This window comes from Salmo salar, chromosome 22 (assembly GCF_965601325.2).
Source record: "Salmo salar chromosome 22, fSalSal1, whole genome shotgun sequence".
Lineage (NCBI taxonomy): Eukaryota > Metazoa > Chordata > Actinopteri > Salmoniformes > Salmonidae > Salmo > Salmo salar.
The window spans coordinates 7,106,621-7,362,500 of NC_138312.1; the positions used below are offsets into that span (position 1 = coordinate 7,106,621).

The window sequence follows — 255,880 nt, forward strand, 5'->3', positions numbered from 1 at the left end:
TTTGATTTCACAGAAGTGTGATTGACTTGGAGTTACATTGTGTTGTTTAAGTGTTCCCTTTATTTTTTTGAGCAGTGTATATATATATATACAAATAAATCCAATCACTGTCATAGTACTTTGCAGTTTAAATGTGGGAAGTTGAATTGTGTTACTGTCTTTTCAAAGAGAGTGGCTTAGAATTTTGTATTTTGATGAATATGTTTGAAGTCATAGCTGTGTAAACATTAAATGGGAAGTTGCCGAGTCATCACTTACCATTGACTATAATGCTATATGCAAATATGTCTAAAGCGTATTAGAAAACACTACAATTCTCCACACCAACTCATATTACATCATCCCATTCTGAATGATGTCTTTGCTGTCAATAAAAATATATATTCCACTGTGCCATAAATCCATGTTTGAATTATACTGTTTACAACAATAACAAAAATATGCAAATATTGATTTATGGGACAGTGGATATTTTTTTAAACAAAACTGAGTGCAGAGAAATCATTCAGAATGGGATTCTGATGTAATATGAGTTTAGAGTTTGTTTTTTGTAACATGCTTTAAACATTTTCATAACGCATTGTAGTCAAAAAGGCAAGTGATGACTCAGCAAAATGTGGACAACCAATTTTCTATGTAACAAAACAAAATACCCAAAAAACTACAAGGACAGAAAGAGTGAAAATAAGTCCACATGTAAATATTTTAGAATTTCCCCTTTAAGTTGCAGGGTTGTGTTGTTCTTTGTAAGCATTTTCTTTCTGGTAAAACAGGAAGTGCAACTCCTTGAGAAATCAATAACGTCATCAGTGTCAAGTCAAAAATATTTATTTGTTTTGTTTAAAATACATTTTCAATAGAATTACGGAATACAGTACAATAAGACATATAAAAAAAGAACATTTATTAATACAAATTATTCAAAATATCATGTAATATAAAATGACAATAGAATCTACTGGAATTGATATTCAATCAAAATGCTGGTGTCATTATCCAGTTACAGTATAGAGAAATTCTGTTTATCACAGATACAATATGAAGTTATATCAAGGGCCACACACTGTACATAAAGCAAGGGCTTACGAAAATAACCTGATAACAATATTTTTGCCATTATCATTGTTTTTAACATGCAGTGACTGAGTGCCAAAAATAGGAAAAGGCAGTAGAGAACAACCCGTTGCAGAATCTCATAAATATACAGTAAGCCGATAAAGTGCTCATGAAGAAATCATTGCCAATCATGAAAGTTATGTGAGGCTTTCTGTTTGGAAAAACATTCACTTTTTGGTCTCACAATCAACGGTATTAGTTATCATCATGGTACATTCCAGACTGCAGTACATGTTCCCTATGGAAGGATGGCTCCTCAATGTGACATACATTAAGCTCTAGGACAGGAGGACAGGAAGTGCTTGCAGAAAAACAATATAATGTTCTATCATTCTAATGTTCTAAGAGCCAGGAAGTGTTTGCTATAGGATCCTGAGGGTCATGCTAGCATATCATACTGCAATGCAATATGGGGACTTTTGCGCCATAGTCCAGGGTAGGGTAGGAAAGTCTACAGTACAGTATACACTGTTACTGTCAACCACACACAGATGAACACCATTAAGAAAGCAGCAAAGAGGTTTCAGCTTTAAACTTATCATACACACACATTATACCCATTTAGTGTAAACATTATAGCACGAAAACAAAGATAGACAGATACTTTATTTGCTTGAATGGATTAATCTAATGTGCATCAGCCCTAAACTTTAGATTTTGGAAAATGCAAACTCCAATGTTCCTTGGAGCATGCACATGCTTGCTGACCTATGTGTTTCATGGACCTTCACGTTCGCTGACACTGTGGCAATAGCTAAATGTTTGCTTGTACAGCTGAGTAATAACCTTGAGTTCATGCCGTCAAAGCCAGGCTGTTGCCTAACTGATTATCTGAGCAAATAATACAGTGCAGATGCTGATGAAACAATTTTTAACCTATCCACATCAGATATCTGCTCCTGTCTGGGTGGCTCCCCAGGAGTGAGATCTATTCCGATTATTTTAAAGCTTTTACTGCTGTCTTGTGTTGTATAAATCATCAGAATTGCATGAGTGCAATTGCATGAGTCTCTAGAACGTAGCTCCTCTATGGATCTCAAGAAAGTTTAGAATTCAGAATCAGAACACCCAATTTGCCTTCTAAATTACAAAACAGTGGGGAAGTCCAAATGCTCTGCAAGGTATGTAACTATACTCGTAATGGACTAGAAGGCAACTTTAAAATTAGTTTTTTTTTTTTTTTTTTTTTTTTTTTTACACTAGTGCGTACAATGGCACTGTATTATGATGGGCATTCTCAGTCGGATATGTATGTGGGATATGTGTGGAAGAAACAAAGTAAAAGAGTAAGCTCTGCTCCATTTCCCTTAGGTCCAGGCACTGACTGCATAAATCTTACTGTGTCTTTCTTAGCTCACCTCACGCTCACCAGTAATACAAAACACAAAGTATAAAAGGAAATACAATAATAACAGCTCGTAGTTTTACAGTAAATTTTCAAAAAGGAATAAAGGCGATATATGAATCTCTCTCCTCTTTCTGTCGTGTGCTATCTGTGTATGACCAATTGACTAAACAAACCCTTTGAGCACTCAGTACTACTATTGGCATTCAAAAACCCTCTATCGAATTGATGAAGACGGAATATCTTAAATTCTATACTGCATGATCGTGAAGTATGTATGTATGTGTTTGCATCTGTCTGTGCATGTGTGACACGTTCAATCTAGTCTTCTCAGACTAAAAGCATAACTAGCTGAATGTCTTGTCTTTCTCTTTCTTCTCTTTCTTTACGTACAGCCGCAGGACTCTACGATCATGTCAGGGACGTCGGTCTTGACGATGCTGTGCTGTGAGTTGAAGTAGACCATAGACAGAGGCCTGCGCTGGATGGGCACACAGCAGGAAGACACTGCTGTGTTGATGCCGTTGGCTTTGAGCTGGCTGAAGACTGTAGCGTGGAAGGAAGACGCGATGCCTGGAGACCCAGCCAGGGCCTGGGGACACTGGCCCATACAGTAATTCATGTGGTACCCTTCTGGAGCTATGATCCAGTCCTGCCACTGGATATCCTTGAACTTGACGTAGAAGTCCTTCTTGCAGCAGACCGTAACATCATCTCCGCACTGCAGGGACCTCTTCTGGAGGATGTGTTTGGGGTCCTCGCGGAGCCGCACCTGGGCCACCATGAACGGCTGGTGGGCCATGTCCATGGTCTTATCCAGCTCACATAGGTTCTGGCTAACGCCATTCTCCCCGTCTAACCCAGTCTCTGCGCAGGTGACTTCCAGCTGTAGCAGCCGCTGGCCCCCGTCCATGAACGCTTGCAGGGTGTGTGTAATGGGGAAGGTGTACCAGTTGCTCTTCTGCACATCCAGGATCTTCTCTAGGAGGAGGGTGCGGTTGGAGAAGCTTTCCCCAGGCCCGGAGAGGTAGATGTGGGCTGTGATGGTGGGGCGGGGCCCCGAGTTAGGGGCGTCAGAAGAGCGGACGTACAGCCACAGGGCTGACTGGAGCACCTGAATGCTGTGGCCTTGCTCCTGCAGGAACTGGAAGGTGAGGTGTGGCTGAGCACCAGTAGTGTCCATCTCATCTAGATCACAGAGAGAAGATACAGAGTGTGAGGATTGGTTTGTCATTTCATTACAATAAACAATATACCCGTAGGTGTATATATAATTTACTGTAAACCACGTGTCAAACTCATTCCATTGAGGGCTGAGTGTCTGGGGTTTTCGCTCCTCCCTTGTACTTGATTGATGAATTAAGGTCACTAATTAGTAAGGAACTCCTCACACCTGGTTGTCTAGGGCTTAATTGAAAGGAAAAAACAAAAACCTGCAGACACTAGGCCCTCCATGGAATGAGTTTGACAGCCCTGCAGTAACCCCATACCAGTCTTTCAGGGTAGTTCTAAGTGATGCCAATATTTTTCATATAAGTTCACAAGTCACAGCATGTTATTTATTTAAGCAAAGATACAATCTCAAAATACGTAATATATCACACTAATTGAAGTGTCCTGGATTTACCTTAACTATGTTACTTCATCCAGGTTCAAAATTGAAATCAAATCATTAATCGTTTCAATTGGAATGAGGTCAAATAGAATGAAGTGAGCTAAAGCTTGAGGTACAGATGTCGGATCTTAATATTTAATTGCAGGAGGAAAATAATCCTGGAGGATTTTAATGGACATGTAATATTTAGAATTGCCACCAGGGGGCAGCTGGAAGCAATGTTTGGAGCCTATACAATAACTTTGACCACAGGTTCACTGGGTGTCAGTTCAAGTAGCCTATGTAGGCTACGTGCAGGCTACAGCAGGTCTCATGTGAATTCTTATGTGGAATATAATAAATTGGCAATGTTTGTAGGGGGAAGATGTATTTTTCATTAGGGAAAATCGTTTTTTTTAGATAAATTATTTTATTATATATTGAAGGCAAGCAATAAGCGAAATAAATTCATGGTTATCTCAGGTCCAGCGGGTACAGACACTGACAATGGCACACATATGCCAGAGTAGGCATGGCTTCAAATCTGGCCCACTACTGCCCTTTAAATTTAAGGAACTAGTACTTTACTAGTTACTCTCTGAAGGCTGTACTTTTACTCAAGTAATTTCTGAATGAAGCAACTTACTTTTTACTCTGTTACATTATACCAAATAACTTCAGTTACATAGTCAGATGTTTTTTTTTTTTACACATTAATCGATACTATTGGTTCCCCTTTACATCTGTATGAACGCTTCACAACCCCTTGACCAATGAAATGTATTCAAAAGTGCTCGTCATCAAAACTCTTCAGTCCATTGGCTCTCAAAGTTGTCCGTCAAACCAAGTTTTATATCCAGGATATTTTTGTTCTTGGGTTCTTAGCCAGACGCGATCAAAAGAAAGTTACACTTTAATTACCTTCAGCCTTTGTAATATTATAGATTTCTGGAGTAAGATAAATATTTATAAGATATATTTCTGCTGTTGAAATTGTGTTTCGTGGACTAGTTAACTCGTTTTGGCTAATCCACAATCTGACAAAGTTTAATCTCCTGTTTTTAGCTCCCCATATGATCTGTTTGTTGGCCAACTAGCCAACTTGTCATTGGCATAAAGAGTGAACAGATTAATCGGATGTGTGTGGCAATAGCTAACTAGCTATCACATTAGGTTGCCAAACTGGCTAAGATAGCTAGCTGCAGTGTCAACCATGTAGCTAGCTAATGTAAACTAGATCAATGGGTCAGCGTTAAATCCGTTTTTTTTGGGGGGGGGGGGGGGAGGGGATTTTTATTTACAGCTTGTAGCGGCACAACCGAGAGGGAGGAAAATGGGCCAGGCAAGAAAAGAAAATACCCTTCAAAGTGGAAAGGACAGGTTCGGAAGTAGGAGGGTAAATCCAGTTTTGTCTAGAAGGGATACAGCTTTTGTCAAAAATGTACTTTATGTAGCAGGTTAGGAGGATTAGGGTTACATTTAGTGTTAGCTAAAATGCACAAAAAAATATACTTTTAACTTAAATTTTATTCCATGGTGAAATGTGTTTGATTTGCATATTAGTAACATGATTCAAAGTGAAATTTCGGTATTGATTGTTTGACTGTTGTAACATTTGTAACAATTAAACATCACACTTGGTTAAAATCTTTTTAGTATGAATAAATGAATAAATATAAATGAAATTATATGGTGAAATATATTTTCATTAATGCTATTGAAATCGTAAAATTATTCCAATGTATCGACTACCATATACAGTGCAAAGTATTCAGACCCCTTGCCTTTTTTCATTTTTTTACGTTACAGCCTTATTCTAAAATTGATTAAATAAATACAAATCCTCAATCTACACACAATAGCCCATAATGTCAAAGCAAAAACTGTTTTTTAGAAATGTAGAAATTGAGCTCAGGTGCATCCTGTTTCCATTGATCATCCTTGAGATGTTTCTACAACTTTATTGGAGTCCACCTGGGGTAAATTCAATTGATTGGACATGATCTGAAAAGGCAGACACCTGTCTATTTAAGGTCCCACAGTTGACAGTGCATGTAAGAGCAAAAATCAAGCTATGAGACTGAAGGAATTGTCCGTAGAGCTCTGAGACGACAGGATTGTGTCGAGGCACAGATCTGGAGAAGCGTACCAAAAAATGTCTGCAGCATTGAAGTTCCCCAAGAACACAGTGGCCTCCATTCTTAAATAGAAGAAGTTTGGAACCATCTAGAACTGGCCGCACGGCCAAATTAAGCAATCGGTGGAGAAGGGCTTTGGTCAAGGAGGTGAACAAGAAACCGATGGTCACTCTGACAGAGCTCCAGAATTACTCCCTAACTATAACATTTTCCGACAAGATAGAACTGCCAAAGTGGGCGGAGTAGGAATCTACTGCAGAGATAGCCTGCAGAGTTCTGTCATACTATCCAGGTCTGTGCCCAAACAATTCGAGCTTCTTCTTTTAAAAATCCACCTTTCCAGAAACAAGTCTCTCACCAGTGCCGCTTGTTATAGACCCCCGTCAGCCCCCAGCTGTGCCCTGGACACTGTATGTGAATTGATCGCCCCCCATCTATCTTCAGAATTTGTACTGTTAGGTGACCTAAACTGGGACTTGCATAACACCCCGGCCGTCCTACAATCTAAGCTAGGTGCCCTCAATCTCACACAAATTATCAAGGAACCTACCAGGTACAACCCTAAATCCATAACCATGGGCACCCTCTTAAATATCATCCTGACCAACTTGCCCTCTAAATACACATCTGCTGACTTCAACAAGGATCTCAGTGATCACTGCCTCATTGACTGCATGCATAATGGGTCCGCGGTCAAACGACCACCCCTCATCACTGTCAAATGCTCCCTAAAACACTTCAGCGGGCAGGGATTTCTAACCAACCTGGCCCAGGTATCCTGGAAGGATATTAACCTCATCCCATCAGTAGAGGATGCCTGGTTGCTCTTCAAAAGTGCTTTCCTCTCCATCTTAAATAAGCATGCCCCGTTCAAAAAATGTAGAACTAAGAGCAGATATAACCCTTGGTTCACCCTAGACTTGACTGCCCTTGACCAGCACAAAAACATCCTGTGGTGTTCTGCATTAGCATCGAATAGCCCCCGCGATATGCAACTCTTCAGGGAAGTCAAGAATCAATATACTCAGTCAGTTAGAAAAGCTAAGGCTAGCTTTTTCAAACAGAAATTTGCTTCCAGTAGCACTAATTCCAAAAAGTTTTGGGACACTGTAAAGTCCATGGAGAATAAGTGCACCTCCTCCCAGCTTCCCACTGCCATGAGGATAGGAAACAATGTCACCACCAACAATCTACAAAAATGTAATAATTTTAATAAGCATTTTTTCCATGCTTTCCACCTGGCGACCCCTACCCCGGCCAACACCTCAGCAGCAAGAGCGGCAAAATCTGGATCCCTACAAATCAGCTGGGCTAGACAATCTGGACCCTCTCTTTCTAAAATGATCCGCCGAAATTGTTGCAAACCCTATTACACCTCTCTTTTGTATCGTCTGAGATCCCTAAAGATTGGGAAGCTGCTGCGGTCATCCCCTTTTCAAAGGGGGAGACACCTTAGACCCAAACTGTTATAGACCTATATCCATCCTGCTTGCCTTTCTAAATCTTTGAAAGCCAAGTTAATCAACAGATCATCGACCGTTTCGAATTCCACTGTACCTTCTCCACTATGCAATCTGGTTTCCGAGCTGGTCATGGGTGAACATCAGCCACGCTCAAGGTCCTAAACGATATCATAACCGCCATCGATAAAAGACAGTACTGTGCAGCCGTCTTCATTGACCTGGCCAAGGCTTTCGACTCTGTCAATTACCGCATTCCTATCGGCAGACTCAATAGCCTTGGCTTCTCAAATGACTGCCTCGCCTGGTTCACCAATTACTTCTCTGATAGAGTTCAGTGTGTCAAATCGGAGGGCCTGTTGTCCGGAAGTCTGGCAGTCTCTATGGGGGTGCCCACAGGGCTCAATTCTCAGGCCGACTCTTTTCTCTGTTTATATCAATATGTCGCTCTTGCTGCTGGTGATTCTCTGATCCACATCTACGCAGACAACGCCATTCTGTATACATCTGGCCCTTCTTTGGACACTGTGATAACAAACCTCCAAACGAGCTTCACTGCCACACAACACTCCTTCCGTGGCCTCCAACTGCTTTTAAATGCTAGTAAAACTAAATGCATGCCTTTCAACCGATCGCTGCCCGCACCCGCCCGCCCGACTAGCATCACTACTCTGGACGGTTCTGACCTAGAATATGTGGACAACTACAAATACTTAGATGTCTGGCTAGACTGTAAACTCTCCTTCCAGACTCACATTAAGCATCTCCAATCCGAAGTTAAATCTAGAATCGCTTCCTATTTCACAAAAAAGCCTCCTTCGTTAATGCTGCCAAACATACCCTCGTAAAACTGACTATCCTACCAATCCTTGACTTCGGCGATGTAATTTACAAAATATCCTCCAACACACTACTCAGCAAACTGGATGTAGTCTATCACAGTGCTGTCCGTTTTATCACCAAAGCCACATATACTACCCACCACTGTGACCTGTATGCTCTCGTTGGCTGGCCCTCACTACATATCCGTCGCCAAGCCCACTGAGTCACGTCCTGACCAGTATAGGGGCTATTTGTTATTGTAGGTTGGTCAGGACGTGGCAGGGGGTGTTTGATTTATGTGGTTCAGGGTGTGTTTTGTGTATGTGTTTAGGTAGAGGGGGTATTTGATTTATTAGTCCGGGGTTTGTTAGTCTATGTTCTATGTTAGTATATTTTCTATGTTCTATCTAGTCTTTTGTATTTCTATGTGTAGTTAATTGGGGTTGGACCTTCAATTGGAGGCAGCTGGTTATTGTTGCCTCTGATTGAGGGTCCTATAATTAGGAGTTTGTTTTCATGGGTTTTTTTGTGGGAGATTGTGCTTGTTTAGCTGTATGCCTGACAAGACTGTCCAGTTCGTTTGTGTTTTGTATACATTTATTGTGTTTCCCTTCTTCAACAAATAAAAAGAAGATGAGTATATATTTTCCCTCTGCGTCTTGGTCTTTACCCTACGACACCCGTGACAGAATCTCCCACCAACCACGGACCAAGCAGCGGAGAAGGGAGCAGCAACAATGCCCAGTAAAATCATGGACATGGGAGGAAATTCTGGATGGGGCTGGACCATGGCACCAGGCTGGGGAATATCGTCGCCCACCGGAGGAGATAGAGGCAGCCAAGGCGGAGCGGCGTTGGTATGGGTAGTTTGGCGGGGACAGGATTGAGCCGCAAGCCAACTCCCCGTGCTTATTATGGGAAGCAACTGGAGAGGAGAGTGACGGAGTATGCGGAAGTGTGCACGATCTTGCCCATGCGCACGCACAGTCCGCTGCGAGCGATCCCAGCCCCTCGCAAGTGCCGTGCTAGAGTAGGCATCCAGCCTGGAAGGAGGATGCCTGCACAGCGCATCTGGCCACCAGTGCGCCTCCTAGGCCCAGGCTACCCTACGCCTGCTCTAAGCACGGCAACCATCAGGCCTCTGCACAGCCCAGTTCGCCCTGTACCAGCACTCCGCTTGTGCAGGGCTGCTATTTCCATCCAGCCAGGACGGGTTGTGCAAGAGGAGTGCTCCAGACCTCCAGTGCTTACCCATGTCCTGGTGTATCCAGTTCCTGCTTCTCATGCTGACCCTGAGGTGTGTAGTCTGGCGTCTCCTAAATCAGCACCACGCACCAGGCTTCCAGTGCGTCAGCCCAGTCCAACTCGTCCTGTTCCTGCTCCCCGCACTAGCCCTGAGGTGCATGTCCCCAGTCTGGTACCTCCACTACCAGCCCCACGCATTAGGCTTCCAGTGTGTCAGCCCAGTCCTAGTCCAGAGTGCCCGGCAACAGTACCTCGTCCAGAGTGCCCGGCAACAGTACCTCGTCCAGAGTGCCCGGCAACAGTACCTCGTCCAGAGTGCCCGGCAACAGTACCTCGTCCAGAGTGCCCGGCAACAGTACCTCGTCCAGAGTGCCCGGCAACAGTACCTCGTCCAGAGTGCCCGGCAACAGTACCTCGTCCAGAGTGCCCGGCAACAGTACCTCGTCCAGAGTGCCCGGCAACAGTACCTCGTCCAGAGTGTCTGGCAACAGTACCTCGTCCAGAGTGTCCGGCAACAGTGTCTAGTCCGGCACCGAGTGAGACGGCCTACTGTCCGGCACCGAGTGAGACGGCCTACTGTCCGGCACCGAGTGAGACGGCCTACTGTCCGGCACCGAGTGAGACGGCCTACTGTCCGGCACCGAGTGAGACGGCCTACAGTCCAGAGCTCCTAGAGTCTCCCTACAGTCCAGAGCTCTCAGAGCCCAGTCTAGGGTCTTCAGTGACTGGCCTCAGGCAGAGGTATGCAGTGGGGGTGGTTTGGTCCGGTAGGGGATTAAGGCCTGAGCCTAAGCCACCTCCACTGTAGGAGGTTTGGGGAGGGGGGGTGTAGCACAGGAGCCGTCGGTGATGGCAGCCACCCTCCCTTCCCTCCCTTTAGATTTGAGATGTATTTTTTGGGGGTTCTTTTTGGTTATTTGTGTGAGGTGCATCCGGGGTCTGCACCTTTGGGGGGGGGGGGGGTACTGTCACGTCCTGACCAGTATAGGGGCTATTTGTTATTGTAGTTTGGTCAGGACGTGGCAGGGGGTGTTTGATTTGTGGTTCTGGGTGTGTTTTTTGTGTGTGTTTAGGTAGAGGGGGTATTTGATTTATTAGTCCGGGGTTTGTTAGTCTATGTTCTATCAAGTCTTTTGTATTTCTATGTGTAGTTAATTGGGGTTGGACCTTCAATTGGAGGCAGCTGGTTATTGTTGCCTCTGAGGGTCCTATAATTAGGAGTTTGTTTTCATGGTTTTTTTGTGGGAGATTGTGCTTGTTTAGCTGTGTGCCTGACAAGACTGTCCAGTTCGTTTGTGTTTTGTATACGTTTATTGTGTTTCCCTTCTTCACCAAATAAAAAGATTAGTATATATTTTCCCGCTGCGTCTTGGTCTTTACCCTACGACACCCGTGACACACTGGCTCCAGGTCATCTATAAGTCTTTGCTAGGTAAAGCCCTGCCTTATCTCAGCTCACTGGTCACCATAGCAACACCCACTGATAGCACACGCTCCAGCAGGTATATTGCACTGGTCATCCCCAAAGCCAACACTTCCTTTGGCTGCCTTTCCTTACAGTTCTCTGCTGCCAATGACTGGAACGAATTGCAAAAATCTCTGAAGCTGGAGTCTTATATCTCCCTCTCTAACTTTAAGCATCAGCTGTCAGAGCAGCTTACCGATCACTGCACCTGTACACAGCCAATCTGTAAATAGCACACCCGACTACCTCATCCCCATGTTATTACTTACCCTCTTGCTCTTTTGCACCCCAGTATCTCTACTTGCACATCGTCATCTGCATATGTATCACTCCAGTATTAATGCTAAATTGTAATTATTTTCGCCTCTATGGCCTATTTATTGCCTACCTCCCTACACTTCTATATTTGCACACACTGTACATAGATCTTTATATTTTTCGTTTGTGTTATTGACTGTACATTTGTTTGTGTAACTCTGTGTTGTTGTTTTTGTCACACTGCTATGCTTTATCTTGGCCAGGTCGCAGTTGTAAATGAGAACTTGTTCTCAACTGGCCTACCTGGGTAAATAAAGGTAAAAATAACATAAAAAATTTAATACAGAGATTACAGAGGAGTATAGTGTGCAGTGATGTGTCCTTTATTGAGCAGTGGTGGCAAATCTTATGGCGGAATATTAAAGAACATCTAGCAGCTCGAGAGCACCCTTTCCTGCCGATGTATAAATTACATCTCTGTAATCTAGCATGGATAGGATGGCCATCTGATTAATAAATACAATAAGAAAGGAAGCATATTAAACTAAATTGAGGGTCTTCAATTTAAGTTCAGAATAATACAAAATGTTCTGAGACCAGTTTGAATCACTAAGTTCATTTGAATTTCCTGACGCATCTGGAAAATTATTGCCAACAAAATAGTGATCAAGTTAAGATTAGACATCTGTAGGCCTACCTTGATATTCCCCAGTTCTCAAGTCAGGGTTTCAATGTAAATGTCTGAGCTCAGTATTTTAATTGACATGGCTTATTTCAATTTTTCCAAAAGCGCATTCGATTCACTCAGTAGTCTACATTGGAGGTAATAACCAAACACCAAATAAAGTCCATAAGAAAGTAAACAATAGTGACACTAGTGTAGGCTACACTATAATGTTCAAAATAACTTAACTTACCCATTTCTGCGAAGCTCACGATTTCATATCCCTGATCTTTTGTATCATTGATCTTAATTTCAAGTTCAATGGTGCCGTCCGGTCTGACTCGCCCCGCGTGCAGTTTGCGGAGAGCCGTGATAAGCGCAGCGCGGGACACAGTCGAGGTGATGTTCGGTCTCTCTTTCAGGTGCAGCTTGTTCAAGATCTGTTGCTTGGCGATCTCAACCAGGAGCCTCTGCTCCGAATCCTTCTCCATCGGCGGAATGCCACAAGACGCGCAGCCAGGCGTGGTCCCTGCGGTGGTCGCAGCCTCCAGTCCCTTCACCAGCAGAGACGTCATCAATGAAAACATTAGAAATGTGGAAGAAGAAGAGAATAGCATGTTGGTGGGCTCTCTAGACACATGGATACTATGTATTTTAGAGGCAGGCGCAAGTGTAAGATCCGATAATATTAAAGAGGGCATGTTTGAAAAAGTTGTTCTTCGAGTTGCTTTGGATGCTGATATATTTGCATTCAACAAGTTCCTGAACTGTTCCAGTCAGTGGGACCTTGTTCCTGCAGGTGGATACCTCGAAGACAAGGATGAGAGAGCGTGAGTGGTACTTCAACACCTAATGATGCTCCACATAACCGGGGTAATCCACCAAAGGTTGTGACACTTTATAGGGACACACCAATGAGCGCTTCAAGGAAATGACAGGCACTGTATCTGACTCTCTCTGACAGGACACACACAAACACAAAAAAAGCATGGCACATGCGCTTTAGCGCACAGTGATCAATTTGGCCACATTATTACGCACAGTGCTTTGAAGGATAAGAGAGGGTATATTATCGATCACAGTCATCACTACACTATATCACCGAATAATAAACTCCAGTTGCCAAACACTTATGGCATGCCACGTAGACCAGTAAGCTTAAGCAACTTTGACGCGTCATTATTTGAATAATGGCATGGAGCCAAGGTATTACTCAGCGCGACGCGTCACGAACTGTGAACTTTACCCCAGGTAATTATCCCTCTTTTTACTCAAGCTCCGTCTGATCAGATAGCTTGATAATGTAAATCAGCACATGTAGGCCTACAATAAATATGATGCAATCAATTAGGCCTATTGCTCTGTCGGGAAGGTTTCTACAGAGGGAGGGTCCCGTATCGATAACTGAAGTAGACTCTCTCAATTAGAACTTGAAATTGTACTTATGTTCAGGGTCTGAATTGGATGGTCAATATTATGGGCTATGTGCACTTTAAAAAAGGCTTGCCTTTTTACCCAAATGCAAAATGGTGTCCAATATACTCACATTACACAGTTCGAAGTTATTAATGGCTCCATGGTGAACAAGCATTGCTGCAATTGGCTTGAAAGGGGATTGATAGAGATAAGCAGCTATTCATGCAATGTTAGCGCAGTATTATCCAGCATCTACAAGAGATTATGAATAAAAGACAGATTTTGTACCAAGCATATTTCTGTGAATGTAGGCCTTGGCCAATAGACCTGCCTCTGCCTGCCCACTCACTGCACACTAACACCATAAATAATCTATCTGAACCAGGTCAATGACATTCACAATAACAGCTCAATAGAAGACACTCACATAGTACAACCAACTATCCTAAATTGTAGGCCTATGTGTCAACGAAATTCAAAAGTATTATGCTGGTGGATGAACATTGGCCAAGAGACTCATTTCTGATTTGAGCCCTAGTGGAACCAGGGGTGTAGTCCTATAATAATTCACATGGTTATTTTATCACGTCTCAATACTTGCCTTGCATGATTGCCATCTCTGTTCAGCTTTTATTACGTTCCACTCCTTGCCACTCCAATCATTGGTCAAATGATTCTTTGGCAAATGACTGGAATGGACTGGAGTGGAATGTTCGCTAAAAAGACTGGTACCCAGACTTGTACTTCCTCGCCACCATGTGGGGAGTTGTGGATACTAGAATGAAACTACAACAGGCATCGCAACACTAGAGGCTACCGAAAGGTACACATTTTATTAGTGTGGCTTGTGAAAGGTCATTTTTTGCTCGCGCTACAGACAGCTAAATCGGTCCGCTAATACATGACTAGTAAATGCCTAGTGCACAACTTTTGTAAAGAAAATATGTATCACAAACATTTTGGGGGGATTTCTACGGTGTGCTGCAGCACTCTCGTCACCCCTATTTCCAGCAGCTATGCACTTAAATATTGTAAGAATTATTTCTGACTGCTTATTATTATTGTGAGGCTTGAGAAGCAAAATACCCAGCTTCAATCTTCGAAATTCTTCTTTAGAGCGCTACTCCTCTTACACAGTTTAATCTAGAAACGCCGTTCAAACTTTATCACGTGTAGAATGGTCACGCTTAAGTTGCTTGAATACAACTTTTTGATATATTTTCAACTTTTTTAAATATGAAACTTTTTGTCCTTTTTGACCTTCATCCACTTTCATGGCATTTCCTCGACATTCTAAAGCTCCCCATTGTGACATGATCACTTCCAACTTCCATCCACTGTCAATCCAACTTTTGATGCATATCATTTACTTTAACCACTTTGCAACAATTTAGACAAAAAGTTAGAGCGTTTACGTCTTCGTCTACTTCTCTGTTACTCAAATCTGGCGTTTGAACAAAAAATGATATTCTGAGAAAAATGTTACAGTTGTTTTAGTAACCCCATCAACAACATTTTCTGTAACTGTTTTACACACAACTGCTGTTTTGACCACTCCCCCAAAAGTCAAAAACATAGAGGGTGGGTTGCACCAACATGGATTAACTCTTAAACTGGGTTAAATCAAGGTTTATCTATTAATCTTGTTGCACCACATTTTAAACCTAGTTTTAAATTAATCCAAGTTAAATCCTTCCTCTAATTTAGGTTTTCACTTAAAACCTAGATTCATTTTAAGCCTGTTGCTCAGTGAATAAAAACAAATAAAACAATAAAAACTTAGATTGGAGAGTAATTCTAAACTGCCACCTGAGGTAGTTTGACTGATAAAACGGCAGCATGTCCAGGGGCGGAAATCCCGGGGGGACACACGACCCCCCCATCCTGGGAAAAATATGATTTGTCCCCCCCAATATATCACTGAAACATAACTATGTAATTTAAATAATATTAATAATACGCAATGAAAGCAATTTTGCTGATTATAGACACTTAATAGCGCGTTTTTAAGTTTCAAAAGATTGCGACCCCCCCACCCTTTGCCTCACAATGGTTTGATCCACTGCCAGTTCCTTAGCTTGCTATGTAACAGAGAGGTCGTATCTACTGTCTGAAAGGCACTCAATGCACGTAACTGACGTGAGGTTAATCCAGTCAATCGCGCACACACACTAGCTGAATATGCAGAGCTAGCACGCAAATATTAACTATTAAGCTAGCTAGTACCTATTCCATTTATGTGGCGTCGTCAAAGATGGAATCTTTGCTATCGTCAATTTATTCCAAGATCAGCATGCAGATGATGTAAGTTAGTGCTTCAAAGTCTCTGTGATAAGGTTAGCGATAAACTGAAATCCAAACTGAACAGAACTACACTCTCTTCTAGCATTGTCTTAAATATATTTAATGGTCTCGTTGCAAAAGCTAAATTGTCGCAAGGGAACTTTTATTTATTTATTTATTTTATTTCACCTTTATTTAACCCGGGTAGCAAAGATTATAGCAAACACCACTGAAACTGAATTGGTGCTCGCTAGCTTTGCAAATTCAGCTATTGTTGGAAGCCAGCCAATATGAAACAAACTATTAAAATTACAAAAGGTTGCAGCATATGTTGTGTAAATGGTGAACTCATACAGCTGTCAACTCTTGTCATTTTAATCCATTTCACATTTGCTAGCTACCTTTTAGATCGAAGCCCAAATAGAATGATTGAAGATGATAGAAGCCCATCTCCTACTGTAAATAACCTACACACTGTGTGTGTAGCCAGCCAGCCAGCCAGCCAGCCAGGTAGAAAAATGGCAGAAAAATAAAAGACGGACATCAGAGTATTTTTCAATACACCAAAACGCATAGTAAGAACCCTAGTAACCTAATATCTCAAAGACTAGTTGATAAAATGTTCATGAGAAAGAAATGAAATTCTAATGGAAATGTTTCACAATGATGTCATTAGGCAGAGCAGGCAACAGATGGCACACAGACAGCAGAGTTGGGGACAGATATGCAGGGACAGACTGGCAGAGACAGGGAGTCTCAGGTAAGTTTGTTGAGTCTTTGTTTGGCAACATTATGAAAGGTAAAATGTAAAATAGGAACATAATTGGAAAATGCCATGGATACCCCCACTCTCAACTTAAACTGGTGACTGAACTAAGATTTGTTAAAGGCAATGGTATTGCTGTTGTGATTAGTTGTGTAGTTTTGGGTACCGGTAGTTAGGAGTATGGCAAATACCTTATTTCTTTGGTTCCTCAATATACATTTACCATATTACAATGTAGGCTATGTGTTACAGCACTACTTTTGGTGTCCCCCTCAGGAATTGCTCTAGAGAAAATTTCATGTAATTGTCCCCTCCAAAGTTGATATCAGATTTTCGCCCCTGAGCATGTCTACTGTGGAGAGACCAAAATGACAGAATTCCTCAGAGAATAATTAGAGACAGGTTGAATCCTGTTGAGTTTTATGACAATGGTGTGTTTTCAAGGAGATACCGCTTCTCCATGGACTCTGTAATGCAACTGTAAAGAAAGGTGGGACCAACCATTAAGCATGGGAGTGATAGGAATGTGGCTGTACCCCCACTACGTCAGCTCTTGGTGGCCCTACGGTTCTATGCAACTGGATGTTTCCAGATGGTGGATGGGGACCTTTTTGGACTCCACAAGTCAACCATCTGCAGGATTGTAGTCAGAGTGTCCATTACTTTTGCCAGTCTGAAGAATCAGTACATAAGATTCAAGCCTACATAGGAAACAGCAGCTGGATTTTACAGGAGAGATAGATTCCCAGGTGTAGTAGGGGCAATAGACTGTTCACACATTCCTATTCCCAACCCTGGTGGTGAGAATGGAGAACTATTCCGTAATCGGAAAGTTTACTGCTCCATCAACGTGCAGGCTGTCTATGATGACAAAGGTCAGCTCACCAACATCGTAGCTAGATGGCCAGGATCCACCCATGACAGCAGAATCTTTGACAATGCTGGAAAGGGGGGCATATGAAGGCCACCTACTCGGTGACAATGGACATGCCTGTCGTGGGTACCTTATGACTCCCCTTTTAAAACCCGACATCTGAAGAGAGAGAATACAACACCTCTCATATCCTGGCAAGAAGTCTCATATAGAGAGTTTTTGGGAGTGTGGAAAAAAAGATTCCCCTGCCTAACGGAGGGGTTCCGCACGAAGATGGACACTACCCTGACAATCATTATTGCAGTGGCAGTTCTGTATAACTTTGGCAAGAGACAAGGAGACGAGCCACCTGAGGAGGCTGAATAGGACCTACCTGAGGCGAATGAGGAAGATGGCCAGGTGCAAAATGCTGCCAATGCAAATAGGAATGCTGTGAGGAGAACCTTGATTGAGAACCATTTTGCAGCCTAAGGTGTGTATAATGTAACATTGGTAACGTAAAAAGCAATATTATATTTTGATCGACACTTACAATTCCTAATTAGGCTATCTGTATTCAAATGTATTATTAAGACTTTGTTATTCTCAATACCATACAGGGTGGAACTGGAAGCACCAGGACACATGAGTGGGGACAAGACTGGAGGACACAAAATTGCTTGGGAAAGCACTGTTTTAATAAATTATTGTTTAAATAAATAAAAAGATCAGCATTCTTTACACAGTGGGCATTTGTTACCCTGCAGGAGTTTGTTTCTGAATTTGCAGTAGCTCTTTTTGAAAAATTCAGGACCTCAATCTGCAGTAGATTTTTCTGCACATCTATCACTCCAGTGTTAATGCTAAATTGTAATTATTTCTGCACTATGGCCTATTTATTGCCTTACCTCCCTAATCTTACTGCATTTGAACACACTGTATATAGAATTTTCTTTTGTGTTTTGTTTTGTTTGTTTTGTATTGTGTTTGTTTATCCCATGTGTAACTCTGTGTTGTTTGTGTTGCACTGCTTTTTTTCATCTTGGCCAGGTCGCAGTTGTACGTGAGAACTTGTTCTCAGCTGGCCTACCTGGTTAAAATTAAATGAAATAAAAGTGAAAGTGAAATAAAATTGAATAAAAGATTTCTCTCTCTCCAGCTCCAAAACTTCAATATGAGCACCTGTCTTGTGTTTTTGCTGCTGGTTGCAATATCCAGGCACTGCTGTTTCTCCACGTCACAGGGTGTCGGCTCAACTAAAGGAAAGAAAAGAAAGAAAATTAACACATTTAGTAGGCAATTTACGTGCCCATTTTGTACAACAATTGAATTGGGGCTTATGATATGCCCAGCCTTGGTACGAATGATGATGTAACGGGCCTGATAATGGTAACATTGTAGTAAAGTAGCATTAACGTTCATTATATTCATTGATATTTACCAGTTCAATCAATCAATCAATCAATCAATCAATCAATCAATCAATCAATCAATCAATCAATCAATCAATCAAATGTATTTACAGTTCAAGTCAGAAGTTTACAAACACTTAGGTTGGAGTCATTAAAACACGTATTTCAACCACTCCACACATTTCTTGTTAACAAATTATATTTTTGGCAAGTCGGTTAGGACATCTACTTTGTTCATGACACAAGTCATTTTCCCAACAATTGTATACAGACAGGTTATTTCACTTTTAATTCCTTGTATCACAATTCCAGTGGGTCAGAAGTTTATATACACTAAGTTGACTGTGCCTTTAAACAGCTTGGAAAATTCCAGAAAATGATGTCATGGCTTTAGAAGCTTCTGACATTTCAGTGAATTGGAGGTGTACCTATGGATGTATTTCAAGGCCTACCTTCACACTCAGTGCCTCTTTGCTTGACATATGGGAAAATCAAAAGAAATCAGCCAAGACCTCAGAAAAGAAATTGTAGACCTTCACATGTCTGGTTCATCCTTTGGAGCAATTTCCAAACGCCTGAAGATACCACGTTCATCTGTACAAACAATAGTACGCAAGTATAAACACCATGGGACCACGCAGCCATCATACCGCTCAGGAAGGAGACGCGTTTTGTCTCCTAGAGATGAACGTACTTTAGTGGGAAAAGTGCAAATCAATCCCAGAAAAACAGCAAACGACCTTGTGAAGATGCTGGAGAAAACAGGTACAAAAGTATCTATATCCACAGTAAAGCGAGTCCTATATCAACATATCCTGAAAGGCCGCTCAACAAGGAAGAAGCCACTGCTCTAAAACTGTCATAAAAAAGACAGACTACGGTTTGCAATTGCACATGGGGACAAAGATCGTACTTTTTGTAGAAATGTCCTCTGGTCTGATGAAACAAAAAAATAGAACTGTTTGGCCATAATGACCATCATTATGTTTGATTTTTTTCCAGCACATCTTCATCCAATTTGGGTCCATCTTCGCTTTAATCTGTGTCGATTCATTAAATCTTCTTTCTTTTTGACAGTCGTGTTGTCTGTCTTTTCATCCTCCAGTACGTTACTAAATTCCTCCATCAGCTCCGACAAGAGGTTTTTTTCATGAGCGGAGAAATGTGAACTTCTTTGATGTGCAATGATCAGGTGGCTAGGGGACAAATAATAAATGCCTAAATAACGTTAAGTAATGACAACAATAAATTATATTTTATGCTATCTTAGTTTATAAACTAGCTAGCTACAGTAGCTAACGTTAGCTAACAAATGAAATTTTGGTCTAGTAGTGGCAAATAACGGATTTTTATTTCAAATCAGCCAACCCATGATAACCTTTCACGATGGCGTTGCAGTAGTTCTAACAACATTACATTGTTATTAATCACAGTTTAAAACCGTTAATCATAGATTTACTAATCCAGATTTAAAATTAAGTGGTGCAACACATATCTGATTAATTATAAACCTAGATTTACAAAACCTATATTAGCTCTAATCTTAAATTAATTTAAACCATGTTGGTGCAGGCCACCCAGAGGGTATGACATTTTCCTCTGATTTTCAAAACAGAATACATTTTAGCACTACCTTGTATCAATCAGTAGATAAAGCTGTTTAATAACCCATTAACTGCTCTCTTTCTAGATGCAGCAAGTCATGTCAGAAGCTAGCAGATTAACGTTAGTTATTTACCAACAACAGCTGTAAATTCCAATAAAACTACATCACGTTTTGAATTTCACTTTCCTTGGGTTGTCTAACAACACTATCATGAATCTTGCAAATACGTTTTGTGGGTCAGAGTGCAGTATTTATTTAGTATTAAAGGCCAAAAATACTGTAAGTTAGCATGTTTCTTACACTTGCTTTAGCCATAGGGAGCAGTGCTGCCAAGACAATTGTTGCCTAGCAACGCTTCGGTCAGCAGGAGAGAACGTTTTCATAGCTCGACAAAATCACATGATCGGCGAAACGACTTTAGACCAAATAGCTATTGCAATGATTTCGAATGCTTCCCCAGTCTGGATGACCTGGAATGATAAAGAGAAGATTTCTCATGCTCACTAGCTTAATCCCCCTTCTCAGGATCATGCTCCGTGCTCTAAATAACTAAACTGTACCCCTCTGATTGGATAGAACAGATTAGGAATAGTTTCTACCAAAAAACAGTTACAGCTGTTTATCGGAGTTTAGAGTGACAAAAGTGGTTAGCTAACGTCTACTAACAGCTCTCTGTGTCATCATTAATTAAGCAGCCCGAACAGAGCTGTTGCTATGGATACTCACAGACAGAGGGCAAAGGTTATGACGAGGGTGAAGAGAGTGACCACAATCACACAACTTCTGACTATACAACTACTGACCACACATCTAATCACCACAACTACTGACCACAACTACCTGGCCACAACTACTGACCACAACCACAACACGACTGACCACAACCACAAAACTACTGGTCACAACAACAAACCTACTGACCACAACTACTGACCACACACCTACTTACCAAAACTACTGACCACAACTACTGACCGCAACTACTGACCACAACCACACAACTACTTACCACAACTACTGAACCACACACCAACTTACCAAAACTACTGACCACAACAACTGACCACACAAATGCTGAACCACACAACTAAGGACCACAACCACATAATTATTGACCACAGCAAAACAACTAACCACAACTTCTGACCACAACTACACAACTAATGACCACAACTACTGCTCAGCACTAGCTCTTGTCCAGCTCTGGTCCTGGGCATAGCTAGCTAGCTCTGGCTCGCACTAGCTTTGGTCTAACTGGTTTGCACTATAAATTATAACTCGTTAATATGTATAAATGAGCATATAATACCTAACAATAATTGTAACTCTTGAACTGTTCAAGCTAGATACACCGAACCAACTTTCATATGTTCAGGCTATCCTAACTTTTCATGTACCTACTTTTTAAAATATAACCAGTTACCACAGTTACTACCGCAGACACTACCACTACTATAATGTTTTTCAAAACCATACATACTTTAAAACATTTTTGCTTTAAATAGTAAAGTAAAAGGTTTTAAACTTCCACCACAAAAATACTTTTAAAGAGCTTTAGCAAGCCCCAAAACTTTACTTGTAAAAAGTTATTGTGAAGCTTGCAAATCAAAATCTCCAGCTTCAATCATTTGACATACTTCTTCTTCGTCTTCTTATTTAGCACGCTACTCCTCTTACACCATTTAAGCTAGAGATGCAGCTCAAACTTTAAAATGTGCATAATGGTCATGCTTGAGTTGCTTGTATACAACTTTTTGAAATCTTGTATACTTTTTGAAATATTAAACTTTTTGTCCTTTTTATCATCCATCGAAAAGGCATTATTGCAGGCCCCATTGTGACATTATCACTTCCAACTTCCATTCACTGTAAATGCAATAATGCCATTTTTGGCACAATTCAGCTACTGTGAGCGCTTTGCAACAACTTAGACAAAATTTTGAACGTTTACATCTTTGTTTACTTCTCTGTTACTCATATTGCATTTCAATAAAAAAAAAAAATCAGATAAAACATTACAGCTGTTTTAGTAATCACATCAACAACATTTTCTGTAACTTTTTTGCAAACAACTGCTGTTTTGACCACTACCCCAACAAGTCAGCAAAAACAGAGCATTTTACATTTTAGGAATAGCTTGAATCAGACAGTAGATAGAGCTGTTTTAGTAATCATCAACTGCTCTTTTTCTAGATGCAGCAAGTCATGTCAACAACAGCTGCAACAACAGCTGCAAATTCCAATAAAACTACATCACGCTTTGAAGGTCACTTTCGTTGCTTTGTCTAACAACAGTATCATGAATCTAACAAATACGTTTTGTGGGTCAGAGTGCAGTATTTATTTAGTATTAAATCACAAACGTACTGTATGTTAGCATGTTTCTCACACTTGCTTTAGCCATAAGGGAGCAATGTTTCCAAGGCTACTGTTCCCTAGCAACGCTTTGCTCGGCAGTAGAGAGCGTCTTCATAGCTCGACAAATTCCCATGATTTATGAATCTGTTTCGGCCGAACAGCTAGTGGTAAGATTTCAAATGCTTCCCTGGTCTGGGCGACCTGGAATGATAAAGAGAATATTTCTAAGGCTCAATAGCTTTGTTCTCTTTCTCGGGATCATGCTCCATGCTCTAAATAACCCAACTGGCTAGTTTGCCTGTCTCTAAAGACACGGGTGGGCTGTACCCATCTGATTGGATAGAGCGGATTAGGAATAGCTTCTAGAGTGACAAAAAGTGGCTAGTTAACATCTACTAACAGCTCTCTGTGTCATCATTGAGCAGCCTGAACAGAACCGTTGCTATGGATACTCACAGCCGCAGAAGGCAACAATTATGGTGAGGGTGAAGAGAGTGACCACAATTATTGACCACAACCACACAAATATTGACCACACAACAACTGAACCACACAACTGCAGACTGCAGTCACACAGCTACTGACCACAACAACTGAACACAATTACTGAGCACAACCACACAACTACGTGTAGTAGAGTTAAAATGGTTATTCCAGCAAACTTCAAATTATTAGAATAGTACACAACGCAGAACAGAACAATCAGGTTGAGGGTCAGTGGCCAAAGCCCGCGAACAGGAATATTCCAAGTTCAGACAGAAGGGGGGAGTCAGATCGCCAGGAAATTTACTTTTGGTTTCTAATTTTAATTGTTGCGCTACTGGTGATGCCTGTTGATGTTAGGTAGGCAGCTACAGTAGCTGAATGATGTTAACATCTTCAGGTTTTGTTTCATTAAATGTATTTTATTTTATCTGGGTGCTTACGTCACCTACTAACACCCTGGTACTACCCATAGCTCCCGCTCTCCTCAGTCTGAGAAAACACTGAGAGAGAAAGGTATGGGTTGCAGATTACTCCTTTGTAGAAGTCCGTAACGTGAAATAAATAAAACGTCCCAAGGTTAATGCTGTAGATATTGTTATAAGGGGATGTGAGACTATCGAAACACGTGACTTTCAGAGTTTTATTGTTGTTATTAATATAGTTACAGAGTGCTAAAAGTGTTGCTAGCTAGCATGACTTTCTTTCTGTGATGCAGACGGCTAGCTGAGCTGCCGACTAGTGATGGTGTTGCATTATGGGGGATGTCGTTTTTGCCCTCTAAGGCGATTTTACGTTGTAACTTGTTTGTGTTGCAGTGTTTTTGTACATGAGTTGTTGTATTTTGGTACTGTCAACACTGAAAGCACATAGCAATGTATTGGGGATGTGAGACAGGATATGTGTTTTACCTTTCTTCATGCTCCTGTGTAGAACAACTTGTCAGGTGGTGCATTGGAGACTGATGTGTTCCTGTCCTGTCTTTTCACAATACTATTGCAGGTATGGTTCTATTGTCTAAGAATTAAGATTATACATTCTTTGTATTAAGGACTGGTTATTATTTTATACTATACATTATGGCTTTATGTATGAGTGTGATTGTGAGAGTCTGAGAAAACACTGAGAGAGAAAGAACAACTTGTCAGGTGGTGCATTGGAGACTGATGTGTTCCTGTCCTGTCTTTTCACAATACTATTGCAGATCAACATAAAAGCCTAAAAGACAGCAGTGGTGTCGCTCTTCATTTCTTGGTTCTCCTGTGGTGCATAAGAAACCCGCTACAGATTGGTGCCGTGACCCGGATCAACAGATCAGCTGCAGCAGATCGCCGGGGGACTCCTACACAGAACTGGATCGACATCACACGGTTAAAACATTTGAGGGCAAGGTGAACTTTGGACAATATGTTGCGTATACCTCAGTTGTATGAGATTACAGAACAGGAGAGAGAAGACATATCAGGTGTTGGTGATAACAATGTACATGTTACTCCGGTTGGTGTTACTGTGAGAGGTTCACAAGGTATGGCCACTGGGGTGGGGCGGGGGGCTCAGTTGGCCAGAATGGTGGAACATAGTGCTAGAGCCAGTCCTCTTAGATACCCAGCAGTCGACACTAGAGTGCCAAGTGTTAGTAGTAGCCAACCAGAGCATGTTAGCAGTAGCCAACCAGGCAACGATGACAGTGAAGAGTCCCAGAAGGCCATAGGGGGTGAAAATGAAAACCGAACCCAATTGCAAGCCCTAGCAGAGTTAGTCAAACAACTGGGCAGTGAAATAGGTAATCAAGTTGCCGCTAGTCTAGCAGGGGCTGGTCCAAGCACTTCCCCTCCCCAACCAATAGTAGAAATACCTGATTGGTAAAAGGTCAACCTAATTCTGAAGTCAGACGTCAGAGAACCACCCCACTTCCGGGGTGATAGCACAGACCGGTGCACAGTGACTGAATGGCAAGAACTTATGCAAGCTTACTTGAAAAAGAAGGGATGCAGTATATCAGAACATGGGCAAGAAATACAGGACAGACTGATGGGGTGGGCTAAAGACATAGTCAGAATTGGGCTCCGTGGAAACCCTCTTGTTAACATAAGCAGAGATCCTGAAGCCATATACAATATCTTGAGGCAGCACTTTGGAGAGGCAATCTCATCAACAATCCCATTAGGATACTTCTATGAAACCTTACCAAGACAGTCAGAGAGCTGCTTGGATTATTGGGTTAGACTGAACAAAGCAATTGACCTTGCCAATGAGTGCTTGCAAAGACAGGGAAAAAGAGTGGATGATCCAGGTCACGAGGTGACCATGATGTTTGTTAAGCACTGCCCTGATCCGGCACTATATGCCGCTCTTAGGTGCAGGCCAATTGAAAATTGGACCGTTGGAGATTTGCAGGCAATGATTGACAGCCATCACCGAGACAAACAATCAGCCAGACACAGGGCGCAAAGTACTGCCAAGGTAGAAGTTGTGATGACCCCCGACGCTTGGTGTATGACTCAACAACATGCAGTCGGTCAAAATAATTCAGCCACACCCACTAACAGTGATCAGGCTCCATTGAACAAAGTGATTTCTCTCCTGGAAAAGCTCCTGTCAACCCAGGAACAAAATCAAAGGAGAACTTCAGCCAGAACGCCACAAACTAATACTGCTGCTGGTCCCTGTAGAATTTGTAAGGCCTCAGACCATTCAACTCAGTCGCACTGCTTTAAGGAGGGGTCACAGGACAGGCCACAGAGGCTTTGAATGTCCAGCAAGAAAACAAGTTGGAGAGGCAACTGCCGAGGCTCCCCCTGGCCCCGCTTTAAACTAACATGCTCACGCCAAGAGGGGGGCGGTGTGGGCGAACATGTTACACCTCCACAGAACACTACAGATATAAGGACTGGAAACACAATGAAAACCGAGGTGATTTATCCGAAAATAGAGAGTAATGACAATCTTTTCTATGTTCCAGTAATGGTGCAAGAAATTGTAGAACTTCAAGCTCTGATAGATAGTGGGTCTATGACCTGTACGTTAAGTGAGTCAGCTGAAGACACACTTCTGAGATGTAATGTGATAAAACCAGAGTCTAGAAAGCCAACTCAAGTAGTTCTTGTAGGCTGTGGGGGCAACCAGGCACAGCCTAAGTATGAATATGACTTGAACATTGATCTTTTAGATTGCAAGATGGCAGTGTCTGTTTTAGTTGTACCTGGACAGACAGATGACATGATAGTTGGATCGAACGCCATAAAACACATAATGCAACAGGTTAAGAAAACAAAGTGGTATTGGGACAGCCTCTCCAAACCTGCCAAAGGAGATTCACATGGACTTTTACTCAGCATGCTAGCCAACATGAACCGTTGGCACGGTGACAAAATACCAGACAAAGTGGGAACTGTAATGCTCAAGCAGAGTGTGACTCTCATGCCTCAACATGAACATTTGGTCTGGGGAAAACTGAAAGAAAAGGTGCCGCTATCAGTCGGTAGTACTGTAGTCATAGAGGCCACTACAGCACGATCTGCACCGAGAAATGCCCTAGTAGGACGCACTGTATGTCCTTTGAGGGGTGACAAGTGGGTCCCCATGAAAGTGATCAACATGTTGGACCACCCTATTATTCTCCGCCGTAACACCAAGTTGGCCGATGTGCACCCATGCCTAGCCCTAGAAGACCTAGAGCTCTATGCCAGCCATGCTGAGAACCCCAGTAAGGTCCAGTCTGCCCTTCAGAATGTCACCCAAGCTGGGGAAGAATGTTCAGTTAGTGGAAAAAGGGCAAAGAAGGAGTGTCTACAAAAGTTGGAAGAGTTGGGCTTAAAAGAAGTTGACATAGAGTCCTGTGAAGTGTCTGACATGTGGAAAGGAAAACTAGTGGACCTTATTGCTCAGTATGAAGGCATCTTCTCCAGGGACCGACTTGACTGTGGAGAAGCGAAGAACGTCATCCACCGTATCCAACTCAAAGATGAAAAGCCTTTCCGGCTGCCGTACAGGAGGGTCTCTCCATCCGACTACCAGAAACTGAGACAGACGCTCGAGGAAATGGAGGAGCGGGGCATCATCCGAAAGTCCAGTAGTGAGTGGGCCTCCCCCCTTGTCCTGGTTTGGAAGCCGTCAGGAGAGTTGAGAATTTGCACTGATTTCAGATGGTTGAACCAGAGGACAGAGAAAGATGCATACCCATTGCCCCATCAAGCCGATGCTCTCGCTGCTTTAGGGGGGAACTGCTTCTTCAGTACTATGGATTTGACTTCGGGATTCTACAACATCCCCATACATGAAGATGACCGCAAGTACACAGCGTGCACAACACCCACGGGTTTATTTGAGTACAACAGAATGGCTCAGGGGTTATGTAACAGCCCAGCAACATTCGCCAGAATGATGACCTCGATCTTCGGCGACCAGAACTACTTGTCCCTCCTGTGCTACTTGGATGATCTCCTGGTTTTCGGGAAGACTGAGCAGGAAGCCCTGGACCGTCTCGAAATGGTGTTCTCCCGCCTTAAGGAACACAACCTGAAGCTAGCGCAAAAAAAATGTTACCTCCTCAGAAAATCTGTCAAGTTTTTAGGCCATATCGTCACGGCAGAGGGCATTGCAACCGACCCAGGAAAAGTGTCTGCAATCAACGACACACAGCAGCTGACCTGATGGAAAATGATGGGAAAACACCTTCACCCACCAAGGTCAGATCATTTCTTGGTATGGCAAACTATTATTCCCACTTCATTGCGAGTTTCTCAGGTTTAGCCAAACCACTGTTTCGTCTGATTGCAGGACAGAAAAGTAAGCGGAAAGGAGAAAAAGGAAAACCTCATGGCATGGCCCATAAACGTCTGAAACCTGAAGACTGGACTTCTGAATGTGGGGAGGCGCTGGAGAAGCTAAAAGCTGCTGTCTCCCAAACAGCCGTGCTGGCTCACCCAGACTTTGACCTGTTAGGGCTAGGGGGCAGTATTGACACGGCTGGATAAAAAACATACCCGATTTAATCTGGTTACTACTCCTGCCCAGTAACTATAATATGCATATAATTATTGGCTTTGGATAGAAAACACTCCAAAGTTTCTAAAACTGTTTGAATGGTGTCTGTGAGTATAACAGAACTCAAATGGCAGGTCAAAACCTGAGAAGATTCTGTACAGGAAGTACCCTGTCTGACCATTTCTTGGCCTTCTTTGCCATCTCTATCCAAAACAAAGGATCTCTGCTGTTACGTGACACTTCCTACGGCTCACATGGGCTCTCAGAAGGCGGCAAAAAGCTGAATCGTGGCTTTGCAGGCTCTGGTTGAAAAAAAGTAGCGCGTTTGGGTAGAGGCTGGTTACAGTACTGTGAGACTCAGGCGCGTGCCCGCGTCGACCGAATGCTTTGTTTTCTTTCCTCTGTTTACCTAAACGGAGATTCCCGGTCTGAATATTATCGCTTTTTTACGAGAAAAATGGCTTAAAAATGGATTTTAAACAGCGGTTGACATGCTTCGAAGTACGGTAATGGAATATTTAGAATTTTTTTGTCACGAATTGCGCCATGCTCGTGACCCTGATTTACCATTTCGGATAGTGTCTGGAACGCACGAACAAAACGCCGCTATTGGGATATAACGATGGATTATTTTGGACCAAACCAACATTTGTTATTGAAGTAGCAGTCCTGGGAGTGCATTCTGACGAAGACAACAAAGGTAATCAAACTTTTGTAATAGTAAATCTGACTTTGGTCAGGGCTAAACTTGGCGGGTGTCTAAATGGCTAGCCGTGATGGCTGGGCTATCTACTGAGAATATTGCAAAATGTGCTTTCACCGAAAAGCTATTTTAAAATCGGACACTTCGATTGCACAAAGGAGTTCTGTATCTATAATTCTTAAAATAATTGTTATGTTTTTTGTGAACGTTTATCGTGAGTAATTTAGTAAATTGTTAGTAAATTCCTCGGAAGTTTGCGGGGGGTATGCTAGTTCTGAACGTCACATGCTAATGTAAAAAGCTGGTTTTTGATATAAATATGAACTTGATTGAACAAAACATGCATGTATTGTATAACATAATGTCCTAGGTGTGATTATTTCTGGCTGGGTACTCTGCTGACATAATCTAATGTTTTGCTTTCGTTGTAAAGCCTTTTTGAAATCGGACAGTGTGGTTAGATTAACGAGAGTCTTGTCTTTAAAATGGTGTAAAATAGTCATATGTTTGAGAAATTGAAGTAATAGCATTTCTAAGGTATTTGAAAATCGCGCCACGGGATTCAACTTCATCCCGCCTAGCCCAGAGAGGTTAACAGACCATTTCTCCTATCAACAGATGCATCAATGGATGGCTTAGGTGCAGTACTTAGCCAGACATTTGAGAGTGAGAGTAGGCCCAGACCAGTAGCTTTTGCAAGTATGACTCTGTCAAGGTCCCAGTCCCGTTACTCAGCACACAGATTAGAGTTCTTCGCTCTTAAGTGGGCTGTGTGTGATAAGTTCACCCATTGGCTGAAGGGGAATAGATTCACAGTCCTAACAGATAACAACCCCCTGACATATATAATGACGAAACCAAAGCTAGATGCCTGTGAGCAGTGGTGGGTCTCTAAACTGGCCCCCTTCGACTTTGACTTGAAGTACATCCCCGGGCCCCAGAATGTCCCAGCAGACCTGCTTAGTCGACAGCCGTTCGTTGGAGCTAGGAAGGCAAGTGAGTTCCCAGAGTATGTGACTTCAGAGTCCATCCAGGACGCATTCAAACTGTCAGTCAATATCCAAGGTGGTGAGATCCTAGCTCAAGTCTCTTCTGAAGGAGTGAAAGCAGTTTTGGATTCCTGTCTGGAGTGGGATGCGAGTGTGCCAGTGCGCAAATTCCAATTAGCCCAGTATTCTGCCAGCATCCTTCAGCATGAAGGGGGAGTGGCTACTCTTCCAGTCCTTTCTCCTGATGTGATACGGAGAAAACAGAAGGCGGATCAGGTGCTGGCCCGAGTGGCGTACTTTGTTGAGAGGAGGAGGAGACCTTCGCGGAGAGAGAGGGCTCATGAGACTGCCCAAGTGTTGAGAATGCTGAAGCATTGGGATAAACTCGAAATCAAGGATGAGATCCTCTACCGAAGATCTAAGGACAGAGTTGTCAAGAAGAGGTACCAGCTGGTGGTGCCAGACTCCCTTAAAGCCATCGTTCTGAGGGGAACCCATGATGAAGCCGGCCACCAAGGCCAGACTAGAACACTCCATTTGGTACGTCAAAGGTTCTTCTGGACTGGAATGGAAGGGGAAGTGAAGAAGTATGTCTCCTACTGTAAGCGCTGTGTGGTTGGCAAGACAATGGAGCCAGAGGCTAGGGCACCGTTGGAATCTATTCAGACCAGCACAGCGTTGGAACTGGTGTGCATAGACTTCTGGTCAGCAGAAGGAAGGGATGGAGAGAGCGTTGATGTACTCGTCATCACAGATCATTTTACGAAGCTGGCACATGCGTTTCCTTGCCCGAACCAGACAGCAAAGGTGGTTGCCCAGAAGTTATGGAACCAGTTCTTCTGTGTCTATGGGTTCTCCCAGCGGATACACTCTGACAAAGGAGCAAACTTTGAGAGTCACTTAATCGCAGAATTGCTACAAGTCTCAGGAGTCAAAAAGTCCCATACCACTCCATATCATCCTATGGGCAACGGTCAGACGGAAAGATTCAACCGCACACTCGGAAGCATGGTCCGATCGTTGCCAGCGAGTGCAAAAGAAAGATGGCCCCAGATGATAGACGCTCACCTTCTCGTACAACTGTACCACACACGAAACGACAGGATTCGCACCGTTCTTCCTGATGTTCGGCCGAATTCCACGGCTGCCAGTGGACATCATGTTTGGAAGTACCTTGAAAAAGAAAGACGTGTTGACTCATGACGAGTATGTTGACTCGTTCCAAAAGGACCTGCGAGAGGCTGTCAGGATCGCTCAGGCCAACACCACTGAAGCTCAGAAAAAGCAAGCAAGGCAGTATAACAAGAGAGTGAAGGGTACTGCCCTGGAGATTGGGGACCGAGTTCTCTTGGCAAACCGAAAGGAAAGAGGAAAAGGTAAACTTGCCGACTTGTGGGATTCAACGGTCTATGTGATCACATCGAAAGACCCGTCTGTGCACATCTACAGAGTCGAAGATCCTACTACCAAGAAGAGTAAAGTAGTTCATCGAAACTTCATACTGCCAGTGAACTTCCTGCCGGTGGGACAGACAGACGAGATGTCCACAGTAGCCTCTACTGCTTCAGAGGAGGACATAAACGCAGACAGCGGTGACGAAAGACCGGTATTCGATGTGGATGAGGATTCAGAGGATCGAAGGACTGCTGTCTGGATTCTCGAGGGCCAGAACCCTGAGGGGCCCACGGAAGCTGAAGGTCAAAAATCTTCGGGACCGGAAGATGGCGTGAACATGAGAGAAGCTGCGCCTCAAAGCCCAGCGAAGGACATGATCTCAGGACAAGCAGCTAAATCAAGCACAGGAAGCTCCTCAATGATGCCTGGTGATGATTCAAGTGATCCTTCTGAAGATGACACAAGTAGAAAAGCAACGTCAGTGAGCAGTCTAGATGGCATCAGCAGTAGAAGTTCATCAGTCAGCGGCTCTGTATGCATAAGATCTACTAAGAAGAGAATGAGTAACCAGAGAGAGGTAGAGCGCAGAAACAGCCAGACGTCTGAGCTCACTGATACAGTCCTGAGACCAAGTGAAGGCACTTTGAGAACTCGAACTGGAAGAGTTGTGAAGCCTGTCAGAAGACTTTTAGAGTCAATGAGTCAAGTGATTGCTGAGACGGACAAAAGACAGCATCTAGCCGCCCTGATTCAAGCCTTATCAACTTTTGTTGAAGTGACAGTACCCCAGTGACACAGAAGCCAGAGGATAGATTAAGGAAATGAGAAATACTTTATTAGGGGGTCATAGGTTGTATGTATATGGGCATATTTCTACCTGGCAAAGTCTCTTTGCTGTCCTTCTGGACGACTCTTGGTCAAGGTTACCCCTGTGGAGGAAGAACTCTTACCTTATGTCTTAAAGTTTGCTGAAATCAAGAAGGGGTGAGTGTAGTAGAGTTAAAATGGTTATTCCAGCAAACTTCAAATTATTACAATAGTACACAACGCAGAACAGAACAATCAGGTTGAGGGTCAGTGGCCAAAGCCCGCGAACAGGAATATTCCAAGTTCAGACAGAAGGGGGGAGTCAGATCGCCAGGAACTTTACTTTTGGTTTCTAATTTTAATTATTGCGCTACTGGTGATGCCTGTTGATGTTAGGTAGGCAGCTACAGTAGCTGAATGATGTTAACATCTTCAGGTTTTGTTTCATTAAATTTATTTTATTTTATCTGGGTGCTTACGTCACCTACTAACACCCTGGTACTACCCATAGCTCCCGCTCTCCTCAGTCTGAGAAAACACTGAGAGAGAAAGGTACGGGTTGCAGATTACTCCTTTGTAGAAGTCCGTAACGTGAAATAAATAAAACGTCCCAAGGTTAATGCTGAAGATATTGTTATAAGGGGATGTGAGACTATCGAAACACGTAACTTTCAGAGTTTTATTGTTGTTATTAATATAGTTACAGAGTGCTAAAAGTGTTGCTAGCTAGCATGACTAGCTATACACAACTACTGACCACAACCACTGACCACAACCACACAACTACTGACCACAACTACTGACCACAACCACAACTACTGACCACAACCACACCACTACTGACCACAACTACTGACCACAATCACAACTTCTGACCACAACCACACAACTTCTGACCACACAACTACTGACCAAAACCACACAACTTCTGACCACATCTAGTGACCACAACCACACAACTACTGACCACAATCACACAACTTCTGACCACACATCTAATCACCATAACTACTGACCACCACAACTGCTGACCACAACCACCTGGCCACATCTACTAACCACAATTAATTACCACAACCACACAACTACTGACCACAACTACTAACCAAAACTACTGATCACAACCACACAACTACTGATCATACACCTACTTATATAAACTACTAACCACTACTGAACACAACTACTGACCACAACTAAACAATTACTGACCACAACTACTGACCACTAAACTAAGGACCACAACCACTCAACTACTGACCACTAAAGACCACAACCACTGAACACAACTACTGGTCATTTAGCTATTTGATTTGCAATTTTAAGACCCCTTTAGGTATCAAAATAAAATATAAAAAAACTATTTGATAAAATATAGATTTTGGTCTTTAGTTCTAAAGCCCATAGAAACGCTTTCAATAACATTCATAAATGGCAAAAAGGACAGTAAAACCAAAAAATCTAAAGAAACAAGGTTTTGAAGTGTCTGTCCTAAATCTAGGGGATATAAAAAAAAAAAACATTTTACACATATTTAACACATTTTTGGGGTAGGCACAAAACTACCTTTATACTTCCATTCATTTAAAAAAAACTGTTACGTAAAGCAAAATGGAGAACACCATCATGTTCGTGAGAATCTCCCCTTATTGGGGTCCCATTATTTTGTAGCCCAAATGGTTCGGACGCTACCAAACAGAAGTTGGCACATTGATGGTACTGACTTCTGACACTTTTGGGGGTCGTAAAGCATAATAGTTTATAAGTCAAACCTTTCAGACGCTACAGACGTTTTTGTGAGAAGACCGATTTTCGGGATGTCTCATGGTCTGACAAACACTGCTCTAGCTCTACCACCTTTAAACCGCAGATGCGGAAGTGCATCATTGGCAGATGTGGGTGATTGAGACCAGTGGAGGCTGGTGGGAGGAGCTATTGGAGGAGGGGCTAATTTTAATGGCTGGAAAGGAACCATTGGAACAGAGTGGTTTCCATGTGTTAGAAGTGTTTGATACTGTTCCAAAAATTCCATTCCAGCCATTACAATGAGCCCGTCCTCCTATAGCTCCTCCCACCATCCTCCTCTGATTGAGACACATCTAATGCAAAAAAACAGATATCTAGCTTAAACCGACAGATTTTAATGGGGATTTTTTTGTTATGTAACTTAGATGGATGCACCGGTGTGTCAATCAATTCTAGGGTGTTAAATAGTAAAGTAAAATGTTTTAAACTTCTACCACAAAAATACTTTTAAAGAGCTTTAGCAAGCTCCACAACTATACTTGTAAAGTTACCATCTTGTTATTATTACAAGTGCTCAGCATATATGGGAACTCCTTCAAGACTGTTGGAAAAGCATTTCAGGTGAAGCTGATTGAGAGAATGCCAAGAGTGTGCCAAGCGGTCATCAAGGCAAAGGGCGGCTATTGGAAGAACCTCAAATACTTTCTCAAACACTTTTTTGGTTACATGATTCCATATATGTTATTTCATGGTTTTGATGTCTTCACTATTATTCTACGATATAGAAAATAGTAAAAAAAAACAAAAAAAAACTTGAATGAGTAGGTGTTCTAAAACTTTTGACCGGTAGTGTAAATTTGCAGAAATTCGCATAAAATAACCAACCAACAGTAACTCTTGAACCGTTCAAGCTAGAGACACTAAACCAACTTTCACATGTTCAGGCTATCCTAACTTCAAATTCTTTAACACTTTTATCAATTATGATTAAATAAATGTGCATACATCTGCATGAAATAACCCACAAACAGTAACTCTTGAACCATTAAAGTTAGAGACACCAAACCAACTTTCATATTTTCAGGCTACCCTAACTTTTCATCTATCTACTTTTTCAACTAAAACCAGTCACCACCATTACTACTGCAGACATTAGCACTACTATAACATATTTCAAAACCATACATGCTTTATAACATGCTAGCAAACACACCACATTTTCTTCAGGAAATGTACTTTTCAGTGATCACCTAAAGATCACTGTTACCTAAAGAGTTTACTAGATAGAACTACAGCTAGCTATCAGTAGGTCTACATACAAACCTGTTGGTCCCATGTTTCATGAGCTGAAATAAAATATCCCAGAAATTTGACACAAATTTGTTTACATCCTTGTTAGTGAGCTTTCTTCTTTGCCAAGATAATCCATTCACCTGACAGGTGTGGCATATCAAGAAGCTAATTAAACAGCGTGATCATTACACACGTGCACCTTGTGCTGGGGACAACAAAAGGCCACTCTAAGATGTGCAGTTGTCACACAACACAATGCCATAGATGTCTCAATTGCGGGTACTATTTAATGAAGCTGCCAGTTGAGGACTTGTGAGGCATTTGTTTCTCAAACTAGACACTCTAATGTACTCGTCCTCTTGCTCAGTTGTGCACCGGGGCCTCCCACTCCTCTTTCTATTCTGGTTAGGGCCAGTTTGCGCTGTTCTGTGAAGGGAGTAGTACACAGCGTTGTACGAGATCTTCAGTTTCCTGGCAATTTCTCGCATGGAATAGCCTTCATTTCTCAGAACAAGAATAGACTGACGAGTTTCAGAAGAAACGTCTTTGTTTCTGGCCATTTTGAGCCTGTAGTCAAACCCACAAATGCTGATGATCCAGATACTCAACTAGTCTAAAGAAGGCCAGTTTTATTGCTTCTTCAGCTTCGTTTTCAGCTGTGCTAACATAATTGCAAAAGGGTTTTCTAATGATCATTTAGCCTTTTAAAATGATAAACTTGGATTAGCTAACACAACGTGCCATTGGAACACAGGAGTGATGGTTGCTGATAATGGGCCTCTGTACGCCTACTATGTAGATATTCCATAAAAAAAAATCTGCCGTTTCCAGCTGCAATAGCCATTTACAATATTAACAATGTCTACACTGTATTTCTGATCAATTTGATGTTATTTATATGGACAAAAAAAAAAGGTTTTCTTTCAAAAACAAGGACATTTCTAAGTGACCCCAAACTTTTGAACGGCAGTGTACATTTTACAGACACCATATGTTTTACATTTGTTATCTTGTTGTTATTAGTCCCACCCTTCAGCTCCATTCAACCCCTCCCTATTTCTTAACACCATCCATATTGGTTTTCTATTTGCCATATATTTTTCAACTCTGCTGCTTCACAAAAGTACTGTACCTTTCTATTCTCATAGCTTATACAGATTGTAAATTAAAGATAAACATTTTTGCTAAAATAATTATTATATTATTGATCGATTGACTATGACTTTTAAAATCACCCAGTATTGCTATCTGCAATTCTTCAGCCATTCCTAGGCCTGTGACCAAAAACGAGCTACATATGGACAGTACCAAAATAAATGATCTATGACTCTGCCTCCTCACAGCAAAATCTGCAGAGCTGGGAAGAATAAGAGTTACAAGATGTTTTGAATGATAGTGACCCGTCCTCCCAGGCTGCCGGCCTGGAGTAGGATCAGATAATATGTGGAATAGTGGTGCGGTTTTAATGGGTACAGGGTTAGTTGGTAGGGCAATTTTTCAAAGTGTAACGAATTCATCCTACAAAATAGAGTAGGTGGCGGCATGCACCCATAACATTTGTTTGTGGGCCGCCATAATACAGTGGAAGAGGAAGAAGTGTTCGAGGGTAAAGGCAGTCACGCAGGAACTGCGAGGGGGGGGGCGTTCCTGCAAGTGCAGGAACGCCTACATGCAGGAACACCCCGAATTGCGGGTCGCGATCACACAGTATTGGAAGCCGGAGCTGAAGGGAATCTCGTTTTCTTTATTTTATCTAAAGTGTAAGGTTCTCGTTATTTTCGTTTTAGAAGTTATTGGATGCTTTCTCTCTGATTTAATCTTCAACGTTCGATGTAGATACCTCTCACGTGTGTGCGGTTTTGAGTCGATAGCGTTTGACAGTGCAGTGGCTTTCACCGTGAGCCAACTCAGCCTTTGGTTAGCCATGGAGCCAACGTTACTAATTAGCTAGCGATTTATTGTTACCATTATTAGTTAGCATTGGGTAAACCATTCGGAGGGTGGTTGACAAGCGGTATCACTAACGAACCGCATACATATCGGCATTTCTTAAATTGGCTCATAACCCATGATCTTGTCATCGATATTTTTTTTTAAATCGAATTTGTTGTTACGTTAGCTAACGTTGTAGCTAGCAAAAGGAGCAGGTGAGCTGACACCTTGTTTGACAGCTAAGTTAACGTTACCGTTAGATAAGAAGAAAAGGCTAACTTGGTTGCTGCGTATTGTCAGTGTGAGCTGTCCGTTTAGCTAGCTAACGTTAAACATTTGGGAACTCAGCACTGCACTAGCAGCTGCTAGCCTACCCTACACTAATGTTAGCCTGTCTGTGTACCAGCAGTAACTAACGCGTTAGCAGCCTTCAACTCGGGAAAAAAACATCGAAGAAGCTTTCATTGAGAGAAGACTCATCTAAACGGTAAACGAGAGTTTATTCTATATTCTACCAACCACTGTAAATTAGCTAACTAACTAGCTAGTGTACCTAATGTTCTTGCCAGAAGATACCGACCCTATCGTGAAGCTATTTTACATTGAGATGCACTGAAGTCTGAACTCAATCATGGCTACATTAAGACAATGGAGCTGGTGTGGGATATGGGTTGGAAAATGTACCTCTATGCAGGGAAGGTTTATGCCACTGTACTCCAAATAGTACCTTTAATCAACACTGCTCTTTAAATACTGCTAGTTTTCCCTGAAAACTGCCCTTTTGTCCTCATGTTAACTAACAGTAGCCACAGCAGCCATTATGAAATTACATGTTGGGTTGAACAACAAATGAGCTGATTGGCTGACACTGCCATTCCAAAATGGCTGCGGTGGCTGCTGATAGTTAGCATTATGACGAAGAGGGCAGTTTTCCTGGAAAACGAGCAGTATTTCAATCTTCTCGATGTGTCCGTGTGGATGAAGTTAACTTGACAGTGGCATATCCCATTCCTGCATTGAGGAAAGTTTTCCGACCCATATTTTGTGTCGGCTCCACAGTGTCTTTAATGTAAACATGATTGCATTCCGAACGCCGTGTTTTGCAGTGTAAACGAGCATAACGGTAGGGTCGGTGTCTTGACATGCGGCACTTGGGGTGGACACCCACCTCAATCAATGAGAGAAGATTTGAAATAGACAAGATGGTGGCGAACACATTGGATTACTTCACGGAGCAAAACATTTATTTCATTTAATAACGGAGCATTTTTGTTCAATTCAAATCAACCCCCTGCAACTAGACATGGAAGTTTAGAGGACGTGTTGTCTTCCAAGTCACTGTGCTATGCTTTACACAAACTACTTTGTAACGGCTGTATGGAAGTGTAGTTATATCTTGTTATGGTCTGAACATATGCACAGTGCCAAGCACTGTGTGTGTGTGTGTTAGTCATTGCCCCTCTACCTGTATTTTTGGGAGAATAGTTGATTTCTGGATGCTTTGTTGGATACCCTACATATCATACAGTGTACTAGGAACTGTGTTGTGGGAGAGATTGAAAGCTTTACTGGAAATATAGCCTCAGCCTGAGCCTACATGTTTTGGGAAGCACTATTAAAATACTCTTAGTTGTAAGTGGATCAAATACCCATCATATACTATACAGCCTAAACTAACAGTACTCAACAACCTGGTTTGAATATCACAGAATAGTATGGTCTATTAGATTAGTTAATGTAGCCAACTTCAGTCCCCCCCTCCCTCAACTCATCTTGCCTAATGAGCACATAAGAGAGCTTGGATAGGAAAAGCATGTAGTGCAGATGAATGTACGCTGCTCACTCTCTGTGCAGCAGCAGCATATAGTAAATTGGTGTCAGAATGTTATGGGTGGGGCCTGTGGTTTTTAGAGAATAGCTTGTGTGGTTTTAGGAACAGGCTTGTCTTCGATAGGTGAACCATTGATTCAACAGTCTGCTCCTAATGAAGCGGCAGTGTGGTGGGAGCTGCCTACTTTTTTTTTATTGGAACATGAAAAGGCTCAAGAGACATTCGATTTTCTATCCTTAGTTTGTACCATGTTATCTAGCCACAGGAAGAAAAAAAATTATAATACATGAACGGGTTTGTCTAGATTAGACATACAATTGATAGGCCTATAGATGAAATATATCTATAGATGGAGTATATCATAAATATTATTTTTTGAGATGGTGATTTGATAGCCCTGAGTAATTGTGATTCCAGTGATGAGTCATCTCATTCTGTTCTACCCTATTCAAAGGCACTTACATATTTTGTCTTGCCCATTCTACCTCTGCATGGCACACATACACAATCCATGTCTCAAGGCTTAAAACCTCTTCTTTAACCTGTCTCCTCCCCTTCATCTACACTGATTTTGAAGTGGATTTAACAAGTGACATCAATAAGGGATCATAGCATTCACCTGGTCAGTCTGTCATGGAAAGAGCAAGTGTCCTAATGTTTTGTACACTCAGTATCCTATCTATCTGAGAACTAAAAATCATAATGTTGTTATGTTTGAGCAAAGAACACAGCATAAGCCATGGCAAAATTCATTGAATTCCATCGAACTTGCTTTAAAACTGCATTTTTCTCTCAGCTGCATTGCAAAATGGGAATAATTGCAGGAAATCAGCATTAAAAACAGAAGAAAAAAAGTCTCTGCTCCATGGATAAATTTGTAGAATTGCAGGAAGTTGGCTTAAAAATGCAACTGTAGAATTGCAGGAAGTTGGCTTAAAAATGCAACTGTTTCTATACCTTGTTGATCCGGATAAAATCTTGGGGTAGATTCACAGCCATAGAACCCTATCCCTACTCATCAGTTTGCCTACCTGAGATCTGCTTCTGTGTTTGCAGCGGCAGTGGAGATGGTGGCTTTTTCTAGAGAGATGTGAAGAGATATTTATAGATCTTTGCCTGAGCACAGAGCTGGTGCTACTGCTGCTTCTCTCTTTCTCCTCTTTCCCCCTCTCTATTCACCCTCTCCCTCCCTCTCCTTCTATCTACCCCCTCTATTTATCTGTATCTCTCTCCTTCTCGCTGTCTTTCCCTCCACGCCTTGCTAGATGTATATAATCCTTCCACTGCTTGCTAGATGTAAATAATTGATCAGAACTTGAGGCTGGGAGGGAATAGGTGACTGGTTGCAGGGCTCTGGGTCCAGCTTTACATTGGACGTGTGTGTGTTGGTTGCATGGCTGTGGGTCCAGACTGGATCAGACCTGTCATTACTGTCAGTATCTCGACTTACATCCAATTGATGACAAATTTTAATGTGAATATTCTAAAATCTGTATGAAAACAATATGCACATTGTCCCACAAGATGTTTCCATCAAATGTACTTTTTGCAGATGAAAGGCTGTGCGTGATGATGTAGTGGTTAAATTCCCATGTACTGAATTAAAAAATACAAGTTACACGGGTTTCCATCGCATTTTCAATTCTACTGATGGTTTTATCCCAAAAAAGGTTGCGTTATATAGCGACTGTTCCCACTCTGGTCTTGGCACATGCGCTCTAGCCAACAGCTCACAGATACAGTGCAGGTATAGCCTACATGATGACATTGTTATGGACAAAGTAGCAAGATAATTTTTTTTGTCAAAAACTGCAGTCAAGAATCGATCATCATGTCACCAGAATAAGACCCTCGATATTTATTGGAAAGGAGCATCAAGCTTATCACTGTGCACTTTCACCACCCTGTGAAGTTCATCACTTATTTAATCTGTAATTTGTAGCCTAATAAACTGCATACTTTCCCAAGTCGTGGGGGGAGGACCCCACAACATATCATCGCGTGACTCCAAGTTACTTCGGTATGATGGTTATTATGTAAATATTTGCACATAAAACTAATTTTCACAGGCAGAAAAAGATCCCACCTTGTCTAGTGTATTTTATTTTGTTGACATTTGGTACGTTTATAGACATTAGCTGTTTCAGTCAGGCCTGTTGTGACATTATTTTATTCAACATGTACTTTTATCGCATAACGAGGTTGGAAGGAAAGCTGGTTTGTGCTGCAAAGGAGAGGCTTGAGGCAGCAAAACACTCACTGGGAGAAGACAGGAACCGGTATCGAGGCGGAGAGAAACTGGATCATCAGTCATCACTATTAGATCTGGTATTTCAGTCACAAGATGTCCAAACAAAAGCATGCAATAAATCCATTGTGAGATTTGGGGCAGCAGGTAGCCTAGTGATTAGAGCGTAGGGCCAGTAACCAAAAGGTTGCAAGATCGAATCCCCGAGCTGACAAGGTAAAAATCTGTTGTTTTACCCCTGAACAAGGCAGTTAACCCACTGTTCTTAGGCCGTCATTGTAAATAAGAATTAGTTTAAAAAAGAAAAAATATGTATGTATATATACATGTGTGTATGTATGTATGTATGTATGTACATACATACAAAAAAATAAATGTCAATAAGATTTGGCTACAGCTGTTGGCCATTTTGGGGGATTGGACATGTTATGACTACGCTAGGAGTGTGAATGGTTAAACATTTGTTTGAATTAAGCAACAATATTGTACATTTTAACCTGTTATGGCTAGGGGGCAGTATTTTCACGGCTGGATAAAAAACGTACCCGATTTAATCTGATTATTACTCCTGCCCAGAAACGAGAATATGCATATAATTATTAGCTTTGGATAGAAAACACTCCAAAGTTTCTAAAACTGTTTGAATGGTGTCTGTGAGTATAACAGAACTCATTTGGCAGGCCAAAACCTGAGAAGATTCTGTACAGGAAGTACCCTGTCTGACCATTTCTTGAACTTCTTTGCCATCTCTATCCATTACAAAGGATCTCTGCTGTTACGTGACACTTCCTACGGCTCCAATGGGCTCTCAGAAGGCGGCAAAAAGCTGAATGACGTAATTCAAAGCCCTGGCTGAAACACATTATCGCGTTTGTCAAGTGGCCGATCAGGGGACAGTGGGCTTAGGCGTGTGCACTGGCCGCCCCCGTCTTTCTGTTTTTCCCTCTATTTATCGAAACGCAGATTCCCGGTCGGAATATTATCGCTTTTTTACGAGAAAAATGGCATAAAAATTGATTTTAAACAGCGGTTGACATGCTTCGAAGTACGGTAATGAAATATTTAGAAATCTTTTGTCACGAAATGCGCCATGCGCACGGCCCTTATTTACCATTCGGATAGTGTCTGGAACGCACGAACAAAACGCCGCTATTTGGATATAACGATGGATTATTTTGGACCAAACCAACATTTGTTATTGAAGTAGCAGTCCTGGGAGTGCATTCTGATGAAGAACATCAAAGGTAATCAAACTTTTCTAATAGTAAATCTGATTTTGGTCAGGGCTAAACTTGGTCGGTGTCTAAATGGCTAGCCGTGATGGCTGGGCTATCTACTGAGAATATTGTAAAATGTGCTTTCACCGAAAAGCTATTTTAAAATCGGACATATCGAGTGCATAGAGGAGTTCTGTATCTATAATTCTTAAAATAATTGTTATGTTTTTTGTGAACGTTTATCGTGAGTAATTTAGTAAATTCACCGGAGGTTTGGGGGGGGTATGCTAGTTCTGAACGTCACATGCTAATGTAAAAAAGCTGGTTTTTGATATAAATATGAACTTGATTGAACAAAACATGCATGCATTGTATAACATAATGTCCTAGGGTTGTCATCTGATGAAGATCATCAAAGGTTAGTGCTGCATTTAGCTGTGGTTTTGTTTTTTGTGACATTATATGCTAGCTTGAAAAATGGGTAGTCTGATTATTTCTGGCCGGGTACTCTGCTGACATAATCAAATGTTTTGCTTTCGCTGTAAAGCCTTTTTGTAATCGGACAGTGTGGTTAGATTAACGAGAGTCTTGTCTTTAAAATGGTGTAAAATAGTCATATGTTTGAAAAATTGAAGTTTTCGGATTTTAGAGGAATTTGTATTTCGCGCCACGCCCATCATTGGATATTGGAGCAGGTGTTCCGCTAGCGGAACGTCTAGATGTAAGAGGTTAACTAGCCTAACTTTTGGCATATTTTTGTCATGATGCATGAGAGCGTGTGCGCGTGCATGCATGCATAACGGTGTCTGCATGTGAGAGAGGTGCATGCAGTTCATACCTGTGTGTGCGTGAGGGAGTGTTAGGCCTGGGTGGTATCCAAATTGTTATCTTCAAACCGACCTTGTGCCATACCGGCATATCCGGTAATACTGGCACTGAACACAAGGGGCGCTTTTTTTAACCTCTCTGGGCTAGGCGGGACGAAATCGTCCCACCTACGCAACAGCCATTGTAATCCCGTGGCGCGATTTTCAAATACCTTTATAAATGCTATTACTTCAATTTTTCAAACATATGACTATTTTACACCATTTTAAAGACAAGACTCTCGTTAATCTAACCACACTGTCCGATTTCAAAAAGGCTTTACAACGAAAGCAAAACATTAGATTATGTCAGCAGAGTACCCAGCCAGAAATAATCAGACACCCATTTTTCAAGCTAGCATATAATGTCACAAAAACCCAGAAGACAGCTAAATGCAGCACTAACCTTTGATGATCTTCATCAGATGACACACCTAGGACATTATGTTATACAATACATGCATGTTTTGTTCAATCACGTTCATATTTATATCAAAAACCAGCTTTTTACATTAGCATGTGACGTTCAGAACTAGCATACCCCCGCAAACCTCCGGTGAATTTACTACATTACTCACGATAAACGTTCACAAAAAACATAATTATTTTAAGAATTATAGATACAGAACTCCTTTGTGCAATCGAGGTGTCCGATTTTAAAATAGCTTTTCGGTGAAAGCACATTTTGCAATATTCTGAGTAGATAGCCCAGCCATCACGGCTAGCCATTTAGACACCACCAAGTTTAGCCCTGACCAAACTCCGATTTACTATTACAAAAGTTTGATTACCTTTGATGTTCTTAGTCAGAATGCACTCCCAGGCCTGCTACTTCAATAACAAATGTTGGTTTGGTCCAAAATAATCCATAGTTATATCCAAACAGCAGCGTTTTGTTCGTGCGTTCAAGACACTATCCGAAGTGTAAATAAGGGTCACGAGCATGGCGCAATTCGTGACAAAAAAATTCTAAATATTCCATTACCGTACTTCGAAGCATGTCAACCGCTGTTTAAAATCCATTTTTATGCGATTTTTCTCGTTAAAAAAAGCGATAATATTCCGACCGGGAATCTGCGTTTAGGTAAACAGAGGAAAGAAAACAAAGCATTAGGTCGACGCGGGCACGTGCCTGAGTCTCACAGTACTGTAACCAGCCACTACCCAAATGCGCTACTTTTTTTCAGCCAGAGCCTGCAAAGCCACGATTCAGCTTTTTGCCGCCTTCTGAGAGCCCATGGGAGCCGTAGGAAGTGTCACGTAACAGCAGAGATCCTTTGTAATGGATAGAGATAATCAAGAAGGGGAAGAAATTGTCAGACAGGCCACTTCCTGCATGGAATCTTCTCAGGTTTTGGCCTGCCATATGAGTTCTGTTATACTCACAGACACCATTCAAACAGTTTTAGAAACGTTAGGGTGTTTTCTATCCAAAGCCAATAATTATATGCATATTCTAGTTACTGGGCAGGAGTAGTAACCAGATTAAATCGGGTACGTTTTTTATCCAGCCGTGTCAATACTGCCCCCTAGCCCTAACAGGTTACAAACCCCTCTGAGCCTTTGTACTCCGAAGGTTAGCAATGCTAACAAATACATATAAAATGTCATAGAGCATGCTAACTAAATGCTAATGAGTGCATCTCTGACCTAAAGTATTTGCAGGACAGACCACCCAGCTCATATTTATACAAATAACAAAAAAATGTTTGTTACATTTTTCTGCACAAAAGAAATAGTAGACAGCAAAGCTCTTAATCCGGGAGGGGATTCTTTACTGTTACCAAGCAATATGCTTGACTTTGGAAGAAGCTAACCACTAAATAGCATGCTATCAGCATGTTAAATGTGCAACCGGAGGGAAAGAAATTCTAGACCACCTTTTCTCCACACACAGAGACATGTACAAAGCTCTCCCTCCATTTGGCAAATCTGACCATAATTCTATCCTCCTGATTCCAGCTTACAAGCAAAAATTAAAGCAGAAGCACCAGTGACTCGGTCTATAAAAAAGTGGTCAGATGAAGCAGATGCTAAACTACAGGACTGTTTGGCTAGCAGAGACTGGAATATGTTCCGGGATTCCTCAGATGGCATTGAGGAGTACACCACATCAGTCACTGTCTTCATCAATAAGTGCATCGAGGATGTCTTCCTCATAGTGACCGTACGTACATACCCCAACCAGAAGCCACAGGCAACATCCGCACTGAGCTAAAGGCTAGAGCTTCCGATTTCAAGGAGCGGGACTCTAACCCAGAAGCTTATAAGAAATCCCGCTATGCTCTTCGACGAACCATCAAACAGGAAAAGCTTCAAAACAGGACTAAGATCGAATCGTACTACATCAGCTCAGACGCTCGTCGGATGTGGCAGGGCCTGCAAACTATTACAGACCACAAAGGGAAGCACAGCCGAGAGCTGCCCAGTAACACAAGCCTACCAGACGAGCTAAACTACTTCTATGCTTGCTTCGCGGCATGTAACACTGAAACATGCATGAGAGCATCAGCTGGAAGACTGTGTGATCACGCTCTCCAAAGCTGATGTAAGACCTTTAGACAGGTTATTATTGTGGTTATTATTCACAAGGCCGCAGGGCCAGACGGATTACCAGGACGTGAACTCCGAGCATGCGCTGACCAACTGGCAAGTGTGTTCACTGACATTTTCAACCTCTCCCTGTCCTAGTCTGTAATCGCAACATGTTTTAAGCAGACCACCATTGTGCCCGTGCCCAAGAACACTAAGGTAACCTGCCTAAATGACTACCGACCCGTAGCACTCACGTCTGTAGCCATGAAGTGCTTTGAAAGGCTGGTCATGGCTCACATCAACACCATTATCCCAGAAACCCTAGACCCACTCCAATTTGCATACCGACCAACAGATCCACAGATAATGTAATCTCTATTGCACTCCGCACTGCCCTTTCCTACCTGGACAAAAGGAACACCTATGTGAGAATGCTATTAATTGACTACAGCTTAGCATTCAACACCATAGTGCCCTCAAAGCTCATCACTAAGCTAAGGACCCTGGGACTAAACACCTCCCTCTGCAACTGGATTCTGGACTTCCTGATGGGCGTGCCCCCAGGTGGTAAGGGTAGGTAACAACACATCCGCAACGATGATCCTCAATAAGGAGGGCCCTCAGGGGTGTGTTGCTCAGTCCCCTCCTCTACTCCCTTTTCACTCATGACTGCACGACTCCAACACCACCATTAAGTTTGCTGATGACACAACAGCGGTAGGCCTGATGACGATGAGACAGCCTATAGGGAGGAGGTGTGAGACCTGACCGTGTTGTGCAAGGACAACAACCTCTCCCTCAACGTGATCAAGACAAAGGAGATGATTGTGGACTTCAGGAAAAAGAGGACTGAGCACGCCCCATTCTCATCGCTGGGGCTGTAGTGGAGCAGGTTGAGAGCTTCTAGTTCCTTGGCGTCCACATCACCAACAAACTAACATGGTCCAAGCACACCAAGATAGTCGTGAAGATGGCACGACAAAACATATACCCTCAAAGGGTTCTACAGCTGCACCATCGAGAGCATCCTGCCGGGTTGCATCACTGCTAGGTATGGCAAGTGCTCGGCCTCCAACCGCATGGCACGACAGAAGGTAGTGTCTATGTCCCAGTACATCCCTGGGGCCAAGCTTCCTGCCATCCCGAACCTCTATACCAGGCGGTGTCAGAGGAAGGCCCTAAAAATGGTCACACCCCAGCCACCCTAGTCATAGACTATTCTCTCTGCTACTGCACAGCAATAGGTACCGGAGTGCCAAGTCTTGGTCCAAAAGGCATCAAAATAGCTTCTACCCCCAAGCCATAAGACTCCTGAACATCTAATCAAATGTCTACCCAGACAATATTTTAATTGACCCTCCCCTCTGGAACACTGCTGCTACTCTATTATCTATGCATAGTCGCTTTAATAACTCTACCTACATGTACATATTACCTCGACACCGGTGCCCCTGCACATTGACTCTGGTACCCCCTGTATATAGCCCCGCTATTGTTATTAAATGCTGCTCTTTAATCATTTGTTATTCTTACCTTACTTTTATTATTTTCTTAACTGCATTGTTGGTTAAGGGCTTGTCAGTAAGCATTTCACTAAGGTTGTACCTGTTGTATTCGGCACATGTGACAAATGCAATTTGATTTAAATGAGAAGAAACTAATGCACAACTGCAATGAATTTAACACATTTTAGACAGTTAAAGTGGATCTGACAGCGTTTTAACTATACAGATATTTAACAATCATGTAAGTAAAACATATCATATTCCCAGTTTATGCTACGAAACCAACATTTTATAAGTGGTTTTAAAAATAGGTTCTAATTGACTCAATTCCATGACGTACAGTAAGACATTGTTGGCAGAATGGGTAGATGCAGATCAATGCATGAGTAATATAGTTCACCAATACATTTCTTGGTAGTCCAAAAAATAATGCTATCAAGGTGTAAATCGCAGCTGGCCTGGTGTATTGTTTGCTTCCTCCACCCATTCGGGATGCACTGTTTTAGTTTCAGTTTTCAGACAGGTGAAGAAGCCGGATGTGGAGGTCCGGGGCTGGCGTGGTTACACGTGGTCTGTGTTTGTGATGCCGGTTGGATGTACTGCCAGATTCTCTAAAACAATGTTGAATGCAGCTTATGGTAGAGAAATGAACATGCAACAGCTCTGGAGGACATTTATTCATGCCAATTGCAAGCTCCCTCAAAACTTGAGACATCTGTGGCATTGTTGTGTGATAACTGCACATTTTTAAAGTGGCCTTTTATTGTTCCCAGCACAAGGTGCACCTATGTAGTGGCCAGGCTGTTTAATCAGCTCCTTGATATGCCACAGTTGTCAGGTGGATGGATTATCTTTGCAAAGGAAAAATGCTCACTAACAGGGATGTAAACAAATTTGTGCACACAATTTGAGGGAAATAAGCTTTTTGGGCATATGGAATATTTCTGGTATTTTTTTTATTTATTTCAGCTCATGAAACATGGGACTAACACTTTACATGTTGTCTTTCTTTTTGTTCAGTATAATTGTGTAATTATAGATAGCTTGTGGATTTATACTAAGGAACAAAGTGGAGACAGCATTGTAGTCAACATTGTTCCATGTGCTGCATTGACCATGCAGATTGAACGCAAGTGTCTCATGGTTGAGCAACAACAAATGCGCTCCTTGAGTGAAGGGGCGGGGCTATCTCTGTGTGGAAATCGGCATGGAGAGCGAGTGAGAGCGGAGAGAAATTACTTCAGTAGCAAGTAAACAATAAAAATGGATGTTAAACTCTGCCGTCATTGTAAATAAGAATTTGTTCTTAACTGACAAGCCCAGTTAAATAAAAGGTCAAATAAAAAAAATATCACATTTAACAAACCAGACATTCAATTACTGTTATAGAAGGTAAATAAAAAATCCAAACTGTTCCATGTATTAATACCGGTATATAGTAAAATACGGTATATTGCCCAGCCCAATGTTATGCTGCATGTGGAACATTGCACAAACATGGACAGCTTGAGTGTCGATACATTTATCAACACAAGATTGTTGGGCGTTTTGTGGTCCAAAGACAAAAAATGATGCTGTAAATTGGCTATCATATTGATTTACAGTATGTCTACACTTACCTAGAAAATCTAAATAAGTTGTGTGTGGAGTACAACCACAGAACAAGGAGAATAAATATCTTTGATAGAACTTCAGCTGTCCCAGAACTAGTATGGCATTCTATTTTTATGGTCTATTAGGATTTGGCTGTCTAACCACACTGACATACGCAGCTGTCTGGGTGAGGTTCTGTCTTCAAGACTCCAGTGGGTGATGAAGTCCCTTCCTGCTATTTAATGCAGAGGTCTCCAACCTTCTCTAGCTCTACTCCAGGTCCTTAGTGCACTACTTTCTCTTGTACACTGTTTTCTACCTATATACCTGGGTAAAATAAAGATCAATAAACAACTCTGGAGGGGGGTTGTACAATTGAATTCACACCCCCAAAATGGTTTTATTTTCCCTGGTTTTAGATTTTTTTTTTATTACAATTGTTCATAAATATTTTTTGGGGGGGATGTTCTGATTCCATGTCAATGCGCAACTCACATCAGACTACCAATTTTTTTTGTTAGGTCTGGAAGAAAACTAACAAAGTTGACGTCGAAAGTTTACATACACCCTAGCCAAATACATTTAAACTCAGTTTTTCACAATTCCTGACATTTAATCCTAGTAAAAATGCCCTGTCTTAGGTCAGTTAGGATCAACACTTCATTTTAAGAATGTGAAATGACAGAATAACAGCAGAGAGTGATTTATTTCAGCTTTTATTTCTTTCATCACATTCCCAGTGGGTCAGAAGTTTACACTCAATTAGTATTTGGTAGCGTTGCCCTTAAATTGTTTAACATGGGTCAAACGTTTCGAGTAGCCTGTCACTAGCTTCTCACAATAAGTTGGGTGAATTTTGGCCCATTCCTCCTGACAGAGCTGGTGTAACTGAGTCAGGTTTGTAGGCCTCCTTGCTCGCACACGCTTTTTCAGTTCTGCCCACAATGTCTATAGGATTGAGGTCAGGGCTTTGTGATGGCCTCTCCAATACCTTGACTTTGTTGTCCTTAAGCCATTTTGTCACAACTTTGAAAGTATGCTTGGGGTCATTGTCCATTTGGAAGACCCATTTGCGACCAAGCTTTAACTTCCTGACTGATGTCTTGAGATGTTGCTTCAATATATCCACATCATTTTCCTACCTCATGATGCCATCCATCTATTTTGTGAAGTGCACCAGTCCCTCCTGCAGCAAAGCACCCCCACAACATGATGCTGCCACACGCGTGCTTCACGGTTGGGATGGTGTTCTTCGGCTTGCAAGCCTCCCCCTTTTTCCTCCAAACATAACAATGGTCATTATGGCCAAACAGTTCTATTTTTGTTTCATTAGATCAGAGGACATTTCTCCAAAAAGTATGATCTTTGTCCCCATTGGAAGTTGCAAACCGTAGTCTGGTTTTTTTATGGTGGTTTTGGAGCAGTGGCTTTTTCCTTGCTGAGCGGCCAATCAGTTTGTGTCGATATAGGACTCGTTTTACCGTGGGTACCTGTTTCTACCAGCATCTTCACAAGGTCCTTTGCTGTTGTTCTGGGATTGATTTGCACATTTCGCACCCAAGTACGTTCATCTCTGAGACAGAAGGCATCTCCTTCCTGAGCGGTATGATGGCTGCGTGGTCCCATGGTGTTTATACTTGCATACTATTGTTTGTACAGATGAACGTGGTACCTTCAGGCGTTTGGAAATGCTCCCAAGGATGAACCAGACGTGGAGGTCTACAATTTATTTTCTGAGGTCTTGGCTGATTTCTTTTGATTTTCTCTTGATGTCAAGCAAAGATGCACTGAGTTTGAAGGAAGTCCTTGAAATACATCCACAGGTACACCTCCAATTGACTCAAATTATGTCAATTAGCTTATCAGAAGCTTCTAAAGCCATGAGATCATTTTCTGGAATTTTCCAAGCTGTTTAAAGGCACAGTCAACTTGGTGTATGTAAACTTCTGACCCACTGGAATTCTGATACAGTGAAATAATCCGTCTGTAAACAGTTGTTGGAAAAATTACTTGTCATGCACAAAGTAGATGTCCTAGCCGACTTGCCAAAACTATAGTTTGTTAACGACAAATTTGTGGAGAGGCTGAAAAACGAGATGACTACAACCTAAGTGTATGTAAACTTCCGACTTCAACTGTATGTAGATTTTTTTTATTTTTATTTTTTACTGTAATTCCTTTTTAATTGTGCATCTGGCCCTTTTAATTGCGCATCTAGCGAGGTGAGGTATGTGTCTAGCGAATGTTCTGTACTGCTGCTGCTAATTTTATGGCAAAGTTAGCAAATAAGCGGCTAACAAACAAATAGGTACTCCTATATGCTTAGGGGGCGGCAGGTTAGAGAGCTGGGCCAGTAAGCGAAAGGCTGCTGGATCGAAACCCACACCTGACAAGATAAAGATCTGTAGTTCTGCCTCTGAGCAAGGCCATTAACCCACTGTTCCCCGGGCGCCGACGATGTGGATGTCGATTAAGGCAGCCCCCGCACCTCTCTGATTCAGAGTGTTAAATGCGGAAGACATTTTAGTTGAAGACATTCAGTTGTACAACTGACTAGGTATCCCCCTTTCCCTTAATTTTGTTATTAATGTAACTACTTGTTCTACAATCGTTGGGCTACATGTTTAGATTTTAAATATTTTGTAAGGCTGCATGATGCGACTCTAATCATGATTTGAAAAAAGTAGCTTGAAAGGCATGAGCTCTGCATTGTTTTATTTTGCGCAGGCTGTACACACTCCAATGGTCTCATTCACAATTTGACAAACACTTGATAATGCCTTGAATTTCATGGCGGTGTCCCCTTTCGCTGTAATGCACACTAAATAAATGTATGACTTTTGCGGCCAGTGAGCGTTGTGCCCTTGGCCTGGAGTGCTGTGCTGTCCCTTTCTCCCTGAGTGCTCTGCGCTCCGAAGTGCCTCTTACTCACATTGCTCTAAATCATGTGATCCGGTCTTTCTCACAGGCTACAAGTAAAGACAGACACATCGGGGATGCAACTGCGCACGTCCTTATCCAATTCCATAATACAAAAGTCAACCTATTCTGTGCGAGAAATAAATATACCGAACAATCTGGGACTGTTGTGGTATGAAATAGATCCCAAGTTAATACAACCACAAGCATAATATTTTTTTTTGCAATGTGGCTGATGCAACAGATCAAAACGTTTAGCTTAAAATGTTGATCAACTATTAGGCTATTTCTTAACATAAATGCAGCAATGCACCAATGGGAGTAGGCTATAAGCGTGAATGTTCCATTAGCAGGAAAACACCATTATCAAAAGTGACCGCAAATGCGATTTATGTATGTAATGCTTTTATTATAAAGTTGCATTCTTATGGTCACAATTATCTTCCCCAAACATGAAACTCACACGCTGTTTATGTATGCCAGCAGGGTTGGGGAGTAACGGATTACATGTAAGGGATTACAAAAAAACGTAACTAATTCGTTACGCTACCAGCAAAAATACAGATACTTTTGAAGAACTAGATGATTACTTTTTAAATTCAGAAAGGAAGTTTGGGAGAATCTGACACTTCTCTGTTTTCTCAATGACATTCAAATCGGCATTGAAAAAAGGCGCATGTTTTTAAAATTTGTTCAACGTGTGCAGGTCTGACCAAAAGTCAGACCACTATGATGACACACCAAATGTGTTTGATAGATCGTGGAAAAGAGCAGGAATAGGCTTTTGTAGGCTACAGTCCAAGCTTTGTCTTCCAATGGTGCGACTGCTGTCGGCATCCAAAGATTATCCAACTTGAATAAACTCTTGGAGGTAAGGATGACAGCAGGGGTGTAGTCTACGGCGATATGGATATCACTTATTGATATCTACATAGTGCAATGATGTGAATCACACTGCTTGAGTCTCATTTAACTATTTGCGCCTTACAGATTGTGGTTGTTGTGGATGGCTGTTCACAAATCTAAATGTCTATTTGAACCCATTAATGGTTGAATTCAAGAAGTTTAAGCTGTCTATCAATTAGGGCTGGGCGATTAAATCAATATCAATAATTAGAGGTAATTACTTCTCCTCAATAACGATATAAAAACGTTTAGATTCATTTTCAATAATGTCGATAGAATAATTAGGTACAGCAGTCCATTTCACCTCTGACGCAGCAGGAACGTGCGGAGAAGTGACAATATGCACGTGGAGAGGTATACGCCCACTAAAAACCACTCAGCACCTCGAGTGATGGAGTAGCCACTATTAACCATGAGAAATGAGTGATGTAGGCGAAAACAGGGGCAGTGATAGCCATGGAGATGGAACAGCTTCCAACAAAGAAATGATTGATAAGGGTTCAACTGTTTCAGTATTTTGGAAGTGGTTTGGCTTTTTGAAGTCCCGACAAAGAGCAGAGCGATGTTCGGTGGAAATTGTGCCCTAGACAGGTGGTTACGAAGTCTGGTAATACAACAAACCTTTTTTCAACATCTGAAGCAAAATCACTCTTTGGAACATGCAGGAAGTTTGAGTTTGCTCCATGGTATTGATGAACGCCCCTCAAGCACCAGCCAATCTAGGGATGTTTGCCCGAAGCTGTCAACACTGACAGCGTTTATGCCCTACAAGCAAACATCGAAAAGACCAAGACGTCACAAATGCTATTATGCATTGCATTGCTAAGGACATGCTACCAATTAGCACAGTCGAAAAGGAAGGTTTCAAGAGACTTATCAATTTAATTGACCCCAGATCCGTGCTCCCTGGCCGCAAACATGGAACAATTTCCCTTAAACTATACTTTTGTGTAGCTCACATAATAAAAAAATGTAACCTTTTATTTAACTAGGCAAGTCATTCTTATTTTCAATGACGGCCTAGGAACGGTGGGTTAACTGCCTTGTTCAGGGGCAGAATTACAGATTTTTACCTTGTCAGCTCAGGGATTCAATCTTGCAACCTTACGGTTATCTAGTCCAACGCTCTAACCACCTGCTTTACATTGCACTCCACGAGGTTACGCGAATGCAGTAAGAAGCTAAGTTGCTAGCTAGCATAAAATTATCTTTATAAAAAACAATCAATCAATCATAATCACTAGTTAACTACACATGGTTGATGATATTACTAGTTTATCTAGCCTGTCCTGCGTTGCATATAATCGCTTAGGTACACGTTGCTCCAACCATAAACATCAATGCCTTTCTTAAAATCAATCCCACAAGTATATATTTTTAAACCTGCATATTTGGTTAATATTGCCTGCTAACATGAATTTCTTTTAACTAAGGAAAATGTGTCACTTCTCTTGCAAACAGTCAGGGTATATGCAGCAGTTTGGACCGCCTGGCTCGTTGCGAACTGTGAAGACACTTTCTTCCTAACAAAGACAACCGACTTCGCCAAACGGGGATGATTTAACCTCTATGGGCTAGGTGGGACGCTAGCGTGCCACCCGTGGTGCACTCCATCAACAGCAGGTGCATTTCAAGAGCGGCAAATTTGAATCCAAATAAATGTCAAAATTCAAATTTTTCAAAAATGCAACTATTTTACACCATTTGAAAGATAAACATCTCCTTAATCTAACCACGTTTTACGATTTCAAAAAGGTTTTACGGCGAAAGCATAAATTTAGAGTATGTTAGGACAGTACATTTACAAGAGTTGTGTGTAATGTTTTGTCAAGTCAAAGACAGGGTCACCAAAACCATAAAACCAGCTAAAATGATGCACTAACCTTTTACAATCTACATCAGATGACACTCCTAGGACATTATGTTAGACAATGCATGCATTTTTAGTTCTATCAAGTTCATATTTATATCCAAAAACAGCGTTTTACTATGGCATTGATGTTGAGGAAATCGTTTCCCTCCAATAACCGGCAGTCAAGTCAGCGTCACAAATTAAATAATTAAAATTAGAAAACATTGGTAAAATATTATATTGTCATTTAAAGAATTATAGATTTACATCTCTTGAACGCAATCAACTTGCCAGATTTAAAAATAACCTTACTGGGAAATCACACTTTGCAATAATCTGAGCACTGCGCCCAGAAAAATACGCGTTGCGATACAGACTAGACGTCATGTTGGGGAGATCTAAAATCGAAAATACTATGTAAATAATCCATTACCTTTGATTCTCTTCATCAGATGTCACTTCCAGGTATCACAGGTCCATAACGAATGTAGTTTTGTTCAAAAAAGCTCATCATTTATGTCCAAAAATCTCCGTCTTGTTAGCACATGATCTAAGCCAGCCAGACTTCTCGTCATGAACGAGGGGAAAAAATATATTTCCGTTCGTTCAAACATGTCAAACGTTGTATAGCATAAATCATTAGGGCCTTTTTTAACCAGAACATGAATAATATTCAAGGTGGACGAATGCATACTCTTTTATAACGTATTGGAACGAGGGTACCCAACATGAACTCGCGCGCCAGGTGTCTAATGGGACATCATCGTTCCATGGCTCTTGTTCGGTCAGATCTCCCTCCAGAAGACTCAAAACACTTTGTAAAGGCTGGTGACATCTAGTGGAAGCAATAGGAAGTGCCAAAATATTCCTAAGCCCCTGTGTTTTTCAATGGGATAGGTTTAAAGTCAATACAACACATCAGGTATCCACTTCCTGTCAGAAAATGTCTCAGGGTTTTGCCTGCCAAATGAGTTCTGTTATACTCACAGACACCATTCAAACAGTTTTAGAAACTTTAGGGTGTTTTCTATCCATATATAATAAGTATATGCATATTCTAGTTACTGGGTAGGATTAGTAACCAGATTAAATCGGGTACATTTTTTTTATCCAGACGTGCAAATGCTGCCCCCTAGCCCTAACAGGTTAACAAAAGCGCATATGCGAAAAAAGCACAATCGTTGCACGACTGTACCTAACCATAAACATCAATGCCTTTCTTCAAATCAATACACAGAAGTATATACACTGCTCAAAAAATAAAGGGAACACTAAAATAATACATCCTAGATCTGAATGAATGAAATAATCTTATTAAATACTTTTTTCTTTACATAGTTGAATGTACTGACAACAAAATCACACAAAAATAATCAATGGAATTCCAATTTATCAACCCATGGAGGTCTGGATTTGGAATCACAATCAAAATATGTGGAATACCACACTACAGGCTGATCCAACTTTAATGTAATGTCCTGAAAACAAGTCAAAATGAGGCTCAGTAGTGTGTGTGTGTGGCCTCCATGTGCCTGTATGACCTCCCTACAACGCCTGGGCATGCTCCTGATGAGGTGGCGGATGGTCTCCTGAGGGATCTCCTGCCAGACCTGGACTAAAGCATCCGTCAACTCCTGGACAGTCTGTGGTGCAACGTGGCGTTGGTGGATGGAGCGAGACATGATGTCCCAGATGTGCTCAATTGGATTCAGGTCTGGGGAACGGGCGGGCCAGTCCATAGCATCAATGCCTTCCTCTTGCAGGAACTGCTGACACACTCCAGCCACATGAGGTCTAGCATTGTCTTGCATTAGGAGGAACCCAGGGCCAACCGCACCAGCATATGGTCTCACAAGGGGTCTGAGGATCTCATCTCGGTACCTAATGGCAGTCAGGCTACCTCTGGCGAGCACATGGAGGGCTGTGCGGCCCCCCAAAGAAATGCCACCCCACACCATGACTCAGCCACCGCCAAACCGGTCATGCTGGAGGATGTTGCAGGCAGCAGAACGTTCTCCACGGCTTCTCCAGACTGTCACGTCTGTCACATGTGCTCAGTGTGAACCTGCTTTCATCTGTGAAGAGCACAGGGTGCCAGTGGCGAATTTGCCAATCTTGGTGTTCTCTGGCAAATGCCAAACGTCCTGCACGGTGTTGGGCTGTAAGCACAACCCCCACCTGTGGACGTCGGGCCCTCATACCACCCTCATAGAGTCTGTTTCTGACCGTTTGAGCAGACACATGCACATTTGTGGCCTGCTGGAGGTCATTTTGCAGGGCTCTGGCAGTGCTCCTCCGCTCCTCCTTGCACAAAGGCGGAGGTAGCGGTCCTGCTGCTGGGTTGTTGCCCTCCTACGGCCTCCTCCACGTCTCCTGATGTACTGGCCTGTCTCCTGGTAGCACCTCCATGCTCTGGACACTATGCTGACAGACACAGCAAACCTTCATGCCACAGCTCGCATTGATGTGCCATCCTGGATGAGCTGCACTACCTGAGCCACTTGTGTGGGATGTAGTCTCCATCTCATGCTACCACTAGATTGAAAGCACCGCCAGCATTCAAAAGTGACCAAAACATCAGTCAGGAAGCATAGGAACTGAGAAGTGGTCTGTGGTTACCACCTGCAGAACCACTCCTTTATTGGGGGTGTCTTGCTAATTGCCTATAATTTCCACCTGTTGTCTATTCCATTTGCACAACAGCATGTGAAATTTATTGTCAATCAGTGTTGCTTCCTAAGTGGACAGTTTGATTTCACAGAAGTGTGATTGACTTGGAGTTACATTGTGTTGTTTAAGTGTTCCCTTTATTTCTTTGAGCAGTATATTTTTAAACCTGCATATTTAGCTAAAATAAATCCATGTTAGCAGGCAATATTAACCAGGTGAAATTGTCATTTTGTGTTCATTGCACGCAGTCAGGGTATATGCAACAGTTTGGGCCGCCTGGCTCGTTGCGAACTAATTTGCCAGAATTTTTACGTAATTATGACATAACATTAAAGGTTGTGCAATGTAACAGGAATAACGTTTTGTTTTCGAGATGATAGTTTCCGGATTCGACCATATTAATGACCTAAGGCTCGTATTTCTGTGTGTTATTATGTTATAATTAAGTCTATGATTTGATAGAGCAGTCTGACTGAGCGGTGGTAGGCAGCAGCAGGCTCGTAAGCATTCATTCAAACAGCACTTTCGTGCGTTTTGCCAGCAGCCCTTCGCAATGCATTGCGCTGTTTATGACTTCAAGCCTGTCAACTTCCAAGATTAGGCTGGTGTAACCGATATGAAATGGCTAGCTAGTTGGCCGGGTGCGCGCTAATAGCGTTTCAAACGTCACTCGCTCTGAGACTTGGAGTAGTTGTTTCCCTTGCTCTGCATGGGTAACGCTGCTTCGAGGGTGGCTGTTGTCAATGTGTTCCTGGTTCGAGCCCAGGTAGGAGCGAGGAGAGGGACGGAAGCTATACTGTTACACTGGCAATACTAAAGTGCCTATAAGAACATCCAATAGTCAAAGGTATATGAAATACAAATCGTATAGAGAGAAATAGTCCTATAATAACTACAACCTAAAACATCTTATCTGGGAATATTGAAGCAGCTTGGTGAGAAGGCAACAACTGTTGGCACAATTATTAGAAAATCGAAGAAGTTCAAGATGACGGTCAATCACCCTCGGTCTGGAGCTCCATGCAAGATCTCACCTCGTGGGGCATCAATGATCATGAGGAAGGTGAGTGATCAGCCCAGAACTACACGGCAGGACCTGGTCAATGACCTGAAGAAAGCTGGGACCACAGTCTCAAAGAAAACCATTAGTAACACACTTAGCCGTCATGGATTAAAATCCTGCAGCGCACGCAATGTCCCCCTGCTCAAGCCAGCGCATGTCCAGGCCCGTCTGAAGTTTGCCAATGACCATCTGGATGATCCAGAGGAGGAATGGGAGAAGGTCATGTGGTCTGATGAGACAAAAATAGAGCTTTTTGGTCTAAACACCACTCGCCGTGTTTGGAGGAAGAAGAAGGATGGGTACAACCCCAAGAACACCATCCCAACCGTCTAGCATGGAGGTGGAAACATCATTCTTTGGGGATGCTTTTCTGCAAAGGGGCCAGGACGACTGCACTGTATTGAGGGGAGGATGGATGGGGCCATGTATCGCGAGATCTTGGCCAACAACCTCCTTCCCTCAGTAAGAGCATTGAAGATGGGTAATGGCTGGGTCTTCCAGCATGATAACGACCCAAAACACACAGCCAGGGCAACTGAGTGGCTCCGTAAGAAGCATCTCAAGGTCCTGGAGTGGCCTAGCCAGTCTCCAGTCCTGAACCCAATAGAAAATCTTTGGAGGGAGCTGAAAGTCCGTATTGCCCAGCGACAGCCCCGAAACCTGAAGGATCTGGAGAAGGTCTGTATGGAGGAGTGGGCCAAAATCCCTGCTGCAGTGTGTGCAAACCTGGTCAAGAACTACAGGAAACGTATGATCTCTGTAATTGCAAACAAAGGTTTCTGTACCAAATATTAAGTTCTGCTTTTCTGATGTATCAAATACTTATGTCATAGAAATGTTTGCAAATGTATTAAATAAAAACATAAATACCTTATTTATATATAAGTATTCAGACCCTTTGCTATGAGACTTGAAATTGAGCTCAGCTGCATCATGATTCCATTGATCATTCTTGAGCTGTTTCTACAACTTGATTGGAGTCCAGCTGTGGTAAATTCAATTGATTGGACATGATTTGGAAAGGCACACACCTGTCTATATAAGGTCCCACAGTTGATAGTGCATGTCAGGGAAAAAAATCAAGCCATGGTTGTAGGAATTGTCCATAGAGCTTCGAGACAGGATTGTGTAGAGGCACAGATTTGGGGAAGGTTACCAAAACATTTCACCAGCATTGAAGGTCCAAGTACATGGTGGCCATCATTCTTAAATGGAAGAAGTTTGGGGTGACCGTATTAGCTCCAGACCGGCGGTTGAGAGTCATGAAGGCAGTCAAATTCCATGTGATGGTTTAGTCACGGTAATTAGGCTTCTCCAAGCTCTGATGCTGCTGATGATCATTAGTAGCCTACCAAACTTGCTAACTGCCTCGTACTCAGCACTCGATTGATCCTCTAAATAACTCTGACATCATTGCAAATGTTATCGAAAATCTAATCAAACACTTCAAGAGAGCTCATGTTGCGCGAACATTTCTATAGGCTATGCAAATACGTGAGAAAACAGAGTTATGGCCTCTATTATAAAACAGGAGGATCCCATCAGCTTTCGATAGACTAGGCATACTATATTTATTTATTTTATTAGGCTTTGCTGTGGCTCAGTTGGTAGAGCATGGTGTGTGCAACGCCAGGGTTGTGGGTTCGATTCCCACGGGGGGCCAGTACAAAATGAATGAAATGAAATGTATGCAATCACTACTGTAAATCGCTCTGGATAAGAGCGTCTGCTAAATGACAAAAAAAAAGTATTACATTTAAAAATATATCTCACCTTTCCTAGTATTAAGCACATTGCTTATCTTTACAACAGGAGTATAGCCTACCTGGCTAGAATGGAAATGAAACACAGGATAAGCGTCATTCATTCGCTATTTAAGTGCATTTTCCCCGCGGCCCCTGTTTCGAGACAGGTGCATGATAATGGTCCATTCTAAAATCAACACAAATTTCACACATACAGTAGCAGTCAAAAGTTTGGACACCTACTAATTCCGGGGGTTTTCTTTATTTATACATTGTAGAATAATAGTGAAGACATCAAAACTATGAAGTAACACATATGGAATCATGTAGTAAACAAAAAAAAAAAAGTGTTAACCTGTTAGGGCTAGGGGGCAGTATTGACACAGCCGGATAAAAAAACGTACCCGATTTAATCTGGTTACCACTTCTACCCAGTAACTAGAATATGCATATAATTATTGGCTTTGGATAGAAAACACCCTAAAGTTTCTAAAACTGTTTGAATGGTGTCTGTGAGTATAACAAAACTCAAATGGCAGGTCAAAACCTGAGAAGATTCTGTACAGGAAGTACCCTGTCTGACCATTTCTTGGCCTCCTTTGCCATCTCTATCCATTACAAAGGATCTCTGCTGTTACGTGACACTTCCTACGGCTCACATGGGCTCTCAGAAGGCGGCAAAAAGCTGAATCGTGGCTTTGCAGGCTCTGGTTGAAACAAAGTAGCGCGTTTGGGTAGTGGCTGGTTACAGTACTGTGAGACTCAGGCACGTGCCCGCGTCGACCGAATGCTTTGTTTTCTTTTCTCTGTTTACCTAAACGGAGATTCCCGGTCGGAATATTATCGCTTTTTTACGAGAAAAATTGCAGAAAAATGGATTTTAAACAGCGGTTGACATGCTTCGAAGTACGGTAATGGAATATTTAGAATTTTTTTGTCACGAATTGCGCCATGCTCGTAACCCTGATTTACCATTTCGGATAGTGTCTGGAACGCACGAACAAAACGCCGCTATTTGGATATAATGATGGATTATTTTGGACCAAACCAACATTTGTTATTGAAGTAGCAGTCCTGGGAGTGCATTCTGACGAAGACAACAAAGGTAATCAAACTTTTGTAATAGTAAATCTGACTTTGGTCAGGGCTAAACTTGCTGGGTGTCTAAATAGCTAGCCCTGTGATGCTGGGCTATCTACTGAGAATATTGCAAAATGTGCTTTCACCGAAAAGCTATTTTAAAATCGGACATATCGAGTGCATAGAGGAGTTCTGTATCTATAATTCTTAAAATAATTTGTTTTTTGTAAACGTTTATCGTGAGTAATTTAGTAAATTCACCGGAAGTTTGCGGGGGGTATGCTAGTTCTGAACGTCACATGCTAATGTAAAAAGCTGTTTTTTGATATAAATATGAACTTGATTGAACAAAACATGCATGTATTGTATAACATAATGTCCTACGATTGTCATCTGATGAAGATCATCAAAGGTTAGTGCTGCATTTAGCTGTGGTTTGGGTTTATGTGACATTATATGCTAGCTTGAAAAATGGGTGTGTGATTATTTCTGGCTGGGTACTCTGCTGACATAATCTAATGTTTTGCTTTCGTTGTAAAGCCTTTTTGAAATCGGACAGTGTGGTTAGATTAACGAGAGTCTTGTCTTTAAAATGGTGTAAAATAGTCATATGTTTGAGAAATTGAAGTAATAGCATTTCTAAGGTATTTGAATAACGCGCCACGGGATTCCACTGGCTGTTACGTAGGTGGGACGAAATCGTCCCACTGGCCCTAGAGAAGTTAACAAACTATAGTTTTGGCAAGTCGGTTAGGACATCTACTTTGTGCATGACACAAGTAATATTTACAACAATTGTTTACAGATTATTTCACTTATTCACTGTATCACAATTGCAGTGGGTCAGAAGTTTACATACACTAAGTTGACTGTGCCTTGAAACAGCTTGGAAAATTCCAGAAAATGTTGTCATGGCTTTAGAAACTTCTGATAGGCTAATTGACATCATTTGAGTCAATTGGAGGTGTACCTGTGGATGTATTTCAAGGCCTACCTTCAAACTCAGTGCCTCTTTGCTTGACATCATGGGAAAATCAAAAAATCAGCCAAGACCGCAGAAAAAAAATTGTCGACCTCTAAAAGTCTGGTTCATCCTTGGGAGCAATTTCCAAATGCCTGAAGGTACCACGTTCATCTGTACAAACAATGGTACGCAAGTATAAACACCATTGGACTACGCAGCCGTCATACCGCTCAGGACAGCAAAGGACCTTGTGAAGATGCTGGATTAAACGGGCACAAAAAGATCTATATCCACAGTAAAACGAGTCCTATATTGACATAACCTGAAAGGCCACTCAGCAAGGAAGAAGCCACTGCTCCAAAACTGCCATAAAGAAGCCAGACTACAGTTTGCAACTGCACATGGGGACAAAGATTGTACTTTTTGGAGAACTGTCCTCTGGTTTGATGAAACAAAAATAGAACTGTTTGGACATAATGACCATCATTATGTTTGGAGGATAAAGGGGGACGCTTGCAAGCTGAAGAACACCATCCCAACTATGAAGCACGGGGGTGGCAGCATCATGTTGTGGGGGTGCTTTGCTGCAGGATGGATTGGTGCACTTCAGAAAATAGATGGCATCATGAAGGAGAATTATGTGGATTTATTGAAGCAACATCCCAAGACATCATTCAGGAAGTTTATGCTTGGTCGCAAATGGGTCTTCCAAATGGACAATGACCCCAAACATACTTCCAAAGTTGTGGCAAAATGGCTTAACCTCTCTCGGGTATGTGGGACGAAATCGTCCCACCTAGTCAACAGCCAGTGGAATCGAGTGGCGCGAAATACAAAAACCTTAAATGCTATAACTTCAATTTCTCAAACATATGACTATTTTACACCATTTTAAAGACAAGACTCTCGTTAATCTAACCACATTGTCCGATTTCAAAAAGGCTTTACAGGGAAAGCAAAACATTAGATTATGTTAGGAGAGTACCCAGCCAGAAATAATCACACAGCCATTTTTCAAGCTAGCATATATGTCACAAAAACCAAAACCACAGCTAAATGCAGCACTAACCTTTGATCTTTATCAGATGACACTCCTAGGACATTATGTTATACAATGCATGCATGTTTTGTAAATATTTATATCAAAAAACAGCTTTTTACATTAGCATGTGACGTTCAGAACTAGCATACACACCGAAAACTTCCGGTGAATTTACTAAATTACTCTTGATAAACGTTTACAAAATACATAACAATTATTTTAAGAATTATAGGTACAGAACTCCTTTATGCAATATTCTGAGAGATTGCTCGGCCATCAAGGCTAGCTAAACAGACACTCGCCAACATCGAGGCTCAGTAAACTCAGAATTACTAGTAGAAAAATTGGATTACCTTTGCTGTTCTTCGTCAGAATGCACTCCCAGGACTTCTACTTCAATCACAAATGTTGTTTTGGTTCAAAATAATTCATTGTTATGTTCAAATATCCTCTGTTTTGTTCCTGCGTTCAGGTCCCTATCCGAAGGGTGACGCGCGGACGCATGTCGTGACATAATATTCCATTACCGTACTTAGAAGCATGTCAAACACTGTTTAAAATCAATTTTTATGCAATTTTTCTCATAAAATAGCGATAATATTCTAACTGGGCGACGTTGTTTTCGCTCAAAGGCTGAAAGAAAAACATGGCCACTTCTCGGGTCCGCACATCTCTTGTCTCTGAGCCACCAGCCTGACCACTCACAAACAGCGCTCCTGTACCTTGCCCAGAGACAGCAGAGATCTCATTCCACTTTCTGGCGCCTTCAGAGAGCCTATGGGAGCCTTAGAAATTGTCACGTTACAGCAGAGATCCTGTATTTTCGACAGATGCCACAGAAGCACAAGAAATGGTCAGATAGGGCACTTCCTGTATGGAATCTTCTCAGGTTTTGGCCTGCCATATGAGTTCTGTTATACTCACAGACACCATTCAAACAGTTTTAGAAACTTTAGGGTGTTTTCTATCCAAATCTACCAATTATATGCATATTCTCGTTTCTGGAAAAGAGTAGTAACCAGTTTAAATCGGGTACGTTTTTTATTCGGCCGTGAAAATACTGCCCCCTACCCTAGAGAGGTTAAGGACAACAAAGTCAAGGTATTGGAGAGGCCATGACAAAGCCCGGACCTCAATCCTATAGAAATTTGACCTGAAAAAGTGTGTGCAAGCAAGGAGGCCTACAAACCTGACTCAGTTACACCAGCTCTGTCAGGAGGAATGTGCCAAAATTCACCCAACTTATTGTGGGAGGCATGTGGAAGGCTTTTATTAGAGTGTATTGTCGTGGAAATTCTGCACAGGGACACTCAAAGTCAATCTTAAATGAATCATTGTTTATTAACAGCAAGCCGGAAAGGTCACAGTTAAACTTAAATGCATAAAGTACCGGTCTTTAGTGTGCTCCCCCGGGGCAGTCCTGTTCTCTTAAATAGTGCTTACACATACAAGTTATATTTGCATTATTTATCTTATTCATCATTCTTAATTCATCATTAACGTTTGGTTCATGCATGTGACAGACCAATACTGGTTCATGCATGTGACAGAGCAATACCTCACGAGGCTTCTCCTCTCCAAGCTGAGACCTTGAAACTGAGATATCCCTTTCCGTTCTCAAAACAAAGTTCTGGGCTTATTACCAAATTGCACATACTGATAGTGAGGATTCCTCCCAGGCACGTTCAGTCAGTCACTTGCATGTACACAGAAATTGGTTATTAGAAAAGCACAAACACAACATTTTCCATCGCATTATTTTCATATCGGTTTTACCGTTTAGAAATGGAAGCACTTTTGTATGTATATATTTTTTGGACAAATCCACTTACTGTGTCAAAGTAGTCAAGAGTTTAGTATTTGGTCGCATATTCCTAGCACGCAATGACTACATCAAGCTTGTGACTCTACAAACTTGTTGGATGCCTTTGTAGTTACCTTTGGTTGTTTCAGATTGTTTTGCCCAATAGGAACAGAATAATGAATGTGTTGTCATTTTGGAGTCACTTTTTTATTGTAAATAAGAATAGGATGTTTTTCAACACTTCTACATCCATGTGGATGCTACCATGATTATGGAGTGTCATGGAACAAATGCCCCCCCCCCCCCCCAAGAAACCTAACCTCTCACCTTTGCCAATAACCAGGGGTATGATCTTTGTTCCTCTAACTTTCTCACCGAATCACAACCAAAACAAACTGTAAATGCATCCCAAAAATGTGTAAAGTCACACGCTTGATGTCAGGGGTCGCGTTAATGCAGGATTCAGCATTTTTCACGCAGAAAAGGAAAGAGAAAATATCTTGCTTCTTTTTGTAAATGCAGATCTAAAATGCTTCTTATTTGTAAACTCTGCTCGGGTTCAGTAAGGGTTTTGCTCCAGATCATGTATGTAAAAGGCCTAATTTCATGCGTCAGTTGCACTATCTTTGCTCACATCATTGGATCACCAGACTGCGCTCTGAATGATGTGTGGGCTACTTTTCTCTGGTACTTTCCTCCATTGTAGTTTTTCTCCGGTAGCAAGTTAAATTGGAAAACGGTTAATGTAGCTGGCTACATTCTTTCATTGATACAAACATTAGAAATATGTTTTTGCAAAAAATGACCTTGCTTTTTCGTTAGCTAGTTTACTTGTGTGACTGCTAGCCATATAGGCGGAGTTGCAAAGAAAAAGCCGTATCTCAGACTGGCCAATAAATATAAAAGACTAAGATGGGCAAAAGAACAGACACTGGACAGAGGAACTTTGCCTAGAAGGCCAGCATCACGGAGTCGCCTCTTCACTGTTGACGTTGAGACTGGTGTTTTGCGGGTACTATTTAATGAAGCTGCCAGTTGAGGACTTGTGAGGTGTCTGTTTCTCAAACTAGACACTAATGTACTTGTCCTCTTGCTCAGTTGTGCATCAGGGCCTCCCGCTCTTTCTATTCTGGTTAGAGCCAGTTTGCGCTGTTCTGTGAAGGGAGTAGTACACAGCATTGTGCGAGATCTTCAGTTTCTTGGCACTTTCTCGCATGGAATAGCCTTCATTTCTCAGAACAAGAATAGACCGACGAGTTTCAGAAGAAAGGTCTTTGTTTCTGGCCATTTTGAGCCTGTAATCGAACCCACAAATGCTGATGCTCAAGTAGTCTGAAGAAGGCCAGATTTATTGCTTCTTTAATCAGAACAACTGTTTTCAGCTGTGCTAACTGCAGAAGGGTTTTTCAAATGATCAATTAGCCTTTTAAAATGATAAACTTCGATTCGCTAACACAACGTGCCATTGGAACACAGGAGTGATAGTTACTGATAATGGGCCTCTGTACGCCTACTATGTAGTATTTTCCATAAAATAATCTGCCGTTTCCAGCTACAATAGTCATTTACAACATTAACAATGTCTACACTGTATTTCTGATCAATTTGATGTTAATGGACAAAAAAAATACAAGGACATTTCTAAGTGACCCCAAACTTTTGAACGGTAGGTTATATGGTTAAAATGCAGTGCAATTTCGTCAGCTATTTCTGGAGAAGTGCAAATTTCATCTGTAAGATGGTTCCTGCAATCAGTATAATGTTAAGTGGACATTCCTTCACTTTCTCTTCATATTGGATCTTTATCCAGCTCCTATGAACAGTTTGGATGTGCGTAAAACCCTCCGGTTTGTTGCCTTGTCTGTATTATTATGCGCCCACGGGGAGCAAATATGTTGCTTATAACTGTATTTAGACAGCCTATTTAAAGCAAGTTTTGTTTTTATTCGAATTATAATCTCTTTATAGGTCTTATCAATAGCCCGGTGAATTGAATCTTGCTTATTGACTACGTTGGCAAGTCCATGTCCAGACAGCAATTTGCAATTGATATTTTTTTCTTTCTTTCTTCACCACCACCACCACCACCACCAGTTTGTTTTTCATCCAAACCCAAGGGCACTGAATGAGACTAGTGTAACAGAGAATCTAGCGTAGTTGGTTGTAATTGAGGACTTGACGGTTAGTGATGGTCACATGGCTTGCTCTTGTGGATCTAGGTTATATGTGGCTTCCTATACAGCAAGGAGGGATGCAATGCAAACCTTGAGTGGGTGAATGGAGGAATGAACTTTTCATTGTCCGTTTTTCGTCATTGAAGTGTGTCTTGCCATCGTGCTGCCAGTGACAGTCCTTCAAACAGCTGGGTTTTCTCACTAGCCCTGGGCTGCCTGTCAGCACAATTATATTGTTACTGTGAGAGGGAGTGCGAGGAAGGGAGCGTTGGTGAAGGAGTAGAGTGAGGCAGAGCAGTGTGCACATGATATAGTGAGAGGAGAGTGCTCGCTCGCTCTCTCGCTCACCGTCTCTGTGCTTGTACACTTCATTCAGAAAAAGGGGCAGTCAAAAGAGGGGTCCTTCCTTCCTCGTTTGCAAAACCCTCGACATAGAATAGCTCCGACATGTACAGCTAGCTAGAACAGACGGAGAGGACAGACAGACCATAAAATAAGCTTTAGGCTAGCGGTAGCTAGATGACCGTGGGGGACGGATGGATTCTCCTCGGATACAGTCAGTGTTTTATTGAGACTGAAGTGATGTCAGCGATCTGCCAGCGTAGCGATATGTTGTAGCCTGTCGTTCCACCCGATCATTCATCCTGCAAAACCTCTGCATGGGAGCTGCAAATCTCTAAACACAGTAAGCAAGCGATGTGTGTTTGCGTGTGCGCCACTTGTGTTTTGTATTATTCACATTTATACATTTACCAGTTACGCGGGATGTGTCAAAGTTAAACTTCAAACTCTTATTCGGTGGATTGCCTTAGCTTATCGCCTCTTATCTGTCTCTGTGTCCTGTCTTTTGTAACGTTGCTAAAGTATGATTTAGCTTACATCTATCTGGAGCTTAGAATAGCTTCTATAAAGTACAGTTTTATAGGGCTGGGAATTGCCAGGCACCTCACAATACGATATTATCACGATACTTAGGTACCGATATGTATTTTTGATTCTGTGACTTCAACGTGATGTAATGTTCCAAACATATTGCTCACCATGTGTCTGCTGCAGGGAGATGAGAACATTAGAAAACAAGTTTTTTTTGATCAGTCAAGGAAATCAAAGTGCTAAAAACAAATTGGCTCCCAATTTTAAAAAGCTATTTTGGAAAATGTTGGTGCAGATACAGCCAACTAGCGCAAAAATATTATTGCGATATTGTCAAAACGATACGATTCTATAATCTAAAATAATATCCCGGTATGTAACTTTGGATTTGTCCCCATAACTACGGTTTTATAATCAATCTATTTAACCTTCTGTAATCTGTTCACCTGCATTGGTTTTTAGATGGTTTGGATGTACTGGTTTTAATTGTGATGTTAATGATGTCACCGACTATCTAACTATGTCTATGGACTGTTCCATTTTATTAGTGGTGCATTTTATTACTGGTGCATGTAAGCTATGCTGCATAATTATGGCTTACATATATATTGTGCTAGTGGGTGGGTTGGCTAGTGTGAGAACACTTTGGTGAAGACAGTGCTGAGGTAATGAGGAATTCCCTGCTACTGTGTCATCCTGTAGGCGGGAGGGAGGGAGGGAGGGAGGGGGGGCAGGGGTGGAGAGTTGACAGGAAGGGTCTGTCACTTTGGAACCTGTCATAGAGCAGAGCGGATGGAAGGGAGGGATAACCGAGACTGAGCCAGGAGAGATGGAGACAGGGAGTGAAAGAAGGGGGGAGGAAGGGAGTGGGAGCGAGGTCACCCCGTTGGTGGCTTAGTTGGTCTGTCTATGCAGAGGAGAGGAAAGTTGAGGGGGGGGACACAGACAGAATTCGTCATAAGGAGCCTGCTATCCATGGAGATGTGTACTGTACTGTAGCTATATGTGACAGCAAATAGATGATTCTTACAAAACATTGGGTGGGAACATCTGGCTAACCATTAAGACTAACACAGAACATAATGTGCTAGGAACAGAGAGGGGGGTGGAGAGATGGGGAGAAAGAGGGTGCAGGTGACAGAAAAAGAGAGGGTAGGGTGGGTTGGAGATGGAGGGAGACGGCGAGAAAGAAGTGGAGCGCTTGCGAGAGAGGGGGGAGAATCTCAATTGCGTACTCCCCGCATCCTTTCTCCTCGCCTCCTTCTCAAAACCCATTGGATGAGAAAGCCAGAGGTCCCTCCCCTCTGACCTTCTCCTACAATGGGTTTGGAGGAGGCGAGGGGAGAGTATGCAATTGAGATTCTCCCAGAGACTGAGAAAGAGAGAGAGCGCAGCAGCAAAGCCCTCTTGAATAAAAAAATCTGCTGCTATTTATAGCATTGTCTTCTTCTCTCCTCCCTCACACCAATCGCTCTGTCTCTCTCGTTTCTTTGTCTCATTTGCTCTTTCAGGTGGATGAAAACCTGCCGCCTTTACCCCATAATGCTTGGTCTCGCCTCTTTATACTATGTAGCCTTTTTTCTGAGGCTTCTTTGTCAGCAGATGGTGTTTGACTGTCACTTTGTTACGGCCTGTTTCTATCTAATGTGGGGAGTGTTTAGCAAATCTATCTCTTGTGAGACTTGGGAGATATTTTGATGGGTGTGTATCAGATAGTATGGATTAACGTCTATGGGCTAGGTGGGACGCTTGCGTCCCACCTACTCAACAGCCAGTGTAATCCCGTGGCGCGTTATTCAAAAACCTCAAAAATGCAAAAACTTCAATTTTTCAAACATATGACTATTTTACACCATTTTAAAGACAAGACTCTCGTTAATCTAACCACACTGTCCGATTTCAAGAAGGCTTTACAACGAAAGCAAAACATTAGATTATGTCAGCAGAGTACCCAGCCAGAAATAATCACACCCATTTTTCAAGCTAGCATATAATGTCACATAAACCCAAACCACAGCTAAATGCAGCACTAACCTTTGATGATCTTCATCAGATGACAACCCTAGGACATTATGTTATACAATACATGCATGTTTTGTTCAATCAAGTTCATATTTATATCAAAAACCAGCTTTTTACATTAGCATGTGACTAGCATGTGACTAGCATTCCCACCGAACACTGCCGGTGAATTTACTAAATTACTCACGATAAACGTTCACAAAAAGCATAACAATTATTTTAAGAATTATAGATACAGAACTCCTCTATGCACTCGATATGTCCGATTTTAAAATAGCTTTTCGGTGAAAGCACATTTTGCAATATTCTCAGTAGATAGCCCGGCATCACAGGGCTAGCTATTTAGACACCCAGCAAGTTTAGCACTCACCAAAGTCAGATTTACTGTAAGAAAAATGTTATTACCTTTGCTGTCTTCGTCAGAATGCGCTCCCAGGACTTCTACTTCAATAACAAATGTTGGTTTGGTTCAAAATAATCCATAGTTATATCCAAACAGCGGCGTTTTGTTCGTGCGTTCAAGACACTATCCGAAAGGGTAAATAAGGGTGACGAGCATGGCGCAATTCGTGACAAAAAAATTCTAAATATTCCATTACCGTACTTCGAAGCATGTCAACCGCTGTTTAAAATCAATTTTTATGCCATTTTTCTCATAAAGCGATAATATTCCGACCGGCAATCTGCGTTTAGGTAAACAGACGAAAGAAAATAAAGCATCGGGTCGACTCGGGCACGCGCCTAAGCCCATAGTACTCTGATCGGCCACTTGCCAAAAGCGATAATGTGTTACAGCCAGAGGCTGCCTCGATATCGTTCAGCTTTTTCCCGGGCTCTGAGAGCCTATGGGAGCCGTAGGAAGTGTCACGTTAGAGCAAAGATCCTCAGTCTTCAATAAAAAGAGCCAAGATGAAACACAACTTGTCAGACAGGCCACTTCCTGCATGGAATCTTCTCAGGTTTTGGCCTGCAATTTGAGTTCTGTTATACTCACAGACACCATTCAAACAGTTTTAGAAACTTTAGGGTGTCTTCTATCCAAAGCCAATAATTATATGCATATTCTAGTTACTGGGCAGGAGTAGTAACCAGATTAAATCGGGTACGTTTTTTTTATCCGGCCGTGTCAATACTGCCCCCTAGCCCTAACAGGTTAAATAAGGTGTTGCCTAGGTTTTAGTTGTCAATATCAGGGGCTTTTAAGCTGCTATTGATTCGCAATATGCACCCGAGAGCTTGACATTAACATTTTTAGCCACTTGTCCTTTGGACAAGTAGCAGGGCACTACGCTGACTTTTAATTTTTTTTTTTTACAAGGAGCACATGTGCACCAAAGTTGAAAAATGTAGGCACACACAGACATTTAGTAGCACAATGAAAAACATTTGCGGTAATAAAGCTAGAATCCTTCATTTTTCTAGGCGCACTGGTGCTCCTAATTAAACATTCCAGGTCTCTCACACAAAAATTTACTCGCATATGCGAGTAAAATGGTCGCACTGTAGAGCCCTGAGTATGCCAGATTTTTATTCTTACTTCTCCGAAAGCTCAAGTCACTTAAATAATTGTCTGTAACACCATGGGCCAAAAGAGTGACTGTATGGTTGTTATCAAGACATGGACAATGTTGAATAGAGGGGAATCCCAGTTTTCCAACGGTGTCAATTTTTCCCATATTAAGAGTTTTACAACCAAAATATATAGGATTATATTATTAACGCGCATCTGTTCATCAACTGCGTGTTAGCCATTTGCGGTTATTCACGAGTGCCGATGGAAAGTTTTATCAGACATAACAATGACATTAATACATGCTATTAGCTAAATAGTTAAGTACCAACATGACCAGCCCAGCCACACAATGTTTTAAATAGGTTATGTATTAGACTATCCTTTCATTTATAAGCTACCTGCTGCAATGCCTGTCTCTCCTCAAGCCCACTGGCACACATGCCGGTAAAGCACTCACCATGACATTTCCAGGATTTTAATGACCGATCGAACCCTGTTTGCCTACCAAAAATGATCTTGAGAAGGCACAACACGTCGTTTTTTTTGTTGTCACGGATGGGCTATTGCAGCCGACGACCACATCGGGTTCCACTCCTATCAGATAAAAACAAGAAAGCTGGCTCCAGTGGGCATGCGGTCACCAACAATGGACAATTGAGGAGCGCAAAAATCGGCGAATCCCGGTTCCTTTTGCATCATTGCAGATGGCCGTCAGGATTTGGCGTAAGCAGCGTAAGTCCATGGTCCCATCCTGCTTGGTGTCAACGGTACAGGCTGGTGGTGTAATGGTGTGGGGATGTCACATGTTTGGTCCCTTGATAACAATTGAGCAACATTTCCATGCCCAGAAGAATTCAGGCTGTTCGGAAGGCAAAGCCTCAATTTCTCTGGGAATGGAATTTACAAGGTGTCAAGTGTTCCACAGGGATACTGGCCCATGTTGACTCCAATGCTTCAAGTTGGCTGGATGTCCTTCGGCTGGTGGACCCTTCTTGATACACACAGGAAACTGTTGAGTGTGAAAAACCCAGCAGCGTTGCAGTTCTTGACCCAAACGGGTGTGCCTGGCTAGGGCTGTGGCGGTAAAGAAATGTTGACAGCCGGTTATTGTCATGCAAAAGTCTGCCGGTCCTATGGTAATTGACCGTTAATTAACATAAATTGGTTTTGCATCTCCAGGCCTCCACGCATGCAAGCCACTGAGTGCCTTTTGGAACATCTACATTTTAACAAGTCTGATAAATCAGTTTGGTATACACGTCCATTAAATCCATTCTTTATTTTAGTCAGTTCTAAAGAAACATGCTATGAAGAAAATGTATTTCAGAAGAACAGGATATGACTTGCCATTATTTTATCTGATTTTATAGTAAGAAGAATATAATTGAACTTCGCTGAATTAAATTGAAAGGATGTTTTCCCATTACAAAGCAAGTGTGCATGTGAAGTGGCTATGTTGAGCGTACAAGTGATAATTTGAAACCGGTCCTATATGCTAGATTTTGAGTTATTTGGCAAATTTAGTTGTGAATGATACAAACCTTAGAATGTCTTAGAAATAAAAATATATATGGGTTGCATGGTGTGACTATAGACCATTTGATGATTTTGAAAAAGTAGCACAAAAAAAAGCTTGCCTAAGGCTGCCCTCCCTCAGCTCTGTTGCTTGCCTCAGGCTGCACAGCTGTTCTTTCATCAAGTGATCTTATTTTCACCCATCAGACTATTCTCAATGTAATCTTGTCTTTACTAATATATGAAATTTGTCTTGATTTAGAATGGCCCATTTTTCAAATGGACAGCAACAGGGTCAGGGGGAAAAAATACATGTCATCTGCAGCCTAGTGAATGGAGGCTGCATGCTTTCCCGCCACTCCGATTTTTCGCACCTGAGAAATCCATTTCAGAATAACTCACCCAGTGCTTAATTTGGGAAACGAAGTGAAATCTGTTCGGGAACATCAATTGTGACATGTTTTTGTCTGCGTGCTCAAGAAAGGAAAACAAGGAGAGAGAAGAGGAGATGGAAATGCATGGTGGTGAGATTCTGTATAGCTGAAGGTAATGTGTCACTCAATTAAATATAAACAATGCCCTATTACTAGGCTATTCAAAATCAAATACAAATTCACTATAATTGTAGGCTAACTGTAAGCAGCCCTGCGCAATCAAATCAACCAACAGCGTTTTGAACTACCGTTCAAAAGTTTGGGAATGTCCTTGTTTTTGAAAGAAAATCACTTTTTGTCCAGCAAAATAACATAAAATTGATCAGAAATACAGTGTAGACATTGTTAACCTCTATGGGCTAGGTGGTGCACTCCATCAGCAGGTGCATTTCAAGAGCGGCAAATTTGAATCCAAATAAATGTCAAAATTCAAATTTTTCAAACATACAACTATTTTACACCCTTTGAAAGATAAACATCTCCTTAATCTAACCACGTTTTACGATTTCAAAAAGGTTTTACGGCGAAAGCATAAATTTAGAGTATGTTAGGACAGTACATTTACAAGAGTTGTGTGTAATGTTGTGCCAATTCAAAGACAGGCGTCACCAAAACCATAAAATCAGCTAAAATTATGCACTAACCTTTTACAATCTCCAACAGATGACACTCCTAGGACATTGTGTTAGACAATGCATGCATTTTTAGTTCTATCAAGTTCATATTTATATCCAAAAACAGCATTTTACTGTGGCGTTGATGTTCAGGAAATCGTTTCCCTCCAATAACCGGCATTCAAGTCAGCACCACAAATTAAATAATTAAAATTAGAAAACATTGGTAAAATATTATATTGTCATTTAAAGAATTATAGATTTACATCTCTTGAACGCAATCAACTTGCCAGATTTAAAAATAACCTTACTGGGAAATCACACTTTGCAATAATCTGAGCACTGCGCCCAGAAAAATACGCGTTGCGATACAGACTAGCCGCCATGTTGGGGAGATCTAAAATCGAAAATACTATGTAAATAATCCATTACCTTTGATTCTCTTCATCAGATGTCACTTCCAGGTATCACAGGTCCATAACGAATGTAGTTTTGTTCAAAAAAGCTCATCATTTATGTCCAAAAATCTCCGTCTTGTTAGCACATGATCTAAGCCCGCCGGACTTCACTTCATGAACGAGGGGAAAAAATATATTTACGTTCGTTCAAACATGTCAAACGTTGTATAGCATAAATCATTAGGGCCTTTTTTAACCAGAACATGAATAATATTCAAGGTGGACGAATGCATTCTCTTTTATAACGTATTGGAACGAGGGTACCCAACATGAACTCGCGCGCCAGGTGTCTAATGGGCCATCATCGTTCCATGGCTCTTGTTCGGTCAGATCTCCCTCCAGAAGACTCAAAACACTTTGTAAAGGCTGGTGACATCTAGTGGAAGCAATAGGAAGTGCCAAAATATTCCTCAGCCCCTGTGTTTTTCAATGGCATAGGTTTAAAGGTAATACAACACATCAGATATCCACTTCCTGTCAGAATCTGTCTCAGGGTTTTGCCTGCCAAATGAGTTCTGTTATACTCACAGACACCATTCAAACAGTTTTAGAAACTTTAGGGTGTTTTCTATCCATATATAATAAGTATATGCATATTCTAGTTACTGGGTAGGATTAGTAACCAGATTAAATCGGGTACATTTTTTTATCCAGCCGTGCAAATACTGCCCCCTAGCCCTAACAGGTTAATGTTGTAAATGACTATTGTAGCTGGAAACGGAAGATTTTTGTATATTTTTAAATGGAATATCTACGTAGGCGTACAGAGGCCCATTATCAGCAACCATCACTCCTGTGTTCCAATGGCACGTTGTGTTAGCTAATCCAAGTTTATGATTTCAAAAGGCTAATTGATCATTAGAAAACCCTTTTGCAATTATGTTAGCACAGCTGAAAACTGTTGTGCGGATTAAAGAAGCAATAAAACTGGCCTTCTTTAGACTACTTGAGTATCTCGAGCATCAACATTTTTGGATTCAATTACAGGCTCAAAATGGCCAGAAACAAAGACCTTTCTTCTGAAACTCATCAGTCTATTATTGTTCTGAGAAATGAAGGCTATTCCATGCTAGAAAATGCCAAGAAACTGAAGATCTCGTACAACGCTGTGTACTACTCCCTTCACAGAACAGCGCAAACTGGCTCTAACCAGAATAGAAAGAGTGGGAGGCCCTGGTGCACAACTGAGCAAGAGGACAAATACATTAGTGTCTAGTTTGAGAAACAGACACCTCACAAGTTCTCAACTGGCAGCTTCATTAAATAGTACCCGCAAAACACCAGTCTCAACGTCAGCAGTAAAGAGGCAACTCTGGGACGCTGGTCTTCTAGGAAAAAGTTGTAAATTCTAAATACTTTCCGAATGCACTGTATATTTATATCGAACAAAAATATAAACGCAACATGTAATGGGTTGGTCCCATGTCTCATGAGCTGAAATAAAAGATCCCATACATTTTACATATACACAAAAAGCTTGTTTAACATTGATGTGAACAAATGTGTGTGGTATATCCAGAAGCTGATTAAACAGCATTATCATTACACAGGTGCACCTTGTGCTGGGGACAAAAGGACACTCTATAATGTGCAGTTTTGTCACACTACACAATGCCACACATGTCTCAAGTTTTGAGGGAGCATGCAATTTGCATGCTGACTGCAGGAATGTTCACCAGAGCTTTTGCCAGAGAATTGATTGTTCATTTCTGTACCATAAGCTGCCTACAACCTAATTTTATGGAATTTGGCAGTACGTCCAACCGGCCTCAACCACCGCTCACGTGTAACCCCGCTATCCCAGGACCTACACATCCGGCTTCTTCACCTGCAGTGAGACCAGCCTCTCTGACGGCTGCTGAAATTTAGGATGGTTTCTGTCTGTAATAAAGCCATTTTTATGGTGAAAAACGTATTCTGATTGGTTGGGCCTAGCTCCCCAGTGGGTGGGCCTGGCTCCCATGTGGGCGCCCACCCTTGGCTGCGCCCCTGCCCAGTCATGTGAAATCCATAGATTAGGGCCTAATTGTTTTATTTAAATGGAGATTTTCTACTATAAACTCAATAAAATCTTTAAGTATTGCATGTTGTGTTTATATTTTTGTTCAGTCTATATATTCCGGTCTCTTACATTGTGTGTTCTGATATTACGATACCTTTTCTGTATTGTATGAAACATTCTTTTATAGGTATTACTGCACTGTTGAAGCTAGAAACACCTGCGATAACATCTGCAAATCTGTGTGCACAACCAGTAAAATTTGATTTGGATTGATTCTCCAGGGGGCAGAGGGCTTGGCTGGTGGGAAGGGAACAAAAGGAGTGGCTGAAGAACCTACAGGTTTATCTATGGGCTAGTGCTGAGCGATTTAGTGTTTTTTGAGGTTGTTCCTGTTAGATTTGTAAAAAAGAATCATTGTTTTCCATTTTGGTTTTGATAACATTTTAAACGTGCATTATGAAAAATGTACATTGAAATGATTTTACAGCTTTTTAATTCAAAACCCCGAAATAGTGTACGTTCATTAATTTGCAAAAATATTCCATTGACTCTGTCAGGTCCACATTGTGTAGACATCAAAAGAAAAATACTATGAAATAATAAAATACTTCAGTTGTGTATATTACTTAGTTTTTATTTTATTGCATTATTATTTTTAACGTCATCTCTGCTTAGGGAGTGGCAGCCGGCCAGACAATGTTATCTCTGCTCAACATACTGTACTGTCTTTAGTTATCCTATTTAGCTAGGCTAGCCTGCCTACGTATGCAGCAGAGCTGTCTGACAATCATTTTACTAGTTCTTTAAAGTACACTGAACAAAAATACACTACATGACCAAAAGTCAACGAACATCTCATTCCAAAATCATGGGCATTAATATGGAGTTGGTCCCCCATTTGCTCCTGTAACAGCCTTCACTATTCTGGGAATGCTTTCCACTAGATGTTGGTGGATTGCTGCGGGGACTTGCTGCCTTTCAGCCACAAGCATTAGTGAGGTCGGGCAAATATGTTAAGAGAGAAGTTCATCCGAAAGATGTTCGATGGGGTTGAGTTCAGGGCTCTGTGCAGGCCAGTCAAGTTCTTCCGCACCGATCTCAACAAACTATTTCTGTATGGACCTCGCTTGGTGCTCAGGGCATTGTCATGCTGAAACAGGAAAGGGTCTTCCACAAAGTTAAAAGCACAGAATCGTCTAGAATGTCCTTTGTATGGTGTAGCGTTAAGATTTCCCATTACTGGAACTAAGGGGCCTAGTCCAAACCATTATTCCTACTCCATAAAACTTTACAGTTGGCAGTATGCATCGTGGCTGGTAGCATTCTCCTGGCATCCGCCAAACCCAGATTAGTTCGTTGGACTGCCAGATGGTGAAGGGTGATTCATCACTCCAGAGAACACGTTTCCACTGCTCCAATGACTGTGAGATTTATACTACTCCAGCTGACGCTTGGCATTGCGCATGGTGATTTTAGGCTCGTGTGCGGCTGCTAGACCATGGAAACCCATTTCATGAAGCTGCTGTCAAACAGTTATTGTGCTGACGTTACTTCTTCCAGAGGCAATTTGGAACTCGGTAGTAGAGCTGTGGCGGTCACAAAATGTAATCAGCCGGTGATTGTCAAGCAAATAACTGTCGGTCTCACGGTAATTGACCGTTAATTAACAAACACATTTAGCATCTCCTGTCTTCCACGCATAGCCTACAAGCCACTGATGTAGACCTTTTTAGAACATCTACATTTTAAAAGGTCTAATAAATAATATAGCCTACACCTTCACAAGAAATCCATTCTTTATTTTAGACAGGTCTAAAGATACATAAGAAAATGTAGTCTATTTCAGAAGAATAGAATAGCATGCTCTGCATTGCCTTATGTTTGGTCCTGATCTGGCTATACTATATGGCTGTGAGCTATACTAGTTCATTTAGCAGACAAGATTTGGTTAGAATTCCGTGGCATTATTGTATATTATGTTATAGTATGAAGAATACAATTGAATAAAAGAGAGGATATTTTCTCCAAACGATTTGAGGGAGTGCGCACATGCAGCTATTCTGTGTTGAGGGGTTAAAAAGAAATGGGTACTTCTGTATGCCTTAGAGTTATTAATGTAACTTCAGTAAACTCGGCAAAAGAAGAAATGTTCTCTCACTGTCAACTGCATTTTATTTTCAGCAAACTTAACGTGTGTAAATATTTGTATGAACATGAGATTCAACAACTGATACATAAACTGAACAAGTTCCACAGACGTGACTAACAAATGTAATAATGTGTCCCTGAACAAAGGGGGAATCAAAAATAACAGTCAGTATCTGGTGTGGCCACCAGCTGCATTAAGTACTGCAGTGCATCTCCTCCTCATGGACTGCACTAGATTGGCCAGTTCTTGCTGTGAGATGTTACCCCACTTTTCCACCAAGGCCCCTGCAAGTTCGCAGACATTTCTGGGTGGAATGGCCCTCACCCTCCGATCCAACAGGTCCCAGACGTACTCAATGGGATTGAGATCCGGGCTCTTCGCTGGCCATGGCAGAACACTGACATTCCTGTCTTGCAAGAAATAACACAGAACAAGCAGTATGGCTGGTGGCATTGTCATGCTGGAGGGTCATGTCAGGATGAGCCTGCAGGAAGGGTCCTACATGAGGGAGGAGGATGTCTTCTCTGTAAATCACAATGATGTGATTGCCTGTAATGACAAGCTCAGTCCGATGATGCTGTGTCACACCGCTCCAGACCATGACGGACCCTCCACCTCCAAATCGGTCCCGCTCCAGAGTACAGGCCTCGGTGTAACGCTCATTCCTTCGACGATGAACACGAATCCGACCATCACCCCTGGTGAGACAAAACTGCGACTTTTCAGTGAAGAGCACATTTTGCCAGTCCTGTCTTCTCCAGCGATGGTGTGTTTGTGCCCATAGGCGACGTTGTTGCCGGTGATGTCTGGTGAGAACCTGCCTTACAACAGGCCTACAAGCCCTCAGTCCAGCCTCTCTCAGCCTATTGCGGACAGTCTGCGCACTGATGGAGGGATTGTGCGTTCCTGGTGTAACTCGGGCAGTTGTTGCCATCTTGTACCTGTCCCGCAGGTGTGATGTTCGGGTGTACCGATCCTGTGCAGGTGTTGTTACACGTGGTCTGCCACTGCGAGGACGATCAGCTGTCTCCCTGTAGCGCTGTCTTAGGCGTCTCACAGTACAGAGATTGCAATTTATTTCCCTGGCCACATCTGCAGTCCTCATACCTCCTTGCAGCATGCCTAAGGCACGTTCATGCAGATGAGCAGGGACCCTGGGCATCTTTCTTTTGATGTTTTTCAGAGTCCGTAGAAAGGCCTCTTTGGTGTCCTACGTTTTCATAACTGTGACCTTAATTGCCTACCGTCTGTAAGCTGTTAGTGTCTTAACGACCATTCCACAGGTCCATGTTCATTAATTTGTTATGGTTCGTTGAACAAGAATGGGAATAGTGTTTAAACCCTTTACAATGAAGGTCTGTGAAGTTATTTGGATTTTGACAAATTATCTTTCAAAGACGGTCCTGAAAAAGGGACGTTTCTATTTTTGCTGAGTTTAGTTCTAAAGTTTAGATTTTTTATGCATGCTAAGGCTGCGTGATGTGACTAATGATGATTTGAAAAAAGTCACATGAAAGGCATGAGCTCTGCTTTGTTTTTAGCGCAGGCTGTACACACTTCATCAGTCTCTCATTCACAATTTGACAAGCACTTGATAATACCTACAATTTCCCGGTGGCATCCCCTTTGTGTGACCGTAATGCACCCTAAGAAAATCCATGCCTTTTGCGGCCAGTGGCTGTTGTTCCCTTCTCCCTGAGTGCTGTGTGTTTCCCGAAGCACCTCTCATTCACATGGCTCTCCATCACGTGATCAGGCCTTTCTCACAGGCTACAAGTGAAGACAGACACTTCGGGGACGCAACTGCACGTGTCCTTATCCAATTCCGAGGTGCATATAGAAGATATCATCAGCCAACAAGATGAGTAGGCTAGTGCTTTTGCTGCTATGTCAATCTACTATCCCCAATCGTACAAAAGTTGACATTCTGTGCGAGAAGTAAATATTCCAAACATAGTCTGGGACAGTTGTGGGATCCGATAGATCCCAAATTAATACAACCACTTGCATAAAAAAAAAATCCACAATGAAGCTGACGCAACAGATTAGCTTAATGTTGATAGCCTAATAGTTTATTTATTCACATTATAAGCGCAGCAATGCGCACACGGTAGTTGGCTATATCAAATGTATTTATATAGCCCTTCTTACCTCAGCTGATATCTCAAATTGCTGTACAGAAACCCAGCCTAAAACCCCAAACAGCAAGCAATGCAGGTGTAGAAGCACAGTGGCTAGGAAAAACTCCCTAGAAAGGCCAAAACCTAGGAAGAATCCTAGAGAGGAACCAGGCTATGAGGGGTGGCCAGTCCTCTTCTGGCTGTGCCGGGTGGAGATTATAACAGAACATGGCCAAGATGTTCAAATGTTCATAAATGACCAGCATGGTCAAATAATCACAGTAGTTGCCGAGGGTGCAACAGGTCAGCACCTCAGGAGTAAATGTCAGTTGGCTTTTCATAGCCGATCATTAAGAGTATCTCCACCGCTCCTGCTGTCTCTAGAGAGTTGAAAACAGCAGGTCTGGGACAGGTAGCACGTCCGGTGAACAGGTCAGTGTTCCATAGCCGCAGGCAGAACAGTTGAAACTGGAGCAGCAGCACGGCCATGTGGTCTGGGGACAGCAAGGAGTCATCATGCCAGGTAGTCCTGAGGCATGGTCCTATGGCTCAGGTCCCCCGAGAGAGAGAATTAGAGAGAGCATACTTAAATTTACACAGAACACTGGAGAAATACTCCAGATATGCCAGACTGACCCTAGCCCCCCGACACACAAACATATAGGCCTATAAGCGTGAATGTTCCATTAGCGGGAAAACACCATTATAAAAAGTGACTACAAATGTGATTATGCATGTAATGCTTTTATTATAAAGGTGCATTTTTATGGAGAAGATTATCTTCCACAAACTTGAATCTCATGTGCTGCTTATGTAGGGGAGTTAGGCTCTACGCCCCATGTAAAGCAGATTAATGTGCTTAATTTTAAGCAGTTATTTGGCCACTTTAGTTGTGATACAAACCTTATCAAAACATATAGGCCTATGGGCTAGGCTATATGAGTTGTTGGACTATGATTCCAAAAAGTCCCCAAAAAATTGCATTGTTTCTTGCCTTACACTGGGCATCATTCACAATTGATAATATATTATTCATGAGAGAGGCTAATATTGTCACCCATCAGACTATTGATTTAATTTTGTCTTTACATATACTAAATGACGTGTGAAATTTGTTTTGATTGTAAATGGACCATTATCATGCACCTGTCTCGAAATAGTGGGAGGTGAAAAAAATAAAAAGAGATGTCATCTATGCACTTAAATAGCGAATGGAGGACGCTTTTCCCGTGGTTCATTTTCATGTCAGCCAGGTAGGCTATACTCCTGTTGTAATGATGAGCAATGTGCTTAACTTCTTCGGGGTATCCCCCCTTCTTCTCAATTTCCACCTGAAGACATATCCTAATCTAACTGCCTGTAGCAGGCCCAGAAGCAAGGATATGCATATTCTTGGTATCATTTGAAAGGAAACACTCTGAATTTTGTGGAAATGTGAATTGAATGTAGGAGAATATAACACATTTAGATCTGGTAGAAGATAATACAAGGAAAAAACATATGTTTTCTGTTTTTATTGTTGTTGCATCTTTCAAATGACCAAGAACAGCCAAACATTCAGATAGGATGCTGGGGATAATTTGAATGAAGAACATAAGAGGGCAACAATAGTTTAGCAAAGTTTCAGACGGATAACTTCAAGAATGAGTGAGCTACATGATATTGAGCATGAAGTCACCCAGGTGTCCCACACAAATGTACCCAAGTGGCTGAATTGGTACAGTGATACATTTTGAAGCAAATAACTATATACAAAATACATAAATTCTATTCTAACACACCCACATTCGTGCCTGCAGAGATACATTTGGGCAGGTGAACACCACTGGTTGAAGGAGCAGAAGGGACAGAGGTAGAGGGGACAGAAGGTGATGCAGTGGACTTGCTGTAGCTAGCAAGCTCCTGGATGAGCAGCTCTCTGAAGGCTAGCTGTGAGATGGGGGTCTGTCCACAGCTCTTAGCCATTTCCTTCTGGAGGATGAAGGCCTTCACCACAGCAATGTCGATGAAATGATAGAAAAATGTCTTGTACCATTTCATGGTCTTGTGGAGAACATTATAGTATTTTTTTGTGGTACATGACCCGGTACCGTCCTTCACACGCCTGACGACGTGATCGCCACTGAAGGACTTGTGGATAGTTGTGCACATGACCACCTCTCTGGTATCCATCCACTTTACAAAGAGCAGGTCATCTTCACGAATTCATCGCATGATGCCCCGCTCAGCCCGATCACCTTTGTTTTTAGAAAGCCCACTCTGTTGGTCCGAATGGTGCCACAAGCCCGCACATCCCGCTTCCTCAGGTCTGTAAACAGGGTAGGGCTTGTGTAGAAGTTGTCCACAAACAGTTTGTAGCCCTTCCCCAGCAGTTGAAAATCTAATAGCTCCATAACGGAATCATAACTAAGTCCATTACCAGTAGCAAAACTGTTTTTTCCCCCCTCTCATAAACAAAAAATTGCAAGTGTCGGCACACACAGAATCAGCCAAAACAAACAGTTTGTAACCCCATTTTGTTGGTTTGTTCCGCATGTATTGTTTGAGGCTACCATCCTCTCATCTATGGACAGGTTCTGGGCGGGCTGAAAATAGGTCTTGCAGGCCTCAACGATGTTGGGGCAGAGAGGTTTGATTTTGCAGAGCCTATCAAACCTTGCTGTGCCTCTCTTCTTGTCATTCTCCCCATCAACTTCTGGGTCACTGATGTGAAGCGCCCGTGAGATTTTTTTTATCTTTCACAGTGGCAGTGATTCTGATTATGAGCCGCCAATGCCTAGGTGTCCATCTCCCTCTGAAGCGGTTTTGAGACTGGTTAGACATACTGCCAAATTCTCTAATGACTTTGGAGAGGCGGGTTATGGAAGAGAAATTAACATTCAATTCTCTGGTACCAGCTCTGGTGGACATTCCTGTTGTGACATAACTGCACTTTTTAGTGGCTTTTTATTGTCCATAGCAATAGCTGCACTTGTGTAACGATCATGCTGTTGAATCAGCTTCTTGATATGCCACACCTGTCAGGTTGATGGATTATCTTGGCAAAGGGGAAATGCTCACTAACAGGGATGTAAACAAATTTGTGCACAAAATTGACTTAGCCACAGAGGATCATTTAGCTTCGCTAAATAAATAAAAATTGCTGTGAATTTGTTTCAAATCAGATGCGCGTTGGCCTCTGCCTATTTGGGAAGCCCACAATATGTGCGGTGCCAGTGAAAAGCATGGGAAATATGTGTGAAGATGTCTTGAGTATAAAGGGAGGGGTGTTTGCCGCCGATATGGCGTGTTCCTCTCCAGAATGCATGCACTCCGCTCTCCAGAATGCTCTTAAAACGTCATAAAATACCTGAACATGCCTGCTGAAAAACGTCTCTCCCGAGCTCACTGGTCCGGGGAAATGGAGGCCGGAATGGGCTAGTTGAAACAGTGAGTACGGCTACATGAACACAATTAATGTGATTGTTGTGGATAATCAGATTAATATAATACTTGGAATAAAATGTTTACATGCTACTGCATTCTGAGTTTGGACGTATAAAGTTTGTATGTGTAGACTACTTCTAAGACGCATACATTGTTGTTCCAAATTCCCTTTACTTGGGCTGAAGAGGGCGGCTCGCTCAGCTGGTCCTAGCACATGCACAGATCAAATACACCGCTGGTACAATGATTTAAACTGTTTACGTGTCCTAATAATTTGAAAGTTTGCCAATAAAACCAGGTTTTAATCGGTTTATGCTTGCTTTGATTTTGGTCTTACGCCGATTTAAGATAAGCAGAGTAAGGTGTTTATGTGACTCTTGCGTAATATGCCTACTGCATAATCAGTTTAATATCGAGTTGTTAGTGTGCATGTAAACCTACTCAATGCTGCAAGTTCTCTAGCAGGCTGGACGCAGATCGGGGAAAAATGCTAGGATTAAATTGTAAGCTTCCGCAAACGTGAAACTCGTGCGCTGTGTACGGTCTTTACTATAACACCCATTTTTAAAACATATGTGCACAGGTCCCGTGAACCCCCCCCAAATGCCCATCCAACTGATCCGTTCCGGCGCGGGCCCTGGCCTCATGTCCGTTTGACTGATATTGATCTATTGTAGGCTTCAGGGCAGGAGTATTCATCCTAATACAGCACACCATACAGTAGCTATTGCATTTCAGTAACTTGGAACAGCACAGGGAGATGTAGCCCATTTTGTCTGTAAACAGGTTTTAATGCATCTTTATTTGGAGTATTTTCATTGATGGGTTGTGGTTACTTTCAGCCAAGCCCTGGATGGAAGCCACTGGACAGTAGTGATGGGGGGGGGATTGATGGTTACCAATCGGGATATTATTTTTGACGATTTTATCGTGCCTTTTTGACAATAGCGCAATATTCTTTTTGCGCTAGTTCTCTTTACCTTCATCAAAACTCCAGTATTTTTCCTTCATAGCTTGTTCCCCATCTTTTAAATCAGGATGCCAATTTTGTTTTCAGCACTTTTGTTTCTGTGGCTGACCAACTCATTTTCTCCAAGCTTTCTTTTGTCCCTCTGCAGCAGACATATGGTGAGCGGTATGCTTTGACAATGGAATTACAATACATATAGAATTGTTAGTATTGCAGTACATCTCGTATCGCCACCACGGCTATTGTGAGGTCCCTGGCAATTCCAAGCCCTACTGGACAGGAGTGCTGCCCAAGTCTGTAGCCCTATCTATTGTTGGATGTCTGGGGTTGAGAGGGAGGTAGCAGGGGGGCCTGGCTGGATGGATTGAGAAAGTGAGGGAGGAAGGGAAGGACGTGGCATGGTGCCTGGCTGGCTGGATGGATGGTGTCCTCTCCATTCTAATCATCCCCTCTTTCCCTGGGGGCTGCAGTCTGGCTCAGGCATTCCTGGAAAACCTCTGAATGGAAGGATGTGTAAAGGGAGGGAAAGAATTCCACACTGACCCCATGCACTGAAGCTTACTGTATTAACTAACTTTGAGATAAAACACATGGCCCTTAAAATTTAACTGGCAATGTTTGGAGAACTATTTTAAGGTATTTCTGAAACATTTGGTGAATGCTTTTGGCTACGTTGGCACAATATGTGGAAAGTAGGGAATCAGCCTAATGATGTGTGGGGCTCAGGCTGGGCTGAGTATGCTACTAGCTGGTCCATATGCGAGTGCAGGACCCCAGAAAAGGAAGTTCACCTCCCTATCTGTCGAGGTTTACTAGTTAGCTCTTCAGACCTCACTCCTTCTCCCTCTCTCTGTGTTTGTCTGCTCCTCAATCTGCTTAGTTCAGGGCTCACTTGGAACAGATCTGCTGCAGCCTGCACCAGTTCGCTTATTCACCAACATAACACAGAACATAGCAGAGCAGAGTGTGTGAGGGAGTCAACCATCTGCACCAGGATTTACGTTAGCCGGTAATAGTTGGCTTTTGGCCCAAAATAAATAATTTATTTAAATAGAAAAGCCGATAAATGAAATTGGTGCCAGCCAATTGTCTGGGAGAAAAAAGAATAGGCTTTTTAGCCTATTAAATGATGGAAATACCAGTCTATGTAAATACATTTGACTGGTCATGCTTATCAGTCTGTAGGTTAATTTGCATAATTTAGTTATTAAATTGGACCGTGTGTTCAGTATATTTGTTATGTATCTTATTTATCACACGAGTACAGATGGGGCCTTTGAGTGGAAAATCTGTCAGACAGCACGAGAGCTGCTGCTACAGCATCTCAAACACTAAATGCATAGGCAATGGAAGGTAGGCTTCATCAGCACGTCACACCACTTTGCTATGAGCTGGAGGCAGTATGCGTTTTAAAAACATATACTCAATTGCATGTCAATTGCAGCCCAAATCAGACCGTATCCGCGGAGGCAATTATTTGATATAAACTTTCTTTCATTGTCCAGTAGCCAAACGCACAATCCTAGTCATATCAGCAACCCATGCTAGTTGTTTCATATTAGATCCCCCTCTTCTATCACAATGTCTAAACGATATATGTGTCACATGAAACCGTGCTTTGGGCTTTTGACAAGTGTTTTCCCTCTAATTGCATTATGGAACAAACATTTGCGCTTAGCCTACTGCTTTGTGCGCATTGCTGCATTTTATAATGTGAATAAAGAAGTTTAGCAACATTTTGAAGCTAAAGGTTCTGATCTGTTACATCAGACTTGCTTTTTACTGGTTTTGGGGTGTAGCCTAGTTCTACTGGTTGTTTTGCATTTGGGATCTATCATCCCACAACTGTAAATGTGGATAGAATAACGATCTTCAAAGTGCGTATGAGAATTCGCTACAAAGGGACGCACATCGTTGCATCAACTTTTATGCTCTGTTAATATGAATTACCGTAATCTAAAGGGGATTTATGTCATTCTGAGCACAGTGGGTGGACACCCTAATCAGGTTACGCACCCAATGCATATAAATGTCCGGTGAAACCCTGATCTGTACATAAACCAGTGTGCGAAACCCTGATGTCTTTATCTCTCTCTGTGTGTGTAAATGCACAGAGCCAGGTAATTGGCAAAGGGGAAGGAAGCAGGGTGATGTAGCCTAAAAAAAGAGGTGTATGTGTGTTTGGCAGGCAGGAAGGGGGGGGGGGGTACTACAGAAAGTAGTCTTGGTGACAGAGCCTGTTGCCATGGAGCTGGGCCTCCCATTGGTGGAGGCATGGGCCAATCACACAGCAGCACAGTCTGTTTCATCATTGAGATTTTCTTTTTTTCTGCTCTCTGCCATTTCTCTCTCTCTCTCTCTCTCTCTCTCTCTCTCTCTCTCTCATCACTGACTGCTCCTCCTTCCTATACTAGAAAAAGTGCAGAAATTACATAAGGTTTGTAATGGGAGCGGGACTAGCTTCTGATGTTTGTGTTGACACACATTTTGTGAGTGAATGAAAATGTAGCAACCGATCTGTTGCAGGCAGCATCTTTTTGAATGAGGATAATCAAGCTACACGCTCATTGGCACAGATTTATCCTAGATTTCAACACATGTAGCCTAGCCCTAACCTCATGCAGTGCCTAACCCCAGTGCGTGCAACTCCAGTGGTATTTTAGTGTCTTGAATCATCTGCCCGTTTGTTAGGAAATGTGAATGTAAAGGCTTGTGGACATGAAAGGATGCTGCGTGGTGGAGTCCCTGGTGACTCACTCATCTGCACTAGTGTTAACACACTCTTATGTGTACTTGTGACTTGCCCTTTCTCCTTATATTCTAATGGTATGACGAATGATATTGTGAAGTGTGGCTGAAAATAGTTGAGGCAGGCAATAGGCTAGTCGATTGTTAGTAGTTCATAAGGAAGTGCTCTCATGGTAGTGTCTGTGGTCTTCTGTTGTCTCATGACTTGTTTTACTGCTGTATGATAGGAAGGATTATTTAGGCCAAGCTGTCTTGGCCTAAATTACCCCTGTCTTTCTCTCGCTCTACCGCCCTCTATCTATTGCTCCCCCGCACACATTCCAGCACTCCTTCCCTCGTCAATAATGCATAGAAAGATCAGTATCCCCTCTTCCTTTCTTTCTCTCCTCTCTGTCATTCATAATGAATGAGGGAGGTGTGACATCCTGGCCAACACCTTTTGCTCTCACACGCCATCTCTTCATGCAACTCTGTCCCTCTCTCCCCCTCCCTCTCTCTCTCTCTCAATCCTGACCTGCCACACACTCTTTCCTCTTCTGTCATAGAGGATACCCCTGCTCTGTCCCTCCTCTCTCCCTCCCCCTCTCTTTTCTCTGCAGTGTTCTTTTTTCCCTCTCTTAATGTCTTCTCTTAAATTGTCAGCCTGCTGACGCCATCCTCCTCCTCTGCTCAGCCCACTCACTCCTGTGGGACACGCTCAGCTCTGACTCATTCACTCTCTCTCCCTTTCTCTCTCTCTCTCCCTTTCGCTCTCTCTCTCTCCCCTCTTCTCTCTCTCTCTCTCCCTTCTCTCTCTCTCTCCCTTTCTCTCTCTCTCCCTTTCTCTCTCTCTCCCCTTTCTCTCTCTCTCCCTTTCTCTCTCTCTCCCCTTTCTCTCTCTCTCCCTTTCTCTCCTCTCTCCCTTTCTCTCTCTCTCCCTTTCTCTCTCTCTCCTTTCTCTCCTCTCTTTCTCTCTCCCTTTCTCTCTCCTTTCCTCCTCTCCTTTCTCTCCTCCTTCTCTCTCTCCCCCTCCCCTTTCTCTCTCCCCCTTTCTCTCCTCCCCCTTTCTCTCTCCTCCCTTTCTCTCTCTCCCTTTCTCTCTCTCCCTTTCTCACTTTCTCTCTCTCTCACTTTCTCTCTCCCTCACTTTCTCTCTCCCTCCCCGCTCCACTCCCCGCTCCTCCCTCCCCTTCGCTCCATCCCTCTCTCCCTTCGCTCCATCCCCCTCCCCGCTCCATCCCTCTCCCCTTCGCTCCATCCCTCCGCTCCATCCCTCTCTCCCTTCGCTTCATCACTCCGCTCCATCCCTCCCTCGCTCTCTCCCTTCGCCTCTCCCTCGCCCCCCTTCGCTCCATCACTCTCTGAGACACACACACACACACACTTTTTTCTATTACTCTTTCTCTTCTATTTTGTCGCACCAAGTCATTACACAATTAGACAGACATGAAAAACTACAAGTACCTGTAGTTTTTTACTAGATTACTTGTGGTTTTTCACTAGATTAATCTAGTAAAAACCAAAGAAATCACAGGAGTATAACGAAATAAAACGGCAAATTAAAAACAAGGCACAACAATAAATAACAGTATCATCAGCATAACAGTGAAGTTGTGTATTTTGCACATTTTGGTCAATTATTTATATAAATAGTGAATAAGATGGGACCAAGTACAGAGCCCTGGGGCACACCATCAGACAGACAATTTAACAGCCCATAATTGAGTGCACTGAGTTCTATCAGACAGATAGTTAGCAAACCATGCAACTGCATGCTCCGAAAGACCTACGCTCGACAATCTCTGCCTCAGTATAGCGTGATCAACTGAATCAAAAGCCTTAGAGATCAATACAAAGTGAGGCACAGTGCTGTTTTTTGTCAAGGGCTTCATTGTCAAAACCTTCATGGCTGCTGTAATTGTGCTATGCTTCTTCCTGAAGCCTGATTTGGTACATTGATAAAATAGTATATAAAAATATTTTAGCTGTTCACTAACAAGGGTTTTCACCAGGGGTGACAGCTTTGAGATTAGACTATAATTATTTAAGAGTTGGATCTCCCCCTTTTAAAAGTGGTTGGACAATTGCTAATTTCCAGATCCTTAGAATTTCATTACATTCCAGGGTTAGATTGAACAGATATGTAAGTGTTTCAGCTATGACATCAGCTGCCAGTTTTAGAAAGCAGGGATCAGGATATCTCTGATCTAAGGATTTCAGGGCTTTCTGTACCTCCTGCACTGAAAATGGTAAAAAAGCTAAAAGTATGACCAGTAGTGACGCACCGATATGACATTTTTGGCCGATACCGATATCCAATATTTTTCTTGCCAAAAGAAACCCGATAACTGATATTAAAAAATCTGGCCTTTTAAGCATTCTAGTACAGTTAAATAGTTAGACAGCTGCGTCCATGTGTGTGTTAAGGCACTGCATCTCATCTGGTTCGAATCCAGGCTGTATCACATCCGGCTGTGATTGGGAGTCCCATAGGGCGGCGCACAATTGGCCCAGCGTCGTCCGGGCCGTTATTGTAAATAAGAATTTGTTCTTAACTGACTTGCCTAGTTAAAAGTTACACACACTGACCAAAAAGTAATTTTGTTGGCATTTACGTATGTCCCCATTTCCAGTAAAACATAGTCAAACCCTATTTATTTCACTTTCTTACTGTGCTGTTTCGTTGTTCATTTGTTTCATTCTCAACCAGGACTTCTATGGAACGCCGTTTTGGGTTTTTACGTGTCAAAAGAGATACACGTCAACTAACACTTTGATGTGTCAAATAACAATCTGTTTCAATAGCTGTAGTTGGCTAGCTAAGTATATAGCTAAATGTCATCTAAAATAACCCTAATTTATAAGACAGGTCCGACCACCATTAATCAAATAAGAACTATCTATGTGAAGCTAGCCACAATAGTGGACTTTGCGCTTAGCCTTCAAAATAAAAGTTTGGCATAGTTCTACTATTTGTATTCATTTGCATCACTGTCAATGACATACTTTTATTTTGAAGGCAAACCGCAAATTCCACTATTGTGCCTAATGCTTATTGTGGCTAGCTTCACAACACAACCTGGTCTGGTCGAACCTCACTTGCCAGATTATGCTAGCTGGCTGCTTATAACATTAGCTTTGGGTAACAGGGTTAAGTAGCTGGCTAGCTATTTATTTTCATTAACTGAAGTTCAATTTCAATAGGCGCAACAAGTGGCAACCTAGCTAATTCTTACAATGATTCCTAAATCATTGCTAAGAATAATGAAAATGACTGCAGTTTCTACTGGTCATTGTTTTCAGGCTGGTTGTCAAATCAAATTTTATTGGTCACATACACATGGTTAGCAGATGTTAATGCGAGTGTAGCGAAATGCTTGTGCTTCTTGTTCTGACTATGCACTAATATCTAACACGTAATCTAACAAATTCACAACAACTACCTTATACACACAAATGTAAAGGGATGAATATGTACATAAAAAATATATGGATGAGTCTCTCGGTCCCAGCTTTGATGCACCTGTACTGACCTCGCCTTCTGGATGATAACGGGGTGAACAGGCAGTGGCTCGGGTGGTTGTTGTCCTTGATGGTCTTTTTGGCCTTCCTGTGACATCGGGTAATGTATTGGTGCTAGCTAGGTACCAAGCTAAAGCTAGCTACCCCAGAAGTTGCGGTCGAACAAGTGATGCTTTATTACCAACGCAATATTGTAAACACATTGTTCGTGGCCGGTGTTTGCTTGTTTGCAGACTTTTTTGTACAGCTTTGACAGTGCTACTGTATCTTTTTGGACACGCGAAGACCCAAACGGCATTCCATAGTATGCATGTTGTGAAGCTAATAGCAGTGACGCTATTACTGTGTAACTCCGGTAGGGCAACATCTGAAAAATAGCGCACTTGGTAGTGTGTACCGGTGCTCGACCAGTCGGCAAAAGCCAACATCGCCCACGAGAGAAAGGTTGATTGTCAAGGGCAATGAATTCCATTATCTTGGCTTTAATGGATTTTGCCTGAGTTGTCTCACTGAAATGTTCTTACTCTTTAAAATGACTGCTCGATCCACACAGAAGACATTGTGGGCTAGGTTAGGAATGCTGTGTTGCATGTGTAGCGCAACATTTTACGCTGCGTTATGTCATGTACTTACGTTATATAGTTATGCACGGTAGCTTTGCCATTGGTTTTTAACGTCGTAGTTAAGCTTGACATAGGCCGATATGAATGTTGGCATTTTTAGCCAATATCGTCCTATTCCGATATGTTCACCGCTATATCGTGCATCCCTAATGACCAGCTCTCACCGGTTCATCCACACAGGGTTGTACAGAGCAGGGGTATGACAGGACATGTTCCTTGTTAACCTTCTCCTACGACTTCCCAGGCTTTCGTAAATCGAATTAAAATCCTCATCAAAATCTTCATCAAAATCTATCTAAGCAAGAGATCTGTTTTTTTTTTTTTTTGCGTGGGTTGCGCATCTGTGGTGAAAGGTGACAGAGCTAGAGCAGTGTTAGACCATAAGACATCCCGAAAATCTGCTCTTAGGACGCTTTAGACATCGTAACGGTTTGGCCTACAAAACTATTGAGACTAAAGATGACTCACAAAGTCAGATATTAGCATTTTTCACACATGTTCAAATCATCTATGAGGGACTTTGAGCTTCACAATCAATTTTAGATACTTACGGTTGATTTGGACATGCGCCACAAAATGCTAATATTGGTCCAGTGAATTGAATGGGATTTGTGCGACAAATGAAAAAATCGTTAGCATGTGGGAATAGTGCCAGGGAAACTAAACCATAGAAAGGATTGCTGTCATACCTTGTCCATAGACTGCTTGCAGGGTAAGGAAAATAATATAGTTTAGAAATTTGTGTGAACTATCCCTTTAAAGGATGCTGTGTAGGCTTTTAACTATTGCGAATGTCTAGTGTTGACCATTGAGACCATTTTATGTGTCTTTCATTCGTTTTTAGGAAGCTGTTATGTGACGTGGATGATTCGGGTCTCTTCCTGCTCTCTGCTGCGTTTTCTGTAATCTACATATTTATTTCTAAAAACAATCTTCCTTTCGTTCTCTCCATCTCGCTCTTTCTCTCTCTCCCCCCTCCACACCAATGGCAGCAGCTGAGAATTACGTCACCGTCTCCCTGGCAACTCTGCCTGTGAAAAAGGGAGGAAAAAGCAGAGGGAGAGAGAGGAAATGGTAGCTGAGAATAGGCTGGCTGGCGTAGCCCGGTTCATTCATAAGCGCCTCAATTTCACACTCATTCAGTTTTTCTGGCAGAGAGAGAGAAATAAGTGTTTGTTTTAGCACAGAATGTCCCTCGCTTCTGCCCCTTGGAGCCACAGTCTTTCAGCCATGTTATTCTCCTCACTAAAAAATACACATTTGTTCTGCTCAGACCTTTATCTAGTCATTCGATAATGTTGACGTGTGTGTTTGACTGTGTGAGAGTTTTGCAACGTGTCCGTGTCTCCCTGTCTCTATCTGCGTAGATATAAGGCTGTTCTGTGGTGCAGAGTTGCATAAGCCGGGATTCCTCAGTGCCGAGTGAAGTTGGTTGGCGTTCATCCGTGTGCGTGCCCTGGTCATTGATGCAGTGCTGCTGCTGCCTCAGTGATGACGCTGTTGCTGTGTCTGGGTCTTCCCCTGCTGTGGGAATCCCTGCATGCCATACTGCCTCCACTCCTATCTGCTGCAGCACCACACACACACACACACACACACACACACACACACACACACACACTCAAACACAGCCTCCTGATGATGTCATAGGAAACTGTGTTAAAGCTGAAGTGTGTGTTTGGTGGGACAGATGGCGCGTTTCTCAAAGCTTCTGGTGTTAGTCTTCCTATATGTGTTTTGTTGTTGAGTAGGGAGAGCGCTGCCTGTCCTGAAGGTGTTAGCAGTATGACGTCATGGTAATGTTTAGTGGAGTGCTGTTTACGAGTGGGAGAGAGAAACATGCCGTCTCACCTGTGTCAGTTTGTGTAAATTGGTTCAAAAAACAAAAGTTTCTGAGCGAAAACCATACTTTTTTCAGCCCTGGTCTGCAAGTGGTCATTCATGCATTGGCTGAATTCCTACTTCCACAGCTAGCCCTATAGTTTACTTATCCCACGCTTTGAGCAGCGAGTCAGACTGGACCCAGTCAGAGAGCCGGTGTGTTGTAACTGTTAGTGACATCATTCTGTCTTCCTGTTATCCCCAGGGGTCGTGGCTGGTGGAACTATCTTCAACATGCTGCTTCACTGAGACGCACAGACGGAAGGATAGCTAGACGGAAGGATAGACGGACAGACCCAGTCAGCGGGTTCTCCCCCCCCCCCCCCCCCCTTCTTCCCCGTGTCAGCTGTTTCTCCCACCGGCTACCTCCCCCTCTACAGAACTTGCTATGGAATGCCCTCACCTAGCAGACCAGCACAGTCCTCTTTAGGACCCTTTCCTGGGAACCCACTCCATAAGGAATCAGCATAGCTGATCTGTCTCAGGTACTGTTCACTGTATACATTAACTACATTGTCCGTGTCTCCTGATTCTTACCATGTTTAGGGTTTTCCTTGGCCCTGTACTGCATTGAAACTCAGGACCATTTTAATGGATCTATCCTCTCTCCCTCCTCATCTTGAAGTAGTCTCTGGATCCTCTTACCCTCCACCCTCCCCTGAGAAGATGTCTGTGAGCCTGGCTGGGCAGGATATCCAGACGGAGGGTGAGAGTGAAAGTAGTGGAGTGCTCCATGATGACTCCAGCAACAGAGGGAAGCTCTCCCCATCCCCTGAGCCCTGCCAGACGAAAGAGGGCACTGGGACTGGAGGCACTGGGGAGGGCATAGAGGCAGAGGAGAGTGCCTCACAGGACTCACAGGTAACTGACCTCCAGGCGACTTTGGATGTGTCCCAATAATCTCTCCTTTCTCCCGAAGTGTGAAGTTGTTCACTTTTCTTCATAGGTTTGAAAAGGAAATGACTGGTATATGGAAACTCTAGTCCATGTTAACATTAATCCAATGCTTTTAAATGTGTGGGCTGTCGTGAACGAGTGCACACTTCTGGAGGAAGGGGAGATTATTGAGAAGCACCCTTTGCCTCCTTGGCACTGCACTAGAGTTCCAATTTCTGGAAAGGTTTTTAAGGACTACTACAGTCCAGAATTGAATGTCTGTGAATTTTGTGGCTATTTAGATTAGAACATATTTAGCCATTTATATTGTGATGACAAAGTATATTTTCGCTGACATGTTTTTTTTTTCCTGCTCTGTTTGAACTTAATCTCCGATCATGCATTGCGTAGTTGCTTATGGCGATGATGCGTATGTGCTGCAAGCTTGCGAAAGGAGTGTAGTGGGGGTGGGTTGGCAGGGATGGATGTGGTTACAGTTGAGTCAAATTGCCCCTTTGGAATGCCTGTCATTGAATCAAATAGCATGTTATCTTCATGCCTTGTTTGAATATTGAATTTGAAGCATAGGTGTCTATCTAGCTAGGTCGATTCACTGTACCGTAAATTCCGGACTATAAGCAGCAACTTTTTTCCCACGCTTTGAACCTCGCTGCTTAAACAATGACGCGGCTAATATATGGATTTTTCCCGCTTTCAATTTTTTTTTCTCCAAAAAAACACATTCTGTGACGTGCTCAGTTTTTTGGCAGCGTGAAGCTTTCATTAGACCAATGAAATTGCCGAACGGGTTAAGGTCAAACAACTTTTTTTGTTTACTGTTTAGATTAAATCGAGCGCTCTCAAACTTCCCATCATTCTGATTATGGTAGTCATTTTGTCACCCTCATCATGGCAAAGACACGGAGAAATGCATATGATGCAGCTTTCAAGTTGAAGGCGATTGATCTGGTTGTTGGAAAAGGAAATAGAGCTGCTGCACGGGAGCTTGGTCTTAATGAGTCGATGATAAGACGTTGGAAACAGCAGCGTGAGGAATTGACTCAGTGCAAAAAGACAACTAAAGCTTACTGCTAATTTTTTATTTTTTGTTACAAGCAGTGTTTCGTTAAAGCCTGTGTAAAGTTAATTTGTTTCAATGTACCGGTAGGCACCTGCGGCTTATAGACATGTGCGGCTTATTTATGTTCAAAATAATCTATATTTTTTAAATTCAGTGGTTGCGGCTTATATTCAGGTGCGCTTAATAGTCCGGAAATTACGGTAGTTAGCTGCTACCTGCTTTGTCTGGCTTGCTGACTAACTAGCTAGTGACTATGCTGTTACCAGACAAGCACTCCAAACTAGTTAAATAACAGGTTAGACTGTATAACTACATATTACATGGCATGTCATCATGTCAGTTTGCAAGAGTATCTAGCTAGTTGTGTTTCTGCTTGCTTGATGCATGCAGCAGACTAGTACTGCCTGCTTATGCTAGCTAGCAACATAGCTAGCCATTTGTTAGCTTACCACTTGGTCCAGTCAAAGGTAGCTAGCTAGTTTGTTGAAACAGTAAAATATTTTGCTCACTGTACTTCTAGCTTCAAACACTATCTACATTTTAATGGAGTAGAAATGTCAGGTGTACAGTACTTTATCAGCAACGTTATATTCCATTTTGTGCCAATCTAGTGGTTTCGCCTACCAGCTGTGCAGCGCGGGCTACACGGAGAAGCAGAACAATTGGTAGGCAGAAACCACTTGATTTGCACAAAATGGAATAGAAGCTTGCCGATTTAAAGTTTGTAATTACACAATTTCATGTTTACAACATCTAAAGACCCGCATCACTATACTGAGAACTTTGCCATTTCTAAAAGGATGTATTTGGGTGTTTTTGGAGCCTTTGTTCATGTTTTTCCGGAGCCCCCATACTGCAGAATGAGCAATGGGGAAGTATATTGCGGGTGCGGTAAGTGAAATTGCAAAAAAAGGTGTTTGGGCCCTTCCATAACATGCCATTTACATTAATAGAGATTTGGTTCTAAAATAGTGAACCAATCCTTTTAACTTTTTTCTCACTAAAATATGGTTTTCACAAACGTTATTTAATTGTTGTAAATCATAAGAAATTGTCATTTTGAGTGTAGCTAGTATTCTTAGTGTTACCACATTTTCTCCCCTTGCAGAGAAGGGCTCAGAACCACGGCCATGGGAGGAAAAAGGCCAGGGTAAGGACTGGATTATTCTGTCTGTTGCATTGTTGTTGGTTTAAGTTTGCATATCATGATCCTAATCCAGGAATTTAAGTCCACCTGTTAGGGCTAGTAGGACCCTTTCTATCATCCACAAAGTTCGCTCATGCTAGTTAGAAGGTTAGATAGACCAGGAGAAGTCACAGAGGTGAGGCCTCCCAAGCCATTAGCTCAGGTTACCTAGTGTATTTATGGAAGTCGGCTTTTGTGTGTATACTTACAATTTCCATGATAATACATGTTCTCTTCCCTTAGATCTCATTTCTGTCTGCGCACACCCCACACACACACACACACCCTCCTTGCAGCTGGGTTAGGTCTTTGCATCAAACCGCTCGCCCTCTCTGTCCCGACCTCATTTCTAGTGGAGGCTTCATCATGACATCATCTGCTCTCTCGCTAGATAGGGACGATGGGAAGTTGGTTAGCCCTTCCACCAAATGAAATCCTTCCCAACATTTGGATTATGAAGGCTATACATCTCAAAAGGATCATATGCATGTATCCTAGTGCTGAGCGATTAGTGGGTAGTTCTTCAAAGTAGATAAGGCATACTGCTCAATACAAGCGATCTATCAATTCGATGTGTTGTCGGGTAGACAGTGCATTCGTGAAGTATTCAGACTAGAGGTCGACCGATTATGATTTTTCAACGCCGGTGCCGATTATTGGAGGACCGATTAATCGGCTGATTTTTTTATTTATTTATTTGTAATAATGACAATTACAACAATACTGAATGAACACTTATTTTAACTTAATATAATACATCAATAAAATCAATTTAGCCTCAAATAAATAATGAAACATGTTCAATTTGGTTTAAATAATGCAAAAACAAAGTGTTGGAGAAGAAAGTAAAAGTGCAATATGTGCCATGTAAAAAAGCTAAGGTTTAAGTTCCTTGCTCAGCACATGAGAACATATGAAAGCTGGTGGTTCCTTTTAACATGAGTCTTCAATATTCCCAGGTAAGATGTTTTAGGTTGTAGTTATTATAGGAATTATAGGACTATTTCTCTCTATACGATTTGTATTTCATATACCTTTGACTATTGGATGTTCTTATAGGCACTTTGTATTGCCAGTGTAACAGTATAGCTTCCGTCCCTCTCCTCGCTCCTACCTGGGCTCGAACCAGGAACACATCGACAACAGCCACCCTCGAAGCAGCGTTACCCATGCAGAGCAAGGGAAACAACTACTCCGAGTCTCAGAACGAGTGATGTTTGAAACGCTATTAGCGCGCACTCGCTAACTAGCTAGCCATTTCACATCAGTTACACCAGCCTCATCTTGGGAGTTGACAGGCTTGAAGTCATAAACAGCGCAATGCATTGCGAAGGGCTGTTTGAATGAATGCTTACGAGCCTGCTGCTGCCTACCATCGCTCAGTCAGACTGTTCTATCAATTCATAGACTTAATTATAACATAACACACAGAAATACGAGCCTTAGGTCATTAATATGGTCAAATCCGGAAACTATCATCTCAAACAAAACGTTATTCCTGTTACATTGCACAACCTTCAATGTTATGTCATAATTATGTAAAATTCTGGCAAATTAGTTCGCAACGAGCCAGGCGGCCCAAACTGTTGCATTTCCCCTGACTGCGTGCAATGAACGCAAAATGACACAATTTCACCTGGTTAATATTGCCTGCTAACCTGGATTTCTTTTAGCTAAATATGCAGGTTTAAAAATATATACTTCTGTGTATTGATTTTAAGAAAGGCATTGATGTTTATGGTTAGGTACAGTCGTGCAACGATTGTGCTTTTTTCCGCAAATGCGCTTTTGTTTAATCATCCCCCGTTTGGCGAAGTCGGCTGTCTTTGTTATGAAGAAATAGTCTTCACAGTTCGCAACGAGCCAGGAGGACAAAACTGCTGCATATACCATGACTCTGTTTGCAAGAGAAGTGACACATTTTCCCAAGTTAAAATAAATTAATGTTAGCAGGCAATATTAACTAAATATGCAGGTTTAAAAATATATACTTGTGTATTGATTTTAAGAAAGGCATTGATGTTTATGGTTGGAGCAACGTGTACCTAAGCGATTATATGCAACGCAGGACAGGCTAGATAACTACACATGGTTGATGATATTACTAGTTTAACTAGTGATTATGATTGATTGTTTTTTATATGATAAGTTTAATGCTAGCTAGCAACTTACCTTGGCTTCTTACTGCATTTGTGTAACAGGCAGGCTCCTCGTGGAGTGCAATGTAAAGCAGGTGGTTAGAGCATTGGACTAGTTAACCGTAAGGTTGCAAGATTGAATCCCTGAGCTGACGGTAAAAATCTGTCGTTCTGCCCCTGAACAAGGCAGTTAATCCACCGTTCCTAGGCCGTCATTGAAAATAAGAATTTGTTCTTAACTGACTTGCCTAGTTAAATAAAGGTTAAAAAAAAATCGGCGTCCAAAAATACCGATTTCCGATTATGAAAACTTGAAATCGGCCCTAATTAATCGGCCATTCCGATTAATCGGTCGACCTCTAATTCAGACCCCATCACTTTTTCCACGTTTTGTTACGTTAGACTTATTTTTATTAAATGGATTAAATCATTTTTCCCCCCTCATCAATCCACACAACCCCATAATGACAAAGCAAAAACAGGTTTTTAGAAAGCAATCGGGGGAGTAGTGCTTTGGTCAGGGAGGTGACTAAGAACCCAATGGCTCTAGAGTTCCTCTGTGGAGATGGGAGAACCTTCTAGAAGGACAACGATCTCTGCAGCACTCCACCAATCAGGCCTTTATGGTAGAGTGGCCAGAGGGAAGCCACTCCTCAGTAAAAGGCACATGACAGCCCGTTTGAGTTTGCCAAAAGGCACCTGAAGGACTCTGACCATGAGAAACAAGATTCTCTACGGGGGGGTGGATGAACGGAGCAAACTACAGAAAGATCCTTGATGAAAACCTGCTCCAGAGCGCTCAGGACCTCAGACTGGGGAGAAGGTTCACAATTCCAACAAAGCTTGAGAGGGTCTGCAGAGAAGAATGGGAGATACTCCCCAAATACAGGTGTGCCAAATCTTGTAGCGTTATACCCAAGAAGACTCGGCTATAATCGCTGCCAAAGGTGCTTCAACAAAGTACTGAGTAAAGGGTCTGAATATTTATATAAATGTGATATTAATTTTTTTTATGTGGGCTATTGTGTGTGGATTGATGAGAGGGAAAAAATCTATTTAATACGTTTTAGAATAAGGCTGTAACGTAACGAAGTGGAAAAAAGTTAAGCGGTCTGAATACTTTCCGAATGCGCTGTACCTAAGCAACTGTCTATATCCCTCTCGTTCTTGAAGCATTCTGTCACTCCTTTTCTCGTCTGTCTGTCTCCCGGCCCCACAAGCTTGCCCGGGCAAGATCCAATGAGAACAGGTAGCTTGGTGCAATGGATTCCAGTCATTGTAGTTAAGTGCAGAAAACGTGGTGATTAACTATGATTATTGGCCTGTTGAAGACTACACCTTCCTGCAACATCACAGTTTATGCTTGATATGATTTCTCTCCACAGAAACGGCGCATTGAGCTCACAAAAAAAGGAAATGGTTTTCATATAATTGAGCTGACGTAAATAAACTGATATTTCAGCTAATCGCTCAGCACTGCCGGCATGCAGCTTTTTTTTCTCACATCAGTTAACTTTGACCTTCTTTACACTACAACATTTAACATATGTTTTAAAAAGATTTACAGTGTGCAATGTGTTTGGTCTATTTGTATCTAAAGACCAAAGTGCTATAAGTTTCTCAATTCTGGTTGTGTGTGTGTGATAGTCCAATGCCAAGCTGAAGCTGGTGAGGAGCCTGGCGGTGTGTGAGGAGTCATCAGGTCCGTTCTGTACTGACGGACCTCCAGACCAGGACATCATCCAGCTGCACATCAGCTGCCCATCAGACAAGGAAGAGGAGAAGTCCTCTAAGGATGAGTACGAAAACGAGGAGAAGAACAAGGACAAGACTCCACGCAAGATGCTTTCACGAGGTAAGCCTGCCTTCCTGGGGGGGAAAAATGGTTGTCCTTACAATGAATATCAGTTCAGGACTTAAGGTTTTTTACATGTAGAGCTGAAGAGGGATATGCAGGGAGTGTTTTTATTATTATTAGGGAGAGTGTGTGTAAAAAAAGATCTGCCATTCGTGTGTTCAGAAACGACACACTGTGAGCCAAGCAACTCTGACCGTGTGTGCGTGCACACGAGCGTGATGTATACGCTTGCGTGGTGTGTGTATATGTGCGTAGCAGAAAATAGTTGACGTGGAAACAATCCTCTAAGTGCGTTTTGAAACAACACACCCTCTCTGACCCCTCTGACGCTTTGTGTGTGTGTGTGTGTGTGTAGATGCTCCTGATTGCATGCGTGCGATTTGTAGATGGTGTGTGTGTGTGGTGCAATTTTTTTCTTTCTCTTTCCCCTCCAGACTCCAGCCAAGAGTACACAGACTCCACCGGCATCGACGTGCACGAGTTCCTGGTCAACACACTGAAAAACAACCCCAGGTAACACACACACACACACACACACACACACACACACACACACACACACACACACACACACACACACAAACACTTAAAAACAACCTGAGGCATAGGAACCTTATTGATCTATCACAGCCACATCACTCAATGGCATGTAGATGTAGTCTGTTGCCATATGAGCCCGCAGGTCCCCCTAGTAATGGAAATGGATTGAGAAACTCTGCTCTAAGGGCCCGAATCGCAACTCAAGTTTTTTCACAAATCTATCAATGCATGACTTAAGTGAAAATCCAAGTTACGTGCATAGATCTTAAGTTGGGTTCCGGCTGTAAGTTAATTCTGCAGCTGTAGTAATCCTGTGGTGGACTGGACGCTACAGTAGCTGCCCCGCCTCAGTCAGGACGGCTTGCTGGAGTATTCACTGCGGTGAATGGAGCCTTTGATCTTTGTATGAGTAGTTGCCACTCTCTCCGTCTCACTCACTCTCCCTCTCTTTCTCTCCAACAGGGATCGAATGATGCTGCTGAAACTAGAACAAGATATCCTGGAGTTCATTAATGACGATGAGTGAGACACATTCCCTATATATAGTACACTAAAGTAGCGCTCTAGATAGGGAACAGGATGCCATTTGGGATGCATTCACATTCTCTACTACAACTCAACTCACTCTACTTACATTTTAGCTTTCTATGTTTGTCCGTCACAGTATTTTTAGATGGTATATTGTACTGTAGTTGGTATATCAGCCTGGAACTCTGTGTCCTCCTGTCGATTGGATGGTATCCAGGGTTGGAAATTTACACCCGCCAAATGCTGGGAGATTTGGTCATTGGAGGGTAAGAATGTATATTTTACCAGCCACGTTGGCAGCTGGTCACACAGACCATTTGGGAACATTGTTTATTTTTATCTAAATGCCGCATATAGAAGAAGTTGGTCAAATTGACAAGATAGGCTACTGAAATGTGACTATGACCTCGTGTTTCATGGCCAGTTATATTGTTTTGTTCACACGCTAGGTGGTTGTTCAATGCCGCTAGGAAGACAGATTTCTTTCATCAGAGACAAGCGAGTACCCAAGTTACCATGGTAACTGCTCGTCCCTTAAGCGGGCAGCTTTACATTTTTGGTCTCACCTAAGGATTGTGCTTGATTGAGCATGGATCACTCCTAAAAACTTTTATTCATAAACTTTGAGTAATTTCCTATCATTAAAACACTCAAATACTTTCGTTCTCCTAGATGTATTTGTGTGCTGCTACATTTCTATTCAGGAGCACATCGTGAACTCCAGCGTGGTGCCCTGGGGCTGGATTCACACAACCTTCTTTTGAAGAAGTTTCTTAACGTCCATTTTTTCCCTTAACTATAGACTTATGAAGAAAGTTAAGCAAAGTTGCTATTTCTCAATAAAGTTATTGGAAATCTTCTTTTTTTCCCTTTATTTCTTCCTTAGAGAATATGTAAGAAGAAATTGGATTCTTGAAAATAATGTTTTAGGATTTCTTCTTGGAAATGTTCTTAACTTTAGGGCAGCTAAACCCTTGTCTTGAGACGAATGGATACTTTTGTAACCTTGAACGTTTTCTTGCGCCACAGACAGTTGGCTACCGGATATTTAAATACAGCAAGAAAACAAATTACACACATTATCTACCTAGCTAGTAATTAACAATATGTTACAATATTCTAGACGTGTTTAATAGCTAGCGCTATCTCGTCAATTTGCAAAGAAGCACTTGGCTAACTTAGCTTACGATGTTAACGTTAGATATGTTGGCTATAAAGTCGTTACGCGTTATCTACCTAACTTACCGGTTGCGCAGTCCCTCTACCACCGTCTCGCCTATCATGGAAATCACCTTCTCCTCCAGCTGGTCCACATGAATGGTCTCTCAGCTCCCTTCTTCTTAGCAGTCGACTTGATGTCGGACCACTTCTTTTTTACGGCGTCACTGTCCTTTGCCATACCCCCGACAGCAGAGACCGACTCGGCCACTCTCGCCCATCCTCTCTTTTTGGTGTCTGCGGTGACCCCGCAGTTATCAAGTCTCCCCAACAGCAACCTTGTCCTGGCTGCTATTTCCTCCACTGTCACTTCAAGCTCTTGTTCAGGGAAGTTTTATTGCGCTTTCCTTGGTTATCCATTTTTGATTTTGATATAGCTAGTCTGATGCCTATAATGTGTGAAAAATAACAATCCTATCATCCCTGTCGCATAGGCTTATTTATTGGTTTCAAGCACGTCACTAATGTCAATGGCACATAAGATATTTACGAAGTTCCTAACACGGAACCCAAACCGGCTGCGCGTGTGCGCCATCGTGCGCAAATTTATTTTGTCCCTCAACACCAAACACGACCACGACACGCAGGTTAAAATATCAAAACAAACTCTGAACCAATGACATTAAATTGTGGACAGGTCGAAAAGCATTAAACGTGTATGGAAATTTAGCTAGTTAGCTTGCACTTGCTAGCTAATTTTTCCTATTTAGCTAGCTTGCTGTTGCTAGCTAATTTGTCCAGGGATATAAACATTGAGTTGTTATTTTACCTGAAATGCACAAGGTCCTCTACTCCGACAATTAATCCACACATAAAACGGCCAATCGAATCATTTCTAGTCATCTCTCCTCCTTCCAGGCTTTTTCATCTTTGAACTTATATGGTGATTGGCATCTACACTTTTACCACAACAACCGGCAAAACATTTCGTCTTTCAATCCCCCACGTGGGTATAATCAGTGAGATGGCACGTGGGTACCTGCTACTATAAACCAATGAGGAGATGGGAGAGGCAGGACTTGCAGCGCGATCTGCATCAGAAATAGAAAGGAGTTCTATTTTAGCCCTTGGCATCGCAGACGCTTGTTGGCGCACGCAAGCAGAGTGGGTGCAATAATTGAATAACATTCTAAATTTATTTTGCGACGCTCGCGCACGCAACGTGTCTGGTCTGGTCAGCATGTAAGAAAATTGAGTTCGTAAACGCAATTCCTATCTTATGAACTTATTTTTTTCTTTAAGAAACTTCATACGTTTTTTTTCTGAATAAATTTTTTGTGAATCCGGACCCTGCCTTTTGTGTCAGGGTAGGCACTTTGTTGATTCTTGATATTCAGTTGTAGAACTGTTTCTGTTTTTACTATTGTATCTAAATGATTTATTTGTACCCCATTTACTTCTTACTAGTAATACATTTATTGTTTTAGAGAAACAAAAAGCACGGTCATCTGGATTTTTTATATATATATATGACCTGTATTGTGGAAAACATATTTTGGCAGGTAAAGAATCGTGAGTGGCTGGTGGACCAAAAAGTTTATTTTACAACACAGATTTACATTTACATTTTAGTCATTTAGCAGACGCTCTTATCCAGAGCGACTTACAAATTGGTGCATTCACCTATAATATCCAGTGGAACAACCACTTTACAATAGTGCATCTAAATCTTTTAAGGGGGGGGGGTTAGAAGGATTACCTTATCCTATCCCAGGTATTCCTTGAAGAGGTGGGGTTTCAGGTGTCTCCGGAAGGTGGTGATTGACTCCGCTGTCCTGGCGTCGTGAGGGAGCTTGTTCCACCATTGGGGTGCCAGAGCAGCGAACAGTTTTGACTGGGCTGAGCGGGAACTGTGCTTCCTCAGAGGTAGGGAGGCGAGCAGGCCAGAGGTGGATGAACGGAGTGCCCTTGTTTGGGTGTAGGGCCTGATCAGAGCCTGAAGGTACGGAGGTGCCGTTCCCCTCACAGCTCCGTAGGCAAGCACCATGGTCTTGTAGCGGATGCGAGCTTCGACTGGAAGCCAGTGGAGAGAGCGGAGGAGCGGGGTGACGTGAGAGAACTTGGGAAGGTTGAACACCAGACGGGCTGCGGCGTTCTGGATGAGTTGTAGGGGTTTAATGGCACAGGCAGGGAGCCCAGCCAACAGCGAGTTGCAGTAATCCAGACGGGAGATGACAAGTGCCTGGATTAGGACCTGCGCCGCTTCCTGTGTGAGGCAGGGTCGTACTCTGCGAATGTTGTAGAGCATGAACCTACAGGATCGGGTCACCGCCTTGATGTTGGTGGAGAACGACAGGGTGTTGTCCAGGGTCACGCCAAGGCTCTTAGCACTCTGGGAGGAGGACACAAGGGAGTTGTCAACCGTGATGGCGAGATCATGGAACGGGCAGTCCTTCCCCGGGAGGAAGAGCAGCTCCGTCTTGCCGAGGTTCAGCTTGAGGTGGTGATCCGTCATCCACACTGATATGTCTGCCAGACATGCAGAGATGCGATTCGCCACCTGGTTGTCAGAAGGGGGAAAGGAGAAGATTAATTGTGTGTCATCTGCATAGCAATGATATGAGAGACCATGTGAGGATATGACAGAGCCAAGTGACTTGGTGTATAGCGAGAATAGGAGTGGGCCAAGAACAGAGCCCTGGGGGACACCAGTGGTGAGAGCACGTGGTGCGGAGACAGATTCTCGCCACGCCACCTGGTAGGAGCGACCTGTCAGGTAGGACGCAATCCAAGCGTGCGCGGTGCCAGAGATGCCCAGCTCGGAGAGGGTGGAGAGGAGGATCTGATGGTTCACGGTATCAAAGGCAGCAGATAGGTCTAGAAGGATGAGAGCAGAGGAGAGAGAGTTAGCTTTAGCAGTGCGGAGAGCCTCCGTGACACAGAGAAGAGCAGTCTCAGTTGAATGCCCAGTCTTGAAACCTGACTGATTAGGATCAAGAAGGTCATTCTGAGAGAGATAGCAAGAGAGCTGGCCAAGCACGGCGCGTTCAAGAGTTTTGGAGAGAAAGGAAAGAAGGGATACTGGCCTGTAGTTGTTGACATCGGAGGGATCGAGTGTAGGTTTTTTCAGAAGGGGTGCAACTCTCGCTCTCTTGAAGACGGAAGGGACGTAGCCAGCGGTCAAGGATGCGTTGATGAGCGAGGTGAGGTAGGGGAGAAGGTCTCCGGAAATGGTCTGGAGAAGAGAGGAGGGGATAGGGTCAAGCGGGCAGGTTGTTGGGCGGCCGGCCGTCACAAGACGCAAGATTTCATCTGGAGAGAGAGGGGAGAAAGAGGTCAAAGCACAGGGTAGGGCAGTGTGAGCAGGACCAGCAGTGTCGTTTGACTTAGCAAACGAGGATCGGATGTCGTCAACCTTCTTTTCAAAATGGTTGACGAAGTCATCCGCAGAGAGGGAGGAGGGGGGGGGGGGAGGGGGAGGAGGATTCAGGAGGGAGGAGAAGGTAGCAAAGAGCTTCCTAGGGTTAGAGGCAGATGCTTGGAGTTTAGAGTGGTAGAAAGTGGCTTTAGCAGCAGAGACAGAAGAGGAAAATGTAGAGAGGAGGGAGTGAAAGGATGCCAGGTCCGCAGGGAGGCGAGTTTTCCTCCATTTCCGCTCGGCTGCCCGGAGCCCTGTTCTGTGAGCTCGCAGTGAGTCGTCGAGCCACGGAGCAGGAGAGGAGGACCGAGCCGGCCTGGAGGATAGGGGACAGAGGAGATCAAAGGATGCAGAGAGGGAGGAGAGGAGGGTTGAGGAGGCAGAATCAGGAGATAGGTTGGAGAAGGTTCGAGCAGAGGGAAGAGATGATAGGATGGAAGAGGAGAGAGTAGCGGGAGAGAGAGAGCGAAGGTTGGGACGGCGCAATACCATCCGAGTAGGGGGAGAGTGAGAAGTGTTGGATGAGAGCGAGAGGGAAAAGGATACAAGGTAGTGGTCGGAGACTTGGAGGGGAGTTGCAATGAGATTAGTGGAAGAACAGCATCTAGTAAAGATGAGGTCAAGCGTATTGCCTGCCTTGTGAGTAGGGGGGGAAGGTGAGAGGGTGAGGTCGAAAGAGGAGAGGAGTGGAAAGAAGGAGGCAGAGAGGAATGAGTCGAAGGTAGACGTGGGGAGGTTAAAGTCACCCAGAACTGTGAGAGGTGAGCCATCCTCAGGAAAGGAACTTATCAAGGCGTCAAGCTCATTGATGAACTCTCCAAGGGAACCTGGAGGGCGATAAATGATAAGGATGTTAAGCTTGAATGGGCTGGTAACTGTGACAGCATGGAATTCAAATGAGGAGATAGACAGATGGGTCAGGGGAGAAAGAGAGAATGTCCACTTGGGAGAGATGAGGATTCCAGTGCCACCACCCCGCTGGCTCGATGCTCTAGGGGTATGCGAGAACACGTAGTCAGACGAGGAGAGAGCAGTAGGAGTAGCAGTGTTATCTGTGGTAATCCATGTTTCCGTCAGCGCCAGGAAGTCTAGGGACTGGAGGGTAGCATAGGCTGAGATGAACTCAGCCTTGTTGGCCGCAGACCGGCAGTTCCAGAGGCTGCCGGAGACCTGGAACTCCACGTGGGTCGTGCGCGCTGGGACCACCAGGTTAGAGTGGCAGCGGCCACGCGGTGTGGAGCGTTTGTATGGCCTGTGCAGAGGAGAGAGAACAGGGATAGGCAGACACATAGTAGACAAGCTACAGAAGAGGCTACGCTAATGCAAATGAGATTGGAGTGACAAGTGGACTACACGTCTCGAATGTTCAGGAAGTTAAGCTTACGTTGCAAAAATGTTATTGACTAAAATGATACAGTACTGCTGGCTGGTGGAGTAGGCTAGCTAGCAGTGGCTGCGTTGTTGACTTTGAACGTGTAGCTGGCTAGGTAACCTCGGTAGTTTCAGTACTACACCTTGTCATGATACAAAGCAACTTTGTAGCTAGCTAGCTAACATAACACTAATCAAGACGTTCCTTGTAGTGTATTTAGTTTCAACAATGCTGCTTGTCGGTAATAGTTGGCTAGGTTAGGAAAAATGGCGTCGCGGGGGACGGAAATAGCTGGCTAGCGAACCTCGATGGCTGGCTAGCTAACAATTATCAATTAACAATTATCAAGTTATGACAAAGACAACTAGGTAGCTAGCTAGGTAACACTGCACTAGTCAAATCGTTCCGTTGTTTAGTATTAGTAACTACAGCGCTGCTAGTCGGTAACGGATGGCTAGCTGGCAGTGGGTTAATGATGACTAGGTGTGTTGAGTAAGTCTGGCGCCGCGTCGCGGCTGGCTAGCACACCTCGATAATACTCAAACTCAAACTACACAATTATCTTAGATACAGAGACAGCACAGACAACTATGTAGCTGGCTAACTAACACTAACACCACACTAATCAAGTCGTTGCGTTGTAATGTAATAGTTTCTGCGGTGCTGCTAGTCGGTAGAAGTTGGCTAGCTAACGGTGATGACTAGGTAGCTAGCAGCTAGCAGTGTTGACTACGTTAGGAGGACGAAGATAGCTAGCCTCGATAATTACTCAGTTACGCTAAACTACACAATTATCTTTGATACAAAGACGGCTATGTAGCTAGCTAAGAAGAATTGCTCAGATCAAACAAATCAAGCCGTTGTAATGTAGCGAAGTGGAATATTACCTGTGGAGCGAAGCGTGGTGCGACTGCTCGCTCCAAACCGGAAGTGAGGAAATGGTGTCTTTACTCTCATCTCGAGTTTATTTTGTTGTTTTGACCATTTTATTTTGTGGACAATTACCCTTTAACCTCTATGGGCTAGGTGGGACGCTTGCGTCCCCCCTACTCAACAGCCAGTGTAATCCTGTGGCGCGATATTCAAATACCTTAGAAATGCTATTACTTCAATTTCTCAAACATATGACTATTTTACAGCTATTTAAAGACAAGACTCTCGTTAATCTAACCACACTGTCCGATTTCAAAAAGGCTTTACAACGAAAGCAAAACATTAGATTATGTCAGCAGAGTACCCAGCCAGAAATAATCACACCCATTTTTCAAGCTAGCATATAATGTCACATAAACCCAAACCACAGCTGAATGCAGCACTAACCTTTGATCTTCATCAGATGACACACCTAGGACATTATGTTATACAATACATGCATGTTTTGTTCAATCAAGTTCATATTTATATCAAAAACCAGCTTTTTACATTAGCATGTGACTAGCATGTGACTAGCATTCCCACCGAACACTTCCGGTGAATTTACTAAATTACTCACGATAAACGTTCACAAAAAACATAACAATTATTTTAAGAATTATAGATACAGAACTCCTATATGCACTCGCTATGTCCGATTTTAAAATAGCTTTTCGGTGAAAGCACATTTTGCAATATTCTGAGTAGATAGCCCGGCATCACAGGGCTAGCTATTTAGACACCCAGCAAGTTTAGCACTCACCAAAGTCAGATTTACTATAAGAAAAATGTTATTACCTTTGCTGTTCTTCGTCAGAATGCACTCCCAGGACTTCTACTTCAATAACAAATGTTGGTTCGGTTCAAAATAATCCATAGTTATATCCAAATAGCGGCGTTTTGTTCATGCGTTCAAGACACTATCCGAAGTGTAAATAAGGGTCATGCGCACGACTCATTTCGTGACAAAAAATTTCTAAATATTCCATTACCGTACTTCGAAGCATGTCAACCGCTGTTTAAAATACATTTTTATGCCATTTTTCTCGTAAAAAAGCGATAATATTCCGACCGGGGGTGGTGGTTTTCGTTCAAAGAGAGAGAAAGTAAACATGTCGACTCGGGCACGCGAGTCCCGAGTCGACTCGGGCACGCGCGCCCCGTCCCATTGTCCTCAGATCGGCCACTTACAAAATGCGCTACTGTTTTTCAGCCATGGGCTGCAAAGCCACGATTCAGCTTTCTGGCGCCTTCTGAGAGCCTTTGGGAGCGTTAGAAAATGTCACATCATGCCAGAGATCCCCTGTTTTTGTTAGAGATGATCAATAAGGCCATGAAATGGTCAGAGAGAGTGCTTCCTGTTTGGAATCTTCTCAGGTTTTGGCCTGCCAAATGAGTTCTGTTATACTCACAGACACCATTCAAACGGTTTCAGGAACTTTAGGGTGTTTTCTATCCAAATCAAACAATTATATGCATATTCTAGTTACTGGGCAGGAGTAGTAACCAGATTAAATCGGGTACGTTTTTTATCCGGCCGTGCAAATACTGCCCCCTATCCCCAACAGGTTTTAAGACATCTAAGAAAGATGTGCAGAGACACTGTACTTCCGCAAGGGTATCATTACTAGACTGATAGGTTAGTGTCCATCACAGATATCCTATTAAATGAGTTAAAGTATGTAGTTATATGGTGTCATCTTCTCCTTTCCCATCCAGTAACCAGTACAAGAAGTTCCCCCAGATGACATCGTACCACCGCATGCTGCTGCACCGTGTAGCTGCCTACTTTGGCATGGACCACAACGTAGACCAGACTGGCAAGGCTGTCATCATCAACAAGACTGGCAACACACGCATGTAAGTGTGAGAATGGTAGAAGTTAGAAGACCATGACTGGAACTTAAATGGCAATGAATAGAAGTTAGAGGACAATTAGTAGAACATAGAAGGAAATGAATAGAACTTAGAGGGCAATTAGTATAACTTTTTAAGACAAAGAAACACATACATGCATATCTTCCATTGTCCTACCAAGAGTTGCTGAATATGATTTCTTCTTCAGCCCAGATCAAAGGTTCTCCGAGCACATCAAGGATGAAAGGAATTTGGACTTCCAGAAGAAGTTTATCCTCAAGAGAGACGATGTTAGTATGGACAAGGATGATAATCAGGTGATGATAGACACTTCAAGTGTAGCTTTTTATAATGTAGTGATTTTAAAAAGTATTTCTTGCTCTCTTTAGCTTTGTTGATCTTTATACAACACGAGATATGAGAAGGCTGAATATCATATCCCATTGGCTTTAGTATTGATAACAAATCGTTGAATAAGAAATCGCATGTTTTACCTTACATTTACTGTATTTTTGAGAAGATGCTCTGAAGAGTATTCAGTGAATACCACTTCTGTCCAATGAGGTTGCTGATCCCGCCCCTCTTTCCTCTTGTCCAATCGCAGATCCGTGTGCCGCTGCAGGACGGGCGGCGCAGCAAATCAATAGAGGAGAGGGAGGAGGAGTATCAGAGGGTACGAGACCGGATCTTTGCCCGAGAAGTAAGTGGTGGGGCACACTCAACAGTGGAGATGGACAGTTGGACTAACTTGTTAACTTGTCCCCCACTGTCTGTTCCACTAACCATTCCTCTCACTGTATAAACTAACAGCTAATTGTATTAACTTATGGGTGGAGAGAGAATGGCTTACTTCATACAATAGAGTCTATTCAGGTGGAATAGAATTAGAAGGCAGAGTAATAAGTGAAGTTAATATTCTTGGAGATCAGGAGTGAACCTTAGGTAACCTTAGCTTATACAGTACTTGACAAAATTGACATGAGTCAGTTTTCATTGTCCAGGCAGTTATTGCAAATGAGAATATGTTCTCAATAAACTACCCAGTCCAATTATAGCTAATAAATAAATATAGTTTTGGGATCGACTAGCTGTAGCTATTCGTAATGTACAGGTGTCTCTTCCTTTTCAGTCCTCTCAAAATGGATACATCAACGACAACAGGTAAGCTCACAGTAACAGTACAGTATGCATCACAATGGACAGCTTCGTGTGTGCACTTGTAAAGGGACCCTAGAGTATGGAGTTAGTCCCCAGTCAGTTTACTCCCCTAGGTGTGTAGGAGAAACAGTCAGTGGGTGGTCTGGTCACATCAGGGCTCTCTAACCCTGTTCCAAACCCCCTGGCACCATCAAACTAGGCCACCAACTTACATTTAGGTGTATTTCAAGACATCGAAAAGTTCACATGCAATATAATCCTTCTGGCAGTATATACGTTGAAGTTTCACGAACCAGGGTTAGGTTTTGCTGAGTTGGAATTAATGTGTATAAACCCTGGATTGCTGATGCTATGTATTGGCCATTGAGACGCTTTGAAGCAACCAGTCGGCCATATTGGCACTCCCTAGTAGGAGCCGTCCTCCACAGGAACGAAAGGAATTTCATAGTATTTCAATTAAATGTTACAAGACAAAATTAAATGTATTTCAATATTTTGTTGTAGTGGGGACAGTAACATTAGTCATCTCTAAAAATTATATAATGAAAAAAAAAGTGTTATTTTTAGCTCACATAATATAATTGAATAGTCTGCATTAAGGTGTCTGTAATAGAATAAATGTGGCAAAAACGAATTTAGACATTAATAAATGCATTTCTATAACTTCCTAAATATTTTTTACAACGGTGGGGGAGTTCCAAGATGGGAGCCTTAGGGAGGGCTGTGTTGAAGCTAACTATCAGTCATCTAGTGTATATACACTGCTCAAAAAAATAAAGGGAACACTTAAACAACACAATGTAACTCCAAGTCAATCACACTTCTGTGAAATCAAACTGTCCACTTAGGAAGCAACACTGATTGACAATAAATTTCACATGCTGTTGTGCAAATGGAATAGACAACAGGTGGAAATTATAGGCAATTAGCAAGACACCCCCAATAAAGGAGTGGTTCTGCAGGTGGGGACCACAGACCACTTCTCAGTTCCTATGCTTCCTGGCTGATGTTTTGGTCACTTTTGAATGCTGACAGTGCTTTCACTCTAGTGGTAGCATGAGACGGAGTCTACAACCCACACAAGTGGCTCAGGTAGTGCAGCTCATCCAGGATGGCACATCAATGCGAGCTGTGGCAAGACGGTTTGCTGTGTCTGTCAGCGTAGTGTCCAGAGCATGGAGGCGCTACCAGGAGACAGGCCAGTACATCAGGAGAAGTGGAGGAGGCCGTAGGAGGGCAACAATCCAGCAGCAGGACCGCTACCTCCGCCTTTGTGCAAGGAGGAGCACTGCCAGAGCCCTGCAAAATGACCTCCAGCAGGCCACAAATGTGCATGTGTCTGCTCAAACGGTCAGAAACAGACTCCATGAGGGTGGTATGAGGGCCCGACGTCCACAGGTGGGGGTTGTGCTTACAGCCCAACACCGTGCAGGACGTTTGGCATTTGCCAGAGAACACCAAGATTGGCAAATTCGCCACTGGCGCCCTGTGCTCTTCACAGATGAAAGCAGGTTCACACTGAGCACGTGACAGACGTGACAGAGTCTGGAAATGCCGTGGAGAACGTTCTGCTGCCTGCAACATCCACCAGCATGACCGGTTTGGCGGTGGGTCAGTCATGATGTGGGGTGGCATTTCTTTGGGGGGCCGCACAGCCCTCCATGTGCTCGCCAGAGGTAGCCTGACTGCCATTAGGTACCGAGATGAGATCCTCAGACCCCTTGTGAGACCATATGCTGGTGCGGTTGGCCCTGGGTTCCTCCTAATGCAAGACAATGCTAGACCTCATGTGGCTGGAGTGTGTCAGCAGTTCCTGCAAGAGGAAGGCATTGATGCTATGGACTGGCCCGCCCGTTCCCCAGACCTGAATCCAATTGAGCACATCTGGGACATCATGTCTCGCTCCATCCACCAACGCCACGTTGCACCACAGACTGTCCAGGAGTTGGCGGATGCTTTAGTCCAGGTCTGGGAGGAGATCCCTCAGGAGACCATCCGCCACCTCATCAGGAGCATGCCCAGGCGTTGTAGGGAGGTCATACAAGCACGTGGAGGCCACACACACTACTGAGCCTCATTTTGACTTGTTTTAAGGACATTACATCAAAGTTGGATCAGCCTGTAGTGTGGTTTTCCACTTTAATTTTGAGTGTGACTCCAAATCCAGACCTCCATGGGTTGATAAATTGGATTTCCATTGATTATTTTTGTGTGATTTTGTTGTCAGCACATTCAACTATGCAAAGAAAAAAGTATTTAATAAGATTATTTCTTTCATTCAGATCTAGGATGTGTTGTTTAAGTGTTCTCTTTTTTTTGGAGCAGTATATAAATCATTGGTTGGAATGTGGGGTGAATTGATATTCATGTGCAGCTGAGAATAGTTTTCCAAATATATTCCAAACAAATAAGTATAGCTTTCAAACCCTCGCCCTTTCTGATAGAGATGAACGATTATTCAACAGATGTACTGAGAGAAGGAAAGAAGTAGGATAACTTTGTTCCTTGTTTTGAGCTGTCAACATTTTTGCTCTGTGTGCATTATTTCTCTGTTCTGGGGGTTAGATACAGTGCAGCGCTGTTACCTACCTACCTACCTGGCCCCCTCTCCTATCCCCACCCACTAACCCCCGGCCTTGCCTTTCTCTCCTTCCACTATCACCCAGCAGACTTTCCACTGAAGGCTACTCCTCTAGCTCTCAAAAGAGGAGACAGATCTTTAGGTACTGACACAACCGGGTGATGTGTGACTCTAGTAGTCTGTGATTGTGTTGCCATGCCCATCTACCCTCTATCTAGTGGTGATTTTATGACTGACTGGGTGCGTCCGGAATGGCACCTTATTGCCTATTTAGTGCGCTACTTTTTGACCGGAGACCTATGGGCTCTGGTCAAAAGTAGTGGACAATAAAGGGCATAAGGTGCCATTTCGGACGCAGCCACCGGGTGTTCTTGCTTGGCGTGGGGTTGGCACTGTGAGGTCCATTGCATGGCTGCTTTGTGGTTGTTTTTTCTGGGAGTGGGTACTACTTATTATCTACCCGTCATCATCACTGCTACATCTTTTATAGTACTGTACTACTGCATTGCATCCCCCTATTTTTTTTGTTGATTTGGTGGTTGTTAATCTGGTTTGGTTTTGTAACCCCTTCATCTTTGCTCTACTACTTGTACAGCAGTTGTCTCTACTACTACTGTCTGCGGTGTCCTAAGGAGAGATCTCTCTGTGTTGGTTGTGATCTGCAGCAGTGAAACAATCATACTGAAACGTCTTTAGCCGACTTAGCTCAGTGATGTTGAAAAGGGGATTTGAGTAGGTTGTAATTAGTTCCATAGACATTAGTGAAAGGATGTTTGACTCTTTTTACTGACTCTGATCTTTTCATGTCTTTCAGTCAAAAAAAAAAGACTCTTTGTTAATTTGATTCAGTAATGCCCAGAGCTCGCAGGACCCCTACCGGCAAAAGACGAACTAAAAACTCTGAAATACTCATGATTCTACAAGCCTCTCGTTCACCATAGCGGGCTTATTGGAGCTGTCGTATGTGACAGACACAAAAGTGTACTTTAAACAATGCACATTTGTCATTGTGTACAAATACGATTATTTCTTGAAACGAGGTCTAGTTGTGGCCACAACCGGCTAGATTGTAAACAACTTTTTGGCGGAATGACTTGACTGCCGCGAACAGCAGGTGTTCCTAATGTTTGGTATTCTCAGTGTAGTTATGATCTGATTTCCCAAAGGGAGGGCGAGGGAGGGCCTTGTATGCGTTTCTGTGTGTGGAGTTAGGGTGATGTACAGTTTTGTCGCCTCTAGTTGCACAGGTGACATGCTGATCAAATTTCTGTTTCCCTGTATTCAAATCACCGGCTATGAAACGCCGACTCTGGATGTGCATTTTCTTGTTTGCCGATGGCCCTATACAGCTCGTTGAGTGCGGTCTTGGTGCCAGCATTGATTTGTGGTGGTAACTCGACAGCTACAGTATAAAAATATATATTAACTCTCTTGGAAAATAGTATGGTCTGCAGGTAAATAGTATGGTCTGCAGCTTATATTCTATAAAAAAAATAACTTCAGTCTTCCTTAACATTAGAGATTGTGCACTAGCTGTTGTTAACAAAGGGACACACCCCTCCCTTCGTCTTACCCGAGTCTGCCATCTGGTCTTGATGCATAGAAAAACCTGCGAGATGTATACTGAACAAAAATATAAACGAAACATTCATTGATTTTACTGAGGTACAGTTCATATGAGGGAATCAGTCATTTGAAATAAATGAATTATGCCCTAATCTATGCATTTCACATTACTTGGAATACAGGTATGCATCTGTTGGTCACAGATATAGATACTGGTTGGACGTACAGCCAAATTGATAAATTAACATATCTGGCAACAGCTCTGGTGGACATTCCTGCAGTCAGCATGCCAATTGCACGCTCCTGTGGCATTGTGTTGTGACACAACTGCACGTTTTAATGGCCTTTTATTGTCCCCAGCACAAGGTGCACCTGTGTAATGATCCCACTGTTTAATCGGCTTCTTGATATGCCACATCTGTCAGGTGGATGGATTATCTTGGCAAAGGAGAAACAGGGATGTTAACAAATGTGTGCACAAAATTTGAGCGATATGCTTTTTGTGCATATGGATCATTTCTGGGATCTTTTTTATTTCAGCTCATGAAACATGGGACCAACACTTTACATGTTGCGTTTATATTTTTTCTCAATGTAAATTATCCATGTCCTCGTTCAGCCACGACCCTGAAAAACATAGAATATTTGTTTTTCTTGTCCCGTTAATAGGATAGTCTTGAATGGAGCTCATCCCGTTTTTTCTCCAGTGACTACATGCTTGCCAATAGAACAGAGGGCAACGGCGGTCTATTTTGTCAGCCGGTAATTGTCAAGCAAATTACTGCCGGTCTCACGGTAATTGACCGTTAATTAACATACACATTTAGGATCTAATGGCTTCCACACGTAACCGACAAGCCACTGATGCAAACCTTTGTAACATCTACATTTTAAAAAGTCTAATAAATCCGTTTAATATAGCCTATACCTTCACAATAAATTCATTATTTATTTTAGACAGGTCTAAAGAAACACGATATGAAGAAAATGAAGTCTCTTTCAGAAGAACAGAATAGCATACACTGAGTCGTCCTTATGTTGGTCCTGATCTGGCTATGCCATATGGATGTGGGCTGCACTCATATTTTATAGTATGAAGAATACAATTGAACAAATATGAATAAAAAATAAAGGATATTTTCTCCAAACGATTTGAGGGCTTGCGGCTATTCTGTGTTGAGCGGTTAACAAAGAAACAGGTACTCCTATATGCTTAATTTAGAGTTATTAATGTAACTTTAGTTGTGTTACAAACATTGGGCTATATGTTTAGATTTTTTTTATACAGTCTAAGGCTGCATTATGCGACTCTAATGATGATTTGAAAAAAGTTGTATGAAAGGCATGAGCCCTGCTTTGTTTTTTGTGCAGGCTGTACACACTTCATCAGTCTCTCATTTACAATTTGACAAGCACTTAATAATGCCTCAAATTTCCCAGCAGCATCCCCTTGGTGTGGCCGTAATGCCCCCTAAAAAAAATCCATGCCTTTTGCGGCCAGTGGCCGTTGTGCCCTTGGGCTGAATATAATAACTTAAATTCCCTTCTTTCTGCATGCTCCGACATACCTCTCACTCACATGGCTGTCCGTCATGTAGCCTGTGAGAGAGACCCGATCACAAGTGAAGACAAGACACATTGGGGACGCAACTGCGCACGTCCTTATCCAATTCCGAGGTGCCTATTAATGATATTGGAAGAACTGTCCACGTACTTTTCGTCAGCCAACAAGATGAGTAGGCCTAACGAACATCAAAAGCACTAGCCTATGTCAATCTACTATCCCCCATAATACAAAAGTTGACATTCTGTGAGATAAATAAATATTCCAAACATAGTCTGGGACAGTTGTGGGATGTGATCGATTAATACAACCACAGTTTTATCTCTTCATTCATAGACTCAATGATGGACACTCTTACTGACAGTTGTGGCTGTTTGGCGTTATGTATTATTGTCTCTACCCTCTTGCCCTTTGTGCTGTTGTCTGTGCCCAATAATGTTTGTACCATGTTTTGTGCTGTTACCATGTTGTGTTGCTACCATGCTGTACTGTCATGCTGTGTAGTTGTCTTAGGTCTCTCCTTGTGTAGTGTTGTGGTCTCTTGTCGTGATGTGTTTTTGTCCTATATTTTATTTTATTTGTTTATTTTTAATCCCAGCCCTCGTCCCCGCAGGATGTCTTTTGGTAGGCCGTCATTGTAAATAATTTGTTCTTAACTGACTTGCCTAGTTAAATTAAGGTTAAATAAAAAATTAAAATAGCATGGGAAAAAAATGTTTTATCTTAAAATGTAGATGAAGTGTTAGCTCAAATGTTCCATCAGCGGGAAAACACCATTATCAAAACTCACATGCTGCTTATGTACAGTGGGGCAAAAAAGTATTTAGTCAGCCACCAATTGTGCAAGTTCTCCCACTTAAAAAGATGAGAGAGGCCTGTAATTTTCATCATAGGTACACTTCAACTATGACAGACAATATGAGAAAAAAAATCCAGAAAATCACATTGTAGGATTTTTAATGAATTTATTTGCAAATTATGGCGGAAAATAAGTATTTGGTCAATAACAAAAGTTTCTCAATACTTTGTTATATACCCTTTGTTGGCAATGACACAGGTCAAACGTTTTCTGTAAGTCTTCAAGGTTTTCACACACTGTTGCTGGTATTTTGGCCCATTCCTCCATGCAGATCTCCTCTACGGGGGGCCAGTACAAAAAAAATAATGTATGAAATGTATGCATTCACTACTGTAAGTCGCTCTGGATAAGAGCGTCTGCTAAATGACTAAAATGTAAAATGTAATGTTTTGGGGCTGTCGCTGGGCAACACGGACTTTCAACTCCCTCCAAAGATTTTCTATGGGGTTGAGATCTGGAGACTGGCTAGGCCACTCCAGGACCTTGAAATGCTTCTTACGAAGCCACTCCTTCGTTCCCCGGGCGGTGTGTTTGGGATCATTGTCATGCTGAAAGACCCAGCCACGTTTCATCTTCAAATGCCCTTGCTGATGGAAGGAGGTTTTCACTCAAAATCTCCCGATACATGTCCCCATTCATTCTTTCCTTTACACGGATTAGTCGTCCTGGTCCCTTTGCAGAAAAACAGCCCCAAAGCATGATGTCTCCACCCCCATGCTTCACAGTAGGTATGGTGTTCTTTGGATGCAACTCAGCATTCTTTGTCCTCCAAACACGACGAGTTGAGTTTTTACCAAAAAGTTATATTTTGGTTTCATCTGACCATATGACATTCTCCCAATCCTCTTCTGGATCATCCAAATGCTCTCTAGCAAACTTCAGATGGGCCTGGACATGTACTGGCTTAAGCAGGGGGACACGTCTGGCGCTGCAGGATTTGAGTCCCTGGCGGCGTAGTGTGTTACTAATGGTAACCTTTGTTACTTTGGTCCCAGCTCTCTGCAGGTCATTCACTAGGTCCCCCCCATGTGCTTCTGGGATTTTTGCTCACCGTTCTTGTGATCATTTTGACCCCACGGGTTGAGATCTTGCGTGGAGCCCCAGATCGAGGGAGATTATCAGTGGTCTTGTATGTCTTCCATTTCCTAATAATTGCTCCCACAGTTGATTTCTTCAAACCAAGCTGCTTACCTATTGCAGATTCAGTCTTCCCAGCCTGGTGCAGGTCTACAATTTTGTTTCTGGTGTCCTTTGACAGCTCTTTGGTCTTGGCCATAGTGGAGTTTGGAGTGTGGCGGTTTGAGGTTGTGGACAGGTGTCTTTTATACTGATAACAAGTTCAAACGGGTGCCATTAATACAGGTAACGAGTGGAGGACAGAGGAGCCTCTTAAAGAAGTTGTTACAGGTCTGCGAGAGCCAGAAATCTTGCTTGTTTGTAGGTGACCAAATACTTATTTTCCACCATAATTTGCAAATAAATTAATAAAAAATCCTACAATGTGATTTTCTGGATTTTCTCATTTTGTCTGTCATAGTTGACGTGTACCTATGATGAAAATTACAGGCCTCATCTTTTTAAGTGGGAGAACTTGCACAATTGGTGGCTGACTAAATACTTTTTTGCCCCACTGTATGCCATTTAGCCTCTACACCTATTTTAAAGCTGATTAATGTGCTTAATTTTAAGATTTTTTTTTTGGGGGGGGGGGGGCATTTTAGTTGTGATACAAACCTTATCAAAACATATAGGCCTATGGGCTAGGCTAAATGAGGTGTGGGACTGATTTTAAAAAGTCGGCAAAAAATATGTAAGCTTTCTTTCCTTACGCTGGGCATCATTCACAAGTGATATTATATACATCACAGGTGATAGGCTAATATTGTCACCCATCAGACTATTCTTGATTTAATCTTGTCTTTACATACACTAAGTAAAATGTGTCTAATTTGTTTTGATTTAGAATGGACTATTAACATGTAGCTGTCTCAAAAAGGGGTACGGGGGGATACATGTCATCTATGCACTTAAATGACAAATGGAGGACGCTTTTTCCGTGGTCCATTTCATGCCAGCCAAGTAGGCTATACTCCTGTTATAAAGACGAGCAATGTGCTTTATTTTAGGAAAGTTGATTAATATAGTAGGCCTAGCCTAGAGAAAGCTGATGGGATCCTCTTTTTAATAGAGTCCATCACAGGTTTCTCATGTCATTTCACAGTCTATAGAAATGTTGTGCAACATGAGCTCATGGGCTCTCATTAAGTGTTTGATTAGATTTTTGCTTACATTTGCATTGATGTCAGAGTGATTAGAGGGACAATAGAGTGCTGAGTACCAGGCAGTTAGCAAGTTTACTAATGACCATCAGCAATTTCAGAGCTTGGAGAAGGCTAATTACTGTGACTAAACGTCATGTGGAATTTGACTTCCTTCATGACTCGTGACCGCTGGTGTGGCTGTAATACGGTCACCGTAACAGAACATCCAGAGCTGCAGACTCGTTGAAGTAGACATTTTCATCCCAAATCAAGGTTGGTGATCGCTGTTCCGATGTCCAGAAGCTATAATAGGAAATGATGGCAGAGACAAAGTTCAAATCCGCTTTAGGATACCTCATTCATTTATCAGAATATCTGGCACAGACAAGTTTAGCTGACTTGGCCATTTTGCCTGCCTGTGATGTCTTGTGGTGGTATAGCTTGGTATTGTTCTGTGGATATTCCCCTCCAACAGGTTACCACAGTATGTGCAGTCATCGCACCCCACTGTATTTCAGTTGAGTTGAATTTTCATTTGTTAGTCAGAAATCCAAGCATTTGTTGTCAGCATTTTAGGTAATGAGTCTGAATACTCAAACACTGTCATCATGTTACTGTCCCGAACCTGCATTTGTCAAATTTGATTGAGATGCAATAAAATCCATATTTGATTAAGCTAGAAGTAAGAAAAAGTAAGCCGTAGGACGTAGACATAGCGACAGTGAGCCGATGTTGGGGTAGTACAGTAGGTTATGACAAGTTGATAGTGTCTTGGTCATCGCTGGATGCATTCTAATAATGCCAGGTGTGATTGATAATCTTGGCAGCAGCCCTCACCCAGGGTGACAGCACTATGAATATTCCAACGAGACAGTGTGTTTCTATCATAGACATTAAGACCCGGTAGATGGTGATGGCGCTGACACCGTCCAGGTATTCCTATGGGGAAACTCCCGACGGCGCATGAAGATGGAAGAATTTGAACCGTGCCATATTGATGAGTGGGGCTGAACGGCACCAGAAAAATTACGCCGAACGGGTGAAGGAGGCCAAAACTAGCAAAGGATCATTATCGATGTAGGAGTTTTCATCCTGGTCTGAGAGAGATCCTTGATGTCTATGGCATGAGGGCATGAGCCTCCTTGTAGCTTGCCGGCCCGCGATTTGTCTGTCAGTACGTGGAACTTTGTGACGACGAATGTAGTAGTCACAATGGATCGCTGTTTAATTAAAATAGGCATCGCTAGGTTGCTGCACAGTAGCCGACCAGCAGAGCTTGTGACTTAACGCTTCAGACCCCACCCGGGGGGCCTGGTTTCTATATACAACCCCCATAGTTAGAACAATGAAGTGGTGGTGACAGTGGTTTATTTTATATACAGTGCGGAGAACAAGTATTTGATACACTGCAGGTTTTCCTACTTACAAAGCATGTAGAGGTCTGTAATTTGTATCATAGGTACACTTCAACTGTGAGAGACGGAACCTAAAACAAAAATCCAGAAAATCACGTATGATTTTTAAGTTATTAATTTGCATTTTATTGCATGACATAAGTATTTGATAAATCAGAAAAGCAGAACCTAATATTTGGTACAGAAACCTTTGTTTGCAATTACAGAGAGCATACGTTTCCTGTAGTTCTTGACCAGGTTTGCACACACTGCAGCAGGGATTTTGGCCCACTCCTCCATACAGACCTTCTCCAGATCCTTCAGGTTTCGGGGCTGTCGCTGGGCAATACGGACTTTCAGCTCCCTCCAAAGATTTTCTATTGGGTTCAGGTCTGGAGACTGGCTAGGCCACTCCAGGACCTTGAGATGCTTCTTACGGAGCCACTCCTTAGTTGCCCTGGCTGTGTGTTTCGGGTCGTTATCATGCTGGAAGACCCAGCCATTACCCATCTTCAATGCTCTTACTGAGGGAAGGAGGTTGTTGGCCAAGATCTCGCGATACATGACCCCATCCATCCTCCCCTCAATACGGTGCAGTCGTCCTGTCCCCTTTGCAGAAAAGCATCCCCAAAGAATGTTTCCACCTCCATGCTTCACGGTTGGGATGGTGTTCTTGGGGTTGTACTCATCCTTCTTCTTCCTCCAAACACAGCGAGTGGAGTTTAGACCAAAAAGCTCTATTTTTGTCTCATCAGACCACATGACCTTCTCCCATTCCTCCTCTGGATCATCCAGATGGTCATTGGCAAACTTCAGACGGGCCTGGACATGCGCTGGCTTGAGCAGGGGGACCTTGCGTGCGCTGCAGGATTTAAATCCATGACGGCGTAGTGTGTTACTAATGGTTTTCTTTGAGACTGTGGTCCCAGCTCTCTTCAGGTCATTGACCAGGTCCTGCCGTGTAGTTCTGGGCTGATCCCTCACCTTCCTCATGATCATTGATGCCCCCCACGAGGTGAGATCTTGCATGGAGCCCCAGACCGAGGGTGATTGACCGTCATCTTGAACTTCTTCCATTTTCTAATAATTGTGCCAACAGTTGTTGCCTTCTCACCAAGCTGCTTGCCTATTGTCCTATAGCCCATCCCTGCCTTGTGCAGGTCTACAATTTTATCCCTGGTGTCCTTACACAGCTCTCTGGTCTTGGCCATTGTGGAGAGGTTGGAGTCTGTTTGATTGAGTGTGTGGACAGGTGTCATTTATACAGGTAACGAGTTCAAACAGGTGCAGTTAATACAGGTAATGAGTGGAGAACAGGAGGGCTTCTTAAAGAAACCAACAGGTCTGTGAGAGCTGGAATTCTTACTGGTTGGTAGGTGATCAAATACTTATGTCATGCAATAAAATGCAAATGAATTACTTAAAAATCATACAATGTGATTATCTGGATTTTTGTTTTAGATTCCGTCTCTCACAGTTGAAGTGTACCTATGATAAAAATTACAGACCTCTACATGCTTTGTATGTAAGAAACACTGCCGATTTTGCAGGTTATCAAATACTTGTTCTCACCACTGTATATGTGTGTGTGTGTGTGTGTGTCTATGCGCGGGCGTGTTTTGTCCATTGGCCTTATTGTATTTGTAGTGGTGTGTCAGGTGTGAGTTATGGACCTTGTCACACACCCTCATTCTGCTGTCCTTATGTCTTCTTCTCGTCCTTTGTTCTTTCACCTTGGTGTTGATTGGATAAAGCATCCATCACCTGCATGTGGTTCTCTGTTGGTTTTTGTTGTGTGTGCTGGTTGGGGGAGGGTGCACTACAGTGTGTGGTGGTAACTGTGTGGTTTGTTGCCTGAATTTTGGTTTCACCAGCCAGTCGACGTCTTTATTGCATTTGCACTTTGGTTTGTTGAATGCGGTTTACTGATGTCAACGTTATGAACGGCGAGTGCCCCATGGTGGCGGCGGTTATAGCGAACTCACGCCCTGTCAACGTGCATGCTCTTAACCTGTTGCTGATCACCCTGTGCCTCTGTACCCCTTTCTCTCTCCTGCCCTCTTTCTCGCCACCTCTGTTCCTCTCTCTCATCTTCCTTACCCTCTCTCCCTCATCTACCCTACCCCCTCCACCTCTCTCCCTCATCTTCCCCTTTCTCCCTCTGTCCTTCTCTACTCTTCCCCTTTCACTCTTTCTCTTCCCCTTCACTTCCCGCTCTCCTCTCTCCCCTTTCTAGGGGTAACCGTGAGAGCTCCAGCCGCGCTTCCAGCAGCCGCCAGAGCAGTACGGACAGTGAAATGAAGTGCCTGGAGCCGAGGCCCTGGAGCAGTACAGACTCAGACAGCTCCAATAGGACCCTGCGGCCCCCGGTCACAAAGGCATCCAGCTTCTCTGGCATCTCCATTCTAACCAGAGGAGATAGTCTGGGCAGCAACAAGAGCTCACAGGGTTCCTGCAGGGGCTCACGCACTGGTGCGTATTTTATGGCGAGCGTGCACACACACACACACACACACACACACACACACACACACACACACACACACACACACACACACAAGCATCTCCATACTGACCAGAGGAGCCAGTCTGGGGAGTAACGAAAGCTCACAAATTGTAGAGGAAAGAAATGCTGAAGTGTGCGGAAATGTTTAGGAACAGACAGTGCGGTTTCTGTGTTTTGACTTTTATCTCCTGCAGGTCTGCCCCTGGTGAGTCCAGATGGGTGTCCTCAGCCCCCGGCCCCCCAGCCTGGCCCCTGCCCTGGGGGTCGCAGCCTGCTGCCCTGCCCCTCCCAACAGGTCCAAACCCAGCCTCCCCAGACCGCCCTGCTGCCCACCCCACAGCAACACCCCTTGGGCAACCACAACCATAATCACAACCACATGATGGCTCAGGTGAGGGAGAAGCTCATGGCATGAACTTAATAAACATTTTTGTAGAAAAATGTAACTGGAAATTAGTATATTCTTGCATTTTTCCTCTTCTTTTGCCCAATAACTGCCCTCTGTGTCCTTACCTGAACTCTGTCTGCATCTCCTCCTCTCCTTCTCCCTCTCCCTCCATCTCTCCCTCTGTTCGCCGGTGGGGTCTCTGCAGCCAGCTCAGCCTGTGTCCTACTCCTCATCCTCCTGTCCCCAGGTTCTGCTGCCTGTCTCTCCTCCCCAGCAGTACATGGTACTACTACCATCCTGTCTCACCACATGTACTAACAGATACACCATGAACACAGGCCGTTTGTAAGGCCGTTGGTGTAAATGGAGAATTATCATGTTACCATGTCATTCGTCTAATGACTAATAGTGATTTGTTTATGCGACTGATAGTGAGAAAGGCAAGGTATGGAAGGCTCAGTAGCAGTGGAGTGTACTGTAGCCATTATACACTTACCGTCCAGTTAATTAGGTACCGCACCCCATTCACAAATGGATGAGTCACATGGCTTGTCACATAAAGCAGGCAGAATGCATCGAGGCATTAGAATGGGCAAAACGAGTGACCTAAGAGACTTTGAGGGTGGTATGATTGTTGGTGCCAGGCGCGCCGGATCCAGCATCTCAGAAACGTCCTCCCTCCTGGGATTTTCACGCAAGACCGTGTTTAGGGTTTACTGAGAATGGTGTGACAAACAAAAACATCCAGTCAGCGGCAGTGCTGTGGGCGAAAACAGCTCGTTGATGAGAGGGGTCGAAGGAGAATCGTGCAAGCTAACAGGCGAGCCACAAACGGACAAATAACGATGTAGTACAACAGTGGGTTGCAGAACGGCATCTCGGAATGCTGTTTTTGTTAGGGGGAGGTGGTTGCAAAAACATTGGAATGGTTTACTCGACCGACATTGGACAATTGAGGAGTGGAAAAACATTGCCTGGAACATGACAGCAAGTTCAGTTTACTTTAGTGGCATGCGCATTCGCTAGACCTTCTACCCAAAAGCACATTTTGGCATGAGATGGAACTGGCTGTTCACAGCATGAATGTACCGCTGTCCAATCTGCAGCAACTGCGTGATGCATGAACTAACATCCCTGTGGAACGTTTCCGACACCTTGTAGAATGCCCCGACTACTTCAGGCTGTTCTGGAGGCAAAGGGGTGTCCGAACCAGTACTAGATGGGTGTACATAATAAACTGGCCGGTGAGTGTATATACTGTTATACAGTGGGGTCCAAAATGATTGACACCCACGATAAGGATGATCAAACCATTTTCAATTTTTTTATACTGAGCTTTGTTCTATGCGCACGTTTTTATTGTATTATATTATTTTATACTACTACTCAGAGAAAGTAATAAAAACAATTATCTAAAAGCTAGGGGTCAATTGACGCCCCTCTTTTCAATACCTCACCTCGCGAGGAAAAAGGGAATTTTCTAAAATATTTTATGAGATTGGAGAACACGTTGGGAGGGATCTTAGACCATTCCTCCATACAGAATCCTTCCAGATCCTTGATATCCTTTGTGAACTTTACCCAGTATGTTTACGGTTTTCAACCCGTCAGTAACTCTAACCCCTCGTCTCTCTCTCTCAGGGTGAGGAACTGGCTCCCCAGTTCAGCCAGATGACTCTGAGTAGACAGGGTTCCAGCGAGGCCCCGGAGCCCCCCACCATGTACCAGACCCAGGGGCCCACTGTCCTCACCCAACACCCCCCACCCCAGACTGGCTACATCATGGCCACCACAGGCCAGCCCCTGGCCCCTCCGTCTGGCTACCAGCCTAACACTGGACACGCCCACCCCCCTCCTCTTCCACCACCTCCCTCCCAGACCGTCATGCAGCCCCCTCCACCGCCACAGGGATACATGCAGCCACCTCCCCCGCAACAGGTATTATATTGTTTTTTTGTTGTTGCAATCAGATGTTTGTAAAGCCCTTTTTACATCAGCAGCTGTGCACAAATATAATGAATACAGAGCCGAAGTTGGAATATAAGTTGACCGAAAGTACACACACAGCTTGAGAAGCTGGAGAGAGTCAAACACTTTTTGTTAGACAACTTTACCATCAAATGTAAGAAAATGTCAAGGGTGCGATTCCTGTGAAATCGCAGCTGGATTCACCCGCGGCGACGGTGTGACCGTGTCTCTCTCCCACTCAGTGCTGTGTGACTGGCTGTGATGTCTGTGCCATATTTTCTCTACCTCTATCTCTCTCTACACATCTCTACCTCTCTACACCTTGCTATATGTCTCTCTGCGTCTCCCTGCCGCTGCGTCTCCCTGCCGCTGCGTCTCCCTGCCGCTGCCTCTCCCTGCCGCTGCCTCTCCCTGCCGCTGCCTCTCCCTGCCGCTGCCTCTCCCTGCCGCTGCCTCTCCCTGTCTCCCGATACCTCTCGGTCTCCCGATACCTCTCTCTCTCTCTTCTCGTCACACTACCCTCCAGCCAAGTCAGTAACGAGGCGTTTGGATCCATAAAAGATTCATTTATATTCTGGAGGACAAAACCTCCACATCATTGACCCTACACTGGGGTTCCTACAATGCCCAAGTAGGAATTTGGCAAATAGCTGCACTGATGTCTCTTGCTGGCTTCGTGAGGAAGTGGCAGTTCTTTCAGCAGTTTTTAAGGTAGCTAGTGGCAGTGCTTTCACAGTAAGGAGAATACCATGGGCAGAGTGAGATTTCTCTAGAGCCCTAGTGTTCCTGTAGTGTGCATTTCATGACAGCCACTAAAGCTATAAGGCTCACAGCTTACAGATCTGTGTCTCTCGCAGAACTAAACAATAGGGAGCTAACTCAGATGGAGTCAAACAAGTAGGGTGGAAAGCAAGCACCCTGCACCGTCTGGGATAGTTTGTTGGATGTGCAATAGTTGATTTCTAGTTTGCTCCTCTATTCATGCACTTTGGTTGGAAAGTTTGTTTTAACTGAACTGTGTATTTCTCTCTCCCTCCCTCTACCTAACCCCCCCACAGATTCATGTGTCGTATTACCCCCCTGGGCAGTACCCCAGCACGGGGCAGCAGTACCGGCCTGGACCCATGTCTCACCAGGTGTCCTACCCTGCCCATACCCAGCACTCCCAGCCGATGCCCCAGCCCACACAGCAGTCAGGTCAGTACCATGCCCATCCCTCTCATCTACCGATCTGACTGTCTTTACAGTGCTGTGCAGTTTAAATTACATCCGAACACGTCCTTGTTCACACACCAATTTAGATGAATCTACTTGCACCCAATACAGCTGTTTTTGAGAGCCAATTACCAGATTTTGAACAGGATCATTAGCATGTCAAATTCCGATTTTGTTGGGGGGCCAAACGCCAACTACATTTCTACACTTCATATTAAAATGAAGATGCACAGTTGCGTGAGAATCTTGCTTAGATCCAGTAGTGTGGGTGAAAAGTAAGCAGGACTGGGGAAAGCCAGGACTCCTGTACACTGTGTTTTTCCTGAATAAACATTTATCAACAGTGTGTTGCGTTTTAGGCATTAAAACCTTCATCAAGGCGTTGATGACCGACTCGCTGCCTACCTGATTTGGCAACACTGTATATGAGAGTCCGTTCGGCCACCCAGTCAACACGATCAACAGAAACAACACCAATAAGGTTCAGATATCTAAAATATTTCAAATCAAATGTTATTTGACACATGTGCTAAATACAACAGGTGTTGACTGTACAGTGAGATGCTTACTTACGGGCCCTTTCTCAAAAATGCAGTTAAAAAGAAAGACGATGTATAAAAAAAGAGGAAATGGTAACACAATAAATAACAATAATGAGCCTATATACAAGGAGTACCGGTAAGTCAAAGTGCGGGGGCATTGGTTAGTTGAGGTAATATGTACATGTAGGTAGAGTTATTAAAGTGACTATGCATATATGATAACAACTGAGAGTAGCAGTGGTGTAAGGGGGGGGTGCAAATAGTCTGGGTAGCCATTTTGATTAGATGTTCAGGAGTCTTATGGCTTAGGGGTAGAAGCTGTTGAGAAGCCTCTTGGACCTAGACTTGGCGTTCCGGTACTGCTTGCCGTTCGGTAGCAGAGAGAAGAGTCTATGACTAGGGTGGCTGGAGTCTTTGACAATTTTTAGGGCCGGCCTCTGACACCGCCTGATATAGAGGTCCTGGATGGCATCCTGGATGGCTTGGCCCCAGTGATGTACTGGCCCGTTCACACTACCCTCTGTTGTAGTGCCTTTCGGTTGGAGGCCGAGCAGTTGCCATACCAGGCAGTAATGCAACCAGTCAGGATGCTGTCGATGAGGAGGATCTGGGGACCCATGCCAAATCTTTTCAGTCTCCTGATGGGGAATAGGTTTTGTCGTGCCCTCTTCACGACTGTCTTGGTGTGTTTGGACCATGTTAGTTTGTTAAGGATGTGGACACCAACGAAGTTGAAGCTCTCAACCTGCTCCGCTGCAGCTCCGTCGATGAGAATGGGGGCGTGCTCGGTCCTCTTTTTCCTGTAGTCCACAATCATCTCCTTTGTCTTGATCACGTTGAGGGAGAGGTTGTTGTCCTGGCACCACATGGCCAGGTCTCCGACTACTTCCCTATAGGCTGTCTCGTCGTTGTTGGTGATCAGGCCTACCACTGTTGTCATTGGCAAACTTAATGATGGTGTTGGAGTCGTGCCTGGCCGTGCAGTCATGAGTGAACAGGGAGTACAGGAGGGGACTGAGCACACACGCCTGAGGAGCCCCTGTGTTGAGGATCAGCGTGGTGGATGTGTTGTTACCTACCTTTAGCACCTGGGGGTGGCCCTGTCAGGAAGTCCAGGATCCAGTTGCAGAATGAGGTGTTTAGTCCCAGGGTTCTTAGCTTATTGATGTGCTTTGAGGGCACTATGGTGTTGAATGCTAAGCTGTAGTCAATGAATAACATTCTCACATATGTGTTCCTTTTGTCCAGGTGGGAAAGGGCAGTGTGGAGTGAGTCTTATGTGGATCTGTTGGGGTGGTATGCAAATTGGAGTAAATCCACTAAGCGCAAACCAGATAGAATGGCGTATCGCTGCAGAATGCTGTTGTAGCCATGCTGGTTAACTGTGCCTTGAATTCAAAATAAATCACTGGCAGTGTCACCAGCAAAGCACCATCACACACCACCTCCTCCATGCTTCACGGTGGGAACTACGCATGCTGAGATCATCCATTCTCCTACTCTGCGTCTCACAAAGACACGGCGGTTGGAATGAAAAATCTCAAATCAGACCAAAGGACAGATTTCCTCCAGTCTAATGTCCATTGCTCGTGTTTCTTGGCACAAGCGTCTTCTTCTTATTGGTGACCTTTAGTAGTGGTTTCTTTGCAGTAATTCGACCATGAAGGCCTGATTCATGCAGTCTCCTCTGAACAGTTGATGTTGATATGTCTATTGCTTGAACTCTGTGAAGCATTTATTTGGGCTGCAATTTCTGAGGCTGGTAACTCTAATGAACTTATCCTCTGCCATTCCTGTGGTGGTCCTCATGAGATCCAGTTTCATCATAGCGCTTGATGGTTTTTGCGACTGCACTTGAAGAAACTTTCAAAGATCTTGGAAGTGTTCCGGATTGACTGACTTTCATGTCTTGACGTAAAGATGGACTGTCGTTTCTTTTTGCTTATTTGAGCTGTTCTTGCCATAATATGGTCTTTTACCAAATAGGGCTATCTCCCTTGTCACAACACAACTGATTGTCTCAAATGCATTAAAGAAAGAAATTCCACAAGTTAACTTAAGGCACACCTGTTAATTGAAATACATTCCAGGTGACTACCTCGTGAAGCTGGTTGAGAGAATGCCAAGAGTGTGCAAAGCTATCATTAATTTCTTACGGATCATTGGGACGCTAGCTTCCCACCTCAACAACATCCGGTGAAATTGCAGAGCGCCAAATTCGAATTACAGAAATTGTCATATTAAACATTCTTGAAAATACAAGTGTCATACATCATTTAAAAAGCTTAACTTCTTGTTAATCCAGCCGCTTTGTCTGATTTCCAAAAGGCTTTACGGCGAAAGCACACCATGCGATTATCTGAGGACAGCGCCCCGCACATAAAAGCATTACATACATTTTCCAACCAAGCAGATGCGTCACGAAAGTCAGAAATAGCGATAAAATAAATCACTTACCTTTGAAGATCTTCATCTGGTTGCAATCACAAGGGTCCCAGCTACATAACAAATGGTAATTTTGTTCGATAAAGTCCTTTATATCCCAAAACAGTAAGTTTCATTGGCGCGCTTGACTCAGTAATCCACCAGTTTCCCTCATTCAAAATGCATACAAATGAATCCCGTAAGTTACCAATAAACTTCTTCCAAACATATCAAACAACGTTCGTAATCAATCCTCAGGTACCCTAATATGTAAATAAATGGGAAAATTTAAGACTGAGAATACCGGAGACCATTACCAGAGATAAATAACGAAGTGCACGCCCTCACCGGAACGCGCAACAAACACTACAGCCAAAATGGGAGCCACTTAGAAAAACTACAAATTCTAGCAATTTTTTCAAAAAACAAGCCTGAAACTCTAAAGACTGTTGACATCTAGTGAAAGCCATAGGAACTGCAATCTGGGAGGACTTCCTTTTATATTCCCATTCCCAGCCATTGTAATCAGAGGTGAGCTGAAAAAAATTTGTCATCGGGTTTTCACCTGCCATATCAGTTCTGTTATACTCACAGACATTATTTTAACAGTTCTGGAAACTTTATTGTGTTTTCTATCCAATACTACCAATATTATATGCATATCCTGGCTTCTGGGCCTGAGTAACAGGCAGTTTACTTTGGGCATCTCATTCATCCAAACTTCCGAATACTGCCCCCTTGCCCGAAGAAGTTAAGGCAAAGGATGGATACTTTGAAGAATCTCAAATATTAAATATATTTTGATTTAACACTTTATTTTGGTTACTACATGATTCCATATGTTTCATAGTTTTGATGTCTTCACTATTATTCTACAATGTAGAAAATATTAAAAATAAAGAAAAACCCTTGAATGAGTAGGTGTGTCCAAACTTTTGCCTGGTACTGTAGGCATGGGTAAACGTTACTAGGCAGTCAGAATAGATAATAAACAGATTAGCAGCAGGGTGAAGTTTGAAAGTGTGTGTGTGAAAGTGTGTGTATGAGTTTGTAGGTAGAGTCCAGTGAGTGTCAATGCGGGCAGCCGGGTCAATGCAAATAGTCCAGGTAGCCATTTGATTAACTGTTCAGCTGCCTTACGGCTTGTGGGGTAGAAGCTGTTCAGGAGCCTTTTGATCCCAAACGTGGCGCTACGATACAGCTTGTCTTGTGGTAGCAGAGAGAACAGTCTATGACTTGGGTGGCTGGAGTCTTTGGCAATTTGTAGGGCCTTCCTCTGACACCGCCTGGTATAGAGGTCCTGGATGGCAGGGAGCTTGGCCCCAGTGATGTACTGGGCCTTACGCACTACCCTCTGTAGCGCCCTGCGGTCGGATGCCAAGCATTTGCCATACCAAGTGGTGATGCAGCCAGTCAGGATGCTCTAAATGGTGCAACTGTAGGACTTTTTGATATCTCTTTACACAAGGATCAAGGTCAGCTAAATAATGGTTACCAGGATTAAATGGCTATTTTAGTTACCACATTGTGTAATTGGGGAGAACAGTACTGATGCAATGAGTTCCCGAAAGTTACCATGATTATACTTGTAGGACCCTGAGCATTAAGGCTGCAACAAGCCTACCCCCTGCTATACTGTCTTTGGCAACTTTTTAAGCTCCAGACCCAGGTCTTCCTTGGCTTTAGGTATACATTTCTTTCTTTCTAGACAGCCTGTGTTAACATAACCATGACGTGATATGGTCGTCACCAGTAGGTACAGGGATAATAGGAGTGCTGCATTCCCAGAATACACTCACACACACACCTGTATTAACACACTGCATGTTGTCTCAAGCAGGTCTCCAGACCATGATGCCCAGCCAGCAGCCCCAGTACCAGGGGATGATGGGAGTACCCCAGCAGCCCCAGAACCAGACCCTCATCACTAACCAGAGGCAGGGCATACAAGGACAGATGGCAGGGATGATGGTCCAGTACCCACAGATGCCCTCATATCAGGTACAGTAGGCCCTCAAGTCAATTCAATAAAACTTGATTTATTCCCTCAGGGGCAATTAAGAAAGGCAAATTGCCTGTCAACATAGGTGTATTGAATTGACTTGAATTCCATTCTCTGATGATGTGCATTCTTAAATCACGAAAGTGTACATGAATGTTTCAGTGTTCCTCAAGGCTCTGTTTTTATTGAATATGCCACCTCTGTGATGCTATTCCTAGTGTCAATTCTTTTAGTGCTATGTCGACGATGGGCAGCTGTACATTTCAATGAAACATGGTAAAATAACTACAACCCTTTTCTTGATAAAAGTCTTAACCGGTTTGTGACTCTTGTCTATTTAAGACGTGGATCTAAAGAGGAGCCAGACAACTTCTCTCTTCGATTATGAATATTTATGAATATGTTATTTAGTTCAAAGACAAAACCCAGAACATAAATGAACCCCAATAGCCTTTCCCAAGTCAAGTATTCCATTGTCATTAGTTTATGCCCTGTTCTGGTTAAGCGATATCTACAGTATATCACCTTCTACATCTACCATCAGGTGCCGGTGGCCAATGAGTCTCAGCAGGTGGTACAGCAGCAGTACCAGCAGCAAGTCATGGTGCCAGTCAGCCAGTCTCTCCAGACTGTCCAGGGGGTACAGGGACCCATGCCAGGCCAAGGAATGCCCATATACTACAGCGTCATCACCCCCACACAACAGAACAGCACAAGGTAGACGCGTAAAATAAGATTTATTATATAAGTGCTTGATTTTGAATAGGAAAAACTCCACTACTCCCAACATGTCACACACACCCGGGTGATGCCACAGCAGACATTTTGAGCTAGAACCCTAGATAACTAATACTTATTGAGAACAAGTTACAGCTCACTTGTAGAAGTAACAGAAATGTAATAAAGTACGCTTAAAAAACAGAAGCAGAGTAACGGTCTGAATCCATCCAGGTGTGAATTAAGTTGTCTAACACTATCTGTTACAAGACGTATTCTGCCAGTGCGTCTATCTGTAACACATTCTCCTGCTGACACGTCAACCGCTTGAATGCACGCTTAAGTGTTTGACACCCTGAGGTCATTAAACTATTGAATAGGATAGAAACTCACAAGACGGGAATCAATAAGCAACCTCTTGAACACTTGAATCTGTATTTTCTGTGACTCTCTCTCTCACACACACACACACACACACACACACACACACACACACACACACACACACACACACACACACACACTTGCTGCTTTCACATTCCTTCTACACGCTTGCTAAACAAAATATTTGCATTGTAATTGAAGCCTAGCAGACCGCAGCTTGTCGACGTGATATGACTACCGTCTGTGCATGTGGAGGGCTGCCAAGTGCTTACACAGTGTGTGTCGCTGTGTGTGTGTCTCTTTCCCAGCCCATCAGTGGGGTACCTGCAGCCCAACTCAGAGCAGTACCAGATGAGCCAGTCTCCATCCCCTTGCAACCCTCAGCAGATGCAGCAGCAATATTCAGGTGACTGTTCATCTGGTACACAAGAGATGTTTTCGGACTTTGTTGATTTACGTCAATCAGCTGTGTTAGTACTGGCCTTGACATATAAGCCTAGACATATAAACCTAGACCAGCGTTGCGTTTAGGAGGTTGCAACATACTGTACATGGGCCATTGCAAATAGAAATGCCACAAAGAGAGCCAACATTATTCTTAACTCTACGGAAAGTCTGTTCTCCACTATATATTTTTCAGGACACTTGACAACATTGTGTCATACTAAATGTGGCCCTGCCTGGATTGAAGAACACTGCTCTACTGTGTAACTATATTCAACTTTGTCTGTATGCTACAGGAGTGCCGCCCCCAGGCCCCGGGGTGATGGTCATGCAGCTTAGCGTCCCCAACGGACCGCAGCCTACCCAGAACCCTCCTCTGGTACAGTGGAACCCCTGCAAATACTACAGCCTAGAGCAGAGGCCCAGCAAGCCTGGAGAACTCTACAAACCTGACAACGCACAACAGGTACACTATACCACTATACTCATACCTCTCTCACTCACATACTCTCACTCACATACAATACAGCATTCACATACTGTGTAGCATTCATGTAAAGGATCCTTGCAGAGTTCTGACCCCCCCCCTTTCCTTTCCAGGCCAGTACTCAGATGAGCAGTCCCCTGGCCTCCCCTACCCAGTCCCCCACTCTCTCCCCCTCAGGCAGCGTGAGCAGCGTCTGTCCTGGCCTCGGCCCCCTGCCCCTACTGTCACAGTTCCCCCGGCCCGGACCAGGGCCTGCACAAGGTAACAACACACGGACACACACACAGACATGCAGTCACACACAGTCACGCTTGTGCACACACATATGTATATACAATGCATTCTGAAAGTATTCAGACCCCTTGACCTTTTCCACATTTTATGTTATAGCCTTATTCTTCTAAAATTGACAAAAAAAATCCCCCTCATCAATCTACACACAATACCCCATAATGACAGCAAAAACAGGTTTTTATAAATTGTTGCACATTTATCAAAACATTTATCGAAATCACTTAAGTTATTATTTAAGTATTCAGAACCTTTGCTATGAGACTCAAAATTGAGCTCAGGTGCATCCTGTTCCCATTGATCATCCTTGAGATGTTTCATCTGTGGTTAATTCAATTGATTGGACATGATTTGGAAAGGCACACACCTGTCTATATAAGGTCCCACAGTTGACAGTGCATGTCAGAGCAAAAACCAAGCCATGAGGTCGAAGGAATTGTCTGTAGAGCTCAGAGACGGGATTGTGTCGGCACGAATCTGGAGAAGGGTACCAAAACAGTTCTGCAACATTGAAGGTCCCCAAGAACACAGTGGCCTCGATAATTCTTAAATGGAAGAAGTTTGGTACTAACAAGACTCTTAGAGCTGGCTGCCCGGCCAAACTGAGCAATCGGGGAAAAGGGCCTTGGTCAAGGAGGTGACCAAGAACCTGATGGTCACTCTGACAGAGCTCCAGTTCCGCTGTGGAGATGGGACAACCTTCCTGAAGGACAACCATCTCTGCAGCACTCCACCAATCAGGCCTTTATGGTAGCGAGACTGAAGCCACTCCTCAGTAAAAGGCACATGACAGCCCGCTTGGAGTTTTCCAAAGGGCACCTAAAGTACTTTCAGACCATGAGAAACAAGATTATCTGGTCTGATGAAACCCAGATTGAACTCTTTGGCCTGAAAGCCAAGCGTCATGTCTGGAGGAAACCTGTCACCATCTCTACAGTGAAGCATGGTGGTAGCAGCATCATGCTGTGGGGATATTTTTTCAGGGACTGGGAGACTAGTCAGGATTGAGGGAAAGATGAATGAAGCAAAGTACAGATAGATCCTTGAAAACCTGCTCCGAAGTGCTCAGGACCTCAGGCTGGGGCGAAGGTTCACCTTCCAACAGGACACCGACCTTAAGCACACAGCCAAGACAACGCAGGAGTGGCTTCGGAACAAGTCTCTAAATGTCCTTGTGGCCCAGCTAGAGTCCGGACTTGAACACAATCAAACATCTCTGGAGAGACCTGAAAATAGCTGTGCAGCGAGGCTCCCCATCCAACCTGACAGAGCTTGACAGGATCTGCAGAGACGAATGGGAGAAACTCCCCAAATACAGGTGTGCCAAGCTTGTAGTGTCATACCCAAGAAGACTTGATGCTGTAATCGCTGCAAAAGGTGCTTCAACAAATTACTTTTTACATTTATTTATCCATTTGAAAAAAAATCTAAAAACCTGTTTTTGCTTTGTCGTTATAGGTGTGTATTGTGTGTAGATTGAGAGAGAAACTATTTAATCATTTTTAGAATAAGGCTGTAACGTAACAAAATGTATAAAACATCAAGGGGTCTGAATACTTGCCGAATAGACTGTACACTGAGTGTACAAAACATTAAGGACACCTGCGCTTTCCATGACAGACTGACCAGGTGAACGCTATGAACCCTTATTGATACCACTTGTTCAATCCACTTCAATCGGTGTAGATGAAGGGGAGGAGAAAGGTTAAAGAATGATTTTAAGCCTTGAGACATGGATTGTGTACAGGGTATGGTAGTAACTCAATATTGGGAAGATCAAACACATTTTATTGGTCACATAGCAGATGGTATTGCGAGTGTAGCAAAATGCTTATGCTTCTAGATCCGACAGTGCAGCAGTATCTAACAAGTAATATCTAACAAATTCCACAACAAAACCTAATACACACAATCTAGTAAAGGAATAAGAATATATAAGTATAAAATATATGGATGAGCAGTGACAGAGCGGCTAAGATGCAATAGATGGTAAAGAATAGATAGTGAAGGATACAGTGCCGTTGAAGTCGGAAGTTTACATACACCTTAACCAAATACATTTAAACTCAGTTTTTCACAATTCCTGACATTTTAATCCTAGTAAAAATTCCCTGTCTTAGGTCAGTTAGGATCACCACTTTATTTTAAGAATGTGAAAAGGCACAATAGTGATTTATTTCAGCTTTTATTTCTTTCATCACATTCCCAGTGGGTCAGACGTTTACATACACTCAATTAGTATTTGGTAGCATTGCCTTTAAATTGTTTAACTTGGGTCAAACGTTTTGGGTAGCCTTCCACAAGCTTCCCACAATAAGTTGGGTGAAATTTGGCCCATTCCTCCTGACAGAGCTGGTGTATCTGAGTCAGGTTCCTAGACCTCCTTGATCGCACACACTTTTTCAGTTCTGCCCACAAATTTTCTAGAGGATTGAGGTCAGGGCTTTGTGATGGCCACTCCAGTACCTTGACTTTGCTGTCCTTAAGCCATTTTGCCACAACTTTGGAAGTATGCTTGGGGTCATTGTCCATTTGGAAGACCCGTTTGTGACCAAGCTTTAACATCATGACTGATGTCTTGAGATGTTGCTTCAATATGTCCACATAATGTTCCTTCCTCATGACACCATCTATTTTGTGAAGTGCACCAGTACCTCCTGCAGCAAAGCACCCCCACAACATGATGCTGCCACCCCCGTGCTTCACGGTTGGGATGCTGTTCTTCGGCTTGCAAGCCTCCCCCCTTTTCCTCCAAACATAACGATGGTCATTATTGCCAAACAGTTCTATTTTTGTTTCATAAGACCAGAGGACATTTCTCCAAAAAGTACGATCTTTGTCCCCATGTGCAGTAGCAAACCATAGTCTGGCTTTTTTATGGCGGTTTTGGAGCAGTGGATTCTTCCTTGCTGAGCGGCCTCTCGTTTTACTGTGGATATAGATACTTTTGTACCTGTTTCCTCCAGCATATTCACAAGGTCCTTTGCTGTTGTTCTGGTATTGATTTGCACTTTTCGCAAAGTACGTTCATCTCTAGGAGACAGAACGCATCTCCTTCCTGAGCGGTATGGCGGCTGCATGGTCCCATGGTCCCATATACTTGCGTACTAATGTTTGTACAGATGAACGTGGTACCTTCAGGCATTTGGAAATTTCCCCTGAAGGATGAGCCAGACTTGTGGAGGTCTACAATTTATTTTCCTGAGCTCTTGGCTGATTTCTTTTGATTTTTCCCATGATGACACGCAAAGAGGCACTGAATTTGAAGGAAGGCCTTGAAATACATCCACAGGAACACCTCCAACTGACTCAAATGATGTCAGTTGGAGGTGTACCTATCAGAAGCTTCTAAAGCCATGACATCATTTTCTGGAATTTTCCAAGCTGTTTAAAGGCACAGTCAACTTACTGTATGTAAACTTCTGACCCACTGGAATTGTGATACAGTGAAATAATCTGTCTGTAAGCAATTTTTGGAAAAGTTACTTGTGTCATGCACAAAGTAGATGTCCTAACTGACTTGCCAAAACTGTAGTTTGTTAACAAGAAATGTGTGGAGTTGTTGAAAAACGAGTTTTAATGACTCCAACCTAAGTGTATGTAAACTTCCGACTTCAACTGTATGAAAGCCTTCAGACAGATTTAAACATGTTTAAATTAGTTTCCCCACGACTGCGCCACCAGCGCACATGCGTTGTTCCCCAGCCAATCGCGCAGACCAAAGAGCCGGTGATAAAGGAGTTTGCTTCTGCTGCAGCCTTCGCTGTAAAATATAACGCGGCGCTTCGGTTAAGATAAAAGCCTGGTCCTTTATCTTTCACCCACTTCCACACTGACCTGTTCATGACCTTTCCATTTCGCCTTTGGCCAGCCACCAATAGGCCCCGAGAACCTGACTTTGCATTACTCACCTTACCCTTATGGCTGGCACCTGACCCAGACACACACACACACGTACCCATCTCATGCATAACATGCCCTCTCACTAGTGCTGAGCAATTAGTGCTTTTTGAGGTCGATTACGGTGCAATTTTTCTTTAAAACATTAAATGCACTATGCTTTATGTGGGTAGAATGCTGTAACACAGAATGAAACAATTAATAAAAGTCACATGATGGTTGTGACTGCCCATTACTGCTTATCACTTAACCAAAATGTATTTACTTTAATGCAATATTTCATGTGTATATTACAATTGTTTTATTTGATGACTTTATTTCATTCCAGGTATTTTAATATCTATTGAGCTGCTACTTATGCTGTCTGACAAAATCACTATTTTAATAGTTCTTCCAAGTAAATAAGGTTTACTTTTTTGACTGACTGCTGAGTACAAACTATCAATCACTTAGATCATGTATTTTCTTGCGCATTCTTGTCACAGACCGGACAAGTACTGAATGCGTGCATTGGGTTAAGGTCATAGTTTATTGCAATTTTTTTTGTAATTATCAATGTGGAATATTGGCCTGTTGGAAACTGCAACTCCCTACTACATTGCACAGTTCAGGTTTGATCTGATTTACTTCTCGCTCACAGAAGAACAACAAACTAAATGGAATTAAAATAATTGAACCGACATTAGTCAATTCGTTTTTGATCATATGTTTGTGTTGTGTCCCGTGTGTGTGCAGGTGATGGGCGCTACTCTCTTTTGGGCCAGCCTCTCCAGTATAGCCTATGTCCCCCTCTCATGCACAGCCAGACAAACTACAGCTCACATCAGGTACTACTTCTCTCCATCCCTCCATTCTCACCCTCCTTGAAGCGCACTGCCGTTACCCCATCCATCCATCCCTCCACTCCATTCCTGCATATCTACTAGCCTGTAACCTTGTTGACACTTTTGCTGTTGGTGTGTTGCAGAGTCAAGTAGGAATAAAGCATGGTGCGAGAGGGAAGAGGCAGACACTGAAGTCTCAATCTACGGACCTGGGCACCACTGACGTAGGTAAGACAACAGACACAGACGTCTTCATTACGGTCTATGTTGTATATCTACAGTATATTTTGTCCTTTCACGATCCAGATGACCTCGACTCAAGGTTTGTCCCTCTACGATTCAATACACTTGACTTACGTCCTGCACACACACACACACACACACACGCACATCCAGAACACAAATACTTGATTTTTGTATTAACTCATTTATTTCATTTTATCAGGCAGGTCATTTAAGAACAAATTCATATTTACAATAAATGGCCTGGAATGGGTCTGAATGAATACAGTAGTATAATATAGTAGTTGTATTAGTGTCTGATCTCTCTCCTCCCTGTCTCCAGTGGTGAGTCGGGTGCTGGAGGTGACCGATCTCCCGGAGGGCATTAGTCGTCCAGAGGCTGAGAAGCTCTTCAACCAGCTTTCCATGTGTGGTGCCAAAATCCAGTGGCTCAAGGACCCGGTGGCAACGGGCTGTGGCGTCTATGGTGGCCCGGGAGTGCATCACGGCCCTGGGCATTGTACTGGGGCTGGAGGGGGGAAGGGCGACGGCCCCGGCGGTGACTCAGCTCACCTCTACACGGTGGTGGCTGTGTTCCCCTCCACCATGGCTGCACAGAGTGCTTCTTTTAAACTCAACAACAGTGGGGTCAGCCTCTTCAAACTGAGGGCCGCCAAAAAGAACTATGACCTGAGAGTACTGGAGAGGGCCAGCTCCCAGTGAAAAGAGAGGGGGATGAAGAGAAATACTTTTGGGAAATGAGGAGTGGAAAGGAGTTGGACTGAGGGGACTGGACAGTTTTTGGACAAACGAGAAAAGATAAGACGTCACACATTAAAGGGATGGGGTGAACACAGAACACAAATGGAGAGGATGGTGTTTGCAAATTCTAAGATAATAGTTTTTGTTTTTGATTGTTTTATTTTATATTATTGATACCTGAAGAGCACATAAGACACGTGCGCATGTGGATCACTGTTGCCATGTATGGGTGCCATCTCACACACACACACACACACACACACACACTCTTATGTACAGACAGGCAACAGGATCACGTAGCACACCCCTGAACACACTGGACAGTTCAACCTCAGTCCATCCTTCCCCTGCTCTCCTCCAGCCGTCCTCCTTTTTCTGTCTATACTTTCTCTTTCCTCCTCCTCGCTCTCCCTCCCCCCATCGCCCCGCTCTTAGGCGCACATATTTATGCCGTCACTCTTTCTTTTTTTTCTTTCTATTACCTCTCTTACCCTCTCGCCACTTGTCTCATACTCTTTCATGCTCTCTTCCTCTGCATACCCCCACTCTCTCCTCTGGCTTTCTGTTTGCCTTATACTGCTGTTGTGGGTTTCTGTATTGCGCTATTTTTCTCAGAGTATTGTTCTTTTGCGGTTCGATATATTTATATAAGTGATGTAAGGAATAAATCTATATATTCAGTGATTTTTTTTCAGTGGGTAAGTTTAGGATCCCCTTTATGATACCCTCTCAACCTGTTCCTTCTGCCCCCTTTTCTCCTACCTCACAACTCCAAATTACCCCTTCCTACCCTACCCCTCTTACCCCGTTTCTATCATACCCCACTACCATATCCTCCTCTACCCTTACTCTCCCAACCTACCCCATTGTCCAAATGTAGCCTGTGCCTCCCCCTACCCTGTTACTTCTTACCCATTCTCCCCCACCCCACTCCCCATAATTACCCCTTTCCTCCGCCCCACTATCCCAAATTACCCCATTCACCCCTACCTTACGACCCCAATTTACCCCATGTGTCCCCCACCCCAACTACCTCTTTCTCCCCTACCCCTCTTATCCCAATATACCCCACAACTTACCTCATTCTCCTGTTGACCCTCTAACTCACTCTCTCATCCTCATTGTGCTTGTGTCTTTCGTTGACAGCTGTGCAGAACGTATCAGAATAAATAGTTAAAAGTGCACAATGATTGCATAATGTCTGCTGTAAATTTTATTTAATGTTATTCTTTTGTTTGTTTTTAAAAATATAAAAGCAACAAAAAAAATGTCTGTCGTCATTGTTTGAACAGATCTGGGTGGAATCTTTGCTGTTAGATTTATTTAAGCAATTTGAATCATGAGATTAAGGTGTGTTCTGCAGTTTATGGAACACAGACTTTCTTCTATCCAAGGAATTTAAGAAGTTCCGGGGGTATCAAGAAGCATCTGACAGTTGCTCCTTTTTAAATTCCTTTCTTCTGTCCCATGGAATTAACTGTGTATTATACACTCGGCGGCCAGTTTATTAGGTACACCCATCTAGTACCAGATCAGACCCCTCTTTGCCTCCCGAACAGCCTGAATTCTTCGGGGCATAGCGTTAAAAAGCTGCTCAATTGGTTTCAAATAAAAATTTATTTGTCACATGTGCCGTATACAACAGGTGTAGATCTTACAGTGAAATGCTTACTTACAAGCCCTTAACCATGGACACGCATCAAGACCCTAACGTGTGCCAGGATACATATCCCACACCACTGACACCAGCCTGTACTGCTGACACCAGGCAGGATGGGACCATGGACTCATGCTGCTTACGCCAAATCCTGACTGCCATCAGCATGATGCAACAAGAACTTGGATTCGTCGGACCAGTCAATGTTTTTCCACTCCTCAATTGTCCAGTGTTGGTGATCGCGTGCCCACTGGAGACACTTCTTGTTTTTAGCTGATAGGAGAGGAACCCAGTGTGGTCGTCTGCTACAATAGCCCATCCGCAAAAAGGATAGACGAGTTGTGCGTTCTACGATGCCGTTCTGCACACCGCTGTTGAACTGCGCTGTTATTTAATCTGTGCTGTTATTTAATCCGCCTGTTATTTAATCCGCCTGTTAGCTTGCACGATTCTTGCCATTCTCCGTCAACCTCTCTCACCAACGTGCTGTTTTAGTCCACAGGACTGGTGCTGACTGGATGTTTTTTTGTTTGTCGCACCATTCCCTGTAAACCCTAGACACTGTTGTGTGCGAAAAACCCAGGAGGCCAGCCGTTTCTGAGATACTGGACCTGACACGCATGGCACCGAAGATCATACCATGCTCAAAGTTGCGTAGGTTACTCATTTTGCCCATTCTAATGTTATATTGAGCAGTAACTTGATGCCCATCTGCCTGCTTTATATAGCAAGTCACTGGCCACTGAGTGTATACAGTGCATTCGGAAAGTATTCAGACCCCTTTTTCCACATTTTGTTACGTTAAAGCCTTGTTCTAAAATGGAAAAAAGGAAACCTGGCACCATCCCTATAGTGAAGCATGTGGCAGCACCCTGCTGTGGGGATGTTTTTCAGTGGCAGGGACTGGGAGACTAGACTGGATCAAGAAAAAGATGAATGGAGCAAAGTACAGAGAGATCCTTGATGAAAACCTGCTCCATAGCGCTCAGGACCTCACTGGGGCGAAGGTCCACCTTCCAACAGGATAATGAACCTAAGCACACAGCCAAGACAATGCAGGTGTGGCTTCGGGACAAGTCCTTGAGTGGCCCAGCCAGAGGCCGGACTTGAACCCAATCAAACATCTCTGGAGAGATTTGAAAATAGCTGTGCAGACACACTCCCCATCCAACCTGACCGAGCTTGAAAGGATCTGCAGAGAAGAATGGAAGAAATTTCCCAAATACAGGTGTGCCACGCTGGTAGCGTCATACCCAAGAAGACTCAAGGCTGTAATCGCTGCTAAATGTGCTTAAACAAAGTACTGAGTAAAGGGTCTGAATGAATGCTTTTGTAAATGTGATATTTCAATTTTAACTTTTTTTTTTATACATTTGCAAACATTTCTAAAAACCTGTTTTTGCTTTGTCATTATGGGGTATTGTGTGTAGTTTGAGGAAAACAATTTAATCCATTTTAGAATAAGGCTGTAACGTAAAAAGAAATGTGTGAAGTCATTGGGTCTGAACACTTCCCAATGCGCTGTAGCTCTATGTTCTATCCCCTCTAGAATCCTGAAGTGAGTCACCTGTTCACGTCAACATCACTGGACAGACGTAATGACTTTGATTGAACCATCTCTAAAGAGTACAATCTCACTGTCCAGTTCACTGTTGAAGGTACAACAACACTGAGTTCGGGGACATGCATACTAGAGTTAATTTGATTTATTAACAATGTTTACCACGTGAAGCTGAAGCAAGGCCCTGGGTGAGGTATTAGGCCTTAATGCAAACACTTGACTTCTGAATTACCAGATGGTCACCAATGCCATTGATTGGAAATTCACATTCTGAGTTTGTGAGTCATATATGTACTTTGGGTACGCAAAGGTTTCTCGTGTATTTTCTGCTACTCTGCTGTCTGACACACACACACACATGCCCTCTTACATGCCCACACAAACGCCACAAGAGACAGGGTTAGGCTACACCATTACTCACTCAATCTCCCACCTGTTGAACCCTATTTGGACAGTTGATTATATATGTTTCCCAAATGGCACCCTGTTCCCTACATAGTGCACTACTTTGGACCAGGATCCTGGTCAAAAGTAGTGCACTATGTAGGGAATAGGGTGCCATTTGAGAAGTTGACTATGTAAAGACCCAAACAAAGGACCAGGGGAATAAACTGGAACTGATTGCGCAGTGCCTACGATGCCACCCATGTTTTTATAGGACAGAGCTTGGGTTGAGTGGACCGTTCTGGCTGGATGTGGACCTCTTCAGCTGGTGAGGAACTTTCAGAAGCAAGGTGATCTCACCCCATTGTCAAAAGGAGTTGAGAAATTAGGATGCCTTTATGCAGTAATATATCATTTGTAATAAGAATATATACAATTCATTTTGTACATTATGTACGTCATTACCCTTGACGTACCCCGTTCTGTTGTCCACTTGTGTACTAAATTGACTGTAAATGGTCTAAAATAAATACCATGATCATAGATTTATAGAACTACTTTGGCTACATAAAATGCCAAGATGGCTAGCTACATGTCCTAATATATGACATGGTAACATGGTAAATACACAGTAGTTACAAATGAATGTATTTGTTTGTTGTATGGCACAGTAGTCACGAGCAGCAGTAGCAGCTTTAGCAGTGGCTTGTTTGTCTCGACAGCATCTTACAGCTCCCTCTACTGTTCCACAGAAACCAAGACTTGACCAAAGAGCATAGCAACACAATGGCTACGTTTGGCACTTAATATCCTCTTCAACAGATTACTTTTCAAATCCAGAGAGATTTTAATTGGGACTATTTGTCTCATATTCTTCACTTATTTGTTGTCCTAATAATATATTTGTTGCAAATATTTTGTCCTTGACATGTATTGTTCAGTCCTACGTCCCAAATTGGACGATAAGGACTCTCTGTGGATATCCATGACAACCCTCCAGCTCCTTAGAACTTAGTCAGAGGAGGAGGAGAACACAGTGGGACCTGCACTGTTGGAGCTGTGAGGACCACTGTGTGTCAGACTGACAGAAGTAGTGCACTATATAGGGAATAGGGTGCCATTTGAGACGCAGTGTTGAGTGTTCTCAGTCAGTCTGACACACAGTGGTCCCCACATTCCCCAACTAGCTAACACACCAAATAATGTGTGAACAATAGGCAGGTATTAAACAGTGAGAATTGAGCTATTCAGCCTGGCAACAGTTTTAATCCTGGTTGTGTGGGGGGCGTTGGGCTTTCAGTGTGTGTTTGTCAAGTTTATTTAGGAACAATGTCACTCTCCATTAATAGCAAATGGCATTTCTCTGTTGAAGGTTATTTTAGGAGCCTCCACTAATTCCCCAGATCAAATCAAATATTTTAGCAGATGTTATTGCGGGTGTAGCGAAATGCTTGTGTTCCTAGCTCCAACAATGCAGTAGTATCTAACTATTCACAACAATACACAAATCGAAAAGTAAAACAATGGAATTTAGAAATACGTAAATATTAGGACGAGGTATGTCAGTGGCATTGACTAAAGACAGTAGAATGGAATACAGTATATACATATAAGATGAGTAAAGAAGTACGTAAACATTATTAAAGTGACTAGTGTTCCATTTTTAAAGTGGCCAGTGATTTCATGTCTGTGTATATAGGGCAGCAGCCTCTAAGGTGCAGGGTTGAGTAACTGGGTGGTAGCCGGCTAGTGATGGCTATTTAACTGTCTGATGGCCTTGAGAGAGAAGCTGTTTTTCCATTCTCTCGGTCCCACCTTTGATGCACCTGTACTGACCTCGCCTTCTGGATGATAGCGGGGTGAACAGGCCATGGGTTTGGTGGTTGGTCCTTGATCTTTTTTATTTTTTATTTCATCTTTATTTAACCAGGTAGGCTAGTTGAGAACAAGTTCTCATTTACAACTGTGACCTGGCCAAGATAAAACAAAGCAGTGCGACACAAACAACAACACAGAGTTACACATGGAATAAACAAACATACAGTCAATAACACAATAGAGTCTATATACAGTGTGTTCAAATGAGGTAAGATAAGGGAGGTAAGGCAAAAAATAGGCCATAGTGGTGCAATTACAATTTAGCAATTGAACACTGGAGTGATAGATGTGCAGAAGATGAATGTGCAAGTAGAGATACTGGAGTGCAAAGGAGCAATAAATGTATTTAATACAAAAATAAATAACAGTATGGCGATGAGGTAGTTGGATGGGCTATTTACAGATGGCTATGTATAGGTGCAGTGATCTGTGAGCTGCTCTGACAGCTGGTGCTTAAAGTTAGTGAGGCAGATATGAGTCTCCAACTTCAGTGATTTTTGCAATTAGTTCCAGTCATTGGCAGCAGAGAACTGGAAGGAAAGGCGGCCAAAGGTGGAATTGGCTTTTGGGGGAGACCAGTGAAATATACCTGCTGGAGCGCATGCTACGGGTGGGTGCTGCTAAGGTGACCAGTGAGCTGAGATAAGGCGGTGCTTTACCTAGCAAAGACTTATAGATGACCTGGAGCCAGTGGGTTTTGCGACGAATATGAAGCGAGGGCCAGCCAACGAGAGAATACAGGTCACAGTGGTGGGTAGTATATGGCGCTTTGGTGACAAAACGGATGGCACTGTGATAGACTGCATCTAATTTGCTGAGTGGAGTGTTGGAGGCTATTTTGTAAATGACATCGCCGAAGTCGGGGATCGGTAGGATGGTCAGTTTTACGAGGGTATGTTTGGCAGCATGAGTGAAGAATGCTTTGTTGTGAAATAGGAAGCCAATTCTAGCTTACATTTTGGATTGGAGATGCTTAATGTGAGTCCAGAAGGAGAGTTTACAGTCTAACCAGACACCTAGGTATTTGTAGTTGTCCACATATTCTAAGTCAGAACCATCCAGAGTAGTGATGCTGGACAGGCGAGCAGGTGTTGAAAAGCATGCATTTAGTTTTACTTGCATTTCAGAGCAGTTGGAGGCCACGGAAGGAGAGTTGTATGGCATTGAAGCTCGTCTGGAGGTTAGTTAACACAGTGTCCAAAGAAGGGCCAGAACTATACAGAATGGTGTCGTCTGCGTAGAGGTGGATCAGAGAATCACCAGCAGCAAGAGTGACATCATTGATGTATACAGAGAAAAGAGTCGGCCCGAGAATTGAACCTTGTGGCACCCCCATAGAGACTGCCAGAGGTCCGGACAACAGGCTCACTGCTTTGACACACTGAACTCTGTCTGAGAAGTAGTTGGTGAACCAGGCGAGGCAGTCATTAGAGAAACCAAGGCTGTTGAGTCTGCCGATAAGAATGTGGTGATTGACAGAGTCAAGCCTTGGCCAAGTCGATGAATACAGCTGCACAGTATTGTCTCTTGTCGATGGCGGTTATGATATCGTTTAGGACCTTGAGCGTGGCTGAGGTGCACTCATGACCAGCTCGGAAACCAGATTGCATAGTGGAGAAGGTACGGTGGGATTCAAAATGGTCGGTGTTCTTTTGGTTAACTTGGCATTTGAAGACCTTAGAAAGACAGGGTAGGATATATATACAGTTGAAGTCGGAAGTTTACATACACCTTAGCCAAATACATTTAAACTCAGTTTTTCACAATTCCTGACATTTAATCTGAGTAAAAATTCCCTGTCTTTGGTCAGTTAGGATCACCACTTTATTTTAAGAATGTGAAATGGAATAATAGCGAGTGATTTATTCCAGCTTTTATTTCTTTCATCATATTCCCAGTGGGTCAGAAGTTTACATACTCAATTAGTATTTGGTAGCATTGCCTTTAAATTGTTTAACCTGTTAGGGCTAGGGGGCAGTATTGAAACGGCCGGATAAAAAACGTACAGGATTTAATCTGGTTACTACTCCTGTCCAGTAACTAGAATATGCATATAATTATTGGCTTTGGATAGAAAACACCCTAATGTTTCTAAAACTGTTTGAATGGTGTCTGTGAGTATAACAGAACTCATATGGCAGGCAAAAACCTGAGAAGATTCCAAACAGGAAGCGCCCTCTCTGACAAGTTGTTGTTCATCTTGGCTCTTTTTATTGAAGACTGAGGATCTTTGCCGTAACGTGACATTTCCTACGGCTCCCATAGGCTCTCAGAACCCGGGAAAAAGCTGAATGATATCGAGGCAGCCTCTGGCTGAAACACATTATCGCGTTTGGATAGTGGCCTGTCAGAGTACTCTGAGACTCACGCTCGTGCACGAGGGCACGAGATGTATTTATTTTCTCTCTCTTTGTACGTATACAGGCTTTCCCGGTCGGAATAGTATCGCTTTTTTACGAGAAAAATGGCATAAAAATTGATTTTAAACAGCGGTTGACATGCTTCGAAGTACGGTAATGGAATATTTTGAATTTTTTTGTCACGAAATGCGCCATGCTCGCCACCCTTATTTACGCTTTCGGATAGTGTCTTGAACACACGAACAAAACGCCGCTGTTTGGATATAACAATGGATTATTTGGGACCAAACCAACATTTGTTATTGAAGTAGCAGTCCTGGGAGTGCATTCTGACGAAGAACACCAAAGGTAATCAAACTTTTCTAATAGTAAATCGGAGATTGGTGAAGGCTAAACTTGCTGGGTGTCTAAATAGCTAGCCCTGTGATGCCGGGCTATCTACTGAGAATATTGCAAAATGTGCTTTCACCGAAAAGCTATTTTAAAATCGGACATAATCGGGCATAGAGGAGTTCTGTATCTATAATTCTTAAAATAATTGTTATGCTCTTTGTGAACGTTTATCGTGAGTAATTTAGTAAATTCACCGGCAGTGTTCGGTGGGCGCACATGCTAGTCACATGCTAATGTAAAAAGCTGGTTTTTGATATAAATATGAACTTGATTGAACAAAACATGCATGTATTGTATAACATAATGTCCTAGGGTTGTCATCTGATGAAGATCATCAAAGGTTAGTGCTGCATTTAGCTGTGGTTTGGGTTTATGTGACATTATATGCTAGCTTGAAAAATGGGTGTCTGATTATTTCTGGCTGGGTACTCTGCTGACATAATCTAATGTTTTGCTTTCGTTTCACTGTCCGATTTCAAAAAGGCTTTACAACGAAAGCAAAACATTAGATTATGTCAGCAGAGTACCCAGCCAGAAATAATCAGACACCCATTTTTCAAGCTAGCATATAATGTCACATAAACCCAAACCACAGCTAAATGCAGCACTAACCTTTGATGATCTTCATCAGATGACACCCCTAGGACATTGTTATACAATACATGCATGTTTTGTTCAATCAAGTTCATATTTATATCAAAAAACAGCTTTTTACATTAGCATGTGACTAGCATTCCCACCGAACACTGCCGGTGAATTTACTAAATTACTCACGATAAACGTTCACAAAAAGCATAACAATTATTTTAAGAATTATAGATACAGAACTCCTCTATGCACTCGCTATGTCCGATTTTAAAATAGCTTTTCGGTGAAAGCACATTTTGCAATATTCTGAGTAGATAGCCCGGCATCACAGGGCTAGCTATTTAGACACCCAGCAAGTTTGGCACTCACCAAAGTCAGATTTACTATAAGAAAAATGTTATTACCTTTGCTGTTCTTCTTCAGAATGCACTCCCAGGACTTCTACTTCAATAACAAATGTTGGTTTGGTCCCAAATAATCCATTGTTATATCCAAATAGCGGCGTTTTGTTTGTGCGTTCAAGACACTATCCGAATGGTAAAGAAGGGTGACGAGCACGGCGCATTTCGTGACCAAAAATGTCTAAATATTCCATTACCGTACTTCGAAGCATGTCAACCGCTGTTTAAAATAAATTTTTATGCCATTTTTCTCGTAAAAAAAGCGATAATATTCTGACCGGGAGTGGTGGTTTTCGTTCAAAGAGAGGGAAAATAAAAACATCTCGTGCCCTCGTGCACGAGCCCCAGTCTAATGGTCCTCTGACAGGCCACTATCCAAACGCGCTAATGTGTTTCAGCCTGGGGCTGCCTCTATCATTCAGCTTTTTCCCGGGTTCTGAGAGCCTATGGGAGCCGTAGGAAGTGTCACGTTACAGCAAAGATCCTCAGTCTTCAATATAAAGAGCCAAGATGAACAACAACTTGTCAGACAGGCCACTTCTTGTTCAGAATCTTCTCAGGTTTTTGCCTGCCATTTGAGTTCTGTTATACTCACAGACACCATTCAAACAGTTTTAGAAACTTTAGGGTGTTTTCTATCCAAAGCCAATAATTATGCATATTCTAGTTACTGGGCAGGAGTAGTAACCAGATTAAATCGGGTACGTTTTTTTATCCAGTCGTGTAAATACTGCCCCCTATCCCCAACAGGTTAATGTATGTGAACTTCTGACCCACTGGAATTGTGGTACAATGAATTAGAAGTTAAATAATCTGTCTGTAAACAATTGTTGGAAAAATTACTTGTGTCATGCACAAAGTAGATGTCCTAACCGACATGCCAAAACTATAGTTTGTTAACAAGAAATATGTGGAGTGGTTGAAAAACAAGTTTTAATGACTCCAACCTAAGTGTATGTAAACTTCCGACTTCAACTGTACATATCTACCTCAAGCACTTCAGTATCCCTGCACATTGTACATTTAGTACTGACTCGGATTGTATTTCTTTGCTCTTATTCCTTGTTTTTAAAATATGTTGTAAGTTAAACATTTCACTGTGCTTGTGCATGTGACAAATTAAACTCTTTAAACAATAATGCCCATATAGCACTCTAATCATCTCACTATCATCTCTTCCCTCTGCTCAAACCTTCTCCAACCTATCTCCTGATTCTGCCTCCTCAATTCTCCTCTCCTCCCTTTCTGCATCCTTTGACTCTCTATGTCCCCTATCCTCCAGGCCGGCTCGGTCCTCCCCTCCTGCTCCGTGTCTCGACGACTCATTGCGAGCTCACAGAACAGGGCTCCTGGCAGCCGAGCGGAAATGGAGGAAAACTCGCCTCCCTGCTGACCTGGCATCCTTTCACTCCCTCCTCTCTACATTTTCCTCTTCTGTCTCTGCTGCTAAAGCCACTTTCTACCACTCTAAATTCCAAGCATCTGCCTCTAACCCTAGGAAGCTCTTTGCCACCTTCTCCTCCCTCCTGAATCCTCCTCCCCCTCCCCCCCCCTCCTCCCTCTCTGCGGATGACTTCGTCAACCATTTTGAAAAGAAGGTCGACGACATCCGATCCTCGTTTGCTAAGTCAAACGACACCGCTGGTCCTGCTCACACTGCCCTACCCTGTGCTTTGACCTCTTTCTCCCCTCTCTCTCCAGATGAAATCTCGCGTCTTGTGATGGCCGGCCGCCCAACAACCTGCCTGCTTGACCCTATCCCCTCCTCTCTTCTCCAGACCATTTCCGGAGACCTTCTCCCTTACCTCACCTCGCTCATCAACTCATCCTTGACCGCTGGCTACGTCCCTTCCGTCTTCAAGAGAGCGAGAGTTGCACCCCTTCTGAAAAAAACCTACACTCGATCCCTCCGATGTCAACAACTACAGACAAGTATCCCTTCTTTCTTTTCTCTCCAAAACTCTTGAACGTGCCGTCCTTGGCCAGCTCTCCTGCTATCTCTCTCAGAATGACCTTCTCGATCCAAATCAGTCAGGTTTCAAGACTGGTCATTCAACTGAGACTGCTCTTCTCTGTGTCACGGAGGCTCTCCGCACTGCTAAAGCTAACTCTCTCTCCTCTGCTCTCATCCTTCTAGACCTATCTGCTGCCTTTGATACTGTGAACCATCAGATCCTCCTCTCCACCCTCTCCGAGTTGGGCATCTCCGGCGCGGCCCACGCTTGGATTGCGTCCTACCTGACAGGTCGCTCCTACCAGGTGGCGTGGCGAGAATCTGTCTCCGCACTACGTGCTCTCACCACTGGTGTCCCCCAGGGCTCAGTTCTAGGCCCTCTCCTATTCTCGCTATACACCAAGTCACTTGGCTCTGTCATATCCTCACATGGTCTCTCCTATCATTGCTATGCAGACGACACACAATTAATCTTCTCCTTTCCCCCTTCTGATAACCAGGTGGCGAATCGCATCTCTGCATGTCTGGCAGACATATCAGTGTGGATGACGGATCACCACCTCAAGCTGAACCTCGGCAAGACGGAGCTGCTCTTCCTCCCGGGGAAGGACTGCCCGTTCCATGATCTCACCATCACGGTTGACAACTCCATTGTGTCCTCCTCCCAGAGTGCTAAGAACCTTGGCGTGACCCTGGACAACACCCTGTCGTTCTCCACTAACATCAAGGCCGGTGACCCGATCCTGTAGGTTCATGCTCTACAACATTTGCAGAGTACGACCCTGCCTCACACAGGAAGCGGTGCAGGTCCTAATCCAGGCACTTGTCATCTCCCGTCTGGATTACTGCAACTCGCTGTTGGCTGGGCTCCCTGCCTGTGCCATTAAACCCCTACAACTCATCCAGAACGCCGCAGCCCGTCTGGTGTTCAACCTTCCCAAGTTCTCTTACGTCACCCCGCTCCTCCGCTTTCTCCACTGGCTTCCAATTGAAGCTCGCATCCGCTACAAGACCATGGTGCTTGCCTACGGAGCTGTGAGGGGAACGGCACCTCCGTACCTTCAGGCTCTGATCAGGCCCTACACCCAAACAAGGGCACTGCATTCATCCACCTCTGGCCTTCTGGCCCCCCTACCTCTGCGGAAGCACAGTTCCCGCTCAGCCTAGTCACAACTGTTCGCTGCTCTGGCACCCCTATGGTGGAACAAGCTCCCTCACGACGCCAGGACAGCGGAGTCAATCACCACCTTCCGGAGACACCTGAAACCCCATCTCTTTAAGGAATACCTAGGATAGGATAAAGTAATCCTTCTAACCCCCCCCCCCCCCCCCCCCCCCCTTTGAAAGATTTAGATGCACTATTGTAAAGTGGTTGTTCCACTGGATATCATAAGGTGAATGCACCAATTTGTAAGTCGCTCTGGATAAGAGCGTCTGCTAAATGACTTAAATGTAAATGATGCATCACTCACTACAAGGCTGTAGATTGTGACGAATTCACAGACCATCGTGAGCACAGAGAACTTGGGCTTCTGCAGTAGTGGTCTTGGAACTTATGAGATTTATAATTTATGGGTCTGATTGCCTAAGGGGGAGTTGGCTCCTCTTCATCATAGATTAACTACACCTGGACAGGTAGGGAGAGATGTTAGAGAAGGATAAAGGGAATGAGAGGGAGAGAAGAAAAGAGGGAAAGAGCTTTCAAAACTTGCAAATGGTGTGCACACACACACAAAGGATAGCACAACTACTCAGAATTGGGCACCGGCAAATATGGCAGCTCTGCTTCTAGCTCCCAAGCAACTTAACAGTATTTGTTTTTTTTGTGTGTTATTTCTTACATTTTTAGCCCAGACTGTCCTTTGTGTTATTACATTCAACCAGAAATAAGTTTTGGATATCAGAGCGGCGGTAACTCACCAGCATTACGACAAGGAATACGACTTTCCTGAATTGGATCCTTTGTTCGTACCCCCTGGGGCAATTGAACTTATCCCAGAGGCCGCTCCAAGTCGCCGCAGGCGGAGAAGAGGTATTCAGGGTGGACTTCTAGTCTGACTCAGGAGGAGAGCACACCATCCACTGCTTCAGAGTATATTACTCGCGAATTCAGTCTCTGGACAATAAAGTAGATGAACTCAGGGCGAGGATCTTCTTCCATCGAGACATCAGGGACAGTAGCATACTCTGGTTCACAAAATCATGGCTCTCTTGGGATATAGTGTCCCCGTCCATACAGCCAGCTGGGTTCTCAGTTCATTGCGCAGACAGGAATAAAGAACTCTCCGGGAAGAAGAATGGCGGGCATGTATGCTTCATAATTCACTACTCATGGTGAGATTGTGATAACATACAGAAACAAGTATTTTGTTAACCTGACCTAGAATAACTCACAATCAAATGCACACCGTATTATCTCCCAAGATAATTATCTTTGGTTATAGTCACAGCCGTGTATATTCCCCCTCAAGCCGATATCGTGATGGCCCTCAAGGACCTACACTGGACTTTATGCAAACTTAAAACCACATCCTGAGGCCTCATTTATTGTAGCTGGGAATTTTAAATCAAATTTGAGGAAAACGCTACCAAAGTTCTATCAACACATTGACTGTAGTACTCGTTTGGAAAAAAGATCACTGCTACCTGCCTTTTCGATATGCCCCATCCTCCCTTCTGCAAATCAAATTATGACTCCATTTTCCTCCTCCATTCCTATAGGCAGAAACTAAATTAGGAAGTACCCGTGCTAAGGTCTATTCAACGCTGGTCTGACCAATTGGAATCCATGCTTCTAGATTGTTTTGATCACGTGGACTGGGATATGTTCCAGGTAGCCCCTGAGAATAACATTGACGAATACACGGACATGGTGACTACGTGGACTGGGATATGTTCCAGGTAGCCCCTAAGAATAACATTGACGAATACACGGACATGGTGACTGAGTTCATCAAGAAGTGTATAGGGGATGTTGTTCACATGGTGACTATTAAAACCTACCCAAACCAGAAACTGTGGATAGATGGCAACATTCACGCAAAACTGAAAGCGCGAACCCCCGCATTTAACCATGGCAAGGTGACTAGGAATATGGTTGAATACAAACAGTGTAGTTATTCCCTCCGTAAGGCAATCAAACAGGAAAAACGTCAGTACAGAGTCAGTGGAGCCGCAATTCAACGGCTAAGACAATTACGGATTACAAAGGGAGAACCAGCCACGTCGCGGACACCGACGCCTTGCTCTCAGACAAGCTAAACACCTTCGCCCGCTTTGTGTAAAACACAGTACCACCGATGTGGCCTGCTCCCAAGGACTGTGGGCTCTTGTTCTCCGTGTCTGACATGAGTAAGACATTTAAGCGTGTTAACCTTTGCAAGGCTGCCAGCCCGCGTCCTAAGAGCAAGCGCAGACCAGCTGGCTGGAGTGTTTATGGACATATTCAATCTCTCTCTATCCCAGTCTGCTGTCCCTGCTTGCTTCAAGATGTCCACCATTGTTCTTGTACCCAAGAAGGCAAAGGTAACTGAACTAAATTACTTTTGCCCTGTAGCACTCACTTCTGTCATCATGAAGTGCTTTGAGAAGCTAGTCAAGGATCACATCACTTCTAACTTATGTGACACCGTAGAAGCATTTCAATTTGCTTACCGCCCCAGTAAATCCACAGACGATTCAATCGCCATCGCACTGCCCTATACCGTCTGGACAAGAGAAATACTGTACCTACATCAGAATGCTGTTCATTGACTATAGCTCTGCCTTAGTACCTAGTTCCCTCCAAGCTCATTATGTAAGCTTGGGGCCCTGGATTTGAAACCCGCCCTGTGCAACTGCGTACTGGACTTCCTGACGGGCCACCCCCAGGTTGTGAAGGTAGGAAACAACACCTCCACTTTGCTGGTCCTCAACACATAGGCCCCACATGGGTGCGTGCTCAGCCCCCTCCTGTACTCCCTGTTCACCCATGACTGTGTGGCCACGCACGCCTCAATGACGAGACCACCTACAGGGAGAAGGTGACGTGACAGAGTGGTTCCAGGAAAATAACCTCTCACTCAACGTCAACAAAACAAAGGAGCTGATCGTGGACTTCAGCAAACAGCAGTAGTCCACGCCCCTATCCACATCAATGGGACAGCAGTGGAGAAGGTGGAAAGCTTCAAGTTCCTACGCATACACATCACTGACAATCTAAAATGGTCCACCCACACAGACAGTGTGGTGATAAACCTTTACAGATGCATAATTGAGAGCAACCTGTTGTGCTGTATCACCGCCTGGTATGGCAACTGCACCACCCACAACCGCAGATCTCTCCAGAGGGTGGTGCAGTCCGCCCAACGCATCACCAAGGGGAACACTGGATTCCCTCCAGGACACCAACAGCAACCGATGTCACAGGAAGGCCATAAAGATGCTGTTGCATCCCCCATTTCTCCTTCACCCAAATCCAGAGAGCTGATGTTCTGAAAGAGCTGCAAAATCTGGATCCCTACAAATCAGCCGGGCTAGACAATCTGGACCCTCTCTTTCTAAAAATGGTATTTAAAAATGTATTTCAAGGCCTACCTTCAAACCCAGTGCCTCTTTGCTTGACATCATGGGATAATCAAAAGAAATCAGCCATCATACCGCTCAGGAAGGAGACGCGTTCTGTCTCCTAGAGATGGAGTACTTTGGTGCAAAAAGTGCAAATCAATCCTAGAACAACAGCAAAGGACCTTGTGAAGATGCTGGAGGAAACGGGTACAAAAGTATCTATATCCACAGTAAAACAAGTTCTATATCGACATAACCTGAAAGGCCGCTCAGCAAGGAAGAATCGACTGCTCCAAAACCACCATAAAAAAGCCAGGCTACGTTTTGCAACTGCACATGGGGACAAAGATCATACTTTTTGGAGAAATGTCCTCTGGTCTGATGAAACAAAAAAATAACTGTTTGGCCATAATGAGCATCGTTATGTTTGGAGGAAAAAGGGGGACGCTTGCAAGCCGAAGAACACCATCCCGTGTGTTGTGAAGCATGGGGGTGGCAGCATCATGTTGTGGGGGTGATTTGCTGCAGGAGGGATTGGTGCACTTCACAAAATAGATGGCATCTTGAGGTACGAAAATGATATGGATATATTGAAGCAACATCTCAAGACATCAGTCAGGAAGTTAAAGCTTGGTCACAAATGGGTCTTCCAAATGGACAATGTCCCCAAGCATACTTTCAAAGTTGTGGCAAAATGGCTTAAGGACAACAAAATCAAGGAATTGGAGTGGCCATCACAAAGCCCTGACCTCAATATTGAAGAAAATTTGTGGGCAGAACTGAAAAAGCATGTGCGAGCAAGGAAGCCTACAAACCTGACTCAGTTACTTCAGCTCTGTCAGGAGGAATGGGCCAAAATTCACCCAATTTATTGTGGGAAGCTTGTGGAAGGCTACCCGAAACGTTTGACCCAAGTTAAAACCTGTTAGGGCTACGGGCAGTACCCTGAATTTCCGGGTGGCTGACGTGCCCAAAGTAAACTCCCTGTTACTCAGGCCCAGAAGCTAGGATGTGCATATACTAGAAAACACTCTGACATTTCTAAAACTGTTAAAATAATGTCTGTTGGGGCTAGGGGGCAGTATTGAGAATTTTGAAAAAAATATGTGCCCATTTTTAACTGCCTCCTACACTAACTCAGAAGCTAGGATATGCATATTATTAATTATTAATTTTCTAAAACTGTTTGAATGGTGTCTGTAAGTATAACAAAACTCATATGGCAGGCAAAAACCTGAGAAAAATACAACCAGGAAATTAGAATTTTGTGGCTGTACTATTTTCGAGTCATTGCTAATAGATCACACAGTGACAAAGGATTCATTTCGCACTTCCTACGGCTTCCACTAGATGTCAACGATCTTTATAAAGTTGTTTGAAGCGTCTATGATGAACAGAGACCGGATGACAAGGAAGAGAAGTTGACGTCCCTGGGATGTCGTCACTTCATTATTGCACGCACCTGCAAGTTCATGTGAGTTCATGTGAGGTGAGACATTTTTCAAAAACGTTTTTCAAGACACAGGAGAGGTCGAGTTGAAACATTACTGATGTTTCACGTTAAAAATGTCCCTAAAGATTGATGCTAAACAACGTTTGACATGTTTGAACGAACGTAAATAGATTATTTTTTTTACTTTTCGTCGTGACTCCCCCCCCCCCCCGCCCAACTTTTGAGTAGCCTACCGAAGCGCTAACAACATGGAACAACTTGGAGTTATTTGGACATAAATTATGAACTTTGTCGAAAGAAACCACATTTGTTGTGGACCTGGGATTCCTGGAAGTGCCAATGGATGAAGATAATCAAAGGTAAGGGATTATTGACAATAGTATTATTGATATTAGATGGTTACAAGATGGTGCTAACCTGTATATCCTAGCCTATTGTTCTTAGCACAGCACCCCGTTTATTGCAAAGTGTGATTTCCCAGTAAAGTTATTTTGAAATCTGGCAATGCAGTAGCATTTACGAAATGTTGAACTATAATTCTTTGAATGACAATATTATAATTTACCAATGTTTTCGAATAGTAATTTTGTAAATTGTAACGTTGATTCACCGGAAGCATTTGAGGGGAAAAAAATTCTGAATTTCACCGCTACTGTAAAATGCTGTTTTTGGATATACATATGAACTTGATGGAACAAAAAATCCATGTATTGTATAACATAATGTCCTTGGAGTGTCATCTGAGTAAGATTGTCAAAGGTTAGTGCATAATTTTAGCTGGTTATCTGCTTTTGGTGACGCCTGTCTTTGAATTGACAAAACATTACACACAGCTATTTTCAATGTACTCTCCTAACATAACCTAACTTTATGCTTTCGCCGTAAAGCCTCTTTGAAATCAGACAATGTGGTTGGATTTAGGAGATGTTTATCTTTCAAATGGTGAAAAATGGTTGATTGTTTGAGAAATTGAAATTATTAGATTCTTGCAGTTTTGAATTTCCCGCCATGGTCTCTTGACAATAAATCCCAATACCGGGATAAGATCCCCAACAGGATAACAGAACTGATATGGCAGGTGAAAATCTGAGGAAAATGTTGTTGTTTTTTTACGTCACAGGCCTTTTCATTGCAGGCCTATGGGATATACAAAAAAATAGCTCCCAGATTGCAGTTCCTATGGCTTCCACGAGATGTCAAGTCTTTGGACAGGGTTTCAGGCTTGTTTCTTGAAAAACGAACAAGTAGTTGTAGTTTATCCAAGGTGTTCTCATCAGGACAGGTAGACTTTTGGCATGTGTGAACGAGGGCGCACTCTTCATTATTTTCCTTTTCTATTGAACACCGTTCTTCCCGTCTGAAATATTATCATTTATTTACATATTAGGGTACCTGAGGATTGATTAGAAACATTGTATGACTTGTTTGGACAAAGTTTACCAGTAGCTTTTTGGATTCCTTTGTATGCATGTTGAAGCAGTGGATTACTGAAATCAATGGCACCAACTAAACAGACTTTTTGGATATAAAGAAGGACTTTATCGAACTAAACGAACATTCATTGTGTAGCTGGGACTCTTGGGATTGCAAACAAAGAAAGATCTTCAAAGGTAAGTGATTTATTGTATCGCTATTTGTGATTTTTGTGAAGCCGGTGCTGGTTGAAATGTATTTTGATGTGGGGCGCTGTCCTCAGATAATCGCATGGTATGCTTTCACCGTAAAGACTTTTCGAATTCTGACAAGGCGTTTGGATTAACAAGAAATTAAGCCTTTAAATGATGTGAGACACTTGTATGTTCATGAATGTTTAATATTACAATTTCGTAATTTGAATATGGCCCTCCCCTAGCTTCACCAGATGTTGTCGAGCCCTAAGAAACAATTTAAAGGCAATGCTACCAAATACTAATTGAGTGTATGTAAACGTATGATCCACTGGGAATGTGATGAAAGAAATAAAAGCTGAAATAAATCATTCTCTCTACTATTATTGTGACATTTCACATTCGCAAAATAAAGTGGTGATCCTAACTGACCTAAAACAGGGAATTATTACTAGGATTAAATGTCAGGAATTGTGAAAAACTGAGTTTAAATGTATTTGGCTAAGGTGTATAATAAACTTCTGACTTCAACTGTACATGTAGGCAGGGATTAAGAGAAAGTGACTGGTAGCAGGATAAATTGTAATCATTTTTATTTGATTGAACCTTTTATTGAACTAGGCAAGTCAGTTAAGAACAAATTCTTATTTTACAATGACGGCCTACCCCGGCCAAACCCTACCCTAACCCGGACGACGCTGGGCCAATTGTGCACCGCCCTATGGGACTCCAGATCCCGGCCAGATGTGATACATCCCAGGATCGAACCAGGGTTGTAGTGACACCTCTAGCACTGAGATGTAGTGCCTTAGACCGCTGCGCCACTCGGGTGCCAATAATAGTAAAAAGTATGGCAGCAGCATAAGTTGTGTGTGTAGTGGTGAGTGTGTCTATGTAAGTGTAATTGTGTGTGTGTTCAAGAGTGTAAGTGTGATATGCAGATATGCATGTACACAAACAGGGTTGAAAAGTGACTGGTGGCAGTAGTATATAAATACTTATGGTAATATACTAATGGTCATAAAAAGGAGTAGTGGTGACCATTAGCAGGATAAATGGATAGATAGTAATGCCAATCAATGAACAGCAGCGTAGTGGTAATAATGAATCGAATCAATAATAATTTTAGCACAGTGTAGGTGTGTGGTGGAGCAGTAGCTGTTTGCCATTTAACAGTCTTATGGCCAGGGGATAGAAGCTGTTTAAGAGTCTGTTGGTCTGAGCCTTGATGCACCGGTACCGCCTGCCAGATGGGAGCATGGAGAACAGTCTCGGGTGGCTGGAATCTTTGGCAATTTTTGGGGTCTTTCTCACCCTCCCATCAGGGTGGTGAGTACTAGGAGGAAGAGGGAGTAGGAGGAGATGGTGGTGAGTCAGACTACAGTCATGCAGAGTTCCATCTCTGCTCACACACTTAGGTGCCAGTGCTGAGCTTTTACAGGTGTTTGTTTGTTCTGATAGGGAGCAGTGCTTGTATGACTATACATGGGGTTGTTAAAGAACGGTGTGGCTGACATTGTGTGTGTTGTGTGATGTTTCACAAAGCAAACTGGGAGGGAAACAAGAAAGGAGACAAAGCTGCCGCAGATGACAAGGTGAGAGTGATGATGATGATAGTGAATGACTGCCTGCTGTGTGTTGTCAGAAATAAGAAGCTTCAGCCAGAGGGGAAGCTAGGTTTATTCTCTGTTTCACTAGTACCTGGCTCTGTATCGCATCAAGGCTGTGGAGAAAGAGGACCTGGAGTCATCACTGCAAAATAATTATACTGTAGCCTATAGTAATTCATACTTCATGTTCACCTAACTCCATGCACTGATTCACTCTCTCGGTGTCCTGATGTCTCTCCATCTTGATCTTCATGTTGATCTTGATCTGTGTGTTTGTGTTGTAGTGCAGAGGACTGGGTCACAGTGATAGATGACCCCAATAAGGGTGGAGGGTCTGAATGACAAATCGATCCCTAACCCGTACTACATTTAATGTAGATCTAAAAGGATTGGATAGGTTTCAGAAAAAAGGTGGTAGATCCAGTGGTGTGTATACATGGGTGCCAAGGGAAGCCATGCTTCCCCAAATAATTGACCAATAAATAAGTTACATTATAAAGTAACTTCTCATTCTGTGTTTTGATAAAGGGGCTGAATCTCACTGGAGAAATAATCCAAGCGAGGGAAACAGTGCCCCATCTGCCTCAGTATGTGTAGCCCATGTATTTGATGCAGTCCAGACCAATAGAGTATAACATGTTGCCGCCGTAGCGTTTGATTGCTTAATGTTACGGCGGCAAAGCTGTCATCAAGGCAAAGGGTGGCTACTTTGAAAAAAAAATGCAACACATTTTTTGGTTACTACATGATTCCCTATGTGTTATTTCATAGTTTTGATGTCTGCACTATTATTCTACAATGTAGAAAATATAAACAATTAAGGAAACACACCTACTCATTCCAGGGTTGAACTTTTGACTGGTACTGTATGTGTAGTTGAATTTATTCCTCCACTGTGACAGTTGTATTTTTGTTGTCACGGCCTTGTTGTATATCACGGTGGCGTATGAACCAATGGGTTATAGAGCAAACAACGCAATTATCACAACATAGGTTGCAATATGTTTTTTTTTACTGACTTGGCTTGGCTTCCTCAGTGTTTTTACCAATGCAGAGATGTATTTAGAATTCAAGACACACTTAACCAGCATTGCTACCACAGCATTCTGCAGCGATACGCCATCCCATCTGGTTTGGGCTTAGTGGGACTGTCATTTGTTTTTCAACAGGACAATGACCCAACACACCTCCAGGCTGTGTAAGGGCTATCTGACCAAGAAGGAGAGTGATGGAGTACTGCATCAGATGACCTGGCCTCCGCAATCCCCCGACCTCAACCAAATTGAGATGGTTTTGGATGAGTTGGACCGCAGAATGAAGGAAAAGCAGCCAAAAAGTTCTCAGCATATGTGGGAACTCCTTCAAGACTGTTGGAAAAGCATTCCAGGTGAAGCTGGTTGAAAGAATGCCAAGAGTGTGCAAAGCTGTCATCAAGGCAAAGGGTGGCTATTTGAAAAATCTCAAATATAAAATATATTTTGATTTGTTTAACACTTTTTTGGTTACTACAAGATTCCATGTGTGTTATTTCTTAGATTTGATGTCTTCACTATTACTTGATGTCTTCACTATTACCCACACACACATGTAATAGTGCCAGAGACGCACACTAACATATACAGCTGGCATTGTTGTTACGATTTTGTTTTTTTGGGGGGGGGGGGTTGCATTGTTGTTTGCTGTTTTCTTCTGTCTTTTTCTTTTTTTAATCTTTTGTTCATTTTCTTGGTGGGGTGGGGGTTTGGGGTGGGGAATGAAATTAATTGTATTTCATTTATTTTTCTTCTTGAGGGGGTGGACTGTGGGAGGGATCTCGGATGGTTGAGGGACAGCTATTGGGGAACTGTGGGGGGATCTTGGAGGGTTCGGGTTCACGTTCTTTGGCCTGGTGGGAGATCTGTCAACGTGCCCTTGAGCAGGGCATTGACCCTGGATGCTTCTGTGTGTCGCTCTGAATGGGAGTCTGTTGGATGACTGGTGTGGTGTAGTTGTTGAGCGGCTCCACTGCAAGTATATTGTATGTTTTGGATATTCAATCAACACCAAAAAAATATACTTTGTATATCATATTTATGCGTGTTTTTACGGGTAGGTCTAATCCTGAATGCTGATTGGTTAAAAGTTACCACAGGCTAAATATATGACGTTAAAATGACTATTTACTCTGTTCCATCTGACTGCGCAATCCACTGTATCATCAGCCTAGGCAGGGAAGTTTTAAACTTTATCTCCACTGTAAAAAGCATCTAGACATTATCTCACATTTCCTTTAGACTTAGTTTTCAACAACGGAGATTTGTACAAAATACTGTCTGACATTTGCAACATTGTTTCAATATTCAAACTCAATTTTCAACTGTCCCACATTAATGTAATGAACGTGTAGGGGTCGGGACGAGAGAGGGAGAGAGGCAGGCAGCGTTTCTCAGCCAGTTGAAATCATGAATCAGCTAGCATAAGTTTTATGGATATATACAAAGAAATGTCAACTGAAAAAAGGTCAAACGAAACGAAGTGCAGCTCGTTTGCAGTCTTTCCAGCTTCAGTTTGAAGTGAATGTGTTAGCTGTGTTGTTGGCTAGCTCCTGAACAACAGTGTCCTGATGAGAAAGCACATTTCTATACCAGACGAAATCACGCCTCATTAGCTCATTGTTATGGATGTATCCAAATAAATGTCGTTAGAAAACAGTTTTAACAAATGCAGCTACTGTTGTTATTCTGTCTGCACTGTTTGACGTGACTGTAAATTAGCCGTAGTTGGCTAGCTAGCAAGGGATAAGAACGTTGCCAGTCAATATGGCAATGGAACATTTAGAACGAACGACTGGGTCGCGTTCATAGATTTCTATGAAAATATGTCGACAATTATTTGAATATGTTGGTAACCTGTTGTATAAAAGTAATAATGGCCTCGAGAAGCCCGTGTTTGTTGGATATATTGGCACGGTTTGCTTCACCGAGACCAAACAACACCCGTGCCAATATATCCACAAAACACCGGCTTCTCGGGGCATTACACACATACACATATTGAGCTAATTTGCGTCATTCTTCTGGCTACATTGGTATTAAAGAGTTAACAGTAAATCTGTCTTGCAGTGTCTTTCTGACACAAGCAAGAGTTGCACTTCCAGCACATAACGCACATAGTATTCAACAATTATGGATATGTTGCCATTCATTTGTAATTAATTTGTAACATTGCATGTCTTACTGTAGTCTTCGATCTTGGTCTGCCTGGCTCGCACTTGGATCAATAAATGCTAAATGATGTATTTATTATTTTTAAGGTCAGCACACTTTGGCACAGGGCTACAGTATATATGTCTGTTGGTTGGAGTCGCCATGGATTGTGTTATCTGAGTCTTAGTTAAAGACCAATCCAGTCCCCCAATACCAGACCCAATACACTGACCAGGCAGTTTTGAATCACTGTAGCCTGTCCAAGGCTGCTACTCCTTCTTAATTTATTCAGGAAATTGATTTGGCCTATGCATGAGGTTAAAGATGCATGCTGAGTCTATACTACTGAATTATATATGAAATCAATTATAGATGTGGATTTCTGTAGTTTCTCTTCCTCTAGTCCAGGTCACTTATTCACAAGGTCTCAGCATAAGAGTGCTGATATAGGATCAGATATGCCGTTTAGATCCTAATGAATAAGATTTTATGGACGGGGGGACTTGATCCTAGATCAGCACTCCTCCTCTGTCTGTCTTCCCAGTTTGTAGTGAAGAAAGGAGAGGAGGTGAATGGGTATCTTAAAGTCAACACTGAATGGAAGCTGGGGTTATTCCCTGCCAATCTTCTGGAAATCTGAGGCCCCCTAGAGCAGGGTTTCCCAAACCTTTTCACTCAGGGCCCCCCTTACATTATTGTGGAACATCCTACGTCTATTTCTAAGGGCACAAGCACTGTTCACACTGCTCTTGTTAGTGGAGATAATATGTTGCCGATTTAAAGCAAAATTTCTTGCAATTCTATACATTTTGCCATGTCTAATGTGTATTTATCAGTGGAGGCTCCTCAGAGGAGGAAGGGGAGGACCATCCTCCTCAGTGAATTTCATAAAAATAAAACATTTAAAAAGGTATGCTTTTTTTTAGATAAAACTATACTAAATATATTCACGTCACCAAATAATTAAAACACTGTTTTGCAATGTTCTACAGTAGCCTCAACAGCACTAGGGTAGCACTGTGGTGTAGCCAGAAGACAGCTAGCTTCCGTCCTCCTCTGAGTACATTGACTTCAATACAAAACCTAGGAGGCTCATGGTTCTCACCCCCTTCCATAGGCTTCCACAGTAATTATGACTTATAACTTCTGGAGGACGTCCTCCAACCTATCAGAGATCTTGCAGAATTAATTGACATGTTGTCCACCCAATCAAAGGATCAGAGAATGGATCTAGTACTGAAAGCATAAGCTACAGCTAGCTAGCACTGCAGTGCATTAAATGTGGTGAGTAGTTGACTCAAAGAGAAAGATGACAGTTGAACAGTTTAAAAAAAAAGTAATTTCTTCAAAAATGAAGGAGAATCAAGATGGCGATATTTCATCTTTTTTCAGTTAACTAGCATATGCAGCTATCTAGTTTAGCCTACTCAAACACCTGGCTCAAACAGAGGGATGCTACATTAGCTAACTGGCTATGACTATCAAACACAACACTGGAACTCTTTCAAGCCAAGGTAAGCTTTTGGTTTTACGAATCTATTGCCACCGGGGCCCACCAATGTAACTGCTTGCTGACTGTACACTACTGCATGATATTAGCAGGTTTACTAACCCGTTACCGTAAGCTAACGCATTTCTGTACATCGCGCTGTAACGTACAATTGACCTTATTTTAGCGCCCAAGAAATGTAATACTTCCAGGTCAACTGTAACATGAATACCATTGTAAAGCACAATTTCTCCCCTTTCCTGCTAAATCAATGACGAGACCTTTATGGTTTCTGCATGATTGAAGGCAATGAGCTCCGTCGTATCTTTTTACAAATGACGGGTAGGGAAGCGAAACCTACTGCGTGATAGGTTAAGGGGGAGATAGCTTTTTTTCACCCAATCTGTCCAAAAATGTAAATAAAACGTAAATAAAACACTATGTGACATTACATACCTATTTGAAGGTTTGTGTCGAATTTGAATCAGGTTTTTAGGGCAGCGCTAAAGTTACCTTCAGAAGTGAACAGCGGCTGTCTCGGCTTTTGAGAGTCATAATGGCTTGCAGTGATGACGCAAAAAAATGTATGCATTCAGTTGTACAATTGACTAGGTATTCCCCCTCACCCTGTCTTTGTTATTTTAAAACTGCGAGAGAAGTGCTACACCTGGTGGAGAGAGGCTGTACGACACAGAATGAGTTGATTTATGCGTGCTGTACGTTAGATCGTGACATGTCACAATTTAATGTACAGCGCCAGAGGTCAGTTTTTTCAACTTTTCTCCAATACTATCGGGCCATTACCATGTCAATCGACGCTTGAATAGAAATGTAGTTCACACCGCAGATTTTGATGCCAACACAGTCCCATTAGTTTTCATTGCAGCCTCGTTTGAATGCCGCGGTTGCGCAAATTTGTACGGAATGGGGTTAGTCAACAGTAGTTCTATCAGCTATGTTGACTATGATGTTACTTTAGCTAATGTGGTGACAATGATGTAGGCTGTGTGTAGTGGTTATGATATGATATGGTTTGGCTTGGAAAGGTTTTTTGCCTTGTCACATAGCTTATGCATTTTGCATTGAAGTCCACGAGAAAGAAAAAGGTGAGAGGAGGAGAGGATGTAGATACCCAAGTTTACCTACATTTGTCCAATAGAAACTCTTGTTTGTAACTGTTGGACTAATGATTACTCCCTAGATCAGCTAGATGCAGGCAAGAGTGTGCAAGCCAGTATTGAATGTGTCAGTGTCTGTCCATGTGTCACTGTCACCGCAAATCTTTTGACCTACGTTGTTAACTTTTGTTCATAGGCTAGGTTGTAGCAACCTCAGGATGGGTATAAGAAAAATTGGAGTATACATTGAACTGAGTGAATATGAATGACAGCCAACCAATGTGCTGTAATAGAAATAAGGCCATGCTCATGAAAAAAAAAACGTTGCCCTCCCTCATCTTAAACGACACAGACTGACACTGGCATGCCTGTGATATTTGAGTGACTCAAACATTACAAAAAAATCTATGGGCTAAAAACATAAACTGACATGGACTAGTTGATCTGGACATTTCTCACAAGTTATAAATAGCTCTCTAAGGTATGCAATGACTGACATGACAAGAGGACAACTGATGATGCACTACTAATGCAACTTTCAAGACTAAATTGCAAGCCAGACTGAGTTCCGTATTAAAAAAAAAAAAAACAGATACAATATTTTTTTCAGTTTGAGAACCACTGGACTAGAGCACAGTTTGAGAATGTTGAAGCACTTTTTTTTCTCACATAACATAGCTTTATGTCACTGCACACTGTGAGGCACTGTAATAAACAGATTTGTATTTGGCTTTTTGTATAAAATACAGAGGCCAACCACACCCAATACTGTAGGTCAAGCTTTTAGCTTTGCTTACCATGACTTCTAAAGTTACTATCATTACTGTAATTTGTCCTTTGGGATCAGACTTGTGATAATGGTGCTCATGTTTTTATCAAGAATGCGCTTACTACTTGGCACCATGTGTAAAGTATAATCATTTATTTCCTGTGGATTTTGCGAAGGACAGTTGTATGTGTTATACCAATATCAAACTGCTTTCACCAAAGTCTTTGGAGTATCCTATACTTTTAAATACATGTGATACAGTACATGTAAGAGTGCCTTTTTTTAAACGATTGGCCACCCCTGAGTTAGAAGAAACAGTAGTGGAAGTTGTGTGGTTGTTGGCTCAGAGGCAGATCATTTTGGGAATGCCAGCTCTGTCTCCCATTGGGCATAATATTCAGTCTGAGTGACGGGCGCAGCGAGACGGACAGGTTGGCATTCCACCTCTATAATCAATCCCCCTCTCTAGTTTTCTCTCTCTCTCTTGCACTCGTTTGTGTTCTATCTCTCTCACTCCTTCTCTTTAGTGTTCTTTCTCTATGACTCTCTCTTTCGCCATCTACCCCCTAAACCTCCTTGTCGTTGTAATGTAAACTACTATGCCTAATTAGATTAGCTTCAGCACTCAGTAATACTCAGACACACATACACACAGAGAGAATGTCAAAATGGCTTGAGTCACGCCTCCCCACAGAGAGAGAGACGTATCTGACACAGGTAGCCTGACGCTAGGCTTGAGCAGCCTTCTGATTGGACGACAGAGGAACCCTTCAAACACGGGTCACTTCCCCTTAGAAACAGCCGCGTTGCTCGTTGCCGAGACGGCAGGATGGGGAGACTTGACATCGCATCTGTCATGTCATCTCTGACCTCTAACCCCTGCCACACTAGACAGACAGGCAGCAAGAAAAGAGGCAGGCAGGAGCATGGCAATAGGCCATCACAATGACATGGCTGTGAGTTGAGATCTATGCAGTTGTGTGGAAGAATCATAGGACAAAATGTTTTTATCCATCTCCGCGTGAGTGGCTTCTTGCTGTGTTATTGAAAGGGTGCCACACAACTCAATGTTTCATAGGGGGTCAAGTTCATCTGAAACATTTGAAAAATACGGTTTATGATAATTCAGTATTATAACATTCCCTGCTGGCAAAAATGTTCTGCGAACCATATGTTTCTTAGAGCTCGGTTAGAACGTAGTTGTCCTATGGTTATTTTGCATTCAACTTTCCCACAACATTCAGGGAATGGTGCAGGATACCCAGTTAGCACATACCATTTAGAGAACCATATCTTTCTTAGGTGGGAATTTCATCACTTCAGCATAATGTTTCGATTTAAAGTAATGTTCTCAATGTGTTCCGAGAACGTAAAGAAACATTCTTCTGTGAGAATTTCAGTAATTCATCATAACATTTTTTGTAGGTTTCCTCATGGTTCTATTTCAAATCCTTTTAAAGTCATGTTTTGAGAAAGTTAAGAAACAACATTTCTGTGAGAATTTCATTAATTCAGCATAATGTTTTCTACAGATATCCTCATGGTTCTATTTAAAGTCATGTTCTCAAACCATTGAAAACTTTCCAAGAAAACATTAGTAATGTTAACATTAGTTATTTAATAAGAGTGCATTCGAAAAGTATTCAGATGCCTTGACTTTTTCCACATTTTATGTTCGAAAATCGTCACACAATATCCCATAATGACAAAGCAAAAACATTTTTTTTTGTAAATGTATAAAAAATAAAAACTGAAATATTACATTTACATAAGCATTCAGACCCTTTACTCCGTACTTTGCTGAAGCATCTTTGGCAGCGATTATAGCCTTGAGTCTTCCTGGGTATGACGCTACAAGCTTGGCACACCTGTATTTGGGGAGGTTCTCCCATTCTTCTCTGCAGATCCTCTCAAGCTCTGTTAGGTTGGATGGGGAGCATCGCTGCACAGCCATTGTCAAGTTTCTCCAGAGATGTTCGATCGGGTTCAAGCCCGATCGAGCTGGGCCACTCAAAGACATTTAGAGACTTGTCCCGAAGCCACCCCTGCATTGTCTTGGCTGTGTGCTTAGGTTCGTTGTCCTGTTCGTGTTTCCCTCGATCCTGACTAGTCTCCCAGTTCCTGCTGGGTACTAAGGAGATCATGAGGGAAATCGATGAGGACCAACAGCTTTACGCTATGGAGAAACAACATACTCTATCATGGAAAGATCTGACAACCTCACAAAATAACTTTACCTTTAACCAGACAAAAAAAAAGGAAAACAGATTCATCCCCAGACACGATTTTATTACCGTTGAAGTAGAGGCTAGTGCTCTGGCTGGAATCCATGCAACACTGGAAAAGTTGTGTGAGGCTGAGGGGGAGTTTGGAATTTAGCCAGAGTGAAATTCTCACGCTCCAAGGAGGGAACAAGGCACTCACAATTCCAACATGGGTTGTCTACTCAGGGAAAACAGGGTGATGGAGTCGCTACTAGACATACAAAGTTGTAGCATGCGTAAAAATCATTTTTTTTCTAGGATTCCTGAGGACGCATCCAATAATCCGGAGGGCGCGATCAGATAATTCATGTAATACGCCTTGAAACTTCCTATAGAGGCTGTAAACAAGGTGGCTTTCCACCGAGTTCAGACTTGGAGCTCGGAGCGACAAGACCAAGGGTCCCCGACCAATCATCGCGAAATTTGAACACTACCAACAAAAGGAGCTGATCAAAAGCAGGGGAAGGGAGCTTAAAATGACCAATTTCCAAGGGGGATAAACGAACGTCGTAAGAGGCTGTATCCGGTACAGAGGCAACAAAGGGAGAAGGGTAAGCGTGCCTTTCTCATTGTGGACAAACTCTTTATAGATGAACAGCTATTCCGAGACAGCTCCATAACACCATGGCTGTACTAAAAGAAGTATGGGAACTGTAAAAATATCTTAACACTATGAAGTGGATATGAACACAGAAGTACTCAATTACATGCTCGCTTACACATAGACTTATACGTACACACACACCTAATCTCGCTCTCATGCTCTCTTTTCTTCCCCTCTCACCTCTATTGTCGAGAACTGTTTAAGAATTGAATATGTCTCTTGTTTGTCTGTCTTTATGTATTTGTATACAAGTGTATGTATGTTTACAACATGCAAGGGGAAGATATCAGAATAGGGGCATTGGGGAATAATAACATATTGTACGGAAAACAGTTATACTGCAGTGAAGCCGTCTCTAGAGTAATGCAAAGTCTCATGATCATGTGAAACGTCAATTGCTATGGAAATGCTGGAATGTGTTTTTCAATTATGTTAAAGGTAATTATGTTGCAACTATGATGGTGATACGATATGGATTATAATTATCATCATGAATATTAAGGCTATAGGCACTACATGTTACACACTCAACCACGCAAATTGTTATTATTTATTTGGACAGCACACATAGTCTTACTCTTATACAGACATTTGTACATACTCTCACTAAATCACATCCAATATCATACACATTTACATTTTACATTTAAGACATTTAGCAGACGCTCTTATCCAGAGCGACTTACAAATTGGTGCATTCACCTTATAATATCCAGTGGAACAACCACTTTACAATAGTGCATCTAAATCGTTTAAGGGGGGGGGGGGGGTTAGAAGGATTACTTTATCCTATCCCAGGTATTCCTTAAAGAGGTGGGGTTTCAGGTGTCTCCGGAAGGTGGTGATTGACTCCGCTGTCCTGGCGTCGTGAGGGAGCTTGTTCCACCATTGGGGTGCCAGAGCAGCGAACAGTTTTGACTGGGCTGAGCGGGAACTGTGCTTCCTCAGAGGTAGGGAGGCGAGCAGGCCAGAGGTGGATGAACGCAGTGCCCTTGTTTGGGTGTAGGGCCTGATCAGAGCCTGAAGGTACGGAGGTGCCGTTCCCCTCACAGCTCCGTAGGCAAGCACCATGGTCTTGTAGCGGATGCGAGCTTCAACTGGAAGCCAGTGGAGAGAGCGGAGGAGCGGGGTGACGTGAGAGAACTTGGGAAGGTTGAACACCAGACGGGCTGCGGCGTTCTGGATGAGTTGTAGGGGTTTAGTGGCACAGGCAGGGAGCCCAGCCAACAGCGAGTTGCAGTAATCCAGGCGGGAGATGACAAGTGCCTGGATTAGGACCTGCGCCGCTTCCTGTGTGAGGCAGGGTCGTACTCTGCGAATGTTGTAGAGCATGAACCTACAGGATCGGGTCACCGCCTTGATGTTAGTGGAGAATGACAGGGTGTTGTCCAGGGTAACGCCAAGGCTCTTAGCACTCTGGGAGGAGGACACAAGGGAGTTGTCAACCGTGATGGCAAGATCATGGAACGGGCAGTCCTTCCCCGGGAGGAAGAGCAGCTCCGTCTTGTCAAGGTTCAGCTTGAGGTGGTGATCCGTCATCCACACTGATATGTCTGCCAGACATGCAGAGATGCGATTCGCCACCTGGTTGTCAGAAGGGGGAAAGGAGAAGATTAATTGTGTGTCGTCTGCATAGCAATGATAGGAGAGACCATGTGAGGATATGACAGAGCCAAGAGACTTGGTGTATAGCGAGAATAGGAGAGGGCCTAGAACAGAGCCCTGGGGGACACCAGTGGTGAGAGCACGTGGTGCGGAGACAGATTCTCGCCACGCCACCTGGTAGGAGCGACCTGTCAGGTAGGACGCAATCCAAGCGTGGTCCGCGCCGGAGATGCCCAGCTCGGAGAGGGTGGAGAGGAGGATCTGGTGGTTCACAGTATCAAAGGCAGCAGATAGGTCTAGAAGGATGAGAGCAGAGGAGAGAGAGTTAGCTTTACCTACTCATATTTACTACACAAATCATATCTTGTCTCAATTTTCGAACATCTGTGTCATTGGCTTACAGGCAAGGGAATAAAAAAAATATTGCTAGAACCTATTTCTTGAATTCTAAATATCAGACATTTGAAAGATCTAATTGACAGTCATATCTCTGACGGCAGTAACTCTACAAGTACTAATTATGGTCAATTTAGACTGAGAATAGTATCTAGTAATGGTAAGGGGTGAAATAAGTATAGCTAGTTATAATTGTAATGGTTTGGCAGATTATAAAAAAGATCAGTCTTTACATGGCGAAAAGAAAAGGAATATTACATATACTGTTTACAGGAAACTCACTCTACATCCTTAGATGAAGTTGCGTGGAAAAAGGAATGGTGTAGTGAAATAATTTTCTGTCATGGACAAAGGAACTCAAAAGGTGTGATGATATTAATTAACAAAAATTTCGATCTAAATGTGCAAATATTACGGAATGATTAGCAAGGAAGGTGGATATTTTTTAATACGGAAGTGGACGAAAAAGAGATCATTAGTCTATATGGTCTCATTAGTCTATATGGTCCAAATCAGGATGATCCATACTTCTTCAGAAATATTTATACTCATTTATTGAACTTACAGGCAACAAATGATCAAATCATTATGGTAGGAGACTAACAGTGTTTAAGTACCCTCAATGGACTGTAAATGCAATCACTCTACAAACTCATCACCATGCCCTTAAGGAAATCACAAATATAAGGTACACATTAGAAATAGTGGATATTTGGAGACTAGTGAGATATACATGGAGTAGACTTAATCAAGCTTGTCATCTACACTACTTTGTCTCTTTCTCTCTTGCATCAAAGGTTAAAAAAAAAGGTTTTAATAGGCCTTCTAATTGGCCTTCACATAACTCTCAGAATTTCCACGTGGACGGGGATATTGGAAATTGAATCAGTTTACTGGAGGAGAACTTAGTTAAAAATAAGACAAAATCATTTATAACTGAATTTTTCCAGTATAATATAGGTTCAGCAAATGCCCTTATTGTTTGGGATACCTTTAAATGTACGTTCAGAGGTCATTCAATTCAATATTCATCAATAATAAAAAAAGCAGTTTCTGGTTAAAGAGACAAGACTAACAAGGGAAATACATGAACTAATAGTACAGGTAGATAGCAATAAAAACGATACTACAGAGATTCAAAATAAGTTGGAGGAAAAACAAAAAGAACTTAGTCAAGAACGATCTAATGTAATCTACTACAAAAATAAAGCAAACTGGATGGAATATGGAGAAAAATGCACAAAATTCTTCCTGAATCTCCAATACAGGAACGCTAACAAAAATTGTTACTGAAGACGGAGTCATCTACGATTCTCCGAATGATATTTTAAGAGGAAGCTAAATATTTTAGGCAGATGTTCTCTTTTCCGTCTCATCCTCGCTCACTGAATGAAGATTACGGTAAGGAATTCTTTCCAAATAAAATAAAAAATGGAAAATTAACAAATGTACAGAAAGATCAGTACGAAGGCCTAATTCCTTTCAGTCTGGAAAAACCCCAGGGCTTGATGGCATATCGGTAGAGGTATATCAAGCCTTTTTTGATATACTAAAAGCTCCATTGTTTGTTTTAACTACTACTATAGAAATGGTAGTCTGTCAGGTACTTAGCAGGAAGGTCTGATTAATCTATTATTCAAAAAAGACCCGGATGGCAAATATAAAGATCCAGTCTAAAAAACTGGAAGCCCCTTACACTTCAATGTTGTGATGAAAAAATTCTAGAGAAATGCATAGCACTCAGAATTAAAAGGGTTTTACCAGGTATTGTTCATCCTGATCAGACAGGTTTTTTTCATGGATGATACATTGGAGATAATATACGACAACTACAAGAAATAATAGAATATCATGAAACATCTTAGAAGCCAGGCCTGGTATTTATAGTGGATTTTGAAAATGCATTTGATAAAGTAAGACTGGATTTTTCAAAAGTCGGTGATTGTCTTTTATAAAATGGGTAAAATAATGTATAACACCAGGTGTAAAATAGTAAATAAAGGCTACTTCTAAGAGTTTTGAATTGTCAAGAGGAGTTAAAGGGTGTCCGGTGTCACCGTATCTATTCGTTATGGCCATCGAAATGCTAGCTATTAAAATCAGATCCAACATTCGAGGATTAGAAATCCAAGGCTAAAAAACAAAGGTGTCCATGTATGCCGATGACTCAAGTTTTATATTAAGTCCGCAAGCTAGATCCCTGCAATGTCTCATTGAAGATCTAGATAATGTTTCTGTACTCTTTGGACTAAAACCTAGTGTACAATATTACGTATTGGCTCTTTAAAAATTACTTTTACATTACCCTGCAGTTTACCTATAAAATGGGCTGATGGTGAAGTAGACATACTTGGTATTCATTTCACAAAATATATAAATAAGCTCTCCACAATGAATTTCAATAGAAAACTTGTAAAAATAGACAAGATCCTACAACCATGGAGGGGTAAATGCCTATCTATATATGGAAAAATTGCCCCGATCCAACAGGTCCCAGACGTGCTCAATGGGATTGAGATCCGGGCTCTTCGCTGGCCATGGCAGAACCCTGACATTCCTGTCTTGCAGGAAATCACGCACAGAACGAGCAGTATGGCTGGTGGCATTGTCATGCTGGAGGGTCATGTCAGGATGAGCCTGCAGGAAGGGTAACACATGAAGGAGGAGGATGTCTTCCCTGTAACGCACAGCGTTGAGATTGCCTGTAATGATGACAAGTTCAGTCCGAAGATGCTGTGACACACCATCCCAGATCATGACGGACCCTTAACCTCCAAATTGATCCCGCTCCAGAGTACAGGCCTCGGTGTAACGCTCATTCCTTCGACAATAAACACGAATCCGACCATCACCCCTGGTGAGACTAAACCGCGACTCGTCAGTGAAGAGCACTTTTTGACAGTCCTGTCTGGTCCAGCGATGGTGGATTTGTGCCTATAGGCGATGTTGTTGCCGGTGATGTCTGGTGAGGACCTGTCTTACAACAGACCTACAAGCCTTCAGTCCAGTCTCTCGCAGCCTATTGTGGACAGTCTGAGCACTGATGGAGGGATTGTGCATTTGTGGTGTAGCTCGGACAGTTGTTGTTGCCATCCCGCAGGTGTGATGTTCGTATGTACCGATCCTATGCAGTTGTTGTTACACGTGGTCTGCCACTGCGAGGATGATCAGCTGTGTAGTCCCATTGTGTTAATACTTGCGTGCTATTGTTTGTACAGATGAACGTGGCACCTTCAGGTGTTTGGAAATTTCTCACAAGGATGAACCAGACTTGTGGAGGTCTACAATTTTTTTCTGAGGTCTTGGCTGATTTCTTTTGATTTTCCCATGATGTCAAGTTGAGTTTGAAGGTAGGCCTTGAAATACATCCACAGGTACACCTCCAATTGACTCAAATGATGTCAATTAGCCTATCAGAAGCTTCTAAAGCCATGACATCATTTTTGGAATTTTCCAAGCTGTTTAAAGGCAGTCAACTTAGTGTATGTAAACTTCTGACCCACTGGTATTGTGATACAGTGAATAATATTTAAATAATCTGTCTGTAAACAATTGTTGGGAAAATTACTTGTGTTATGCACAAAGTAGATGTCCTAACCGACTTGCCAAAACTATAGTTTGTTAACAAGAAATGTGTGGAGTGGTTGAAAAACTAGTTTAAAACCTGTTAGGGCTAGGGGGCAGCATTTGCACGTCTGGATAAAAAAAATGTACCCGATTTAATCTGGTTACTAATCCTACCCAGTAACTAGAATATGCATATACTTATTATATATGGATAGAAAACACTCTAAAGTTTCTAAAACTGTTTGAATGGTGTCTGTGAGTATAACAGAACTCATTTGGCAGGCAAAACCCTGAGACATTTTCTGACAGGAAGTGGATACCTGATGTGTTGTATTACCTTTAAACCTATCCCATTGAAAAACACAGGGGCTGAGGAATATTTTGGCACTTCCTATTGCTTCCACTAGATGTCACCAGCCTTTACAAAGTGTTTTGAGTCTTCTGGAGGGAGATCTGACCGAACAAGAGCCATGGAACGATGATGTCCCATTAGACACCTGGCGCGCGAGTTCATGTTGGGTACCCTCGTTCCAATACGTTATAAAAGAGTATGCATTCGTCCACCTTGAATATTATTCATGTTCTGGTTAAAAAAGGCCCTAATGATTTATGCTATACAACGTTTGACATGTTTGAACGAACGTAAATATATTTTTTCCCCTCGTTCATGACGAGAAGTCCGGCTGGCTTAGATCATGTGCTAACAAGACGGAGATTTTTGGACATAAATGATGAGCTTTTTTGAACAAAACTACATTCGTTATGGACCTGTGATACCTGGAAGTGACATCTGATGAAGAGAATCAAAGGTAATGGATTATTTACATAGTATTTTCGATTTTAGATCTCCCCAACATGACGTCTAGTCTGTATCGCAACGCGTATTTTTCTGGGCGCAGTGCTCAGATTATTGCAAAGTGTGATTTCCCAGTAAGGTTATTTTTAAATCTGGCAAGTTGATTGCGTTCAAGAGATGTAAATCTATAATTCTTTAAATGACAATATAATATTTTACCAATGTTTTCTAATTTTAATTATTTAATTTGTGACGCTGACTTGACTGCCGGTTATTGGAGGGAAACGATTTCCTCAACATCAATGCCATAGTAAAACGCTGTTTTTGGATATAAATATGAACTTTATAGAACTAAAAATGCATGCATTGTCTAACATAATGTCCTAGGAGTGTCATCTGATGGAGATTGTAAAAGGTTAGTGCATCATTTTAGCTGGTTTTATGGTTTTGGTGACCCTGTCTTTGAATTGACAAAACATTACACACAACTCTTGTAAATGTACTGTCCTAACATACTCTAAATTTATGCTTTCGCCGTAAAACCTTTTTGAAATCGTAAAACGTGGTTAGATTAAGGAGATGTTTATCTTTCAAAGGGTGTAAAATAGTTGTATGTTTGAAAAATTAGAATTTTGACATTTATTTGGATTCAAATTTGCCGCTCTTGAAATGCACCTGCTGTTGATGGAGTGCACCACGGGTGGGACGCTTGCGCCCCACCTAGCCCATAGAGGTTAAGGCGTGAGACTTCTGGATCTGGGAATCCGAGAAAAGTCTCCTCACTTTCCTCTTCAAAGATCTCCAGGACCTTGTGGCGCTCAATCTCCTCCAATTCCTCAGCCGAGGGGTAACAGGCCTTAAGGATGGAGACATGGACAATGCGCATATCTTCACCTGTGTCCTCTTTCACCACTCGATAGTTCAAAGGGCTGCTCTGCTCCACAATCCTATATGGTCCTTGCCATTTAGGAGCGAGCTTGGCCGATAAGAATTGTTCAGCTTTTGAATAAGGATGAGAGCGAAGCTACACCCGATCACGAAGCTGGAACTGCATGTCTCGTCTCTTCTTATCATAATTTCTCTTCTGCTTGAGTCGAGCCTGGATCATATTCTTTGAGACAAGAGCTCTCAAGTCGTGGAGATGGACTACCTGGTCATAGCAAGCAGCATCTGGAGTAACCTGCTGGGGCTGTAGCACCATCTCAAGGGTCCTCGGAGGGGACGACTTAGGTTCAGCTCTGCAGGTGTGACTCCAGTGGACTCTTGCACAGCAGAATTCAGGGCAAATCGAAACTCGTGAAGGTGCTTGTCCCAGTGTTTGTGCTGGGTCCCTACATAGGAAGCAACCATTGTCTTCAAGGTTCGATTAACTCTCTGTGAGGTTGGTCTGTGGGTGATAAGCCGTGGTCAATTTCTGTCTCAGGTTCCATCTTTGGCAGGTCTCCTCAAAGAGAACAGAGACAAATTGGGAACCTCGATCAGACAGGATGTGATCAGGCACTCCCCAGCGAGTCAGGATCTCTTTCGTAAGGATGTTAGAGACAGTCCTTGCTGTGGCCTGACGCAGGGCAAAGAGCTCCACCCACTTGGAATAGTAATCAACAAAAACAAGCATGTACACATTCTGATTGGAGCTTCTAGGAAATGGACCCATCAAATCCACTCCTAACATTTCCCAAGGTCGGGTAACCACAGTTTGCTGCAACTTGCCAGCAGGCTTTCTACCTTCTGGTTTGTACATTTGACAATCCTGACAGTTTCGGATGTGTGACTTCACATCCATGCTCAAATGTGGCCAGTACAGTAATGCTTGCAACCGCTTGTAGGTTTTGAACCTGCCCAAATGACCAGCTAACGGGTCTTCATGGAAATGTTGAAGCAGTTGAAGGCGTAGAGTTTCAGGTATGTACATTTGGTAGAGTGTTCTGTGAGGTAGTTGTACAACTCGGTAGACTTTGTCTTCAATGATGGTCAGCTTGGTGGTAGGATTGACCATCTTTTCTCCATCTTCCAGAATAGTCTGGTACAAAGCCTGTACTTCTGGATCATCCTGTTGGGCTTTCCAAATGGCCTCATCAGAGATGGGAAAGTCAGTTTTGGGTGAGTCTCGACTGCTTGACAGGACAGTAGCACATGTAAGATGAGGGCCACCATTACCACCAGCAGGAGCTCTGGATAAGGCATCTGGAACAGTGTTGTATTTTCCTTTCCTGTATTCTACTGCAAAGGTGAACTCTTGCAACCGTAGAGCCCATCTGATGAGTCTGGTGCTTGGTTTGTTGGTCTTGAACACCCACACAAGGGAGGAATGGTCAGTGACCACAGTGAAGTGTCTTCCCTCCAGGTAGTACCTCCACTTTTCCAAAGCCCAGACAACTGCAAGGCACTCTTGCTCGGTTGTGGAGTAGTTCCGTTCTGCTCCATTCAATGTTCGACTGGCGAACGCTAGCACTTCAGTGCCAAGTCCAGTCTGTTGGACTAGAACAGCACCAAGTCCAACATCACTTGCATCAGTGTAAACAACAAAAGGGGCAATCAAAGTTGGGATGACCCAAAATGGGAGGTGTGACGAGGTGTCGTTTCAGGGTTTCAAAAGAGGTCTGGCACTCTGCCGTCCATCGGAATTTCGCACCTTTTCGCTTCAATGCGTTGAGGGGTTCTGCCACCTGGGAGAAGTTCGACACAAACCGATGGTACCATCCAGCCATCCCAAGGAACCGTTGAAGGGCCTTGAGTGTGGTTGGGACAGGGAAATCTTGTACCGCCTTGGTCTTTTCGGGATCCACATGAGTGCCGTCAAAAGACACAATATGGCCAAGGAACTTCAGGGAGGTTTGGCAGAAGTTGCTCTTCTTCATGTTCAATGTCAGACCAGCTTCCCTTAGCTTGTCCAACACTGCTTGAAGATCTTGAAAATGTTGTTCTCTGGTCTGGGAGTAGATAATTATATCGTCCAGGTAGACGAAACAGATCTTCCCTTTGAGCTCACCTAACGCAATCTCCATGAGTCTTTGGAAAGTGGCAGGTGCATTCTTTAATCCAAAAGGCATCACCTTAAAGGAAAACAAGCCCTCAGCACAGACAAAAGCAGTCTTGTCCTTGCTTTCCTGGTCCATCTCAACCTGCCAATAGCCACTATTGAGGTCAAGGGTAGTGAACACAACCGCACCAGACAATGACTCCAGGATCTCTTGGATGGTGGGAAGAGGATAGGCATCAGTCTGGGAAACCTTGTTGGTCTTCCTATAGTCCACACAAAATCTAAGACCACTGGTCTTTTTTGGGATGAGGACAACAGGAGCAGCCCAGGGAGAGGATGAACGTTCAATTATATCTTGTGTCAACATATCATTCATGAGTCCCTTTTGGATGATTAGCGTCGCTGGGGACAAACGATATGGCTTCTGCTTGATCGGCATTTCCTGTGTAAGGAATATTTTGTGCTTCAGGAGCCCGGTACGTCCCAGCTTTGAAGTACATACATCAGCGTTATTCTGCAGCTGTTCCAACAGCCTCAACTCCTCTGGCTGTTCCAGCTGAGCTCTTCTCACAGCCTGTAAAATGAGATCATCAGAAGGATTATCGAGGGTTAGTGGTACAGGAGTAATGGCAGAGAAGACTGCCACATTTGGACCCCAATCATGTAACTTTGTAGCTTCTGACTGGAAGAAATGCTTCCTGCTCGGATTGTATGGAAACCAGTAGCAATTGTGTGCGATATCAATCTGGACACCACTGAAGTACATGAAATCAATTCCCAACACGACAGGAAAAGCAAGGTTCTTGGTTTGTAGGATAACAGAAGGAATCATATAGGAGTGGTTACACAGGCGGAACTCTACCTCACTCCATCCAAGTGGTCGTTTAGCCTTACCATCAGCCAGATAGTGGACCTTCTGTCCACGGCTTCAAGTTGTATTGTGGACCTTTAACCTCCTTCCACAGTTTCTCATTGAGCAGTGTGTAGGATGACCCGGTGTCCAGAATGGCTCTTCCTGTCCATGGACCTATGGACAGGAGTAACACCAATTGGTGCGGTATTAACTGAAAGGAAGGGGATGTCGATGGGGGGGCGTAGGCAGTGACTCTTGGGGTTTCAACTCTGGTCAAAGCACCCAGAGTAGGATGGTCGTTCCTGTGAAGTGAGTTAGGTGCGTTTGCCTGTTGTGATTTGTGGTTTCTGGAAGGGTTTAATTGATATGGTCTTGGACATGTAGCTGAAGAATGTCCCTTTTGGCTACATCTCCAACAGAACATGGGAGGGGTCTTGGCTGGAGACTCTGGCTGTTGTTGATGGTCTGGCTTGGGTAACGGTTTGGGTGTCTGTTTCTTTCTGTGTTCATATTGCTGTTGGCATTCTCTGTCCTTCTCGAACTGCTGTCCCAGGCGAACCAGTCCACCAACAGTGGTGACTCTTTCTCTGAGTTGACTGGCTAGTAGTGGGTTGATGTTCTTCAAGATCAATTTAATGACCTCTTCCTCCTCAATACCAGGTTTCCACCTTCTGCACAGGGAGTGGTAACCGTATGCAAAGTCACGGATACTCTCTTTCTCTCTTTGCACTCGATTCCTGACTGTCTGCCAGCTCATCTGTGTAGTCCTCAGACAGAAATGCAGAGGAAAACTTGGCCTCAAAGTAGGCCCAGGAGGTAGTGGTGAGACGTGCCACATCCCACCAGTCTCGAGCTGTCCCATGCAACACATTCCTCAATGTGGCAAGGACTTCGTCGTCAGCCAGGGGATTGAGGGCAAGAAAGTCACGACATCTTTCCAGATACATTAGCGGATCAGGACTGTCATCCTTTTTTCCAAAGGTGGGAAATTGCAATTTAATGGGCATCACCCCCACATGACGTCTACTCAAATCACCATGAACAAAAGAGCTAGGAGGGATTGAGGAAGTAGAGGGTGAGGGAGTTATCGGACCCTGAAAATGAACACCAGGATGCATGGTGGATTGAATCCTGCAAGGAGTGGCTGCAGCATGGCCTTGTCTTAGCTGTTCTGAGGTGCCAGCTTGGCCCTCAGTGGTCTGAACAGAAGTGGACACCAGAGAAGCTCTGTGCAAGGAGTTGTGCCTAATGGATGCCATGTCAACAGACACGTCAGCCAACATTTTAACACAATTAGAGAGCTCTTTCTGCAAGTGGTCTACAGTGTTAACCAGAGGAGGCAAAACAGAATTAACGTCCTTGAGGACCTCAGTGTGATGTTGCAAGCGCCACTGGAGAGTGGCAGTGAGTTGGGTTTGTTGGTAGTCAAACTGAATGTCCATGGCACCAGTAACATCCCGTCTTCCACTCTCACTGAGCTCTGTCAGCGTGTGGGTTAGAGTGCTAAGTGAGTTTCTGAATTCCATGGCACTCTGTTGTTGCTCTTCACTCAGACATTTGAATTTATGGTGGATTAGAGTTTGGAGATGTTGTTGAGTCCGACGAATATCAAGAATGTCACCTTGAAGTTGTAAGACTACAACCTCTGGAGATAAACCAGACAATGGAGGAAGATTGGGCGTCAGAGGGAGGGCTAGCTCAGTATCTTCCACACAGATCCATGTCAATAAGGGAGTAGCTGGTTAGACCTCCTGTGGCCTGTGGTCCAGACCGAGCCTTCAGATTCCCAGGGCTCTGGCCCAAATCAACTCCATTAACATTATGATTTGAATTGTCGGCTCGATGGTCAGACTGGCCCTGTGTATTCCCATTGACAGGTATGCTGTGGATGAGCACATTTTCTTGGGGTGAATCCATTGTTTTAATTCCACACAAAAGATTTGCTTTGGTTATTTCTCAATGTTGAGGTCCCATCTGGGGTGCCATTTTTTATGTAACGGTTTTGACTTGAGGTTATCATTTATAGGGGTGCCAGGTAGGTTGTGCCTACCAGAGAAAATATTGGTTTCTCCTTTTAGTTTGGGAGGGAATGAGTCCCATCTGGTCCGTCAAGTCTACACCAATACAAAGGACTCATGTAAAAGTCAGGATGGAAATACACTTTTCATAAACCCTTAAAACATTGGAAAGATCTTCAAAACAAAGGTATTCTTTTGCGTGGTTGTATTAACAACATAAATGATCACACACAACAATATAACAATAATGAGCTTTAAACAGCTCTAGTTCCTCCAGAAATGTCCTGTACCTCAGGCCTGAAAAGAGTCCAGCCCGGTAAACAAGTATAGGGAACTCAAGTGACCTTAGTCACGCAATGTTTGTCCGTTCATCCCAGTATAGCGTAAACCCAGTGTCAATCATACAATCAAAAGAACAAATATTTTATCACACAACTATAAAGCGTATCACATCTTAGTAAATCCTCAACTACAACTAACTACATAAATCATCACGATATACATCACACCAAAACAAATGAAATACCGTATACATAAGGTTGTAGTCAGTCGGTCAGTCAGACAAGCCAATCCGCCGACAGATCTCCAGCTGAGAAAGGCCACGAAAAACAACGGAGAGGTGTAGTCCACGGACGCAAGAGTGGACCCGATCCTGGGTAAAACTTGCTATTAGGCTACACAAAGCACACTTTTAAAGCAACACAACAAACGGAAGAGAGAAGCTTCAGAACTGAGGGTTGAACACATCCTCATTCACGTTTCCATCACAACCCCACTTTTGCGCAGCTGATGCTGGCTATTTAATTGGGAATTAAAGGGGAAGCGCCCTATTGGAAGGAGAAGCACTAATTAATTGAGAATGAAAGGGAAAGCGCCCTATTGGAAGGAGAAGCACTGAGACGGTTCAGAAACATTCAGGGCCGTCACAGTGTCCTCTGAAGAGGGTGGGTAAAAATAAAAAATAAAAAACAGATCCACAGATGATGCAATCACTATTGCACTCCACACTGAACTCACCCACCTAGACAAAAGGAATGCCTATGCAAGATTGCTGTCATTCACTACAGCTCAGCATTCAACACCTCCAAGCTCATCACCAAGCTCAGGACCCTTGGACTGAACACCTCCCTCTGCAACTGGATCTTGGAATTCCTGAAGGGGCACCAACACATCCGCCACGCTGACCATCAACACGGGGGCCCCTCAGGGGTGTGTGCTTAGTCCCCTCCTGTACTCCCTGTTCACCCATGACTGTGTGGCCGATCAACTCCAACGCCATCATCAGGTTTGCTGATGAAACAACGGTGAGGCAGCCTATAGGTAGGAGGCCAGAGACCTGGCAGTGGTGTGCCAGGACAACAACCTCTCAGCAAGACAAAGGAGCTGATCGTGGACTACAGCAAACGGAGGGGCGAGCTCACCCCCATCCTCATTCATGAGGCTGTAGTGGAGCAGATTGAGAGCTTCAAGTTCCTCCGTGTCCACATCACTAAGGAATCCACTAAGGTTCACACACACCCACACAGTTGAGAAGAGGGCATAATAGCACATTGTTTTCTTTAGGAATGTAGTGAAGTAAAGTAAAAGTTGCAATGAATATAAATAGTAAAGTGAAGCACAGATACCCCAAAAAAAACAACTTAAGTAGTACTTTAAAGTATTTTTACTTAAGTATTTTGCACCACTGCTCTATACCAGGCGGTGTCAGAGGAAGGCCCAAAAAATAGTCAAAGACTCCAGCCACCCAAGCCATAGACTGTTTTCTCCGCTAAAGTATGGCAAGCGGTTCCAGTGCACTGGAACCAACAGGACCCTGAACAACTTCTACCCCCAATCAATAAGACTGCTAAACAGCTAATAAAAGGGCTACCCCGGACTACCTGCATTGACCCTTTTTTGCTCTAACTCTCTTGAACTGACTCTATACACACACATCTCTCCCCCCCCCCCCCCCCCCCCCCACACACACACACACACACACACACACACACACACACACACACACACACTACATCTGCCCCCCACACACATAACATGCGCACACATGCATACTGATGACGCACACACACACTTTCACACTCACCACATACGCTGCTGCTACTGTCTATCTATCCTGTTGCCGAGTCACTTTAACCCTACCTATATGTACATAGCTACCTTGTACCCCCGACGCGGTACTGGTACTCCATGTATATAGCCATGTTATTTCTCCTCGTTATTTACTGTGTATTCATCCTTTGTGTCACTATTTATATAAAAAAGTATATGTATCTTTATATTTAACCCATAAGTAAGCATTTCACTATTAGTTTACACCTGTTGTTTATGAAGCATGTGGCAAATATGATTTGATCTGAAACACTCACAATGACGCTACAGAGATTGCTGTGATAACCTTTTCCACCAGAGGGTGCTGTTATACCTATAAATCAAGATATTCATCCAACCCAGCATCACAGTAACACAGAGGATGTATACAGTAATAAGAGGATGAATCTGTCTGTCTATAGAATTTCATCCCTTAGTGAAAACACTGAGAACACACATGGTAACCTTGATATAGAATTTGACTGATACCTATCCAGGTCAGATAGAACATTGCTGAATCACCCCCCCTCGGCTGTCCCCCACCAAACTGGTCTTGCAAAGGGCCCTTTTTGACTTCAACCGGTTGGTGAACTAAGCCTGGGCTGACATTTAAAATTATGTGGTGGCTTTTTTAGTCCTTGATTTCTTGTGGTCATTTATTTTTTATTTCGTCTTGAACAATGTTTTTCATACAGCATATTACCAAATGCATAAAAAAAGCATGTACATCTAGATTGAATTGTAATCTTTTAGAACCAACTGGTAAGCCACTAAACCAGGTCATAACAGGCTGACCCACAGAATCAAACAAAAAGAGGTATAAAATGTATCTGCAAGATGTAGAAAAATGTACCTGAAATACTACTACTACTAATAAAATCCTGAAACTATATTTTACAGTTCCTCTTTGCCTGCTAGAGCAGGTATTGATTTTAGAACTATCTTCCCTGTGTTGTTTCTTCTTTTCCTAACCTCTCAGAGCAACAAAACGACATTTAGGCATTTGCTAAGTTGAGGTATTATAGTATTATATTTTTTAATGTTTTCCTGCTTCTTGGAGGTATTGGTTTTATAGGTGTGTGTGTGTGTGTGTGTGTGTGCACATGCGTCTGTGAATGTGTCCTTGCATGTCTGCAAACATGTCCCACATCCCCAAAATTATGCCAGAACCTCTAAAGCATAAGATTAAAGCTCCTGAAATGATTATTTTAGTAATTGTCAAAGAATACAGTGCCTTCAGAAAGTATTCAGACTTTGACTTTTTCCACATTTTGTTGTGTTACAGCCTGAATTGAAAACTGATTAAGATGAGATGTTTGGTCACTGGCCTACACACAATAGTCCATAATGTCAAAGTGGAATTATGTTTTACAAATTAATAATAAATGAAAAGTTGAAATGTCTTGAGTCAATAAGTATTCAACCCCTTTGTTATGGCAAGTCTAAATAAGTTCAGGAGTACTTAATGTGCTTAACAAGTCACATATGTTCAATGGACTCACAATGTGTGCAATAATAGTGGTTAACATGATTTTGGAATGACTACCTCATCTCTCACAAGGACCAGGAAGGTTTTCAAATGCCTTGCAAAGAAGGGCACCTATTGGTAGATGGGTAAAAGAAAGAAAAAAAAAGCAGACAATGAATATCCCTTTGAGCATGGTAAAGTTATTAATTTAATGTTATTAATACACCCAGTCTCTTCAAAGATACAGGCGTCCTTGCTAACTCAGTTGCCGAAGAGGAAGGAAACCGCTCAGGGATTTCACCAATGACTTTAAAATAGTTATAGAGTTTAAGGGCTGTGATAGGAGAAAACTGAGGATAGATCAACAACATTGTAGTTACTCCATAATACTAACCTAAATGACTGAGTGAAAAGAAGGATGCCTGTACAGAATAGAAAATATTCCAAAACATGCATTCCAAAACATGTAATTCTGCAAAAAATGTGGCAAAGCAATTCACTTTTTATTCTGAATACAGTGTATTGGATTTGTTTGGGGCAAATCCAATACAACACATTACTGAGTGCCACTCTCCATATTTTCAAGCATAGTAGTGGCTGCATCATGTTATGGGTATGCTTGTAATCGTTAAGGACTATGGAGTTTTTCTGGATAAAAATAAAACAGAATGGAAGCTAAGCACAGGCAATTTCCTAAAGGAAAACCTGGTTCAGTCTGCTTTCCACCAGACACTGGGAGATGATTTCACCTTTCAGCAGGACAATAACCTAAAACACAAGGCAAAATCTATACTGTAGGCCGTCATTGTAAATAATAATTTGTTCTAAACTGACTTGCCTAGTTAAATAAAGGTTTAAAAAAACAAGAAAATAAACAAGAAGACAGTGAATGTTCCTGAGTGACCGAGTTACTAAATCTATGACAAGACCTGAATATGGTTGTCTAGCAACCATTTTGACAGAGCTTGAAAAATTTTGAAGAGAATAATTGCCAAATGTTACACAATCCAGGTGTGGAAAGCTTTTAGAGACTTACCCAGAAAGACTCACAGCTTGTAATTGCTGCCAAATGTGCTTCTACAAAGTATTGACTCAGGGGTGTGAATAATTATGTAAATGAGTTATTTATGTGTTTAATTTTCAATAAACTTCTGAAGGCGTGTGTAACTCTTTTTCCATTTCCTCTCATTTTTCACTGCAGACTAAGTCTTGTCCCAAATTGCACCCTATTCCCTATAGTATATACAGTAGTGCGCTACTTCTGACCAGGAACCCTGGTCAGAAGTAGTACACTATGTAAGGAATAGGGTGCCATTTGTAACTCACAAAAATTCAATGATCTAATCTGAAATGTCTGATTTATTAATCTTCATTACTCAGCCATTCAGAATGATACTGCAATCTTGCAATTTACAAAATGTTTTTCCCCCCCCCCAGCGGTCCAGAAGTCCACACAGCTAGAGGGCTGGATCTGTTTCTGCGACTGGCTTGGTGCTGGTCTGGCCAACTATAGGACAGAGGGCTGAGGCAAAGAATACCAAGCTACTGGGGGTCGGATGGTAGTCCGATACCTCATTCAAAGAGTGGTGTGCTTGTGTGCACATTATTGCCCTGTGTGTGTGTGTGTGTGTGTGTGTGTGTGTGAGAGAGAGAGAGAAGGCACATAGAGAAAAGGCTGGAGGAGGGCTGGAAGCAATTACAATCAGGGGAGGCCCATGGCCGTGAGCCCACACCTGCGCTGGCACCACCCCGGGCCTCAGGGGAGAGAGAAGGTGACAAGATGAGGGATCATCATCATTACCATTATTTATTTGCTCTTAGCTCAGGTCCTCTCTGAGCAACTCTGAGGACACTAACTAATAGGATTCAGGAATTACAATGAGTCAGTGCACAAATAAAAAAAAATGCACACATCGATTTGGAGTATACTGTACCAGCAAAGAGCTACAGTCCCGTGTAAATATGTAGACATTGTTTGTGTGGGTAGCAAATGTCTCTACTGCTACGTACTGTGGAGTCAGGAGGAGTAGACTACTAGGGTAAGATAATTGTCATCTGTTGTTACTGGGTGTGTGGTGTAGAGTCAGAAGTAGCAGGGATGCTGTTACTGGGTGTGTGGTGTGGAGTCAGAAGTAGCAGGGATGTTGTTACTGGGTGTGTGGTGTGGAGTCAGAAGTAGCAGGGATGCTGTTACTGGGTGTGTGGTGTGGAGTCAGAAGTAGCAGGGATGCTGTTACTGGGTGTGTGGTGTGGAGTCAGAAGGAGGGATGTTGTTACAGGGTGTGTGGTGTGGAGTCAGAAGAAGGAGGGATCTTGTTACTGGGTGTGTGGTGTGGAGTCAGAAGTAGCAGGGATGTTGTTACTGGGTGTGTGGTGTGGAGTCAGAAGAAGGAGGGATGTTGTTACTGGGTGTGTGGTGTGGAGTCAGAAGAAGGAGGGATCTTGTTACTGGGTGTGTGGTGTTAAGTATAGTGGAGTATCAGACTACGGTCAGTGAGACCATAACTCATGTGGCTCTCTATTCAGGAGACACCTACGGGCCCACATTAAACCACCTAGACTCAATCACACCACACGCTAAATCGATACTCATACAGATGGGGGGGGAGAGGAGATTGGGGGATGAAGAATGAGAGCAGGTTTTCCCACGATCTCCTAGGGCCTGTTTGCTGGCTGTGACTTTTATTAGAGACCATCACGGGAGGAGAGAACGGGGGAGGGAGGGATAAAGAGAAGCAGACAAGGTTGGATGGTAGGAAGTGTGCAGTCTGCTGAAGTATGTCTGGTTTTCCCACAGACTTTTCACCTTTTGTTGCTACAGAACTTGGCCAGAGACAACACCGGCTCTACCACTCTACTGTAGTCTCTCTCATGTGTGAAGGACAATGTCAACAGATTGATTTACATTGAGAAGAGAGAAAACAGGCCAGCATCTTGATGGCATTTGCCCACTCACTTTTTCTCTCTCTCTCACCCTCTCCTCTCTCTGTCCCTCTCTACAGCCCCATCTCTCCCCCGCTCACCCCTCTATCTCTCAACCCCCCCCCCCCCCCCCCCTCCTTCCCCCATCACGTCATCTCCCATCCCCCTCCTCTCTGTCATCCTCCTCTCACTGTGCTGAGTGATGGCCTGCTGATGGCGAATGCTCTGCCATGAAAGATGAATGTGACAAGCAGATGGTTTTGGTTGTCGTCTCTTTAATCACAGACACTCAGCTGGGCGTGAAGGGAGAGCTTTGTCTTGTCACACCAACCAACAGAAAGCAACACAACACTGGAGAGACACACATTTATCCACACTGCCATTCAGAAGAGGACTATTAAGAGAGAGTTTTTTTTGAAAGCGAGGTAAATGTATATCAAAGTGATTTTTTTGAAGTGGTCGGGATGGTTGAAATATTTTGGAAAGAACCAGGGTCAAGATAAAAGTTTGGTGTAAATAATTGTCAGAAATGTCTTTATTAATTGGGAGTGATTTGAGACATTGAGTCATACATTAAAACGTAGGTAAACTGTCATCTGGTTCAATGCATCTCTAGAGTATTCATTGTTCTCCTTGAGTCCATCAGTTGATCTCTGGATCTATCTATCTTTAGTTACTCTATTGCTCCTTACTGTGCACACCAAGAGGGTGGTGAGAAACAGAGGCGGTGTGGATGTTTGCAGGTGGGAATCCTATCAAGTCTCTGTGTATGACACACATCCACAGAGTCTTGATAGGAAACATCCCATAAGAAGCTATATTCTCTCCTCTGGCCATCTAACCATGGCTGCCAGTAAGGATGACTGGTCTACTGTTCCCCAGTACAGACAGACAGAAGAAATGGAGGAGAGGTTTCATGTAGAGAGTAGAGTTGAATAAAATAAAAATGTTAAGAGAGAACACTCCAGGACACACATTAGGAAGAGAGAGGCAATCACCATTTCATCTATGCATGATCCGTCTCCCGTCCTCTTTCTCTTTCTCTCGTTCTCCCTCTCACCCCTCCTCATCTCTCGCTTCCTCTTTCCTCTCTCTCTCTCGCCCCCCTTCTCTCTTTTTCCTACCTCTTTTTCCTTCTCTCCCCCAGAGTAAACAGCAGTCCAGGGTTCACCTCAGAGTGAAAACACACCATGGTTTACAGTGGTATTAGTCCTCTCAACACCAGCTGAATACTGATGAACACTGGGGCGAGAGTGTAGTGTCATCATTGTGTCATCACAGAGTGGACCACAACTTTATTACACTGGAGAGGAACACACACACACACACTGGAGAGGAAAAGAGACATGAGGCAGACATACAGTACCTGGTATTATGCTAGAATGGAGGATGTCCCTATCTTTATCGCTCTCCCTCCCTCTCTTTCTCCTTGTCTCTCTTTCTCTAACTCCCTCTCTCTCCCTAAAGACTTTCAGTCAGGCACCTCACAACCTTATACAGCCAAACCAGCTCTGACAGCCCTGGCCCTGTTCACACACCCACGCTGTCTCTGGGGCAGACCAGACTCTGAAACAATTACCACCTTAATTGACAGTTAATTAATCTAAAGTAAATTTAACCTTGCCACGCTAACCTTGAGAGTGAAGGCGATGGCAGCGGTGACATAGGTGAGAGAGAGGGACTGATGGATGGGTGTGGGGTGGGGGGTAGGAGGAGTAAGAAAATGGGACTGTTCAGAGGGTGAGTGTGGTGGCAGTGAGGGGGGAGCCTAATCTGTCTACTCATCTCTACACTATAGTCTAAATCCCTGGTGGTAACTTCCTGTCTGAGGTAAGGGAGACCTCAGTAACTTGCTGGGGATGTGTGTATTTTTCTGTTCCACTCTGCATCTTCAGCTACATCTTACTTATTGTCCTATCTCTCTTCTATCTTTCTCTTTTCTCTATATACACTACATTAGCAAAAGTATGGAGACACCTGCTTGTCGAAGATTTCTTTACAAAATCATGAGTATTAATATGGAGTTGGTCCCACTCTTGCTGCTACAACATCCCCCACTCTTCTAGGAAGGTTTTCCAAAAGATGTTGGAACATTGCTGCGGGAACTTGCTTCCATTCAGCCGCGAGCATTAGTGAGGTCGGGCACTGATGTTGGGCGATTAGGCCTGGCTCTCAGTCAGCGTTCCAATGCATCCCATTGGTGTTTGATAGGGTTGAGGTCAGGGATCTGTGCAGGCCAGTCAAGTTCTTCCACACTGAACTCGACAAACCATTTTTGTATGGACCTCGCTTTGTGCATGAGGACATTGTCAGGCTGAAACAGGAAAGGGCCTTCCCCAAACTGTTGCCACAGACTTGGAAGCACAGAATCGTCTAGAATGTCATTGTATGCTGTAGCATTAAGATTTCCCTTCACTGGAACTAAGGGGCCTAGCCCGAAACATGAAAAACAACCCCAGACCATTATTCCTCCTCCACCAAACTTTACAGTTGGCACTATGCATTCGGGCAGGTAGAGTTCTCAAGGCATCCACCAAACCCAGAATTGTCCGTCGGACTGCCAGATAGTGAAGCTTGATTCATCACTCCAGAGAATGGGTTTCCACTGCTGAGTCCAATGGCGGCGAGCTAAACACCCCTCCAGCCGACGCTTGGCATTGCGTATGGTGATCTTAGGCTTGTCTGCGGCTACACGGCTATGGAAACCCATTTCATGAAGTTCCAGAGGAACAGTTCTTGTGCTGATGTTGCGTCCAGAGACAATTTGGAACTCGGTAGTGAGTGTTGCAACCGAGGACAGACAATTTTTACGCGTTACACGCTTCAGCACTCGCTGGTCCCGTTCTGTGAGCTTGTGTGGCCTATCACTTCGCGGCTGAGCTGTTGTTGCTCCTAGGCGTTTCCACTTCACAATAACAGCTCTTACAGTTTACCGGGGCACCTCTAGCAGGGCAGAAATTTGCAAATTTACTTGTTGGAAAGGTGGCATCCTATGACGGTGCCACGTTGAAAGTCACTGAACTCTTCAGCAAGGCCATTCTACTGCCAATGTACCCATGGCTGTGTGATTGATTTTATACACCTGTAAGCAACGGCTGTGGCTGAAATTGCTGAATCCACTAATTTTAACGGGTGTCCACATACTTTTGTATATATAGTGTGCTTTCCTATTTATATGTCTGTATCTGATTCTCTCTCTCTAGCTCTCTCACTTTGTCTTGTATCTCTCTGTCTCTCATGCTCAACCTTCCAGTCCTTACAGACCATTAGTAGATGATCATGACAGTGTCACCGTCCAACGCCACCATCACACGAATGTCATGTCAGACAGCAGAGTTTACTGTGTAGGGAGAATACGCAACACAACCTCTAAAGGATTACGTTGGCATGAATCATTATGTGACAGGTTAAGGACCTAGGAGAGTAACGCATTTCAATTGCAGAAGATTTCTGAGCTTTAGCAGTGCTTTGGTACAGACACTAACAACTCTGCTGTTCTCCTAGTTATGGATGGGATGACTGCAGCCATCGTAGAGTGACAGTTGTCTACCATGTTTTCACGCAGTATGTTTAATTGTTTCCCCTGTTGGTCTCTCTCTTTTGTTTCAAATAAGCACTATTAAATTGGGAGGCTAGCTGATTGATTCTTGTTCTAGGTATTGATCAAACCACCTTTGGCCTTCAAAAGCATGTGGACCAATCAATCAATCAAATGTATTCTATAAAGCCCTTTTTACATCGGCAGTGGACAATTCGACATACCGTACAATGTTATTCTGTTGGTATTTTTGCCTTATACTGTACCTCCAGCAAACATCCCAGCAAATACATCAAGTTCTGCGAAGCATATTCTTAGACCTTGATGAGAGTTTGGTTGTCGTATTATTATTTTGCATACCACCTTCCCACAACTTTCTGGGTATGGTGTAGGATAGTTGCTTGGCTTTGAAACAGTCTCAGCACATTTAAGGAACTTGACAAAAAAAACGTTAACCAACTGGTTTGACATTGGGAATGTTCTCAAATAGTTCAGAGAACTTTAAGAAACAACAGTCTTCTGTGGGAATTTCAGTACTTCAGCATAATGTTTCCTACAGGTCTCATTATGGTTCTATTTAAAGTCATGTTCTGAAATTGTTCCAAAAACGTTGGGGATTTCTGGTATAAAGTATAATGTTTCCTCATGGTTGTATTTAAAGCCATGTTCTCAAATTGTTGCAAGAACGTTAAAAAAATACGTTCTTCTGTGGGAAGTTCAGTACGTTTCTTACAGGTTTCCTCATGGTTCTATTTAAAGTTATGTTCTCAAATTGTTCTGAGAACATGAGAAAACTTTCCATAAAAACCACAAGAAAACTTTAGTAAGGTACAGAGAATGTTTTGAGAAAGTTAATTAAAAACATACATTCTGTTCTCAGAACGTTAAGAAAACGTTCCATAAAAACCCCAAGAAAACATTCTTAGGACGTTCTATGAACGTTCTAAAAGTTATTTAAAATCCATTTACATTCTGTTCTCAGCATCAACAAAACTCTGTCTTCTGTCTTGTTATTGTGTTCAGGTGTGTTGGCTGTGCCCACTAATTGGTCACACCTGATATTAATGCGTACTTATTTTCCTTTTAAATGGGGTCTGTTTGATTAACTAAAATGAACAGCTTTGAGTACATAAAAAAACATGGCATGCTAGCTCCATCCTGGTTGCGCAGTTGACTAATTCCACGGAGAGAACAAAAGGCCCTTGGTCAGGGAGGTGACCAAGAACCCGATGATCACTCTGACAGAGCTCCAGAGTTGCTCTGTAAAGATGGGAGAACCTTCCAGAAGGACAACCATCTCTGCAGCACTCCACCAATCAGGCCTTTATGGTAGAATGGCCAGACGGAAGCCACTCCTCAGTGAAAGGCACATGACAGTCCGCTTGGAGTATGCCAAAAGGCACCTAAAGACGTTCAGACCATGAGAAACAATATTCTCTTGTCTGATGAAACCAAGATTGAACTCTTCGGCCTGAATGCCAAGCATCACTTCTGGAGGAAACCTGGCACCATCCCTACGGTGAAGCATAGTGGTGACAACATCATGCTTTGGGGATATTTTTCAGCGGCAGGGACTGGGAGACTAGTCAGTATCAAGGGAAAGATGAACGGAGAAAAGTACAGAGAGATCCTTAATGAAAACCTGCTCCAGAGAGCTCAAGACCAAAGAATGTGGCGAAGGTTCACCTTCCAAATCAAATTTTATTGGTCAAATACACAAGGTTAGCAGAAGTTATTGCGAGTGTAGTGAAATGCTTGTGCTTCTAGTTCTGTACTGCTTCTAGTGCAGTAATATCTAACAATTCCACAACTACCTAATTAACACAAATCTAAGTAAAGGGATGGAATAAGAATATATAAATATATGGATGAGCGATGACCGAGCGGCATAGGCAAGATGCAATAGATGGAATAAAATACAGTATTTACATATGAGATGAGTAATGCAAGATATGTAAACATTATTAAAGTGGCATTATTAAAGTGTCTAGTGATCCATTTACTAAAGAGGTCAATGATTTCAAGTCTGTATGCAGGCAGCAGCCTCTGTGTTAGTGATGGCTGTTTAACAGTCTGATGGCCTTGAGATAGAAGCTGTTTTTCAGTCTCGGTCCCAGCTTTGATGCACCTGTACTGACCTCACCTTCTGGATGATAGCGGGGTGAACAGGCAGTGGCTCGGGTGGTTGTTGTCCTTGATGATCTTTTTGGCCTTCCTGTGACATCAGGTGCTGTAGGTGTCCTGGAGGGCAGGTAGTTTGCCCCCAGTGATGCGTTGTGCAGACTGCACTACCCTCTGGAGAGCCTTGCGGTTGAGGGCGGTGCAGTTGCCGTACCAGGCGGTGATACAGCCCGACAGGATGCTCTCGATTGTGCATCTGTAGACGTTTGTGAGGATTTTAGGTGACAAGCCAAATTTCTTCAGCCTCCTGAGGTTGAAGAGGCGCTGTTGCGCCTTATTCATCACGCTGTCTGTGTGGGTGGACCATTTAATTTTGTCCGTGATGTGTTCGCCGAGGAACTTAAAACTTTCCACCTTCTTCACTGCTTTCCCATTGATGTGGGTGGGGGGTGCACCCTCTGCTGTTTCCTGAAGTCCACGATCATCTCCTTTGTTTTGTTGACATTGAGTGAGAGGTTATTTTCCTGACACCACACTCTGAGTGCCCTCATCTCCTCCCTGTAAGCTGTCTTGTCGTTGTTGGTAATCAAGCCCAGTACTGTTGTGTTGTCTGCAAACTTGATAATTGACTTGGAGGCCTGCATGGCCACGCAGTCATGGGTAAACAGGGAGTACAGGAGGGGGCTTAGCACACACCCTTGTGGGGCCCCAGTGTTGAGGAGCAGCGAAGTTGAGATGTTGTTTCCTACCTTCACCACAAGGGCAGCGCCCAGCCACACAGCCAAGACAAAGCAGGAGTGGCTTCGGGACAGGTCTCTGAATGTCCTTGATTGGCCCAGCCAGAGCCCGGACTTGAACCCGATTGAATGGGAGAAACTCCCCAAATGCAGGTGTGCCAAGCTTGTAGCGTCATACCCAAGAAGACTCAAGTCTGTAATCGCTGCCAAAGGTGCTTCAACAAAGTACTGATTAAATGGTGTGAGTACTTATGTAAATGTGATATTTTATATATACTGCTCAAAAAAATAAATGGAACACTTAAACAACACATCCTAGATCTGAATGAAAGAAATAATGTTATTAAATACTTTTTTCTTTACATAGTTGAATGTGCTGACAACAAAATCACACAAAAATAATCAATGGAAATCCAATTTATCAACCCATGGAGGTCTGGATTTGGAGTCACACTCAAAATTAAAGTGGAAAACCACACTACAGGCTGATCCAACTTTGATGTAATGTCCTTAAAACAAGTCAAAATGAGGCTCAGTAGTGTGTGTGGCCTCCATGTGCCTGTATGACCTCCCTACAATGCCTGGGCATGCTCCTGATGAGGTGGCGGATGGTCTCCTGAGGGATCTCCTCCCAGACTTGGACTAAAGCATCCGCCAACTCCTGGACAGTCTGTGGTGCAACGTGGCGTTGGTGGATGGAGCGAGACATGATGTCCCAGATGTGCTCAATTGGATTCAGGTCTGGGGAACGGGCTGGCCAGTCCATAGCATCAATGCCTTCCTCTTGCAGGAACTGCTGACACACTCCAGCCACATGAGGTCTAGCATTGTCTTGCATTAGGAGGAACCCAGGGCCAACCGCACCAGCATATGGTCTCACAAGGGGTCTGAGGATCTCATCTCGGTACCTAATGGCAGTCAGGCTACCTCTGGCGAGTACATGGAGGGCTGTGCGGCCCCCCAAAGAAATGCCACCCCACACCATGACTGACCCACCGCCAAACCGGTCATGCTGGAGGATGTTGCAGGCAGCAGAACGTTCTCCACGACTTCTCCAGACTCTGTCACGTCTGTCACATGTGCTCAGTGTGAACCTGCTTTCATCTGTGAAGAGCACAGGGCGCCAGTGGCAAATTTGCCAATGTTGGTGTTCTCTGGCAAATGCCAAACGTCCTGCACGGTGTTGGGCTGTAAGCACAACCCCCACCTGTGGACGTCGGGCCCTCATACCACCCTCATGGAGTCTGTTTCTGACCGTTTGAGCAGACACATGCACATTTGTGGCCTGCTGGAGGTCATTTTGCAGGGCTCTGGCAGTGCTTCTCCTGCTCCTCCTTGCACAAAGGCGGAGTTAGCGGTCCTGCTGCTGGGTTGTTGCCCTCCTACGGCCTCCTCCACGTCTCCTGATGTACTGGCCTGTCTCCTGGTAGCACCTCCATGCTCTGGACACTACGCTGACAGACACAGCAAACCTTCTTGCCACAGCTCCCATTGATGTGCCGTCCTGGATGAGCTGCACTACCTGAGCCACTTGTGTGGGTTGTAGACTCCATCTCATGCTACCACTAGAGTGAAAGCACCGCCAGCATTCAAAAGTGACCAAAACATCAGCCAGGAAGCATAGGAACTGAGAAGTGGTCTGTGGTCTCCACCTGCAGAACCACTCCTTTATTGGGGGTGTCTTGCTAATTGCCTATAATTTCCACCTGTTGTCTATTCCATTTGCACAACAGCATGTGAAATGTATTGTCAATCAGTGTTGCTTCATAAGTGGACAGTTTGATTTCACAGAAGTGTGATTGACTTGAAGTTACATGTTCCCTTTATTTTTTTGAGCAGTGTATATATATTTTTTTTACGTTTGCAAAAATGTCTAAAAACCTGTTTTTGCTTTGTCATTATGGGGTATTGTGTGTAGAATGATGAGGGAAAAAACGATTTAATACATTTTAGAATAAGGCTGTCACGTAACAAAATGTGGAAAAAGTCAAGGGGTCTGAATCCTTTCTGAATGCACTGTAGTTTCGAATCTGATGCAGTGTCACAATGAAAAATAAATATGTTTGCATGATTAATGCCTAAGGAAATGAGTTTCCAAGTGTTTTATCTGTGCTTGGAGATCAAACAAAGTTAGCCCAAAATAAGCTAGCAGTGTTATCAAAAGTATTATTGTCATTCAGTGAAAGTTTTAAGGAAGTTATTAAAAAACCTACAAATAACCTATAATTTCCATTCGCAGAGCGTTAATAAAACCGCCCAGGAAAACATTCAGGGAATCATAGTGAAATGTTCTCAAAACCTCCTTGCAACCTAAAAAGTAACATTCCCAGAACAGGAGAAAATGTCACTTCCGTTCTCAGAACGTTTAAAAAAAACGTTACATTTTACCGGTCAGGAAATTTCTGTCTTCGTTCCCAGAACCAATGGGCAACCAAAAACGTACATTCCCACAACTTCCAATTGTGCTAGATGGGATATTTTGACGGAATTAAGACTGACTGACCGACCAACTGACCAAAACAGATAGATAGATAGATGAGTTTTCCAGTGAGCCACCTGTAACCTTGACTCCAGGGGCGCTGGAAGTATCCATTCATTACAGGGATAATGGAGCTCAAAATAAACTCAAACACCTTGGATCACATCCCATCAACTCTCTCTCTCTCTCTCTCTCTCGCTCTCGCTCTCGCTCTCGCTCTCGCTCTCTCGCTCTCTCTCTCATATATATATATATCATATATATATATATATATATATATATATATATATATATATATATATATATATATCCCCCTTCTCTCTTTCCCCCCTCTCTCTATAGCATAAAGCTCGATTACAAATGCCATATCAATAACCAATCTATGTTTTGAGTCAATTTGATGTTACAGTTGTCCAATCTTTTCAGTGGTGATTTTTGTTATTTTCATTGATGTTGTCATCTGTGTTTTTAGTTGTAATTTCATTTCTGATTACTGCACATTTACGTGTGTTTTCACTTTGATGGTTAAATAAACAGTATCTTTCTCTTTTAGCACTGTTACAATGAAGTGAAGAGTGTACTAAAGTTCTGTACATTATTGGGCCAATAAATAATAATAATTTTTCCCTCTCTCTCGCTCTTTCTCTCCATCTCTCTCATCATGCTTAATACCTCCTCTCCATGACTGTCAGAGCGTGAAGAAACCACATCACTGTCACATACATACACATTCTCCCCTCCACTGTTTTGCATCAAGTTGTTTGGCTGTTCACAGCAGATGGTCCGGACACACAACGGTGCTTCAGATGGGAATGTAATGGCAAAGAGGGGGAGGGTGGGGATTAGGGTTGGGAGAGAGAGAAGAAAGAGGAAGGGAGAGAAATAGAAAGAGAGGAGGAAAGGGAAAGATACAAGGGAGTTGGAGAGAGGAAGAGGGTGTGGTTGGGGAGAGGAAGAATGGGGAGGTGGGTGGGGTTGTGGTTCGGAAGGATGGGGAGTAGGGGGATGTTGGGGAGAGGAAGGAGGGTGGTGTTGGGGAGAGGTAGGATGGGGGAGGAGAGTGGTGTTCAGGAGAGAGAGGATGGGGAGGAAGGAGTGTTGAGGAAGGTAGTGTTGGATGGGGGAGGATGCGGGAGTAGGGCGTTTTGGCAGGTGGTGATGCTGCTATAGCTGCTGGTAGCCACACACCCTCAGAATACATTTCCTCCTTCCCTGGCTCCTCTTTTTCCTCTCATCACAAACAGGGTGGCTCTTCCATTCAAACCCAGTTATGCTAATGATGGTGCAGTGGTTCTTTAACCTTTTATATTAGCTCTATTGATCCAGCGTATCGCTACAAATAATTTTTGCAGATAGCTGCTATCTAATGTACAGAGTGAAGCGTAGAAGGAGCAGACAGTGAACAGTTCGCAGAACGGGAAGGAAGATGGTAAATAAAAGAGAAGTCGATAACAAGTATGCAGTTTTCCTACTTGTACCTGAAGGAAAGGAAAGTACATAAAACAGAGGGATGAAGTGTGGAAAAAAAATAGAAGAGAATGTGATGGTGTGTTTGTGGAGTCTGGAGTGTGTGTTTTCAGAGGAAAACAAACCAACAAACGTTCCCTTAAGAGTCTCATTAGTTCATTACAAGAGACCATTCTCTTAATGTCAAACTGAACTTAACCACAACATGGTTACCATGTTTTCAAACTATTGAATATTGATGCTCAATGTTCCAGGGACGTCCCTAAATAGGTTTTTAGGACGTTGCCTGATATTTCTTTACACCCCCCCCCCCCCCCCCCCCCCTCCCAGTTACTGATGCCGAGCCCATCAAGGCCCTCATTGGTGAACTACTGATCTATTTACAGCTCTTTGTCTGTTGGCAAGGTTAGGAACACCCAAACAAACAAAAAGTGATTTTAACATACCATGTTTTCAATTTACATTTGTGACTCGTTTCAAGAAAATAGGCGTATTTTGCGCGCCACTACTTCACAGGAGAGGCATTTGAATGTAAACTTTTTTTTTTTCAAAATGCATTTTTTGGCAGAAATGGCTTCTGGAATATGTGATCTTTCATCTGCCTTAATAACGCACTTGTATGCCATCTGTATATATGAATAAATTGTTAAATGATGTTCCTAGTTGGTTTAGCCATGGAAAAATACAGGAACCTTCCCGCTAGTCATGATTGGCTGAGATAATGGATGGGCTGGACATGCCGAGAGATGAGTTCGGATTGGTCTGCCATGTAGCACGCTTCAGGCTATAACATAAACTGGTCAGTATGTGTAAGTAATCCTTTCTAACTCAGCTTTTTTTTTTTTAAGATATCATGTACAAGAACTGCAAAGTGTTGCTCTCCACTTTCTGTAGGACCGAGTTTTGAAATCAGTGGAATGCCTGGTGGAATTAGAGTATGATAGCTAAGGAGATGGAGAAAAATCTGGTGTTTGATTGCAAATATGCAGAGGGAGTTGAAAAGAGAACACACTGAAGGCTGTTGTGTAAAACACCTGTCTCCGGATTACGTATTTTAGCTAGCTAACATAGAATCTGGTTGGTTAGCTACCTGCAAATTAATGCAGGGTAGTAACGTTATGAGTTGGGATTATGGTTCATTGTTTAGCTATGTCTAAACTAAACATTCCACTATTCAAGTAACCATTTCACTACACCTTCTGTATCCTGTACATGTGAAAAATAAACTTTAGATTTTATTTGATATAGTATATGTTTACCAGAGACGGTAATGTGAAGAACATGACCTGCACAAGAGTCAAATTAGGATATAACGTTAGGCCAATGAGACAGTATACAAGTTCTAAAATTCTCTTGTAGAATGCCCTGCTTTTATTTCGTTACACTCACATCCGTAACTTTTTCCTGTAATTGGCTCGCCATTAACTTGTAAATAATGATCTTGATTCTCAGATTATTTTCCTGCAATAATGAAGACAAATTAGCTAAAGTAAAAACATTGTCAGCTATATGATATGGTCATTATTTGAACTGGCTAGACAGTTCATTAGCTAGCTAACCAGCTAGAGACGAACCAAAACATTGTTTCGGAAGTTTATTTTAGCTGCCTGGTTTGCTAGATTGACATACTAAATCAATTTTTAAATGGGTGGGATTATTGATGTTAATAAATGCTAGTTATACTATTTTGGACCACCAGGTCGCTGATGTCATACAGCCTGTAGTTTTTGTGTTTATTCTTTTTCATAACGACAAGTTTGATGTCGGACGACAATATAATGTTCATGATGTCACTGCGACAATAGTCGATAGACGTAGTATAGACCAGCCATTAGACTTGAAATCTTCAGGTTGTTTAGTACATGGCCTCACATGTGAATCCTTAAAGAGATGGGTGGGGTTAAGGCTTCAGAGGGTGTGAACGAATCTAGCGATAATATTTTGTTTTAAGCCTATCCCAAACCTTAACCTTTACCTCAACAATTCAGTTAATGCCTAAACTTAACGCTAACCTTAACAATTCGGAGTTAATGCCCAAACTTAGCATTAAACACTTAGAAATTTGACATTTGAGAAATATGGATACTTCTAAATCAAACGTGAGATTGTGAGAGCTTGTTGATTGATACAGCACCCAAAGCTGAATTAAAAACTTCACCATGTCCAAAGGGATAATTTTTTACATATTTACTAATGGGTGCCTTTCTTTACGAGGCATTGAACAACTTTCCTAGTCTTTGTGGTTGAATCTGTGCTTGAAATTCACTACTCGATTGAGGGACCTTACAGACAATTGTACGTGTGGGGTACAGAGATGAGGTACAGTTGAAGTCAGAAGTTTACATACACATTAGGCAAATACATTTAAACTCAGTTTTCACAATTCCTGACATTTAATCCTAGTAAATATTCCCTGTTTTAGGTCAGTTAATATCACCACTTTATTTTAAGAACAGGAAATGTCAGAATAATAGTAGAGAGAATTATTTATTTCAGCTTTTATTTCTTTCATCACATTCCCAGTGGCTCAGAAGTTTACATACACTCAATTAGTATTTGCTGGCATTGCCTTTAAATTGTTTAACTTGGGACAAAGATTTCAGGTAGCCTTCCACAAGCTTCCCACAAAAAGTTGGGTGAATTTTGGCCCATTTCTCCTGACAGAGCTTGTGTAACTGAGTCAGGTTGGTAGGCCTCCTTGCTCGCACACACTTTTTCAGTTCTGCCCACACATTTTCTATAGGATTGAGGTCAGGGGTTTGTGATGGCCACTCCAATACCTTGACTTTGTTGTCCTTAAGCCATTTTGAAATACATCCACAGGTACACCTCCAATTGACTCAAATGATGTCAATTAGCCTATCAGAAGCTTCTAAAGCCATGACATCATTTTCTGGAAATTTCCAAGCTGTTTAAAGGCACAGTCGACTTAGTGTATGTAAACTTCTGACCCATTGGAATTGTGATACAGTGAATTATAAGTGAAATAATCTGTCTGTAAACAATTGTTGGAAATATTACTTGTGTCATGCACAAAGTAGATGTCCTAACTGACTTACCAAAACTACAGTTTGTTAACAAGAAATTTGTGGAGTGGTTGAAAAATGAGTTTTAATGACTCCAACCTAAGTGTATGTAAACTTCCGACTTCAACTGTAGTTATACAAATGTTTAGCACTATTATTGAACACGGAATGAGTCCATGCAACTTATTATGCAATTTGTTAAACCCATTTCTATTCCTGAACTTATTTAGGCTTGTCATAACAAAGGGGTTGAATACTTTTTGTCTCAAGACATTTTAGCTTTCAAATGTTTTATTAATTTCAATAATTCTCTACAAACAAAATTCCACTTTGACATTATGGGTTATTGTGTGGAGATCAGTGAAACAAAATATCAATTTAATACATTTTTTATGGGAGTGTTCTATAACCTGAAAACGAGCTGTTATTGGCAGAGAGGTTGGAAAAACTCCCTTTGTTATTGGTCTATTAACTTATTGTATAATGCCTGGTGATGTCGCCAGGCAGGCCAAACCTCCATCCCACCAAAACAGGCAGACATTTCAGGCGTTCTTTTCAAACAGCTCTCTTGAAAAAGCCAAACCTTGACCCAGAAAAAATAAAAAACTATCGGCCTATATCGAATCTCCCATTCCTTTCAAAAATGTTATAAAAAGCTGTTGCACAGAAACTCATTGCCTTCCTGAAGACAAACAATGGTCAGGGAAATTGATCACTTCCGAGATCTTAGACCTCATAAGGAAAAGGGATCGCTACCTGGCCAGATTCAGAAGAACAAATCTACAACAAGATTATGATGGTTATATTAACTGTAGAAACCAGGCAAGACACAAAATGGATAAGGCCAATTCCCAACATTATATAGACGCCGTTAATGACAACTTACATCAGCCTTGAAAACTGTGGAACATTTTAAAGGACATTGGCTCAAAAACTCCCCATAAGGTAAAATCCTGTAGTATTGGCCTGGATATTGATGATGTTTTAGGTTATGACCAGACAAAGGTTGCAAATGATTTTAACATATTTTTCACCACTAAGCCTCGTCTCTGGTTAAGAAGTTACCCACCTGCTCTGAACAATATGGCCAGCCTTTCATTAACTTTTACCATAGCAAAGGTATCACAAATTATTTGTTTCAGCTGTGCATGGTAACAGAGGACAAGGTTTTCAATCAACTATGCTAAAAGAGCACAAACAAAGCAACTGGGCTGGATAACCTTCCTGCAAGATTCTTAAAGGATAGTGCTTATGTCACTGTTAAAATGATAACGCATATTGTAAACCCTTCTATTTGTAGTGGTACATTTCCCAAGGATCTCAAAACAGCCCGGGTGGTACCACTCCACAGGAAGAGCAGTAAAACAAATGTAAGAAACTACAGGCCTGTGTCAATCCTTAGCACCTTATCCAAACTTCTTTATGAACTACAATCTGTCTTTTTCCACTGACACTTGCCTTATCCACCTTTTTGACCACATTAAGCAGGAAAGGGAACTATACAGGTATGGTCATGTTAGACTTACAGAAAGCTTTTGACACTGTGGACCATGATATTCTCCTGATTAAACTGAAATGCATGGGTCTAAATTATGTAGCAGTGAATTGGTTTAGGTCTTATCTGACCAACAGAATACAAATATGTAATGTTGGTGATCTTCTGTCATAGGCCAAAGAAATATCATGTGGAGTACCACAGGGATAACTTTTAGGGCCTCTCTTATTTCTTATATACTTGTTTACATTTACATTTTAGCACGTTAATGATTTGCCAGATACAGTAAAGTGTAAAGTCCTGCTTTATGCTGATGATTCAGCCATACTGGTATCAGGGAAGGATACAGTTTACGTAGAGGAAACCCTGAGTAAGGAATTGCATTTTGTTAGAGATTGGTTGTCTGACAACAAATTGTCACTACATTTGGGAAAAACTTAATCGATTTTGTTTGGAACAAAACGTAGATTGCTTAGGGCTGACAAGATAACGGTAAACTGTGCAGCCAAGGAGATTGAATCTAAAACAAGTATCTTATCTTGGTGTGTCCCTAGATCAATCCCTTTCTGGAGACCTGATTGCTGCTAAAATTCTTTCTAAATGGCAAACAAATTGAAATGTTTATATCGTAACACAAGATATTTTAACATTAAAGTTAAGAAACCTTGATTCAGTGTCATTTTGATTATTTACATTTTGTCAAATTTAACTAGGCAAGTCAGTTAATATGGTCTATATGGTCTATATAATATGGTCAGTAACCAACACAGTCACAATACCAGAGCAAGTGTTGTCTTGTAAAATCCCAAGAGTAAACAGTATTGCGGCGAGCCTGTTTTTCCATACAGTAATTTGTCTATGGAATAGCCTTCCCTTAGAGATCAAGCAAATAAAAAGTAAAAATAGCTTTAAAAAGCAGACAGTTTTTAATTTGGACAAGTTTGTCTAAGTAAGAGAAACCATTCCACTGCCCCTTTTGCCCCCCTACGGCTGGTCAGGTGTATTTATTTGAATGATCGGTATGATGTGCAATTAACAGATTGTTTTAATGTAAAATGAATATGGTTGATTTTTAAGGTTAGGGAGAAGTGTAGTGAATAGTGCCACTTTTTAGGATGTCAGTATAAATTAATGTACTTATGGTTGTTTGTAATTTTGTCTTGTCTTTTGTGTGTTTTATGTGTTATTGTTTTTACCATAGAGGACCACTTTGGAAACAAGTGTTTTAATTAATACTTTCAAGTGATATCCTCTGGGTCCACATTGTGTATTCTGTTGTATATGTCTGTTACCCAAAATAAATTAAATTAAAATCAATGTATATGAAACGCTTCAGTCTGGTTTTAGACCACATCATAACACTGACACTGCACTTGTGAAGGTGTTAAATTATCATTTAATGGCATCAGACCAAGGCTCTGCATCTGTCCTCGTGCTCCTAGACCTTAGTGCTGCTTTTGATACCATTGATAACCACATTCTTTTGGAGAGATTGGAAACCCAAATTGGTCTACATGGACAAGTTCTGGCCTGGTTTATATCTTATCTGTCGGAAAGATATCAGTTTGTCTCTGTGGATGGTTTGTCCTCTGACACATCAACTGTAAATTTCGGTGTTCCTCAAGGTTCCATTTTAAGACCACTATTGTTTTTACTATATATTTTTCCTCTTGGTGAAGTCATTTGGAAACATAATGTTAACTTTCACTGCTATGCGGATGATACACAGCTGTACATTTCGAGGAAACATGGTGAAGCCCCAAAATTGCCCTCCCTGGAAGCCTATGTTTCAGACATAAGGAAGTGGATGGCGGAAAATGTTCTACTTTTAAACTCACACAAAACAGATGCTAGTTCTAGGTCCCAAGATACAAAGAGATCTTCTGTTGGATCTGACAATTAATCTTGATGATTGTACAGTCGTCTCAAATAAAACTGTGAAGGACCTCGGCGTTACTCTGAACCCTGATCTCTCTTTTGACGAACATATCAGGACTGTTTCAAGGACAGTTTTTTCCATCTACACAACATTGCAAAAATCTGAAACTTTCTGTCCGAAAATGATGCAGAAAAATGTATCCGTGCTTTTGTCACTTCTAGATTAGACTACTGCAATGCTCTACTTTCCGGCTACTCGGATAAAGCACTAAATAAACTTCAGTTAGTGCTAAACACGGCTGCTAGAATCTTGACTAGAACCAAAAAATGTGATCATATTACTCCAGTGCTAGCCGCTCTACACTGGCTTCCTGTTAAGGCTAGGGCTGATTTCAAGGTTTTACTGCTAACCTACAAAGCATTACATGGGCTTGCTCCTACCTATCTTTACGATTTGGTCCTGCCGTACATACCTACACGTATGCTATGGTCACAAGACGCAGGCCTCCTTATTGTCCCTAGAATTTCTAAGCAAACAGCTGGAGGCAGGGCTTTCTTCTATAGAGCTCAATTTTTCTGGAATGGTCTGCCTATCCATGTGAGAGACGCAGACTCGGTCTCGACCTTTAAGTCTTTATTGAAGACTCATCTCTTCAGTAGGTCCTATGATTGAGTGTAGTCTGGCCCAGGGGTGTAAAGGTGAACGGAAAGGCACTGGAGCAACGAACCGCCCTTGCTGTCTCGGCCTCGCCGGTTCCCCTCTCTCCACTAGGATTCTCTGCCTCTAACCCTATTAAGGGGGCTGGGTCATTGGCTTACTGATGCTCTTCCATGCCATCCCTAGGAGGGGTGCGTCACTTGAATGGGGTGAGTCACTGACGTGATCTTCCTGTCCAGGTTGGCGCCCCCCTCGGGTTTGTGCCGTGGGGGAGATCTTCGTGGGCTATACTCGGCCTTGTCTCAGATTAGTAAGTTGGTGGTTTAAAGATATCCCTCTAGTGGTATGGGGGCTGTGCTTTGGCAAAGTGAGTGGGGTTATATCCTGCCTGGTTGGCCCTGTCCGGGAGTATCGTCGGATGGGGCCACAGTGTCTCCTGACCCCTCCTGTCTCAGCCTCCAGTAATTATGCGGCAGTAGTTTACGTGTCGGGGGGCTAAGGTCAGTCTGTTATATCTGGAGTATTACTCCTGTCTTATCTGGTGTCCTGTGTGAATTTAAGTATGCTCGCTCTAATTCTCACTCACTCTCTTTCGGTCTTCTCTCGGAGGACCTGAGCCCTAGGACCATGCCTGATGACTCCTTGCTGTCACCAGTCCACCTGGTCGTGCTGCTGCTCTAGTTTCAACTGTTCTGCCTGCGGCTATGGAACCCTGACCTGTTCACCGGATGTGCTACCTTGTCCCGGACCTGCTGTTTTCGACTCTCTCTCTCTACCGCACCTGCTGTCTCTAACTCTGAATGATCGGCTATGAAAAGCCAACTCCTGAGGTGTTGACCTGTTGCACCCTCTACAACCACTGTGATTATTATTATTTGACCCTGCTGGTCATCTATGAACGTTTGAACATCTTGGCCATGTACTGTTATAATCTCCACCCGGCACAGCCAGAAGAGGTCTGGCCACCCCTCGGAGCCTGGTTCCTCTCTAGGTTTCTTCCTAGGTTCCTGCCTTTCTAGGGAGTTTTTCCCAGCCAGCATGCTTCTACATCTGCATTGCTTGCTGTTTGTGGTTTTAGGCTGGCTTTCTGTATAGCACCTTGTGACCTCTGCTGATGTAAAAAGGAGTATAAATACATTTGATTGATTGATTGATTTTACACTAAAACAACATGATCATCATTTTCACAATTTCACAGTATTATTCCAACCTCATAGTGTGGAAATATATATAAAACACTGAAAAACACACGAAAGATCCACTTGAAATCAGATTTTTTTGAATGTGTGCCAATCCAGCGTCCTTCTATCCACCACGGTCTGCTTTCCATTGACCTCTTACCACATCTATCTCCATTTCCTCATTGATCTCTTTCCAGGAGTTCAATCTTATTTTCATGTCTTTGAAATCTCTACATGAGGTATCATAAAGATATTTCTATTTTCAAACTTGTTCTGATAGCCTTTTATACATTCTGATAAAATAATGACAATTATATGTGAATTTACATTCATTAATAAATGAATATAAAGGTGTGGAACAGGGTTGCGACCACCAAAAAACGTGTATCTGTCTCTAGGCCTACCTGCGCTCCCCTGCGCTGTCTAGACTGCCTCGTTAATGATTCATGAATTGTTGTCACGTTCTCTTGTATAATTCAACAAGTGTGTCAAGAGAAGGATACTCATGCGATTTAAAAAGCTTGGCTCTAGATTACACATCTATACATACTTTACATTGTGTGCGAGATCAAACATAATATCACTATAATCCGAGTAATCATCTTTGGAAGTTGCTTTCATTTCAGCACATCTAACTTGGAAACTTGGAAACTGTATTAAATCATAATTTTTTCCAGTTGCACAAAAAAAATCAACACCCATCAAAGCAAAGTTATCTTTCTTCTCTTTTTTTATGATTTAACTGTCGAGGCGGTGCGTTAAATTCCTGACGAAGCGTTAAAGTTCTTATAGATGCAACGGAAAGTCAATGTATTCCATTGAGCCCATTTCAGCCATTACCAGAGTGTTTGACAGGTCATTACAAACGTTTCCGTGGTCGATACGTTAACGGGAAAAAACAAATGGCACAAGACAAGAGTGGGAAAGAGTCCCCAGAGAAATGAAAGCAATCAATCTCGCGAGATTTAAGTGACAAGTGGATTTTGCACCCCTCAAACACAGGAAATCGATGGCCGAAAAAGAGAGATCCTGAGGTGGGCAGGGCATGTGCGTTGCAAGGATGTTTCCCTACCAAAACAGTTGCTTTTTAGTGTAGAACAAGGTGGGTGCTTGTAGGTGTAGAAAGGAATTGGCTGATGTGTGTTTGTTGCTTGTTGTCACTGGATGATTTGAATGCCTTGGTTTAGCAGCTCAAGTATCTGGGTTTGAAGTGATAGGCCTCAGGAGACTCAGGCTGACAGAATGAGATTCTGGGTGGGAAACCTCTGGAGGGTTGGGAGAAACAGAGAGAGACACGGGGGAGACAGGGAGAGACAGGGGCAGGTGGGGGAGTGCTGAGCTCCCCCTTCTCAAGTTAGCTTTGAACATCTGAGCAGCCATAACACGCTGTTGCCCTCTACTGCGACAACACCGCTCAATACAAAGGTGGCATAGTTTGGCTTCCTAATCTTCTTCATAGTTTGGTCTAGATCAGGGCTCTCCAACCCTATTCCTGGAGAGCTACAGTCCTGTAGATTTTCACTCCAATCCTAATCTAGCGCACCTGATTCTAATAATTAGCTGGTTGATAAGCTGAATCAGGTGAGTTACAATTTGAGTTGGAGCAAAAACCTACAGGATGGTAACTCTTCAGGAACAGGGTTTGAGAGTCCTCGTCTAGATATTAATTGCCTTAAGGGGACAAATACAATTTTATTGAAATTAGGTGAGATTCTGACTTCAATATCAGGAGATGGGCCAGGCAATTAAAATGTCAGAGTTACGTTATACATCTAGACAGGTTACATATTATAGTGGTATAACATCAGAGGAAATTACCACAATTGAGGAAGAAGAGGACATTAAAATTTGTTCCTCAAAATGTGTTGTTATTCTTGGCGAAAAAATGTACTGATTCCCCTGGGCATAAATGTCATTTCAAAGTCTAGTTTTGATTGAGTTGTCAGCTAACGTGAAATCTATGTGAAATCAACCAAAAATATAATGTCATTGGATTTAGGTTAAAAGTAAGGTGAAAAAAATATGAAATTCCCTTACATTGATGACGTTTTGCAAATCGCATTGGTTTTCCACGTTGATTCAACGTCATCGCATTGATTTTTTTGTTGTAGAAACAACGTTGATTCAACCATTTTTTCCCCCAGTAGGTTGTGTGTCCGTCTGTGTGGGGGTGTACTAGAAAATACATTGCAGTGGAGGAAAATGAATTAGTCAGAAGGGAGCGTCCTTTTGAAAAATTGGCCTGTCATAACTCCAAGTCAAGAGAGCTGTGATAATTGATAAGAGTTCCTGCACACACACACGCGCATGCACACAGGAACGCAAGAGAAAGAGTTCCTCTGTAATATAATAATCAAAACATCTGTAGAAATGAGAGAGAGAGAGAGAGAGAGAGAGAGAGAGAGAGAGAGAGAGAGAGAGAGAGAGAGAGAGAGAGAGAGAGAGAGAGAGAGAGAGAGAGAGAGAGAGAGAGAGAGAGAGAGAGAGAGAGAGAGAGAGAGAGAGTCAGAGAGAGTCAGGTCAAGTACTGAAAGTAGTCCTCTGACTCATTGGCTTCCTCTATTGGAGTGTTTCTCGAAACTCGTCAACTTATGATCAAGCACTCGATGAGTACTTGGTGAGCACTCAAGTACTTATTTATAAGGGGTTCAACGTTAACTGGATAAGTAATGGATAGAAGTACACTACTCTGGGGAGGAGGGGAGGAGAGTGGTCTCAGATTTGGGCAGGTGACAGAGCTGTAGGTGGTGACCTCTTGGGGGTTGTGGGGGATTTGTGTGTGTGTTTGTGTGCGACTGACGGCAGTGTTTCCATCTTCTGTCACAACCTGGAGGATTCTGCTGACGTCTGCAGGTATTCACTGACACTAACAAACAACCCCCCCCCCCCCCCCCCCCCACCACACACACACACACACACCTACCCCGTCACTCTAGCCAGCCCCTATCCTTCCTGTCCCTCTCAGGGATCTTATCTGGGCTGGTCGCAGTAATCAGGATATATAAATGCATCAGACAGCCCACAATAGAATACACACACACACACCTGGCTCTGCTCTGAGCATTAACATGCCCTTGAAATGAGCAACGAGAGAGAGAGAGAGAGAGAGAGAGAAGAGAGGCAGAATGAAGAGAGCCAACCACTGTCCTGTCCTCAACCAGCCCAGTACAGAGTTCATTCAAGCCTGTCCTCCGCCCGCTCCTCCATCCCTCTATCCTGTTACCACCTCTCCTCTCTCTTTTAGATTTATGACTTAATATCAAATGGGATCCTGTCTGGGCTGTGCTGTTAAGGTTAGAAACGCATGTAGGATGGCCCCTCAAGACCAAATCTTACCACCCACACAGTACACAAATTTAACTACAAGAACTGCAGCAGTAACAATAACAACACAACAACAACCAGAATAGCTTGTTCTCTGTTTAATCTAAAGTACCTGATTCCATCTGACATGAGCCCTAGTCTCCAAGGTCTCTTGGGTAGCTGGTGACTGACTGGCCTGCTCCCTGCCTGCCTTCCTAAATGAACACATTGGCTTCCCAGACACAGGGTCACCTTCTCTGCCTCCACCCCATCTCCCTTTTCCCTTTCTCCCTCGTCTCAGCCTCTCATTCCCCCCCCCCCCCCCCCCCCCAAACTGTCCTTCTCTGCGTACAGAGCCCGTATGTTGCCTTCTTCCACGCGGACATCGTGCGTGAGTCCGTGTTGTGTGCGTGAGTCCGTGTTGTGTGCATGTGTTTTTAGGACCTAATGTACTGCACTGGAGGCTGAGAGATACAGATAATGACTTGTTGTCATTCTCCCACCCCTCACTCCTCTGCCCACTCACACCCTCCATCTTTCGCCCTTCCTCCCCATATCCCACTCACTCTCCCCTCCCTCCTCTATCTGAATTAATGATCTGCTCATGAAGCCTTATCATTAAATGTAATAACAATTCCTAAAAGCCACAATGGAGAAGGAGAAGCAGAGATAAGTAAATAAAAAAATAAGTTGATCTCTGCCATCTCCGAGTCAAGTCATTAAGCCCAGAACAGCATAGTGTTGCTATACAGTCCCAGTCTCTAAAGCCCAAGATCTCTTAACCATGACACCAAATAATAACTCCCTTGGCTCACCGTCACACACACACACACACACGCACACACAGCCCCTGCTGAATGAAATAAGCTCCATATTTTCCCCATAGCTGACAGTAATGGGCACCACGCTGCTTGCTACTCCACACCGATCCACACTTCTCCCCAGTGTACTGATTGGGGTCATGACTTGGGTTATCTTTTTACTGCAGTGACCACAAGTTATGGATTGAAACTTCAATTATCCGTTGGGCTTAATGCAATTAGTAGCCAGCCACGCAATCAAATACAAAGGCATTGCTACCGCCCGGCCGCCGCATTGCTGCTGCTTGTAGATGAAGAATGAATGTTCAGGTCAGACTGATAACAATAAATACAGAAGAGAGTTTTAAACACAAAAGGAGATGCAATTGTGGAGAGTGTGTGAGAGAATGCTATGTTAGTGCTGAAATACCATAGCTACACTATATATACAAAAACATGTGAACACCCCTTCAAATTAGTGGATTTGGCTATGTCAGCCACACCTGTTGCTGACAAGTGTATACAATTGAGCATACCGCCATGCAATCTCCATAGACAAACATTGGCAGTAGAATGGCCTAACTGAAGAGCTCAGTGACCTTCAACGTGGCACCGTCATAGGATGCCACCTTTCCAACAAGTCAGATCATCAAATTCCAGCCCTGCTAGAGCTGTCCCGTCAACTGTAAGTGCTGTTATTGTGTGGTGGAAACATCTAGGAGCAACAATGGCTCAGCCGCAAAGGGGTAGGTCACACAAGGTTACAGAATGGGACCACCGAGTGGTGAAGCGTGTAGTGCGTAAAACTCATCTGTCCTCGGTTGCAACACTCACTACTGAGTTCCAAACTGCCTCTGGAAGCAACGTCAGCGCGACAACTGTTCTGTCTGCAGCTTCATGAAATGGGATTCCATGGCTGAGCAGCACACAGAAGCCTATGATCACCATGCACAATGGCAGGCGTCGGCTGGAGTGGTGTAAAGCTCACCTCCATTGGACTCTGGAGCAGTGGAAACACGTTCTCTGGAGTGATGAATCACGCTTCACCATCTAGCAGTCCGACAGGACGAATCTGGGTTTGACGGATGCCAGGAGAATGCTACCTGCCACAATGCATAGTGCCAACTGTAAAGTTTGGTGGAGGAGGAATAATGGTCTGGGGCTGTTTTTCATGTTTCGGGCTAGGCCCCTTAGTTCCAGTAAAGGGAAATCTTAACGCTACAGCATACAATTACATTTTAGGCGATTCTGTGCTTCCAACTTTGTGGCAACAGTTTGGTGAAGGCCCTTTTCTGCTTCAGCATGACAATGCCCAGTGCACAAAGCGAGGTCCATACAGAAATGGTTTGTCGAGATCGGTATGGAAGAACTTGACTGGCCTGCACAGAGCCCTGACCTCAACCCCACCTTTGGGATGAATTGGAACGCCGACTGCAAACCAGACCTAATCACCCAACATCAGTGCCCAACCTCACGAATGCTCTTGTGGCTGAATGGAAGCAAGTCCCTGCAACAATATTCCAACATCTAGTGGAAAGCCTTCCCAGAAGAGTGGAGGCTGTTGTAGCAGCAAAGGTGGGACCAACTCCATGAGATGTTCAACAAGCAAGTGCCCACATACTGTTGGTCATGTGGTGTATATAGCAGTGTTATTAAAGTAGAGGATATTATCTCTATCAGGAGGAATGCTAGGTGCCACTATCAATACCCTGTATCTGAGTTAGCCTTCTAGTTATGGAGTGTTTTCAATGGCTGATATTTAGCTATGCCCGAAGTAAAAGTGCTTTCCTACCATGCAAGCAGAGCAGAAAAGGCGAATAGCGTCACTACAACTGTGGCTGGGTTAGAGAATATCTCAGCAACATGTTACATTTTTCTGTATCCATCTCAGTGCCTAGGCAGGAACACATGGTTGCTTCAAAGTCAAGGTAGATTGAGTAAGTATCATACATCATACATGATATTGTGTCCTGAAAAGGGAGCTAGCAGACCGACGAGCAGGCAGGCAGGCAGGCAGAGAAGCAGACAGCCAGAAAAAATATATTGTCTGGTCTCTCTAGCTGGTATGAACTTTAACCATGTTCACTATCAGCACTTGACCTTCATTTGATCTAATTAATGAGGTGATTATTTGCTTGATTGATCCTGTAAATCAATAAAGTAGTTTAACGTCAGAAACCCTTGGGACGAAATGGGAATCCTTAACTCAAATGACCTGAAATTTCAAAGCTAGCTGTTGTTCATTTATAATACACATATACATGTGGATGCACTTGAGCACACACCATCATCAATTTCATATCATGATAGTCCATGCACATGTGTATGTGTGTATTCAACCCTCCCTTACACCCCTCTCTCCACTCCTTCCCACCAGACACCACCCAGAAAAACAGTTGGAATGGTTCACGGATCAAATCAAAATCCAATCAAATCAAGTTCTTAATCAAATCAAATCTAACTTTACTTCTCACATGCTTTGTAAACAACAGGTGTAGACTAACAGTGAAAAGCTTACGGTCCTTTCCAACATTGCAGAGAAAAAAAACAGAACAATTCTAGAAAAATAGGAACACTAGGAATGAATACACAACATGTAACAATAACTTGGTTATATACACGGGTACCAGTACCGAGTCGATGTGCAGGAGTACAAAGTAATTGAGGTAGATATTTACATATAGGTAGGGGTTAAAGTGACTAGGCGATAGGATAGATAATAAGGATTAGCAGCAGAGTATGATGAGTCAAAAGCGTTAATGCAAAAGGGGGTCAATGCAGATAGTCAGGGTAGCTATTTGGTTAACTATTTAGCAGTCTTATGGCTTTGCGGTAGAAACTGTTCAGGGTCCTGTTGGTTCCAGACTTGGTGCATTGGTACTGCTTGCCATGCGGTATCAGAGAGAACATTCTATGACTTGGGTTGCTAGATTCTTTGGTAAGTTTTATGGCCTTCCTCTGACACCGCCTGGTATAGAGGTCCTGGATGGCAGAGAGCTCGGACCCAGTTATGTACATGGGCCGTACTCCTTACCCTCTGTAACGCCTTGCGGTCGAATGCCAAGCATTTGCCATATCAAGCGGTGATGCAGCCAGTCAATATGCTCTCAGTGGTGCAGCTGTCAAACCTTTTGAGGATCTGAGGGCCTATGACAAATCTTTTCAGCCTCCTGAGGGGGAATAGATGTTGTCGTGACTTCTTCACGACTGTGTTGGTGTGTGTGGACCATGTTAATTCCTTAGTGATGTGGACACCGAGGAACTCGCTACACTTATTTTATTATTATTATTTTATTACCCCCTTTTTCTCCCCTAATTCTATCTTGTCTCATTGCTGCAACTTCCCAACGAGTTCGGGAGAGGCGAAGGTCGAGTCATGCGTCCTCCGAAACATGACCCGCCAAACCGTGCTTCTTAACACCCGCCCGCTTAATCTGGAAGCCAGCTGCACCAATGTGTCGGAGGAAACACCGTTCAACTGATGACCAAAGTCAGTCTGCAGGTACCCGGGCTGCCACAAGGAGTTGCTAAAGCGCAATGAGCCAAGTAAAGCCCCACCGGCCAAACCCTCCCCTAACCCAGACGCTGCTGGGCCAATTGTGCGCCACCCTATGGGACTCCCGGTCAAGGCTGATTATGACACCACCTGGGATCGAACCCGGGTCTGTAGTGACGCCTCAAGCACTGCTATGCCGACCCGCTTACCTTCGGTCCCATTGATGTGGATTGGGTCGCGCTCTGCCCTCCTGTTTCCTGTAGTCCACGATCAGCTCCTTTGTCTTGCTTACATTGAGGGAAAGGTTGTTGAGGATATTACAGGGGCATGCTCTCTCTATACGCTTTCTGTCTTGTGTTTTCTGTCTTCTATGTATCTGAGGTGTGTGCATAGATATATAGTGGCATTTGGTTAATATTCCCCTGACCGTTTCATAACAATAATCAGAGTGGGATCAGCTAGCACTGGCAGGATGAGTTCGAGCTCAGGGCCTCGCCTCATTAATTCCCTGTGACCGCTGCCACACAGAGAGAGACAGAGAGAGAGACAGAGCAGCCAGGAGCTACAGGACAAAATTTGAATTGCCTTGGCTGTTGGCGGTGCAGGGATCTGGTAGAGGAGAGGAGTGGACTCCCAACTGTTCTGCCTGCGGCTATGGAACCCTGACCTGTTCACCGGACGTTCTATCTGTCCCAGACCTGCTGTTTTCAACTCTCTAGAGACAGCAGGAGTGGTAGAGATACTCTCAATGATCGGCTATGAAAAGCCACCTGACATTTACTCTTGAGGTGCTGACTTGTTGCACCCTCGACAACTACTGTGATTATTATTATTTGACCATGCTGGTCATTTATGAACATTTGAACATCTTGGCCATGTTCTGTTATAATCTCCACCCGGCACAGCCAGAAGAGGACTGGCCACCCCTCATAGCCTGGTTCCTCTCTAGGATTCTTCCTAGGTTTTGGCCTTTCTAGGGAGTTTTTCCTAGCCACCGTGCTTCTACACCTGCATTGCTTGCTGTTTGGGGTTTTAGGCTGGGTTTCTGTACAGCACTTTGAGATATCAGCTGATGTAAGAAGGGCTATACAAATAAATTTGATTTTGATTTGATTTGAGTGGAGGGGCCGCAGAGGTGGAGGGGCCACTGGAGGTGTTAATGGTTGCAGTCTGTAATCAGATTTGGTATCCCCTCATTGTCTTACATCACGTAGCACGTCCATTCTGCCTACACTGATCTGTCTCGTATCTCGCAAAGGGTCATGATGTAGATAAAAAGTTGTCCGGCTACAATGGGCTGCCGCGACGTTCGAAAATATTAGCTAAGTGACATCGTCTGCTGAACACCGTTTTTTTGGTTGAGGAAGTCTTAGTTGACACATTTTACATCAAGCTAAGGATTATTGTGCTTCAATGAGCTGTATTTCTGAAGTTTGACTATGGGCACAAAAACTAGCATAAATGTGTCCAGCAGCTTTTTAATTTTTTTACCTTTATTTAACTAGTCAAGTCAGTTAAGAACAAATTCTTATTTACAGTGATGGCCTACCCCGGCCAAACCTGGACGACACTGGTCCAATTGTGCACCGCCCTATGGGACTCCCAATCATGGCCGGATGTGATACAGCCTGGATTCAAACCAGGGACTGTGGTGACGCCTCTTGCACTGAGATGCAGTGCCTTAGACCGCTGTGCCAATAAGGAGCCCTGCTGAGCCAGTCACTGAAATCATCTTTGACTGAAACGATGTTGCAACCAACCAACTACCAACTTAGCTAATGCTGCACCTGCAATGTTGAATCTTCCAACAAAAGCAAGCTAGCAAGCTGCTATAGCTAGTAGATCTAAGTTCTCATGAACCAGCTGTTCTTCTGCCACGAGTCATTGCATTAGCCTCCCGAGTCAGCTGCTGTGCTCAGCTGACCCAACTATACGATTGCGGAGAAACATGCAGATCTACAGACTGATTTCTGATAACAGTAATTTCCTCTTAATAAGGATCGGACCCTTTTTTTAAATGTTTTGCCTAAAATGACATACCCAAATCTAAATGCCTGGAGCTCAGCACCTGAAGCAAGGATATGCTTATTCTTGATAACATTTGAAAGGAAACACTGAAGTTTGTGGACATGTGAAATTATTGTTGGAGAGTATATCACATTAGATCTGGTAAAAGAGAATACAAAAACGACATGCTATTCCATCATCTTTGAAATGCAAGAGAAAGGCCATAATATAATATTGCAGTTTAGGTGCAATTTAGATTTTGGCCAATAGATGGCAGCAGTGTGTGTGCAAAGTTTCAAATTGGTCCAGTGGAGCATTGCAATACTGCACAGTATTTTGTATCAAGTCTGCCCAAATGTGCCGAATTTATCAATTGATACATTTTCAAGTACATAACTATAGAGGACATACAAAAATTATATGGTAATAATTTTAGTTTACACACTCCCCGGAATGTCATACATGATGGATCATTAGCTTATACACTAACTTTCACACATCTAGATGGCCGGGCGGGGTGGGTGTGGAGCCAGAGACAGTAGGTGTTCAAACTGTAGAACCCAGTTCCCACATTTGAATATAAAAATAGATTTTATCAAACAAAACTATACTACATTTTATCTCTGGGACCCTCAAGATGACAAATCAGAGCAAGATTACGGAATGTAAGAACAATATTTACCTTCAGAGGTGAATGTACCAAACCAGTTGCCGTGATAAAAGGGTTTTGTTGTTGTGCACTCTCCTCAAACAATAGCATGGTATTTTTTTACTGTAAATTGGACAGTGCAGTTAGATTAACAAGAATGTAAGCTTTCTGCCTATATAAGACATATGTCCTGGAAAGTTTGCTGATACTTACAATGTCATTCTAGTCACATTAGCGCACGTTAGCATCAACCGTCCTGGAAAAGGGACACCGATCCCGTAGAGGAAGGCTACATGTGGAGGGCTGCATGTCTACAACTTCAAGGTAATTTAAAGAGGCTAAGCAAGCTTTTTATGTCAGTGAAGGAAGAGCTAGCAGACTAGCTAGTTATGTCAGTAAGCTAGCTAGTTACAACAATTAGCTACACAGCTGATCAAGTCACTGCACTGGCAACCAACGTCCTTGCACAGAATCTGTGCAGGAGATAACCACCTGTTAGTTTTTATTTTCTCACAATAGCAAACTATTAAATCACTGTCACAACATTTGTATTAATTTAGCTAGCTAGTTATTCTGCCTATGTCATGGAGAATCAAATGAGAGTGCAGTGATATCAACAATTTGGAACTAGGTTTTATCAACATGCTCATTAAAATGTTAATATGACTTCCACGACCTACAAGACAGATCAGTTGAGGGACGAGCGTCGCGGAGGAGTGGCACCATCTGATGTGAGACAATGCTCTTTCCTCCTCTCCCCACCCTGCCGCCTCTCTACCTGCCAGTAGGGTGGGGAGAGGAGATGGGGAGAGTGTGTGTTCAAGCATTCTACTGATACAATAGGTTAAGCTGACAGGCTCATATATTACCAGGCCTACTGTTCCTCCAGCCTTGGGCCTGGTTTAGGCTACAACACTATCTCCATGTGAAGGGAAGACTGCTGGATTTGCCCTATGCAGAGGACGTGCTCTGTGTGCAGACTAGACCAGCTCCCTCCCTGATGAGACTACAGGGGTGCATCCGAAATGGCACCATATGCCCATAGGCTCTGGTCAAAAGTAGTGCACTATATAGGGAATGAGCTGCCATTTCAGATGCAGTATTTTTAATGTGGAGCATAGACCAGCTCCTTTTCTCCTCCGAGACCAGCCCAGGTATTCTTCACTGAATTATCTCTCCTTAATAACTGGGAATTCTAATTAAAGACGTGATTAGGATTCTACCTTAATCACCTTATTGGAAATTAACTACATTCCATTTTCACTGACAGGACAGAACGGTTCGCTGTTCAGAGATGCTGCTCTGCTGTTCTACTGAAGTCTTTTCTTCTCTCCTTTTGCTGATATTGGCACAACAACAGTCCATTCTTGTTCACAGACACTGTTGTAGGCCTATTCTGATGTGGAGTTTAAAGTTTTTTATAAGAGATTGTGGACAAGCTCTCTACGATGTGCCTCATATCAATCTCCCCCTCTCTCTCTCTCCTCTCTCACTTTACAAGGGTAACATGCCAAATTTCACCAAAGTGAATCCCAATTCCACTCTCTGCCTTCTGGGCTACAGTGTAGCATTAGTGACACATTAGAGACGTTTTCCAATAATCAATTAATGAATTTAGGAAGGTCTAGATCAGGGTTTCCCAAACTCCTGGCGTCCCCCCTGGGTGCACGTTTAGTTGTTTAGCACTACACAGCTGATTCACATAACCAACTCATCATCAAACATTCATTGTTTGAATCAGCTGTGTAGTGCTATTGTGAATTATTGTATCATATTCATTCAGTTTACACGTTTTATATTGTGCCTTCATAAAGTATTCATACCCCTTGACTTATTCCACATTTTGTTGTGTTACAGCCTTATTCCAAAATAGATTCAATCTTTTTTTTCTTCCTCATCAATCTACACAATACCCCATAATGACAGAAAAAACGTTTTTTGATTTTTTTTGCAAATGTATTAAACCTAAAAAGCTGAAATATTACATTTACATAAGTATTCAAACCCTTTCTCAGTACTTTGTTGAGGCACCTTTGGCAGCGATTACAGCCTCGAGTCTTCTTGGGTATTGTCACGGCTGTTTGAATGATCGGACCAACGCGCAGCATGGTTGTGGTTCAACATACTTATATTTATTGTGAAACGTTGCAAAACACCAAATACTTGAAAATACAAAAACAACAAATCGTGACGCAGACAGGAAAACACACTACTCAAAAGATAATCATCCACAAAAACAGGTGGGACAAACATCAACTTAAATAGGACCTCCAATTAGAGACAACGACAACCGGCTGCCTCTAATTGGAGGTCATGCCAAACAAAAACCAACATAGAAATACAAAAACTAGAAACTGAACATAGAAATAGAAAAACAGACAAACACCCCCTGTCACGCCCTGACCTACTCTACCATAGAAAATAACAACTTACTATGGTCAGGATGTGACAGGTATGACACTACAAGCCTGGCACACCTGTATTTGGGGAGTTTCTCCCATTCTTCTCTGCAGATCCTCTCAAGCTCTGTCAGGTTGGATGGGCAGAGTCACTGCTCAGCTATTTTTGGGTCTCTCCAGAGATGTTTGATCGGGTTCAAGTCCGGGCTCTAGCTGGGCCACTCAAGGACATTCAGAGACTTGTCCCGGAGCCACTCCTGCATTGTCTTGGCTGTGTGCTTAGGGTCGTTGTCCTGTTGGAAGGTGAACCTTCGCACCAGTCTGAGGTCCTGTGCACTATGGAGCAGGTTTTCATCAAGGATCCCTCTGTACTTTGCTCCATTCATCTTTCCCTCAATCCTGACTAGTCTCCCAGTCAAATTCCAAGCAGCCTGTCATGTGCTTTTTACTAAGGAGTGGCTTCCGTCTGGCCCCTCTACAATAAAGGCCTGATTGGTGGAGTGCTGCAGAGATGGTTGTTCTTCCGGAAGGTTCTCCCATCTCCACAGAGGAACACTGGGGCTTGGACAATCCAAAGCCCATCTCCCCAGACTGCTCAGTTTGGCTGGGCGGCCAGCTCTAGGAAGAGTCTTGGTGGTTCCAAACTTCTTCCATTTAAGAACGATGGAGGCCAATGTTTTCTTGGGGACCTTCAATGCTGCAGAAATGTTTTGGTATCCTTCCCCAGATCTGTGCCTCGACACAATCCTGTCTCAGAGCGCAACAGACAATTCCTTGGACTTCATGGCTTGGTTTTTGCTCTGACATGCACTGTCAGCTGTGGGACTAAAAACCTGTTTTTGCTTTGTCATTATTGGGTATTGTGTGTAGATTGATGAGGAAAACAAGCTATTTAATCAATTTTAGAATAAGGCTGTAACGTAATAAAATGTGGAAAAAGTCAAGGGGTCTGAATACTTTCCGAATGCACTGTATGTAGTGTGTGTATCACTCTCTGGGTTACTCTTTCTCCAGGTGTCTAGGCAGTCCTGACCTTTTTCAGAGCACCAATTTAGACCACTTAGGTTTTTGGAGCCAGAGAGCTATTCGATCCCGATGGCTTGCTGTCATTGTGTTCTGAGTTTGGATGTTTTCTAGTTTTCTAGCCCAGCAGGGGAGGACAGAGGTAAAAGAGGAAGAGAGGGGAGGGAGGAGGAAGAATAGTGTGGTGGAAATTCTACCTTTAACTAATAACGAGGAGAGGCCCAGTCAATAATCAATCAAGGTATTACTTTAATTAAAAACGTATTATAATAAGGAGGCTGGTCACCCCACCCACACAGGTGAGATGGAGTGAGAGCCTCCTGCACACAGAGTACAGGAGCATTTATATAGTCAAGCTACCCCATGCAGGCATCTGCAAAACACGCGATCCTATGTATGTGTATGTGTGTATGAGGGGGGGACAACTGGGTCAAAAGGTTGTCTCAGTCTGTCACAACTGAGTGAGGGCGATAGGGGCCAGAATGACAGGAAGTTACTCCAGACATACTTCCTCTAACAGTAGCTCAACGGTACCCCCAAGTTGGGCAAGCAAGCACCTTTGACTGTCGTCCCAGATGATGTATGGTCGTACTGGTCTCACTCACTCACTCACACACACACACACACACACACACACACACACACACACACACACACACACACACACACACACACACACACACACACACACACACCATGCATTTTTCGCCCAGAAAGTTTCTGTCAAGTCTTGGCTGAGTTCCCAGACATCATGGGGTCATTATACACAGAACAGTTAGAACAGGGCCTCTATTAATGCGCACACACACTTCTTTTTTTTTTTATCTTATAGGAGTTAGTTTCTTTAACAATATCATGCCCAATGCCTAGGCCTAAAGAATGATATTTTAGTACACAAGCATTAGTAAGGTTTAACAGAAATTGTCCTCACAGTAGCGAGAGAAAAAAGGAAAGTTGCTGTCTCAGAAGGAGAGAGGAGAGTGGGAGAAGGAGAGAGGTGATAAGGGAGGAGTAGAGGAATGGAGAGAGCGAAGGAGAGGGATGGAGATGAGAGGGAGGAGCAAGTGAGGGAGGCAGACCATGGATTAACTCTATTTTGTTTTTACAAGGTCTCTACTGCCAGAGTAAAACCTTTGGATGGTAACATTATGTCCTATGGGACAGAATGAAAAATAATTAAGGAAATATGTTTAGACTAATCTTCAGAATAGCTTTACTATGGCTAGCCAACCTACCAGCTAAACTGGGAGTACAGTTATTGACCCCTAGTTTGACAATGGTCTAAATTTACATTGTTCAACCACAATACTGTTATTTTTGTACCTACCTCAACTTCAATGAATCAGACGGTATTCAGAGAAAAAGTATAACCAAGACACTACAATTATTATTTCCATCTCATCATCATTCAAATGAAAGATATACAAATCTATGAAAGAAACAATAAAATAAAAAAAATACCCCTAGGGCTCATGCTTCTTTGACAGTTCACTGCTCCTCCTCTCCTCTCTTTCCTCAAAGAACTTGTTGTGTCGCCTGCTTGGCTGCCTCGACTCGCTGCTATTAGTATTATTGCGGCGTGGAGAAGGGAAAAAAAAACAACCGTCATATGCAAAATAACTCCGAAACGGAAAGAAAAACAAGCCACGGAAGATTAGAATATAAAAGTTGACATCTTTAATATATACTGGCCACCTAATGGGTCCTTTATCTCAATTAGCCCCAGATATAGATGTAGTGGGTTCTCATGTTTCAGCGCTACCGCCATCAATCTTACCAGCGCTGTCCCTGTAACAAAAGGGAGGAAAGCAAATTGCTGCATTTAATTAATGTACTGCCTCTTTTGTTATAGTGCTGCTCAGCATCTTTCCATCGACAATGCTGATGCAACGCAGAGCGGGGAATGTAACTAATATTCAGTCATGTCATACAATCATAAAAGCTAGAGCTGGGGTTTTAAGAAGAGAAAAAAACAACAACAGAATGTCAGAGAGAGAGAGAGAGAGAGAGAGAGGGGAGGGGGCGGGCTGCATAGGCGTAACTTTGTAATGAATGTCTAAGTTTGGCAACGTGTGATGGATGAGGAAGACAGGATGTTTGTCACAAATGCAATCTTCTTTGAATCTCTCTGCTGTGCTGTAGAGCCACGGATGGTGTAGAGAGCGGAACCAGCACACAGGCTCCTAATAATATAATTAACGCTTAATGATCGGACGATGAACTAACTTGCAGTGCTGAGTTCCAAATGCAAACGCGATATTAATGTACATTATCCCACTGTTAACGTTGTTTAAAGGAATGGAGGAATTGGACATTTGAAGAGTCAGATCTCATAGATGTAATTGGAGGACTATATTGACATGCCGGAAGTAATTCCGTTCCATATGTTTAGGTTCAGAGTGAGGTGGCCGCAGGATTTCCAGCAGAGCATCAATTTTACGTCTGGTGAGTTCATTTCTGTACCTGCAAAAAAGGTACTCTGCTCATGACCCAGAATCAATATTCATATTTAAATACTATCTACAGTTTCTTGGTCATGTCACATGGTTAGCAAATATTTAGTAGGAATCAACTTCACCATCATTATCATGTCTTCAAATTGACAAAAGGTTTTCCTACTAATTACTTGCCTCCTTTATAAATGTAATTGTATTTCCAAGCCACCGTAAGTGCACTTTTGATGAAATCAGTTGGGCGTCAGTCCTAAAACGAATGTTCAAAACAATATTGTGGCGAATATAATGAATATAATCCTCTCAGTGATGTAGGCACGTCACTAAACCTTGAGTCCGTGTCGAGTCCCAGATCATGAAAATCGGGACTTGAAGTCGGAACACGGAGTCTTCTTATTGATTATCATCCTCTTCAGTGACATACCAAACCACGTACTCTGCTGTAGAACTCTGTGTGTTTCTGGCCTGCATTATACAGAACTCCATGACAATGACAGAACTCCATGACAATGACAGAACTCCATGACAATGACAGAACTTCATGACAGCGGTTTGTCATGGTAAGACTAGACGGATCCACCACTGCATCTTGCACAACGTAACACTGTCTGCTCTCTCTCAGGGTGACAGTGATACAATGAGGAGATGTATCACTATACCACTGGGATGATGAAGGAATTTTTCCAGCTCTAGATGAGGAGAGTAACAGACTGCCAAAACACAGCAGAAGAAACAACAAAAACCCATCAAAACAAGACTGACTAAAGAGAAGGGTTACAGACAGATAGTCTGGTGGAAGAGGAGACAGGAGATAGAGAGAGAAGCAGGAGTGAGAAACACACAGAAAAGAGGGATAGAGGGAAGGAGACAAGGAGAAAGAGGGGAGGGAGACGAGGAGAAAGAGGGAGAGAGGGAAGGAGACAAAATATGGATTCCCTGTTTCTTAGATATAGAAAGAGGGAGCGAGAAAGAGAGAGCTAGAGCAGGAGGAGAGGTGGTAACCTTGAGAGAACTCATCCATTAAAAGGAGGGTACGTCTCCCTCTGTCACACTGTCAGAATGATGCCACCTCTACGCACAGGGAAAGGTCACCCAGCCAGCCAGCCAGCCAGCGCTCCACTTTGTCACACACACACACCAACACACATGCAAGCACACACACACACACACACACACACACACACACACACACACACACACACACACACACACACACACACACACACACACACACAGGCACACACACACTCCCATCTGTAGCCTTGATGAGCAGCCCAACAAGAGCTGCTCTGCCACAGACACATTCTCACACAGACTCACCTCGCTGTACTCTCACTGGAAAGAGGAACAATTTTACGCATTTTTATTTGTTTATTGGGAAATAGAATAGAGTATAATCAAATTAAATCAAATCACTAAATCACCAGCCTTTTTTCATTAACCACCCCAAAAGTTCCATTCTCTGACCACTTTCTTTGTAAAGCCAACGTGGCATCAAACTTTAGCCAGCAGTACATTGCTATGCTTGTGTTATAGTTTGTTATTGTTCCTCTTTCTCATCTTCTCACGTTCTTTTACACGCTTTGCATGCATGCCACTCAAACATATGGGCCAAACTCACACACACACACACACACACACACCCACCCTCCACACACTACCTCCACCCTCAGCCCATCTGCTGTGTGTGTGTGTGTGTTGCTGTAACTGCATCCTCTCTCCTCACCGTATTACCCATGGCTGTGCAATCCATCCAGTCCTTACTGGGCCTCTGGTCTCATCTACTCTCTGTGGGGCCTGCCAATCAATGAGCCATCACACACAACTAACTCACTCACTCTCATTTGTGTGGGAATCACACACAGGCATACTCGCATGTGCGCACACACTTGCAACACACAAACAAACATTTTCGGACCAATTGTAAGAGGAATTACACATTTGTTGGTTAGCTAGAGGGCTTGAATGAGGATGAGTCAATAACGCAACATTCTCTCATAGCTGTAGTGGTTGTCAGCAGGCACCATCATTGTTTTATAGACATTGTGATGGTGTGTGTGTGTGTGTTATTGCCCAGCTATGAGTTGTCAGCAACAGCATCATTGTTTTAGAGCCTCTCCCCATGCAGGGAAGGGAAAGTGAGAACAGGTGGTGTTGTGATATCTGAACGGTGCTGCGGAGGCAGTTTAGACTAAATGTTCCTCTCTAGCCCTCAGCTAGCAGGTACCAGAGCACCTGTTAATGAACTAACGAATGACACAGCAGCACAAGCCAATCATCAATTACCAATATGGCTACTCTTCATTGAAGAATCGAAGTGAGCTCTGTTTGTTTTAAAAGTGGTGATCCGATAAACCCTTCAGGACCTCCGTTTAAACAACAGAGCTCGTTTTGGATTTGTTTAACGCAATGACTGCAAATTGAAAAAGATTGCCTACACTTTGCGTACATCTAGGTCATATCCCGTTTACGAACAAAATGCCGTTCCTTGATTATTCTTTTCATGTTTTGAGACACTTCAGAGAATGGTGTTTGGAAGCTACATAATTAGCGCAAATTCATAATATATTAGCAACAAAGGATGTGTTAAGCTGTTAATGTTAATGTTTTTTTTTGGTTGTCATTAATTATGAACAGCTATTTTTAGCACCTGTATTTTGTAATATGATCATCTTGAGCCCCAACAACCTTTCAGGTTGAGGCACCGCTACACAACACAGTCAATGCTAGTTTGGAGATAATTGTGGTGACAGAGATTATTAGTGTTATCATTTTTATTTTTTTTAAACTTTTATTTAACTAAGCAAGTCAGTTAACAACAAATTCTTATTTACAATGACGGGCTAGGAACAGTGGGTTAACTGCCTTGTTCAAGGGCAGAACGACAGATTTTTACCTTGTCAGCTACAGGGATTCAATCTCACAACCTTTCGGTTACTGGCCCATACCTGCCGCCCCATTATTGAAGGAATGAGAGAGAGAGCGAGATATATTCAAACCTCTAAGATAGTGGTCTTGGTCTAATAAGTGTCCAGTTATAGAAACACACACACACACACACACACACACACACACACACACACACACACACACACACACACACACACACACACACACACACAGCTTTTGTTCAGTCAAAAAAGAGAGAGATATGTAAAAGGTTAATACCTATGACCGTTTGCATTTTCTATCAGTCACACGGCCCTCTGCCTCAATCTCAACGGCTGTGACCTTTTGTTATGCTGCCTAATGAAACCTGGGCGATAAATCACACACTACAGCTCCTCCTTCTCTTCTTTTGTCTTCCTTTTATTTACTGCTCTCTATCTGGGAGTCTGTGTTCCTCTTGTCTTCTCTCTCTCGCTGTCTTCGTCTTCTCCCTCTTTCTCTCTCATTCTGTACATTTCCATCTTTCTCTCCCCCTCCTCTTTTGTCCTCTCTCCTTTCTCTCCCCTCTCTCTCGTTCCCTTCTCCTCTCACCTCCTCCTCTCTCTCTCTTTGTACTTCTCCTCTTTCTCTCTCTCTCTCTTCCCCACTCTCTTTCCTTTTTGTTTACATGACTATTTCCATACTCGGCCTACTGCCGTAATCCGTTTAATATCAAATTATTAGTGTGGATGTAAACGTACTCTATCGGTCTCGATCTTGATTTTGGTCTCTCTCTCTCTCTCTCTCTCTCTCTCTCTCTCTCTCGCTCTCTCTTTCCTCTTTCTCTCGCCTCCCATTCTGTCTCTCTACTCCCTCTCCTCTCTGGGTCTAGCTGTGGGTCTGGGTCTAGGTCCAGAGCAGAGTAGCATTAGTAAGACTGACACTCCAAACAGGGAGATAAAGGGACATGAAGATGGGAACCTGGCTCTCTCAATACTTGTACGTCATCATTTTCTCCCTAACTCTCTCAATATGTGCACTAAATCATACTATAGATGTTCACTTTATCATATTTCAGACAGCCACCATGTAACTGGGAGGAGGAGGGAGAGGGGTAAAGGGACAGGCCCAAAGTCACTAATTGAGTATAGAGAATGTGATTCCCCATAAGATAAAGAAATAGAGGGATGGAACAAATCCAATCAAATTGTATTTGTCACATGCGTCGTAAAAACAGGTGTAGACTAACAAGGTGATGATTGCTTACGGGTCCTTTTCCAACAAAGTTAAAGATAAGATAAAAAATCGAATGAAAAATGGAAGTAGTGGCATGAGCCATTTGGTTAGCTATTTAGCAGTCTTGTTTCGCAGTCTTATGGCAACAAAATAATCGATGGAGGGATGGATGGAGGGGTGGGATAATGGAATGATGGAGGTCTGATGAAAAGATCCAGGATTGATGAGTGGGGGGAGGGAGTACAATTCTGTCCATTTTCCCAGGAGACAAAAGAGAGCAGGGATGTTAGAGGGCTGGAAGACATTAGCTATCTCTACAAGCTCCACCGCTACTGACTGGACTGAATGGGCAGTAGTGAGGAGGACCGACTATGACTATGTTCTTCAATAGGGCTCTCCTATAATAGTTCAAGTGTTCTACTCCGCTTGCCAGCACCTCGCCTAAATAGGTGTGCGTTTCTTTCGCCTCTAGATTCTTCAATAGGGACATGCCAGGCTGGGTGATGAAGATGACAATGACGATGATGTTGCACTACTGAGAATGACCCAGCGCCTTCTCACTTGAGTAGGAGGAGGGAGGAAGGAACTCTTTGTGCATCTATTCAGCAGTCAAATCACACTGCGGTTTATTTAAGAGCTATAGAGGAGAGTATATTCCTCCCCTTAACACCCCATCAGGGATAACAAACCTAGAGTTTTATACCCAGAGATCTTGACTAATTACTCCTTCCCTCCTTATTGTGTGAAGCAGAAGAGCCCAGTTTACAATTAGTTACAGTACATGTTGCCTTTCATCGTTTGCCACCACACCACAGCACAGTGCATCCATAATGCTGGGAAGGGGGCCTGAGTCAACCAGGTGCCTTATCTTACTGACCTGGCTGCTCCTTCTCAGGAGGAGAGATCTGACTCATTTGTCAGTTTGCAGCGATAACCAAGGGTGGAATCGGAGTGGAACGCATGGGAATTTCCCAGTGTTTTTTTTATTTTTATTTTTTTTACATAGAATCATAATCATTTTACATCGGTGAGTTCCCAGAGTGACTTTTTCCCATTTCCACCCCCCTTGTTATGAGCGCTGTGACGAGAAAGGTTGTATGAAACAATACAACGGATCCATATGTAGAGGTTAATAGCATATGAAAACAAAGAGTCTTATTGCATCATTTGTTACATTATGGCCCTTGTGGGGTGGGTGTCTCCTGTCTCGAGTGATGTACTCTACAAAGTGATGTACCCACCACAAACACACACACCAGCCCCAATAGCAGTAGCTATAATAGTGGCTTATCATTTGGAGGCAATTTCACACCATTCTGCCCCTAATTGAACAGTCTGTTTGCTACATTCCATTTTCCCCTCTCCGCCCTCACGGCGAGCCTCAGGGAACGGGCCTGAGAAATGACACTCTCTCTCTCCGCGTCTCATTGAGCATCCTCCAGCTCAAACAAAGATCACACAGCTACACCAGAGCACCACCCCCCCCCCCCCCACCCCCCCACCCCCACCCCACCCCACACACACACACACACACACACACACAACACAGACAACACACACACGTCCTCCAGCTCAAACAAAGCTCACACAGCTACACCAGAGCAGCCACACATCAGCGGCTTGAGTCATTGCTTCTACTTTGTCTGCTAGGTAAGATGCTCAGGAGGGTTGTTGATGCTTGGGGAATCTTTAAGATCTGTTGTTGTCACACAAAGTTGTTTGACTTCTATGTGTGTCTCTGTGTCTCTACTGTAGCTTTTCTCATCCAGAGATCTGTTATATGGTAGGTTATGTGTGCGACATGTCGGATTATTACCATGGCTTCTCTTTTTCGCTCATGCTTTTCTTTCTTTGTTTTTTTCCTCTTTCTTTCATTATTTCGTTCACACAGAGACACACTACAGACGTGCAGCACGATGATGAGCTCTGTGGTCAGCCACCTCTTGTTCGTCACTCCTAATTACTGGAACACTAATTGGGAGATGACTGGGGTATTAGCGTGTGTGTGTGTGTGTGTGTGTGTGTGTGTGTGTGTGTGTGTGTGTGTGTGTGTGTGTGTGTGTGTGTGCATATATGTGAGCGTGCGTGTGTTGGGAAATGACTGGGTATTAACCAGCAACAGGAGAGAGGTGGATGAAGTCAGATAATTGGACCACTGATTGGCCAAGACTAAGATGAGCACACAGCGGAGGGAAAGAAGGAAAGAGAGAGGGAGCGACGGAGGGACCTGATGATGGTGGGCGGGGAAGGAGAGCGTCACAACACCTCTGCATCTGTGACACACAACTCCAATTAAAAATAGTCCAACTCTTTCTTCTTTCTCTCCTTTAATTGCGATGTGGTGGGAGTTTTGAACTACGCTTCTTTTGTAAACTAATTGTCTGCCTTGCTGTCCTCTTTCTGATTAAAAAAAATAAATCTCTGAGAAATAATTCTGGTTGGTGGGGATAGATGGAGAAAGAAATAAACACGTGCTTGTTAAACTTTTTCCCACTTGTACTCATCAGGAATAGATCCAGGAAGTGAGAACTCGTGTTTGATCTTTGACCCTCGGCTGTGAGTGAGCATTGTGTTTTGTTCCTTCTCTCTTCCGGAGGCCAGGTCTCACATGTTCATGACGTAACCATTCTGCTCTGCATACCAGAGAGAGAGATCCACGCTCTTCCTCCATCTTCTTCCATACAAAAATGAACACTTCCTAGAATCAACAAAAACAACACACAAGCGTGACGGTCAGATGTGACAGAAAGGCAGCCAGGTGTGTGCATGTGTTTGGTTGATAATTATACAATGCTTTATTCTTCGGGAGGAAAAAGAAGCATTGAAAGAAACAGAATGATTAAAATGTGTTTTCTCTTTGCAATCAGCTCAAATAAATGTTTACACTTATATTTTTGAGTAAATTACGTTTATTTACTCATGTCTGCTGTCCTGCGCATGACTCCTCTACACAAGCTACACACAGACCACATTACAGCTGCAGAGATGGTTGTCCTTATGGAAGGTTCTCCCATCTCCACAGAGGAACTCTGGATAAGTATTCAGACCCTTTTTTGGAGAAAAAATCTAAAAACCTGTTTTCGCATTGTCATTGTGGGGTATTGTGTGTAGATTGATGAGGAAATGTTTATATTTAGTCCATTTTAGAATAAGGCTGTAATGTAACAAAATATGGAAAAAGTCAATGGGTCAGAATATTTTCCGAATGCACTGTATATGCACACAATAATATGATTATTGTGGATAGTCAGATTAATATAATAGCTTGCTTTGCAAGAAGAACGATTTCCTGAACAGTCCTGCTTACATGGATACATCTGAAATCAGGCTACCGATCGGACTTTTGATAAAATAAACATTCTTCCACAGTGACCTTGTTATTTTGTGAAACCTTTTTGGACATAGAAAGTTTGTATGTTAAAACTATTTCTGAGATTCCTACTTTCAGATTTTCTGTACTTCACTCGTGCATAACAGGGGGGCTTGTGCTACTGGTGCTGGCAGATACACAGATCAAATACACTGCTGGAACACTGATTAAACTGTTTACATGTCCTAATAATTTGAAAGATTGCTCAGAAATCCAGGTGTTTTAATCGGTGTATGCTTACTTCGATTTTGACCTTACGCCGATTAAGATAAGCTGAGTAAGGTGTTTACATGACTATTTCCATACTCGGCCTACTGCCATAATCAGTTTAATATCAAATTATTAGTGTGCATGTAAATGTACTCTATCGGTCACGATCTTGATTTTGGTCTCTCTCTCTTTCTTTCTTTCTCTCCCTTTCTCTCTCTCTCTCTCTCTCTCTCTCTCTCTCTCTCTCTCTCTCTCTCTCTCTTTCCCTCTCTCTCTCTCTCTCGCTCTCTCTGTCTAGCTTGCCGATGTCTTGCTGACAGAGCTGAAAAAGCTCATTGTGTTTCTCTACCTCACCTGTGTGTGTTTTCTGTGTGTAGTATTCTGATTAAACTTCCTCTCGTGAGAAACCTACCACTACCGAAGCAAATCAGCAATGAGCCACAGTGTTTGGAAAAAAATGTTTATGGGCATAAGCGTTCTTAAGCTCTTGAAGAATGGTTGTAGAAGTGAAGGGGTGGTTAGAGTGCTGGGCTAGTAACTGAAAGGTTGCAAGTTCGAATTCCTGAGATGACAAGATACAAATCTGTTGTTCTGCCCCTGAACAAGGCAGTTAACCCACTGTCATTGAAGATAAGAATTTGTTCTTAATTGACTTGCCTAGTTAAATAAAGGTACATAAAGTCAAACAACAAGATATTCTACATTCATTGCCACTTTTAGTATAGATTACAGGGTTGGAGTCTAAACCATTTCAACTCAATGAATTTGTGGTGGTGATTTGAAATGAAAATAAAGGGATAGAAAAATATTGTATGTGTAAAAGTACTCCTTTAAAGTACTCTCTCGGTGTGTGTGTGTGTGTGTGTGTGTGTGTGTGTGTGTGTGTGTGTGTGTGTGTGTGTGTGTGTGTGTGTGTGAGCGTGTGCGTGTGTGTGAGTCATGTTCTTTGGCGGAGAAGGTTTTTAGGGAGGTACCTGGGTGCATTAATCTCTAAAGGTGTTCAAAGTTTCCATCATGAGCACAGCGGGTACAGGTAGAAAGAAAATGAACTCATGTATTTCTTCCACTATAAAGTCAGTGTGAGAAAGAATAGCGACTGCAGAACCAATCTGTAGCAGTGAAGCAGAATGAGGTTGAGCTGGGACATGATGGGGTTGCTTCTCTCATATAGTGAAAAGTCATGTACTCTGTCGAGGACCAATACCAACTGAGTAAGGAGGAGTCTCTCAGTTATAGCAAAGAATTAAGGCCCAGATCTCTGCCTCATTTATGTGGAGATTGAACACAGCATCCCAAAAACGAAGTTATTGTACTTTAAAAAAAAATTCTCATAACTTATAAACATGAGATGTTGACTTACGATAATGAGGGGCATTGAGTTAGACCCAGTAAACTATCGCCATACAATATGCATTAAAGTTTCCTGCTGGTGAAGCATTCCACCCCAAAAGGAGATAATGCATAGGGCCCAAACAGGTCAGCTTCTCCTCCCTGACTTTGCTGCCCTGATTGCCTACCAGATACATCCATGACACAGTGATACTGTCTGTACAGTCATATGGGGATAGCTGGAAGGTGATAGACCTGCTTCCATCTGCTTCCATCAGGACCTGTCAGCCACTGGCTCTGCTGCTCTCAAACTTATTCTCACCTCTCTCTCTGGGCCCTAGAACATCCTACCCCATCCACTCCATGCTTTACTCTGACTTTAATAACCTAATAACCTCACACACACATGCAGGCAATAGACAGGCAGGCAGACAGACATGTAAGACTGCACATACAGTGGGGAGAACAAGTATTTGATACACTGCCGATTTTGCAGGTTTTCCTACTTACAAAGCATGTAGAGGTCTGTAATTGTTATCATAGGTACACTTCAACTGTGAGAGACGGAATCTAAAACAAAAATACCTAAAATCACATTGTATGATTTTTAAGTAATTAATTAGCATTTTATTGCATGACATAAGTTTTTGATACATCAGAAAAGCAGAACTTAATATTTGGTACAGAAACCTTTGTTTGCAATTACAGAGATCATACGTTTCCTGTAGTTCTTGACCAGGTTTGCACACACTGCAGAAGGGATTTTGGCCCACTCCTCCATACAGACCTTCTCCAGATCCTTCAGGTTTCGGGGCTGTCGCTGGGCAATACGGACTTTCAGCTCCCTCCAAAGATTTTCTATTGGGTTCAGGTCTGGAGACTGGCTAGGCCACTCCAGGACCTTGAGATGCTTCTTACGGAGCCACTCCTTAGTTGCCCTGGCTGTGTGTTTCGGGTCGTTGTCATGCTTGAAGACCCAGCCACGACCCATCTTCAATGTTCTTACTGAGGGAAGGAGGTTGTTGGCCAAGATCTCGCGATACATGGCCCCATTCATCCTCCCCTCAATACGGTGCAGTCGTCCTGTTCCTTTGCAGAAAAGCATCCCCAAAGAATGATGTTTCCACCTCCATGCTTCACAGTTGGGATGGTGATCTTGGGGTTGTACTCATCCTTCTTCTTCCTCCAAACACGGCGAGTGGAGTTTAGACCAAAAAGCTCTATTTTTGTCTCATCAGACCACATGACCTTCTCCCATTCCTCTTCTGGATCATCCAGATGGTCATTGGCAAACTTCAGATGGTCCTGGACATGCGCTGGCTTGAGCAGGGGGACCTTGCGTGCGCTGCAGGATTTAAATCCATGACGGCGTAGTGTGTTACTAATGGTTTTCTTTGAGACTGTGGTCCCAGCTCTCTTCAGGTCATTGACCAGGTCCTGCCATGTAGTTCTGGGGTGATCCCTCACCTTCCTCATGATCATTGATACCCCACGAGGTGAGATCTTGCATGGAGCCCCAGACCGAGGGTGATTGACCGTCATCTTGAACTTCTTCCATTTTCTAATAATTGCGCCAACAGTTGTTGCCTTCTCACCAAGCTGCTTGCCTATTGTCCTGTAGCCCATCCCAGCCTTGTGCAGGTCTACAATTTTATCCCTGATGTCCTTACACAGCTCTCTGGTCTTGGCCATTGTGGAGAGGTTGGAGTCTGTTTGATTGAGTGTGTGGACACGTGTCCTTTATACAGGTAACGAGTTCAAACAGGTGCAGTTAATACAGGTAATGAGTGGAGAACAGGAGGGCTTCTTAACCTCTTGACGTTACCCTAGGATAGGGGGCGCCACTGCGCATTTTGGAAAAAATTCGTGCCCATTTTCAACGGCCTACTAATCAGACTCAGAAGCTAGGATATGCATATAATTAATACCTGTGGATAGAAAACACCCTAAAGTTTCTAAAACTGTTTGAATGGTGTCTGTGAGTATAACAGAACTCATATGGCAGTCAAAACCCCGAGACAGATGGAAACAGGAAGTGGAATTCTGAATTGCGAACTCAACTTCATCACGTTGCCTATTAATCACACCGTGAGATATCGTTTATTGAGCACTTCCTATTGCTTCCACAAGATGTCGCCAGTCTTTACAAAGTGTTTTGAGCCTTCTACAGTCGAAACTCAGTGAATCAGACGCGTTGGAAATTGGTCACAGCGGGAGGGCCATCACCATTATGACGCCGGCGGCCCTGTCTACCCCCACCTTTGGAAACGTTTTGAAACACATTGAAATCGTCCCCCTCGAATCTTATTGGCTCTCTTGTTGAAACAGGCCCTGAAGATTTATGTTATACAACGTTTGACATGTTTGAACGAACCTAAATGGGAAAAAATTGCTTTTTTCCGACACGGCTGTCCCGCGGCCGGCAGAGCTTTGGAATACTGCCTTCAGACGCGCTAACAACAGCAAGCTAATGGAACATAAAGGATGGACTTTTTCGACCGAAAATACATCTGTTGTGGACCTGGGATTCCTGGAAGTGCTTTCTGATGAAGACAACTAAAGGTAAGGGATTATTGACAATATTATACAACATTAGATGTGATATGCGATTGTTCAAAGATGGCGCCGAGCTGTATTTACCAGCTCATTTTCTGAGTATCGCATCCCCTTTTATCGCTAAGTGTGATTACCCAGTAAAGTTATTTTTAAATCTGGTATGACAGGTGCTTTCAAGAGATATTCATCTATAAATCTTAGAATGACAATATTACATTTTAAACATGTTTTCGAATAGTAATTCATTAAATTGTAGCACTGTTTCATCGGATGCTTTTGACGGGAAAATAGTTAGTCAACGTCAGACGCCGATGTAAAATGCTGTTTTCATATATAAATATTAACTTTATTGAACAAAAGAATGCATGCATTGTGTAACATGATGTCCTAGGTGTGTCATCTGATGAAGTTTGTAAAAGGTTAGTGCTGCATTTAGCTGTTTTTTGGTTATTTGTGATGCTTGTGGTTGGTCGGAAAATGGCTATGTTGCTGCTTTTTACGATGGACTCCTCTAACATAATCTAATGATTTGCTTTTCCTGTAAAACCTTTTTGAAATCGGATGACGTGGGTCGATTCAGGAGAGGTGTATCTATAAAACGCTACTCCTGCCCAGAAACTAGAATATGCATATAATTAGTAGATGTGGATAGAAAACACCCTAAAGTTTCTAAAACTGTTTGAATGGTGTCTGTGAGTATAACAGAACTCATATGGCAGGCCAAAACCTGAGAAGATTCCATACAGGAAGTGCCCTCTCTGACCATTTCTTGTCCTTCTATAGCCTCTTTATGGAAAATAGAGGATCTCTGCTGTAACATGACATTTTCTAAGGCTCCCATAGGCTCTCAGAAGGCGCCAGAACGGGGAATGATGACTCTGCAGTCCCTGGGCGGAAAACAGTAGCGCATTTGGAAAGTGGTCGATCTGAGAACAATGAAACGGGTGCGCGCGTGCACGTGAAGAGTCCATTTTCCATTTTCAGTGTTTGAACGAAAACAACGTCTCCCGGTCAGAATATTATCGCTATTTTACGAGAAAAATCGCATAAAAATTGATTTTTAACAGCGTTTGACATGCTTCGAAGTACGGTAATGGAATATTTTGAAATTTTTTGTCACGATATGCGCCGGTGCGTCACCCTTCGGATAGTGTCTTGAACGCAAGAACAAACGCAGCTATTTGGATATAACTATGGATTATTTGGAACCAAACCAACATTGGGTGTTGAAGTAGAAGTCCTGGGAGTGCATTCTGATGAAGAACAGCAAAGGTAATCCAATTTTTCTTATAGTAAATCTGAGTTTGGTGAGTGCCAAACTTGGTGGGTGTCAAAATAGCTAGCCATGATGGCCGGGCTATCGACTCAGAATATTGCAAAATGTGCTTTCACCGAAAAGCTATTTTAAAATCGGACATAGCGATTGCATAAAGGAGTTCTGTATCTATAATTCTTAAAATAATTTAACGTTTATCGTGAGTAATTTAGTAAATTCACCGGAAGTTTGCGGTGGGTATGCTAGTTCTGAACGTCACATGCTAATGTAAAAAGCTGGTTTTTGATATAAATATGAACTTGATTGAACAAAACATGCATGTATTGTATAACATAATGTCCTAGGAGTGTCATCTGATGAAGATCATCAAAGGTTAGTGCTGCATTTAGCTGTGGTTTTGTTTTTTGTGACATTATATGCTAGCTTGAAAAATGGGTGTGTGATTATTTCTGGCTGGGTACTCTCCTGACATAATCTAATGTTTTGCTTTCGTTGTAAAGCCTTTTTGAAATCGGACAATGTGGTTAGATAAAGGAGAGTATTCTCTTTAAAATGGTGTAAAATAGTCATATGTTTGAAAAATTGAAGTTTTGGGATTTTTGAGGAGTTTGTAATTCGTGCCACGCCCTATCATTGGATATTGGAGCGGCGTTCCGCTAGCGGAACATCTAGATGTAAGAGGTTAAACAGGTCAAGATTCACAAGGCCGCAGGGCTAGACTGATTACCAGGACGTGTACTCCAAGATTGCGCTGACCAACTGGCAAGTGTCTTCACTGACATTTTCAACCTCTCCCTGACTGAGTCTGTAATACCAATACGTTTCAAGCAAACCATCATCCCTCTGCCCAAAAACACTAAGGTAACCTGCCTAATTGACCACCGACCCATAGCATTCACGTCTGTAGCCGTGAAGTGCTTTGAAAGGCTGGTCACGGCTCATATCAACACCATTATCCCAGAAACCCTAGATCCACTCAAATTTGCATAACGTCCCAACAGATCCACAGATAATTCAATTTCTATTGCACTCCACACTGCCCTTTCCCACCTGCACAAAAGGAACACCTATGTTTAACGGCTGTCGTTGAAATGAGACCAAGGTGCAACGGAGGATGTGTTCATTTTGAAAGGTTTTAATGACCGAATGAACATTATACAAAAAAGAAACCAAAAGAACGACCAGCAACAGTTCTGTCAGGAACAAACTCTAAACAGAAAACATTCACCCACAAACCCCAAAGGAAAAACAGGCTGCCTATGTATGACTCTCAATCAGCAACAATGATCTACACCTGTTCCTGATTGAGAGCCATACACGGCCGAAACAAAGAAAACCACCAACATAGAAAAAGAAACCTAGAATGCCCACCCATGTCACACCCTGGCCTAACCAAAAATAGAAAACAAAAAACCCTCTCTATGGCCAGGGCGTTACACTATGTGAGAATGCTATTCATTGACTACAGCTCAGCGTTCAATACCATAGTGCCCTCAAAGCTCATCACTAAGATTAACGACCCTGGGACTAATCACCTCCCTCTGCAACTGGTTCCTGGACTTCCTGACGGGCCACCTTGTGTGATAAGGGTAGGTAACAACACATCCACCATGCTGATCCTCAACACAGGGTCCCCTCAGAGGTGCGTGCTGAGTACCCTCCTGTACTCCCTGTTCACTGATGACTGAACGGCCAGGTACGACTCCAACACCGTCATTAGGTTTTCCGGAGACACAACAGTGGTAGGCCTGATCACCAACAACAACGAGACAGCCTATAGGGAGGTGGTCAGAGACCTGACTGTGTGGTGCAATGACAACAACCTCTCCCTCAACGGGATCAAGACAAAGGAGATGATTGTGGACCACAGGAAAAGGAGGACCGAGCACGCCCCCATTCTCATTGACGGGGCTGTAGTGGAGCAGGTTGAGAGCTCAAGTTCCTTGGCGTCCACATCACCAACAGTCTAACATGGTCCATTCACAACAAGACAGGCGTGAAGAGGGCACAACAAAACCTATTCCCCCTCAGGCGACTGAAAAGATTTGGCATGGGTCCTGTGCTGCCATCCTGTTAGAAGGTAACAGATTATTTTATTACAGTGGTTAAGGTGGATTTTCATTGTGTTCCATGGTGTTTATCGCCCTGTAGTGGAGCTTTCTGGTACTTATAAAGACTGTAAGGAAACAGTAGAAACACGCAGAAAAGCAGCTAAAAACAACGCTACGGTGCAGGTCTTTCGGTGCAGTTATTTCTTGTCACGCTTCGGCCGCGAAAAATATTTGTTTTGTAAGTTCGATTCAAGCATATTGCTAGTGATGATAATCTTGTTATTGATAGAATTGCTTACATATCAATGTTAGTTGGTTGCATTTACTCACACATATTGTCTTGCCTTTCATGTATGCCGTCAGCTGTATTACTTTGCTCGTGCGTCATGTAAACGAATTGTAAAACATGCAATACTGAAGTTTTGTTACTGTTTCTAGTGTAATATGCTTTGTTATTGTACAGAGGTGGTTGCACATTATTCGAGTAATTAACCTGTTGGGGCTAGGGGGCAGTATTTTCACGGCTGGATAAAAAAACGTACCCGATTTAATCTGGTTACTAATCCTACCCAGTAACTAGAATATGCATATACTTATTATATATGGATAGAAAATACCCTAAAGTTTCTAAAACTGTTTGAATGGTGTCTGTGAGTATAACAGAACTCATTTGGCAGGCAAAACCCTGAGACATTTTCTGACAGGAAGTGGATACCTGATGTGTTGAATTACCTTTAAGCCTATGCCATTGAAACACACAGGGGTTGATTAATGTTTTGGCACTTCCTATTGCTTCCACTAGATGTCACCAGCCTTTACAAAGTGTTTTGAGTCTTTTACTGTGAGATCTGACCGAACAAGAGCCATGGAACGGTGATGGCCGATTAGACTCTGGCGCGCGAGTTCATGTTGGGTACCCTCGTTCCAATACGTTATAAAAGAGAATGCATTCGTCCACCTTGAATATTATTCATGTTCTGGTTAAAAAAGGCCCTAATGATTTATGCTATACAACGTTTGACATGTTTGAACGAACGTAAATATATTTTTTCCCCTCGTTCATGAAGTGAAGTCCGGCGGGCTTAGATCATGTGCTAACAAGACGGAGATTTTTGGACATAAATGATGAGCTTTTTTGAATAAAACTACATTCGTTATGGACCTGTGATACCTGGAAGTGACATCTGATGAAGAGAATCAAAGGTAATGGATTATTTACATAGTATTTTCGATTTTAGATCTCCCCAACATGGCGGCTAGTCTGTATCGCAACGCGTATTTTTCTGGGCGCAGTGCTCAGATTATTGCAAAGTGTGATTTCCCAGTAAGGTTATTTTTAAATCTGGCAAGTTGATTGCGTTCAAGAGATGTAAATCTATAATTCTTTAAATGACAATATAATATTTTACCAATGTTTTCTAATTTTAATTATTTAATTTGTGGTGCTGACTTGACTGCCGGTTATTGGAGGGAAACGATTTCCTCAACATCAATGCCATAGTAAAACGCTGTTTTTGGATATAAATATGAACTTGATAGAACTAAAAATGCATGCATTGTCTAACATAATGTCCTAGGAGTGTCATCTGATGGAGATTGTAAAAGGTTAGTGCATCATTTTAGCTGGTTTTATGGTTTTGGTGACCCTGTCTTTGAATTGACAAAACATTACACACAGCTATTGTCAATGTACTCTCCTAACATAATCTAACTTTATGCTTTCGCCGTAAAACCTTTTTGAAATCGGACAACGTGGTTAGATTAAGGAGATGTTTATCTTTCAAAGGGTGTAAGATAGTTGTATGTTTGAAAAATTTGAATTTTGACATTTATTTGGATTCAAATTTGCCGCTCTTGAAATGCACCTGCTGTTGATGGAGTGCACCACGGGGGGGACGCTAGCGTCCCACCTAGCCCATAGAGGTTAAAGGAGTTAGCCAATTACCATATGAGTAACAATTAGCTATATGGTTTGGCATCATGTCAGATACATTTACATTTTAGTCATTAGCAGACGCTTTTATCCAGAGCGACTTACAGTAGTGAATGCATACATTTCATACATTTTTTTTTCCTGTGCTGGCCCCCGTGGGAATCGAACCCACAACCCTGGCGTTGCAAACACCATGCTCTACCAACTGAGCTACATGGTACCTTGGCACGTGCTTCAATTTGAAATGTACAATGTACAGCTACAGTATGTCAATGTGAATTGAATACTAAAGTATATTCTTTTCTGTATTTTGCAGTTTCACAACATAACGTTTTCAATATATTAATTCAAGAAAAGTCACGCCTTGGGGGTTTTATTGAAGACTTAGTTGTTAGCTATCTGTCTAGTTTTGCATGGGAACGCAATTCCAGGGCAGAATAGGTCCTCAGATCCTCAAAAGATTCTACAGCTGCACCATTGAGAGCATCCTGACTGGTTGCATCACTGCCTGGTATGGCAACAGCTCGGCCTCCGACCGTAAGACACTACAAAGAGTGGTGCGTACGGCCCAGTACATCACAGGGGCCAAGCTTCCTGCCATCCAGGACCTCAATACAGAGTCAGAGGAAGGCCCTAAAAATTGTCAAAGACTCCAGCCACCCTAGTCATAGACTGTTCTCTCTGCTACCGCATGGCAAGCGGTAACGGAGCACCAAGTTTAATTATTTGTTATTTTATTTCTTACTTTTTTTTGTATTTTCTGAACGCTGCATTGTTGGTTAATAAGGGCTTGTAAGTAAGCATCTCACTGTAAGATCTACACCTGTTGTATTCTGCGCATGTGACAAATACAATTTGATTTGATAGCCGTGTTGCCATTAGTTGTCATGTTTTTTAACTGTTCATCGCAGACACCATCCAGAAAATCATTTTGGACTGCACTAATTTGGAGGGAAGGCATGTTTTTGAGAGAGATGGAAGGAGATGGACCAAACTCATTTTCATGCATCATTTGGGGTCCTTATCCTTGCTGTTGTTTTCAGATACAATGGGGAATCTACAGAATCGCTTTGGGATGCAGAAACTGGCAGATAACTTTTTTTGTGCAACAATGTCTGGAAAACTTCCATATTATTTCCAGGATTATCTGCGTCGATAACCGAAACACCAGACCAGCTCGGCGGCAGAGAGACAATCAAGCTGCAATCAGGTCAGTGTGGAACAAGTGGGTGGACCGCCTTCCCCTGTTTTACAACCCTAGGCCCAACATTACTGTTGATGAGCAGCTTATGCCATTTAGGGGCCGCTGCCTCTTCAGGCAGTACATACCATCTAAATATGGAATCAAGATCTGGGCTGCCTGTGATGCTGCTTCATCATATGCGTGGAACTTGCAAGTGTATATGGGGAAGCCAGATGGAGAAGCCCCTGAGAAGAACCAAGGGATGTGGGTTGTCCTGGACGTGACACAGAGACTCCGTGGCCACAACATCACATGCAATAAAACATTTTACTTCGCACAAGCTGGGACAGGAGCTTCTCAAGGGGAAGCTGACGATGGTAGGAACAGTACGAAAAAACAAGCCCAGAGCTCCCATCTCAGCTGTTGAATACACAGAACAGGCCTATCAATTCTTCTAAGTTTGTGTTCACGGCCGACACGTCCCTAGTGTCCTACGTGCCAAATAAAGGCTAAAATGTGGTACTCATGAGTACGCTGCATAGGGATGGAAGAATCTGTGGCCAGGAACAACAAACACCAGAAATCATAATGGATTACAATGGCACAAAAGGAGGGGTGGACAATTTAGACAAGCTGGTGACTGGCTACAGCTGCAAAAGAAGAACCCTACGCTGGCCACTTATGATATTCTTCAACATCTTGGACATCTCGGCGTACAACGCGTTTGTCATCTGGATGGCGTTGAACCCAGATTGGAACAGAGGGAAGCCCCAGAGGAGATGGCTCTTTCTCGAGGAGCTGGGCAAGGCATTGGTAAGACCTCAAATCCAGAGGAGGCAACATGTCCCAAGGACCCCAGCTTCTGCAGCCATCGTGAGGAGGATTCAGGAGGAGGATGCTGGTGCCCTATCCGCCCGACCCAACAACTCCAATACCTGAGGTAAGTGTGAGTGATGTTGCATGTGTGTGTGTCTGACTCTCCTACCTTGGCCTACTGTAACTATATATGTGAGTGGGATGTTAGTAAAATTCCTGAACTAACTGTTTTCATCATTCTAGATTGCAGCCGGTTGCAACAAGAAAGAGTGCTGCGATGTGTGTGGATCCAAGAAGGACAGGAAGACACAGTACACATGCATCAAGTGCAATAAATACTTTTGTAACACACACACACAGTAAAATTATGTCCCTCTTGTGGTGTGTAGAATGGTTTTAATGTGTATTCAATGGGGCTCATTTATAATTTCCATAAAATACTGTATGTAAAATCTGTCCTTCCAATTTGTTCAGTTCAATGCAATAAACATCATGTAACGCCCTGGCCATAGAGAGGGGATTTTTGTTCTTTATTTTGGTTAGGCCAGGGTGTTACATTGGGTGGGCGTTCTATGTTCATTTTTCTATGTTGGCTGGTTTCTTCGGTTTGGCCGTGTGTGGCTCCCAATCAGGCACAGCTGTAGTTCGTTGTTGCTGATTGGGAGTCACACATAAGTAGCCTGTTTTTCCTTTGGGTTTTGTGGGTGATTGTATTCTGTTAGTGTGTTTTCCTGACAGAACTGTTTCTGGTCATTTTTGTTTCGTTTTTGTATTGTGTTTGTTCAGTCTATTAAAATTCTAATGATGAACACATCCTCCGCTGCACCTTGGTCTAATTCTGATAACAGCAATTACAGAATCACCCACCAACAACGACCCAAGCAGCGGAGGAAGGAGCAGCACCAGGAGGGGATGAAGCAGCGTGCTCGGGAGGTAATGGCATCCTGGTCGCTGGAGGTTTTGGAGTCGAGGATTGACTGGACATTGGAACAATTATTTGACCACTGCAACAACCTGCCGAGGGAGCGCGACGGACACGAGAGGCAGCCCCAAAACATTTTTTTGGGGGGGGCACACGGGGAGATTGGCGGAGTCAGGCGTTAGACCTGAGCCAACTCCCCGTGCTTACCGGAAGCAGCATGGTACTGGTCAGGCACCGTGTTATGCTGTGAAGCGCACGGTGTCTCCACTGCGCGCTCATAGCCCGGTGCGCTATAGGCCAGCCCCCCGCAAGTGTCATGCGAGTTTAGGCATCGAGCCAGGACGGATTGTGCCAGCTCAGCGCGTCTGGTCTCCAGTGCGCCGTTTCGGTCCAGGTTATCCTGCGCCGGCTCTGCGCACTGTGTCTCCAGGGCGCTGGGAGGGCTCAGTTCGCCCAATGCCTGCGCTCCGCCCGTGCCGGGCCAAAGTGGACATTCAGCCTGGAGTATGGGTGAATAGCCTACGTACCAGAACTCCAGTGCTCCCCCACAGCCCGGTTTATCCTGTGCCTCCTCCTCGGACCAGGCCTCCAGTGGGTCTCCCCATCCTGGTCAGTCCTGTGCCTCCTCCACAGATCAGGCCTCCAGTAGGTCTCCCCATCCTGGTCAGTCCTGTGCCTCCTCCACAGACCAGGCCTCCAGTGGGTCTCCCCAGCCTGGTGAGTCCAGTGCCTGCGCCCAGAGCCAGGCCTCCTTCATGTCTCCCCAGCCTGGTGAATTCTGGGCCAGAGCCGCCAGAGCCGCCAGAGCCACCAGAGCCGCCCGCCTGCCCGGAGCCGCCCGCCAGCCCGGAGCTGCGTGGCGCCGCCAGCCAGCCCGCCCGCCGGGCGCAGCCAGGGACGCCCGCCAGCCGAGCGCAGCCAGGGTCGCCCGCCAGCCGGGCGCAGCCAGAATCGCCAGCCGGGCGCAGCCAGGGTCGCCCGCCAGTCCTCCGGCGCAGCCAGGGGCGCCACCTAAGTGGGCGAAGCCGAGGGTGGAGTGGTGGTCTAATTCTGACGACGGCCGTTACACATCAGTAGTGATGAAAACCTTGTTTCATTTATATTTGTTCAAGATAAACATGAATTATTCCACCCATGTCTTGATTATTTGTTTACAAAGGTCACATTTAATTAAAAAAAACGAATAGTGTTTTTATTGATAAATGTGATCTAGCAGAGGTAGGTAAATGGCAAAAATTAACCATGTATGCTGTCTATATTTCTTGTAATTGATATAAGTCAACATCTAAGTATTAAGTATTTTTACATACACTGTCAGGCCGTATTATTTTAAAAACCAAATAATGTTGTGGGTCCATCAGATTCAGGACACCACACACCACACAAGGTTAAGACACTGTTTTTCAACAGAATTGGCTAAATTAATATACCCCTGATCACACGCACAGTTCACTTTCATACCAGACACACACAAACAGCTTGTTGTATATATAATTATTTCTCACATCTGCTCTCCTCCTCTCCTCCATCCTTTCGCTTGTGGATTTCATTGCACAACACGTCAGCTTTCTGTGACCAGATGAAAAAACCTTTCCAAGCCAAACCTTCATATAATGACTGCTAACCTCTACACACAGCCTACATTGTTGTCATATGTTGACATAGTCAACATAGCTACTAAAACTAAAGCATTAGTAAACCCAAACCCGCTTTAATCATGCAGTACAGTGTACAGTAAGCAGCAGTCAGTTTTGCAGTTACACTAGCGGGCCCCCGTGTCAATACATGTATAAAACCAATAGCTTACCTTGACTTGGAAGAGTTCCAGTGTTGGATAGCCATAGCCAGCTAGGTAACATATCAACCCTCTATGTTTAGGCTAAAATACTTAGCTGCATTTGACACTAGCTAAGTGAAAGTGAAAAAAAATAAACTTCGAAATATAGCTAGCTCTCTCTTGCTTCTCCTTAAATTTTGATTAAATTAATTTGTTCAAAACTGTTCAACTATTGTGTTTCTCTCTCTTTGAGTCAACTACCACATTTTAGTTAGCTAGCTGTAGCTTATGCTTTCAGTACTAGATTCATTCTCTGATACTTTGATTGTATGGATAACATGTCAGTTCATACTGCAAGAGCTCTGATAGGTTGGAGGACGTCCTCCAGAAGTTGTCATAATTACTGTGTAAGTCTATGGAAGGGGGTGAGAACCATAAGCCTCCTAGGTTTTGTATTGAAGTCAATGTACCCACAGGAGAAAAGAAGCTAGCTACACTATGGTGCTACCCTACAGAGTGCTGCTACTGAGGCTACTGTAAACCTTCATTGCAAAACAGTGTGTTTTAATCAATTATTTTGTGACGTGAATACATTTAGAATAGTTTTATCTAAAAAGGATAACTTTTAAATGTTTCACTATTTGTATTTTCCCCTTCCTCCTCTGAGGACACTCCACTGATATACAGTATCAGTCAAAAGTTTTTGTATGTAAAGTCCATTATCGCCCCTCGCCCACAACTGTGGGAAGCATTGGAGTCAAAATGGGCCAGCATCCCTGTGGAACGCTTTCGACACTTTGTACAGTCCATGCCCCGAAAAATGTATGTTCTGTTCTGAGGGCAAAAGGGGGTGCAACTCAATATTAGGAAGGTTTCCCTAATGTTTGTACACTCAGTGTATATACAGGAATAAATGGCATTCAGCATTACACTGTTGAACAGCCATTGAACAGCCATCATTAACTGTCTACCAGGTGATGCACATTCACTCACACAAAACACACGCACACACGCACACACGCACGCACGCACACACACACACACACACCCACACACACACACACTCACACTTAGTATTTAAATACTGTATTCCCGAATAGCTCATTCTAATATTTCGACTACAGTATTTAGTTACATTGTTTATATACTGTTTTTTTTAGGGGCTAGATCAGCTTTAATATTCCAGAAAGAGCGTAGCTTCCATCAATGTAATTGTCTGTATCACTTCCAATCCCCCATATATTTTTTTTGCAAACATCAGCTAAACAGTGTATGCAACCTTTTATTTGATCTGATTTGACACTTATAACACATCTATAAAGGCTATTAAAAACCAAAAAAACATGTTTTAACCTCTATGGGCTAGGTGGGACGCTTGCGTCCCACCTACTCAACAGCCAGTGTAATCCCGTGGCGCGTTATTCAAATACCTTAGAAATACAAAACCTTCAACGAAAGCAAAACATTAGATTATGTCAGCAGAGTACCCAGTCAGAAATAATCAGACACCCATTTTTCAAGCTAGCATATAATGTCACATAAACCCAAACCACAGCTAAATGTAGCACTAACCTTTGATGATCTTCATCAGATGACAACCCTAGGACATTATGTTATACAATACATGCATGTTTTGTTCAATCAAGTTCATATTTATATCAAAAACCAGCTTTTTACATTAGCATGTGACTAGCATGTGACTAGCATTCCCACCGAACACTGCCGGTGAATTTACTAAATTACTCATGATAAACGTTCACAAAAAGCATAACAATTATTTTAAGAATTATAGATACAGAACTCCTCTATGCACTCGATATGTCCGATTTTAAAATAGCTTTTCGGTGAAAGCACATTTTGCAATATTCTCAGTAGATAGCCCGGCATCACAGGGCTAGCTATTTAGACACCCAGCAAGTTTAGCACTCATCAAAGTCAGATTTACTATAAGAAAAATGTTATTACCTTTGCTGTCTTCGTCAGAATGCACTCCCAGGACTTCTACTTCAATAACAAATGTTGGTTTGGTCCAAAATAATCCATAGTTATATCCAAATAGCGGCGTTTTGTTCGTGCGTTCAAGACACTATCCGAAAGGGTAAATAAGGGTGACGAGCATGGCGCAATTCGTGACAAAAAAAAATCTAAATATTCCATTACCGTACTTCGAAGCATGTCAACCCCTGTTTAAAATCAATTTTTATGCCATTTTTCTCATAAAAAAGCGATAATATTCCGACCGGGAATCTGCGTTTAGGTAAACAGACAAAAGAAAAGAAAGCATTCGGTCGACTCGGGCACGCGCCTAAGCCCATAGTACTCTGAGCGGCCACTTGCCAAAAGCGATAATGTGTTTCAGCCAGAGCCTGCCTCGATATCGTTCAGCTTTTTCCCGGGCTCTGAGAGCCTATGGGAGCCGTAGGAAGTGTCACGTTATTGCAAAGATCCTCAGACTTCAATAAAAAGAGCCAAGATGAAACACTACTTCTCAGACAGGCCACTTCCTGCATGGAATCTTCTCAGGTTTTGGCCTGCCATATGAGTTCTGTTATACTCACAGACACCATTCAAACAGTTTTAGAAACTTTAGGGTGTTTTCTATCCAAAGCCAATAATTATATGGATATTCTAGTTACTGGGCAGGAGTAGTAACCAGATTAAATCGGGTACGTTTTTTATCCGGATGTGTCAATACTGCCCCCTAGCCCTAACAGGTTAAGTGAGAAGTAGGCATTGGCCCATGCTCTACCAATGTTTTCCGGCACACAGCTTAATTCATACTTTTAGAGGAGGTGCTCCCACATTGATGTGATATCTACCGCATTCTTCTCACCCCACACTAAGAAATTACCCCATTCTTGCATTCTTCCCACCCCACACTAAGGCATTACCCCATTCCACAACCGTTTCAAGCTTTTTTTTTATTATTTGAAAGCAAGCTTTGCTTTATCCTTAAACCTTTATTTTAACAATACATTAATTGAAAAATGGTCAGTCACTCATATAGATATAAAGGTCTGTAGAGCCTGTCTACGTTCCTGATTTCTGTCTACGTTCCTGATTTCTGATTACCTGTGTAATATTGACATGTGATCAGAACCACTTGTTTTTCAGTTATGTGTGTATTTGTATTGATTTTTGCAATAAAGATGATGACGCTACAGTAATACACGCGTTGGACACCCCTTTGCCACCAGAACAGCCTGAATTCTTCAGGGCATGGACACGTTGCTCAATTTGGTACCTAACTTGTGCCAGGAAAACATTCCACACACCATTACACCACCACCAGCCTGTACAGTTGGTACCAAGCAAGATGGGGGCCATGAACTCATGCTGCTTATGTCAAGTCCTGACTCTGCCATCAGCATGACACAACAGGAACCAGGGATCATCAGCCCAGGCAATGTTTTTCCACTCCTCAATTGACCAGTGTTAGGGATCGCCTGCCGACTGGGGCCACTTCTTGTTTTTAGCTGATAGAAGTGGAACCCAATGTGTTCGTCTGCTGCAATAGCCCATCCGTGACAATGTTTTTGTTGTACCATTCTTGTACCATTGTTGTACCATTCTTGGTAAACTCTAGAGACTGTCGTGCGTGAAAAGCCCAGGAGGCTGGCCATTTCTGAGATACTGTAACCGGTGTGCCTAGCACCGTCGATAATACCACGCTCAAAGTCGCTTAGGTCACTTGTTTTGCTCATTGTAACATTCAATCAAACAGTAACTGAATGCCTTGATGCCTGTCTGCCTGTCTGTAGGAGCTAACCATTTTTGCGAACGGGTTGGTGTACCTAAAATATTCGTAACACCTTCCAAATAATGATTTGCACCCCCCCACCCACCCATTCCCCCTTTTGCCCTCAGAACAGCATCAATTTGTCAGGTCATGACTCTAGAAGGTGTCGAAAGCATTCCACAGGGATGCTGCCCCATGTTGACGCCAATGCTTTCAACAGATGTGTCAAGTTGGCTGGATGTCCTTTGGGTGGTGGACCATTCTTGATACACACGGGAAACTATTGAGCGTGAAAAACCCAGCAGAGTTGCAGTTCTTGACACAAACAAGTGTGTCTGGCACCTACTACTTTACCCCGTTCAAAGTCACTTAAATCTTTTGTCTTGCCCATTCACCCTCTGAATGGCACACATACACAATCCATGTCTCAATTGTCTCAATGCTTAAAAATCCTTCTTTAACCATCTACACTGATTGAAGCGGATTTAACAAGTGACATCATCATGGGATCATAGCTTTCACCTGGATTCACCTGGTCAATCTATGTCATGAAACGAGCAGGTGCTCTTAATGTTTAGTATACATTCTTTTAATAGCAGGACACTGTAAAGTCCATTATCGCTCTCAAGAGTATGAATTAGGCTGTTTGAGAAGGTTTGAATCCTAAGCAGCCTTCCTACACATTGTTGGAAGTACAAGAGATCAACATAGCTACTATAGTAGGCCAACGCTGTGTGCTGAAAAACATTGGTAGAGCATGGGTGAAGTACGCATTGTGGCGGTGATGTGAATTTCCTTTCTTTTTCGCCTTCAGACCAATGCCTACTTCCCAATGTCTTTTTATTTCCATGTTTTTTACACCGGAAGGTGATTATACAACATTATTATAAAACATAATACAGCAAAACACAGCAATAAAAGTAAAGTAAAAGTACACAATAATGACAAATGTCAACATAAATAATGTAGTTATTAGTATTTATTTGATATTAACAACAGATTTTCCAGAGGGAAGCGAAAAACCAGAAACCCATTTAAGCCAATATGGAGTAAACTGGAAAAAATATCCCTGATCTCTTTCATCAAGACAATCTAGAAAGCTCCTGGAAAATACACAAAAAATGTATCCATTAACTATGAACATGAAAATGTACTTTAAAGTTTACTGAAGAAAGATCTAGTACTACATTACCTGTAAACAATAGTGAGTTATTACAAAATCTAAAATTTACAATCAAACGTACAGTACCAGTCAAACGTTTGGACACACCTACTCATTCAAGGGTTTTTCTTTATTTTTTACTATTTTCTACATTATACAATAATAGTGATGACATCAAAACCATGAAATTACACATATCATGTAGTAACCAAAAAAGTGTTAAACAAATCAAAATATATTTTATATTTGAGATTCTTCAAAGTAGCCACCCTTTGCCTTGATGACAGCTTTGCACACTCTTGGCATTCTGTCTACCAGCTTCACAAGCAAAGCTTCAGTATAGAGACAAAGTAGAGTCGCAATTCAATGGCTCAAACACAAGACATATGTGGCAGGGTCTACAGTCAATCACGGATTACAAAAAGAAAACCAGCCCCGTTGCGGACATCGATGTCTTGCTCCCAGATAAATTAAACAACTTCTTTGCTCGCTTTGAGGACAATACAGTGCCACTGACACGGCCCGCTACCAAAGCCTGTGGGCTCTACTTCTCCGTGGCGAACGTGAGTAAAACATTTAAACGTGTTAACCCTCGCAAGGCTGCTGGCTCAGACAGCATCCCTAGCCGCGTCCTCAGAGCATGCGCATCCTAGACCTACTCCAATTTGTTTACCGCCCCAATAGGTCCACAAACGATGCAATCGCCATCACACTGCACACTGCCCTATCCCATCTGGACAAGAGGAATACCTATGTAAGAATGCTTTTCATTGACTACAGCTCAGCATTTAATACCATAGTACCCTCCAAACTCATCATTAAGCTTGAGACCCTGGGTCTCATCCCCACCCTGTGCAACTGGGTCCTGGACATTCTGACGGGCCGCCTCCAGGTGGTGAAGGTAGGAAACAACATCTCCACCCCGCTGATCCTCAACACTGGGGCCGGGCCCCACAACCGTGCGTTCTCAGCCCTCTCCTGTACTCCCTGTTCACCCATGACTGCGTAGCCATTTGTGTGTATAAGGTAGTTGTTGAACTAGAAGAACTAGCATTTCTGACTGGAAAACTGACTCTGGACCTGACAGGGAGAACAACTCTGAACCTGACAGGGAAACTGACTGGGCCTGACAGGGAAATTTACTTTGAATATGTCAGGGAAACTGGAGAGTAGGAGATCTCTGGGCCTCCTGGAGAAACTGCTAACTCTGAGCCTAGTGGCAACAGCTAGCCAGCTGGGAGACTTGACCTCCCAAAGAGGCAGGATAATATTGACCTACCAGAAGGGGCCTCAAAGCCTACCTGAGGGGCAGAACACTCAAAGCCTACGTGAGGGGCAGGACACTGAAGGCTTAACAGGGAGCCACGGAACTCTGAACCTAACAAGAAGGAGGGGAACTCTGATCCTACCGGGAAGGAAGGGAACTCTGACCTTACTGGAAGGGAACTCTGACCCTATTGTGGTGACGGGAACTCTGAGCCTATCCTAGATGCAGGTAACTCTGACCCTACCCAGAAGGAGGGGAACTTTGATCCTGCTGGGAAGAAAGGGAACTCTGACCCTACCGGGAAGCAAGGGAACTCTGACCCTACCGGAGAGGAAGGGAACTCTGACCCTACCGTGGGGGTAGGGAGCTCTGACCCTATCGGGACAACAGGGAACTGGGTGTCTAGGACAATGGGTACATTGGGGGTGACTTCTGGTGGTTCACCTGGGAGGATGTCTAACGAGTTCCCCATTGAGAGGACTGGAGGATCCCCTGAGGTGAGGTCTGGAAGATCTGGAGGTATCGAGATCCTCAAGACTAGAGCTAGCAGGGTGCTAGCATGGGGCCAGCAGGGACCCCAGGCCTGGGACTGGCAGGTCCTACCAGGCAGGGGCTGATGGGGCCAGCCCAGCAGGAGCGGGCTGAGTCCTTGTGGCTGCAGGCTGAACTTGAAAGACCGGAAGGAGCTGATCCTACCAGGCCGTGACTGGAGGGTCCCAACATCTGGGCTATACTTAGCTGCAGGCTGTGGCTCCATCCTAGGAGTGGGCGAAGAATCCACCACTGGCTTGGACTCTGGGCCAGGAGCGGGGAGTAGCTTACGAGGGAGAGTGTTTGTGGCTGAAGGTTCCAGGGTAGCAGACCGTCGAACCTCAAGCACCTGAGTGTCTGCCTTGACCAGTAGGGGCTCCTCATAGGGAGTAGAGGACAACTCCGCAATGACAGCCAGAACAGCCCCGTGGCAGAGGCCCCTTTTTTTCAATTTTCAACTAAAATGACATACCCAAATCTAACTGCCTGTAGCTCAGGACCTGAAGCAAGGATATGCATATTATTGATACCATTTGAAAGGAAACACTTTGAAGTTTGTGGAAATGTGAAATGAATATAGGAGAATATAACACATTAGATCTGGTAAAAGATAATACAAAGAAAAAAATAGCATTTTTTCATATCTTTTTTGTATCATCATCTTTGAAATGCAAGAGAAAGGACATAATGTATTATTCCATTCCAGGCACAATTTATATTTTGGCCACTAGATAGCAGCAGTAAATGTTCAAAGTTTCATACTGATCCAATGAACCATTGCATTTCTATTCAAAATGTTGTATCAAGACTGCCCAAATGTGCCTAATTTGAATATTAATAACTTTTCAAGTTCATAACTGTGCACTCTCCTCAAACAATAAAATGGTATTCTTTCACTGTAATAGCTACTGTAAATTGGACAGTGCAGTTAGATTATTAAGAATTTAAGCTTCCTGACAATATCAGATATGTCTATGTCCTGGGAAATGTTCTTGTTACTTACAACCTCATGCTAATCGCTGGAGCGATGACGATCTGGTGAATAACTGGGCCACCTCGGGACGTAGTGGAAGTCCCAACGGTCCTGTGGAGGTGACGAATGCTCTGGATTAGTGACACTCAGGGGAGTAGCTGGACCGTCTCGTGGAGCATCGGCAGTGGTGGCACTCTGGTGGTGATGATTACTCTAGCCGGGGGAGCCTAGAGAGGTGGTAATCAGGAGAGTAGAGGCGGTACCGAGGCTCCCGCGGCAATGACCAGGCTGGGAGGACCTAGAATACGCCCCCCCCCCCCCGATCTTCCCTCTCATAGATCAGCTCCTCGTAGTCCCTCTGCAGCCCAATTTGTGAGGTTGTGGTCACTCTATGACCACTGAGGAGACCTGGATGAGGGCTGGTCAAAAGTACAATGAGGGAGGGGTATAGGGCCTTGCAGCTCATCTTCCTCTGGGATTCATGTGTGTGGTGTGGGTGGTGACACATGATAGTATACTTGAGCTGTTTCTGACTTAAGTCCTGACCCTCTACAGGATGTCCTGTAAGAACAAGGCAGATGCTTCTCCTTTCAGGGGTTTTATTGTTTTTCTTTCTTCACCACCACACATTAGGCATTCACACACTTTAGTTTAGCCAGAAACATACTAGGACTTGACTTGTCTTGTCCCTTCGCTGCTCTGACCCTCTGCCCTGCCTGTCCCTCCAGAAAGGAATAGGTGTGTTAGAATCTGTGCCCTTCAGGTTAGAGGTCTTTTCGTGGTAATATTTCCGTAAGAAATACTGGGTCGGCTGTAAAAAAGGTTGTCCTGCTTCCGTCTTCGCTACCTAACTTTCCCTCACAGTCCCCTTAGTTTCCCTAGGTCCCACTAGTTTAGCTTCTCGGCCTACCTTAGCTGTCACTCACACATCATAGCCCCTTCATTCCCAATCAATCAGAGTGCTTGAAAATGCACACGTGGACACTGCACCGGCCCACTCAGGTTAGAGTGCTATCGTCGTCCGAAGGGAAAATACACGTTTTTCTGAGGACTGTTCATTGTGGACATTAACACAAATAGCTGAATGTTGTGCGTGCATCAGAATGTAAGTTGCAGGGGGTTCTTATTGGGGGTTACATGCTGTGTAATAATGGGTAATTACCACTAATTGCTTAAAGTTACATAGATAAGTTTGCAGCTAGAGATCTTTTCTGATCTGCCCAGTGTCTAAAGGTCAGAAGTGACTCTGTGCATGTGCATGCTCCAAGAACCATGTCGAAGATTCTAGAAGCTTGTCCACGGAAGCGCAACAAAACATTAAAAAAGGCTACCATGGAAAGTGCTGCGGTAGCGTGGGCATAGAACAGACTGTTTACCAATACAAGCTAGAGACAACAAACTTCTGCATAACAATTTGTGCAACCAATGCAAGAATTACACTTATGGCAAATAGGCAATAAACTGTAGACAATATGCAGAACAGTATCGGAACACTAACATTACAGAATAGTAACAGCTACACAGTAGAAAATATGGTCTGCAAACTTATCAAACTAATGTTAAGTAATTTGTGGTATTTACCCATTATTACACAGCATGTAAACCCCCCCAATTAGAACCCCATGCAACTTACATTTCGATGCACACACGACATTCAGGTATTCGGGTTGATGTCTACAATGAACAGTCCTCAGAAAAATGTGCGTCTTCTCCCTTCGCACTACGATAACACTCTAACCTGAGTGGCCAGATGTAAATTCCCAAGCGCTCTTATTGATTGGAAATGGAGGAGCTATGATTGGTGAGTGACAGCTAAGGTAGGCTGAGCAGTCAAACTAAGGGGACTGTGAAGGAAATTTAGGTGGAGAGGAGGGGATAAGGACTGCCTTTTTTTACACACACGCACGCCACACACACACACACACACACACACACACACAGACATAAACATAAATACACATTCATTATACCACAATAGTGTTTGCCACCTCCCTGTCCACCCTCAGGACTCCACATCTCCGTGCTTGCCCTATCTCCCCCTTCCACCCCTGCACTCCACCTAGCTCTGTTTGACAGA

At 43.0% G+C, this 255,880-nt stretch overlaps 2 protein-coding genes across 15 annotated transcripts; one reads left to right on the plus strand and one right to left on the minus strand.

Annotated features, from left to right (window-relative positions):
• Positions 1-812: 812 nt before the first annotated feature.
• On the minus strand, positions 813-13,195 carry LOC106582672 (inhibin beta C chain). Its single transcript, XM_014165966.3, has 2 exons — positions 12,361-13,195; positions 813-3,649 (listed from the first exon to the last, which is right to left on the minus strand). The coding sequence occupies exons 1-2, from the start codon at positions 12,806-12,808 to the stop codon at positions 2,847-2,849; spliced, it is 1,251 nt and encodes a 416-aa protein (XP_014021441.1). The 5' UTR covers positions 12,809-13,195; the 3' UTR covers positions 813-2,846.
• An 11,005-nt stretch (positions 13,196-24,200) lies between these two features.
• Positions 24,201-142,114, plus strand: LOC106582671 (R3H domain-containing protein 2). 14 transcript variants are annotated; one of them, XM_014165950.3, is made up of 26 exons: positions 36,846-37,350; positions 37,542-37,622; positions 94,204-94,483; positions 94,624-94,859; positions 97,064-97,105; positions 100,927-101,134; positions 101,572-101,650; positions 102,140-102,199; positions 110,785-110,925; positions 111,131-111,239; positions 111,527-111,622; positions 112,034-112,083; positions 114,747-114,803; positions 124,542-124,777; positions 125,006-125,202; positions 125,405-125,482; positions 126,841-127,137; positions 128,226-128,364; positions 133,189-133,349; positions 133,895-134,067; positions 134,760-134,857; positions 135,192-135,361; positions 135,496-135,643; positions 140,309-140,400; positions 140,541-140,625; positions 140,963-142,114. In XM_014165950.3, exons 4-26 carry the CDS (start codon positions 94,665-94,667, stop codon positions 141,340-141,342), a joined length of 3,291 nt encoding a protein of 1,096 aa, XP_014021425.1. In that variant the 5' UTR covers positions 36,846-37,350; positions 37,542-37,622; positions 94,204-94,483; positions 94,624-94,664; the 3' UTR covers positions 141,343-142,114. The 14 variants fall into 14 exon arrangements, with proteins under 14 accessions (XP_014021430.1, XP_014021435.1, XP_014021438.1 ...); XM_014165951.3 differs by having other exon boundaries at positions 37,545-37,622; XM_082967350.1 differs by having other exon boundaries at positions 36,846-36,963; positions 37,545-37,622.
• Positions 142,115-255,880: the final 113,766 nt, after the last annotated feature.

Coding starts and splice junctions, on each gene's coding strand:
- LOC106582672 (XM_014165966.3), bottom strand. CDS start 12,808: ATGCCCTCTTTAATATTATCGGATCTTACACTTGCGCCTGCCTCTAAA. Junction 3,650..12,360: donor CGTGAGCTTCGCAGAAATGG/GTAAGTTAAGTT, acceptor TCTGTGATCTAG/ATGAGATGGACACTACTGGT.
- LOC106582671 (XM_014165955.3), top strand. CDS start 94,665: ATGTCTGTGAGCCTGGCTGGGCAGGATATCCAGACGGAGGGTGAGAGT. Junction 110,926..111,130: donor AAGACTGGCAACACACGCAT/GTAAGTGTGAGA, acceptor TTTCTTCTTCAG/CCCAGATCAAAGGTTCTCCG. Junction 128,365..133,188: donor CCAGCCCACACAGCAGTCAG/GTCAGTACCATG, acceptor TGTCTCAAGCAG/GTCTCCAGACCATGATGCCC.